Below are 244,412 nucleotides of genomic sequence, written 5' to 3' on the forward strand. Positions count from 1 at the left end.
TGAGACTTTGTTTATGAAATCTTGGCATCTTAACGACTCGTTGTGTTCAGATATGGGAAACCCATTAAACCGATTAGGCGAGACAAAAAACAATTTTTCTCGACTAACCCATTTACTGGGCTTCACACCAGACTAGTTGTGATGGATTGTTTATGATCAGTGGTTATTAAATGATCGTAGTTTTGGAAATTAAATCTGATAAACGTTTTGCTACAAGATATATATTTGTAAGAATCATAAGCCTAGAAAATCCCTAAGAATCATGCTATCAAGAATTATGTCTAAATACATAAAATCCATAGAATTGCAATGCTGTTGTATATTCAAGGGTGCCATAGAGCAATGCGGATTGGGAATGACCATTTTTCACTATTTATGTCTGTACTAATTAATTTGTTTTTGTCCCTTTTGCCAACCATCGTTGGCCTTATCATATCATTTATCACCGGTTATAGAGAATTGTGTTCCTGTGTGTTTCAAAACGAAACATGTCTGTGGAAATGTGTACATGCGATTAATGTGTAGCTTATCTCCTTTATAGAAAGTTTGATACATTTTGAATGATTTCTTTCACTTCCCGGCTTACAGACGTAATTAATTAATAGCCATCTACAAAATTTATCAGACACAATGAAAACGGCTATAAAATGTATTTTTAAATATAATGGATCGTACATGAATTCAATTTTACTCAGAGTAGTTTCTGGACATCAAAAACCGTAAGGCTGAAACGAGATATGCAAATTCTGGTAAGGAAAGACAAAAGAGACAGGCTTGAAGGACTGTCAATAAAAAAGTCGTGATAATCAAAGGAAAAAACGATTACTACCTCATTAAAATCGGAACTTCAAATCCTAGCGGGATGCTAATGAGCTCATAAAGAGTTAACATGAATTTTAATTAAGGAGTTTATGAAACATATAATATGTATAAGACAAAATACTATTATTCAATTAAACACTATAATACCTCAATGAAATTGATCTTGTTTTGAGGCACCGACACTGCAAATTGTAATTACAACACTTTGGATTACTAATTAAAATGTATGACTGCTTCCTATATTCATCTTAAACGGATCGAATCAATGTGTGAATGAAGCTCTTGTTGCAGGATAGCATCCTATATTGTCTTAATTCATAAGCAGGTATCAGAAGTTTAAACCACTTTAAAAGATCTGTTGCAAATAGGGAAATTGTGTTTTTAAGTAACTTGTAAATCAAATTAAAATTCAAAGTAGCATTGCTTATTTTCATGCATGTTTTTGAGGAGCGCTTTATTTTTTGGTATGTTGGCGCTCTATGGTTTTTTGTTGTGTTTGCGCTTCATATTTTGTTACGTTGGCACGCCATGCTTGTCCTTTTCGCCGCAATTTTAGCAATTAAGGAGTGGTTAATATAAACACGATGTTATATTTGGCGTGTCAATGCAGAGCCTGCGCATGTCTTTAAAATTGGTGCAGATAAGACCTAGAACACAAATGTAGACAGGCTGAAACTTTAAAAGTATTACCACACTAAGTAGTTCAAAGCGCTTGTGGACGACCGCCCTTTAGCGTAAACTATTAATCAGAGGGTTATATCTTACTATCTTAAAATTGTATGTTAAATTCAAATGAAAAATAAAAAGCGTACATAAATAAAAAGACAGCTTTAAAACAAAACACACCGTTGTCCAAGGGTTTTCGCCGTTGTCTTTTATATTAAAAAGGCGAATAAACCGGGGATGAGGGTGTAATAATACAAAATGTGAGGACAAAGTACTCTAAAAATAAATTTACTGCGCAGTGGGCTTTAAAATATTTTTGTAGGTAGAGTACAAGGATAATAAAATGCATTTAAGTAGAGTATATCAGTCTACCTGCAGTATAAATAAATACCTTTTACCGTGGCGGCGTTCTGGGGATGAGGTTGCAAACTAATTGTTCCTTCGCAAACATGTTAAAACACGCGTTTAAATCAATCTAATTTCTTATCCTTAAACTAATAATTCGTAGCGCAAAAGTTCTAATTCGGCTTCTTCCTAACAGTGATAAATTAACGGGGTGTCTCAGGTTATTTAGGGGCCTGGAACATGCGCTGATCCGGAATCATGATAATTTCGGTACTACAGTGACACCCGAACCACCTTAGTAATATGCCCATAGATTCGAAAACAATGAAAACATGAAAGATTGCGTGCGAGATTTGAACCGCAGTAAATTCTCGTACGTGACTGGTTAAAAATAACAGCCGGTCGATGACGAGCAAAATGGTAGAATTTCTACAACATATTTGAAGACAAGTTACAAAAGAAAAATGAAATGTCGAATCATGCACAAGCTTTTTGAACATAAAATACACGATAGAATAATGCATATATCCATAAATTCTTTGATTTTCTTATAAACAGATAAGTACAAGGGCAGTTGAAATTTATGGGAAAAGCTGTCATATCGCGGTCCAAGATTCCAGAATATTTCCTCTTCTTTTAGCTGTGCTAAACTTTAATAAAATTGTAATTAAGGAATTCATCTTAATTCTTTTCGCTTTTTATTCCTTTGTTTTCTTGCAGAATCAAAATACTTCGTAATTTTTTTTTGCATTTTAATGATCTTGATCCGCTTGCAAAATATTGCCTGATGCATCAAATTTCAGTTTTTATTTAAAGTGCTACAGAAGATCTATTTGAAAAGAACACCCCTCTTAACAACCTCGATTCCAGAACCTGTTGTTTCTTTTTTGCATACCTGACGGCGAGACAAGATTTTCTATCCCTTCTCGTCCCCAGAGCTCTTTGAGATAAACTTTCGAGTTTAGGTCAAAGAGCTCTGGGGACGAGAATGGCCCCTATCCGATTTACATTTACCAGATATTTACGATACAGCCTTTTAAAATGGTAACCAACAGCACCCGTTCTGCTGCGGGTAGCAAGTAAGAAAACTTTGCGAGGACAGAAACTCGCGAATTTTTTTGAATGACGTTCGCGAATCTAAATCAAAAAAATTTCATAAGAAGAAAAACGTTCGCCACATCTGCAAAATTATAAAAAACTTTCGCGATCCGTATGATATATAACATCCAAAGTGGACATTTTTCCTTGATGTAGCTGAAAAATATCTTATTTGTAAGCATAATTTGGCGATTCGAAGGTAAAACATTTTAAATCAGACTTTTTTACAAATAAATTTTGTACATATATACTCCCGCGAATGATTTATCAAGCTTGAACTGAACAAAAATTCCGCAAATAATAATTTGGAAAGTTTCTCAAAAAGGCCAAAAATAATGAAAATTTTTCTCGTGAAAGTTTCTGTTACGGCAATTTCTCCAATTAGATTATTCTGCAAAAGATTTTGGCATTCGGCTTATAAAAATACCACACACATATATGAAGCGAGGCTCTTGCATAAGAGGAAAAATGTAAATTCCAAAGTATTGGCAGGCATTAATTACAAAAACTCTATTTCCTCTTTTGTATAAAATGATCAAAATTGCTTATAAACCTGTTTCTTGTATGGAAAAAAGCGCGCGTACAAATGTCATGTTATCCAGATAGAAATAATTTTGTGTTTTACAGTGGACTCTCAATAACTCGAAACCCTTTAACTCGAACCTCGAACGAATTCCAGACCGTGAGAATTTCCTAATAAACTCTCATAATCAACTCTCTACTACTCGAATCTCCATAACTCGAAAATATCCTTAGTCACACAAGATTTTTTGTCCTTTGAAAGCATATTAGGCTATTTTCGCTATTCATAACTCGAACAATCTAAAAGTTTAAGAATTTCAGATTTTTTTTCTAATTCGAATAATTTCTACGTGTGTCCCTTACTTGACATTCGAACGGCCCCTTAGATCATTCGAACGCGCCGTTCGAATGTCAAGTGGTGTGTTTACAAATAAAGAAATGATGGAGTGTCTCAAGGATTTGAATGATAATATTAAACATCAAAAAATTTGACCAGTAAACAAATTGTAATTACGGATCTTTTTATTACAGAATAGATTTAGTCAACTGAAATACACTGCTTACGACTTACTTCTCACCGAAGGTAGACAATTACTCAAATACATCGTTTTCTTTCAAAGAGCTTATGTATAAAGGATAAACTTAGCAAAATTTCTAAACTCTCCATTGCTTGAACCGCTCCATAATTCGAACGATTTCTGATTCCCCGTGAGAGTTCAAATTATGGAGAGACCACTGTATTTGACGCGAGTGAAATTTTGGCAATGCAACATTTTTCAAATTGTATTAGTAACAAGAAAGTAGAAAAACAGATAAACTTTGTTCCCGGGACTATTCTACACCCGCCTTTCCGTCAGCATAGTGAGAGAGGAGGGTTAAGGGAATTAAAGAAACAGAAAAAAATACAATTGGAGAGAAGCACACATTATGACGAAAGAGTTTAGTCACGTTTTCGCTTGTTGACTGTATCCTTGTGGCTGAATTCCCCTATTTATTTATTTGGTGAAATAATTGCTCGGGTCTGTATAATATCATGCATTCATGTTTATTGCAGGGTGAAACCCTTCATTTAATTATCTGGTACAATGATTGTTCGGGTCTGTATAACATCATAGATTTTATTTATTGCAGGGTGAAACCCTTCATTTAATTATCTGGTGAAATAATTGTTCGGGTCTGCATAAAATCACACATTCATATTTATTGCAGGGTGAATTTCCATTATTTAATTATCTAGTGAAACACTTGTTCGAGTCTGTATAATATTGCACATTTATTTGCTTTTATTTCATGTTGAATCCTTTTACTCGATTCTCTACGAATATCTATGTAATTTTTTCTTTATTGCAGACAGAATCTCCCTTATATAGTTGTGTATACAAGTAAGTTTTCGAGCCTGTGTAATACCGCAAATTTATGTTTATTGCTCTTTGTATTGGTACAGAAAAAACTCAAACATGCATAGACAACAACGTAATTGTATCTGGGCGTGTCGCATTTCCGAAATATTCCAAAACAATCTCTCGAATGGTGTAACTTTCAATCCCCTAAATTACCTTCACAAGACGATCAAGACCTCCATAATAAACCTCTTATCTTAAGAGGAGGTGCATTCTTCACTTGATCAACTTTTGGTGGCAATTGCTTCAAACCACAATATTTCAAAATTGTTTCTACTAAGCGATCTCTTTGTTTTTCAGTCGGTATTTCGTGCCAGTGTTTGAATAAAAACGCTTCTATAGTAGCAGGCAAATTTTGCAGCACTTTTTTAAATTGTTCCTTTCCCTTATTCTGTTCGATTATATTAAGCAACCAGTATTTAAAACACGGCCATTGATTTCCTTTCATGATTTTTGTGAGGTAAGCGTTTGTTCCCTTATCACCAAAGAAGATATTTAAAGAAATAGTTGTTTCTGTGGAGGTCACTTGGTGCCACCAAAATGCTGGAAAGAACAGCATATCCCCAGCATTTACTGTGCACTAAAAATAAAATTAAACGAAACTTAAAATATAATTTCAAGATAACATAAAACCCTAAAAGGTAGGCATTCATATGACTGCATTTTCAGCTCGTATGGAAACCTTATTATTTCATTCTTTCATTCGAAAAAGGCTTTTTGTCACCTAGTGTGTTTCTATAGTTTACTATCTTTCGAACTAAAGACATTCACCATGCAATAAACAGACAGACAAACAGACAGACAGGAAGACAGGCAGACAGACAGGAAGACAGGCAGACAGGTAGGCAGACAACAGACACCCAGACAGACAGAAAGACAGACAGACAGACAGACAGACAGACAGACAGACAAAACATGATCATTTAGCGCCTTATTCTAATAAGCGCTGCAGTTGCATATTTGCCGCTTACTTTACAACATCTTAAAAAACACCATAACAGGGTTACCACTTTTTTATTAAGTCAAATTTGACTTTTGATGACAATTTTCATATTCCTCTTAAGCAACTGAAAATATTTAAGGAGATTTTAAAGGTAATGCCACGAGTGAAGAACAATTTTTTTCCCTTACTGTAGCATTTCTATGCATTTTAAAAATAAAAACATGTAATAAACCATATGCTTATGTAAAAGGAAAATTGTAAAGAATTGAGAAAATCAATAAAAGTCTACTCTTGGAAGAGATTTACGGAGACGTGGCAACCCAATGCATAAACAATCATAAAAAAGGTTTGTTGAAGCCGATCTCCAGTATGTGCTTGGGTAATCTTAGACTACAAAACTTTAGACCCTTAATAAACTGAACTGACAATATTTTACTGGTTAAAAAGGACACCAATTTTTTGAATTATTTCAACCGGTAATGGCCTCAGTAATGGCACTTTCCTCAACATTTTATTCTCTATCCCCCGTTGTGGAAAACGTGTCTGTTACCTTCTGTACAATTCCTGCTTACAAACTGTGTGTCAAGGAGTAACTGGGCATGTCCTACTATCAAAAACATGTTTCCAAACTCCATGCGGCAAACTCCACAACTAGGGGAATATTTTTTTTGTGCGAAATTAAAGGAATTAGGCTAAAATAGGACACACAAAAAACGAATATATAGAACGTTATATCAAAAGAAAATTCAACTGCTACAATATAGTGGTATTAAATTTATTTATGAGGACCATAAAAGAATAACATTTAAATAAATAACATACTTCATAACAAGTTGCATTGCGAAATTTTGGATATTCTGTTAAATCGGGATCATCACAGTTCACATTGGACTGTATTGTTTTCCCTTTCGAGCCAAGTGCATTAGGGTATAGTCTTTCTAGTTCTGCAGCCGGGTATAAACGAACAACTTTTTGACCTGACAGAACGATAAGAAAGTTGTCATCGGGATCAAAGTGACAAAACTCATAATGTCCTTGCCTTGCCAGCCAAAGATAAGGACCCAAATGGACTTTCTCGATATACACAGGAATTTGCAAGCCTGCTTCTAACTCTGGCAATGCTTTCTTTATGTTCTGAACAGCGAGATAAGTAGTTTCTGCTTTCTTGTTGTTTTCTTCTATATTTTCGATATAAGTTGAAAATTTCATAGATTCAATGCTGTAACTTTTTCCAGTTCTATATGATTCTGCACTTGTGTTTTGCCGCACAAACACCGTATTGTGTCCTGCTTTTTCTTTGAGCGATTTCAACGTCCACTTTCTCGCAGGCCAGTCTTCTATGCCATTTTTAATTAAAACAGGTTTTTCTTTGCTAAAATAATTTGCTTGAAATTCATCGCATGACAAATTCGAAACACTCTCAACTTGCAGAGCTTTTTTGACGACTTCATTTGATGACATTGTGTTAGCTGTCGTTTTATAGGAATACAAAATGAACGCAGTACAAATTGTTTGTATCTCATGTATATTGTATCTACAAAAATTCCAAACATTTACAATTATGGTAGAAAAGATACTACAAATTTCTATGCAGAGCATATTTTTTTGTGCATAACTAATTTAAGGGAAGAAAGTGTTTAGGAAAAAAACGCTGTTTGCAACTTTTAGAACATTTGCAAAAGTTTATTCCTGCAAAAAGTAAAGTTAATCCTGCAAAATCTTTTTGAATTAGAAATGGTGTCTTTTTCAGTTTTGTCTTGGTTAATCAGTTTTTAGTGGATACCAAAACAGTCCCTTGGGCTCTTTCCTGCATTGATCCATCATCATACCTTCAGCTGAAAATGCCTTGGGAACATTGATTAATTGACACTAATTTGTTTTATGGTCCTGGAAACAAAATTACTTTGGCTGAATAGAAAAAGAAAAAATAGCCTTACCATACACGTAGTAATGGCCAATACCTGTAGTTATTAAGACCAAACGGGATAGACATTCAAAAGTTTTAATGGCAAAAGTAAACACTGCTTGTATATGGGCAAACTCACTTTAGCTAGTAGCCCTGTTATGCCTTATTTCCGAGAATAATACCGGACACTAACAATTAAATATAATATAGTTAAATCCTAGGAGTGGTACAATAGCGTATAGCATACTTCGTATATTTAGGCATGTCATACTCTGTATACTAAGCATGTCACACTCTGTATACTAAGCATGTCACACTCCGTATACTATAAGCACCTCACATTCCATTTACTAAGCCTGTCACACTCAGTATAGTAGGCATGTCAGACTCCATATAGCATACTTCGTATATGAAGCATGTCACAGTCCGTATAGCATACTCCGTATGGCATAATCCTTATAGCAATTTCTGCATAGTCCCCATAGCAAATTCTGCATAACATACTCTTGGTATCACACAATCTGTATGCCATAATCCTTTTTTTGCAATCAAACTAATGTTCCCACACTCCGTATAACGTGCTTGTCTTTTTAACTTGTTCTTTATGGTGATTATTTTTTATTTTTTTCGGAATTAGTTTTAAACAGTCATATATTGCAATATTTCCACTTTAGGAAAATTTGTTGGCAGACTCCTTATAGCTAAACCAAACTCCATATAGCAGCTATACGGAGTATTACTCCGTATAGGCTGAATAGAAAAAGAAAAAATAGCCTTGCCATACACGTAGTAATGATGCTTAGTTTTACTTATCAATAGACACAATAAATGGCAAAATGGCTGGTAGTGTCAACCAAGCAAATTAAATACTTTTTTCATAGAAATGTTCTTTATAAGAATTTTAGGCTGCAATTTTAGATTAAGAACAATAGGTCTTTTGTTTACCACAATAGAAAAAAATAATAATGATCAGTCTGGTCAAAATGTTTTAAAAAAGATATACAGTACAGTCCAGATGTAAGCGTGCGTGTACGCTCAACTTGCAAAAATAATTGCTTTCATTCAAAAAACAATAGGATAGCAAGTTCCTTTCAAATTGCGCGAAAATAATTGCTTCGTGTTAAAAACAAAAGCATAGCAAGAAACATTGTATATAAACAATACCTTGCGCGAGAAAAAATTAAACGCGAAGGCCATTGAATTTTTATTTTTTTTTAACAACGAAACTAATTATAGTAACGCGATTTTAATCTCGATATATTTAAAAAACACAAGCTTTTTTAAAAAAACAACAAATCCCATGATCTAAATATTTAAAAAAAAATAAGTAAGGAGGTTTAAAAGAGAAGGAGACACATCTTCGCAAAAACATTTCTATCGTCGTTTTTTGTTTTTAAACTTTTAAAAATTGATCTATATAAAAAACATTTCTATCGCCGTTTTTCGTTTTTAAACTTTTAAAATGCGATCTAAAAAAACATTCCTATCGCCGTTTTTCGTTTTTAAACTTTTAAAATGCGATCTAAAAAAATTTCTATCGCCGCTATTCGTTTTTAAAGTTTTAAAAAGCGATCTAAAAAAGCTTTTTTATCAAAATTAAAGTTTCAATCTTTGTTAAAATATAATTTTTATCGTTTAAAAGCTTTATTTAACCCGCGCAACCAACAATGCCTTCTCGCTAGTTTATTTAGTTTCCACGCAAAACTTTTATTTAATAAAACTATTAAACAATGGCTCTTCGTGTCACATTGATAAAGTTGATAACATTTGTAATTATGCTATTGGGAATAGTTATGTTAACACTATTTAACAATAGTTACGCACAGTTATAACCTATTTTTTCTTCAATAATCTTTTGTTTATTACGTGCAAGTTAATGACTTACAAGACTCGCAAAATAATTAATAAGAACAAAAGACAAATAACTACCACCTCCGAGAAAAAGGTGTGAAACTTCAGCGTACGCATACGCTTACATCTGGACTGTACTGTATAAGGAAAGTCTTTCAAATGGAACACCAAATTATACTTTTATCTAAAGTTTATGGTCTGTTCTGACCAAACTATGGACGCCAGATTAACTTTAGAAGCGGGAATGGCTTGTGTCTTAAGACAGGTTTGTGCATTCACAGTTGGGATAGTCCATTTATTGACAGGAGAAGCCAAACCTAGCCTTGGACAAATGTATTACACTTTTAAAAACCATATGGGAGAGACATAACTCTAAACATAGGACTTTTGTTTTAATTTGGGTCAAAATAGGTCACGAGGGTGCCGATAAGCTGCATAAGCTGTAAAAAGTGCAGGCGTTTTCAGGCGACTTCGGCGTTTTGAAAAAAATTCAAGTATTCGCCCGAAAAACCCGCATAGGCCCGAATAATGCCTGAAAAAAAAAAAAAAAACAGACACTAATGTAATTCAAAAAAACTATAAAAATTAAATAAACTTACTATGTGGTAGTGAAGTTCTTAAAATGGTTTTTGATGGTTTTTGATAAAGTTTAATTTATAAATAACTTCTATATAAACTTTATTAACTCCTTTCTCTTCAAGCGCCTTCTTCCCAACTATCGTCCGCATGGTTTTGTTACAAGGAATTGCATTTCAGGAATGTTCCAGGCGAGTTCGGGAAAGTGCGGTCGGTTTCAGGGGACAACCGCCAATTTTAATTGAAAAGTCGGGCATTTGCGGCTTATCGGCACCCTCTTAATAGGTCCATGACACATTTGGTAAAGTATCTATCTATTAGCACTAAGAACAGGGTTCTTTTTATGGTCGGGGGAGACGGTATTTATTTAAAAACGTGAGTTATCAAATCTAGCTCAATCAATATTGCGAGCGAGAATTGGGTCTGGGAATTTTTTTAAGTTCATAGAAGAGAAGTGTTTCAAACAGAGAAGTTTTTCGAACAGAAGAGAAGTGTTTCGAACAGAAGAAAAGTGTTTCGAACAGAAGAAAAGTGTTTCGAACAAAAGAAAAAATTTTTGAGGAAAGAAGAGAAGTGAGCCATAGAGCCATTGTACTACGCCGGCAAATGGTGTAACGTATATACCACAAGTTATACTGGGCATGCACACTAACTGCAAGTTAGCCATTTCTTCATTGCGCATTTCAGAACCCTTATCTGACCTCATGGATTCGTGTAAAAGAAGCACGTAAATTTAAAGTACATTTAAATTACATTTCTCCTTTGTTATAAAGAACATTAACTAATGACGACAAATAACCAGCTAAAAACGTAACATTAAAAGACCCTAATATAATAAATTCTTCCCAAGTTTGCATTGATAAAAATATGTTTGAAAAATTACTGCAGTGAGAAAATACGCTTAAGGATAATAGCCTCTGTGATGAAGAGTTTACTACGGCGATCACAACTTGTTATTATTATGCTCGATGTTTCAAACATTTTAAAATAGGAAAAAGGAGTAGGGTAGACAGGTTGATGAGGCAAAACATTCTACGAACTTACAAACTGATAAGAAGAGCGAACGAACCAAGTGTTGTCAGGGGCAAGAAAAGTATTTCAAGACTTTTTCACAATAGAAAACGATAGCTAGATGTTCAAATATGTGTCATTTAATGTCACAGGATAATATTGATAGTTCGTATAATTATAATGGTATTACGTGGTACTTTACCTCCTTTAACTAATGCAAGATATAGAGAAAACACAACACGAACTCGAGTGCAATTAAAAAAGCCATTAGGATTCACGGCTAAAGACTCTTACAGATATAGAGCACGGAAGAAAATGAATGATCTACCTTTCATACCTCATGCTGATTCAAAACCAAAAGTTGTTTTGTTTTACAAAAATGGTGATCGTAATTTTCGAGGATATCATGTAACAGTGACTCCTAGAAGGTTTAGAAACTTTGACAACCTTTTAAATGAGTTAACTCGTGTGACAAATTTACCACAGGGTGCTAGGTTTATTTTTACACCTGATAGTGGGAATCGCATTGATAACTTGGAACAGCTGGCTGATGGCAAGTCTTATGTATGTGGGTCTTTTCCAAAATTAAAAAGGATTAATTATGGCTGCGCGCCAGATGGTTCAGTTAGAAAATGTCAGGTTAATAGAAATTTCATTCCTTCACAAAATTCTATAAAAATGAGGGTTGAAACTGATAGACCTCCTGCAAATGTTAAACCTAAAATCATTACTATTATACGAAATGGAATTGGTCGCCCAAGAAAATGTGTTAAAGTTCTTCTGAATAAACGTACTGCACAAGTTTATGATCAAGTTTTAAATGATATAACCTCAGCAGTTGGCGTTGATGGAAGTTCTGGTGTGAGAAAGTTGTTTAATACAAATGGCCAGTTAGTCATGAGTTTATCAGAATTATTTGGAGAAGAAGACGTTTTCGTAGCAGTTGGAAGCGAAAAGTTCCGGTTTACAGAAATCCCATACATGCTAGATGAACTTGGTTTAAGCAAGCAGCGAAGAAAAAATAAGCCAAAATCAGTCCCACTGCCACCTACAAAACGAAGTCCACCCAAAACCACACCTGACAAACGACCTACAGAAATCCGAACATTAAAAAAATTGCCAGATATAAAGAAAAAAGAAAAGGAGGCAATAATTGAGAATGTTGAAGAAAATAAAAAAATGAAAGGTTCGGTCAGAGAAAATTTGAAAAAAGAAGCTAAAAAGGTTACTGAGGATAGTATTGACCATATTGTATTTAGTGATAACGAAATTGAAAATGTAGTGGCCACTGTAGTGGCCAATGTGCAATCTCCTGTCTCATCAACTAAATTATCATCAGCAAGTGAAAATGAAAAGTCATCAAAAAGTAGCAAATCCACAATAAGCAGCAAATCAACGAAAAGTTTGAAATCAGAAAATTCATCAATTTCATCTTCTACAAATGTGTCTGAAATGAAAAAGGTTATTATTGATGTAGTCGAAAATGATGAGAACAATAACAAGTCTAATGCAAATGTCAATCCTGAAATTTCTCATGTGGATTTAGAGTCAGATAATAGTTCTGTGGAAACTGATGATGAAGAAGATAAAGATGTGGTTGATAGTATTGGAGTTAATAAAGGTATAGAAGACAAAGTTATCAACTCCGAAGATAATGATGATGATGACAGTGATCATATTGACAGCAAAGATCATGATGACATTGATAGTAAGGACAATGCTGATTCAGTGGAGAGCTCCTCCACAGATACAGTTACTGTTCAAAGTACTCATAGTAGTAATAGCAAATTGCCTTCAGTCAAATCCCCTTTGTTAAATTATTCAGTTGCAAAGAGAGATGTCACACGTATAAGTGAAAGAGTAGATACAAGTGAAAAGTTATTTGAACTTTACGATTTTGGAGCAAAATTAGGAGATGGGAATTTTGCAGTGGTTAAGGAAGGTGTTGACAAAAAAACTGGAGAAAAATATGCCATAAAAATAATTGATGGTGCGAAAATTAAAGGGAAGGACGCACTACTTCGAAATGAAATTAAAATCCAGCAAGAATGTTTTCATCCGAATATTGTTCAATTATATCATGATTATCATTCTCCTACAGAAATATTTCTTGTAATGGAATTAATATCTGGTGGTGACTTTTTCGATTTAGTTGCACAAAACGTGAAGTTTGAGGAAGAAGAGGCAGCTGGTTATGTAAGAGATTTGTGCAGTGGTCTGGATTATCTTCATCAGAGAAATATTGTTCATAGAGATATTAAGCCAGAGAATTTAATGGTAAGAATGAATGTTACTAAGTTACATTATAACGAGCGCGTGTATAAATTATAGGTGGCCCCTATATTCCTGCAATATACTTTTAGAAAATACTTATTTTGGCAGGTTTAGAAGCTATATATAATGTACAATTTTTTCATTAAAATTCCTATTTTTGTTAAACTTGCTTATACTCCCCAAAAAAGGTCAAAAAACTTCTGAAAATCTTCTGCGTTTTTTTAGAATTTTTTTGTCTGTGTGAATTAAATTTGAACCACGATGAAATTAATCTCCTGGCACATGCTTCATCTTGTTTTTAAGGTTTACGAGACTTCAGGTGGTCAGCAGATAATAAAACTTGCTGATTTTGGTCTTGCTATGAAAGTAACGCAGCCTATTTTCACAATATGTGGCACACCAACTTATGTATCACCAGAAATTTTAATGGAAAAGGGTTACGGGCTTGAAGTTGATATGTGGGCTGCTGGTGTTATTATTTATATTATGCTTTGTGGCTTTCCACCATTTCGAAGTCCGAATCGTCAACAAACTGAATTATTTGATATGATTGAAGCAGGAGAATTTGAATTTTTGGAGCCATATTGGGATGATGTATCAGATTTAGCAAAAGATTTGATAAATAACATTTTAGTTGTTGATGTTGACAATCGCTTTAAAGCTAGTCAAGTGTTTTCCCATCCATGGCTGGAACAGTATAATTTAAGTCGCAACAACACAATGGAATGGTCACCAAAGAAAAAGAACCGGTTTAAGACAATGGCAAAAGGCGTTCAATCATTACAAAGAATGAAATTCTTACTAGATTTGAAACTTCAAAGGGGAGAAAATTTTATTACTCATGTTAGCTCACATGCTAGTTCACAAAGTCATCAAGAAACTTAGTTGGCATAAGTACTGTTTACAAAGTTACTGTTCAAATATTGCAGTTTTATTGTTTTCTACTTACTTTGTGGTATGATTTTTTTGGTTAAAAAAAATAATCCTGGGTTAAAGCTTTTTTATAAATGCGTTGTGCAATATTTTTATGGATACGAATATTTACCAAAAAAAATTATATGAAGATTTTTATTTTGCTGATTCTTTATCTTTCCTTTTTTACTTTTGCTCGGATATCCAACTTTTACTTTCATATTTATACTTTTGCTTCTGTTACCTTCTGTTTCACTAGTTTTTTATAACTTTTTCAACTTTAATGACCAAAGCTTATTTGTTACCTCTATGAAAATGAAACTAATGTGTACCACCTTTAGGAATAAATAAATGCAGAACAAAAGAATTCAGATCGTACAAATTCAACATAAAATCCAATGATCCTGCATTTGCAATTTTATATTTCGCATTATAAGCAATTTTTGAGGTCATAATTTTTAACTTAAATTCTGCTTTTTTTTCTTTCGCAAACAATTTCTTTTCTTAAGGTATCTTTTTTTTGTATTTTATATTCATAGTTTGCAATAATATTTATTTTTAAAAGAGCTTCTTGTATCATTGATATTTTCACACGAATGTCATTGTAATCCTTTCAGATGTAAAAATTTCCTTTTGCTTGTGGTTTATGATTATAGAAAAAGATTTTTGGTCGTAATGGTGTGTTTATAGGCGTGATGTTTGCATAGACAAGTAACCACCGCTAAGGGGCTGTTTATATGTACAAAAATTTCCTCAGATATTCGGAATTTTTAATACATTTTTGAAATGAACGTAAAACCTGCAACCTAATAAATATATTCTTAAAAACTATACAACATATTTCGACGTGCTTATACTTTTGGAGAAAAAAAATGATTGGTGCTGAACCAAATTCCGTCAATTCCATCAAGGTTTTTCTTCAACCAAATCTTTTTTCCACAATATTTTGTTAGTGAGCTGGTCCTATAATGTTTGGGACAGTATTTTTAATATATATATTTTTTGTAACAAAATTCATGCAAATGCTACGTAGGGAAAGTCATTAAATTGATTTTTCTATGGTCAAAATTTTTCTCAGTAGGCAAATCAAGTTATTTTTCATTTTGTCAATGCTGAAATATTTTGCAGCTACTGAGGTTTTTTTTCATACAAAAGCTCCCGAGAGTAATGCGAGAAAACTATTGTTTTCTTCTTGATAAGATTTTTATTGCGTCGTTTCACAAAAATTGCTCCAATCAAAATATATTCCATTGAGGCATAAATATATCATACAGAAGATTTATTTTTACTTTCTTTGTGTATATACCATTAGAAATTTAATCCTTATTAAAAACTTGTGAATATTTTTTGTGACATATTTATATATACTAAAGAGAAAGAGATATGATCCGTAACAAAGTTTTACGACTTTTCTTTTATTATTAATTGACCACTTTCTTTGTATTGTTATAGTCGTGTTCAGAACGATAACTTTGTTATGTTTACAGAATTTTAAGTTGGTTACAAGGCCGTCTTTATTGTAGTCAAACGCCTCGTTTTCAAAAAGATACTTGGATATAGAAAATAATGAATAAAAAAATTCCTGCAGCGGGTTGAATATTTGGTGTGTCCCTCGTAATTTTTCATTATCTACCAACTGTTATATAGTTAATAGACAGAAACCAAAAGTTTTTTTTAAAAAAAAATCGAACCAGTTTCTTATTATTTAAAATGCTTAGTGAAAGCAACCTTCTCGTTGAAATTTATTTCGCAATTCTTTTTACAATTTTCTTTCTCTCAAACATTTTTCGGATTTAAAATTTTAGAGCATGCAAAGTTATTCAAACTTTTTTTCCTTGTTGGACAATGCTGTGGAAAAGAAAACCTAACAAAAAACAAGCAAATAAAAAAAAACACATCTTATTATTGTTAATATGGTGCACATTTTCATTATCTGCACTATTCGTATATTATTTTGAACGTTTACAACACTTGTAGCATAACGTTTATAAGCATATGCAAGCTCAAATGTTTCAAAAAAATGAGTATGATGCTAAGCATATCTGAAAAAAAATATATATATCAGCCAGCCAATAAGTATAATTTAAGGATCATAGCAATATTCTTGAGCATTTCAAGGCTATTACGGCCAATATATATTGAAAAATTCAAGATATCAAGATTCAAGATAGCATCATCTTTTATGGTGGAATCATTTGCGATGTATATTGCTGGTGGACTCCCCATCACAAGACCATCAGTTTGACGAAAGCACCCTTCATTGGTCTGCAAATGACATTAGGGCTGCATAATTTTAACAATTCTTTAAAATTTTCTCTGTCTACAGGCAAAAGTCTATACTCTTCCAAATAGAAAAGGTTGGTACAGTCCTCTAAAGCTTCTGGTACGAAAGTATGACGTCATCGTCAATAAGTTTAATGTGGGGTAAAGTGTCCGAAGTTTTTTAGCACACGAGTTTATTCTATATTCGTCAATCACCGATAATCATTCAAACTGTTAAGAACTGTTGTGATAGTCCCGTGGCAGCTCACTTTGCGGCGTGCAAAACCGAGCTTAAAATGACTGACGTCATTATAATTGCAAGGACGTGCAGATCATTAACATGACAATAAAAGCGCTACGTATGAATCATATTAAACCAAACCTTAATTCTGTAGATGAATATAGATCTGGTGCTTTAGTCATTAAAATTCAAAGCAAGTCTCATACCGTTTGTCAAATATATAAAATATGTGAAGCAGGTGGGGAAAAACAGTAGGGGCAAAAAAGAAAGCGATGACAGTCGAATTTTCTTCAGTTCATCACAAGTCAGATTCACTGTTTAGCTTCAGCCTTTGTCGATCTTCTTTTGTTTAAGGTCATAATTATTATTTTCTTCCTTTCTTAATGTGCATCTCTATTCTTTCTATTCATTTTTGTCACCACTGTGTCAATTTTTGTTTCAGTGATTATTACTTACTAATTAATTCTGGGCGTAAATTCCCTTAAAGCAATGCTCTTTCCATTTTTAAACTGAATTTGGTCTAGAAGTTCGACAACTAGATTTGACTCAAGGTAGGTCGTCACGAATGTTTTAGAGGAGGCGTTTAAAGAAGGGGCGGTTATAAAATTATTTTAAAAAGCATAAAAAATTTAAGGAGGTGTGAAAACAGTACTCATATGTAATACATTTAATATTTTTGTTCTAGTTAATCTTATATTTGCTATAGTTTTTCAAAAAAACATAGTAAACGCTCGAGCTCTTATTTTGATAACGTTTTTGAAGCGAAATCAAAACAACGAAACTGCGCATGCTTAGATACATTTTGCCGTCCAATACGTCTATTCGTCAAATAAGACTTGCTGTCTTCTTCTTGCTTCTGTCATCAAATAGGAATATTTATTTATTTGCTATAGTATATTATGCATGTATTATCTCCTTGTTAAACGTTAATGACAAATAAAAACTCAACTAGAAATCCGCCTTTTATGGAGATAGATTTTTATGAAGCCAATTGTGAATGGCCAATCTGGCGGCGAATTAGATGCGCAATGTCTTTTTGATTTCAAGAGAAACAAAAAACATGTGGCGAATTTAAAATACCAAATGTAAGCACTTTTTAAGTATTAAAAACAAAACAGTTATTTTGTATTCCTTCACAAGGGTGGAAGAAATACAAAAAAAAAAACGAATCAACCCGAAACAACATTTTTTTTAAACATATATATATATGTATAATTTATTCTTTTAATGTCGAGCAGTGGTAGTTGAAGAGTTCTAAAAAAAACTGTCTCTTATATCATTATAAATAGCTGTAATAAAATTGAGAGCACAACGACAAAATAAATCTTTCTTCTAGTTTGAATTCTTTTTCTTTTTTTTTTAATTTTAATTTTAATTTCATTTTAATTTTTTTAATTTCATTATACTTTTGTTATTTATACAGAGCTATATTAGTTAGGATATATCTGTTGTTAATAAACATATCTGTAACGTTAATAGAAAACAGCTACCTTTCCACAAGCAAGCACCGCGGAACTACGCTTTGCGTAGAAAAAACAGGTTCTCGATGATAAGACTACTTTTTGTCTTCTGCGAGTCACCTGGCTTAGTAAGGAAAGTTGCAATTAATCCGTAGCATTGTATGTATATGTTACGTATATTATATATGTATATATGTATTATAATGTCTATGGAAACTTTTGTAACTATGCCTTTTTATGCGAAATATACCTATATACATACAGTACTCTACGATTTTCTAAGAATAAACACTAAAGATTGCGTTCCGATTGGTTTAATGTTTACAGCGAAATATGTCGCCGCTAAAAAGTAGGAACTGTTTCTTCGAGGTGAATTTTTGAAAGCAAAATCAAAACAAACAAAACTGGTGTCATTCTCAGATACATTCCGGCGAATTCGTTGTGTCCAATTCGCATCATAAAAACAGTCCACCACGATATCGAGGGTCATAGCAAAAGGTGATATTTGGCGCTTTATTATTTTTAAAAAAATCATAATGGCACTCCATAAACACCGATAATGGCGGAAGAAGCACTGGGAAGTGGTTGACAATCATTTTTTTTCCTGTAGCGACTCGGGAGACTGTTTTTTATTTACTGAGTTTCTGAGGGCGAATATCATCTCCGTAGGTAAAACTTTCGTGTTATTGGGAAGAAGGTGATATCCTAAATGATATGATAGCTAGCTATGATGATATGATAGCTAGCCAGTTTAGCTATAGTGTATATACTGTCCTCCAATTACGTGATTATCTAAATAAGCGGCAAATTGCAACTCTGCTTGTCACACAGGTTCATGGTTTTGAGTATAAGCCATCCCCTAAAACAACTTTTCAAAAATGTTGGTGAACAAGGCAGGCGTTTGTGCAGGGTCAAGCAAAAAAGAAATCATCTAAAACGTCCCATAGTTTCATAATTTACGTCTTAATTCTGTGATGTGTTTTTTTCCAAAGTGAGATCTAGTGGAATTATTTCTAAAGACTATTTTATAATTAAAAAGGTTGCAATACTTGGCGTCTTGTCTCCAGTGGCGCCAAGTAATATCTCATATAACTTGAATGATCTTTAGAAGCCCTTTAAAATTCCAAGTCTTGCCTTAAACCTTATTACAACTAGTACTGAAACTTGTGTAATTTACAGAATAGACAACTTACACTATATATATATATATATATATATATATATATATATATATATATATATATATATATATATATATATATATATATATATATATATATATATATATATATATATATATATATATATATATATATATATATATATATATATATATATATATATATATATATATATATATATATATATATATATATATATATATATATATATATATATATATATATATATATATATATATATATATATATATATATATATATATATTACATAACTGTGACATTTTAGCTGATTCTGTTTGTTTGACCCTGTGCAAATACTCAATCACCGACATTTTTTGTTTAAGGGATAGCCAAAACCATAGCGGCACTTGTTTGGATAATCACATACTAAGGATGGTATAGTTGACTAGCTACACTTTTCTAACTCTAGACACTAATTATTCTAAGATATTATTTTCTAATAATTTTTATTTCTTGTCAAAGGTTGAAAAAAGGTTTCTGATACTTTTTTGAGGTTGTGTGCCTTGGTCAGTATTCTTTTTATTGTCCATATGTCCTTTTCTATTCTTAGTTATAAAAAATCTACAAGCTATAGAAATCATGGGCATCTATACCAGTTTTAATATCTAGTCCATCTAGTTGTATTTTTCTACCTATAGCTGATAAACAATGATTGCCCAAAAGATGAGAGAAAGGCGTGTGAAGATGGAGAAGGTATGTAATGGCGTCCATTTGCTGCAAATCTATTTCATGCTTCAGATAGTGTGGTTTTTTACTTATAAAATACACAAAAGAGTATAATATTGTGATTTTAATTTTTGTTGTCTGAATTCAACTAAAATTTTGCAAAAACTATAATAATTTTTCATCTTGGTAAACTTTGTTCACAGACCTGCAGGTCTTGCTAGCACTATTGATTGGTAGTAATGAAAAAAAACGCTGCAACTGTTCAAAGTAGTGGTTTTCAAAAAGAAACAATTAATCCAACAAATCTAAAATATCATCTTCATTTTGCTTTTCCAGTTACATAAAACCTAAAACAAATTTTGGAAGGATTAACAAGTAGTTCCTACAAGAAATTTTGTTTGCATGGTATTAGCGATACGCCCATACAATTACTTTATTAAAGTGAAATGAACTTTTATCTCTAAATTAATTTTAATGCCATATATACTTGTGAAGCTGGGAACGATTAAGTAAAAAAACGTAAACAAGAATGTAATTTTGACTCCAATTTAAAAAACAATTTTAAAAGTCTCCATGTATTGGCTTAATTTTACTTGTCGCTGCCTTGAACAATACAATCATAAATCAATTTAGGGGAGAGGGTGCATGTGCAATCATATGCACCATTTGACTAAGCCTGGTAAAACCTTTTTACTGCAATTATTTTGTTACCATAACTACACAAGCCTTTTGATATATTTTCCTTGCATACTTTGTTTTGTTTTTACTTCTCTTCATCCATGTCATTTACATCTTTTGTATTACGGTAAGAAACTTTTACCAAATTAAAAATTCAAAACTTTTTTTTTAGCAAATTAGAGGACAGCCTTCATCAGATGCAGAAGATAACTCAACGAGTTCTCAGACGCCAATGGTAAGTATGTTTTACTTTTACCATGTTTTCTTTATTTTTACCTCAGTATTTTATCAAGTTGACAATAACAGTTTTGTCAGTGCAATTAAAAAAAGTTTTATTTTCTAGCATTTATATGAATGAGAACAGATGACATATCCACTGTGACCTGCATTTTTGTTTGAAGCTATAATATGACAGTGAAGTAAATTTCAAGTATAGATAGTCCAAGCAATTTCTATATAGACTATTGCTACTTCTTTTTTAGATTTCTGTGCAAAATACTAATGCAATGGTAAGTAAATTAAAAGCTACATAGATTGTTCGTAAGGATTAAACCTGCAGGTTATCTTTGCAACTGTTCTCTTCTCTGTGTATAACACAACACCAGATGGATCCAATTCATCCAACACTACGCAATAGAACATCACTAGAATGAAACAACGATTTTACCAAAAAAAATAGTTAAACAATTAAACCTCACTACCAAGTGAATCTTATTAGTTATCAGCGTTGAATGCCAGTTCTTAAAAACAAAAACTTTAAAATATGAAAATATAACATTTCCAAATAATTCTTATCTAATTATGAAACAGTGCCTTGTATATATAAACAAATTTTCATGTAATATAATGTTTTTATTGACATGTAAAATATAAACATGCAGTAATTACAAATCATTCAAAAAAGGCATAAAAAAACTTGAAAGTATTAAAAAAATAGCAGTTAAACCATTCTTTACATCTGGGTGTGTGTCGCAAATCCATTAAAGCACCTGCAGTAAAAAATTTGATTTTCCAAAACTTCAGCTAAAATAAAGCCTGTCATAGCAAAATCAGTAGCTCAGCATATTTATTTTGCAGAATGATAGCAGAAAATTACTTATTCTAAATTTTATATGCATGACTAGTATGCAATTTTATCAACTTTATTATGTACTATATTTTTAACTTCTACTTACCCCTTGACTCATTGTAAGATGTTTGCCATGAAAAGAAAAATAAGAAAATGTGAGCATAGTAGCAAAATATTACTAAAATTTTATTTAAAAGGCAATTTCGATTCAAAAATATTATTTACACTATTCTTGGCCGAGGTATACCTTTAGGTGATATTAATTTTATGTAAACTTAATATGCATTGTTTTGATTGTATAGTCAGCGGAGGACGATTCCAAAGATATGATGACAGCATTGCAAACTCGAAGAATGCAGCGATTTGAAGAGGTTACATTTTTATTTAATTCTTTTACATGTTTGATTATCACAATTTTTTGTACAATATTTTAATGCTGTTGTTTTTCTTTGCAGATAACAAATGATGATCCAATGTTTGGTGAAGAAAATAATCAGCAGAAAAGTAGGTTGATACTTAGAATGCATATTTAAACTAGGTTTCTTTCATAAAGACAAATAAAACAAGGACAGTTAAGAAGGCAAAAAAAAGATAGACATAGTAATTTATATTCCCAAATAAATACTTCATTTTTTAATCTTTAGAAACAAACTGGAAATTTACTCCTTAAAATTATCTTTGTAAATTTTATATTAACTGTTTACCAACTGATAATAACTAACAATATTTATAAAAAAACCTAAAGATTTGAATTACATAAACTTCGCTTTTAATGAAAGCAGTTCTATTTTTAGTATTATGGATATCAATTTGATGTACAAGCGTTCGAGTTTTATTTGTATGCTCTTTCTACAAAATAAAAATAAACAAAACAGTGTACTGTATATTATATTAAGTGACGTATTAAGAAAATTATTTTCCTGACTTAATGAATAGCCATACATATATAACGAATCCCTAAAAAGTCTAGATTATGAATACCCTCATTTGGTCAGGATGTTATTAACACCACCCTTTCAAAAGACAAACACCTCCACCGTTGCTTGGGATGTCATTTAAAATGACTGTGGGTGCAGTAAAATGTTTTTTTAGCTTTCATTACTGCTGAAAAACTTTCTTTATGTTTGGAATTTCACACATTTTAGGCATGCCTGTGCAATTGGCATCGCGTCAAGATAGTGGAAGCATAGAAGGCGGTCTTTCACGCACAACATCAGCTGGAAGCAGTACGTTAAACATGTCCATAAGAGAGCGTTTGCGAAGTCGTGTCAAAACATCGGCTACAGATGTAAGATGCCATTTAATCCTGTTTGTATAGCTCTATTGTTGGTATATTTTCATTGATAAAATATTTTTAACTTTTGCAGATGACCCTGAATAGTCTTCTTAGTTTCGAAAGCACAGTTAGATTTAAAATAAGTAATATTATTTCTTCTAAAACATTTGCACAATTAATTCAAAAGTAGTTTTGTGCCATTATTACTTTTGTAGCCAAACACACTAAATCGAAAATTAAGAGGACTTCGAGATCGTGCTCTTCCAAACAGATTTGAAGAATCTAATGTAAGTAACTTTGTATTTATCGTCATAACATCAAGCTTTTCCATGGTTTGCGATTTTCATTTATCTGCATTTATAATACACTATAAACAACTAGAAAATTATTAGCAATTAAAAGTAAGGATGTGAGTAATTTTTGACACACTACTAAAATATTTGTCTAAATCTGAAAACATCACAGTCGTGGGACAGCAACACTGTTAAAATCAAGACATAATTGAGAAAACTATACTGTTAATCACGCTATTTCTATGCTTGCACATATTTTTGGAACAGTACACCAATCTAAGCAAGTGCAGTTGTGATTCAAATGGATTCTATAGTGCGTGATTGACCATAAAAATAGGAATGGGTCTTGCTGTATGATAGTGCATTGTGAAAAATTACATGCTTTAAGGACCTTGTCTTAAATGAAAATCGTACTCTCAAAGAAAATCAGCTTTGTCATACGATCATGTACCGCACTAATTACGGTAAACAAATGATCATGTGTGCAAATTTCTAAAAAATGAGATGATTGGAAAATGAGAAAATTTCCTCTTAGAAATTTCAACCAGTTGAAGAAGAACTTGATCCATATTTGCAGCAAAGTATTGCAACTACTAAGGAATGGAAAAAGTTAAAGTTTAAAAAGGGAAGAGAACTGGTAAGAGCATTGTTTTAAATGTTTGACATTTGTTAAATTATGATGTTAGTTTTGTTTAGTTTCTTTGTTCCCAAAATATAAAAGTACATGTAAAACCAAAACATTTTAGGGATTTGTAACAGAAGAAGAAGCCTTTCAATTTTTTGTTGGTGAAATCGATGAAGAGCTAGATCCTGAAGGGGCTGAGAAAATTGTATGTAAATGAAGTATAACCATTGTTTATCTAAAAGTCTTTGAATTACCTTGACTGTGTTGTTTCTTTATTTTCATCATTCAAAGGCATCTATAAACACTTGGATCCCCCCAATAAGAGTTCCCTCCAAAATAAGCTCTCAGTCTTAGAAGTCTGAATTTAGAAACGTCTTTTCATTAAAGGAAAGTAAAAGAATCAGCAATATCAATAGCTTGATTTGAAGTACTGAAGCCATTACACTGCTTCTATAACTTTAGGCCAAATAACTTTAAAACAGGGTGGTGACATCAATCATTTTTTACTACATGGGTAACTATGTACAACCTAGTACCAAATTGGGTAAGTTTCCCAGACCTGAGTCCCCGAATCTGTTAACTTAATCCTATAAATTTTTTTTGATCAGCGTTTTAAGCTGTAAACAATAGAGGCACAGGTAAACAAATTTTCAAAAAAATATGTTTGTGTACTGATGGGTCCTTGCTGACATCATCAAAAATCAAGTGATTTTTTTCCATTGTTCTCCTGCCTAACTGGTTTTTTTCTATGGGCCTTATCAACTAGTTTAAATATAATTCAAAGAAGCAACTCACTTTAAAAACATCACCATGAATAACAGTAAATAACTCTTCATAATTCCGATTTCAAAAAGGAAAATTACTGTTTTATGCATGCATAAAAGATCTTCATAAGATCCAAATCAATTTATTTCATATTATGAGGTGTAAGGCTAGGAGAACCACTACCTTTTAACTCTACGTACTTGTGTTTTGGTTAACTAATTTAATGCCTCCAACATTTCTCTATCTGAAAATAAATTAAGATTAAGTTTTCAGTAGCATAAATAATCCTATAAGGGGCATATTTGTGTACAAGTAGTTTTTAAGTTCTGTATTCTTTTTTTTAGACATCACCAACACCTCCAGCAGTTGCTATCGATATGGAAGACTCCTTTTTAATATACAATGCCAAACCAGCATATGTGGGATCTAAGGAACGACAAGAAATTGAAAGTAAATTGTATCACCACCCTTCTTCCCTTCCAGGTATCTTTTCTATGTTTGAATTCATCTTTGGGTTGACTGTCTGCGTGCTCCAATGTTTTTTCTGCAGGTTTCTCCTGAACTTTTAGTATTTTCTGACTGAACGCTACATATCATTTCTGCTACAACCTACCTGATTTTTATTTAATATCAGTTACTTTTAAAAACATTATTTTCTTTTCAGAATACATGGTACATTTTATTTGCCTTATTATGTCTGATTAAAGGCATGCTTAATAGACCAAATGTGTCAAAAAAAACTGGTGTCTTTTACAAGTTAATTCCCATTTTTTATTAAGGCGATTATTGTTATTTTCACATTACTTTTACTAGCTCCACGAGAATCAAAAGTTCCAGCTGGTATCCTTCCAAGGAACCTGGAAGAAGAAGGATTTTATGTGGGCAATGCACCTCCTGTTTCACGTAGTAGTCTCAGTCGGATGGAGAACAGAATAATTGCTAGTGATCCAGGAGTAAGATTATACCATTCTTTTGTAATGTGAGAATAATAAATTGACAATGACATAATTAATACTGGTAATTACATAGTATTGAGTGCAGAAAATTATCTTATAAGCTTTTGCATACCATAACATTGAAAAATACTCTGGCGTTAGTTTGAAACAATAAAACAATAAATAAAGCAAATTTTATTTCAGTTTTTCTAATTTTTTATTGTGTTTCCATTGAGTTCTTACCCATCATCCAAGCTATTCTTTTAACCATTTATCTTTTGTTTGTATCAGTAAACAAACACTGTAGCTAGAGCTTCGTTGGCTGAATTTTAAGTGGAAATAGATTTTTTTTCACAATTTTGAGTTTAAGCCAGTGTACCTGTGTATTCTACTTGTATTAACCAATCACGTTATTATATTTTATGTTCTTGTGTCAAACCTATTTACACCAGCACTTTTTTGATCCACAGGCCATAATTCCATTTACTGCTAACTAGAGTTAAAAAACTTGAGACAGTTTTAGAAAGTCTAAAATTGTCTTCACTGAGTAATAAAAAAAAATAATATGAAAAATGAATTTTAAGGACTCATTTTGGATCAAAAATGTGTATGAAAATATCTTCTTTCAACGATAAAGGTAAAACGATTTTTCTCAGATATACTGATATTCATGGCATTAAACTTAGTAAATGTTTAGAATATGCTAGAGGTAAGAAAAACAATATAATAATGTCATTAGGATCAGAAATGTCGTTTTTTTGGAACGATATTGCCTTCAAATCTGGATTGTATTTTATCCTTAGGACTTATATATATCTTCTTTAAAACATCTTAGTAACCTGTTAACAGAAATGCATGTAATAAATAATTAATAATTAAATGTCTTGCAACACGCACACATGCATATCAGCAACTTTTTACTACAAACCCAAACAAAAGTTAGGAAAAGTCACAAAATCTCAATTAAATAAATGGAAAAAAAGTTATGACCAGTCAAGAGGCTGCAGGCACTTCATGCCTTTCTCCCTCCCTCAAATTCTAATAGGGTTAATGGTTTTATATTTTTATTTTGGAAATTTTATTTTCACTTCTTATTTTAAGGATACAAGTTGGTTTGATGAAGATGGAAACCTTAAGCGTTTCCCTAATCCATTAAAAGAACAACCTGTAAGACTAATGATGCCTGACGAAATGGATCTTGATCCTCTGTTACAATTAGATTGGCAAAAGGTACATGGGAAAACAATTTTCACCAAAAAATAGATTATTTGGTGAAACTAACGGTTATTACAAAAATAATTATTGTGGTATATTTACAGTAAAACCCCTTTTAACATTTTTTTGACTTGTTATTTATTAGGCACAGTTCTCATCATTGGACACACGTTATATTGATGAGCAAGGTTTGTTAAAAATATTAATTTTTCCACATGCTTATCGACTAGATTGTGTACTTATCATGTGCAGTGTTAATGGGAAATTTTCGAATATTATCATTATTATTATTGAAATTATTTACCCAAGATAGTTCCTATTGGTACTGCTATCAACAGGGGTCCTGCGAGGGGGTTCTAGTTTTTTTTAATCTTCCATTTGAGCTACGAAAGTTGTGCAAGCTCAACAATCAACAACACGTAGAAAGACCCGCTATTATATAACTTTTTGCACATGTTTAATGAAAATTTTTCTTTATGCAGGTTCAAATTTTATTTTGTATTGCATTATTTAGTCATTTTTATGGTTGTCAGTTGTCTGTGTTATCATTCACTACTTTATTATAAAAAGCTTCCTGTCATGCTACAGTTATGTGGGATACAGGGTTTTGGTATACATGCAGCAAAAAGCGCATGTCTAATGTTTTAGGTGTGCCAGATTGATGAACCCTTTTATAAATTTTGACATTTTACATGTGCCATTAATAGCACGCCTTTATTTATTCGTGTCTGTGTTGGTGTGTGCGTGCTTTTGCATGCCTCTCAGCCTGAATAAGCATGAAGATGCAAAAATATGTGCTATGCTCAATTAAATTTTTTGGGTAGAAAAACCTAGTAAACGAAAGTCTTTTTTCATTACAGAAAATACTTATGTTAACAATACTTCTGTTTCTTTTATAGTATTTAAGTACTTCTATAGTATATATATAGTATATATATTTTTTGCAGGGAATGTTCACTACCAACTTGATGTTGACATATCCAATATAAAATTCACTCATCAGTCTTTATTCAGTCGTGAGCATGTTCTGGAATCACAACTGACTCAGCTGCATAACCATTATTTAGTGCGAAAAAAAAGTGGATTGGTGGAGCATCTTGAGAACAAAGTAATAATAACTTTTACCATTGTGTTCTTATTTCACTAGAGTTAAATTTTCCTAGAAACATTTTTAGGCTCAACTTAGATACTTAGATAAGCACCTATTTGAAAATTTATTCGATCTTTTCAACCTGCTAAATGACAAAATTTTTTTTTGGTAATTAATTCCTGATACAGTTGATCAGGCAAAAATTTTAGACGTCATATAAATATTCCCATTAGTAGTGTGCAGTAGAACTCTCTTGCACGTACAATTATTTAACAATGGGTCTGCTTTTTCTGTGGTTTATGCTGTTTATTAAGTAATTAATAAAGTGTTCTTTTTACTTAGCTTGAAGCTCTACGAACAGCATTAAAACAACTGAATAATGAGACTGAAAGCATAAAAAGTCGTCAAAGTAAACTGCTAACTGAACAACATAAGAAACGCATGAGAGAATTTCAACTTGAGATCAGGTATGGTACCGTCTTGTAATCAGAGAATTCAAATATTGAAATGTTTTTGAGTTAAAAGGAGTAATTCTTTAAGATAGCTGTATGAAATTGTAACTTGACTAATAATGAAGTTAGTAATGTAGAGTAAATTCAAATTAACAATTTACCCCTAACCTTCTTGTTCAGGTTTTAAAATTATTCAACTACTGTGAAAGTTTTATTGAGAAAAAATCAAAACAAAATTTACAAATGTATGCATAAATAATTTGTGTCGACTCTTTTTCTTCTAGAGAGATACATTTAAATAAAGAAAACAACGAAATTCAGGAAAGAACACTTTTAATGAATTTATTGAGAACATGGCGGAAGATAAAGATGCTGCGAGAAAGTCAAAACTTTGTAAACACAAGCGTTACAATAAAAGTTAGGAAGTAAGTGTTGCAATAAACTGTTGAATTGTATATTTGTTGCTTTTTCACAACGTGCTATCACACATAAATGATGTTTTTTTTTGTAGAGAACTGTCGAATAGAACAGATGATGAAAAGAATATTGAAATGGAGATTCAGGAACGTCTACAAGGTGAAAGGTGAGCAATTCTCTTAATATAAAAAGTTTCATCAGTGCAGGTCTTTCCTACATTTTGTACAAATTTCAATTTTTGAGGTTTTTGTTTATTCAGAGCATTGTTTGAAGAGCAACATGTAGAAGATAAACAAAATTACAAAGCACAATTGTTGAAGTGGAAGCAGTATCGGAAATATATGGTTAGTTTTCATTGTATGTTACTCACACATGCCGTGTTGTTTACTGAATTCATCTCCTTCTTCGAAGCCTACATTTTTATTGTTTATTATTGTAATATATATGAAAAAGACATGTAAGGTATAATTACGTACTTACCTTTCCTTATAGTGAGCTTGTCCAATCTTTACCATATCACCATTAAGTATTTCTTGTATGCTTATTACAACCATTTTTATATATGTTTTTTTTCAGAAAAGGAAGCAACAGAAAGCTAACACAGAAAATGAATTAATGCCAGAAATTCCAGAAGGTTTTTGTTCTTTTTTTTTAACCCTTAAGTTGAAGATTAATGCATACTTTGTTAAAATTGGAGACTAAATTGTGTATTTGAAATCAATTTGATACTGTTTTATTCCGTGTGTAAGTAAATTACACACAAATAAGCTATTATATATGTGTACGTTGCATGTTTGTTAAAAGTTTAATAATTAATTTAATAATTAGAATTATTTTTAGTTTTAAAGCCAGAACCACCACCGTCTTTTGACCAGAAAGAAACCGAAAAAAATATAAGAGAACATATCTTCCAATGTAGAAGAAAACCAGGTATTCGTTCACAAAGTTATAGTAACAAAATTTTTTGATCACACAATTTTAGAGGATATTTAAAGTAAACAAAAGAACTTTAAATAATCCACAATCCGAGATATTGAGAACTCAGTTTCTACCTAGGGGACTACTAACACATGAAATCTCATTCAGGGGATAAAAACAGGGTTGGGATCTCATCTCGGTATGAGATCAACAGAAAAATCCATGTAAACACTATACTTTATTTTATCCTGGGATGAAGTCAAAAGAAAAACACGTGTTAACACATTTTTTTTTATTGTGCTCAGATCACTAAATGTATCTACATTACAGAATTTCCAATTTATTCAGTTTTTGAAGAACTCTAAATAGTAAAAAGTTAACGCAATAAATGTTTCACTCCCAAATATCTGTCAACTTGTCAATGTTCACTTATGAACTTTTTATGATCTTAGACAATTTGGTGATATCTAAAACCTCAATCATAATTTATTTGTGCTCATGTCAGCATATTCATTTCCACAAGATTTTCTGGGCCATTCTGGACAACCTTTTTTAACTTGGATTCGGAGTACTGGTTAGTGATGCTGTCCCGGGTGGTAGATTTTTATATAAAATTTTTGTTGTTTGTAGGAGAAGCAATTTTAGTTCCAGAATTGCAAACAGGTGCTGTTATTACACCCAATGGAGAATGTCCTAGGTAACGTTTAATTTTTACTTGTGATACTATGAGGATGTTAATGTTGACACTATTAAAGCCTGGATTACCTTATCATGTTCACCTTATGAGATAAAAGATATATCGATTGTGCCATCAGAAAGAGTTTATCCTGGTTTAATAGCGTATTAAAAGAAAGTTGTTTCACAAACAACCATGCAGGTCTCTCACAAGTCCTGTTTAAATGGTCAACAAAATCGTTGAAGATTTAAAAGAAAAGGAGACGTATCTGAAGGATGAGCTCTTGCTTAAAACCACAAGCACTATATTCTGCCTACTTACTGCACGTGTGTTCCTTGATCCCCGTCTACACCGGTCAGGTCCAATCAAACTTCTAGGTTTTGAAATCGTAGCCATGTTCGGCGGTTAGGGCATCGTTCTCCTTCATATTTTTTGCAACAAGATTTTTCTTGATGTCTTCTCTCTATTATGGTCTTTGTAAAATCCACGTAGCATACTCCCAGTTTTATTCAAACTAATCAAACAGTCCTCTCTTTCTATATTTTTACATACCCATACTACCTTTAATGTCCTGAATTACTTTTAAATTATTTTTCTTATATTGTTTTCTAGACAAGAACAGATACGCAGATCAGCAATGAAAAGCGCAAAGTACATGATTAAAGTTTTGTTTAACGATTTAGAAGTGTCGAGAACTGCAACCAGGTTAGTAGGAATGAAAATCTCTTTACGTCTATGAGTTAATTTTTACTTTTCCTGGAACTATGAATCTGTAATTATGAATAATATGTCATCATTACTATTTTTATTTCAATAAAAATAAGTACGAGAAGTTTGATTGATGATGACATTTTTTATTTATTTCATTTTAACGGATATTTATTGGATGTTAATATCCGTTAACATAAAATAAAATTAAAAAATGTTATCACCAATCAAACTTCTCGTACCTAATTTTATTGTGAAGTTATATGCCCGAATTAATATATATTTTAGTTTTGTTTTTGAATTATAGGTGTATGATAAACCAATATGCTTATTTTAGTGCATAAGTGATGGTAATTGATTTTAAGGTCCTACACTTTAAAACGACGATCTACTTCATAATAGTAAAAATAGCACTCATATCACCTTTTTATGTTTATTTCTTTAGAAGAATATTAATAAAACAGTAATGAAATTTTATATTTGTACAAAACTCTTTGTTGTGCCGAGATTGGATATCTATACTACTTTGTCACGTGGAATAAAAATTTGGATTTGTCTTACAAAACGTGACATTGAAAGTACACGTGACTTGGTTTATATCCAACTTCATCCAATAGGAGTTTTTAATTTGTCATGTGATTGTTTTTTTTGCATATAATTTAAAAAAATGTTTTTAGGCCACTCACAGCAGATTTCAGTGTTCAATTTGGTGAGATTCTAAGTATCAAAATTTTACAGTGGCCAGAGAGTATCAAACTACAGGTAGAAAACTTTGATAAATATTTCTCTTCTTTGAAATTTCTATTTTGAAGATTAAATCCCTAGCCAGGATGACATTATATTTTTTGTATGTTTATAACATGGTGGTCTTTAAATTTTTTACAAAAATTATATAACTCTAAAAGTACTGATTTTTTTCAATGTCTATTTCTGCATGACTCGTTCAAGTTGGGAGTTTCACATGGATTACATTTTGCAAATTTGTTAATTTTTTTTGCAGATCTACGATGGAGTGACAACGAATCTCCTAGCAGAGCTTTTCGCACCAATTCCTGACGCGAGTTCGTTTTCATCTGCTGACACGTTGAATTTAGATGGATTAGAGTTTAGTAGTGATAAGATTATTCAATATAGACACGAGGGCGTAGGCTCTGGTGAGGATGTTTCTTTTTTACTTCTTAGTAGAATCTGTTTCAAAAACTTTTTATAAAGCTCTATGATTTGCTAAATCCTTTGTTTGTAGCTAGTTTTCTTTATGTTTAAGAAATGAACACATTTATATTTGTTGACATTAGGTATTCCTGTTGACTTGAGTTTGGGTACTGAAGGTGAAGTACCAATCATACCTCTAACATCAGGTATCCTGTATATCGCAACCAGCTGGGGTGTGGATGAAAATGGTAAAAACATGGCACCTCCAGTTGTATGTGACAGTAGTCATGCTGCTATTAGGTACGTGATACTCCTTTGTTGGTTTGTACTGTACTGTCACTTTTTAATGGATGTGTAGGACATGTTTTATGTTCCATGTTTTTGCTAACTAAATGTATTCTCAAGAATGCTAAAAAGAAAGGGGGGGGGGGGGGGGGTCATTCAATATAAATTTAAAAAAGGTTTCTTTAATGAATGTACAATGTCATCTGCTTTCACTCGCATTAAAAGACCCACACACTTGCGCTGGAATCTGTAGGACAAATCAAATGTTTTAATTCCACATTATATTTCACTCATAGCTCTGCAAGACACCACGACGCTTTGGCCGCGTTGGGTGCAGCTGGAATGGTCGATTTGCAAAAACTGCTGTCGTGGATAAGTATGGAGTCTGCCATTTGTTTGTAACATGTAATAAAAAGCGACAAAAGAAAGTTGCAGTTAAATATGTGAAATGATTTTTAAAATTTATGACCGCAAGGGAGTACATACCGTCATGCTTTAGGCGTTTAAGACTATGTTCACACATTGCGGATAAATGTCGTTCCAAAATATAATTGGTTACGAGTAGGCCACGCGCTCACACGGTTTCGAAGCTATCCGATATGCGAAACAGAGTGATTCCGTTCCGCTATAAATAGTAAAATGATTTCGCTCCTCTGTTTTTCGAAAAACATGTTCACACGTCATTCCGGAACAAAACGATTTCAAAATAAAACCTATCCGCAATGTGTGAACATAGTCTAAGATGTTTCAGATTAAGAGATCCATTCATTTGAAATTCTACATTCTTTGCCATGACTTTTATAGCAGGTTATAAATTTAAAACTGAGCATTGTTTATGTTAATTAATCACTCTGAGCAGGTATAGTAAGTTTCAAATCAACTCTTAAATGAAGTGTTAGGGTATAGAGGATTTTGATGGTAGAGTTGCTATGCTTACATCATCGCTGTGGTTCATACAGAAAGGAAAAAATAAGAAATGTTAAAAAATAATTTATTTACTGTGCGTTCTTGTGTCAGGTCATGCAAAGTTAGATCCAAACGATCCATCCAACGCAGACATCATAAACTTAGCGAAGGTTAGTTTTACTTTTTCTACATTATTTGTACTACCTGTCAATCATTTTGTGCTGCGTGTTTACAAGTGTCAGCTGATTACACTGGAAATTTGTGGGTTTTTGAAAAATGGGTACGAAGTTTAGGGTTAATATTTGAATTAATTTTATTTATAAAAACAGTTGGTAACATACTCCTAACAACAATTTTTTTTTACTGTTAAGATGGCACAGATGTCGCAACTCGATGACATCAAAGGTCCTCAATTTTTTCGCCTGAACCAACTCGAAGAAGAAACTCAGTTCGCAACTAAGGAAGAACTTGAGCACAACAAGCGCTTCCGTTTGATCAAACTGCGCGATCAAGGTGTACCGGAGCTCAAACATTTCCAAATGATTCCCACGGATGAAAGATATATATCTGATGACGTTTTCGAGGTTTGTAACCATTGATAACTCACGGTACAAGACGTACTGCTTTTTTATTGCTCTTGTTTTAAAGATTAATTATTGATTAATTATCGTTATTCCGTCGTTCACATTGTTTTCGTTATCGCTATTGTCGTTATTACCGTTTTTACCGTTGTTATGCTGTTTTGTCGTTGGTGTTTTCGGTGGTTAGTCGGTACTGTTGTTGTCGTTTAGTATTTGTTGTCGTCATGCTGTTATCATCGCTCACCTTTTTGGTTGATCTTGTCATCTTTATTGTTACCTTTATCGGGTGGCCGTGTGGTTCGTTCGTAGACTTGTGGTTCATTCGCTTCCAGTGCGGAAGGCTTTAGGTTCAAACTCCGGCCGATTTGTACCAAAGACTTTAAAAGTGTGAACCTTTCCTTTCTGCTTACCTTTGAACACAAGAAATGGATTAATATCTAAGACAGTTATCTTATTAAGCTGTTGCTGTGCATGCACGGTTTTAGGAACTCGAATGGGAGCTTTTAAAGCAGTAGGAGCTGTGTTGATAGAAATACCATTAGGAACTGAGCAGGCTATCCTGGGTAAATTAATTTCAATCATAAAAATAAACAAGAAAATGCTGTGCATATTAACAATGGGGAAGAAGAAATGATGTTTTGGCGTAGAAACAAACTTATATTATATTATAATTATGGAAGGTTAATAAGAGATCAATTTGCACATTTCTTCCGCACTTTGTGAATATAGTGCATATAAAAGTAATTGTTTTAAACCACCTTAAAAACATTGAATTGACGATGAACCTGACCTGAAACCAAACCATCGGGCTATTGTGATTGAGAATTTTTTTCTGATCTTGGTCGTCTCCGTAAAACGTCATTTTCTTATCATCTCTCGATTTTGTCGCTGTTTTTTTTTCGTCTTTATTGTTGCTCACTTTAATCATTTATGAATATCGTTTAGGAGTATGAAAAACGTCTGAATATGGATAACGAAGAACAAGATGAAGAATATTCGCAAAGAAAAGCTGTCGCAAAGTTTCTTGCCAAGGTAGGTAGTAATAATCTTTTCAATTCACTAGTGGCGTTCGTAAAATTATGCCGATGCAGATTAAATTCTAAAACTATGAATTTGTAAATAAAATAAAAAATTTGTAAAATTATGTCAATACTGATTAAATTCGTAAAATTTTCTCGATACTGATTTAATTTGTAAAATTATGTCGATACTGATTAAATTCGCATAATTTTGTCGATACTGATTAAATTCGTAAAATTATGTCGATACTGATTAAATTCGTGAAATTTTGTCGATACTGATTAAATTCGTAAAATTATGTCGATTCTGATTAAATTCGTGGAATTTTGTCGATACTGATTAAATTCGTAAAATTATGTCGATTCTGATTAAATTCATAAAATTTTCTCGATACTGATTAAATTCGTAAAATTTTGTCGATACGGATTAAATTCGCATAATTTTGTCGAGACTGATTAAATTCGTAAAATAATGTCGATACTGATTAAATTTGTAAAATTATGTCGATACTGATTAAATTTGTAAAATTTTGTCGATACTGATTAAATTCGCATAATTTTGTCGAGACTGATTAAATTCGTAAAATAATGTCGATACTGATTACATTTGTAAAATTGTGTCGATACTGATTAAATTCATAAAATAATGTCAATATTGGTTAATTCGTAAAATTTTATCAATAATTGTAAGCTTCCAAACCAACTGGTTTGTAGCAGTTTTAAACTGTCGCATCGTGTACCTGCAAAGACAGAAGGCTAGCAGATTATAATAGAGAAAAATAGGAAATGTTATGGAGAAATATAAGTGAGGACCTCTTTTTCTATTTTTTAGGTTCGACAACAAGTCCACTCGCGTTCTCAACTCGCGAAACGTCATCTTGATCTTGAAGATATTGTGGTCGAAGAAGACATTCCAGACATAGGGTAAGATATATTGTGTTTCTCTTCTCGCTTGAATGCATGAGCTTTTCACGTAAAATTTCCAACCATTTTTTATGTGTTTCTGCAGCGTCTGGTGTTTCAGATCTGGTGTTTCCTTACTTCTGTCGATTTTTCCCACTTTTCCTTAATAATTAATTTGTCAATTTAACAGATAAACTGTACATGTATAAATCTCAAGTCTCAAGAAGTCACAAACTTCCCTAAGCTGATCAATTTAATACGTACACCATTTCCCTCAATAACGCTTTGAGAGTAAACGGGGTTACCTGCGAGTCAATGCGAGTTTCGTGTCGATTTTTCGTGGCATTCTAGGAGCATTCGCCAAAGTGGCGCGTTAGTAAGACGCGTCATAAGAAAGCTCCCAATTACCCGAAGCTGAGATTCTTGACGTACAAAAAAACCAATATTCCTAGAAAGAGTTGTTTGTTATTAAGGAGGGGAATGTGATTGAAGAAAAATCTCGAACCTGGTTTAAATATTAGTTAAAAAATTAATGGACTTCCGTGCTAACTAGGTATTTCCTTAGCCTAGTACCAGATAATTGAGTATGTAATGCAATTAGGTGTAGTGCTGATAATGCGTAAACACTTCCCCTGTATTCTATGTTATGCAATTTAGATGACCCTCACTCTCCTCCCTGCCTCTCAACATTATTTGGATTTGCATGAGATAGATATTGTTCAGAATTATGTTCTTTTTGTATTTAATTTGCATTAAAAAATATTTATTTTATGTCTAGAACTCTCGGCGCACGAATTGCTCAGATGACCGAACCGCGTAGGCCGTTAAAACCAATAAGGAAAGAAAGAAAAAAGATTGGTGGTCAGGTTGGTGCACTTTTTCTTACGTCGTTTACGAATTAATATTTGCAGGCTTATGGATTCCTTAGGTTCGATGTCTCGTCCTTGTGTATCAGTAGTGGAAAAATAATCCGTCTAGTTTCTCTGAATGCAATTCTTGTCCCCTTATTTTTTTTAAATTATGTTATTCGGCAAAAAATATGTTGGACTAAATTTTAGAAAGCAGAATATTTGTCACATAAAAAAAGACAAACATGAACCATCCTAATCTCTCCTCAGCCCCCAGCCTCAGCTGAAGTTTCGGGAAGCTAATAAAGTGGTCACGTGTTTTTTAGGTGGAAGCAGTTTTAAAATTTTTTAACATATTACCTGTATTTCTAGAATTTAGCAGCAGTGAAAGATGTCCATCTTTTGATCAATATCGTGCGTGCATTTGATGTTCCCATCCGTATCGACGATACTAGCATGCAACAGCCCACAGCTGGCTACAATGTGGCAACATCACAAGTAAAGGTAGGCCCCTTGTGCGGGATTTGTAATGGATATATATTCAGTAGTAGAAAGTGAAGACAGCGAGTGAAATTTTGCTTCAAACAGTGAATGCATTATTTTTATCATTAATCAGTTAAAATCACTAAGAACTTGTTCATAATTTTAAATTACACTAACTTGCAACGGGTTCCTACGCTTTCTAAAAATCCTAAAAAATTAAATTCTTCGAAATAATCTTACATAATCCTAAAATTTCAGATTTTCTATGAAAACTTCAAATAATTTTTAAGCAACATTTATTTACTAAACTCATCAAACCAATTTGTCTTCCTTTCAATTCTTTTAAAGTCCTTGATACATGTTTGTACGTTTTTTCTCTGGTAATCGAAAAAAATCTCCTAAAAAAGTCAAAATCCTCCTAAATCCTCATGAATATCCTTGAAAAAATAAGTTGCAAAACGAGTTGGAAACCTGACTACACTAACTTATTTCACTTTATTATTTTATTAGATTTTGTATTTGTTTCTTGTTTTAACAACCTTTTATACTATTTTCTAGTCTTTGGTACGGCCTTTTATTGAAGTTATGTTTCAAGGGAATTTCCTTCGTACAACAGTTGCTGAAGGTGCTTTTCCAAGTTGGAACGAAGATTTAATACTTCCCTTTAAGTAAGTTGGCTTATTGAGTAGCACAATGGTGCAGTTCTGCCTCGATTACCTGTATTTTGTCTAAACCGAACCTGGTTTATTTACCAGGCAATATTAAAGGAATTTTTTCTTGTTGTCCTTAAATATATGTCAAATCCTGTCTAATGCAGACACGGTTTTGTCGACTACGATACCGAATATATATTTTTTTCTCATCAGGCCGCCGAACAACGATTACACAACCGACTCACTACAAATGGTAAAAGATAAAATATATGTGAACCTGTTTGATGAAGTTGTCGTTGATATGTTGGTGGTAAGTATTTATTCATTTGTTTTATTTGCTCGCTTGCTCGCTCGTTCGTCCGTCCGTTCGTTTGCTCGTTCGTCCGTTCGTTCGTTCGTTTGCTTGTTTGTTCGTTCTTCCGTTCGTTATTGTTTACCATGTCGTTTCTTTATAAATTTATCAACTTAATTCTTGATGTGTGTATATGTAGGATGACCGACTGCGTCCGACAAACATTCATCATCGCATTGAGAAGAGATGGCTTGGTAGTGTTGAAATACCATTCTCTACAGTTTACTTTAACTCAAAGGTTAATATAATGTTTTTCCTATTTTAAATAACCGCAACGTCTTAAACGTTACGTCTCAAGACGAAGAAAATCAAATTTTAATAGGTGGTAGTCATTTCCAACTAATTCATTCTGCATTCATGTTTTAGGTCGAAGGATTTTTGCAAGTGAATTCGCCATCCGTTCTTCTTGGTTACAAACGTGGAGACAAACAAAACAATTTGAACCTCATACAAGATCGGACGCTCGTACAAATGTTCGTTACAATTGAACCGCAGCTACAACCGGCTCCACCCATGCCGGAAAAGTTTGAAACAAGTGAAAACGATATGCTTGTGCACAATTCTCAGGTGTGGCTGTCTGCACTGCGGGGTAAACATCCGAAACGCGAATTCAAAACAATGGTATCGGACATCGATGGAAAGAAAGTGTTTTTGACCCGATATCTTTACGCGCAACAGCCGCCTAACGAACTTATACTTAATAATGATGTGGATATTTTTAAGAAGTGCAAACTTTTGGCTCGATTTGTCTCGCTCATTCCTTACGTAGCTGATTCCGTGCAGTTTCCAGACCTCTGTGATATATGGGCAACGTCAGATGTAAGTATGCTCCAAACAATGCGCTAAACTGCACGTCTTATGATGCAATAACATCGGTGTCCAGACACGACATTTGAAAAACGGGGAAAAAAAGGGAAATTTACAGTATTTGAGATTCACTAAAAATGGAATTTAGCGAAATTTTTAATGGCATGTCACTTTGCCATTATATGTCGGGGATTTCTTTGCCAGAATTTTCAAGCGCTAAACACAAGATTGAAACTTCAGTTGAAAGAATTACTTTAACCAATGTTTGCATTCGTATACTGTAATATTTGTTAGCATCGCGATTGAAATGTGTCATTCATTCACCACATTTACCCTATTTGAAATATTTGGGGCGCTCACTTAATTTTGGGAGGCGATAATTCCCTTGAATGTGAGGATTCTTTCAAAGAGGGCGCTCTTTTGAGGGAGTGTACTTTATTTAAAAATAAAGTACACTTCCTCAAAAGAGCGCCCTCTTTGAGCGCCATCTTTTTGAAAATTCAAAAAGATGCTTATCAAAATCCGAGTGGAAAATTGCATTCGGCTTAACTGGGAAAAAAATTGAATTCCCACTACTATAAAGACTACTTATTTTATCCACTTTTACTTGCGTTCTTCTGTGTAGCAATTTCTTCAAATGTTGGCTGGTGACGAAGAAGAACATGCTGTACTACTGTGCAATTATTTTCTCTGGCTTGGTGTAAAGTCGTATTTAATTCTTGGGCAAGGTATTCCTGAAGGTAAAAACACATTTCATTTCGGAACATTTCTATGATTTTCTTATTTGGTTATAGAGCGAAGTTGCTGTTACGACTACCGTGTTTTACAAGCTTTTTTATATAAGAAAATCAAAATTTTAACCAAGCTGGTCATTATTCTTAATTCTTATTTCTCTATGGTTCTAAACAATATGCCTGTTGTTTTAACCTAAAATCCTAGCCTGATATTCTTAAAAGACGTGTATTACTTTAGTGCGGCAAACAGCGTAAATTAACGAAGAACGCGGATAAGCGTAGATATTACCATTAAATATTCCTCTGCTTGTAATCTTGGGAGTAAGAAAGAACAACATAGTAATTTTATTTAAGGTTCCACGGCGTACGTTCTAACTCAAGAGGGTACGTCGCATCGATTATGGAATGCTAGCACTGGAGAAAGCTACGAAGCGCAAGATGTACACTCTCCATTGCAGAGCATAGGGTGCTTAGTTGACGATACAAACGTAAGTTGTTTTAACTTTGCTGGAGATGATTTTTAACTTCCTAGTTTTTAGTAGGAAAGAGAAATTCCCTTATATATTTTTATATAGGTATTAAACAAATTCTCCAATTAAGTATAGGAAAAGGTTATTCTGGAATATGCCTAGTACCATATTTTGGAGTGGCCACGCCTAAAACCTCCTAGGTAACATAAAACTTTGATCCAAAATATCAACTCCTTCTCAGGTCTCCTAAATTGTGCGGAAATGGCGTTCGTTTTTTGTTTTTACATCTCATGTGACGAAAAACTAAACATATATTTATCTTGCAATAGGATTGATGGATTATGTTCACATAATTACCGCAATTCGAGATGAACAGATTCTCTGACATTTAAACAATGAAAGGCTTGATTATTAGTAACTTCATTTCCTCCTTAAATTTTAGTAATAGTTTCGCAAAGAAGGGAATGGTTTTTAGTGTTTTCTCCTAGAATTTAACTGAAAACCTCCTCAATTCTCCTAAAATCTTCTTAAATTATATAATTTAAATCTGTGGCCACCCTGTATTTCGGCTTTTGTTTCTGACCACTATAGGAATGAAACCCACAAGTTTCTATTCGTGTTGGAAATATAAGTTGTTAAACTATTAGATCTGTTGTCTTTCTGTAATTTTCACGTAAAAGTCATACTCATGCATCGGTTGTGTTCTAAAGGGACGGACAATTTTTTTTTTGAGTAGTAATTATATAACTTATACACGTGCTTTCTGCGTTATTTTTGCATTCATATTTAATTTGTACTCTTTTCGAATTTATTTTAGATCTATGGTAACATTCAGTCCGAGGAACATCCTTCGAAATTGATTTTTAACCCAGCTAACACCAAATGCTGGAAACCTTTTTTCAGTAAAGCGTATCCCAACCCGGGATTGGCTTCAATCCAATCGGACAGACTGAACTACATTCCTGTCGACGCACAGTTTGCGATTAACCTCGAAGACAGGTATGTTCGCGACTTTAAAAAAGAATACCCACCCCCACCCTCTCCCAAATAAAGGGCGTGTAAAGTAAAACTCGCGAAATTTCGCTGTTTATTTTAAAGTTCGAATTCTTTGGGCGATCTCTTCTAATTTCTTTAAATAATGCACTAAATTTATTGGTGTTATTTCCCTCAGAAGAAACACAATCCCTTTGTGTAATAGCAACTGTTTTGTTGGAGGCTTGTTTATGGTAAAACACGAAGGTTTCTCTTGTTAGGTTGGAAAGACTGCTTCGTGATAAATTAATGGAATGGCGGCCCCGAAATATTACAAAATTTAACAGGTAGCTACCGAAATATTTTGTCGATTGGCATTTAGAATATTTTAAATTTCTTTAACCGCAATAAATAGAGCGAGAAACCAATACCCGTTCTAGAATAAACAGGAATTGTAAACCTTTGAAAAGTGTTCCACCAACGTTCATGTTTATCTTCGTTTTCTTTGTTTACAGATACTGTTCGCAAGCCTTTAAGAACCTACTTCTAACGTAAGTAATCAAATGTATTTCTCATGTCATTTTAATTGAAGCAGTCACTCCTCTGGGCTCTCATTGGTCCTAATTTTCCTAATTTTTTTTTATTTCCGCTAAAAAATCCTGATTTTTCCTAAAATATTGCAAATTATCCTAAATTTCCTAAATTTTTACTGTTTTTATCAGTTAATATTTGTAATGTGTACAAACATCTGTAGTAGTGTTTTGTACGTGTCCTTAGTTCTCTTTGGCCTTTATTTAAACAAATGTGTGATGTAATAAGATAGAGCCGCCGCTCTATCGTGTTCTCTGCTGTTTTATAGAATCGAAACGAAGACCGTGTTGTCAGGTGCTTCTTCCGATGAGCATCGAAGTCAACTTGGCCAAGTTTTATCTTCCCATCAGGTAATACTTAGAAGATTAATATCCGTAGACTTCAGCACTTTTTCAAAAAAAATCCTGCCTTTATCATTATATTGGATACTTTCAAAAACACCCTAATTCATAGCTAAGAAGTACGTCTGCCTGGTTGATATAAAGGACTACCGAAATTAATTGTCTCTTATGAAAGTTTGCTAATCGTTAATGTAAATTTCCTCGACCTCAAAAAATAAGGCAAAAAGAATTTTCCTTAAGAGATCTAAAAGTTGGCAATGCCACAACGAGCTTAATTATTTGCAAGATTATTTTCCGTGCAATTAAATTAAACCAATGGAATTAAATCTTCGCGAAAAAAGATAATAGACACCATTCGTAAAAATTGTAATAAAATTTGCGCTTTGTGGAAATTAGGAAGTAATTTATCAATTCCTTCTTAGTGACAAGTATATTTGATTACGTTTTAGCTGACTGGCTTTCCACTGCACATGCCGTACACAGACAACGAAGCCGTGGTTGAACGCGTATTCAGTACTGGTGTACACAAATCTGAAGACGCAGATGTCGAGTTTGCTCTGGCGGTTCATATACACCCATATCCAAACAGTGTGATGGTTGTTTGGATATACATTGGTAGTTTGATTCGCAAAGCGAGTTAATTTTTGTTGATATTTGCATAATTGCCTTATAATTGAGAGATCGCCTTATTTTCTTGAGTTACGTCTGCTTAAAGATAAATTTTTAATTGTATATATATATGTAAAATTTGTATATTTATTTCAGTCACAAATAATTTTATAAATATTATTTATTATTTATAAAAATAAATTTTGAAAATTACGGAGTCTGATTTTTAGAGATTTGGTACAGCAGAATATAACATACCTTGATTCCTTAGCTCTCTCCCTTCATTTAGCCCCCAAAGTAAGAGCTCCCAGGGGTAAGAGTAATAATAAATAAAGGAAAGATCGACCCAGTTGTTGTTCCTGGGGGATACAAAGTTTATACTAGCTCCCGCTGTGTCATGGAATAAACTTAAAAATGAGTAATTGAGAGAAATGTACAATAAATGGTTTTTAGATAATTTATTTACAATCGCTCATCAAGAAAATATTCTTTATGGGCAGAAACTTTCGCGTGCACTAACTTTCGCGTTTCTCGCCCTTTTTTACGCGAAATCATAGCCAATTTTCAAAGACCCCTTCCTGAAATTTGTTGTTATCAAAAAAATTAACTCTAAGCAAAGCAAGAAAAATTAAAAAGTTTTAAAAAGTTTTTTCACCCGAAAATAACCTTTTTCTTTCATTCGCGAAAGTTTTTTCCGCAAAATTTGGGCAATAAATTTCGCGAAAGTTTCTGCCTGCAAAATTTTTGGCCTTAAGCCCCATCAAAAAAGCAAATGATGAAATGCGTTCTTAATTGCCTAAAGAAACGGTTATTGAACCATAGAAATATTATTAAAAGTGTCCGCCTTGTCAACTAAACCTGACAGATCGAATGACAATGATCATGTGCATCAAGTATGGTGCTTGCACAGGTTTTTTGAAGAATGCATCCAACAACGTAGATAATAGAGCGTGGAATCGTTCGATGTCCCAAAGAGAAGCAATGCATGATAGACTTAACTTCTGTTAGATGAAGATGATAATGAAACAGATGAAGTTAATATTATGTATCGAATCGAAAATTAGATATTGTGTTTAAAATTCTATTATTTATTTAGCCCCCTTGTCTAAAACCACAAAAAACCCTCATGGGTGCTTCAGAATTTCACAACGGAACACAGTCGGTAAAAAAAATCAGAAACAGCAAAAAGCCAGTACATTTTTCGTCACTAGCAAAAAATTTAGTGACTTTTTAACAACTAATTTTTCACAATAGACTTTTCCCGAATTTTCAAATTATGCCAAACGCAATTAAAGAGGGGGATACTAAAAATAAGTTACTAATTTCGTAAATATTTCTGTTCGTTAAGTGCCAATTCCGAGCTGAAAGTTACGGTCAAACCCTTTATATAGCCTAGCTTCCTAACAATAGCCTCGTTTTTAAAATATTTTTTTTTCTTAAAATTTAAAAAAAATCCAACCAGAATGTTATATTGCTTTAAAAACTTTATTTTGTCATGATTTAATATTTGAAGAGCACAGAACCATTATAAAATTTTGGATGACGTCATAATTATTATAATTTATGAAATTCGGGAAAGGTGTATTACTGTTCTTAAAATAAAAATGGGTAATTCACTAAAAAATGGAAAAGAAAAAAAGCGAGCGAAAAATAGAATTGATAACGGCGCTACGCTTTTTTGATACTTTTAGCGCAATTTTTTCGCCGACAGGATTAAAGAGTGCTGGGTTAAGATTGATGACCTTGAAAACTAATAAAAAGCTGAAAATTTTTTGTATGCGGAGGACGCAATAACTTTTTATTATAGGTTAGTAGTGGCCCAACAATTTTTGCAAGGTTTGTGACAGAAAATTGAAAAAACATTAAGATAAGTACCCTTCTTTATTTGACATAATTTACACTCGGGACCGCAGGAATGTCTTAATCAGTAGATTTCAGACAGGATCTTGAACTATTGCCCAGATGAGCGCGATAACGTTTTTTCTAGGGACTTAAGAATCTAATCCAACATAAAGGGGTGAGTCTCGGTTTTATTTTTGAGTCTCGGTTTTATTTTACTTTCATCATGGTCAAAACAACAGGGAAAGTTTGAAACTTACTTGCAGTGGACCAACACATACATTTTTAAATAAAATGTAAACATGGATTTTTTAAATAAGAACACACAACTGCAAAACCAAAATTGAAGACACTTCAGTTATAAGTTGTTAGGATTAGGGTTAGATGGGTGGTAATTCTGCACCCTAGTCTTTTTATTCACTGATTTTACAAAATATACTAAACGACCATGAATATACTAGAACCTGTGATAAATTTATTGCCTAGACATGCTCACATTTTGGTCATCCCGTGCTCTGTGAACAAAAACGTGTTGTATCACTGACAAATTATCAAGTTCATATTAAACAGATGTCAGGAGGCAGATATGAAAACGGGTAGATACTTTCGCGGTTTGCTGGTGCCAGGATGAAAACACGAGAACAAACTTTGATGTGGAATAAATAAATATTTCACAAACGTAAAATTACATATCTTGCATTTCTCTTAAACGACGAATGGCAGATCTCACAGTGATTGCGGCAGATGTGCTAAATAATAAAATTAACAGATTTTGAAAATAATATCTAACATGTTAAAACTGAAGCTTTATTCTTGAGAAAATTATTACCTATAGAGTTCTCACAAAAAATGAAAAACAATTCTGTTACTGACAAATTTAAAATAAATAAACATTGAAACGGATTTTAAATTCTATTAAGTTAAAGATTTATTTTTATTATACAAGTCTTATTTGTGGCACAAAATAATAGTATTGAAAATGGTGGCTATTCAAAAGAGAGCATTTTAAAAAAATTTAAAAAGTAGATACCTTGGTGCCCATGCACCACCAGCTATAGTTTTACGACATCCTTTGCATTTCCAGATACCAACAACAGTTCGTTTCATGGCATCCTTAATGAAAATGACTTTAAAATCTTAGTGTTACAATGAATACATTGACCAAACATTTAACTAAAACATCTAACTGACGGTAAAAAAAACACACTGCCTCTCCTTTAAAAAAACCCACATCTATAACACAATCTTTGCCATAAACTTTTCCTGATATGATGTATAATATTTTTAAAATCCCTTTCCTTCTATTTACAGAGCAGGATTTTTTACACAGCAGAGCATAACATACAAGGGGAATTTGCTTTGTGTAAAAAGCTCAATTTGACAGTTGTTCGCTTAAGAAAGCCATAAGAACACATCTTTTGCACAAATACCTGAACCAAAACAAGAATAAACTGCAGTTATTCAGCAAATCAGTCAAAACGTTTTGATAATACACTTATCATTAAAGGGAAACTCAGTTTGATCTTAATTTTGTTTAGAAGGCAATTGCTTTATTATAAAGAGAAATTATAAAGAGAAAAATGTCATTGCTGCATACTGTAAAGCAAATTATCAGCTTATGAAAGTTTCGTTGAGCCATTGGTGACGGTTCTAAATCATAAAATTTAATTTCCAATATTTTTTTCGAACTAAATAGATACAGAACCAAATCATAACTCCTTACAAGTCATGGGTTATTGAAACTTTTTTTGTATTGTTTTAATTTTACTGAATTAAAAAGTATTAAAACGATCTACTTTTCTCCTTTTTAAATATGTTATACATGTGTGTTATAAATTTCGAGCTATTTCGTCGAACAAAACACACAAAACTAAAAAAAAACATTTTTGGCAAAAGTATACCATCTTCCCAACCTTGTGCCAACTACTACTCTAGCTACTGCTAGCTACGGACTTGAAAATTGGTATAGGGGGCCTAGAAACATGGTTCTATTGGCTGGTAGCGTGCACCGTTCGTCTCGCAAACTATAAACTACTTAAATTTTAAGTTAAAGTCTTCTTTCGGCGCTAAAAAAGAGGAGAAAAAGTTGCCAAAGTGGTGCACAGCGATTTGATGTAGTGTGATCCCTTTTCTGTCTAATTAAATAATTATCTAAACTTCTAAGCAAGTCACAGTGATGGCGTTTAATGTTTTGGTAGGTATGGTTTTTCCCAGCAAAAGTACGGCAGCCCGGTGTTTACTTTTGACTTGATTGCTCAACCCGGGAATCCTAGTCCAAAACCGGGATTTTTTGAAAATGTTGGAATAAGCGAGACAACGGTGTCTTAGCAATTTTGAAGCTAGCTAAAGTTTGGCAGAGCACGAGGTAAGGGTCAAAACAGTAAACTACTTTATTTTGCAGGGATTTTAATATTATTTTTTGCTATAAGATCACCCTTGATTTTAAGAAATTGTTTTATAGCTTGTAAAACTTCAAATGTGGCTAATTGTTATCTTTTTTAATCTTTTTTCTTCTGTTTTGTATTTTTCTGTGAAAGAGTAGCTATTTTTTGGTCCTACAGTTTTGCATTTTGCATCGTGTTTTGCAGCTAAGTCACTTAATACTTCTTTTTTATATTTAGTTAAGACTTTGGTAGGCTTTCTCAAGATGAAATTAGATGTTTATGGCTAGCTAGCTAGCTAGCTAATCTTGGCTTTATCACAAGATTTGGTGCTATTTTATACAATTTATAAAGAAACACAAAATGATTGCTTTGTATATATTTAATGTATATAATAAATAAACTATTTATGCACAACTTGAGATATTTTCTACTAGCATGATAAACTAGAATGTTGAAACTGTTGACTCTGAATGACGTTTTATTTAATGTATGATGTCACATATTTGGCCCGAAAACCCTTAGTACCAAAAGTGACCCTTTGGACAATTTCGGACAGATAAATATTACATCTACATCATCTTTAATGGTCTCAGAATCCAAAGTAATGTTTTTTATTCAGTTAATAAACGAATTTTAAGCATACATTCAGGCTCTAAAGGCCGTTTTTCACATAATTTCTCACATTTGGCCCAAAAATAACTTCTTGGACAATTTCGGACAGACTAATATGTCATCTACATCATCTTTAATGACCTTAGAATCCAAAGTAATGTTTTTATTCAGTTAATAAACAAACTTTAAGCATACATTGAGGCTCTAAAGGCTGTTTTCACATAGGTCTCACATTTGGGCAAGAATAACCCTTTGGACAATTTCGGACAGTAATAAAATTAAGTAATTTTCATTCCAGATATTTAACCTAACCTGTGGACCATAAAAAACATGTTTCCTTAACTTTATTCTAGAGATATTGTGGAAGACATTCATCTAAAAGATAATTTTTAAGTCATTTTTAGAGATTTTGGCCTAAATATACCAATTTCGGACAGGTGTCCAAAATTTTTTTCTTTTAATAATATGGACAATTTATCTGAGATTATTATTCTTTTTACAGAATATAAATTTTATTTCGTTCTTGAGATATCCTGTTTTAACTGAGAGGGTAATTTGAATTATTTTTTCGTAACATTTTTGTTCCCTTCGTAACAGCTGTGAATTTGATGCGAAGCAACAGCATTGTTTCTGATTTCTCACGTCAATCACAGTATGTACACTATAATGTGTACTATGATGTATACTATAATTGCATGTTTTTTCCTGCCTAACATTATTGGTATTGCAGCTTATCAACACACTCGTCAGATCAATAAAAAATGATGTAGCTAGCTAGCTATACATTTATACCCTGTCAAAAATGATTTCTCTTACCTTTCCACAAAATTGGCAAGTATATTTGGCATGCTGACTAACTTCAATTTTCTTTGCCATTTTTCTTAACGAGGCACCATACCTGGTTCCATATTTACCAGTTATGCCTACTTTTCTTGTTCGTTTTGCCTGAAAGATACATATATATTAAAACCTAGCACCAAACTAATTTAATGATACAAAGTACTGGATATATAATAAACAAGGGAAGCCTTCGTAATTTTATCCCTTATTTAAAATTCTTAGATATAAAAGGATATATTGAAATATTAAATTTTCCCTTCAAATTTCGTTGTGTACCCACCATTTTTGTTTTGGCTGCAAGAGGAGAAAGAAACTTTCAAATTCGTGCCCGGGTCTTTATACTTTTCGCCCTAGATAGAGACTGGGTAGAGAAGCAAAATGTAGGCAAATTTCTGATTTATATAAGGGAAGAGTTAGATAGCATTTGCCAAAACATGTTTTTTTGGTTGTGCTAATTCTGCAGTTAAATATATGGACCCTTATAGTGAGTTAATGCAAGGAAAAACATTAAAAAACGAAAAATACAATTTACGATTTACGATTTCTTTTCCCGTTGCCATAAGCTAACAGTAAGCAAATGTTGTGCAGGAAAGATATTAAAAGTATTCGGCTTAGTTTTTAAAAGTATATGCATTATAACTTATTTTTACTATATATTTGCCAAAAATTAAAATTTAATTTATTTTTTTAAAGATAAATTTAAATTACAAGTCAAATACGCAATGTATTTGTACCCCAAAAGTAGTACTTAATAACCCCCGTCGCTATAAAAGAAAATCAGAGAGTACAAAATGTGCCGAAATGTGGTTTTCCGGGAATATTTTCAGTTCAATTCAGTCTGCATCAAGAATTGTGTGTTTTGTTTCATTAGTCATTGACTTACATGTGCCCCTATTTCTCACAAGTTATTTTACACCCGACATCCCAAGTCAAGACTTCTTGGCTAAAGCTAGCCATAGCTGGCGCATCAGTTTTTTTCTTGCTATCTGCAAGACAATATGGGTAAAGCTGGATGGATATCCCCCCTCCATAGCTTATCTGACTTTAGCAAAACAGACAGTGCTTATAAGTAATGTTTGGCACTGCTGAAACAAATTGTATTCTCTTCTCTACAATACCTCCCCTTTTTATATTGGACAGACATTTTTGTTATATGTTGTAAATTGTTCATCATCATTCTCTGCTTAACGTCCGTTTTCCATGCTAGCATGGGTTGGACGGGGTATATTAATGACCCTCTTCCAATCTGATCTAGACTGTGTTGGATCTAAACTCAACTTCCTCTGTATCAAGTCTGTCCTTATAACCTCCTGCCAAGTCTTTCTCGGTCTGCCTCTGGGCTTTGCCCCAGGAACTATCAAGTCTCTACACTTTCTTACCCAATTATCCTCCTCCATTCTTTCCAAGTGCCCCAGCCAATTTAATCTTCTTATCTGGATAACATCTTTAATTATAGCCCGCTTCTTAGCTCATCTGAACTCTTTCTGTCTCTCAGACTGGCGTTACACATCCACCTAACCATTCTCATATCATTCCTTTCTAAACGGTCAAGATCTTCCTGCTTCACTGCCCATGTCTCACTACCGTACAACATAACACTTCTTACACAGGCCTCATACAACCTACCTTTTACCTCAATTGACAGGGCTCTGCTAGTCAACAAAGAAAGTAACTCTCTGAACTTTTTCCAAGCAGAACCTATCCTGCAAGTAACACTTCTTCCAACACGTCCTTCACTGCCCAACATATCACATAAGTAACAGAAGTTCTCAACCATCTCTAACAAGCCACTGTTGTACATCATTAAAGCTGGAATTACTTCATTCTCTATAATTATCTTTGCAACGCTTGCATACAAACTGAATGTCAGCTCTTAACCTTCCACTAATACTACTGCACTTCTTATGTACCCAATGCTTGCAAGTCTGACAAAAAATTGAGTTACTACCAACCCCTTTCCTGCAAACTCCACAAGGCCACTTTCCAATTACAAGGTCACACTTGGCTGCAATGCTACTAATCTATGTTATATGTTGTAAATCAAAACATGACTTTGGATGCAAAAGAATCTCTGGTAGGTTGATGAAATACAATATTTAGCAACAAGTCAGGTCAAGTATAACCTACTTAGAGAATGTGACAGCATTCTCTTAGATTGCTGTCACTCGATCTTGTTCCGTGCTCAAATTCGGATAAGGTAAAACTTTTTTTGCAGTCCAATCTTCACGGTAGTAACCTTATTAAAAAGAAACTTACAGACAAATGCACTTTAAAATGTACCAAATTGGCGAAGATTAAATGATCCAGTTAACAGTTTAGGCTCTGTAAGAAATCTTTTTATACAATTTTATTGCAAAACTAGTTGATAAGGCCCGTAAAAAATTACCTTCGGCAGGATAAAGATGGAAAAGAATTATTGCCTAAATTTTAAAAAAGTCAGCGAGGAACTGTCAACACAAAATGTTTTTGCGAAATTTGTTTATCCATGGCCTTTATTGTAGACAGCTATAAACGCTGATCAAAATAATGTATAAGATCATTTGTTTTTGACGAACACCCAGGAGATATATATAAGGATTAAAAATTGTGCTAACGTCAGCAAACACCTGTCACAATACAAAATCTCTTTTTGAAATTTATATGCCTGTTGCCTTTATCATATAGGCTGACACTCTGATCAAGAAAATGTATAGGATCATGTACTTATGACAAACGGTTGCAGAGATATTGGGTTTTAAATGTTTTTAATGATGTTATAAACCTGTTCATTCCGAAACAGATTCAGGACCCAGGTTTGGGAAACTTACCCAATTTGATCCCAGGGTGTGCCGTTACTAGCACGGTGAAAAAATGACTGACATCACCACCTCATCTCCAAGTTATTTGGCTTTAAAGTTTTAAGTGCATTGTCATGGCTTCATAAATTTAATATCAGATATTGACCTTATTGCTGTTTTTGACGTCACACTGTTAACGTCAGAAATTTTAACTTTTAAGACATAACTTTTTCAGCAACATCAAAGAAAAATGAACACATCCACTTTGCAGGTCACAAACAGACACACTCTTCGTATTACTATATAGACTAGTCGATAAGGCCCGTGGAAAAATCCACTTAGGCAAAAGGTCAATAAAAAGAAAGTTGTTTTAGATGTCGTCTAGCAGTGCAGTACAGATAAATAAATTTGTGAAATTTGTTTATTTTTTTCTGTAATGTGTAGAGGTTGAAACACTGGTTAAAATAATGTACAAGATCATATTTCTTGACGATCGCCTAAGGAGATATCAGGGATTAAAAATTTTGATGACGTTAGCAAAGACCCATCAAAACCTTAAAAAAATTTTTTATAAATTTGTATACCTGTTGCCTTCATCGTTCATTCATAGATCTTGAAACGCTGATCAAGAAAATGTATAGGATCATGTACTTTTGATAAACGGTTGCAGAGTTATTAGGGTTTGAATGTTTTTTGATCACGTCATCAACCCATCCATTCCGAAACAAATTCGGCGAACCAGGTTATTGAAAAATTACCCAAATTGGTCCTAGGTGGTCCCTAGTCACCCATGCGGTGAAAAATCATTGACGTCACCACCTCGTTTTCAAGTTATTTGACCTCAAAGTTTTAGGTGCATTGTAATGGCTTCATTAATTTAATATAGAATATTGATGTTAAAGTAGTGTTATTGACGTCGTGCCGTAATGTCATAAAATTTAACATTTAAGACATAATTTTGCCTCTTTAAAAGAAAATGAACACATCCACTATGACTGTCACATACACTTTGTATTATTATATAAGATGGCAATGTTTTGAATATATATACATATTATTTGGACTAGCTGAAAAGAACTCTCTCTATATAAATATATATATAATTCTATAAAATTATATATATTTAAGGAAATTAACAAGGCACAAAATTAAAAAATAAAATAAAATTGAAACCCCCTAAATTCCCCTCATTAAAGTACAATGTAAGTAACCAAGACATTAAAAAAATTTACTAGTTTTAATTTAAAAGGTTTATAATTTTTTTTTTTAGCAATTTAAATGCAAAGCTCGCACATTCGCACACTCGAATACTTTGCTGTCTCTTTGTTTAATTGATGCAACAAAAAATTAGTATCGTCCTAATATGGCTCATCCAATAAGATTAATACATGTTGCTGATATTTTGAGCAATTTGGAGAAGATGAGAAACTGATTGTCAATAAAGCCATTCTCGAAATAACATATTTCCTGATTTTCGTTACTTTAATGCTTTTTGTAAGTCAATTGAGATTTACCTCAATTGATTTACAATTATATTTGAATTAAATATTTGCATATATGTAAATTCTTTTTTAAATAAGTTGTTATAGGCATTTGTGTTAACTTCTTTTGTGTTAATTTTGTGCCTCATTAATTTCATGGAATAAGGTAAAAAGTGTCTAAGAATTGAAGACAGGCCTAACAGTAAATGCAGCAAAGGAAAAAGTCAATATCATTAAAGCCAAGTGTGACCTTGTAGTTGGAAAATGATTTTATGGAGTTTGTAAGAAAGGGGTTGGTAGTAGCTTCAATTTTTTTGGTCGGACTTGTATGTGGGTACATAAATAGTGCAAGTTGAGAAATTGTGTTACTTAGGTGATATGTTAGAAGAATTGTTTTTTGCAGGATAGGTTCTGCTTGGAAAACGGTTAGAGAGTTACTTCCTTTAATAATAATTTTAGGGGTAATTAAAAGATAAAATCTTAACAATTTACATAACTAAATTATTTCTTTTTTTAATTTTGTGTCCTGTTAAGGTAACATTAGTCAGTTTTATTTGTTAATATTTTATTATGGAAGAGGTAGAATGCATATTGTTTTTTAACAAAAGCAAGCATTAAATTGCTTCTGGACAAGATTTGATAACAAAATAACTAGAAAAGAAGTATTTACAAAGAAGAAAGTCCCAGTTCAGAAGTTATCATATCTTTGCCTTAGGATATTCAGTATTATTCCTATTATGTAACTGCAGTTACTATCTTGTCTGCAAGGATAGTATTGGGTTCAAACTGGTCTCTAATAGTCAATTTCTATGATCTGTTAGTGTATATATTCACAGTCCTCTGGCTCATTTACTGACTTAGACTCCAATTGGTCCTTTCACTGCACTCACAGTGCTCTGCTTTTTTAACATATCTAGAGCCTTTGTTGGACGAACTTAAAGTTCTCTGGGTCCTTAGTTTGTTTAGAGCCTTTTAACAATCAAGAAGAAAGACACATGTGCCCACTCTAAAACCTGGTGTAGATATTATGCCGAGAAAACCAACGGCAATATTAAATGTGATGCTCTTTAGGAAAATCGACCACTTCTCTTTCCGTATTTAAAAATACGAAATACGGAAATTTCGTATTAAGAAGTACGTATTTCGTATTTTAAAATACGCGTATTTATTTTTAAAACTACGAAATACAAATTCTCGTATTTTTAAAGATGCGAAATTCTAAACTAAGAAATTCGTATTTCGTATTTTTGAAAAATACAAAATTTTATTTTTAAGTATAGAACATACGAAATTCTAATTTTAAAAATAGAATTTCGTATTTTTTGAAATGTTACGTATATCGAGTGAGTGGTTGAATAAATTGAATAGAACAATTACTCAATTTTACAAGTTTGTTTTTAATAGGTTTTTAATTGGCTCAATGATTTCACAGGGACGTTTTCTTGTCATTTTAGAAAGAAATACGGCAACTTTGAAGCTTCACAGGACCGTTTTGTCGTCATTTTAGAATGAAATACGGCAAGTTTAAAGCTTCACAGGAACGTTTACTCGTCATTATAGAAAGAAATACGACAACTTTGAAGCTTCGCAGGGATGTTTTCTCGTCATTTTAGAATGAAATACGACAACTTTAAAGCTTTGCAGGGACGTTTTCTCGTCACTTTAGAGTGAAATACGGCAATGTTGAAGCTTTGCAGGGACGTTTTCTCGTCATTTTAGAATGGAATATGGCAACTTTAAAGCTTTGCAGGGATGTTTTCTGGACATGAGTGAAATACGGCAACTTTCAATTTGTATCAAAAATGAGACGAACCCTAACCAGACATTACTTTTTTTATGTCTTTGTATTTTAAATCTACATCGCATTTTTAAAAATGCGTATTTTTTTTATTTTAAATTTTTATTTTTGAAAATACGAAATAGGAATTCTATTGTTTTAAAAATACGAATTAAAAATAGAAGCGGTCGATTTTCCTAGAGAGCATCACAAATATGTGAACAAAGCTAGTATGCCTCCAATTCTTAGTGGTACGATTAAGCAGATATTTTTGAGTTTGAGTGATAAAGCTCTCTTTTTAAAAAAGAATTAGAGCTAGAGCTGTTAATTTATATGGTAAAATGATCTACCACTGATGACATTGAAATGGTAAACGTATTTTCTAAATTATAAAGTGTTCTCTTCGTAAAAATGTTATTGGAAATACCATAAAATTGCAACTCATTTGCCACAATTCACCTGACATTTAAGTATCTTTTCTTCTCTACCACGATCTATTTTTCCAAATTCAAACTTCTATATTTTACCTTTTTAGGAGTTAAAAAATACAGAACTCAGATAGAACAAGAATTATGCTAAAATGGAGAAATACTTGTCCTGGAGTTCTGTTAACTAGGATAGAAGATGCAATTGAGGCTCGGTTGTACCTGTTACGACAGTCTGGTCCAACTGGATTCCATGTAAAAGAACATGATAGTGACAAGAAATATAAGGTAGAAATCTCAATTCGTTTGATACGTAGTTATACAACAATGTCAATAAAGTCCTTGAAAGTGTTGTTTTGCATTGTGGCAAATAAATAGCAGTAGTTTTCCCTAAATAGATTTGTTCAAAATATAAATCTGCAAAAAAAGTAGGATAAACACTTTACACGATGCTATTAATTATATAGGTACAGCTTTTTTTAATTCTCGTCTGTAGCCCGCAATTGCCAAGGTAAATGTAATGTAGACCTATGGATTTATAGAGGTTCACAGTGGCAAGTAGTTGAATTGGAAAGGCTGAGGCCAGAACAGAAAATGACTGGTTTGGTAAAATAAAACTTTAAAGAATCTTGAAGCTCCTTCATTCACTTACCTATATGTTATCCAAAACTGATACCTTTGCTAGGATTAATTAATTTCCACTGTATTTATTTTGAAATTCAGTCGCAAAATTATTTTGTTTTTCAGGATTTATTTTTGTCAATTGGGTCCTAAAAATTCTCTTTGTAGGACTTATTTTTCAAAATATTGGCCAAATTCACTGAAACAAGTCCTGTAAAAATTAATGCAAGATTTAATCAAGCATAACCCTCTTTAGGTTATAATATTGTTTATACATATGTTTATAGGTTTTTCTTGGCAGCATACATAGCTGCAATTGTCCAGTATTTTTGAAAGAAAAGGAGTTATGTAAGCATTTACTATGGTGAGTATTTATCTGGTTTGTTTGTTTGTTTGTTTGTTTGTTCGTTTGTTTGTTAGTTTGTTTGTTTGTTTGTTTGTTTGTTTAAATAAGAATCTTAAATTTAATGTGTGTAATAGGGATTTTGAACTTAGAAACTGGATTTACTAACATTAATGGACTGGAATTGAAATTATTAATGAACTATGTTTAAAGTCTGTGGTAAATCCACTTAGAGAGAAAATGAACTGGAAATAACTTAAAAATTTTAATGACATCAGCAATGTATCCATCTATATACAATTATATTGTTTCAGAAATATGGTTAAAGAGATATCTCAAAATGGTTGGTTTGACCTAGCTTTTGACCATTTTTGGTCTTAGGGAGTCTCCAATAGGAGACATCAGTTATTTCCACTTGTTTCTGCAATGAAATCACTAATTTTATTAATATAATTGATATGAAATCAATTGATACCCTTTGCCATTTCAGGTCACCCGGGCTAAGATAGCATACTCCGTAGATTACTTGTTACCAGCCCCTTCTCATTTTTTAAAAATTTTATACTGAAGACTGAGTTAAATGTTTTGTTTATCAACTAGTTCAGGTACATAATGTGTTTTGCCACCTTGAATGGGGAAATTCCCTTATGATTTTTTAAGGCCATTAAGTACCTCAGTATGGCTTAAAGGTTAACTAAGTAACAATGTGGTATTTCACAGACCAGAATATTTGAAAACCAAGTACATTCCCTACATTCCCTGTACAAGTGAAATTTAAAAGTATACCACTTGAACTACTGAACAGAGTTTGAAGAATGATGAAGAAATGGTATTGGATTTCAAATATGCAGTCTGTTCAATGCTGAACTTCTGTGTTAAACGTCTTATAAAATCAATGCAATCGTAATTAGCAAGTTTTTGCGAATCATTCAACGAATAAAAAAATGTTATAATTGCGAATCCTATTTTTTCGTCAATTATTTGTATGACCTATTTTTGGTTGTTACAACAAAATAACCATTAGTAACAAGGGATCAATGGCAAGTGGCCTGCAGTCCTCACCAACCACAGTTGGCACATTTTTTCCAATCCGAACCCTGAAAGCTGTTTTTGAAGAAATATTATGGTTTTCTATATATTCATTTCCTGTTAAGGTTAATGTCCTAAAAAACACAAGTTAATGACCTAAAAACAAAAGATATATCTCACCCTTTTTAGGTGACGAAACATGTTATTTATACCTGGATTAGGCTTAAAATCACTCCATTACTTTATTTTGCAAACAATATTTCATTTATACTATACTTTAACTTTTCTAGGATATTGATAAAAAAATTTCGCATTCCAAAGAATAATCCAGGTAATTTTAAAAGTTTTATATTCAGTGTTGGGGACTGTGTTAACAGCAAATGTTTTCTTTCTTACTTTTTAAGTCCTGACAACCCGCCTGGCGGGTGATTCGAATTTGTCGATTTTCCCAGGTTCTATAGATTGGGTAGTTCAAATAAAATTGATTTGTAGCACTACCATTACCTTTTTAGTTTGAAGCAATGTAAAATAGGTTTGTTACTGCAAAAAACAGCACCTTGCTTCTTTATTCTTTTTTCAAGTAATCAAAGAAGTCAGCAAAATCTGTAAAATAATATCAAAAAACAGAGAAAAAAATGCCTTTAGGGTTGATCCTAAAAGTCATTCTTCAGAAAAGAATTGTTAGCGATTGGTGATTTGAAGCAGAAACAAGTCTGACTAAATGTCTTGCTTTGGTGTTTTTAAAGTTAAAGAGACAACAGCGTTATTTTTATTTTATTTTTCTCCTTGTGTTATTGTTATAGTTGTTGGGTATAAAAGGGATTAAGTTTTATTTAATTTGTTACTGCGGCTCAGATTTTATTGCAGGCAACAGTGTAACTAAAATAGTAAGAATTACCATGGAAAATAAGATTTAAAAGGTTAAGTCATATTTAAATTTCAGTAAAGTTCGGTAGTATTTCCCAACAGCTTTAATTGTACAATATTTTTATTAGAATAATAGAATTTTAATAGAATTTTATTAGAATTTATATTTATATTAGAATTAGGCCATCATTTAATAGAGTAGAACCTTGAAATAATGAATATTTCTAAAAACATTTTTGTTTAGTCATGTTGCATTGCCTTATACCAACTGCAGTTGTTTTTTGTCACTATATTTTTCTTCCTTTAAGCTCGACAACTTTTTAAAGCCTCTTGTTAAACAAGCTTGTCATTTAAGTTGGTTTAGTTTATTGATTAAATTCCCAATGCGTTGAAATTTTTTGGGATTTATTGATGAAATTTAATTGTTAATTTAGTTGTGTACCAACTTGGTTTGTGTGAACGAGAATTGAATAACGTCATTTATGGTAGGAAAGAAGCTGAACGAAAAATAGTAAAAACCGTTTCTGCTGGCAATGATCGAGATGTTCAAAAGCAGAAAAAGATTGAAGCAGATGACGTGTGTCCTATTTGCCAAGAAGATTTAGTTAAAAACAGAGGGTCATTAACATATTGCAGGTAAATCTCTTTAATAATAGCTGTTGTCTGTCTGTCTGTCTATGTGTCAAAATGGTATCGCAAGTGTATAAGTATATAAAGAATGGCCTAACCCGTTAATTCACCAAAGTGTCACCGACTAGTACATTATAATTGACCTTTGTTAAATTTATTTTTAGTTGCGTCTGTACAGGCCATTTTAATGACTTTTTGTACAAAAGACAAATTTTAATAAAGAGATGTGGTATTAAAATTTTGCACATTGATTACGGTAAAACAATATAAGAAGTTTTATTTATTGGATTAGTGGTTTACATTCTACTCTTTAATATCCATGATTTCCATCCTTTTGATAATTTTAAGGTGTGCAAAGGAAAATGCTGATTGAGTACTACACCCTGTAGGAAAATGAAATTTTCCACTGTATTTTTGTCCTGTTATCAACAACTTTAGATTCGGATGTGGCAACAGTATACACATAACATGCATGAAAATTTGGTCTGATCATCAAGTAAAATCTACAGGTGATAGTGTAATAAAGTGTCCATTATGCCGAACTGAATTTGCAAATCACAAGGTGGGTGTCATCTGTTATTAATTGAACCCCTCCTGCATGTTTAATTATTTCTAAAATTTGCATATTTAGCATTAATTTGGCCTTTTTCTTATCTTCATGTTCTACATTACAAGTTTTTAAGTCTAGAAGGACTTCGTGGATTAGAAAAAAGAATTTCTGCAGTTTAGGCAGTTGAAATATACTTGGCTTCGTCATTTCCGTAGTGCGATCAAGTTTATTATTCAATGGACAGTCAGTAATTTATATTGACTGCATTTCTAACGTGCATGCTATTCCCTTGTTAGTAACATTCATTTCTTGGTCTTCAGGTCATTTTGCAAGACTATCAAAGGGCGATTGCGAGAAAAAAGACAATGCAGCAAAAAGTTGAAAATAATTGTAGAAAATGTGGAATACAAGTAGTACTCGAACGAAGTTTTAGGTAGGCTATATTTCGTAGTGCTGCATCACTACCCATTTATCGACTAGTGAGTTACCTAATTTCCATAATTTGTTAAACAAATATGTATTGTGTATTTTCTTTTATAGGTGTTCGTCATGTTCAAATTTTAGACTCTGTCCGAAATGTTTTGAAACTAAATATCATTCTGAGCACGATTTTGAGTATTGGAAGGTATAGTTTGATTCGTTTTGTGTTAATTTACTTAGCAGGAAGTGTCATAAAAGAGGGTTTGCCATGCTAAGGACAGCCGAGTAGCTGGCAGGACGCTTTTTACCAATGGGAGGATGATATTACGAAGTTTATAGGAGTGGTTAATTAATACCCCATGCTCACTATAACAATGTCTGTTCCCCGACTGATAGTTTTCATCATCAAATATCGAAAAAATCCCTTAAATTTTGCAGGGGAAAAAAGGTTTCTTTAGCACGAATTTTCGCGAAGTTAACAAGTCCTAATATTTCGTGGTCACTTTTTTTCTCAATTCATACTGTAGTTTAAGAGCTTTTTTTCAGGTTAAAATTCAAACATCTATTAGATAGCGTTTGGTGAATCAAAAAGAAAAAATGGTTTAAAAATATTTTTCAAAAAGGAAAATGCGAGAATTAATTTTTGCGAAGAGCGAGTTTTCCAAATATTTTTGCATAATTGACTAATACTCGCAAAATACACAAAAATTCATTCCCTAAAAGTAAAACACGTGCATGCTTATAAATTCGACGTACTATTTGGTTGTTACAAAATTGATCAGCTTTTAAAATATGCATTTGTATTCCTGTGCTTAATCATTATTCTCACTGAAATAGTCATTTTTCTAAATTTTAGAATTCTAGAGACAGATGGAAAGCCGCTGTAAGATATAAAGCAGACATAAGTTTGATGCCATCCATATCAAAACTCTGTATGATGAAAACGTAAGCATAATATTTTAATAATTCATGTATTTTTTTAAGTAAAGGGAGTTTGCGGCCATTATTCTAAACTTACGTATACATTTATATATAATTACCCGTTTGTCTTAAATTTGCAACATCCTTACTTCCTCACACCTACTAGCGTCACTAAAAGCCCCAATGAACTGACTTTGGAATTAAGTAGTTTAGACTTTATAATGTAAAAAATGAAAATATAGTAATTTAGATCTGCAGTAATAGTAAAGAAATCCAATATCTGGTCTAAGCCTGCGAATTGTCCGTATTTTTGTTTAAGATTGTTGTATATGGAGGCAAAAAATACTGCATTAATCTTCGCAGATTGAATACCATTTTGTAGCGGAGCGCTTGCAAAAAGATTTTGGCAAAGGTTGACCGTGCAAAAATGTAATTTTATTGTTGCGTCTTTAGTGGCTTTGTTAATGATGAAAAAGAGAGCCCGCTTCGAAATCTACGTCGACCGACTTTGCGCAAGCATGATAGAACGCAGACAGGATCGCAACCAGATTTGAGGTACCTTTCGATTGGCATATCTGGAATGAAACTCCACGAGCAAGTAGAAAGGTAAGAATTTCCGTGAAAGATGCAGTTAATCTAATTTGTCCTATAAGTTGCTTCAACAATCCTTTTTTCCAAGATTGTACCCCTTATAATTTTAACAGCGCTTTAGAGTACTTACATTCTGTTGTTTGTTCGTTTGTTGATTCGTTCTGCTCGTCTGTCCCTTTTACATACAACCTGTGGTGGTAGTAGTATCAATTCATGTTGTATTAAAAGGATAACGGGATGTGTACGTAATTAAAACAATAGAAATCCGTCGCCAGCACGAGTTTGCGGTAGCACACGTTTACCTCCACTGTCACTTCAAAGAAAACCTGTCGTTAGCGATGTTACAGGCTCTGGTGTCAAACGAAGAAAACATTCCGGCAAAAAGGACAGTGAAAACGATACGCAGCGTAGAGAAGATATCTCACAGGTATCTGAAAACATATTTTAATTAATTCAGAAAGTTTGTCACCTTTCATAGGCGTTCCTAGTGAGAGAAGATGAGAGTTCGGGTCCCCTATTTTAATGATGTGCTAGCTTCTTGAGCAAAGGTTCGTGAAACTATATCTTGCCTTTTTGTTGCTATAACATTTAAAATCATTATTTTCTATTTTAGATTCTTGTTTCTTTGCCAATGTCACTTAACATATCTGGAGAATAAACTGCCACCAAAAAAAAGTTCGTACATGAAAACCCTTGCGTGTCAGCATGTTTACCAAAACTTATTTTTTCAACGTCACCAGTTGTTGGTTTCTCAATTTGTTTTAAGTTGAGGTCTTCTCAACTGAAGTTTGCTTATGATACTTTCGTTATCAAGTATCTGGAAATCTTTAGCTTGCAGGTCATATGGCGTTGTTTAAAAATTGAAAATAGAAATAAATACAGATAAAAATAGAAAAGAGGATAAGCAAGTTAGTCCTGTTTTTTATGGTAGTTTCCATTGCGTTTAGACTGGGCGTGGCTTTTTAAATAGTGTGAAAATTGTTTGTTCTTTGTGTTTTCTTACCAAGTTCGCGCGCAATAAAATTTTGTTTGCCGTAATAAATTATGTAAAATATTTTTATAGCGGGATTGTATTTATGTATTTAAAATGAAAATATATATATTTGGTGATAATAAAGTACTGGTATTATTCACCTTGTTATCTCGAGTGTTTTTATAAGAAGCTAAACATTTAGTTGAGCTTTCTGTTAAAATTTTAATTGAGCTTCAAATGCTTTTTTACTTTTCATTTTTTTTTTTTGGCCCTGGAAAGTATTTTATTTACAAGTCTTTTTTGTAGCTTTTGTATGTACAAATTTCTAAATGTTGGAGGTTTTCTCAGCCCAATAAAGTTTGTGATCGATCAAATTAAAATATATCCCGAGAATACAGTTGACTCTCCCTAATTCGAATTCTCACGGGGGAAAATATTTGTTCGAATTATAGTACGATTCGAATTATAGAAAGTCTCTTTAATTCGAACTTTCAGCTTCAGAGAGTGAAAATTCAAATTACAGAGAGAAGTTACGGTAATTTCAAAATCGGGAAAACAATTCAAGTTTCATTCCATCTTTATTTTCATAGTTTACACAAAACAAACTATTTGAAAAACTGTTGAATATTTGATTGCGAGAGACGATCTCTTTCGACAATACGGGTTGCATCACCAAGTGCTGTTCTCAGGCCGACACCAAACGATGTAAAAATGCCGTAATCTTCTACGATAGAAAAGCCCTGTTTACACTCTAAAATTCGAATCAGGGAGAGAATCGTGCTGAAGGGACTAAAAAACTGTTCCAATTAGAGAAAATTTCGAATTAGAGAAATTCGAATTGTAGAAAGGGTTTTATAAGAGTTTCTTAAGGAAAATTGACGGTGACTGAGCACTCGTTCGAATTATAGAAATATTGGAATTGTAGAGATTCGAATTAGGGGGAGTCAACTGTATTTAATTTTAACGGTGAGGACAAGTTTGCAGCGCCAATGAATTTTGCACCAGAAAACCCAAGGGTATTATTAAGCTTCCCATGCGAATAAAAACACCTAGCACCCTGGCTAGCAAAGGTGCGGCGCAAATTTGCCAAAGATTTTAATTACAGTAAAACCTTCCTTTTGGCGGACATCCTTTATAGCAATGACGGACGGACGGATGAAACCTCTATAAATTAAACCTCTATAGCGGACACCTCTTTGTAGCTCCCAATTTACATAACCCTCTAGAATTGACTCTCTAACACGGAAACGCCCAAAAATGTGTTAAGTTTATCCACATTTATCCATATTATTCTTTCCTTAGGACTTTGCATTTTCAGTATTCGAAGAATCTCTGACTTTTAATTATTAATATCTCTCGGCATAACTTGGGTCTGTTTTCCTTCTCGATGTTTTTTAACATTTCCGGCGAAACTGGTCTCTTGGCATGCTTTGCGGTCGATTTCACTATACATTTGGAAAGAACCTGCATGTCAGAGCTGACACTTTTTAAGGTCGGGACCTTAAAAAGTGTCGGCGTTGACTATAGTGAGGTTTCACTGGCACCTCAACTTCCGTTGACAATTTGTGAATGAACAGTACGATTTCTGCAGCGCAAAAAGCTAGCAAGCAAGAAAGCTTTCAACGCGCTTGATGCTAATTATGATGAATTACCATGATAGATATTACCTTTCACAACTTTTTTCTTTGGTTAATATGAATTGTCATAAAAACTAAATATATTTTACTAAAATAATACCTTAATACCAAAATCTTGCATTCCCCAAATTTAATTCAGAACAAAAATATCGTTTGCACCATTGCCGAATAATATCCATGAGTGATTTTCTTCGCTTAAGGAGGACCAAGGTATATAATAATATTAGTCTCATATCACAACGCTTAAAAAGTATATTCACATTTAAAGAATTTCAGATTTAATTACGCTGCATAAATTATGATGTCATATTAAAGCAATAGCAAATTTTGACATTTTCTGTCATCAGTAATTTTACACCTGTTAATGGATTTGAATTCAAATTTCATTAATGCCTAGATAGTATAAAGGTGAATTGATTAACATAAATCCTTTTACCAAAATGACTGCTGTACGCTTCTAACCAGACATCTGTCCTTTCAATGAATTTCATGTTGTTTTCCTGATCATTTTAAATACTGGAGTGAAACGTCATTTTCACCAACTGTAAATACAAACTCCAACGTGCAAATAATTGTTCGTACAAAGTTTAGCTCAGATTTATTGAATTTTGACGTGTTTTTTTTTTGTTTTTTTTTTTTTTTTGGGGGGGAATAAATTTAGTGTGCATTTAATTTGTGGAATTTTCGATATTTTTTAAATACATATACGAGATTTTATTAAACGGCAATTTCTACGAATAAAATTTTAGATCCCATAGCTTCCCTAATACAAAGTAAGAAAACAAGTCGTAAAAAAATGGCTGATGTCAAAACCATTTTAAAAGTTCCCAGCTCTGCGAGTTAACCACAGTTCATTTCCTCTTGTCTGTAATGTTTCTGTAGCTTGTTCGCTTTAATATTAATCTTAATACTATGATAAGCACGTCGCTTGTTCTCAATTTTCTTTGCTGCGATCTTCTTTCGCAAAGCTACACTTAAAGTCCTTTCGTTCAGCCCTAGAGCTAAGCACTGGCGTGGATTGTAGGTTATCATTCTTCTACTTTTAAATTCAGCTTGTTTTTCCGGGATGTTTTGCTTGTAGTATTTCCGCAGCGCGCGATGTCCAGCCCTTGCACCGGACGGGAGTCTTAACTCCATTGTATCGGGATCTACTCTCAAGTCATTATCGTTTAATGACAACTCGCTGTCCAGGTCAGTAGCATCATCATTATCAGGATACGTTGATGAAAAATCGTAGAAATCAGCATATTCCAGCATAGCATCGCCTTCGTACGCAAGCGTGCAATGCCCTTTGTCGACCATGTGAGACTGACAAGCGCGTACAGTTTGAAAAGCTTTGCTGTGATTATTACAGCACAAACAGACTTTGCCGTCTCCAACTTTAGCACCCAAGTAAACGATAAAGGCTTCCAGGTCAGTAACGAATTGCAGGTCAGGAATGAAAAAACTGTGCGATTTGGTCATGTGTCGAAAATTGTCGACGACGGAAACACTTTCGTGCGGACAAAACAAACAAAACGTCTGCGGGAGAGCTTCGGATTCTTCGTCGATTTCGTCGTCTTCATCGTAACTCTCCTCCTCACCGTCGTCAACGTCTTCCCACTCATCGCTGTTATCATCATCTACCTCATCATCGTTCACCGGTGGAATATAACCAGGCTTGAGTGTAATTTTTATGTTACTATTTCGCTTCGCGGGCTTTTCCGATGTCTCAGCATCTAGAAAACAAAGAAGAATGTATTGAATTAAAAATAAACTAGAGAAATTATGAGACATTAAATTCAGAAGGATATTAAGAATGCTGTATGATAATTCGAATGTCTGATAATTCGAACTTTCGATTAAATCGATCAAAATCTGTTTATTCTAAGCTGTCTGCACTTTTTACATTAATAGTTCGCATCCTAATTAAATTTTTGATGATTCGAACCGATTAATGATTCCCTCAAGGCAAATTTCCACTCGCATTTTTGTAGCTCATAACGGATCGAATCGAAAACGAAATCCTTCTAAGCATGCTAGAAGACGTTATTTTTTTTATTTTTTCCGTTCCGTTCCGAAGTTTTTCTGATGCTTTTTGAAGGAAACATAATCTAATAAAAAACAATCAAGTTTGTTGAAAATTTTAAGTTGACATTAAAAGTGGAAATTGAAATTAATAGACTTTTGTTCACCTAGGATCCAAATAAATGGTTTGGAGGTACAAGATTTGGTTAGGCTGTATTTTCATTCATTTATCTAAGTACAAAGGGCTGTCGCACAGTACAGGGTGTCTAGTGAATTTCGAAAATCAAATTTAGGGTCATTCAGGGTTATTTTGCCAATATTTTGTAATTTTTCAGGGTTTTTTCTTTCTTTTTCAGGGTCCTACAAAGGTACCGTAAAATAAAGTGGGTGGGTGCTCAATTCCAGGTTTCAAGAACAGAGCTACATCATGATGTTATAATATTTCCACTGAATATAATATTATATGAATATCATGAATGTAATATTTCTACAGAGTATAAATATAACTCATAGAACAAAGTTTCTACATGAGGTTCCTTGAACTTTGTCACATAAAACATTATTGCAAACTGAAAGAGAAATATTTTTCAGGGTTTTAAGGGTTTTTTGGCTAATTTTTATGATATTCAGGGTTTTAGCGCCACCTAAATAAATTCAGGGCCTTTCAGGGCTTTTATGGTTTTCAGGGTCCACTAGACACCCTGTAGTAAGAGTGAAGGGACCATATTTTACGCATAATAATGAAGCACCGGATGAATTTTTCAAAAATCCACCTTCTGGAATGGCAAAAACGAACTCTCATGCCTCGTTGTATGTATATAAGTGTTCATTTTTAAGCATAACTTTTAGTTTTAATAAAATTTTGAAAAAAGACACGCAAAAATGCAATAAAAAAATTAGAAATGTGTCACTGTTTGACAATTTTAATAACAATATCAATGACCATGCTGACAATATATATAACACATCATATGGGATAATTAATAACAGATAAACTATTCATCTTAAACCAATCACCTAATTTCTATGAAAATATTATTCGGCAAAAAAGTGGGGGCGGTGCTGACAGCTATGAATAAAAATTGTTTCACTTAATGCTCACTCCTAATTCTCAAAAGTGGTACATAAAAACAATATCTATAGAAAAAAATTTGCAGAATAGGGGGGGGGGGGACTAATTTTTTGCAGATTAGGGCCAAATTCACAATTAAGTTTCAGAATCTTTTATCTGCACAATCTTTCATTTCTTGTTCTGCAACAATTTCTACCAATTTCTGTATTCAGTTCTTTGTCATTTATTTGTACCTTTATTTCTGAAAAATGATGTATAGGTTTGTGTAAATTCTTTTCAGGGGGTTCATTAGGAAGGGGGAGGGCTGGCCCTTAATAAGGACATATTCAAAGCTAAAATGGCCTTCAAACAAAAACAAAATTCGGTATTAAAATTTGCGGCCAAAAGCACAGGAATATTTTTGGCCAATATTTTTCTCCCTTTTTTCATAACATCAATTCAACTTTATTAATGACCTGTAATATCCCAAAATTGTTACAAAAATAAAGAATTGCTGACAGCCCTTTAGCTAACGAAATGTCTACTGCACCGTACTGGATTTGTAAATTAAAGGTTACCTCCTGCATATTTAACTCTTTATGGCTTTTCAAAAATGTTAAATATAACACCCTCGCAGAGCTAGCTGTGGGGCCGTAGATTAGTGGTTATAACTCTCGTACTCTGTGTGGGAGTACAGGGTTCGATTCCTCTTGACGGCGATTAAACATGGGCGAGTGAATCTTACCATAGCCCCGGGTTAACCCAAGACATGTGAGGGAAATTGGGGAGATGGCAAACGTTGTGTGCTGTTGGTTGTTGCCAGGAGTTATCTAGTATAGTACGGGCCCTTTGGGTCTGCGTAGCTCAAAATGAGTATTAAATACTCTAGGACTCTCCATCTAAGCCATGGCCCCTCCTACAAATAATAGACAGGGTATATCCCTCGATATTTGTGAGGCTAGCCTCGTAAAATATGCACATCCATCTATCTATCTAAGCTCATGACATCATGCATAATTAGTGAAGCTTCTTAGTCCAAATTCTAAAGAACCAAGCAAGAACTTTGAAAAAACATATTCAAATTCCTAGACAACCTTTCAGACTCTTTCATATGCAATTAACTTTATTTTTTGGGGAGGTAACCTTTAAAACTACTTAAACCAGTACCTGATTCAAAAATTTACTAACTACTGTACCAGTAATAAAAATTTACTACTAGACTAGTACACCGGTACAGGATTCTAACTTAATTCCCATGCAGCAGACACTTAAGACTTAAACAAAAAATATAACTGTAAAACAACATACACTCCTCCTTCTCCTTGTCTTTTGATTTTATATCAGCATTACTTTTGGAATTTACATCTTTATGCCTTTTGGACTTTAAGTGGTTTTCATATGCATTTACTGAAGAAAATGATTTATTACACGGACTGCAAAATTTCGTTTTATCTTGCAATTTTTCTTCTTTCTTTTGAGCTTGCACTTGAACTTTTTCTACAAATTGTTCCTTTGTAACTGGTGGCAATTCTGCTACCTTGCGTTTTAGGTTATACCGATGCCAATCGGTTTTATAATGTGATCTTTGCAAGTCAGCATCGTCAAATAATACTCCACAGGCCAAGCATGTATAGGGTCCCATGGTTAAAGACACTTGTGAACTAACCTGATCGTTGGCTGGCAGGATTTGTTTATGAATCAAGGAGAAATATTTTTAGTTTTAGAAAAAAAAGAGGACCGTGGCCCCAAACGCCACGAGGTAAACTCTGATCCATAATTTCAGTAGAAGTTAATGCAAAAAGTAAAGAAATTTCGATAAATTTGTAAATTGAGATAAAACTAACACAGGCGATAACGTAATAAGGAAATTTAGGATTTATCACACGCTTAAGGCAGTTCGTGCCAGCATCTATAATAGGTACCAAGGTCTGGAATATAAAACTTGTATCACGTGCTCCGGCTTCTATTGGTCAATGACGTCATATAAAAAGCATGATGGCGAGTGCCCTGTGACAGAAAACGAAAGTGTAAGATGTTCCATATCTCAGGTAGATGTTTTTACCTCCTCCTTGCTTTTTATTATATTAGCTATTCATAAAAAACTTTATAATTGATCTCATAAATAATAAAAAAATAAAAAAAAGCCTGCCATAATGACCACCGCCCCCAATATGCGTTTTATGGTCATTTTCTAAACATGATAAATTTCCTTGGGGAGCTTAGGTCATCAAGTAATATGCATCTGGCCATTCCAACGCATGTAAGTGTGTAATAATAATCACATAAATTGACTTATTATAGTATTTGTAAAATATTTGCAAGATCATTTATTCCTCTAAAAGGAAACCCCCAGATTTGCAAATACACTCAATCATAGTGCTGTGTTTTTCCTGCGAGCACAGAAAGGTAACGTGTCTGCCTGGTTTGTTTTCATTTTTACCTCCATTTCTGCGCGCATTGGGCATTACGTAATCACTTAGATGTGTGCGCAAGTAAATATCAGGACTGTGATTCCATGTATTTATCTTTCTACATTAACTCCTGGGATGGCCTCCCAATGGTTCACCATGAAATTTTAAACAAAGTTTAAAACTTTTCAAAAAAGGGGGGACAATAATTATTTCTTGTCTAGTTTTAAACATTTTCCAAAAACACAAACAATTTGAAGTGTAGAATAATTACAATGCAGTTTGTAAGAAAAGGACATGCAAGAAGTTAATCGATTCTTGCGTTCTTAAGTCAACATTGTTGTTTTTGATATTTCAGATACAAATAACTCCTGTAAAAGGTATTTAATCATTTTAACTAGTAATAACTGTCCAAAAAGTTGTTTATCAAGATAAACTTTTGATGCATCCTTTAATTGCTGATGTTTTGAAAAAACAGGAATAGAAATAAAATCTTATGTCACTAACAAATTTAATGTGTGTATTGCGTAGGATACTATTACCTGTATATATTATGTTTAGTTAAATGTAAGAGTGGGAAATAAGCGCATTAGTTGTTGTATCCGCTGTGTTACCTGCAGAAAATTAAATCTTTCTACAATTTATTTCATCAAATCTCAATTGTTGTTGCTTGATTGTCTTTTCATATGGTCAAAAACATGGTTTGACATGCAGTATCTCTGTGTGGGGAGTCAGTTGTGCCTTTTAGTTTCAAATAATGAATTACCATATTAGAAGCGCATGCAAGTGGCTCAATATCCTAACCTTTAGCACATCTACAGTATGCTTTGTGCCACATACTTTCCGTATATTTAGCTGTATATATATATATATCACTTTGTGTTTTTGCAGTTGGTAAAAAAGGGAACAGTAGTATATAATAAATAACTTGTTTTCCAAAAAATTCTTAAAAACTGGGGTAAATGATAACAAGTGTTGTTTTTCTTATAGTTTTACTTTAAACATGACACATAACCTTTTTTACTTTTTACTTTAAATCCCTTTTGCTTGTTGTTTTTTCGTTGCTGTTTATATTTTTTGTCAAAAAATAACAACATGAATGGTATTGTTAGTATTTTGATTATAAATCATGTTTTCTAAGAGTGGTTGCTGTTATTGTATTATAGGAAAGTAATGATTCAATGATGTCATATCCTTTTGAAGGACAGCAAAGAAGACCCAATGCTATACAACCTTCACCTAATCATGGTCAAGTTGATAGAGCAACTGAAAACAGGAAAAGGGCGATTGAAAGGTTAAACAAGAAGAAAAATGGGCAAAATGTTCAGAATGTAGAAGTTCATAAGAGTATTTCTGAGTCAAATGTTGCTCATGGAAGTGCAGCTGTATTCCCAAGTACTCCACCACCTAATTCATCACAAAATCAATCTCGAACAACTAGTTATTCTCCCCGATTTAGAAAGCAATCAACTGAAGTGAACTCATCACAAAACAGTTTTTGGCATTCTCCTATTTCATTAGAAACATCTGTAGCGAAACCTGCTACAAGTTTTAGTCCACGAATGAGAAGAAAATCAGCAGAGTCTAAAAGTTTCTCTGAGTCAAATGTTGGCCACGAAAATGCAGATACATTTCCCAGTACTCCGCCACCTAAATCACCACAAAATCAATCTCGAGCAATTAGTTATTCTCCCAAGTTCAGAAAGAAATCAACTGAGGTTGACTCATCACAAAGCAGTTTTTGGCATTCTCCGATTTCATCAGAAACATCCATCAGTAAACCAATAACAAGTTTTAGTCCGCGAATGAGAAAGAAAATGACAAGTAACATCGATAAGTCTATAGAAGATTCCACTTCACCCCTAAGTCCTAATGTAAAAAGAAGTTTATTTGTATCTTCAGGAAGTAATGTTGTAGCAAAGAGTAACAGTAATGTTTCTACAGTTTCAAAACCTGAGCAGGGCACTAGCCTCACCATAATACAAAAACAAAGAATGGAAGAAAATCGGCTCAAAGCATTAAACTCTTTAAAAGAGAAAGGGTTTTCTACTACAAGTGTACAAAAAACGCAGTTTCTGCAAAATGAAAAACAAAAGGCTGAGGATAATAAGATAGTTAAAACATCAACACAATTTGTCAATAACTCTCCATCTTTACAGACAACATCTGCAAGAGTATCCGTCAATGAACAACAAAGGGCAGAATCTAACAAACAGAAAGCAATAAAGAAGCTGCAGCAACGAAAGAGTCTTCAGAGTTCTCCACAGACAGAACAAGGCAGTCAGTACCCTGCTGGATACCACTCTCCACCAAAACAGGAGATTAAGATCAAATTGTCTGTTAAAAATGTTACGTGGTTCCAAGTGGAGCATGAAATGAAATTTAAAGATGCTATAAAACAGTGTGTTAGTAAATTGGATCGAAAACAATATGGTAATTCTTTTCATTTTTTTGTTGTTCTTTTTTATATTTTGTTTAGTGTTTATTAGCTGTGCTTTGCGTACATACATACATTCTAACCGTGGTTCTGAGGGTTGTTTAATGCCACCAGATAATGACCTGAATAAGGGTTTGGTTTTCAGAATTTTGTTGCATATTAGGATGCAATTTTTATCCTTGGTACTTAGGTCTAGTTGTAACCCTTCATGTCTTATTTCTCTTTAACCTGAGCTAAAATTTAAAAGTCCTCACATTTTTCCCCCAGAACTACATGCTAGTAATTTTTTTACACTTTTGTTCTTTATTCTATATTCTATATAGTATGTGTGTCACAGTATGTCATGATTTTGTTCATTTCACTAAGAAAAGGGAAACAAATATCTATGAACTTATTCTTTTTTTAATCCTTGTTTTTTTTTTCTTCCCAGCTATTGATAAAAATCAAGATTTGTGAATAATCCCACTATCATAGATTTATGGATGTAATGCTTGAAAAAATATAAATTATAATGACAACACATTTTTAGACCCTGCTACTAAATTTTGGTTGTTGCACATTCAGGACTACAACGCGGCAGGTATATGTGATCTTTGTTTATTGGATAAAAAGTATTTTGAAAATATTTACCCTTTTTCACTATTTCCCAGACTGCTGCTTGAGGAATGATTGCTACTTTTGCATGTTTATTGTTTAGTGGATCTTTTCAAACATAATTTAAATGTTTCTATTGATCACATTCCATCAAGTGTTGTATTGATACTACAGAAAAATCATCGAGAGAGTAAAGTTTGCATCAGAACAGATATAGGTGCCATTGAACCAGACATACTTGAAACGTTATATCCATTTCAGAGGAAAGGTGTCCTGTAAGAATTAATTTTTCCATCTGTTTGTCTTGTAATATATGCTATGCCATGCTTTCACATCTTGCTTAATACCAGACCCTCACACTAACAAGGGAACACGTAAGCAGGAATGCAATAGGTAGAACATTTCTGTTAGTAGTTGATCAAAAAACTCAATATTATTATTATACCTGTAGGCAAAACCATCCATCAAATAATTCAAGATTTCACGTCCCTATTATTTAATGTGACAAGACTTTGTGCTAATTTTGTGTTTACCTCAAGTTGATACATAAACCTGGAGTACAATGCTTATATAATTATTTGTTTTCAGATTTAGTGTTGAAAAAAATGGCAGAGTTTTAATTGCTGACGATATGGGACTGGGAAAAACAGTTCAAGCAATCGCCTTAGCTTCGTATTATAAAAACGAATGGCCCGTACTAGTTTTATGTCCATCATCAGTAAAAATGTCATGGCAACAAGTAAAGTGTTGTTTTTTGTTTTATGTATTTTAACTCACTTTTATTATTTCTTATTACATTTGCATAACAAGTTTTTTCGGTAAGCTATGTATTATCTGTACTAGCTAATAAGTAAGTGGAAAATTTCATTTGGTCAGAAGAAGATCCATCATTTGAATAATTCTAATGGTATCAGCAGCAGTATACAAATATTTTTTAAGAAATTTGTTTACTTACATGCCTCCTTTGTATAGAGCTTGAAATGTTGCTCAAGAAAATGTATAGGATCATGTTCTTTTGTTGAATAGTCAAAAAGATATTGGGGTTTAAAGGTCTTTTAATGAACAGTTGGATTTATGATATTGACATCATAATGTTTAATTTTGGATTATTATTTGAGGCATACATTTATCAGCGACTTTTAAGAAGAATGAACATATCCACTTTGTTGGTCGCAGACACACAGATACAGTTAGCGTATCACTATAACAGACTAGTTATTATAAGTGGAAAAATCCACTTTAAACAATGTTGTGTTTATCACAAAACGGTTTGTTGTTAATTTCATTAAAAAAAATCCAAATAAAACGTTTTAAACAAAATAGACAACAGCAATACCAGTTTAATTGCCTGTGATAATTTATAACAAAGCAATTATATTCCCTGTGGTCTTAAAACCTGTGATGGTAAATTGAAATTAGCTTACAATAGCTGAAATTCCAAGCCAATAAAATTGCTTCATTTGATCACATGATTATTTCCAGCTAGTAAAGAATGCAAACAAAAGTTTCATAGAATACTTAGGTGATCTTTATTTTAGCCAGCCAATTCAATCTTCTTATTTGGATAAGATCTTTAATTCTAAGGATACTTAGCCTGCTTCTTAGCTCATCTGAACTCTTTCTGTCTCTCAGACTGGCGTTACACATCCACCTAACCATTCTCATATCATTCCTTTCTAAACGGTCAAGATCTTCCTGCTTCGCTGCCCATGTCTCACTACCGTACAACATACACTTCTTACACAGGCCTCATACAACCTACCTTGTACCTCAATTGACAAGACTCTGTTAGTCAACAAAGGAAGTAACTCTCTGAACTTTTTCTAAGCAGAACCTATCCTGCAAGTAACACTTCTTCCAACACGTCCTTCACTGTCCAACATATCCCGTAATTAACAGAAGTTCTCAACTATCTCTAACGAGCCACTGTTGTACATCATTAAAGCTGGAAATACTTTATTCTCTATAATCTCACCTCAGCAACGTTTGCATACAAACTGAATGTCAGCTCTTAACCTTCCACCAATACTACTGCACTTCTTATGTACCCAATGCTTGCAAGTCTGACAAAAAATTGAGTTACTACCAACCCCTTTCCTGCAAACTCCACAAGGCCACTTTCCAACTACAAGTCCACACTTGGCTGCAATGCTACTAATCATGACCTTAGACTTTGCTGTGTTCACCCTTAGCCCTTTCTCTTCTAGTCCTTTCTTCCACTTCTCAAACTTTACAACTAATTCTTTCATCGACTCTGCTATGAGAACCAAATCATCTGCTTACAATAACTCCCATGGACAACCTGTTCTGAACTTCATCGACAGCGCTTCTAAGACTAGAACAAACAACAAAGGACTAAGTACAGAACCCTGATGTACACCAACATTTACACTAAATTCATCACTAAGTGAATCCTTAATCCTGACACGACTCCTAGCATTGCTGTACGTAGACTGTACCATCGTAAGCCACTCATCCACACCTAATTTTCCCATAGCCCACCAAATAACTTTACATGGCACTCTATCAAAAGCTTTCTCTAAATTTACAAAGGCAAAATAGAGATTCTTTCTCTTTCCTAAATACTTTTCCTGAAGCTGTCTGAGTAAAAATATTGCATCTGTAGTGCCACATTTCCCAGAAATCTTCCTTGTCTCTGATAACCAAAATAATATCCGATTTAAAATATTCTTTCTAAACACATGTAAGTTGTTTTACTTTTCAAAATACGTAAATACAAAAACAAAATTTTTATTACTACCAGTCGTAAGGTATTGTGATATAAAGCGTCTAATGCATAACTTTTTAGATTTTATTTTACTACTCATGTGAGTAATTTTAGTTCTTTTTTAATATAAAACAATTTCTCGCTAATTGCTAGCTATGTTTATATTAAGTATAATATAATCTTAAAACTATTGCTAAAAATTATTTAATTTTATTTTTCTATGTATTCTTTAAGACATCAAAATTTAGAAAGTTTTTTTTCCGACGTGACGCAAAAAGTGAAAGTAGGTTTGTTGTCTTTTAATTACATAGTCCTAGATATTTGTCAAAAAATCAATATGGTAGATGTGGTGCACATGTTGGAAAATGTTTGGATCAATGGATTGGTCCAGACTAATTTTATTTATTAACAAGGAATTGAACTATTAGCTAGAATTGTTTAGCAGAAATATACTTGATTTATAAAACTTATTTTTAGTTTTTATGGGTATTTCATGGATGTTCTTGGAGTGCGAATTATCGCACGCCAAAAATGGCATGCGTGGGCGTGTGCTTGTACCATTACACGCAATTCCTGGTGAGGCCTGTAATTTTAGTCTTAGGTGATCCCTGTTAACACAGGAAATAAAGTCAATTCTTTCCATGTTATTTGACCTCAAACTTGGTTTCGTTAATTTTAAATGTGTTATTAATGTCAATCCATTCTTAATTGCTAAACATATGTCCACTTTTCCAATTACAGATACAGTAATTGTAATATTTTAATGGAGTAGCTGATAATGTGAAAAAAAAAAATCACATGAACAGAAGTGCCAAAGATCTGTCATTTAAATTTTGCTGACGTCAGCGATGACCCATCAAACAAAACAAAAATTTTAGAAAATTCTTCAGCTTTTCCCTATACTGTGTAGAATTTGAAGTGCTGATCAAGAAAATGTGTGAAATCATGTGCATTTGTTTAACAATTAAAGAGGTATTGAGATTTAAAGGTTTTCAATTTAACCTGTTGGTTCCAAATTGAATCAATTGCCATAGCTTTGGGGAATTTGAAAAATTTCGTCTCAGGTCGTCCCTAGTAAACTGCGCAGTGAAAAATAAGTGACGTCACCACCCTATATGCAAGTTATTTGGCCTTAATAATGATGAGATGATTTGTGCTTTTGAAGAATGGTTAAGGAGGTATTGGGATTTAAAGGTTTTGTGATGCCGTCAACAACCCATCAATTCTAAAAAGGGTGAGATGACCCAACTTTAGGAAATTGGTCCAATTTTGGTGTTAGGTGGTTCCTAGTTACTCATGCTAGAGATGTCAGTTATTTCCATCAAAAGCATTCAGAATCAAGTTAAACCTGATATTATATATTTTAACCAAGGTGCTACCAAAATAATGGAATTATTAATTTATATGGATTTATGGACGTACATAATTAAAGTGACCCAATAAATACTTTTTTTAACAAAAAAAAAACTTTTGAAAAATAATTAATATACTGAGTATGTGTCTGAACCATTACAGTATCCTAACATGTGTACAAACCTTAATAACTACATTTAGAAGTCTTTATTGGGTCCGAAATGTTCTTCAGAAACTGACCAGAGTCATTTAACAGGCTAACCTAGTATGGTTTGTTGTCACTGGTCAAGTAGCATACATTACTCTGATTTTCTCAAATGTAAATTAAACAACGGAATTGGGTGTGTCACTATTGTGAATGTATTGTAGTTGGTCCTTTTTAATAGCAAGATAGTTTATGCAGCTTCTGCAACTTGTCATATTTTGTGATAAAAAGTAAGATTTCTTGTATTTTTTAATGAACAAATCAGTTGCTTACAAGATCAAAGCCTAGTTTTTTTAAAGTCGAAAACTTCGCAGTTAATATGGGGTGGTGTAGACAAAATAATTGTGATTCAATTTCTTCTTGTAGCATTTCCTTTCATTCATTCCCTCCTTAACAGAAGATGGTGTGAATATTGTGTTCACAGGTAAAGATAATCCAACTATTGGGGATGTAAACATTATCAGTTATGATATGGCATCAAAATTAGCAGATGTTATAGCGTCAAAAAGATTCAAAGTAATCATAGCGGTATGTTTGTCATTGTTGGTGGTTTTTTCTGTGTTTATAACCCACGTTTGATTTCGTGTTCAAAATTTAGAAAAAAACATGCTTAATTTGTATTGAAATATTTTAAACAAAAAGCTGCAAGACTTTTACAATTCTTGAAAGAAATATGTGCTTAAAACTCTGTTTCTAGACTGGATGCATTGACAGGCAAGAATACTACTGTATATTTAAGCACAAGCATATTTTGGGTATTATGGTGCTTTCGTTATTCTGCTGATGCAATGATTAAAAACCACCAAATGTGTGTTGTTGTAATAATTACTTTTTCACTTGATGATATTCGTGAGCCTGTGCATGAAGTTGCAAAAAAGATTAATCTTTCTTGTACAATCAAGAACTGTAAATTGTTTTTCAAAGAGCATTTTATAATGGTGTCAAAGTTATCTACATTTAAGAAAACATTTCTAGTTGTACATCCAAAAAGGAAGTTGAAAATTGTCTCCTATTAAACAGGAGCATTTTTAGAACCTATTTTTGAAACTTCATAGAGAACGTAATCAAGCAGCTTTTAAATTGTTTGACTATATCATAGTAATTTTCTTAAAGCTGTGGTAATTAAATTAAAAATATTTACCTAATATTTTGCTATAGCATTTAGCTATTCCAATGGTTTACTGCAACAGTAACAATGTCATTCATTACAAATGTCCAGCTACTGTGTTATTATTTTGCTGTCTGTTAATTTGATTGAATTCCGAAGTTGTATTTCAGAGAAAAAACACTCCCAAAACTTGAAAAAAGCATAGAAATTAGGAAAATAGAATGTGCAATCCAGTGTGTGAAAACTAATAAAGATTGTAGAAATAAATTAAGAATACAGTAGATGTTTTCCTGGAACAGTATTGATTTTCTCCTATTGCTGGTAGTTTTTTGCTAATTCAAATCTTACGTTATGTTTTTTTTTAGGATGAATCACATTTGTTAAAAAATAGGAATGCAATTCGAACTAAAAATATCGTTCCAATTATACAGGTATTATTGCATATTAAAATAATTTGAAATTTTCTAGGATTTCTGAAAACACGTTTTACTGAATTACAATGTTTTGTAAGTATTTTTTAGCCACCATATATTTAAATCTGTTTTATAATACTTACTGTTTGTATGTGGCAGAGATGCTAAATGAAAATAATGAGGGCTAAATTTCTGTGTATTTTGCCATCCCGTGAATTCTCTACGGGAGTACAACCATGGACATAATTAGTAGAAAATGCCAAAGATTATCTTTGTTTCCCTCTTTCCTATGTCGTATGTTCTTTATGCAGATTTGAGTCGAAAAATTGTTATGCGCCTAGTCAATACTGAATTGGGGTGGAAGGGGTGATAAAATGTAAAATATTATCATGTCTTGTGTTTGTAGAAGTCAAAACGAGCTATATTATTGTCTGGTACACCAGCTTTATCAAGACCAAAAGAATTGTACACTCAAATAGCGGCACTGTATAAGTTTCTGTTTCCCAACTATATCAAGTTTAGTCAACGATATTGTGATGCCAAACAGGTTGGTGTTCCTTCATCTCCTTGCACGTTTATTTTGTTTCATAAGAAACCTAGCAGCCTCGGTTTCTTAATTATTTCATGATTTTGGTATGAACAGCTTTCTATGTGGTTTCTTAAGAATTCCTAAGAAAGAAGGCGTAACCTTTCAAATTAAGTATTGTGCAGAAAAGTTAATTCGTTCTTTGTGTGTAGGAAATGCAATGTTAAATTATTCTCTATTATTTCTGAAAATTTGCATAAGATTGTTTAGAGAAGTTCCAGGACTGTACTTTTTGTACATCCATTGTATTTTATAAATTAGGGTAGATTTGGTTGGGATGATTCTGGATGCTCTAACTACGAGGAATTAAATAGTGTTTTAAAATGTACAATGATGATCCGGTAAGCCGATACGCCTGTATTATTATCCATGACCATGCAAACTTGTACTTTTTACACCTTCGTATTTTTATAGGAACAACTAGTGTATTAAAAAATTCCAAATGTGTCTAATGTCTATCCCCAGTACCAATTGCATTGTAAGGGAAAAAAACGTCGCAGTTAATTCTCATTACTCTAATTTTTCAGACGAGTAAAGGAAGATGTTTTGCAAGATTTACCACCAAAAAGCAGGAGCATAGTAAGTTACTTCTGTTTTTAAGCAGGAAGTTCTAGATTTCCTTTTTAAGGCCCTACTAAATAACCAAGTGTTACCAAGCGCCCTTTCAGTACACTAACATCATAGTAAATCTGATTGTGTTGAAGCATAATTGAACAGTTGGCATTTTAATTGACACTTGATGAATATGAAAACTTATATACAAATTGTTGCCACCTAAAATTTCAGAATCATGTGATATACCCTTAGAAGACAACACTAACTGGCTTCCGTCAGTATGACCCAGAAAAATCAGTGTTTTTTTATCACAGACAGGCATACCTTTGGTATCTCTTTCCATATTTCTTTACTAAGCAACTTTTATTTCTTTCTGTTAGGTGTTCCTGGATCCCACATTGATCCAGAAAACAAAAGATTTGCTGAAGGCTGAAGCTATTCTCCTAAATAAGGTGCTGAAAGGTTTTAAGCATGTTTTTTTTGAAAATACCACTTTATGTGGTAGCTGTCTACCACACAAAGTTGTTGATTTTTTGAATAAAAAAGATACTTCTGATAATATTCGTGCATGTTGTGACCTCCAATCTCAAATAAACCTTTAAAAATACCATAATGACATGCTCGATGATATATAAAAAAATATATAAATAGTATATATAAATATAAAACGACAAATATTTTTTTCTTAGTTATCTCTTAGAAGATTTAATTTGCTCGCAGAGTTTATATCTCGAAAACAATTTCTGCTAGATATACCTCTGTTTCAGAAGAAAAGGTACAAGGATTAATGAATATTGAGACAAAACTGAAATAGTAATTTTCTGGACAAGCTCAACGTCAGTTTTTTTCGTAAATACGCATTGTTTAGATATTATCGCAGTGCGGAGGTAAAGAAGGACAACAGACTAGCACGAAGAGCAACTTTTCGATAAAACTCGGAACCAGACTTAAAAAGCAAATCCGAGCCACCGTTTTAGTACTCCAGTAAAGTAATTTGAATATTGTGATTTTTATGCGATAAGCTTTAAATACCTGTATACCTTTTACACTCGAGAAACGGGAACTCGAAAAAATGTGTTCATTAATTTTTTATGTTTTCCCAGTTTATCGCTTTATGACAAAACTATCATAATTCGATAACAAATTTATCTGCCTTTTAGAAAATATATACTTTTATTTCTCAGTTTAGGAAATACAAGTATTCTCCATATTAGTAATAGGTGTTTCATGTATCCCGAAACAATGTCTGTCAGGGAAAAATAATGTTAATAATAAGCCCATCTTTTTGTCCAAGTTTTGACTACGTTAAAGCATATTAGTAAATTCTGTCTGTGTTTAGAATGGTGACCAGGAAAGTGCAGTACGAACATATTACCAAGCAACAGCTGCTGTGAAGATCAAAGGTGTTTGGTATGTGAAACGTATTTTGTTGCCTGGTTGTTTTTCGTAAATCATTTCTTAAATCACACTTAAGATTTTTTGTTAAAACATGATTCTGCAGTCATTACCAGATCAATTTTTTGCTTCACTTTGAATTATTTACCTCGTTGCCATAGCACAAACTTGTGCCCGGGGCATTATCTGTTTCTGATTGGGTAGGCTTGTTTTTTTGTTTTGTGACCAAAATTGACACAGGGAACAAGAAAAAGAATTTGAGACATGAGTGAGTGACATCAGAATATATCTAATACTGTTTTTATTAGTTCAAATATGGTAAGTTATCATACTTAAAGCTGACATTTTGGAAAAAAGTTGCATTTATATAAAAAAGCTTCCAAGTAAAGCTTTAAAAATAATGAAGACAGCTAGTGCAAGAAGTATTTCAAATATCATTGTACATTGAAATTGTGTTTATTTTATATACTTAAAACTGATTCACACAGACCAAATTTGTTTTATGAACAAAAACTTGTTGGCTCAAAAAATTAATTCAGTTAAAATATGAATAAAGATAATGGTAACTTTTCAATTATTGACACTAAACCTGTTCTCGGCCGAATTTGTTCAAAATATAGAAACACATCTAGCTTTCAGCTTTAAACTTTCACGTGGGCTTTTCAGACATTTTCGCGTTGGGTCTCGATTACCTGTAAAAATGTATCTCTATATGAATCCGAAATCTATGCGTCAACAATGGGAAATAAATTTTCTTTTCTTTTATTGGTTGAAAATTGTAACGCTTGGTTTCCGTTTCATATAGATTTTTATGTGTATTAATCTTGTGACACAGTGTTATTATTTTGTGCAGTGAATTCCTATCGGACAAACTAGAATTTCAACAAAAATTAATCGTATTCGCTCACCATCAGATCATGTTGGATGCTATTGAACAAATGCTCAAGAAAAAGGTTTGGTTCTTTTGTTGATATTACACGACCAGATGTTTACCGACTGGTGGCCTTGTGGTAGAGCGCTCGCCTTCAGTGCGGAATGTCATGCCAGAGACTATATCCTTTTCTGCTTAACTTTTAGCATGAGAATAGGATTGATATCTTGGGTGGTTGTCTAGTTGATCGGTTGTTGTGCTTGCACGCCTTCCGTAGCTAAAATGGAAGCTTTAAATACACCCCCTTCGCAGGACCCTTATTCATAACAGTTTCTATAGAAACTGAAAAGGCTATATAAGAAAAATATAAAAAAGATAAGGATATATGCTTAAGTGTAGGTTCAAATTTATTAAAAGAAGTCAGCATAGCTGGGTATATAATAATGCGCTTTTCTGCATGATTTGAAAGTTATATGTTTTTTAAAATGTGAGCCACTCACTACAGGAGAGGGACGTAAAAATTTTTAAAAAAGCCTTTTATTTTATTGACTTTATTGTTGATTTTACCACAAGCTATAATGACTAGTATATATTTTTGACATGAGTATACAATGAACGTATTTTGGACCTAAAAGTGAAGATTTGTCAAGTATAATCAAGCTTTTTTCAAAAATTAATATGCTTACAAAAACATGCACGTAAATTGAATATGTCATGGTGTTTTTAAATTCTCCAACTCCACGAAAAAACTCTTCTTCGGCATATACGGACTGGTTCTGTTTTATGTCATTGTTCGTCATTTTAGAATATCACATCAGTACGTATAGATGGTACAACACACAGTAGAACGCGCCAAAGAATGATCGATTTCTTTAATAACGATCAGTCTTGCTTGGTAGCCATCTTATCAATCACAGCCGCTGGTCAAGGTGTGTTAGGAATACTCATTAAACGTACTTGGTTCTTGGTCTTGACTGTGTCTTCTACGAACTTTCAAATACATGCATTGATTCACATCAGCAAACTATTTGTCAGTCCAGCATTCTCCTTCATTGTCATTCATTTGGAGTTTAATGCCCTATAGTTGACTCTTTATTTAGCGGACACCTTTGGTGCAATTCATTTTGTCCATTAATTAGCTGTCACTTTTGGTCCAATCGCTTTATGTTCATTAATTAGCTGTCACTTTTGGTCCAATCACGTTTAGTTTATTAATTAGCGGTTATTTTTGGTCCAATCAATTTGTATCCGTTAATTAACGGTCACTTTTGGTGTAATCACTTTTTCCCGTTGTGTTGTTGTAGTGTTTTAAGCTTTTTGGATTTAACTAAAGTATAGCGTAGTTTCGAATCTTAGCATTTTTTCAAAGCCGCCGTAAAACATAATTTCTGTTTGGGTCTGTAGTAAATAACCGTATCTTGGGGTTATGTGTATTTCTTTGCATATCATTAGTTTTAAAATTTTTATGTTAAATGTAGGTATCACGCTTACTGGCTCAAGTATTATAATTTTTGCCGAATTGTATTGGAATCCAGGGGTAAGAAAATTTTACTACGTGATCAGAATTTAATATGTTGTTCCATTCATTTTGGTTTTTCCTATTAACCATTTGTTTCTGTTGTTATGTTAGCATTTGATACAAGCTGAAGATAGAGCACACAGGATTGGTCAAACCAACTGTGTTACTGCTATCTACCTGATTGCGAAGGAAACTGCTGATGACTACATATGGTATGATATTTGGATCCTATTTCTTTTATGCTAAGGGAAAAAATCAAAAAAAAAAAGTCTCGCGAAAAAAAAGTATTTTTCGCGAATTGCTAAAAAAAAAAGATTTTACCTGGAATTTGTTTTTGTGATCTCGGAGAAGTCAAAATTTTAAGTAAAGTAATTTTAGGAATTTCCCATTATAATCAAGTGTGAATGACAGTAAAGAAAGGGGGTGCTTTTCCCATTGGAATTAAACATCAAAAAATGATTTTTTCGTACGCGTATTACAAAAAAATCAAATTTGTTACGATAATTTAATTTCGCGAATTTGTAAATTTTATATTTTTTGCGAGAATCGCGAAGTTTTTTTCCCGCGAAATGTAGCTGCATGCAGTCGTTTAGACACATAAAATACGGCTGATTTTATTACCAGATCCTTTCAAATCTTTCGAGAGATGTAGACTGCGTGTATTTTTACTTGGAACTAACTGCAACCCCACCCTCTAGAAATATTCTTTTGATTTATATGTTAAACCGCGTCGTTAGAGAAACCTGCTTCTGATTTAGGGAGAAGGTGAAAAGCAAACTAGCAGTGTTGACTTGTCTTGGTATTGGGAAGAAGAAAGGATTAGATGGTGTTGCGTCTTCTTTCACTGTATGTATAATCTTTGTATGTATAATCTTGATTAGGCTGTATTTACATTACAATTTCGTCTTATCTTTCTTAGGCTGTGTTTACATGACAATCTCATCTAATCTTGCTTAGACTGTATTTGTATTAAAATTTCGTCTTAATTTGCTGCTGCCAGAACTAATTTGGTTAGATTTATTTTTTGTGTTTTAATTTTAAGAATCCCAAACAGAAGCGAATCCTCGATTACTTCACGGAGTTGCTGGACAAAGAGAACGATTTTCACGGGTTTTTTGACGAAAATTCATCGACTGTTTCTCAACCTCCAGAGAAACGCGTAAAGCTTACGTAAACACAAGTGACACACCAATTCCAAAAATTTTTTACCATGAACTAGTTTCTAGCTTCCCTTAAATGTTGTAAGTCTTTGGTAACATGTGGTCGAGGTATTAACGTTCTGGATCAGCTTGTTTCAAAAGAGAGAATATAAACCATTTTGGACTACATAAAGTCCATGTTCACAGCATAAAACTTTTGCGCCAAGCCATCCAACTCAAACCCTACACCTTCAAACGTTAATTTAATAACGAATTGTTTGATAAATTTTTTGTTCCATTTTGATATTGCGGTTAATAGCAACAAACTTTATATTTTTTCCTTGTCGAGTTTTTATTATTTTTTTTTTGTTCTTTAACTTTCGAAATTTTTTAGTATAATTATAGGAAATTAACGAATCATAACATTTTTTTCTTTTGTCAGGCTTAATTCTGTGTAAGCGTTAAATAAGCAATACATTACACTCGTATCCGTGTTAATTTTGTTGCTTTTAAAATATCGCTAAACAAATGAAGTTTTTGAATTTCGCTAAACCAGTTACCACTGTACTTATATATTCGAGTTGCTACAAAAGTGATTCGTTAATTTCCTATATTTAAATTATTCCGGGAAGAAATTATTGTGGCATGGTTTAGCATATAGTGTTAATTTTCAGTGTTGAAACTTGTTTATTCTGTGTCGTGTTTGTGCTTGCGATGCGATTTTCATCGTGTTTGTTTCGTGTTATGTTTTCTTGCTTTTTTTTTTTTGATTTTTTGATTCTTTTTTTTCCGTCTTTTGTTTTGTTGATAGTTTAAACTAACCATCATACCCGCGTGATTTTTTTAGTCGGTTTACTAGTTAATCGTTTTGTCACAGACGTGTGTGTGTGAGAATTCATTAAAAAAAAAAAAATTCGTCTTGAGTTTTTCTGATTTTCGTCACCTTTTAAAATTTTTATAGGGCCAGCATTGTTAGTGAGGGAAGGGCAAAGATATTCATTAACGGTCACTTCTCTTCCTCAAGCCTTTTTTTGATACCTCAAGATATTTTATAAGAGAAATGATAATCTGTAGATATATTTTATTTATATTAAAAGTGATATTCTTTTTTGTTTAATTTAAAGAAAAAACACGCATAAATTGTGTCACTGTGCTTCTCGATATTACCATCTCTTTCCTGACGAAAATTGTTTAGTGGCAATCCCTCGCGTGATTGGAGTGTTTAAACGTATTCTCAGGGTTTTACTTTACCATCCGAGATTTAGAAAGAGTTATTCTGTTAGTTGTGGTACTGATGACGATTTCTCTGATGAATCTGATGGACCGGACTTTGACTTAGATTTTCATTTTAATGAAGAACGAAATGCATTATGTAATAATTGACTATTTGTGAAAATAAATTCTCACGAAATTTATTGAAACTATCTATAATTAAATCCTCGCGAAATTTGAAAAAATTCAAAATTTCAATTTGCGCGTGAAATTAAAATTTGCAAAAATCATATCATTGAAGTATCTCTTTTTGTGTGAAGCAATCATACAAATCCAAAAAAACTCTTCAAAAGGCGGACAACCCTAATTAGCGGACAGATTTTGTTCCACCAATCTAATTAGAGAGACACTGTAATTCTCGTTATTATTATGTTTTGGTTCGATTCTATTCGAACGTGCATAAGTAGCATTAGAGTGTTTTTTTAGAACGAGGGCCTTCTTTTATCCTACACCGTGTTTATGTTATTTTCCTATTCAGACAAAGGTTTACTTAAGCACGTAATGTTTAAAGGAGAATTGAGGTCAAACAACAACCTTACCTTAAAGTGGGCATTTTATCTTCCTTCGCTCGAGTTAGTAAGAAAAATACAAATGCCTTGATTCAGAAAATATATTAAAAATATACAAATAAAAAATACAAATGTTAGGTGAAAGACCAATCTAAGCAAACATACTAAGTATAACAATATTCTCGTGTTTTAGACATCCTCCTGCCGTACATGCTTTCAATATAAACATTCAACTTTGTGTTTTGTGCGCTTCAGCCGCTATCGCACTTGTGACGTCATTACCAAATGACTTTGTAACCTCATATCTCCCTCAAAAATTGATAAAATTGTATAATTTTTTGGGAACATTTTTATTTTTATGGTATGAAAGAAATTATAACAAAATATCAAAAAGCCTCAATTCTCCCTTGGAAAAGCAAAACAATTATGAAGCCATTGCATATAGTAGACAAGGGCATATATCGAACTCATACTGACCATTCGATTGATCGAATTCTCTTTAAATCACTATCGAACACAACATTGAACTGAAAATAAACGAAATTCAAAAGTTATTGGTTTTTGGATAAAAAGTATGAGTGAACCAAGAATAGCAAATAAAAATCTGATGAAAACAATCATTCCATCACCACAAGCGGTTCTCAATATGTCACATATTCCGTTTCCAGTTGTGACGCAGACTTGGTTTCCGCAAGGAAGTGGTGCATTCAGTTACGCTTATAATCCTGTGCCGAGGTTTCCTGTGGGTGTATTTCCTAACACAGGACCGTGTCTACAGCCTTGTGGATTTTCGCTTGTTCATCCGTTGTTCTTGAGACCTGTCTATCCTCATCAGATACCCATACAGTGTCAATCCTCTGGAGAAAAAAAACATGGTCTTGAAACAGGTTAGAATCGCGTCATAAACGACATTTTATGTCATTGAATCTAAAATTTATGATATATTTATATAAATAAAAAAAAAACATTGAGTAGTTAAGGAATAAGTTTTTATTTTTTTCAGGTTTATAGTGACTGAACTTAAAAAACAATTCCTAGGATCCATATATACGCCCTATTTCTCTGATTGTGTATATGCAATGTAAGTTTTCTCTATCTTAAACTCGCAAAATACTGGAAAATTTGCTAAATGTAGAGGATATACAGAGAGGTAAGCAGCTGCAGGGAAATCGCTGTATCACGTCCTGTCAGATTTTAAAAATAGGTGCAAGTCCATGGATCTGGAGGTACAGCTCTTCCCTCCAAACTTTTCCCAATGATCGGAAATTTGCAGAAAATGCTTTTTATGTTAAACTAGGGGGTAAATTCTTAAATATGTCCCCAGTTGTAATCCAAAAAATGACTTCTTACACATCTATTTTATTAACTTTTTTAAATTTGCCTCGCCTTTCCCCTTCCCCTCACCCTCGTCCCCAGAGGTTTTTCTTCTTCAATAAGACAAAAACCCTGGGGATGAGGGTGCTCCCCCCCCTTCCCCCGAAAAAAAAAATAGGTTGCTTGCGCTACGACCCTAAGGTGCTTACAACGTAATTTATCGAAGACCACAAAAAATGTGCGTTCAAAAATATATGATTTTTGATTTATTTTTTTCCGTTATTTACATTTTTAGCTGACTCAGCACCAACTGCAGTTAAAGTATTTAAAATTAAAAAATATCCACGAAGAATTCGTCAACCGTTGCATCCAGCTCAAGTCCTGTTGCTGGAACACTGCTACGAACAATCGAAGTATCCCAGTTTAAAACAGAAAATAAACTTAGCTGAAAAAACTTCTATACCTTTTCACAAAGTTAAAGTGTGGTTTCAAAATCGACGCTCAAAAGAAAAAAGAATTAATTATGGTAGGAAAAATATTTTAGATAAAGACACAACCGTTCGAGAAGTGTATGCAACGCAAACAACAAGAAGTGATTTGAACAGTAGGGAGAAAACGACGGTTGACGACAATAAAAGCTTGTAGAGATATTCATACGAAATCAATGCGAGCAATTAACGTTTCACAAGTGTACATATCTAAGAAATTACAAGCCTAATATTAAAAAAGAAGCTTGTACGGATTCTAGTTTATAGAAATAAAAAGCTGAGCTATAAAAATAATTTTATAATAATTTTTCTAAAACATTTTTGCGCAGAAGACCTATCCATATCTAAAAGCGTTACTGTTTTATGTAAAAAAAATTCCCCTAAAGGTACTACAAGGCTGCTTGAAGGTTGTTTTTTTAGACAACTTCATTTTTCATTTCAGCCTCCAGCTATTAATGGCAAAATTTCGTCCTCAAAATTGACAAGAATTTGCTCAAAATGTAATATTTAAATTTTTACAAGAATTTGCTAAAACTCCTTTTTGCTTCGATTATTTCATTATTCTCAAGACCTGTATTGTATGTAGCCTGCTAAGTTTTATTATCTACACTTGAGTAACTTTGAAAGTATTCAGCCTTTTGAGTTACTTATTGGCAACCTCGATCACAGGGCTTTTTTCTCTTTTTGACATCGGGACAGCGAGAAGGACGACGGCCGGCGTTATAAAAAAAGATAAAGAACCCGGGGGTCGAGATTGGCTTATTGGTTGTTTAGTTTTCGACTCAAATCTTAACTCAAACGTGTACCTGTTTAAAAATTGAGCCCCCCCCCCCCCCCCTTGTTATTGTTAAAGTTTAAATTAAGAATATTCGTGTCATTAATTATTTTCAAACACTGGTGCACTTTTTCTGTCATTTAAAATTGGAAAGTACCTAAAATTTAAAAGCTAAGGAAGCATTCTTGCAGAAATATCGGACTGTAGTACTTTTCTTTCCGACCTGTAACAACTTAGCCAGGAAAATAACAACTTTGCACCCAGACCCTTTTTAAGATTCATTAACTCGAGTTTTTTTTTATTTTTATTTTAAATTTTAGATTTGATTATAAGTTAAATTTTAATTATTTTCTTCAGGTACTTTAATATTTAATTCCATTCGTATAAAGAAGAACTCAATCCTCATTTTGGGAAGTATTGATTACAGTAACCTCAAACTCTTCATCTTAGATGTTATTTTCGAATACATTAGTGAAATAAATTTCGTATTTGGGAGAGTGTTGTTGTTACAACTCTGCTTGACATGTTTTCTGAATAAAATGGAAGTAATAGTTATTTGGCACAAAGGAAGAATCTAAGAATCCAATTATATAATGAATTCAAAAAATGGAGTAAAGGGAAAATATTATAGAGAAAGGGATGAAAGCCTAGGTAGGTTTAGCTAGCGTATTGTTATTTCTAATTCTTTTATCGTACACCCACCAGCTCTCTGCAATGATATTAATTACAGCATATCTTGATGTGAATACCAAACTGCCGCATTATTTATCCAAACATATGTAACCGTCACCCGTGTCCGTGATAGGCGCCGTTTAGCGTCGCCCTCCTCAAGCAAAGTGTGGATTATTATTGGCTCACAGAGGGAGAGATTTCCCTTCTCCTTGGAGACTGATGCAAACAAATTTATCTTTGACTTACTGGCAAGTAAGACATTAGTAAATTATACACCATAAACAATCTGAATAGTAGAGAGCAATTATTCGAATCAAGATGGTAGCTTTATTTCGGTAAATCACAGGCAGAGTATAAAAACATGTCCAATTTGCAAATTTGAAATAGCTATTAAGCTAGCTAATATTATTTCAAGTTAAATGGCAAAGAAAACAAGTAAGTGTCACAGCTAAATTTAACTAACAAAATTTAAAAAATTATGTGGGATGTGACCACTAAATGACACGACTAAAATTACTGAAATTTTACTAAATTCTACTGGACTGACACAACACACAGGAGACTAAAAGGGAAACGGTTTCCTATGTTTTATAGCGAAATTCCCATGTCATATAGGAAAATTGTTTCCCATACAGGAAACTGTTACCTAAACTAATTTTTTTGATTTTAATTTGGGTTTCCCTTTTGGGAAACCGTTACCCATTCTCAGAAGCAATTTACGGAATTGCGGAAAGAGCTTACGATAATATTTTTTTTTTCCTTCGGTGAAAATTTGCTGTGTCTATCATGTCCTCTTCCTTTTTATTTCTTTATTACTACATTACGGTTTATGTCAAGAACACAGATTTTATGTCAACAATAATTCATCTATCAACAGATTTGTGGACTAAACATGTCTTTCCTAGCAATGGGACTGTTTATCCGCAACGGTTTATTAACAGGCCATACATACAGCCTTGTATCCCAAAAGTCCTGCACATATAACTTTGACAAAAAACATAATGTCAATCATACTGTGATGATATCATTATATACAAACGTTATTAAAACATTGTTGGTATAGAGTTATTAAAAAGGCTTTATTTCATACAATTTGTGTGATGAATATATACCTAATAAGGTCACATAATTTTGTAATATTTTAAAGGTTGTAATTTTGTGTGGCTGAGTCAACAAAATTAAAAGCGCTGTTTTGCATTTCAGTAATAATTTGGACAAGCTCGAAAATAATTAAAGTTTATTAGTTATAACATAAAAGATGAATTTTATTAAAAAAGCTGCCAGAGCTTGCCCTCACATTTAAAGGTGCTTTTGGGAAATTGACACCCTCATATATATCTGAATTGGGGGTAACGTCCATACTCATTGCCACACTTACCAGAAATAGGAGGAAATTATGTAGGTATGGAAAATTGTTTTTCGTTAAGACATGGCACCATAAAAGAGCAAAAGAAGAAGGATCTTTTTTCATGTTTATACGTCTTGCTTTTAATTACCACCTGGCCGCTTGCAGAATGGTATCTTAGCACTGAGGACTAGGTTTTTTCGACTTAGCAAAATTAAAAATAATAGACATAAGGCAAACAAGATTATCATTTGAGCTAATTTAGATTTTCTATCAAGCAAAATAATTTGTGTCTGGTTTTGGGTAAAGTGGCAGGGAATTGGTGAGTTTGGATCTAAACTTAAATTCCTCTGCAGCAATTCTGTCCTTATTACCTTCTCTGGGCTTTGTCCCCAGAACTATAAGTCTGTACATTTTCTTACCCAATTATTAACAAGTTGGGCTTAAATTGTTAAATTAAATTGTATAGTGTGAAAAAGAAATGTATATAATTCTTTTTATATTTACGAGCCTTAGTTTTCGAGATATTTATGGTCAAATTGGTACTATGGTCACCAGCTGTCGATGAGGAATTTTTGTTCAGTAAATTATTAATTTGTGTGATGTAGTTTAGTGGTGATGTACAGTACCACCTAAATGTAACTTTACAGGTACACAAGTTTTACAACGTCGTGTAATAATCTCATGTCTACATAAAGAACCTTCACATATCTTTTGTTTACACATGAACTTAATTGCTTTCTATTGTTATCGTCGTGTGCGAGTAATAACAATAAGATTTGATGAATCCTTTTGTGCTTACTATAACATGCATGCTATTGTTTGAAGGTGTTAACAATCACGAAAGCTAAACAATTACGAAAGCTATTTTTTTTAAAAAAATGAACGAACACGCGTAAAGCGTTAAAGATTTTGTGTTTAATGTAAAATCATGTTTATGCGAAGAATGTAAAATCAAAGCGATTATAATGAAACTTTTTATAATAGCTTTGTAACTTGCGCATTGCTACCTGTTTTTTTATTTCTATTTTGAGACAACTGTTTCGTTGTGCATGCCGCTAAAAATAGTAGTTTCGAATACTAGTGTCGGTGGATCAAATAAAACTTACTTGACAAAGATTAAAATAAATAAAGTAATTTGCCACTTTCGTGAATCCCAAGTTTTATTAATTTTTTGTTGCGTTGCGTTTTGTTACATCACTGTAGATTGTTTAAAAATGATGGAAAAAGCATCGTAGAAAGCAAGAACATCACTCTAGATTGTTAAAAAATCATTAAAATGGAATCGTTAAAAGCGAAAAGATCGCCGTAGGTCATTTAAAAATGATGGAAACAGCATCATAGAAAGCGAAAAAAAGATGAAAACGGGATCGTAAAAATGATCGTTTCAATTCGTATAAATTGTAAAACGATACAACATTAAGGTTTTTGTAAAAACAAAAAATTGCGCGCAAAACATGAGATTCTATCAAAGTATCATAATAAATCGCATGTAAAAACAAAAGATAAAATGTTGCTGTTCATGAGTAGAAACAATAAAGCTTTGTTACATTTTATATTTTTTCTTCTGTTGATCCCTCAACAGCTATAGCAATTAAATAAAAGTTTACATCAGCTAATTAAAGTTCGCATGTAAAATATGAACTCTATTGTTTTTACCGAGCAAAAATAACTCATGTATTTAACAATAGGTTCACAATAACAACGAAAGTTCTGACACTACCAAGGTTCATGTGAAGGGGATAAATGTGCATGATACACAGATAAGGCATTCTGAGATTAATGTCTGAGATTAATTTTATTTATGTTTTGGGATGAATATACTTAGTTTTATTTTCACTGTTATGAATATAATGATGGGTTCATCCCCTGAAGAAAAATTAGTGTATGGAACTTGTATGTATGTATATGCTCCAACAGCTCCAAGTGGTTTAGTGACCAAAGAACAGCACAGATTTAAATCTCAGTGCGCTGAAATTTGTTACCTAATTTGAAGATGCCTGCTAGTTTTTTTGCATAATAATGAAATTAAAGTAGATTTAAGTTATCTAATAGTATCTAATGTAGTTTATTTTTTTTTTAAGTAATACAAATTATTGTAACTGGTTTCTTACTGCAAGGTTCTTATCAACAAACAAAAAAATATGACCAAAGAAATGTGTTTTTAGAGTAAGAAGGCTTTGAGCGTAGAAGTCCAATTATTAGGTCTGAGTGCTCTAATTACTCCAAGTGAACTGCTTCTCAAGGAGTTCATCAAGATTCCATTCTGACCGCCCAAAATTACCAAAGAAATAAGTCGAGCACTTGGACCACACAGAACCAAATCTTGTGCGTGAAAGAAATAGCCCTGCGATGAAATGTGTTGATTTCTAAAAAATTGCTGGAAGTCTCAAAGTCTTTTGGATTTCAAAATTAGTATTACTTCTTTTCATGGTATTAAATTCTGGTAAATTATTTTTGTTACAACGTTGAAAAACATGCACAGTTTCTAACATCTTCTTGGGTAAACATAATGTTAAAATTTTATAGTGCTCGGTTGCATAAACATTGTCCCACACAAATTTCCAATTCCTTGCAAGATTTACATTCGTGAGAACAACACAATTCTGGTTCGGTAGCAAGAAAGCTGTAACTCTTTACGCAATGTAAATGAACTTCATCCGTATAAATCTTAAGCTATAGACGCCGTGTTATGTCACAATTCAACAAAGTATGTACGAATCAAGTTGGCTTTTGTGTGATAATGGCGGTGACTGCGGCAAAATTTGAACATTAAAAAATGCGAAATTTAAAAATTTTTGTGCCATGTTGTTTTTGTGATACGTACAAGAATGTTTTTTATCGCATAAAAACATATGTAGTTTTTTTCATTAGTTCTCCTTTAAAGACTAACATTCTTACCAAGGTATTTTTTAAGGTATTTGTTACCATATTGAAGAAAATATTTTGTAACATTTGTTTCCTTTAAGTTGGATTTATGCTGAATTTACAGAAAAATTTTAAACAACCTGAGAATAACATAAAATGCAAAATACCCATCCTTGTTTAAAAAATTCAGAATTTGGGTAAGAAGCAAATTTTCAAAATCCACATTCTTTTTTTCCACAATTTTTTTCTGCATTTTTATTTCTTCCCAGGTATCCTTTGGAAAGCTTAGTAAATCATCACTAAGACCCAAATATCAATATGATGACTACCACAGCTATGTAAAAGCCTGTCAATATTGTTTCAGTGATAAAAACTGGAGTTAAAGAAATTTAGCTGAATTTGTAATGCACTTTACACTTTATACTTTATTGTGTTTGTTCTGTGTTTAGATGACATGAGAGCAAAGCTAGATAGCCATACCCGAGGCACTAGAATATCACCTTCAGAAACTGTTATAGAGTTGAAAAAGCAAAAAAGGAGAAGGAAAAATTCTCTAACATCTGGTTCTGGATTGTTAAATTCAGCCAGAGATCTTAACGTAAGTTTCTTCCTTTATACGTCAATTCTAATTTGTATACACAACACTTTAATCAACTATTGTTAACAATGGGCAACCAGTTATTTAATTATCAAATTTGGTAACTATATACCTTGAGTCTCTTGATAGGGTTTTCATAAGGCTCTATCAAGCCATATTACAGTGTTCAGAGAACTGCGCACACAGTTGGGAGCCTTATGGGCCTGACACCTGGGAAAAACTACCTGTGACATTGTAATCCAATGATTTTTCCCTTGTTATTTGATAGCCTTTGTATTACTATTAGTCTTGTTAGTAACTGACTGCCAAAATGCTTTTAGTGGTAGTGTTTTTATTTTAAAACATTGGAAATGCAAGCTTGATGTTTGGATCTAAGTTTAAAAATTTTTTATTGAGTTCTTTGGGGAATCAGTAAATGGCAATTTTTTTGCTATGGTTAACCTTTTTTACAGGCAAGAACAAGGGATATGTTTTTTGCTTTAAGGACTGCAAATGTGACGATTTCTACCTGTTAGACTGCTGCGTTCCGAAATTCTTTGGGTTTTGAATGTTTGTTGCTGGTAGAAATAAAAATGCATAAAAAAGGAATTGGGATTTTTGATGATCAGCTCCCCCGGTAGAGGAGGATACTCTCTGAAAGCATTTTAAAAATTTACAAAAAAATGCTTGTTTTCTAGTTTTGCAAATGTAAAATGTTATAAATCTTTTCTATTATATTTTTAGAGACGCAGAACTTTTATTTCCAGACATTTTGACAAAAGAGAATGCCTTAGATATATTGAAGTCACAGATAGATCTGGCAACAAGTAAGGATTAAAAGATAGGATTTATGATTAGCCAAATGTATTGGTTATTCTACAAGACTTGTAGAGAATTTCTGTAACTTTTCTTTGCTAGAGCAAGTTATGAAACAGTTGCCCAAATTCTTAAAGAAGTAGTAAAGAAGTAAAAATACTTTCTCTACTAACTTTAAAAATATAAAAGCTGAACTTTTTGACTGTTTAGCAATATTTATACAATAGAAGTGACTTTTTTCTACTTATAGCCTTCGTAGATTGCAAATTTATTACTAAAAAGATAGAAACATTTTCTGTCTTGATACAATGCATAGTGGCATAGGAAACATATGTAAAGCAAGTCCAACTGTTGTACTTGATCAGAATTTTTGAGCTATAGATGAATTAGGTGTATATTTTGTCAAACCAATAATTTCTTAAAAATTATATATTCTCTGTAACTAACTAAAAACTGAGACATTAGTAAATCATAGTTAACTAATTATAGTATTCATGGAACAAAATTTTTCAATATAAAAGAACTGGATAAACAATATCAACTTGTTTTGTGTATAAAATATTTTTTTTCTACTTTAGAAAGTGTGGTTGTGGTCTAACAAGAGTAAAACATTCTAAAAATACAATCATTAGCCAAGATGCTGAGTGGACACCAGACAAATGTACAATAAGGATACCAACAGATGCATATGGAGAAATCAAATTTGATGATCAAACTAACAGCACTAATAAACCTGTAAGAATTGTTCTCATTTCTTTTCCCTTCATAGGATAATTTTTTGAAGGCAGTAACTAATATTAATACACTAGTCGTTGCCCGTGGAAAATCCACGGGATCGGCCGTCCTTTATATTAACCCGTCGCAACAAAGCGGATAAAAATATATCGCATTTGATATTCGTGTTTCCGTAACATCATTTTCTAACTCAGCGGGGGGTCCGCGCAGAGACAGACAGACGGAATACGGCTATTATTATAGAGACAACTAAAGAAATCGCACATCTTCTAACAATAATATCTGGAAATAAAACACAACAAACCCTTGAGAATCTTAGACACGTCATAGGGTTAGCGTAAAAACTTTTATTTCACTACGTCATAATTTTTAAGTTATGCATTTCTTTTTAATCATGATATTCTAGCTTATAAAATTTAAACAATAGACAATCAAAAAAATTCGTATTATTGAGAACAGGTCAGTCTCACTCTATCAGTAAACTCTTCATTAGTGTAAGTTAAAGCCATCACACTCCTTTACCATATAACTAGTTTAAATAAACATAAGCCTTTTAATAATGTTACTGTTGTTTTGATAACAGAACATGGTATTTGAATTTTAGTACAAATTGGGCATATCATAACTACATCTTAACTACAACTGTCACTACACCTTTATTTCTAGTATGTGCGACTCTCCGATGATACAAAAGCTGAAGATGTTATTAGAATTATGACAGAGAAATGGGAACTAGAGTTACCAACCTTGGTGATATCAGTTACTGGTGGAGCTAAAAGTTTTAATTTAAAGCCACGTTTGAAAGAGGTGTTTAACAAGGGTTTGATCAAGGTAGCTGTTTCCACTGGGGCATGGATTATTACTGGTAAGGAAAAAAGTGTTTTCAAATATTATTATAATCAGAAGTTGGTCCAGTGTTTTTGCTATAGTTACTGCATGTGGTGAAAACATTTGTATTATCACATGCATTCTTCTTATACATATTTGTAAGTCCTATGGATAGAAAAAAAAAGGGCAGACAAACAATGAAAAAGATAACTGATTTATCCATAGAAAAATTTTTTTTGGATTGTTAGGATTATTAGGATTATGCCTTTAGAAGAATGATTAAAGAGATATTTAGTGTTTAAAGGTTTTTTTCATGACGTCATAAACCCCCCTGTTACCAAACAGGTGAGTTGGCTCAGCTTTTAGGAATTTGAATAACATTGATCTTGGGTGGCTACTAGTTACTTGCCCCAGGGGAGATGTCAGATTTTTTAGATGTTGATTTTAGCATGACAGCTTAATATTTGAGTGTGTTGTTCTTCTTTTAGGCGGAACAAATACTGGTGTAATGCAGCATGTAGGAGAAGCTGTAAAACATAGGGGGAGCGTCAGTAATGTTGGTCGTTCAAATATTAATGTCATTGGCATTGCTCCCTGGGGAGTGCTGGAATCACCAGAAAGTTTGATATCCAAGGTTCTGTTTCTTATGTGTTGCATTCGTCACATGTTGTAAACCGTAATTATTTGGAAGTACACGCTTAGGCACTTCAAGCAAATTTTTGGTTAAAACCACTATAACGATCGTAGTGTAATAACATTTAACTTTGGCAGTTTGATACAAGGAATCTTTGTTGTTTGAGGTGGAATGAATATTTTAATAAGTTTTAGTGATTTGACTTTTCTAGGATGGGTTAGGGTTATATCCTGCAAAATACAAGTGTTCTTCCCTTGACACAAGCAAGACTGGTTTGGATCACAATCATTCACATTTTCTTTTGGTGGACAATGGAACGACAGGAGAGTATGGAACAGAAATACAACTTCGATCAAGAGTTGAGAACGCACTATCAAAGTGCAAAGTAAAATCAAAAGCAGAAAAAAGTAAGCATTGCTTCTTTAGATGGCATTTCATGTTATGATGAAAGTGAGTGAATTAGTTTTGATGGAATTGTTGTTTGATACAGGATATAGTTGTTAAGATGACATATCTGGACATCATATCTAATTCAGGTCTATACAGAGCGAAATATTAGACTGTATATTGGGAAACCTAACAAACTAACATTTTAACCTCATTCTCGTAATTATTTTAATTTTTTTCAACCTCAGGTGCTATTGATATTCCTGTCGTGATCCTCTGTCTTGAAGGTGGACCAAATACTATTAAAACAATGCTGTCAGCTATTCAAAGTGGAACACCAGCTGTTGTGATTGATGGTAGTGGCCGGGCAGCAGATGTTGTGTCTTATGCATACAAGCATTTGATAGAGTAAGGTTTTTTGGACAGAAGTTTAAAACTTAAATTCCAATTAAAAGTGATTCTCAATTAAATTTGAGCTATGTTTTATGTTTTTATTGTTTTCCAGTTAATATTAATACTACTACCAATGAGAGCTCATCACAGGTGGTCTAGGTGCATTTAAATTAAGTGATAAAAATCATACAGGAACAACAAACTTCAAAGCTGTCTTAAAAAGAACAATTTTTTTCTGGCTGCAGCACAAAGTTTTTTTTTATTATTTAAAAACTGAGCATGAATATGTAACTTTAAACACTGCTAAACTTTGTGTATCAGGATTTCTCATTGGTGGCAGCTCATAAAAAATTTAGAAAGTTTAAAGCTACATACATGCCTTTTAGCACTTTTAACCGAGAATATTGTAATGCTTCTGCTTTGTGCTTAAATCATTTTGAAATTTTTCGTAACATCTTGTGATCTGTAGATTATGGTACTATTTAGACTTTGTATGATACCTTTCAAAAGTTCATAAATAACAGACAGCGACATTTAGGCTTTGTATGGAAGTTTTTATGACATAAGGATGTTTAGGTTCCGTTCCAAAACCGTCAACATTAAAACTAGCAAGAAACCTTTTGATCCATTAGTTTTCTCACCCGCAAACAGGAAACAAAGCATTTTTGAAGAAGCCCTAAACTAGACAACTGTAAAAACCAGTTTCATTTAAGTACGGTGACAAAGCAAAGAATATTATTTTCATTATCAAAGCTATTATCATGACCCAATTTGAGATTCACAATGTCTTACGTATAAGCAAGCACACTACCACTAGGTCAACTCTAGTTATTCCTAAGAACTTATTTTTATGAAAACATTATGTATACGTAAAAATTTGTTTCTGCTGGCAATATAAGATTTTAACCTTAAGATATCACTTTCATTCTTTTAGTGGAGGCCCAGGTATTAGTGTAATTGATCCAGAATATGTTGAAGACATACAAAAAAAAGTGGAAGAAGTATTTGGAAAAGATAAAATGCTGTCTGTATACAATGAAATTGAGGCATTGCTCCGAAATCAAAAAATGGTATTTGTATAATTTTAATTAAATAAATATTTTGATTTACAAAAGTTTCATTTCTTTATTTCTTATCGTCAATGTTTATGTCTTATTTTGTGCTCTGTAAAAGAGGGTGGCAACTGTAGTGATAAGCCTTAGAATATATACAAATTCTTTCTAGATATCTGTGTTTCGACTTGATGACAATGTTGCAAAAAGTGATATGGATTTGGCAATATTAAGAGCACTGCTCAAAGGTAATACATATTTAAATTTTCAAGACCTTGTGTTGATATTTTCTTGGAACGTAGCGAAGTAGTAATGCGGTTTTCTTTGTAACCACAAGGTCTGTAGCTCAGCACGGGAATAATTACCAAGTGCCTTTACCACAGGTACTATTCAACCTATGCCATGCGAGGTAAAATGTTTATGAATGGCAATGTAAATCTATCACAAGTTTTTCGTTAAGCCCCCTTTTCCCCAGGGCTTAGTTGTCAGATATGAGGTGCTAACAAATTGTCAATTTGTCTCTTATTGCAAAACAACAATGTAAAATAGATTTGCTCTACATCTCAAAACGTAGTTTGATATCTTTTTTTGCTCAATACCTGATGAGTATCTGAATTCTTGCCAAAAAATTTCTTTTTTTGCTTGTTTTTTCTTTATGTGCACTCTGTTTTACACACTGTTACACGGTCAGTCATAGCATCAAGAAAGAACATTGTATTAAGAATCTTTAAGTAGAATAGTAATGCATCTCCCTGTGCTTTTAATGACTACACATGGTGGTAAATAATTTCACCCGTTAACATTCTAATAACAAAATTTTAACTTTAAGGTTTAGAAATCTATCCTTTAACCTGGAGTAGCTTGAAGTTCAGATAAACGATCTCGACTTTTGTTATCGACCTATTTCCTTTTTTTATTATTATTAAAATTACTTACCAAGAATAGCCTCTTCAGTTCCTATTGGTACTGCTTTCAACGGTCGTCATGCGAAGCACAGCAATCGCTCCACTAGACAACCACCTAGATATCATTTCTATTTTTATGTTGGGCGCTAAGCAGAAAGGATTGATCCACACTTTTATAGCCTCTGGCATGACTCGGCCAGGTTTAAAACCAGGACCTCCCACACTGAAAGCGTATCTTAAATGATTCTTACCTTGATAAGGTAACTTGAAGGCTTTGCCAGTCTCTAATACTATTGTATTGGTTACTGAAAGATAACAACAGAATTAACACAAATCGCGATATCAACAGCGTACACTCTACCATAAGTCTACCTACCACCAGTTATAAAAATAGATTTAATATATTTCTTTAATGCACTGGGATTTGATGAAAATGACTAATCTGTAACTAATCTTGTTCTTTCTAGCCAACAAAGAAAATAAGCTTAGCAAAACAAGTTTCCAAATGCAACTTAAATTAGCACTGGCATGGAAAAGAATAGATGTTGCGAAAAGTGAAATTTTTACTGAAGATTTAAAACAGAAGGCCTTAACACAACAAGCTGATACAGATAGAGATAATAATTATGAGGTATACAGCTGCAATTATCTTTTTATTCCTATACATACAATTTTTTCAATCAACTTGTTCACATGGTGGTCTTAAAATTATTTATTCTGGCATGCTTTTTTATCTATTTTTCTATTACATTATCAAAAAAGGGTTAACCAGTAGATATATTAAAAAGGCTTGAGTGTTCTGAAGAGAAATATGTTTGTTTCTGTATAAAACCCCCTGAAATGTAAAACTGCTCTTAATGTACTAAGTGTTTTCTTCTAAAATTTGAGTTTTTATAATTTTAAATTTGTAGCCACCACGTTTTAATTTATATATTTTAAAGACAGTTGTTTTTTGATTTAGGTTCAATGGTTGTATGAATCAATGCATGTCGCCCTTTTGGATAATAAGCCAGACTTCGTAGAGTTGTTTTTTCATGAAGGTGTCAACCTTTCACATTTTTTAACATTGCAAGAACTCAAACTGCTTTACAAAGGAGTAAGTGTTTATTTATCTGCAGTTATTAATCAATTTTTTTTTTGATTAGTTAGATTTATTTAAACTACAGTGTACCTTTTAAACTTTAGAAAACAAAAAGAAATTAGTTGATTTTTAGCAGATCACACTAAAAAAATTAAGCTTTTTAATGGTTAAGTTTCTTTAAAAATCTTTTTAACTGGAAAGTTTTTTATTTCCATAAAGTCAAGATGCCGTGCATAGTACTCCTTGTTGTCCGATTTTATTTTGACTTAGTAACAAAAAAGAAATTTAATCATAAAACAGAAATTTGTGCATCATCATTTGTATGTTGATAGGTGTCTTAATAAGTGTTTGTATTTATCTTGTGTACCTCTTGTTAACTACACATGGTAATTCACTTAATAATAGAAGTTCTCCAAGGAAGTTTGCTACCAAGCTAAAGCCAATAGGTTAATATAAAGGTTCCAATGAAACAAAATAGTTAAATGAATCAATATTGATCGACAAAAAGTAGGATTGTTTTTGTTAAAAAAAGCTGCTTGTAAAAACTCTCTGGTGCCTAACAGAATTTCCCCCATTCCAACCCTGTTGATATTTTAAGGTGGGTTTCCAATCCCTACATCAATTAAACCCCCTAAGATCACAAGATAAGGTTTCAATCATTTAAATTGTTTAAGCATTAATTCCTTTTTTAAATTAATCACTATACTTATTGGTTAAAATTGCTTCCAAATGATTGAGACAGGAACATCCGCGAAAAAGCTCTGTTTAGTCTGCCTGAACTCTTGTTAGTTTGTCCTTTTTAAAAAACAGTAATATCAGATTTATCATATTTATTAACTCTTCGTAAAACTTTCACTTCACTGCGATTCTTGGTATATTACTCACCTTAACTGGATAAATCTTGATTTTTTAGTCCATAGGCATTTACTATCTGCTTAATATACACTACTTACAATAATCTTGCATTCTTAGGTCAGATCTTCAATATTTAAAAATGTTTGTTTCTTCATTACACAATTGAAAACATTTAAACTCCTGTGCCACAACTTTTGTGTTTAATGATTTTTACAGCTAACTTTAGTTGTAAAAATTTTTAGATTTTAAAATGCGTGGAAATATTGTTATTAGTAATTGTTTTATTTAGATACCAGAAAATACTGTGATTCACTATGTTTTTGATAGTTATACCCAACTGGTACGTGTATTCTTGTTGTCATTTTAACATGTTTACACCTGTGTATATAACTTTTTTTATGTTATTATTTCAAGTGACTAGCCGTTAACCCGTGGAAAAATCCACAGGGTTGCCCGTCCTTTATATATCACATTTCGTGTTTCCGTAACAGGGCGCAGCTTTCGCGGACAGACAGACAAAATATGACTATTATTAAAGAGAAGTACACTGTAGGGATCAAATAAAAATGTGCAAAACGTCAATCTGAAGCTTAAATTTAACTCTTTCCATTCCCTTCATCAAAATGAAAGAATTTCGTTCCTGGAAACCACAAAAACTCTAGAAATTACATCCCTCTAAAGTTTGCAGATGACAAATCATTCCAAAATATATATAAGTCATCCAGAAAACACTATGTCAAGATATCAAATATTTAAATGTTGGAGGACGTTTGGCAATTTATGCTTTTACAACATTTACAACAACATTTCAATTTTAGCGTAATGTTTAGATGTATTCATGAAACAAGAGTCATGTTTTATACCCTTTAAAAAACCGAATTAGTTTAAATAAATAAAAAAAAAAAATTACTTCTTTTCTGCGTGTACAATCCCACAGGTCTTATAGACCATCTCTGTGCGATCTTACAAAGCCAAATAATTGCTGATGTGAGCCCATATATATTTCTAAAATACATTAGCAATTACGTTGGCGCATGCAAAGAGCTGATCCAAATCACATAGGCTGTTTTTCAAACAGTCTTACAATTTGTTTACATTTGTTAGGGATTTGTAGAATGTTTTAACAAAATATTATTCCCATAATGGTAATTTTTTTGTCTAGGAACGTCCTGATGTATTGGTAGATATGTTTGTAGTTGGGCAGGTTATTGAAGATCTAATGGGGGATCGGTACAAGTCAAGGTTTAAGACAGATGCCTGCTACCAACAACCACTAACTTTAAGAAAAAGTTCTAATCATCAGCCTTTGTTGGATAATATTGATGGTAAGAACACAGATTGTTATCAAAATAACTGATCAACCGAGTTATCCTAGTTTCAATAGTAAATATCTTTAGAAGTTTGAGTATTTGTTTCTGCACTTTAGATGATGACTCTATTACCACACCACACATGGATTTATTTATGTGGGCAGTTTTATGCAATCGAAGGGAATTAGCTCGATTGCTTTGGCAATGTACTCCAAATAGTATAGCTTGTGCTTTGATGGCGTCAAGGCTTTTGCAGAGTTTAGCTGACTATGCAGTGGACAATAAGGAATTATCAGATATGGTGGATGATCTTTTAGACCACAGCAGGTGCGTTTTGATTTACTTTGCTGTTCTTTATTCATCAACCGGTGCAGGTAGATTTACTTAAGGCGCCCAGCAGAAGAAAGAATGAGTGTTGTGGACCCCTAGTTTCTTTGTGCTGAAGTAGGAGTTGTATGCTTTAAGTGTGTGTTGTTTACTTAATGCTTTCACATGATACAGTATCCAAAAATACTTTCACATGTTTTTAAAACAAAGAAATAGATAGAAACAATGATACAATGCATAAAATTTTACCATTTTTAGAAGTTATGAATTAATGGCAGTTGGCGTGCTTGAAAAGTGTCGGGAAGAGGACGATAAATTTGCCCAAGCACTTTTGGTTAAAGAACTGCCTGATTTTGGTGGAAACTTATCCAGTTTGGACATTGCTGTGTCAGCAAATAGTCAGGATTTCATTGCCCACACTAGTTGTCAAACTTTGTTTAACCGGTTATGGATGGGGGAGCTGTACATTAACACAAAAACTGTAAAAGTAAGCTCACAGTATCATTTTTCATGTTCGTTTATGTACAGGAGGACTCACACGTAAAAATATTCAAGAAGAAAATTAGTCAATTATTATTCAATTTTTTTTATGTTCTTGTATTCTTCTTCTGTATATTATGTAGTTGAAGAATTTATGGAAAATTAAAGATAATGTGCAAATTGTAACTAATCCTTGAATATTTTTATAAAGTTGAATTAATTCAAAACAGTTCCAATTAATTCACTCGAAAAGTATATTCAACAATGGTTTTACATAATTTCTTCTTTCCCAACTAACAGGTTATTTAAAAATGTATTAAAAGATTTTGCATAACTCTTTTATTATTTTGTGTATTACCATGAAGAATATTCTAAATAATATAGAATTTTTTTTTTTGTCAATTTTCTGAAGTGTAAAATGTTGAAAAATAATCGAAAAAGAAATATTCCTTATAAATATTCTTACATCCAAGTTCTGCTTTAGTTAAAATAAACAATGATTATTCACACATTAGCCAAACCCTTTTTATCATTGATTTTTATCAATACTGTTTATTTCTCTGAAAAGAATTTGAAACTTGTTCAATGTTTAAGAAAAAGACTTGGTCAAGCACCTTAAGCTCTAATTCTTTTGAAATTAAAAACAATAAAACATAAAATACATTTAAAGCATATAGAAAGAATTGTTTCTTCTTCTGTTTTCTTTTCTCGAAGTCTTCACTACGCGGAATATTCTGTGCGAAGTAAAGAAATTGAAGATTCTATAAATGGCTGGTAGAAAAGTTTGCAGATCACAAGTTGAAATCAATTCTACTTGGAATTAGGATTTGTAAATTCGATATAATCTTTAAAAGATGTCTAGATTCTACTTTGGACATGGGTTAAAGACGCAAGGGTTTTCTTGTTTCGATTGGCCTACAATTGTTACATTCTTTCTTGACGTAAAATCCAATGTTTACTCTTCATGTATTATTAGATTTTATTAAAACTTTATAAAAGTTAATTTTGTTATAATGTAACGCATTATTTCCAGAAAGATGTTAAGATGTCCATAAATTTTTTATATCATTTTTTTTCCTCTTTTGATAGGTCCTCATATGTATCTTTATGCCATTCCTCATTAACGTGTTGATCACATTTCATGAAGACAAAGAAAATGATGCAGAAGATGCTCTATCAGAAAACATTTACGCAAATGAAAACACTAGTGACGAAAACGAAAACAGATTAAAGGACTCCTTAAATGGTTCATCTTTAATTGGTTCAGAGTATTCTTTACAAAAAGATTTTCATAATAGTGAAAGCCAATTGGAGGATGTACCAACAGATGAGCAACAACGAGATGGTAAAATTATTTGTGTTTTGGTTTATTTTTTGTTTACTGATCAGGCTATATTTGTCTGAAAGATATCATTAATGTATAGGTTTTGCCTTTTATTTTTATTTCTAATTTTTTTTGTTGAGTGTTTGTTTGGTTTTGAGTCACTCATTATGTTTACAGCTTAAGTTGATGTATTACCTTTGAGGTTGTTAATATTTTTTTGTTATTATTTCTTTAACATCAATTTATATACTTTACTACATATATACCCGGAAATAAATCGCTCATGTATTTAAACCTTACAACTAAGGAACAATGTTACCACTTTATTTTTACTGAAGCTGACAAAAATGTGGGTTAACTATTCTATTTTTTAGCATTTCTAGTTATGAACTCAGTTTATTTTCATGTAATAAGGTAGTTTATAATAATACAATTTCAACCTTGTATTGGTTTTAATGCTTCATTAGAATAAAATGCATGTTAACCTTTCAAGTGTAAAAACACTATTTTGTTTTATTCTGAACATGGACAAGTATGTATTAATTATTTCGTAGAAGAAGAAGCGATAGATTGCCATCATGACGAAATTGATATTTTGGGCATACAAACTAAAACTGGATATTTTAAGAGAATTGTTTGCTTCCATGATGCACCATTTGTCAAATTTGTGGTCAATGTGGTGAGTTGTATTCAAGGAGGATTCCAATAACACATAAGTCTGTCTTTAATAACCTGTTAAAACATATTACTGCATATTACTGGCTCATATAAAAACTCATTGCTAACTTCAGCTCAGCGAATTCTACATTAGTCTACACCTAATAGGAAAGGTATTTTCAGCCATATGTTTTTCCTTTCTGTCAATATAATCAATTATCCTTGTTCAGCAGAGAATGCCTCATAAGAACTAAGGCTGGTATGGTCTCCTATTTTCTGTGTATGTTTATAACAATAACATTGGGAAGTACGAACTTGGTCTGATATAATGTTGGATTTTTTATTATAGTTGTCATATGCCTTCTTCTTGCTACTGTATGCCTTTATCATACTGACACGGTTCAACATCAAGCTTCACCCTGCAGAATATGTGCTCCAAGCATGGGTGTTCACTCTTTTTTGTGAAGAGATACGACAAGTGGTGACACAGGAACCAAAGAATTTATTAGGGAAATTGGAATTCTACTTCCTCGATCCATGGAACATTGCAGATACGGTTTCGTTATTTGGTTTTATTGTTGCTACATCGTTGCGATATGTTGCAAATACATATGATAATGTGGAATTTTTAGTGGCAGCACGCATAATTTATGCAACCGATATTGTGTTGTTTATTATTCGGTTGCTGCAAATATTTTCTATCAACCGACACATGGGTCCGAAGTTAGTTATGATTCGTAAAATGGTGAGTCTCGTTTTATCATTGCATTATTTTCCTATAACATTTCCAATCTGTGCTATTTGTGTGCATCAGCTTTTTCTGTTTCTTCGAGAAAAATGTCTTCTTTATACACATGCTTTCGTTACACATTCTTTTTTACTAGTTGGATGATCTGGTGTATTTCGTTGTCATCTTGGCTGTATTTGTTATTGGATATGGGGTAGCAAAACAAGCTGTATTATTTCCAAACAGTGGATTATATAATGCTGTTGTTGGTGTGCTCAACAGACCGTACTGGCAAATGTATGGAGAATTATTCATAGATGATATATTAGGTATGTACTGTTTGTGGAAATAAGTAAAGATTAAAATGCATTATTGTCATATAATCCTTCTCTTCATTAGCAACTTGCCCTGTCGTCACAACTCAGTTTTAAGCAAAGGTCAAATTTTGTCTCACTTTTCATATTTCATGGAATTGTGACATTCAAAAGAATACATGGTGTATATAACATTGTTTCCTGAGATATCTTTCAATGAATCACCAATCTATATGTTGCAAATCTCCTGAAAAAAGCCAACTACTCTTTACTTTTTTTGTTTTGCAGAAGACAAAGTGAACTGTACAACTGGTCTTCCAGTGTGCATGCAGCCTGATGCTGAGGAACCGTGTATAGATGAGTATGGGAAATATGTAGCACCAGTCTACATGGCGGTGTATATGTTGTTTACTAACATTCTTCTTCTCAATCTGCTTATTGCTATATTCAAGTAAGTGATTTTTTGATTTTGTTTATAGGTCGTTTTAAATTTTGATACTTGATTTATTTTTTATTTATCCTAAAGTTTTATTGGGTAAAAACATAAAATACACGATGAAAGTTTCTCAAAAAATATATTGCTGATGCTATCTAAAATGTTGTATCTTCTCAACCAACAAACCAAAATGTAGAAATTGAGATATGTTATACGTTTGTTGTGATATTTTTACATCTTGAGCACATCTTGGCGAAATGCTAAAATTTACTGGTCCAGAAAACAAAAAAACTGGTAGGCTATTAGACAAAAGATCTTTTTTCTTATTAATTTGATATATACATCGAATAATAACTTACACAAAAGTTTTGGTGATGTAAATTAATTTCTCAAATTGCCTCCTTTTTTGGATACTATTTATTAAGAAACATCTAGGCACTGGAAGACAATGCACTTTAGGAGCAACAAGTCTCGCAATATTTGCTCTGTTTGCTACAGTTTATCAAAAAATCGCAAAATCACAGATAATTTTTGATTCGCAAAGGTTTTGTGTACTTTTTTTTGCTTTTTTTATGTCTCTGTCGAATATACCTCTATCTCCCGCAACTTAAAACGTGATAGATTTTCATAAATGCCCCCGTCCCCCCCTCCCCCCCCCCTCTTCCAAACATTTGATTCATGATAAAAGTGGCGATGAGTGAGAAGAAGTTAGTGAAAGATATAATTCAATTTGGATGTTTATGAAAATCTATAAATCTGAAAATGCATTAAAATTTAAGCTTTCTATCCCATTCCAAAATTTAAAAATCTTAAAGATCTTATCAACGTGTACAATAACTTTCTGTATTTTTAATACTGAGTTAATGATAGATGCCATTCTTTAATCTACTGTAAACACTTTAACATCTTCTTTCAGCTACACGTTTGAGAAGATACAAGAAGATTCAGATAAAGTTTGGAAATTTCAACGATATGATTTGATATCAGAGTATCGCGACCGGCCAGCTTTGTGTCCACCATTTATAATCGTTGTGCATATCTTCAGTGTACTTACGTGGATATTTCGGAAGTGCTCGTGCTCTAAACCTACTGAAAAACACTCCACGGGTAAGAGTGGTCTCATTTGTTTGTTTGTGTTCTTCACGACAGTGCTTTTAATGTATTGCACAATGTGTACTGTACGTGTCACTACTGTTGTTCTTTTTTTCTGTCTGTACACAAGTAGTGACCACGCCTAACCGATCTGTTTCAACAATGAAAATAATTTGTGTGCTCAAAAACAATGTCAGGGGTGTAGGTCCTTGAATTTAATGACCACGTTAAGGCAATATCGTGTGAATATCAAGTCAATTAAACAAGTAATTCAGGACTTATTTTTCAGATTTGTTGTAAAATTGTCACTTTTTCTTTCGGGTATTTAGGGGTGAAAAAACTGAAGGGTCAACCGTCTTCACTACTGCTTCTTTGGTGTTACCCATAGTTTAATGCTTCCATTTTGTTTCATGAAGTTTGGTAGAGCTTCGCTTCCAGTGCGGGAGGGTTTAAAGCACAGCCGAGTCATGAAACTATAAAAGTGTGAATCTATTCTTTCTGCTTAACGTTCAGCATGAGAATCGGATTGCTATCTTAGTCGGTTGTCTAGTTACGCGATTGCTGTGCTGGCACAATTTTGTAGCTCATATGGGAGCTTTAAATGCAAAAGGACCCCCTTTGCAGGACCATCGTTACTATTGGTACTGCTATCAACTATCCTGGGTAAATAATTTCAATAATAAAATTCAAATTAAACGCATTTTTATAGAAACCAAATTCTTTGCAAATTATGATCCAATGCATCTGATTGCAAGAGAATTTGTGGCAGCGGAGACGTATATTTACGAAAGCACAATAAGAGATGCTGAGACTCAGGACGAGCGGATTAAAACTATACTTAACAGGTATACGCATTCATTACTGCTCTTTTATTGCTTATCTTCCAGGCTGTTTTTAGAATCAAGAAGCTTGACTGTAAACATGCATTTGCTGGATTACTATTTATCTATTTCCAAAAGATCTTCTCTCAATTTCTTGTTATAAACTCTTCGAATGCCGTTTTATTGGTTGTAATTTAGTGATTTTTCATCATTTTAAGTTTAGCTTTTAAATTTTAAATACAAGGTTACACCTATTACTATGGTAAATTATAGATAGACAGATGTAAACTTTCTCATCGACATTTCTATAGCTATATTCTATTCTTTTTATGCGTTTCTGCAGCCTATTTATTTTACAAAGATTACTTTTAACGATGATGTCTTCATGAATTGAATGATGCCATCCTAATTTCCGCGTTCCAATTATATCCTAACCACCTACACAATATTTGTACCAAGTTTTGTGGCAATACTTTTTTTATCCCCCCAAAAACTTGACAGAAATAGGGTTAACTAAGTAATTTATATGTCAGCGTGATATTGATTGCACAAAAGCTAAAAATGGGCTGCGAGGAAGGTCAAGGAATGCATATATTTATAACAATATGTGATATATAATATGATATGATTGCAATGATGTTTGTTTTACCATAAGGTAATTATTTTTCTTGCAGAACTTAATATAAAAAGTTATTATTTATTTAACCAGGGTAAATTTTTTAACTGAAGAAATCGAGGAAATAAAAGGCGGAGGAGAAGCGAGCGTAGACACAGCAAGAAAAGATGTGATCCGTCCTGAAACCAGCTGGCATGGGGTGCGTACCAGGAAGAGTACCGCCAGTGGTGTGAACATAGAATCTCGACTGGCTAAATTGGAATTTAGCATGCAACAAATACTGGAACTAATAATGTTGCAGAACCAGAAACAAGGTAATGCCACCCCCTCTTCCCTATCTGCTAAGCGCTAAGCCTATATCGGAGATGTTTTATACCACGCCTTCTTCTAAAAAGCGTCCAGGACGACTATTGGAGTATTCTCTGTTTTTGTCGTTTTCTTCAGTGTACTCCCTGATCTTAAATCACCCCCCTTTATTTTGCATTGCTCCAAAAAGCGTCTAGACACTTATTAAAAGGTATACAGTATCCCTGTTTGGTTAAGTGGTTTGTAGCGTTATCGATAGTAATCTTTAGTATTCACTGGCACAATAGCTGTAGTTGGAATGTTGAAATTTTTGGAAATGCGTAGTTCTGTCCGAGAAACGTCACCTGGATTGTTCAGTTTGAAAAAAAACTACCTTAAGTGTACAATTTTTCGCGAGGAGAATTAAATCCTCCCGAAATATTACTAAAATGGGAAATTCGCGAAAATAAATCCTCTCGAAATTTCGAAAAGCCTCGATTCGCGAAAATATATTCTCGCAAAATTTTTCTTAAAAATCCTTTTTTTACAGTAGACGTCCGTTAATTCGAACACGTAAGGGACTAAATTATTTGTTCGAATTAACGAATGTTCGGATTATCGGAAGTTCAAAAAAAAACAAGAATTTTAATAAACGTTTAAAGGTTTTATGCTAATATAACTTTTTTACAACTTTACTACAACTTTTTTTTAAAATCTTTTAACGTTGTTTGCTTGGCGATGGGCAAGGCCTCCAAATTCCATCAAGGGACTTGGCAATTTGTTCGAAATAACGGAAAGTTCGAATTAAGCGGCATTCGAATTAACAGACGTCTACATATATCTATCAAAATAGTTATAAAAAGTATTCTAATAAATATATATATAGTAACAATAGTAACAGCGCAATCAGTATCTGGAAGGTTTTTGTTTTTCTCGACTTTTCTTTGTGTAGTCTCGTTTTTCCTTTGCCTTTTTTGGAAATTTTAAAGGGCGAGAAATTTCCCTAGGCAAATGACCAACTGTAATCCTGTCTTCCTTTCGGCATATTTTCATTGCAAACGCGTCGAACATATTGTTTTGTTCAAAAAAACAATCCAGCTCCTATTTTCATTAGGATTCCAAATATCGCGGTAAACATGAAATCCACGTACTGCTGATGAAAAGACTAAGATTTTGTTCGTGTTGTTAGCCGTCGCATGTGTTCAACTTTTATTGATACATTCCATTCGATTTTGCAACTTTTACACTCGCACATTCGATTGTCATGTTTGACGTTCGAATTGCAAAAAGAATTTCTGACTCTGTTTATATTTCTGATTTCGTGAAGAGAGAACCTTTTTTTTATTAGAAGGAACTAGGCGAAGTTATCACTATGTCTGTTATTCGAAGCCTCGCTAAAATTAAGCAGTCTAGGAGTAATGCTCCAAAAAACACCAGACGTAACAGAAGATGATATTTGATACCATATTTTGCCTGTTACGTGAAAATAAATTCTCGCGAAATTTTTGAAAAGCCTTGATTTGCGAAAATAAATCCTCGCAAAATTTTTAAAAACCATTGATTCGCGAAAATAAATCCTCGCGAAATGCAATTTTTAGCTCGCAAAAATAAATCCCCGCGATATTTTGTACACTTAATCTCAGAAGAGGTGAACAAAACACCTCAGGATTAAACCTTGGTGCACTTATCCTCACTTCTTAGCCTTGAAAAAAAGTTTAGTCAACTAAAAAAGCTATGCAGTCGAAAACATTGCATAAAGGCGAATGCCAAAACAAAAAAAAAATCATTTTAGAATTTCTTTTAAGCATGAAATGTCGTATAAAAAGACATGTTACTTGTATGTTTCGCTTGCTAAGAAGCCCAAATAAACGAACATTGTTTCTTAATTTTGTATGATTTTAATTTAAGTAACAATGTATACTATTTGCAGAAAATCTCCCAACTTCCCAACTTTGGCCTAAAACAGTATCTAGGCAACAGATAAACAAACTTTTAATGTCGCCATTATGTTTAGCAACGTTGTCAATAGCAGTAGCAGGTATTAAAATGCCTGCTACCGCTTAGTTTTGTCTGCACATTGTAACCTGAACGTTATGTAAGGCAGAAATAGTGACGCTAGTAATGTAAGACCACAAATTAAAATAAAACTAACTTCAAAGAAAGTCAGTTTGATAGATGTGGCTTGGTTGAACGTATTAATGTACGTTGTTCTTTTTTTTCGCATGAAAAGTACCCTCTACGAGCCTGATAGGAATCAGAAATAAATAACAGTATTTATCGATTATCATTAGCTGCCATTCTGGAAGCAAGTCAAAGCATAATGTCAAATGCTGTGTCAAGCTCGCAACAGAATACTGTGAAATCACAGATCACTACTATCCACACAAAAGCAAGGATGTCTCCATACCCTGGTACAATGATCAAAAGATGGAAGGTACCTGATGACAAAGTCTTGTGGCAGGTAAAAACTAAATTGTTCTTCTCCACTGTGGAATACTTTATCTGTGTTAAAAAAAGGGTAGAACAGGAGGGTGGTGATTTTTTTATCGATTTTAAGGTGTGTCGTTTACCAGTTAATTCCAAGATGTTGGTAAGGAGATATACCGGTGGTAGGAATAAATCACAGACCAGATATGATCCCAGTGACGTCACTATATTATTTGGATCATCTTTAAATGCAGTATTGTAAAAGTTACAAAGTTTAAAAAAACTCAAGTATCTTTTGGATTTGAATTGACTGTTGTCTTGTAAATGGTTTTTATGGATAAATAATAATTGAATAATTTGAAACTGCAACTGGTTCTTTTAAAAAAAAATAACTTGATGTCCCATTGAAATGGGTTAACGTATATTTAATTTTCTCTTGGCTTTGCTGTTTTGTAAAACACGTGAAACCTCTTTACTATGTGCCTGGGATAATCAAGTCAATGTCATTCTATTGATTTTCCTTTAATGCCCAGTTAGGAGATGTAGGAGGTTTAATTTAGCGCCCAAACAAACTTTACTATAAAATCTTATAATCCATCGTAAAAACCAAAATCTTTGTGTTCATATATTTTTTCTTTCTTACCTTAGCATCCATATCCCGAGTACAAGCCTACTCTATACACTGCACCATTTGTTTTGTCCAAACCATATTGGGCTGATATTGATCTCATATCAATGTAAGTTTCTTTCTTCTGTATGATTTATATGAAGTTTAATCTGGTTCTTATTAACACGAGTAAAATTGTGTTATAAGGTGTTTTGTACACGAAAGTTCATGGCAACTGGCGTAGGGATTTTGCTTTTATAGTTTCCTATTTCGAATATCTTCTTTTATTTATTTATTTTTTTCTTTTCAAGGTAAGTTTCATCTGTTTTCATTTTAACGCACCTCTGTAGGTCCCCGCGTCCTGAAGTTATGTACAATGCATATGATGAAGAAAATAAAGTGAACCGAATCAGTCATATTGGTTTTTACGAAGTTATAGAAGGGTTGCCCAGGTAACAGAAGTTATATTTAGGTTTCTTCCGTTTTCTCTAATGCAAGGTCAGTTTTATTTTTCATTGCTTCTCTGTCGTGTAGAAACCCATATGGGCGTACCGGCATGCGTGGAAGGGGAAGTCTTGGTAGATTTGGTCCCAACCATGCCGCTGATCCTGTTGCTACCAGGTAATGTATTTATTGTCGTTGTCGTTGTTATTGTTTGTGTTGTCGTCGTCGTTTTTTATTCTTGATGTCGTCGTTATTGTTGTTGTTGTTATTGTTGTTGTTTTCGTTTTAAGCAATCTATTGCCTTTTTCTTACTATTTTTCCAGATGGAAGCGTACGAGCTCTGGCATTATGTTGGATAACAACGGCAAACGCGTGTTGGAATTTATCGCTATCCAAAGAAGAGACAATCAGCAATGGGCAATACCAGGAGTACGTTTTATAGCCTAATTTTTTATTTGTTTATTACTTACTAGCCTTTTTTGTTTACGTTTGCAGGCGGTGGAATCAAATTTCACATTTGTTAGGTTTAATTGACTTTTAGGTGCTAAATATACCTTGCTTGTTTCAGCGAATAGGTCTTTCTATTATTGTTTTCTTAAGGGAATGGTGGAGCCGGGAGAGCATGTCTCAGAAACGTTGCGTAAGGAATTTACAGAGGAGGCTTTGGCAAAACTGAACATGAGTGAAGAGAAACGAAAGCAAATATCAGATCGAATTGCTTACTTATTCAAAAATGGAGTCGAGGTATTAATTTGCTTGTCAATTTGTCTAACAAACATTGGCTGAAAAATGTTACTATGAAGTAATTCCCATGCCTTTATGAAACCTTGTTTCTACTTTGTTATATGATTAGAGAAAAAGAGGTTGTTTTAACATATATAAGACGTGATTGATTGTCCGAGGGAACATTAATTACAGGGTTCACGGTAGATAATAGAAAACGATGCAAGTTATTGTACCTTTTTATATGAGCATATTTTTGTTGTTTTTTTTTACGTTAAGGGTACAAATTATTTCCGAAATTGATTTTTGTAGAACTTATTTTTGCGAATGACTACATTGTCCTAAAATTTGCGGAATTAATTTTTGCGAATACCAAAGATTCAGCACTCAATGTCTTAAGGGGACCTATAGGAAATCGAAGTACGAAGAAATTAAATTTTTTGCGGTAGAAATTTGCGAATACAAGAAATGCAGAATTTCGCTGTTTTCATCAAAACCCGCCAAAATGAGTCCAGCAAATAATTTTTACACTTTAAATATGTGTTACAATCGAACAATCCTAGTTTTTATGAAATCTGTCGCACTCATTTCTTATTGTTTATGTATTTTCGTGTGTAGGTTTACAAAGGGTATGTGGACGATCCGAGAAACACAGATCATGCGTGGATGGAAACAGTAGCATGCAACTTCCATGATGACACTGGTGAAATATTTGGAGAGCTCCAGTTGCAAGTACGTTCAAACTTCACTCAGTTTGTTATATATTAATTGTCCGGTTACTTTTAATAATCTTATGTAAGTTAGATTTTTCTATCAGACCGGTTGTTTTTTTGATCCTATGTTTGCTAGATTTTAGATTTCTTCGATTGTTTTCGTTGATCCTGTGTTCGTAACATCTTTGTATTTCTGTTGTTGCTATTAATATTCGGAAAATACTGAGATTTTGTTGGATCCCTGTATTTTCCAATAGCTTATGTTGATCCTATATTCCATAGTTCTTTCTATTTGTCAAGTTGCTTTCTTTAATCCTATGCTCATTAGACGCTTGTGTCTATCCGGTTGCTTTCGTTCATGCGAGATGTTCATTGTTTGTCTGGTTGCGTTCGTTCATCCGGGATGTTCATTGTTTATTCGGTTGCTTTCGTTCATCCGGTATATTCCATCTTGTATTTTGTCAGTTGTCGTTATATCCATTTCATTCTCAATAATTCTGTCTTTCCAGAATTTTATTTGTTTCGGTTAAGAACCATCTATACTTTAACTAAAAGAAGTCTAAGACTAATTATTGTGTCGGTTTGCTTATAACTTCCATCTCCTTCACAATAATTTTGTCTTTCCAGAATTATATTTGTTTCAATCAAGAACCATCTATACTCTAACTAAAGGTCTCTGACTAAATTTTTGGGTGTGGCTTGTCCATAATGAACCTGCAGAATGAACCTGCAGAATGAACCTGCAGAATGAACCTGCAGAATGAACATTAGCTATAATGAAACTTTTCTATAAGAAGTGAAGAATTATCATGCGTAAGTTGTATTACAAGAACAGTATGTTTTTGCGTTTCATTTTCGTGACGTCTTTAAAAGGGGATTGTAATATAATTTTTTCTGACAAAGCTAGTGTGTAAATGTGTAAATCCATACTCCAATAATGTGTCGGTCGCACGCGTGACGTCTATGTGGTTGTTTCTTTAATCATTATGATTACATGTTAAAGCCGCACGAAGATGAGTAATGATCTTGCTGGATACTTGCACGAAACAAGTTAGATAAGTGACATTATTTGCACTGAAAACTTTCTAAGGAAGTTGGATATAAAACATTTGACCGGAACCGATATACTTCTCTGACACAAGTGTACGTTGTGTACTATTTTAATCAATATTACGTCATGCATTCTTGCGAAATTGTTTTAGCTATGTCTTGCGTCAGCTAACCGCGTTTTTTCTACACTCCACCCATTATTTTTTCTTAGACCACACTTTAATATAACTACTGATGAAGTTGTTCTATTCTACGCAAATAATCAATAAGGACTACTTGTATGTTTTTAGCAAATGATTTAGGGAATAAACAGAAGAAGTCTTAATTATCGACTTAAATAATTGCATTTTGCTTATCACGTCCTGCAAACGTGGTTTTTATTTTTATTAGTGTCATGCGAATTTCCACGAAATTTAAACAATTATGGTAGCGAAGAATTGATTCCTAAGGACATCAGTTTCATACTTGTAAAAACAAGCTTTGCGTTCTTCTGCTCATTCTGAAATCAATGCTGATAAAATATGGCGTTCCTTTTTTTTCGAGCGTGGTGTTATTTCGTGAAGACTTTTCTAAACTGCGTGTAGACACAACTTTGCGAGCAGGAATTTATGTGTTATCTCAAAACTATTATTGCTATGTCGTGCAACACAAACTACTGTGATGTTTTATTAGGTGGCTATAGCCGATTTGAGGATTTCGTCTTTGTTTTGAGAAGCCATGACACTTGGAAACTTGGAGACAGTCTGTTTGTGTGTTTGTTTGCCTTCTCTGTTGCCATGTCTACCATGCGTTTTGCAGGGGAGAATGATGATGCAACAGAGATGTTTTTTGCTTTCCCATGCTTCCCACGGAATAAGTAAAATAGTAATGTAATGATAATAATGAAAAGTGTATTTGAAGTTAAAAAACAACAATATATATGCCGAAATACGTATGCATGATTTTTTGTTATATCAGAAGCTTTCTTTTAGGGCCCCTGCTGGAATGTTTCTTAACTTTAAAGAGATATTTTAAAGATTTATAGAGTGGGACACTTGTTTTATACGTTAAAATGTTGTTTAGCGGGAGCTCTGTCAATCTATTAATTTGCTTTTACATGTTTTCTATTTTTCGCAAACTAGCAATGGAAAGTACTTACAATCTCAGCCTTGTGTTTTTTATAAACGTGTTTCTTAAGAATGTTGTTCTCATAAAAAATCTCGTATTACGAATTGATTTTCTTACGGCCAGAGGTAAGCTTCTACGCTTCCCAGTTAATTGTTAATATCAGCCCCCCTCCCCTGCGCTTATTGCTTTACAAATACATGTTTTCTATGCCCTCTGTCTGCCCTAAAGCCCTTCTCCCACCCCGTTTATTCGGTTCTATAGACTTTGCTTTATCTCTATTAACAGTTCTATAGTTAGTACTAAACATATCCAAATTTTATAATCTTGTGTTTCGTTTGTTGAATTCCTTACACGTTGTTAATTAACTCAAAGGCTAGTATTATTTGGTAAAATGAAAGTCATGTGAATAAAAAAAAAATGAGATTTTAATGAAATTGAACCACAGGTGAACGTAACCCCGTAATTACTGGCATCAACCATGACGTAATTATGACGATACCCAGAAGCGTTTAATATATTTTGTATTTGGTCCTAATTTCCCCTGTCCCCCTTTTTTTGTCTTTTTTTGTCCCCTTTTTTTTAATTTGATTATGTAAATATTAAAAAAGCTTGAAGAAGATTTATTTTGGAAGCGTTATCTTTTATCGTGTCTTTATCTTTTTTCAGGCTGGCGATGACGCACAAGCCGTGCGTTGGCAACGCGTCAGTGGCAACATCCCTTTGTTTGCGAGTCACGTGGGAATACTAGAGAAAGTGGCGAAAATGCATGGAGCTGCTTTTTATTAGTTTTTTTATCAGGCGTAAATTATTTATTATTTTCGATCTTCCGATCAAACAAATTGTGATTGGTTGATCTTTGCAGCCAATCAGGTTTCCCTATAGCAAACGGTTTTTAAAAACATGGCTGTTACAGTTATGTGAAAACCATCTTCTGTGGAGCGACGAGTAATCAAAATCTATAGATGGGGGAAATACCTATCATCGTTGTTTTTACACAATGGGAGTTAATAATATTTTTCTCTATGATTAACGAAGTTAGGAGTGCGGCACTTTTTGAATTGTGTTCTTTCGTGTCCAAAGAAAAACTTTTAAAGAATTACGACCGCACCACAAATTAACTTGTATTTCTTCGCTTCAAAAAGACCGGATGCTCTTTTTTCTTTTTGTATTAAAACCAAAATTGGTATAATTTATTGGTTGTCAATAAATCGACTGTATGTTAATTAAGGCTTAATGAGTTTGTCAGCAATTAATTAGCGCTGTCATTTGGTAATTAACTTCACCGCTCGTGTAAGTGATCTTATCAATGTTAAAAATAGATTTTGTTGGAGACTCGTGTAATTAGGAGGTTTAATTACCCCTTTTTACATCGATGAATGCGAGATTGACCGCAAACATAAATTGGTTATGAGTAGTAACATTGGTATTTGCCGGTTAACGAGTTTGGAATTGTTTTTTTTTTTGTATTGTTTTTTTTTTATTTTCACGAACTTATATACATATTTACGCATTCACAAAAGGTGTCCAGTGACTCGCAGTTGACATTTAATTGGCATAGAAACAATTATTGCTCGTTTGTTTTTTACCTCGCCTACCTTATAATTTCCTTGTCAATATATTTAATATTGTGTCCTTATATTAAATATCGCTCTGTGAGGGTTGGACAATATTTTGATATTCAATTAAGGTTTATATTGAAAATTGCATCATTTTTTCTCATCGTGTAATTTAATATGTCATTTTGAAACGTGGCTTTGAACATTGAACATTTGATTCTTGCTTTTGTGTTATTTGTAGCATGAGTTTAAGAAATTGTTATTTCAGTCTTGGGCGACCTGTTTGTAGGTTTGAAATCTAAATTATACGATTTTTTTCTCTGTATTTTTTAATTTTGAATAATTTCCCCTTTCGTGCCTAAAGGTATAATTAGGTAGAATTAAGCTTTTCGAATTATACCCTGTATATATTATATGTAATACTTATTTATATTTATCATTTTTAATTTTTTTTTAAAAATAATTTTCCCCATATGATGTACAAATATTGTTTCGTCTTTGGCTAATTCGTAATCTAAAATTCGAACTGAAACTGAATATATTTCATTTTTTCATATAAAAAGCAAATGAAATTAGACTAGAATCCTCTTTAAAAATGTAAAATAGCTAATTTAACTAGCTTTTTTTTATTTATCATTTGTAAATATTGTAAATTGTGAGTGAATTGAAAACTATAAATCTTTAACTGGAGAACTGTACTGTATTGGTATTTAACAGAATATATATATATATATAACATTAACGAAGCTTCTCACAAAAGGAAATTTGTTTTCAAACATATGACTTAAGATATAAACTTGCGTGATTTTCTGTATTCTTTGTGTATTTACCACGAAACAATTTTATTGGCTAACTATTCTCGGTTTTAAACCTAAGAACATTTTATGCTGATTTTCTTCTGTATATAGCAATGCCAACTTCGTTTGCAGTCCTTTGCTCCCAAGTGCAGACATACTGTCTAGGACTTTTAGGCTATAAGTTGGACTTCTTAAGGCTATAAAGTAAAACATTCTAAACATTTTTTCGATTATTCGAAAAACACCGTCAGCCTTGCCAAGGTTATATGAACGTGTTTTGTTGCTAATGGTTACAGAGAAGATGCCTTAAACAATGTGTGAAACCATGATGGTACCGCAATAGTGTGGCAACAATGTAAGAATTAACACGAGTGTTTGTCACTCATTTTAAACCGAACATCCGGATGACCGAATTCTTTAATGATGAAAGGTAATTAACTTTATTAAAGTAATCGTTTTTCTTTGTCTTCTCAAATTTAATATTGGAAAAAACAAGTTATGGTAGTAGGTACTTTCATTTCGTTGTATCTTTGCATTCAACGCAAACGAACTGAAAAGGTAGGTATACTGAAAACAAAGATCTATTTATTTATTTTTAAATTTATTATTTACAATTTTTTCTATCTGTACTGATTACAGTTTAATTATCTGCTGTGACGTGCTATTCAACAGAGTCGCCACCTCCTAAAATCTCCCAACAAATAGAGACCCTATCGATTCCTTCTAAACTCTCCTAAAATTGTTTATGATCACCTGAATCCATCATCTTTTTTTCAAATGGTAACTTTCTGTTATTACGTTTTATGTAAAAACAAATGGAGCATATGTTTATCTTGAAATAGGATTATATTTTATATTATAAATTATATTTACGTTATTACTTTAATTCGAAATAAACAAGTTTATATCTGGCATGGAAACAAGAAATGGCTTGAATATTAGTAACTTCCTTCTTAAAATTTTAGCAAATTTTGAAAATTCCAAATTTTAGAATTTTGGAGATTTTTGGGTCTGTGGCAACCTTGCTTAAAGAAATCAATTTGCCTGGAATAAGTTTAAGCAAACTGTAATTTTTTTCACCACAATCAATTCTAATTTTACTAAATCAACAAAATTTTATCCACACAAGACCCATGTTTCTTGAAAAAAGTATTACAGTGTATATATTTATAGCTAGAGTGTTGAACAATATCCGTAATTTGTGTGTTTTTATGAGCTCAAAATGGTAACCGAATTCTTGACCATGTTAACAATACACGAAAACGCGTGAAATATATTATCTTCTATTTTCTTATGACGACCGCTAACAACCGATGAGATGCGAAAGACGGGGGTACATTCCATGTTACCTTTTTATTTTCTCTCCACATAAAAAAAAATATTTTTGAACCCGACATCCGTTTTAGCTAGGAATAGTCCGAATAGTCTTTAATATTTTAAGAATCAGTTCTTTTTTTTCTTGTTGGTTAAGAAAAATGTAAAAAGTTAGGAAAAAGGTAAAATAGAGAAAGGATATGAATTTCAAATCGAATTGTCATGATGAACTGCCAAATAGAAGAATACTTCCCGTTCTTGTTACCTTCAGTGACGTCATAACACATGTATTTGTTATTTTTTTTATAAAATACATGTTTATATATGTCAAAAATAAGCAACACTCGCGCGAAAAGAATGTATCTTGTGTGTGAATATTACTTGTATCTTGTGTGTGAATATTACTTGGGAGAAAAATCCCTCCTACGCAGAGCTTTAAAACTGAAGATTAACATTGAAAGAAAAATAAGCGTGACATTCAAGAGTGGAGTGTTATGAGAATGTGAGAGATTAAAAGGCTAATCTATATTAGAAAATAATAACATTTATATCCATAAAATATCCAACTCAGACAGAATCATTTCCTTTTCTTATATATGTTATGTGTAACACTCTTTCAAATTCTATTTTCAGTGAAATTGTAAAATCCTTTGGGAAGAAGTTATGATAAAACTTTTCAGCAGTTACTTTAACAAGACGATGTCAAGAAAAAGAGGTAGGGACTTAGTGTTCTTACGAAGCTGTTATCTTTAACTGGTACAGGGAAAATGACCAAATATAATTTTTTAACTTTTGTGACTATTTCATTCAATGTATACCAAGCCGTTCAAGAGTCCCTTCTAGAAATCCCTTCTGAGAAGATTAGCAAGATTTTATCGCCCACCATCCCCATACAATAGTAATAAATTTTCGTCTTTAACATAGTTAGTGATAAATATAAGGCGCTTGGCATAAATTAGGGGATGGGAAGGGGGGCACTGGAATGGGGTGCTTATTAGAAGGCTTGACGTAATTATCTTGACTACAAACTACGCTCAATATGATATAGTGTAGTATTTACCCACCCTCGTCCTCAGGTTTTTTTGCCTTTTTGATATGAGAGGAGACGGCAAAAAATTTTAGCATTTACCTATGCGGTGTGGTAGCAAAAATTTTTTGTTTAGTGGACATTATATCATAGTATGTTGAAAGTCTCACAGGGTTGTGCGATCAGTGATAACGGTGTGCGCTGAAGCAGTGAATAAGTAATAAGTTAACTGATACCTTAAGTGGATAAAATTCTGCGTGAATTTATTTTCGCGGTCGACCGACATTTTTGATTCGTTGAAAAAACCGCGAAAACCGTGAAATTTAATCCACGCGAGATTTTATGGTAGTTTTAAATGCTGAAATATGCTGAAATACGTGAGCTGCAATGTTCAAAATGGATTGCCATTTCTTTATTCGTTTTGTAGACGGATACCGCATGAAAATTCCATTTGAATTAATTTCCCCTGTGCAACGACTCTTTCTGAAAATAAAAATGGGTATTCATTAGCTTCGTAAACCTTTATCTAAACTCATCCATTATTTAAAGACTTGTAGAATAAAGTTATAGGTTGTTCGTTAAGTCGGTTAGTTGTTAAGCGGGGGCTTAATTTTTTATCTTTTTTTGTTATTATAAACAAGTAATTAACAGATTTAGGGTTTTTCATACAAACCGACAACTCACCTCTTTCCCAACTCGATGAGCCTTTATTTGAACTCGATAAGCCTTTATCCAAACCATACCTCTTCGTTTTGAAGTAACAAATCTTTATCCCATGCCGGCAATTTTTCTTTCAAACTCGATAAGACTTCCTTCCAATGCGGAGCTTTTTTATTCCAACTTAGTAACTCGCTCGATAAACCTGGATTTCAACTCGATAAGACTTCATATCAACCCGATAGTTCCTTATCCGATCCCGATAAGTCCTAACATCCCACATCCCAACCCGATAAGTCTTAACATTTCAGCTCGATAATCCTTTTTTCTAATTCGATAAGCCTTCATTCTAACTCGACAAGCTTTCGCTACAGTTTGACTAACATTAATTCAAAGTCGACCAATGTTTAAACAATTTTTAATGTGTTTTTTTTTTGCAAAAACAGGCGTCGTGAAAACTCAATTCATGAGAGTTGAACCTGGAAATTAATAAAAGATTTCTGCTATGCAAATTTATTTGTGTTGTTCCTTTTTAAAGATAAATAAGTGATCGAAAAAAGTACTCGATGATCTGAAAAGGGTTCAATTTTTTTGTTAAAAAGGATCATTCTTCGCTTTTACTTTCACCATTGAAATTATTTTTGAAATTATTTTTTTTTGTGCGTCTTTAAAAAAATTTTTATTTCAGTAAAATGACATCATAGTTTTTTAATCGGAGACTTCGCTATTTATGTTGCAGAATAGACTTATTTACAATGTTTTTAAATGTCTAAAAGATTTTTTTTAAATCCACGCATTTTGTTTTGCTTGTAAACAATTTAAAAAACCCAAAGTTCACTGCATAAAACAGATGTTATATTCTTTTTGGTATTTATCAATGCCACAAAAACTATACAAATTTAATTTCTTATCCTTATTTTTCCCGTCCTTTTTTGATACGCAAGGCTGCACTTGCTTTCTTTAAGAACGTCTAAATTTTAACTAAGATTGCAACCTCCTTCCCAGGACTAGTTAGGCTTTTTATTGTTGAACAACTTGTTCAGGTCGTCCACATATAAAAAAGTGTAACAAGCCCTGAGGATCAGGTTGCTAAAGATGACTTATTTTTGACAATTTTTAGCTTTGAATGTTCTTATTCTTTAGAAAAGAGTAGGAAAATTATTTTTTTTAAAAAAATAGATTATGTTGAATTTTATCTTATTGTAAAAAGGGACAATGTTTAGCTATTTGTCATAATTTGTACAAGAATTAAGTGCGTTCTTAATATGTTCTTAATTTTGGCAAAATCCTCAACGTTCTTATAATCTAGGTTCTTAAAGAACATGTAATAAATCAGCCTAAATTTCCCCCCGGTTTTTTTTAAACATCTTTTTGAAGGAGAGTTATAGTTTAATTATAAATAAACACGTCTGGTAGGATTGAGTTTTCCTGTATTTCTTTTACTACAAGATATTACGTGAATTTCCAGACATATTTACGTAAACAAATTTAGCAAGCGACGTACAAGAAATTGATGTTCTATTATCCAATTAACCGCATCACTGATTCACGAACTATTTAAATAAATTACTTTTCTTTTATTTAAAAAGTTTGCTTCAGTGATTATATGTTTGGTCGGGATGTTCAAGATGTTTTGTTTATGACAAATAAAAATATTGTCGTGAATGAACAAATGTTGAGGCAGATAAAACAGCGAAAACTATTTAAAAATAAAAATGAAGGCTGTTAAATTTATAAGTAAGTACTTTTTTCTCTGTTATTTTTAAATTGATACAAAAATTCACTATAGTTTTTCCAATCTTCGTTCCCAGGACAATGAGTTGTTATTAATGTTCGATAATCGGTTTTCTTGTGTTTCTCTTGACAATAATAATTTCCATGTGAGATATACACAAGCAAAAGGGAAAAAATATTTGATATACAGTTTTTTTATAAAAGCCAGGAAATTGGGCTTCAACCTAAGGTGTTCTTATTTTTCACATGTTCAGCTTGAAGCTGTTCTTATTTTGTTCTTAAATTTTAAACGCAGCTAAGTCAATTATGGTGCATTATAAATTTCTATAACCTAAATAATTGCAAATAATTTTGCCTTGAAAGATATTTCTTCCTGTTAGTTGTGTTCGTCAACAAAAAGAGAATAAGTAAAATTATATTTACTTTTTCTCTTATTTTGCAACAATTGCAAGCCTTGTTATTCTTTGTTGTTATTATAATAGAAAAGTATGCATCCTATATACTTACAGCATCTCAAGTTTGAAATTTTGTAATATACGTTTTTATTCGTAACAATTTACTCAATTCCTTTTTTTTATTGCAACTCGCGGAAACTAAACTACACAACTTCGATCCCAGGGTTCTTTGTATGTTTTTATCTTCTCGTTCTAATAAAAACAAAGGTCCTAGGAATAAGGCTCAAAATCTTCAAAAAAGCCTGGATATGTTAGTAAGGACCTTTTTCTACAAAAAATAGTTGAGAAATGTACCGAAGGGAAGAGGTCTGCAGTTAAAATTTTTTGTGGAGACATTCAATCTGAACTCTAAAAACAATCGATACTTCAAATCTACTACATCTCATTCCTAATAAAATTGGACAGTATTCATTTTTTTTTAATTCTATTACTGCAGGCCTGAAATTGAAATTTATTAAAAATGTTGTTGCGTATGTACGTATATTTATTCAAATCACCGTGGTGACAAATTTGTTAATTTTTTTCTTTCACATTGTGTAAAAATTGACTTAACTTGCATCAGGATCAGCAACAACAAAAAAGGCTTGCAAATTTCAATTATATTGTACTAGAAACACAAAAATGCAAGCATTATTAAACAGTGCGAATAATTTGATTCTTTCGTACGTAAGGCTGGACATACATTTCGATTCTATGTTTCATGTAATCCCACCTTTATTAAAAAGAATAACCACCTTTATTTAAAATAATTACACCATTGTTTGCGGGTATTTAACTGTGTTTATAAATTCCATATCTTTGCCTTTTGCTTTGCGAAATAATGATTAGCGTTCTCCTTCTCAGGGGTTAATTTTTATCCATGTTTCCTGTAAAGATATCGGGTTAATTTTATTCAAACTGGATTCTGAATATATCGTATGTCAGCTTTTAAATGGTGTCTGCCATATCGGGGAATTCAGGCAAAAGTAGGGTAATTATTATATGTTTTGTATTATAACGAAGGCTGAATAGTTAAATCTGATACCCAAATACATCATAGGCGTTCCTCACCCAAGACCTGCTCATAACCAAAAAGAGCATAGGGAAGAGTGGTATTAGCTATAATCGGGGAAATGTCAAAAATATCTACTCAAAGATGCTGAAACAGACACTCTGTTTTTACTTGTGGCGAGAAAGGCGATATTTTGTTTTTAAACCATGCGAAGACATAGACCTTCTATGGGAACACAAAAAAAAAATGTCATAAAATTAATGGGTAACATAATAGCATTGCGGTCTGCGGTGGAGAATATAGAATGATTTGTTGCTTGAGCGCTGCAAAATGGGAAAATTATTACAATATGCTGGCGTCACAAATGTTTTAATATGTATTGTTCTTTCAGCCTTGACGAATAAAAAGTAGGAGCTTTATTAAATTTATGCTATGTTCATATAAACTTTATGATGATATAAAAAAAAGTGTAGAGTAGACTAACTTTGTTGCTGTTGCATGCTTGTTTATCGGTATTTGTTTGTTTGTTTGTTTGTTTGTTTATTGGCTTAAGGAACTGGATGTTTCTACATTTCGTTTTTTATTAGCTTATATCTATAATGTTAGTAATATCTGATGCTTACTATTGTTCTGTCCAGCAGTAAACTGAGTTTGGTAAACATTTTCTAAAACAAACAACTATGATAACAAACAAACTGCTTTAATATAAACACAAAAACTTAGATTTTTCTTGCGATATTTTAGAGATTTTATTGACTGTGATTTTAAGGCTACAACGAAAGGATTTTTTTTCTTACAAGATTTTGCCAGCAAAATGAAGTTTTTGGGCTTTTTAAGGTCTGGTGGTGTCTCAGATATCCATAGTAAGTTTATATAAGTAGTCCCTATACATTTTATATCTTCATTATTTATTTGTTTATTTTATTGTATAGTGTTTGTTTATCGTATATATGTTTATTACCCATTATTGTAAATTTCTTCCAAATTTTTGTTAAGCTTATTTCTTTCTCATTTTTTGTCTTGAAAGTAGTGATATTATGTTTAAGTTGCTTAGTCAGCAAATCTTGAGTAGTTTTAAGGAACTTTAACATCACTCAACTAAACAATTGTTTTTGTTTGTTTGTTTGTTTATTTTTGTTGTTGTTTGTTTGTTTGTTTGTTTTTGTTGTTGGTTGTTTGTTTGTTTTTGTTGTTGGTTGTTTGTTTGTTTGTTTGTTTGTTTATTGAATGGGCACCTAGTAATTTTATTTCAACAAGAACATAATACATGTAAAGTTATTTTCAATGCTTAGATCATACAAATGAAAAATAGTTTGCGGTATTTTAATAAGCATTACAAGTCAATTTGTGTACGCTAATAAGATAACAGCTGTTCGACCACCGCTTCGACCATTAAAATACGTCATTCCGAAAAGTTGATAGAGAAACAAATTAAAACTTAAACACGAAACGAAGTAGATAGATTTCATGTTTTATGTGTTATACGTCGTCCCTAAAAACATAATTGGTACTAGCTAACTCCAATCCTCCATTGAAGTGAGGGTAAAAGGCTGATATCGTCAAGAATTATTAAATAATAGATATGTTTTATATAAAACCTCGCGACTAGGTTTTATAAAATCTCCACTTTTGAGCTCTGCTGAAACATCACAGTTTTATGATTTGATGTGTTCAAAGCTTATCATACTTAAGCAGACAGAAGCCCAGGGTGATCGTAGTTGAATGCCAGAAGCATAAAATTTAAAAACTCAAATGCTTGAATTTAATCGGTCTCTGTTATCTAACATTGCCTCATTCCTTTTTTCCCCATGCTTTAATCCTTGTAACATTGAAATTATGAAAGGTTTTTTTAAATATAAAAATTAGAAAATAAACAAAAATATAAATAAACAAATGCTATCAGGTATTCTCATTCTTAAATTTGTTTTTAGATAAACACAAGCTTTTCAGATCAAATTCTACAAATACAACGATGGCTGAAAAGATTGTAGAAATTCACAAGAATATGGAAGGCACGAAAAGTGGAGAGTTAACGCCTGATGCCAAGCCGAAAAAGAAAAAATTCTCTCGAGCGATGAGTTTTGATGTTCGCGCTTTGACTTCTGCTTTAAAAAACAATAATGATCCTAGCCCAACTTCGGAAACGTCGAAGTCGGTGTCGCCTCGACCAAAGAAAACTTACGCGAATTACCAACACCCTAGTAGTTCGAACAGTGATATTGAAGAAGAACTTGTTCAGACAAACTATTCAGTGCAATATTTAGGCCATGTTGAGTTAAAATCACCTGGGTTAAACGAGATAATTGAAACTGTAAATAAAATGTACCATCACGCTAAACCTTACCTGAAATCTTTAGAAAAATCTCAACTAACTTTAAATCGTGATGGAATAACAATAAAGCAATATGGCGTCCCGAGACGTGACGCTGAAGAAGAAGAAAGTTTAGAAAGCGAGATTTTGTACAAACCAAGACGTATTTTATACTGTGGAGTAGATAAACAACATCAACGCGTGTTTTCGTTTAATTACCAATTTGGTGCACGCGCCGAAAATATACAATTACATGTTTTAGTATGTAAAACCAAGGATGATGCAAGACATGTGGCTAAGTATTTGGCCCAACTATTTAAAAGAATTTCCACAGATATGCATCGCAAAGAAAAAGAGGATAAAAAACAACATCAGGAAGGACTTACTAAACTAAAAGCTAGATCAAATCAGAACATTCATACTTATGCTAATATAACCTATCCTACACGCAGGTCAATGGGCAGCAAGGATGGTTCGTGTTCAGGTGGTACTTGTGGTTCTGGAGAATGGATGGCAGAAAAGGAAAGAGAAAGGATCGAGTTATCAATGGCGTAGCAGTCAACTTTGTAAATAAAATAAGATGTTTCATTTTAGTTATGTATATATACTTTTTGTTTTTCAGTTTGTGTTTTCAACTCTGATACTGCTCTGTCCCTTGTTGTAAAAGATAGATTTAAATCACCCGACCCTTGTTCTATCCACATGCTCACTTGCAAAAAAAAATCGTTAACCTGCAGGCAAATAACTTTTTGAAAGCCCTAAACTAAGGAAATTTATATGTAATATATATAATTTTTTTTTTCGTCCAAAGTTATTTTTTTTATTAGTAACCAATCATTTCTTATGTTAAATTGTAAATGAATTTTTTTACTGCCTATAGGTATTTAATGTTGAATTTGTCAATAAAAAATATGTTTTCAAAGTTACATTCATTACATTTGGAATTTTGTTGAATCCGTAACCGACGTGTCAGTCGAGGACCTTGTTAAACATGGATATCCAACATTTTATCCAACATGAAAAAATAGCGAATAAAATGTTGGATCAATTTTAAACAAACGCGAAAATAGAGAAAAAAGAAACAATGGTGTTGGATGGACAAAAAATTAATCACGGGTATATTTTTCATGTGATATCATTTTCGTGTTGGATCAGTCAACTTCTTGTTCAACCCAGCATCTCAATTCTATAGCGTTATTCGAATGCTTTCGTACTTTATTTCAAACACTCAAACAACTAAACATTCAATTTCAGTAAAAAATAAGGATTTTTTTAAAACGCTTTCATCTTACGCAATGAGATCTTCTATGATATTTAAATACGAAATCCAACATTGGTGTTTTACCTCGCCGTTGGTTTTCATCGTCAGAACCATGATAATAAAACTGGTAAAAAGCATTTCTATAGTCATTTTTAAGGGAAATGAAAAATAGAATTGTATGAAGCATGTTGGATGACACACACACACACAAACGAAAGTTATGAACGTTTATGTTGGAAATACGCTTTATGAGAAAGGGGCGTTAACCAAACACATTAAAACCAACCCTGCGTAACCGACACAGCTTTTCTCAAAGATTAAACTAAGTTATTGCAATCTTGAAAAGAATCCATTTGAGAATCAAAATGCTGGTCAATTAAATAGGGAAGAAGCGATTGTCTCATAAAATCTTTTGAACGAAGACAATGGAGAAGGAATTTTTACTGTCCCTGTTTCCACGTTGAGCACGAGTAGACCTGAACCACGACGAAGATTTGGTTCGTCTTTGTTTATTGTGTGCTACGTTTTTTGTCTCTTGTGTATAGCTTACTTGTGTGTGCAAGTTTCTTGTTCGTTGATGTGAAGTATGTGTGTCATGTGTGCTAAAATTTGTGTTTTATTAAGTATATGTTTTTCTTGTGTATGTTAATTCTTTTATGTTTCCAAGGTGTAAAACAGTGGACATTTAGCATCACGATATGTGCTTTTTTCAACCTTGTTCCCAGGGCATATTGAAACTTTTTAACGTGTGGACGGCGTTTCAAATATAACCGCCGCCCAGTGTCAAAAAGAGACAAAAAGCCCTAGGAACGAGGTTGGGTTTTTTGTAGGTTTGTAGCGTTTCTTGTTTTCTTCCTTCGTAGCGTCGCGAAAATGTGAAATAAATATTAACAGTCTTACAACTTCATATCAATAAACAGTCTTCCTTATGGCGAAAGTCCACTTTAGTCTTTTAGCACGTGGGTTCAAGACGTATGCATTTAAGTGTTCAAAATTGCGAAGTATTTTGGAGCGCTGTTGCACGCTGATCGTTTTGAAAGTCAAAATCATTTTTAACAACGCTGTAAGCGCTGAAGTGTATAATGACATAATTTTGTGATTTCGACCAATGAATTTGCTTAAACTGCTGCCATTTTGTGAGCGTTTGTGAGCGCATTTTTGTTCCAAATGGACTGCTTAGATGCACGACTGCGCAGTACGTTGTGCTTTACGATCGAAGTGGACTTTTGTTTTCATTCGCTAATGCGTAAAGTTATTGAAGTCTGGTTTATTTTCTTTTTTTTTATTTAAGAAAATTTTCTACATAATTCCGCTATTAAACGCCTCTGTAAAAATTCTGTAAAATCTGTATAAAATATCTGTAAAATGTTATAAACTAGTTTTCGTCAATTTTTTGTCACTATTTAAAAACATGTTATGCTGACGTCAGCAAGTTTGCTGAAAACCCTTTTTTTGAAGATGCTACATAATATTACATAACTTTGACGCTGGTACATATTCAAATAATTCTTTGACAATTTTGCAAGCAAGCAGAAGTTAATTGAATTTTTTTGACTTAAAACTTCCGGCTGTAATGTTCTTATATACTCAATTTTATCCACAATCCTTGATAAAGTGCATTAATAATACTACAAAGAGAAAATCTTTATGTTTACAATGTATTGTCAAGGATTCCTTATAGCTAATAACTAACTCAACATAACAACATAATGAAAATTAATTTGATCGCCAAAGGTGCATGACACAAAAAGCTGCATGACATATGTTTACGACCTTGGAAACCATAATATTGTGATGATGTTTCTTGCCCTCCATACATGGGCAATGGATACTTGTGCTCAGTAAGGAGCAAGGTGTGCTGGCGATTTTTAAATATCGAGAAATTATAACGAGATCAGTTACTGTAAAGGTGTTCTTTTTTTGTCCGGGAGTCTGTATCGAGACGAGTCAACCTTCAAGCGTTTACAGACAACCAATGAAAATTCTGATCACGTTACCATCTTTAGTTTATTAGAAATTGAGCATTTTTAGCGCCAACATATAAACACAGTCTGCACTGAGTACTGTAATAAATTTTTCGACTAGTTAAGGTAAAGATGTTAATAGACGTTCAGATATAATATTAGAGCTAAATCTGGATAATTTAATTTAATGTTTTATAGGAATTATATATTTCCAATACTTTTTGAAATTCGTTTTACATTTGTTGACATATTGAGCAACCATTTTTCTTGACGACAGGCTTTACTATGGTCCATATCGGCCGTTCTCTGCAGAGACATAACAAAAATTTAGAAATAGTAGAATTTAGCTCTTTTTCTATCTTTTTTACAACACGTTTATGGGTTTTTTTCGGGTCACAAAAACGATAATGAACCTGGATTTCAGGTTCACATCCTCTTTCACGGTTCATCTTTTCGCCGACAACTGCACTTTTCCATCGAGGTTCAAGGGAGAGTAAGGAATATCGAAGAAGTCTTTGATATATTTCTTAGAATATGTTTAACATTATTTATTCGTCTGAAGAAATTTGCACGCACGATCTCTTTGTCTGCAACAATCTAACAACACAAAAAAAAAACACTGAAAATACTTATACACTCGAAAATAATCCTGAAATATAAACTTTCAAAAAAAAAAAAATCGAGCACCTCTAATTAGCGGACAGATTTTTTTGCACCAGTGGTATCAGCTAATCGGTGTTTCTCAAAGTCTGAAAACTTCGCGCGTGCGAAACGTAGAGGAACTATACTTGGTCTTATTTACCCAACCTAACCAAGCATTTCCCAATGTTAATTCTTTCCATTTACTTTATACTTCATAGGAAGGACAATGTTTCCCATTTCTTCTTTATATATTAAAAAATAAGTTTAACTATTTACATAATTAAGAATCGAATTTACAATCTGTCTTGATGAAAAGCTAGACCGAGTTTCTCTAATTCTTCTGCAAACATTTTTCTTTCGCTCAATAACAACTGCTCCAACTGTGCTCTTCGTACCTAAAAATTAGAGTCAGAATTTCAACAGGGAAAAACTGTAATAATTTAATCCTAACAAAATCCTCCTACAGAGCGGAGAGAGAGGGATATTCACGGTTCATAGGCTTAGCAAACTTTTTTCAAGATGATGCATAGCAGATGTGAAAGTCGAATTTCTCAACATAGCTAACTTTCTAAAAACTGGTGGGAAATACAATTTGCTTTTAAGGGAAACATTCAGCGAGTTCCTATTTATAACATATATAACATTTACATCATGTTCTGGTTTTTTGACATTGTCTTGTTGTACTAAGGATCTAGTGTTTATTAAATAATCTGGAGGTACGAATTTGTTCACTCCAAAACCACTTTGTGCAACGTACATTCAACACCTACGTTTCCATACAGTACAAAAATCATAACAAATACCATAACGGAAGATTTATTTCCAAGTCTCAATTCTTCTTTAATTTCGTTTTTCTCTCTTTTTGTTCTTCTTCTATCACTAGCCTTAAAAAAACCAAAACATAATCGCAATAATAAGAACCTAGTCGAAATATGAGAAATGGACAAGCCATTAAGCAAATACAATTTTAAAAGTTCAAAGCGTGCACCACATAGGCGACCAAGACAATCCCCCTTGGCATCCAAAAGAACCTTCTCAAAAGAATTTTTTTTAAAAAAAACATTGCTCCCAATCAGACATCAATGAGACTTTTCCGCAAATGTAACAACAATGTTTATGCCTATGCAGTTCTAAAAGCACATAACATAAAACATATTCTAGGTGTACTATTCCATGTATTTTTTTTAAAAAAGGTACCTCTTCTAGATTTTCTGACCATTTGCTGACTTCATTTGCCATGCGTTCCCTAAAAAGAAAATCTTAAGTTTTATTAACAATAGACAATACATAGAATACATCCAGAGTTATCTTGGCCAGAAATTTATGTGAGACGGTATTTGCAAATAAAAAATCGCTCTCTTAATTGAACTCAAAAAAAGGTTTTTATTTGATTCCTAAAAATAAATACTTTTATTTTCTTCGATTCCTGAACTTTGATGGGTCATGCTCCAAAAACTATCCTAATTTAACTGTCAATTACTTATACTCCACATATAAAATCCTTATAATATCCTTTACATAATTCAACTTTTCCTTAATTGATTTGCAAAATAAAATCTTGCAAATTCTAATTCTGAATCCTCAAACATTCAAAGTTTCATTCTTGTGACACAAACTTACGAATCAACGGTGTTTTCTCTCATAGCATAAAGCTCATCTTCCTGAAAAAAAAATTGCAGATAAATGAATTTCAAAAGAGTCCTATTCCAATGCATTTTTTGTTGGTAATCTAAGGTAAAGCAGGGGCCTTATATTGAAAATAAATTGAAGGTGCATTTGCATTCTGGGGTCTGGAATAGGTTTTCAATTTAAACTGCGATATTGAATCTCCTTTGCCTTCAATAAATTTCTTACTTTTTTGTCACAAAGTTAATTATTTCTTGCAAAACATGCATATTTGTGTTCTTCGTGATGTGAGACTGTCATTAAAAATGTTACTTTCTTTCATTTTCCAAATTTTATTATGCAGGATGTCTATAAATTAAAATGCATGGCACAATATTCCAACATTTTGTGTTGGAAACACCAAATTTTGAAATATAACTGTCACTTTCTAGCATTTATTGATAATTACTTTGTGCAAAAAAATAAGAAAAAAACTAATGGGCAGGGGTAGATTCAGAGAAAAGCTTGGTTAAACATCCTGTAAGACCAAAAAGGAAAAAGCAAGATCAGATTGAACCCACCTTAATTCTAGACTGTTGTCTTGACAGTGCTTTTTGTAATGCTTTAGCATTACAGTGTTCAATCTCATAGCGATAAGAGGTTGCAAGCAGTGACATTTTTTAGGAGCTATAATTGCATTTATATAGGTGAATACAGTTGTTATGTACTTTTTTTCAACCTGCTACATATTTTTTTCAATAATTTCATGGTGGTGGACCAACAGTTCACCACATGTTAATTGCGGTACCTGAAGTAAGTACTTATACCTTGTTGAGAGGCTTGGCTTTGATTGCATTCAGTATTCAAGTGTCAACAAAGATGGCTACTAGCATCATTGAAGGATATACTTTAGAAACTCAATGTTATTTCAAATCTAGAATGGTAGACTAGTGAAAAGGGTGGTCACAAGGCATGAACACTAGGGGCCCTCAAGGTAACTAACCAATACTGTTGTAGATCCAGGCCCCTAAGATTGCCTTGCCCTGGGCAGCCACAAAGTGTAGAGATGTGCGTGTACCCCTGGAAGAGTATGGTGAATTAAGTACAGGTGCGAGGAGATGAACGACGGTGCACCACGCGAGCAGGACAGATGACTGGGGAAATAACAGCAGAGGGATGCGGCGCTGACAGTCAGAGGTGGTGCACCAAGAGGTTAATAACAGGTGTGAAATGCAAAAGAAGCTAGAGCTCATAAAGAGTAGGTTCTTGTGAGGTATGATAGAGGAAATGAAATCACAGGAGAGGAGCTCCGGATGTGATTGAGAGATTAGTTAAGCCAGAAAACACTATTAGGAGAAGAGCTCCGAATGTAGTGGAGAAGAGCGAACACTACTAGAAGAATAGCTCCGGATGTAGTAGAGAAGAGCGAATTTATTGGGAACACGCACGTGAGCTTGAGACAATATCTTCTCTTCAGCCTAGCATCCTCACCCGATTCCGCCAAATTATCCTCAGTTTATTCTTGCCACTAACAATTGATAGTGCTATTACTGCTATAACTCTAAATTAAAGTACAATCCTTATTCATTGATTTTGTATTATTGACAGCAATTGTAGTTATTATTTGTCAATTTAAAGTTGTGTATTATCAGATTTTGAAAGTTAGCTAATAACATGATGGATTGCAAAATTGTCTCCTTTAAAAAATCCAGTTTGGGGTAAATTGGGGATGTCGGGCTTCCTTCGTCAGCCAAATGGGATGAAGATGCGTTTGTTTCCCTAACAAATGAGGTGCGTTTCCACGAGATACGCCATAGCAGGTAGTAGGCAATTTCCAAGCGAGTTGCTGAGGTGTAGGCGATTTCCAAGTGAGTCGCGGAGATGTAGGCAATTTCCAAGCGAGTTGCTGAGGTGTAGGCGATTTCCAAGTGAGTCGCGGAGAGGTAGGCAATTTCCAAGCGAGTTGCTGAGGTGTAGGCGATTTCCAAGTGAGTCGCTCAGATGTAGGCAATTTCCAAGCGAGTTGCTGAGGTGTAGGCGATTTCCAAGTGAGTCGCTCAGATATAGGCAATTTCCAAGCGAGTTGCTGAGTTAGCGTTTCCACGAGATACGCAGACGTTTCCACGAGATACGTCTTACTAAGGGTAAGGATGGAAACACACGCATCTGGTTTGGGCCCCCCTGATACCAAACCTGACATCCCCCCCCTTTCCCCAAACTCAAGTGTAGTTATGACATGAAACAAGAGAAATATACTTCTAACATTATCTGTCATTGTTGTTGTTTGCTTTTGTGTTGTTGCTTCAGAACCATAACAATTAAAGCACTAAAAATTCCAAAATAGATTTTTTGACAAATACGTGTAGGATAATGAGGGAAATTACAATTTCTTACCTTAATCATAAAAAGAGTCATAAAGTAATAAACTGGTTAAAACAAATAATTGTCATTTACTTTAATAAAATTTCTTTTTAAATTTATATAGTTAACAAAGCTGAGCAAAGTTGCCTAGAAATTTACCATCTGCACTATGCTTATTAGATGTTTAGTTAAAAAAGTGTAGTGTATAACAAATACAATTTACAGATTTTTAAAAATGAACACTGACAGAAAATTTTTTAAAAGACTTTTCCTAAAATTACCCTTTTTTGAGATTTTTTCTTTAATTTGGGAGAATTTTTTTCCAAATAGAGTGTTTCAATTTTTTAATTAATAATTAATAAGTAATTAATTTTCCCAAATGAGAGGAAATAAAAATGGCTAATGATAGCGAAATCAAAAGTGTAAGTGTATGGTATAATTGAAACTGACTCCTTACATTTGACCCAGTTGGGTTGTTATCTTAATCGTCTCTATCCTATTTAACCAGTTTATACAGACAATACTTTTGTGAACAGGAAACTTAAGGCTTTTTTGGGAAAATTAATTTTCAAGAATCAGCAAACTTATAGCACACACTGGAGAGGAGACAAAAAACTACCTTCTTGCAGTACACCACAAGGGTAAAGCACTGCTAGTTTTTATAGATAAAAAAAATAAACAATATAAAAAAATGATTCTTAAATCTTCACTTCCTTACCCAGGTTTACTAAGTAAGGCTTGTCAAAATATGCAAAACTTAGAAAATTATAGAAATAATGCATTTTTGCACATTTTCTATATTTCTTATGCAAGCGAAGCAATTTTAACTATTGGTAGGTGGCTACGACAACTGTACATTGGAAAACAGATAGCTAGCCAGCTATCTATAGATCTTTTTTAATGTTACATTTTCCGCAGTAAGCCCTTTCATTCAGCTGTAAGAATTGCATGGCAGACAAAAAGATGCAGGTGCTAGGTGAAGTGAGGGTTTTTAGTCTGTTTCTTTGCATGAAGGTATCATTATGACTTTATATGAATATATGTCAATCAGAAGTTATCCATTCAGACTCGATAATAGTTAAGAGGGTGCGATAAGCCGCAAACGCTCACATATATAAGGGCGAGTTCGGGCGACTTTTCGAATTAAATTGACGGTTGTCCGCCGAAACCGCCCGCACTTTCCCGAACACGCCCGAACATTCCCAAAATGCAACACCTTGTAACATAAACATGGTAGACGACACAGTTGAAAGAACGCGCTTGAAGAGAAAGGAGGTAATAAAGTTTATATATAAGTTATTTATCAAGTAAATCTTATCAAAAACCATAAAAAACAGTTCTTTTAAGAACTTAGCTACCATATAGTTAGATCATTTTAATTTTATACTTTTTTAAATAATTCTTCGAGAGTCATTTATGGTGAATCTTTTCTTTTTCGGGCATTGTTCGGGACTATGCGGGTTTTTTCGGGCAAATACCTGAATTTTTTTAAAACGCCGAACTCACCCGAAAACGCCCGCACTTTTTACGACGTATGCGGCTTATCGTTAATAGTTTAAAAACTCAAAAATGTGGCACCGTAGGTTAGTGGTTATAGCTCTCGTACTCTGTGCGAGAGACCGGGGTTCGATTCCTCTTGACGGCGATTCAACATGGGCGAGTGAATGTTACCATAGCCCCGGGTTAACCCAAGCCATGTGAGGGAAATTGGGAAGATGGCACACTGTGTGGGCCGTTGGATGTTGCCGGGAGTTGTCTAGTAGAGCATGGGCTCTAATTGGGTCTGCGTAGCTCAAAATGAGCATTAAATACTCTAGGACTCTCCATCTACGCCATGGCCCCTCCTGGAAATAATAGACAGGGTATATCCCTCGATATTTGTGAGGCTAGCCGTGTGTAAAATATGCACATCTATCTATCTATGTTTCCATAGAAGAAAATGGGCTGAAAAATACCTTTCTTCAGCAAGCTACCTCATCTTTCTGTCTGCCACGCAGTTATTAGAGCCAGAAGGGCTTTCTGCAGAAAATGTAGCTAAACATTCAAAAAGGTCTAGCCCTAATAGCTGGCTGCTATTACTCCAGATTTTCCATGTTGTATTTTGCATATAGTTAGAGCTCTAGCTAGCCACTACTTACTATTTACATAAATTACTCAGTTTTTACTACTATCTGTGTTTTTTATCCAATGTATTTTCTATTCATCACATCATGTCAATAAGAAGGCCAACTGAAAAACTTTAATGCCCTGCTGAATTCCTGATTTAAATAACAGTAATAATTTTTCAGGGTTTAAAAGTCCTCCGCAAATTTACAGTGAAGATTGGCGCCTCTGTAACTTTTCTCAAACTACTAAACTCGCAATTTGTGTGAAGGAGTCCATAAAAAAGAACAATCAACAAATGATTTGTTTACAAGGTAACCATTAGGTTTTTACTTCAAGTAACTGCTGCACTAAATAGTATCGCAGATAATTAAAAAGCTGACCAAGAGCCCCCGACGGCCTAGCACCATCCTCCCCCAGGCGCGACCTATTTATTGCCGCGTATTTTTTTATTGTTCTGTAAGCGCCCCTTGTGGAGTTAATGACATCCTCAAAAAAAAGCCTTTCCCATCTTCCAACAGCTGATAATTATATAAGCGCCTGGACTCTGATGAAAATAAATAAATAGCCTATCCGTTTGTTCGCTTTAATAAACCTGTTAATTGGCGCAGTACCGATGGGACACAAAAATCCCCGGGGTCGAGGTTGCCTGCGTGAAAAAGTCGTTGATATCTAGCTGGCTCAAGCTCGGCCCCAGCAGCTATTACTAGAACTATCAGAAAGCGCAGCGCCGTTGAGAAGCAAATAGTCCTGGGAACGAGGTTGATAGCTGGCTAACTAAACTTTAGGCTATAAGGGAATCTTTTAACAAAGATCGAATAGAATTAAAATTTCTTCTTTAAGATCACAATCAGAACATTGCTAATTTTTTCATGCATTTGTTGCCATTTTTGTTCGAGATTTTTTTTGTTCGATAAAACCAGAGAATAAGATTGTTTTTCAAAACATAGCTAAAAATCTAAAAGCTACAACCCATAAGAAGCTGTCTGGCTTCAACTATCGAATTTTAGAAGAGCTTGGAATAGCACGACTTCTCAACCTCATCCCAGGCTCATGTGGCCCCTAAGCCGTTATTACGCAGTGCCGCTATCAGGCGAAATGCCCATGGAACGAGGTTGACGATTTCTATATCAGAAGTTGATTTTTGATTTGTTTAGAAATAAATTTTGTAAATTGCTGATCCAACGGGCTTCTTTGAAGGGCCAGATACACAATACGATTTGTCCTAAATAAAAAAATTCCAGGTCAGATTCAGAATCAAAAATCTTATACCACAGTTTTTTTATGATAAACAATAAGACAGACTTGCATAATACTTTATTTTTTATTTATTCATTTTCTTTTCGTACAACATATGTTCTGTCGCACTTTTTATTATTATTACTCAGGATAGCCTCTTCAGTTCCTCTATAAGTAAAAATATCTGTCACTTAGAATTTTATAACTCGCGAATTTGTCACGTAGAGCATAAAAAACGAATTTTTTCACTTATATGGGGCTTTTTTAGCATAAAATATCCACGGGGGATTTGACATCCTCAAACAACTTAATAATATTGTAGCATAACATAAAATGTCGAAAATAAATTTTCTGATGTCAACAACTTTGATATGACGTCATCTTTTTGTTAGAGCACTTGTTTTCCAGTCTTACGCTACGAAAACACGAAATGTAAGATATATATAATCCTTCTTTAAAAAGTCATACTTCTGTTTTTTCCTCGAGGCAGTTTCTTTGTTATCAATACGTGCACGGACAAAGTTACGGGTCATTAACATTGTGTTGTCTATTTCGTTAAAAAAGTTTTAATTATTCGCGCCTCGCCTCTTTTAAGAAATCAACAAACAAGTTTTATGATAAGAACAGAGCAATAAATTTAAAGAAGATTTTGTAAGTGGATTTTTTGTTTTTTTGATTATCTATTCCCGCCTTTTGATTGAAATTAACAAATCGATTTAAAATAATAAGAACATTATTTTTACTTTCACTAAATATAAATTTAGAATTTACATCGTGAATTTTTTTATCTTTAACCATTTTTATTTGCTTCAAAAACGTCTTAAATTTGGTTGAAGCTGAATTGCTTATTTTTTTCTAAATTGTTGTTATTATGTTCTTAGCTGGACAATTTTTAAAAGCGTAAGACAATGCTAAATTTACTTAAAAAATTTAAACGCTGTTAGGAGCGGTTTGTTAACTTCAATCGGGCGGAAAAAACGCCCTCATTGTTGTTATATGTAATTTACGAGAACCGGTGTACCACTACTTTGATTGTTTCCTCAGTAGCGTGCGAAAATCCTTTTGCTTTCGTTCGGAAGCTCACATGAAGTCAATAAAATTCTCTTAAGTTTAAATACGTAAGAATAACTCTCCTGAAGGGCGAGGGGGTGTACCCACAGATGACGTCAACCCAGAGGGATGGGGTAAAGCAAAGTTGACACAGGCCGACGGAGAAGGGGCGGTAGTCAAAGATCCTAACAAAAGGATTGACGTCATTTGTAAACAATCCCCTATAAGTGTTTTTGCCAGGATCCATGTCTACCTCAGAGTAATTTCGTGACAGGTGCGCGAAATAACAGGGTGGGAAATAAGTACAATGGGGGAATTTCCGTGGATTTTTCTACAAGCCAACAACTAGTATAACTATTATAAATATATAGTTCTTACTATATAATATTGCATGTTTGCATGTGGTTTTAAAGTCTAACCTTCATTTCCATTTCATGACAAATTGTCGTTGTATGAAAAATCTATGGATCTTTTAGTTCTTGACATATAGGACTTGAAAGTTTTGCCAATTTAAACTCTGACATTATCAATGGAAAACTCTGAAGCAATTACTGGTGTAAATGACATGAAACTAAATATTGATAAATATAATGTTTAAAATAATAAACGGAATGCCTTGATTAAATTTATTAATACAAAACCTTGTCCAGTTAGTTAGCGTGCATATTTAGTGATCTTAAGATTTGACTGAGATTTGTCAAAAAATTATAACAATTTTAATTTATTTTAAATAAAGTCAACGTTCAAATAGGTGCAGGGTATGCTTTAAAAATGTCAGCAACACATCTGAAAATGCACTCTAACATTCTAAATTTCAGAAATTCTATATAAATTTTTTCAGGAAATTAACGAAACACAAAATTAACACAAATTTTGAAAATTCGCGTTAATTGAATGCCTCTCATTATCGTGTAAAATGAATATCAGGGATGTTAGAAAAGTCACTAGGTAAAACCTGTAATTACGGTTTAGAATATATTTTTCTAGCAATCGGAAAACAAAGCTTACACACACACATACTTCTTTCTCCTTGCTTAATTGGCGGGGGAAAAGGTATCATCCCGATATGTTTCGCTCACCTAATGTGATTCAGGCAGGCTGCATGACATCTAATATTGTTAAAGTCTAAAACACAAGAGTAAACACAAGAGAAACTGATTTTCAATGAACCCGTTTTGAAACTAGAAATAAACGTTTCCTGATTCGCATTACTTTAACGCTTCTTGTAAGTCAGTTAAGATAAATCGCGTTAATTAATTTTTATAAGTTGCCATAGGCATTCGCGGTGATTTTATTTGCGTAAAAATTGTTGTCGTTAATTTTGTGTCTTGTTATTTACCTGGAAGATATTCAGTCATTTTCCATGGTCTTACAAGTCTGCTTTTAAATTCCAGGATCCAGGCTTGACCTATGCTAACGGCAAGGTTCTCTAAACTGCAGCTACCTCATTTGAATTAAAAAAATTATAAGAATTTCGTCAGTTTTAAGTTTGCGAAGTTGGTTGAAATTCGCGTACAGTTATTACTCTATAATTTTCCCAACCTTATTTCTTAATTTCAGCGTCGTTTCTTTCAGAGGTCACCAAATTTCTTATTTATTGATCGTTCAGCGAAATCAATTGTTCTGTTTACTAATTTTTCCATCCTATCTAGAAAACATATTTTTTTTTATTAATGAACATGTTTTATAGCTTAAATGTCTTACAATAAGTAAATATTTCAGCTAGTGAGACATATGTTCTGCACGAATTTCGCTTTTCTTCGCTTTAATTTTCAGTTCAGGTTTGATGTTTTTATGGTTTAGTAATTTTTCTTCTAGTAGTTATAAGATCATAGCATAAGAGTATTTTGACTTATTCTTGAAGCTATGATAATTTAGTGTAGTACTTTTTATTTTTTTTTTATTTTTTTATTGTGGTTTCAGAACAACTTCATTTTACGAACTTTCAAAAAGCGCCCAACTGTTTGACCTTAACCTCGTTTTGGAGGATTTGATGCTAAATTTATTTGTCTACAAATTAAGTTGAGGAAGTTTATTGGTAAACACTTTTTTTTTGAAATTGTTCTTCTATTTTGTTTGTCGAGAAATACTCATACTACCCTTACTTGTTTTCTTGTTTAATTACAATTTATTATTCTCTTTTAAAATTGAGATAAAATTTCTAACTTCTCTAAAAAATATGCTTAGTAGCTCAGCTGAAAGGTTAATCATAAAACACCTTAGCTTCCAGTCCATATCTATTCAACAGTACATTTATGCGCACAAAGTGGTACTGAAAAAGAATTTGGTTGTACTAAATAATCGGTTTTAAACGTACAATCATTGGAACCCTCATAAATAAACAAAATAGAGAGAAACCTGTCGTTTTTTTTTGTTTGCTCGTTTTTTAAACATTATCTTATAAATTTCTAATAAAAGTAAAAATGTCCCAAGTTACAAGCTCCATTACAAAAACTATTCACGAACTTAAATAATGCGTTTAAAGAACATGAATATTAATGAATATACTTGAGGTAGGTGCTGGATGGCTAAATAAGATGAGAAGCCAATTCAAAATAATGTGGGTTATCTCAATAGATAAGTACACACGGTGAAGAAAACATTTAGCAATGAACAATATTGGTTGTTTGAATAAAAACTTAAAATTATTTTCTAAATTGCGGTTTTAAAAACAGAGAAGAAAAATTACTTATTGAAAATAGAGCTACATTTCGTTTTTATTACTAACTTGCGCTTACTGAAATAGTTTAAAGATCAGTTTAAAACAACTTTTGTATAGTAACAACGTGAAGAAGTCATTCACAGATCTGAATACAGTCGGCTGAATCACTCTACACGTTATGAAATTATTTGTTATAACCTTGGTTATAGTTTCGATGTTAGCTGTATGTAAACTACGTTTATCGGTGGTTAAAAACATTATTAAAATAGAAAAGGCAATATAATATAGTAAAATAAAAAAAGAATCGATGGAATTGTTATTGTATTTGCAACAAAAGCCAATTGGAAAATCTTTGCAGCTTATTTCCAAGACGTGATGGAAATTCAACCTTTAACAATATATATTTTAACACTTCATTTCGTGTTTTTAACATCGTCCAACCTTGACAAAACGTCAAAAGAGTTGAGTCGTACGTTGAAAACTTTTGTAAAGGAACTAACATCGTACGAGACATTCAGAAAAGAAGTTAAAACATTATATGACAGCAATGACATCATCGTTAAAACTTTGAACGTTTCTGAAGTCAGTAAAGAATTCAACGATAACTTACGAAACTTGTTAGTATCTCGTATCAACTCAGTTAAAGCTATCAAGAAGAAAGCGGAATCACTTTATAATAACTACACATACAACGAAAACATTCAACCATTTGATTATCGAAATGATAAAAAACTTCCAAATACTTCTGTGCGATATGAGCCGACATTCTCAATTGGTAATAAAGTGAATTTGAACCAGAGTCATGTCCAGTTTCCTACTAATATTTACGAATATGACAAGAAGATATTGAATGATGCAAAGTGGAGCGAAGGTTTAGATAGTGTTTTTTTAAAAAATCTCGAGAAGGAACCGTCATTGTTGTGGCAATATGTTGGCACGAATAATGGAATTTTTCGCTCTTTTCCTGGTTCCAGGTTAGTTTCGGTTATTTCAATCGTCGCAGTCGTTTTATATTATAGTCTTTCAAAATTTTAAAAATTTGAATAGCGTTCTAGCTAGAGGTCAGAAAACCCAAAAAATTTCTAGGGCAGCCGCAACCATCGTGAATCCCCCATGTCAATTTATTAGTCTTATTTTAATAACTGATTCGTTTAGCTCTGTAACCTTTGTTTTCCCCTTTTTGTTCGACGAAAATTTAAAAGTAAAAAAAAAAAAGAAGCGTTTTGTTGATTTACTTTCTTTCCATGGACGATGGGTTTAATTCGTATTACATTTAAATATCTAGGGGTGGGTATGTGGTTAGATGGCTGGGTGGGTGCACATATCCAACCAACAAACGCACTAACCACTTTGTCACCATTGACAAAATTGTCCATTACCTTTGATAAAACAAAAAAGTTGCTCCCACTTTAATCATTTTCTTAACTTTTGTTAGACAAGAGGATGTCGTTTTGGATAAATATGATTGCAGACGGCGACTATGGTACAGCCAAGCAATAAATTCTCCAAAGGATGTTTTGATTGCGCTTGATCAAAGTGGTTCCATGACTGGAATTAATTTTAATATCGCAAAACTAACGGTGAAATCTCTAATAGACACTTTGCAGCAAGACGATTTCTTTAATGTAATTACATTTGGAGCTGAAACCAACTTTATAATTCCCTGTTTATCAAATTTAACACAAGCCACAACAAGAAATAAAGATCTAATAAAGACTGCAGTGGATAACTTACCTTTTCCTAACGGTGAGTCTGATATAAAACTAACGTTAAACAACGCGCTGAATATCTTAAAAAAGGATTCAAACAATAATTTAATATCGTCTTCCTGCACGAAAATTCTACTTTTGGTTTCTGATGGAGTTGAAGAAGATGATACCATCCATGAATTGCTACATGAGCTTAACCAGGAAGAAGAAGTATCACTGTTTGCATTTCAAATTGGACCTAATAAAAATAAAGGTGAAATGAGAAGATTAGCCTGCAGACATGGAGGAGAATATTACGAGTTTCCAACTGTAGGTACGTCATTCACTTTAGGTATACTTCTACGTTCGCCATCCATTGTTACCTTTCTTCTTGAGGATTGATTGTAATGATATATTATATAAGTTTATCAGTTATATATATATTTTGGTTAGGCAATGTGTGGAATCGTGTCTTGAAATATCAACAAGTACTAAGTTATCCTATTGCTAAAGCTAAACAAGACATGGTTGTGTTCACGCCTTTGTACTTGGATAGCTCTGGTCTTGGGATGATGACAACAATTGCTGTTGGAATATTTAGTAATGCAACTAATGTGACAAGCAACACTTTGGTTGGGGTAGCTGGGGTTGATATCGGAACAACACTGGTGGAAAGACAACCTCCGTATCAAAAGTTAGGTATCTTTGGTCATGCATTTTCAATAAACAATAACGGGTTGTTCTTAATGCATCCAAGATTTCGTGATCAGAATGGTCACCTTCCAGATCCGGCGACTGTCTACCTAAGTGAACTTGAACATACAACAGATCCATCAAAAAGCATAAAATTAATGAAAGAAATGATAGATGATAAAACAGGATGTATGGATGCTGAACTTGATTGGTTGTATATGGATGATATCAAACGCAGTGTTAGATTTAACGCTACCTACTGCTATCGTCCTGCAAATGGCACGCCTTTTAGTACAGGAGTCAGCGTTCCATTTATAAACCAAAAATTTCTGACTGTAAAAATGGTAAATTTAAAATCCAATCTACAAAATAACAGATACCTATCAAACGATTTAGATAATCACGAGTCAATACAAATTGCAAATTGGTTATTTTGTGATATTCCCGCGAAGGCTCAAGAAACAAACCCAGCCTCTTTAAAGCTTTACCCAACAGCCGAAGAGCTAAAATCATTTATTTTGGATTCTTCAGAGAGCATTGATGATAAATGCGACGAGGATGTACTTTGGAAGTTATTATTGTTTTCTAAGGTGACCACTAATTTTACGCATACCTATTGGGATAACACAAAATTAGAAGAACAAGCAGTAAAAGCTGTTTACATTATAACATCTTCAGGATTTACGCAATCTCATTTCTTTAATTACCAGCTCAACCTAAATCGTGATATACTAAAAGAGATACGGTACGCCCATCCAGCTTCGTTTTATATGCGTGGCCTTGATAACATTCTGGTATTTACTGTCCATATTAGAAATAAACGATTGAAGACGCAAAATACGAATACGGAAATTTCTGTTGGAGTACCAATAACAGTGTCTTCTGATCGTGTGCTTGTTGGAATTATCGGAATGGTTTTACCATCACAGTACTTACAAAATCTATTGCTGAATGTTTCCAAAGAGTTTACTTGCGATCATCCAGCTTGTGTAGCTTATTCCTGTAATGATTTGGATAATTTAAAATGTTATTTACTTGACGAGCATGGCTATGTGGTAGCTAGTAATAAAGGAGAAATAGAGGTTGGATATTTTTTCGGATATGTGAATGGAATGTTAATGCGAGAACTGGAAGTTTTAGGAATATATAAAAGTGAGGTGTACAGAGATAATCAAGCACAATGCCAAGACGAAAAATACGTCGAATCAAGTGCAATTTCTTTCCGTTCTTTCCTTCATAAATTAATCACATCGTTTGCTTTTTTAATAACCGATTTTTTATCAATTCTAACCATATTATTATCAAATAACGTTGAATACACACTTTCCAGCGAATCTAACATAAATGTCAGTTGCACTAAGCAATTTGATATTCATTCTGTTTCCAATCATTCAATTAACCATAATGGATATATAAATTGCACGAAACATTGCAAACAGAAGTACATTATTGAAACAGTAGAAGGAACAAATTTAGTTCTTGTAATCACCGACGACCAATGCAACAGTACCTGCTTAAAATATACCCATGGTTTCGAACCGACTAAAATCGAGGAAACTGAGACTTGCAACAAAAACTTGCATTACAGAAAGGCGTTGCCATTGTGTTACAAATTAACTGCAGGTGATTTTCAGTGTGCTTCAAGAATAGGAACGTTAAAACCACAGAAAGAATTAATATTTGGAAATATATTTTTATTTTTATGTTTTTATATATGCGTATTTAGCGAAAATTTGAAATAATGTAATCTAATGAATTTAACATGTTTGAATATTTTTCTTATTAATTTCTTTAATTCAGTATTTCTAAAAGCATCTGCCGTGAAAACCCCATGGAACTGAAAAACTGTCTACTACTACTCTAACCTGGTCTTTATATACCCTTTATAAACACTCACTAAAGAATTTATTCACAACTTCTTTGAAAAGAAAAAAGATTTTTGTGCTAATTATAAATAAAACATAAAAAACAAACACAGAATGATATAAATATGTAAGTAGTGAAAAGTATATAAATATATAATGTATGACAAAGTTATTTATTAACAATGAATATTATACCAACTAAGTATCGATGTCATCTTTTACTATGTCAGTTTTGTAGAGGGTTGTTTCATTCATGTCATCATTGAGGAGCAGTTACACCGTTAGTCAATACTGTTAATACTGTAAGTAAATCTATTTTCCCCGCTATTTAAAACAGTGAGTAGTTATTTATAACTATTAAAACACTGTAATTTTAAATGCAAAAGCTCCTAAAATGAAGCAATTTAGGGCGATGTTTAACCAGTTGGGGTCTGAGTGACCCGGTCAAAAGTTGAGGGGGGGGAAATACCCTACCCCTATATTTTCTGATTTACTTGCTTACTTTGAAAAATATGTGGCATAAATGTTAACTGACATAAAATAATTAAAATGACGAAAAAAATTTTTAGTTTTGGTCACGTGATAAATTGCTGATGTCAGCAAAATTTAAAAAAATGCTTATTTTCATTTTTTGAGTATAAAATATGCAAATATGCTCTAAAAAATCAAATTGCACAATTTTGTTTCTTTCGACACTAGATATTCGGTTTTTAGTCTTTGTTTTCATTACATGTCTACCCATTATTTTATTGAGGTGCTAAAATGACTATATTTATTATTATCTCATTATCTTATGTTGGCTATGGAAATTTCAAAACAGTTTCTATATATTATATTATATTACCGCAAGTCAAAATTCGTATGGGAAGTGCATTTATTTAGCGAAAACATTTGGGTACTTTGCCCTATTTGACAGTGCTGACGCCTGCGCCATGCCACGTGCCGTCAACGAGGAATCTGGGAGACATTCTCTACATCAACTCTAACACTCCGTGTCAGGTCATCCGAAGGTACCTGGGTTCGAGCCCAGCTGCCCAAAATTGCTATTTTTTTGCAAGTACATTTGTGTTTTAATGTTATTTAGAGCAACACTTATGTAATAGGGTGCCTATTGTGCTAAAAATGTTAATTAAACCAAAAATAGGGTTCCAACCCGATAAAAAATGATTTATCACAAAATACGAGCGCAAATTACGCCCACAAAGCGCAAAAAACATGTGATGACGTAATAAAGGCGTAAACAGTAAATAAAGAAATATAAATCTAATATATTGACCACATATCGTAAAATGCACCTTATATTCTAAAAATAAATTCATATTTAATCTGGCCACGTTGAAGGCGCAATATCAATTTCATATAGATAGAAACTCAGGTAATGAAATTTTCAAGTAAAATACGCCAGGAAAACAAAAGTTACAAGTAAAAAACGGAAGGGTAGGGCATTTTTGCCCCCCCCCCCCCATCCTCAACTTGAATAGGGTTAAGGGAAAAATATGAATCCGCTAAAGAATTTTTAGGTTATAAATCCAGCAGGCCTATTTTGTTGGGATTGCTAGGGATTAAAATGAGTTAAAATACCTTAATTTAGCGTCATGAGAAGACTCTAGAATATTTCAGTAGCAAAAAATAAAATAGTCTTATCGGCAAAAGTAATAGTCTAAAAAATATCAGTCATATATACTTAGGACATAAATCTTCGCGTAAACCCCAATAAACAACATCTTTATAATATAAGTCGATAACAAAAATTTTTGCAAATTAATTTAAAGTCCATCAGATGAGAGTCACTTTTTAACATAACATGGACATTGTGATAAATAAACTTGCAATATGTATAGTATGTTTATTTACTAAAATTCAATAAAGAGTTTATGTAGAAAAACGGTGTTAGTGGTAACGGTCTTATTCTACTTTCATTAATGTTGAATTGAAGTAACTTGTTGGGCTCATTTCATATAATATTAAAATATTATTAATCCTATTATACGCGAGATTTTAATATGCACAACGTTTGTAAGGCACGTGACTAAGTACTGAAATTTTGTGAGTTTTCCTAACTTTTGTTAGGGACCTTTTAATAATCTGAAAATTAGTTGGAGTATTGTGTTTGTAGGACGGGATAAATTGTTTTGGATTTTGAAAAGAGGTGAAATTATCTTAAGAGTATTATATAATGTTGTATTTGTTACATAAATATTTCATACATGTATGTTGGTGACTAACTAGGTGGTTCCCAAAAGGTTGCTATAGATATCTATATGTTTTATGGATAAAATACGAACCAGATAGGAAGGAAATTTTATTTCTACAGAATTACGATTTTTGTATCCGTATCATTAAAATGGCAAACTTCCTTGCAGACATGACGTAATGTTTAATCCCAATAACATCATTCAAATTCTTTTTTTATTATCAAATCATTTTTTAGCACACAGTTCACAAGTCTACCAAGAATCCAAGATGTTGCATCAGTAACACATGATAATTCAAAAGATATGTTGGAAAATGAGTAACACGACCTATATGTGTGACGTAATTTCCGGTCTCATAGTAATATTTTACTGTTTGTGTTTGTACAAAACATTCTACGATTGTGCCAAGTTTTATCACTTAAACATAAGTAGTTCGTGCATTTTTTTACAGGGAGATATCTCCAGTCCATTCATGCCTGTTTTACGCTAAAGTCTAGCTAAGTGGTGTGACTGAAACTTTTTTAGACATTTCCAGGTTTCCACTCAAACGAATGTTTAAGTGGAAACCCGCGTCGATTGATCGACGTCGATCGAGTCGATGTTACTAAAAATAGAACATTGCCTGATCTTTGTCGATCAACGTTAACCTAGCCGTCGCATTCCATCGAATTCGAAAGTAGGGTTTGCTATTTACTTTTTCGTCATATTCTTTTGTTCTCATATAATAATTAGGAACCAGTGCTCTTTATCGCTGAGAATGACTAGTTTACTTGACTTCAGGGGGATTTAAAAACATGCTAAAATGGACCCTTATTACGCTGTCCCTAATTTAACGCTGGCCCTAATTTAACGCTGGCCCCTTTAACGCCAACTCTTCCTTCGCCTGGGAAAAAGATTGCCTTACCGCCATATAAAAGCCGCATTTAACGCAACAAAAATGAAAATTATAAAATACGCAATAATTTAACCATCTAGATTTATTTATTTATTTATTTATTTATTTATTTATTTATTTATTTATTTATTTATTTATTTATTTATTTATTTATTTATTTATTTATTTATTTATTTATTTATTTATTTATTTATTTATTTATTTATTTATTTATTTATTTATTTATTTATTTATTTATTTATTTATTTATTTATTTATTTATTTATTTATTTATTTATTTATTTATTTATTTATTTATTTATTTATTTATTTATTTATTTATTTTTTTCGACGTTATCTTATTCACAATATTCATCATTTTCATCATATTTCAATTCGGCTACAATTATTTCGCCCTAATTTTCATCATCACCATTATCGCTAGAGTTCAACTTAAACTTATCCTCCAGCCGAGATAATTACTTTCCAACAAGTCCATCCTCTTTGAGATACGCTTGACTGGATGGTTAAAATGTAACCGTAGCATGATTTCTAACCCACTTTCAGGAATGAGCAAGACATTGGGTTCCGTTTGTTTGCAACTGTTACGGAAACTGTGCCTTCCTCGTGCAAAAAATGTAAACAAATCGAGGAATCTGGCATGGAATATGACCAACTGTCATTTAACCAATTCTGTCGACACATGTTATCGTTACTGCACAATAATACGGACCCACTTAAAGAGAAATTGCGTTTGATTCTTTTATTACAACAACTGCTTGATTTACATACAATTTGTTTCAAGAACTGTTTTTGTAAACGTGGCATCCTCGACTTTCAACGAAGGCAGAAAAAGAATGCATTTATAAAATAATAACTTTAATCGCAACGCCATCATATTTTAAAAACAATTTCCGTTGATTTATTCGTTTGAAAACATTACCAAAAAAATGTGACATTCAAACGTTGTTATTCCAACGTTGTTATTACTTTATATTTTAATTTTCATTTTATTTCTTCATAAAGACCAGACGATAAAGTTGTCTCATACAGATGGATATAACATAGTATACTCAGACATTAAATCCAGAGGGCCCAAGCACTTCTTCTCAAATTTGTCCTGAAAGAGAACTAAACACTTTAGAAGAGGAAGTGGAATTGAAGAAAATACGACAAGAAAGAAATTGCTTTCCGTGCATGGAAATATGGAATTCAGGATGCTCTGGATACAAATTCAAGATTGAAATTCGAAAAGTTTTGTCAGGAAAACTTGACATTAACTGTCACGTCTTATCAGCCGGACAAGCTTTTCACCATGTTGCAAAGCCATTGTTAGTATCAGAAGAGCTGATGACGGAAATCAAACAAGTTCTGTCACATCTACGAATAGCTGGCTGTGCAATTTCTAGAAATTTTGTAATATCAGTTGGAAATGGTGTGCTTTCTTTAAGATGCCCAAGAAAAAAGACAAAAAATATTGAAAAAAAGGCATCTTAAAATCAATGAAATAGGTTAAACGAAGAGATTGATGAATCCTGCTCTGTATGCGTTCACATGGAAGAAAAAGATAGCAGAAAAAAAAGAATTTAGATGATAAAAGTCAAATTACTGGAACATTTGCTGTTAACCTCTCTGGAGAGTTATTCTAACTTCTGGATATCTAAATCAACAAAAACGCCAGAAAAATTTCATTTCAAACAAACACCAAGATTGGTATGCATTAGAAGTTTCTGGTCGACTTGAAAAGGGTATCAAGCCCTATAATGTCAAAGTTAATGTCCAACTAACCACGCTAAAATTAATCTATGCACGATGGATAATTTTCTGGTTCGATGGTTAGGTATGAATTCCGAAAGGTTTTTTGTTTTGAAGCAGCCAAAAAAGCTAAATTACTTACAAACTTCAAAAACCCGTTCCGGGAAATCGAAATCATATGAAACACTATTTCTTTTCATTCGTATCGTTAACATGTTTATGATAAAACGTTAGGTTAATTATAATAATTCTTAACATGCCTATTTTAAATTCAAGGCAAATCTCTTAAGTTCCAATCAAGTATAAACTACATTAGGTATTTTATCATATTTTTTTTTATTGTTATGTTTGTTTACATTTTTCTTATTATCATATTTTCTAAATTTTGACATTTTTTTGTTTAGAAGAAAATTCCGTATTGAATTCTTTCATATTCCCTTGTCTTGAAGTGCATAAAAAGGTTCCAGATTAGACGTTCCAGATAAACCGACGTCAAAGTATTGCCCGAGCTTGTGAGGGCAATACGTGACAGAGGTCAATATTCGAAGGTATTGCCCGAAATAAACAGTTATTATATGGATTATTATTCGGGTACTGCATTTTGCGAGCAAAAATTCACATTATTCCACAGGTTCATAGTTCGTGTTCTTTGTAATATTTTAAAATATTGTAAAAAGTCAATATTTTTTATTTGGTATAACTTTTTTTATATTTCTTCTCGGTTTATTTGTTATTTCAATTTATTTATACTTTTCTTTTTTTTTTCTTAGCTCCCCTTATTCAAACATTATTTTGTTGAATTTTTCCTACATTAGTATCATTGCGGGATGTGAGTTTTTGTTTGTTTGTTTGTTGTTCTGCTACTTTCTTCCGCAATCTTGGAAACAAAAAAAGAACTCCAAGGATAGCTCTGTTATACAGACTAGATGTCCTTTAAAAATATGCTTATCATATCCTGTGTCTTTTGTCCTCACACTTTTATTCTAATTTTTTTTTTGATTGCCTTACACGCTCGAACGTTTGCCTTAAATAACTTTTTACTGTTACACTGTTACCTTACACAAAAACAAAATTTCATAGGCTTGTGGCATGTCTTATTTGGTATGAAACACAAGTAGATGGCCCAATAAGATGTGTTGCGCTTAACATGCTGGGTACAAATATTTTGACAGCTTATAAAGAAACTGACCTGCTTACCAAGATTCATACTGCCCCAAATATTGATCCATTACCATGTCGTAAGTTGGTGGCAGTCTGTCTAGACTGTTACAGCATTGGCTATGAGTAGGCCTTATATCCTATACAGGAACCTTAGGCTACCATTTTATTTTCTGTTAAAGTATTACTTCTAATTTGTGTTACACTTGACAACGCACAGTTTATTTATTTATTGTTATATAGTTGATATCACAATTATATATGTTACTGTTCTGTAACCATTTAATTACTTTTGGAATTTATTCTTAGGTAATCTGTTTCTGTATGTTAAGTGTGTATTTCTATTGTTCTATTATTTGTATTGATAGTATTCCCTTAGGAGTTATATGTATTATGTATTGTGAAGTCCTATTATGGTTACATTTTGTGGGTCTTGCTGTGTTTGTTTTCTATGCTGTTCAGTTTGTGGATGTTCTTGGTGGAGTAGGTTGTATTTGTGGAAGTGTTTTTTGGACAGTGTTTTAGTAAGACTTGATTATATTTTTTGTGTTCTCACTGTACTTTCAACATTCATCGTGACATTTTTGTTTCTGGCACTTTGGTCTCTCCTGTTTATGTTAGCTTACTTTTTTTGTTGCTAGGTTTAATATTTTAGTTATAGTTGTCTTGTATCTTGTGTTTAGCGTCTTGGATTCTTTTATGATATTCTTGTGTATGAACAATACAAATCCTTGTCAGCAAAACCCTTGCAGTTGTTTTGTTTGGTCTGCAGTAATATAGACCATAACCGGAAAGGTGAAAGTGTATTTTAGAGATAAAATTTTTAATTCTAAAATTGTTACAAAATTGAAGCTTTCCTGTTTTCTACATCGCGTTCAATGTAATCTAAGTTTTGCTTCACCATTATGTTGTCGTTGTTACTACAGCGAATTGTAAATATAAGTATCAATTAGTAAAAACGAAATGGAGATGTTATATTATGCACTGTGCCTCACCAAACAAATACTTTAAAACTACATTTTTCCATAGTTAAATTTTATTTTCATTTCTGCAGCTTTCTGATTCTTCAAACATTTCCTCTCACAACGTTACCCAGTCTGCTAGGTTCCAAAAGAAAAATTAGTTTCTTTTAAGTTTTGAGTTAGTGTTTTCCTTACAAAGAACGTGTTTTCGTTAATTATATATTTTACCCGTAACGATCTACTTGATGTATTTCCAGTGAGGCTAACTTGACGCGTATGGCTGATTTAAGTTCTGTCATATCAACCGTCTAATACTGCCTTCTTCGTCACAACTTTTGATTTCAGCATTGATCTTACTTTTCGGAATACTTCTAGTAATATCCCTATCAATATGAGACCAAATGCAAGACCAATTAAAAAACGGAAGAATGTTTCGTTTAATAAATCCTTGATGTGATTATAATACAAGGTCTCAATCTTCAGTTTAGTTTGAAATTCTCTGACAGAGGTATACGCAAACTCTCTTTCCAGAGTTTCAAAGCATTTCCAGCAAAATAACGTAAAATCTGTAAAATCAGATACGAGGATAGATAAGTTAATAATTAGTGGGGCTGATGCATCATCTGCACTAATATTGTCTTGATATGCAAATCCAACATCTTCGTATGTAAGACCAGCGAAAATGTTTTTCAATGGGCCTATTTCCGTACGAAATTTTACATAAAAAATGTTACCAACCAAATTAATAATATTCATCACATATGGGGAGGGGTGGGGACTTATCCTCGGGTTGGAATATGCTTAGTTGTTTATGGTAAGTCATCTTTATTTTGTTATACAGTTAATTAGCGTAGTTGACAAATACGAAAAAAAAAAGTTCGTGATTATTTTTTACATAATGTGTTTGAGAAAAAGATAAGAGAAACGACTATATCCAATTAAATAGCTCGTTGAATTGTTGTCGCACACCAATCATGATACCATATTTTAAGTTTTGCATAATTTATTTACCATTTTAAATATTTCTAGCAGTTACAGAAACGTGCTTTGAGACAATAAAAAAATTGTTGTGTTGCAAGTTTCAAGTTCGAAGGATAATCCTAACATGAGATTACGCCCGCCCCCCGAACCCGAATAGGGTTAACATACCGTTTTTACAGAAATACCTAGATTCTTCTAGCTATATAGCTAGGGATAGATGGCAACTTTTTGGGAGTCTGGCAGTACTAGTAGCCACCCTGGTTAAACTTATGATTAAAAATATAAGCTCATGATTGAAAACCGAAATCTACTGATTAAATAGTTAGCTAACTAGTGTGCTAAATTTGTATGTGTAGTGAGACTTTTACTTAGCTAGCTATAACAGAGACTGGCTACGTCACTAATTTCACATTTACATGTAGTTTAAACATAAAAAAGATTTTTAAAAATTCAAATAAGTGCTTTTAAGTCATCATCAAATTAAATTTCTTTTCAGTATCTCCCAATGTGCTGTCAGATCTGCTTTCTCAAGTTGTGCTCAATCACGAATTAACTAGGTCCCCACAAACATATTGTTGAATATATTTACGTGACCAGACAGGTCCAGAGCTACTGGGATCGAAAATGAAAAGCGAAAGCGCACAATTTGACCACCTGCTTGCATTGCTGAATCCGAAAAGAAAACTTTATTTCCTAAAATTACCGAAAATGGCCAACATTGCAAAATAACGAATTATAATTGGTATACTAAGTGCGAACGGCCAAAACAAAGTCAGTCAACATGTCAGTAAAAATATCCTATTTTTTCACTGTTGCTCCTGAGCGGAATCGCCGATTGAGATCACAGAGCTAATTATCATCAAAAATGGCGTATATTAAAATAATTGCATTCATTTTAATCACTTAATTTAATTTACTTAGGTTAATAAATTAAGGTTATTAAATTATTTAAAGGGGAACTCCAGTAAAAATCACTTTTTTCTTTTTTGTTTTATACATACTCATAAAAGCATAAGAAATCAAAAAAAACTTACTTCACTTGTTTTTCTTATTTAAAATTGTTGTGCCAGCCTTCGCATATTCAATTTTTTTCTCATAAAAAACGGACAGGCACGATTTCATTTAGGACTGGACCCGATTAAAAATAAGGACATCACATCGTGCAGAAAGTTTAAGCGAGCGCAGAAAACGTTCATGTTAAGACTTATAGCTTACATTAAATCGCTTTTTGTATGTAATTTACGTTTAAATCTTTAAAGAATGGATAGTTGCTCTGTGTTTCGATGTACCAATCGATCAGAGAAGTGTAAAGAAGTAAGTTTTCACAGAATCCCGTCTATGGAAAAGAAAGAACTCAAAAATGGCTAAACAAAATACGTCGCGCAGGTGATCTACCAAGCGATCAAAGTTTTTATATTTGGTTGGCGTACTTTACAGATGTTCTTTTAAAGAGATCTCCAGGAAATAAAATTCCATATTAAAATAATGACACTTTGTAAAAATGTATCTGTCTGTCTGTTCCGTCTGTTCCGTCTGTTCCGTCTGTTCCGTCTGTTCCGTCTGTTCCGTCCGTCTGTTCCGTCCGTCTGTTCCGTCCGTCTGTCCGTCCGTCGACAAGTTATACCAACTTCCAATATAAACACAGACAAAAAAGTGTTCTAGTTACACATGTATCTTTCGTAGCGCTGAAGTTTCTATTCTTTGTTTTTCAAAAAGAAGCTTATTTGATGGAAGGACATTGGTCCTCTATCATGAAGAAAATTTCAAAGTGACATAAAATTTGTTTGCATTTGTGCGCAAAAAAGCGCGTGCGGAGAAAAAATATTGCTGAACTGTGAAATAAAAATAAATTGGCTTGTAACGTAAGAAAGATTTTTAACTGAAGCAAATGATAAAGTTTTTTGACAAAAAGAATGATAAAAAAAGCGAATAAATATATTTTCATTTCTTTAGAAAGAAATTATTTTACTAACATTGCTTTAAGTCAGTAAAAGATATCTCGTCACTTTGCATCATTATTATTTTCTCCCTTGTGAGACAAAAGAGGTTCAAAGTCGTGTGGCTGTAGCTTTGTAAAGTCTTTTTCATTCTATGTATTCTAAGTTATAATCTTCGTCATTATTACAATACATCTTATCAACGTACAATGTAAACAGTAAGTAAACAAACTTTAAGAAGGTGTGATGCTGAGCTCACAAAGCTTCTGCACAATGTGACGTATGCTTATTTATTCGGACCTAGTCCTCTCGACTTTACGCGACCTTGCAAATTCATTTAAAATTGAAAATGTTTACAGACTCGATTAAGGTATAAATAAAGATTTTTAACGATTGCAATAGGTTTATTCTGGCATATTTATGTATTGTCTTACCATAATAACATTTTTTTCAAATATTTTTTTTCCCTGGAGTGCCCCTTTAAGGAAATAAGTTTCTAGAATTTATTTTAATCAATAATAAGATTTCCGATTAAGCAACCACCTTGTTTTTAAAAACTCGCGGAAATATCAAAGGAATATCGGTAACCCTTTTGGACGCACAGACAGATGACGGCTATTATTATAAAGACTAGTTGTTACCCCGCAGAAGACTCCACAGATTCGTCCTTTAAATTTGCCTGTCGCAACAAAGTGGATAAAAATATTGCATTTGATATTTGTGTTTCTGCAGCACGTCTTTCTAACTCAACTTTATTGTTAAAAATTAAGTGGAAAAAGTCACGGGCAATTGAATATTGTTGTTATTGAATACTATAGATATTACCATGTTTTAAAAAGGCGAGTTTATTCTAGGCTATACGTTTCGTAAGCCACAGCTGTCTTCGACGTGCAATAATTGTAATCATCTTTGACTATTTATTAGTTGCGAAGGTTATTAAAGGATCGAAATAGAATAAACTCGCTTGTTCATATCTATATTACGACATATTTTTTTTCATTTTAAACATTTTTTCGCTTTATTAATAAAACGATAAGAAGAAAAGTAAATTTTAAAGAGTTTTTTAAACAACTAGTATGGAAATTATAGAGCAAACGAGATCATGTCACGGGATTTTCAAGAACAATAATGCCGCCCGAAAAATAATTTAAATGCAACATTATCATATATTTAACATGTAAAATTTGACCTCGAGACATTTTAAGGACTCGGGTAGAAAGAGAAAAAAAACATTTAACAAAAATTTTATGAAATGTTATGAAAACAAAATTCTTGTATGTGTAAACAAAAAAAATTTGTTTGTTAATTCTTTTCAAAATTTCACAAGGTTTCGATTCGTAGATAAGGTTAAAACTGAAATAGTAACATTCTTGCGTTTGGCCAACGTGTAAAGAAAAGCGATGCTTCCATCTTGTTTAAGATCAACGGTAAATATGTTTTGTCGGGGGGGGGGAGTCGTGGATGTTTTCATGGAACTCTTCTAGATGGGATCTTTTGATAATGGCAAACACGTCGTCAACCCCGTCTGTTTGAGTATAGAACTTGTTATTTAACTCCGATTCGTTCCACGGTATTTCGAACATAGTATAACCGGAAGGTGTTAAATTAAAGGAACCGCTTTTTCTATTAAAATCAATTGCAATTGCTCAACATAGAGATTCCATGATATAATTAAATCGGTAAGAAGTGACACTGAGTCAGGTGTATCACGTGGTTTTATTTAAAGTTGTTAGCTGTTTAAAGCTTAAAGAGCTCTGGGGAGAAAATAATATTCAGGCTAATTCTTGGCTTTTTTGAATAATCTTTTCTTATGTTGAGAAATTTGACGTGGATTTAATTTGTCGATCGCCTGGAATGGGAATTTTGGAGTGAATTAAACTTGGTGGGACAAAATTTTTGCAAATTTTGCGTGAAGGAATTTAAGTTGGTGATGGAGTCATATTTAATAAAGAAAAGATTGGCGAAAAGCCTTATTAGTTAATTTTTCTTGCACTTTGATTAGCTAATCCACCCGATATATTCTATATTTTAATTTTCTACTGAGAAATGAGTTCAATCTTTACTCATTTTTCAATTCAATTCTGCAGTGCAAAAAAATTAAACGAAAATAAATATACACAGTTCAATTATATTGTTTTGTTTGCATATAATCATTAGTAATAAGGTGCTCTCCAGCGCTAAGAATGATTAGTACACTTGTGACTTTAGGGGGATCTAAAAACATGTTAACATGTTAGGAGACTTTTGCAATTTGAAAAAAAAGAATGCGTAAAATTGGCTCTTGTTTAGCTAGTTTAACGCCAGCCCCTTTAACGCCAACTCCTCTTTCACCAGGGGGGAATTTTGCCGTACCGCCATATAAAAGCCGCATTTAAAGCAACAAAAATGAAATTGATAAAAGTACCCACCAAGTTAACTCTAGATCAATTATATTTATTTATTTATTTATTTATTTATTTCGTTCGACAGTATCTATTTCCTAGTATTCATCATCTTCATCATCTTTCATTTCGGCTACAATTAATGTTAATCTTCCATTCTAGGCGATTACTAATAAGAATCAATTGGTGGTGGGGTTTACTTGTGTTGAACCAATCTTGCTGGTGAAATCGTTGTGTTTATAATAGTGGTATATATTGTGTTGTGTGTAAATCAATTGGGTTTATTTGGTGTTGCGGTATTAGGAGAACTGTGAAGGTTACCTACAGGTTAGTCATACACATAGTGCGAGTTTAACAAATGGTAGCTGAGGAATAAAATTGCAAAGTATCATAGAGAAATGTCAAAAAGTTGGGTACCCCCACCATCATTGAATAGAGTCCAGTTACAAAGACTGGAAAAAAGAAGTTCAAATATGGCAAGCACTCACGGAACTAAAGGCGGAAAAACAAGGGCCAGCTATATTCATGGGTTTGAAAGGAAAAGCTAAAGAAGCAGTATTAGAATTGGAAATTGAACAAATCAGCGCCACAACTGGGGTAAAAGCTATTACTGACAGATAGGACAAAATTTACTTAAAGGATGAAAATCAAACTGCGTACCTGGCTTATGAAACCTTTGAAAAATTTAAACGACCCTCTGAGATGAGCATGAATGATTACCTTATATAGTTTGAACGATTATATCACAAAATCCAAGTTCACCGTATGGAACTTCCTGATGGAGTTTTGGCATACCGAGTTTTACAAAGCGCTAATCTTACATCAGAGCAGCAACAGTTGGCTAGAGCAACTATAAATGAATTACGCTATGATTCAATGGTATTACAGTTAAAGAAAATATTTGGTGATACTGTGGCCTCATCTGTGTCAAATGATGCTGTAAAGATAGAGCCTGTTTTACAGGCAAGTGCAGATTCTACGGAGCAGAATTATTTCACTAAAAGAGGTGGACATCAGCATTCAAGTTTTAAAAGAGGAAGGGCTGCAGCACCAAATCAAAGATATGGATGGAGGAAAACCAGATCCAGTAACAGAGTAATGAATCCGTCTGATGAATTTGGAAATATTTCAAAGTGCAATATTTGTGAGTCCATTTATCACTGGGCTGTGAATTGTCCCCATTCTTATGAGAATCAGGAGTCTGAAGATGTGACAAAGGAAGAGAGTCGTTCAAAAGTTACATTTTTTTCTAAAATGAAAGAAAGTGAAATGCAATCCCTTGTTGGTGAAACTTTGTCATGTGCAGTTTTAGACTGTGGTTGTACCAAAACAGTCTGTGGTAAGAATTGGTACCAATGTTTCATTGATAATATTGATAGTGATAAACTGCCAGAAGTGTATCCAGGGGAAACAAGATTTAAATTTGGAGATAGCGAAGCAGTTTGTTCCATAAAACGAGTAATCTTACCTGTAATCATTGGTTCAAAAGAGGTTAATCTAGAAACAGAAGTTGTACCCAATGAAATACCTTTGCTTTTGAGTCAAACATCTATGAGAAAAGCAGATGCAGTTTTAGATTTTAGCAACGATAGTGTTAAAATGTTCGGAGAATGCCATCCTTTAAAATTTACCACCACAGGTCACTGTTGCATACCTTTAAACAACAACAGAATAGAATTAGATAAAAGGAATCATGACCATTTGCTTCCTCAAGTTGCCTTTGTATACGCAAGTGAAAAATCCAAAAGAAACAAGATCGTCAAACTTCATCGTCAGTTCTGTCATCCAAGTGCTGAAAAATTAAAATCTCTTATTAAAGCATCACATTCCTTTTTAGAGGACCGGAGTGAAATTATGAAATTAATTGATAATGTCTCACACTCTTGTAAAGTATGCCTTAAGTATAGAAAACCAAGACCACGTCCTATTTTTGGCTTACCAATGTCGTCGGAATTCAATCAGTGTGTGGCTTTAGATTTAGTGCAACTTTTACAATCCTTGTGGTTTATTCATATCATAGATACTTTCACAAGATTTTCATCTTCAAAGTTAACAAAGACAAATGATAAAGATGTGATAACAGACGTTATCTTTGAAATTTGGTTAGCAAGATTTGGTCAACCACGAAGGTTTCTGGCTGACAATGGAGCAGAATTTATCAATAAAGTGTATGAAGAAATGTGTGAGCAATTTAACATAGAGTTTTCTACAACAGCAGCCGAAAGTCCTTGGTCGAATGGGCTATGTGAGCGACACAATGGTATCATTAAGGAAATGCTCAGTAAGATTATAGACGATACGAAATGTACACCTAATCGAGCACTTTTCTAGGCTATTAGTGCCAAGAATTCTTTATCAAACAACAATGACTTTTCACCAAGCCAGCTTGTTTTTGGTAAAAAATATGACTATCCCTGCATCCTCACTGATCAGTTACCAGCCATGAATGATACAGTTTCAAGTAAGATTGTGGCCCATAACCTTGCTGTGATGCATGCATCACGAAGAGCATTCATAGCAGCAGAATCTTCTGAAAGAATACGTAGAGTATTGCGGCATAATGTCCAGTGTAACAATGATGTGCAGTATGTAACTGGAGATAGTCTTTTATAAAAGAAAAGACAGCGAAAAATGGCATGGACCAGGCACTGTAATTGGACAAGAAAATAAACAAGTAGTATTGTCGATTGCAAAAGGTAAATCAAGTAGTACAGAAACCATCACAAGACTCTGAAAAGAGCCCAGAAGTAATAACTATGCAGTTGGACAACTGTGTTTCACCGAAATTTTTGACATAGTTGATCTTGAAAGTAATACTACGGAAGTACCAGTAACAGAAGTAACAGTAACTGAGGATGCGGCCATTGATAATTCACAAACCAATGGGACACCAATAGAAGAAAGATCTAATGAAACATCAAAAAGTGAAACCACAGTGAATGAAAAAAAGGCAATGCCTCTATATTTCAAGGAATACCAAAGTTTAAAACCAGAAACATCTATAAGCTAACTCCAGACAGTGAGTGGATTAAAGGATTAGTTTACAGCAGAGCAGGTAAAGTGAGTAGAAAAGGAAAAGAAGGCAGGCAATATGGCAGCTGTTTAAATGTGCAAAATGAAGACACAGGTGAAATTAATTGGTTAGATTTCAAAAGATGTGTGAGTGAATGGCAACCGGTCGTTGAAGCCAATGACACTGAAGAAGTATTATTAGCGATAAAAGCAACTATTGAAGACGAGGTCTTGAATGTGAAATTTAAAGAATTAACCAACTGGCAAGACAACAATGTTTTCTCCACTGTTGAAGACAGAAGTCAATCTACAATATTCACAAGATGGGTAATCACAACAAAAAATATAGAGTGCAACAAAATTGCCAAAGCTCGTTTGGTCATAAGAGGTTTTGAAGAAGAGAAGGTTCAAAATCTGACTGAAGACTCCCCAACGTTTTCAAAAGGAAATCTGCGAATTGTACTTACAATGTTAGCAACTAACGAATGGGAATGCCAAACCTTAGATGTCAAAACAGAATTTCTTCAAGGTAACCGATTGATACAGAAGTAATTATAAAGCCCCCAAAGAAAGCAAACGTAATAGGGCTTCTTTGGAAATTAAATAAAGTAGTATATGGCCTTGCTGATGCTTTAAGAGCTTGGTATTTACGAGTAAAGAAACAGTTAATTGGTTTGGGAATGAAAATGTCTTTATTTGATGAGGCTTTATTTTATTGGGTTCAAGATGACTGTTGTCAAGGATTAATCGTAACACATGTTGATGATTTTCTTTGGGGAGAACCAGAAGATTTTCAAGTAAAAGTCATTGCATCCATTAGAGAAATATTTTGAGTTGGGTCAGAGAATTGTAGTTATTTTAAATATGTTGGAGTCAACATACAACAATTTAATAGTTCTATTGAGTATGACCAAAGCAAGTATGTGCCAAGCATGGAACAGGTTGAGATTCAAAGCACCAAAAACAAACATCAAGAACTCTCACATGAAGAGCAATCTAAGTTTCGATGTATTTGTGGTCAATTAAATTGGGTATCTTCTCAATCAAGGCAAGATATTTCTTTTGATGTTTGTCAGTTAAGCACAAAGTTAAACCGTGCAAATGTTGATGATGTTATGAGAGCTAATAAATTGGTAAAGGAGTTGAAATTGGATCATGATATTTGCCTAACATTTTGAAAGTTGAAACCTCTATTACAATTAATCTTGTACGCTGACGCCTCATTTGGAAATCTACATGACGGAAGCTCTCAAAGTGGAATTTTTGTTTTTCTTAAAAGTGTTGAGAACACCGTGACACCTATCACATGGTAGTCAAAAAAGATTAAGAGGGTTGTGCGTAGCACACTTCAGCAGAAACCTTAGCACTTGTTAATGGTATTGATGCATATATCAGGGTGAAAAATGTAATAATGCAAATTTTGAAGACATATCTAGAAGGTATCTTGTGCTACACAGATAGAAAATCTTTGTATGAAGCTGCATATTCAACAAAAGCTTTAGAAGATAAGCGATTAAGAGTTGACATGGCTTCTCTCAGACAGAGCATCAATCATAAGCAAGTTATATTGAAGTGGACTCCCACCAAATATTAGTTAGCAGATGTGCTAACAAAACAAGGAGCAAATAGCACACTTCTACTGAATGTGCTACAAAATGGTCATGATGAGTATTAGTGACCAATCCAATGTTGTGTTTTCAAAATTATAAAGTTTCTTTTGAATTTTGTTTTTTAGAATTCATTGCTGAAACACCACTTAGCACTTGGCATCACACAACTAAGGACCCAAGAAAGAATAGTCTTCGGTAACTGTTTGATCAAGACTTGTATAGTAGAGGGCATTGGCGAAAAGCCAATTTCTCCCCAGGACCACTATAATAAGCGAGTAGGAGTCGCTATAAATTCCTCCCATAGCTGCATAAACTGAACAACGTGCAGAAGAGAAAATAGAGGGATATTATTTCGGTTTGTTTGTTCAGTATTCATATTTCTGTGGAAAGTTTATCATTTCTTGAACATGATAGTTTGGTAGGCGACGTTTCGGGAGATCCTTCTCCCATCATCGGGCAAAGTAAAATGATGTTGCGCATGTATTTATATAATTGCAGAGGATCGAAATTCATAAAAATTAACCAATCAGAAACGAGCTGATAATTACAGTTAATTACGGTAATTAACATTTGCGGACCTGGATGTAGGTAACTACTTCTTCTGTAGGGCTGGTAACCAAATCTCAGGAAGTTAATACGAGATGCTGTTTATGTGTTTGTTACGTTCTACACTATTGATGGTTTCTTTAATCTTCCTGGCCGTTGTTCTGGATTCTCTGTCAATGATTTTCTTCTCATCCCAATTAAACTGATGACTTCTGCTCCAGCTGTGGTCCGCAATTTCGTTTTTCTTCACATCTCCGTTTCTCACTGCGCGCATATGTTCTTGTACTCGTTGCTTAAACTTTCTTTTTGTTTCGCCTATATACACTGCATCACAATCTTTACACGGGATTTCGTAAACAACATTGCTTTGTTCTTCCAGGTTTATTTTGTCTTTTGGTTTACACAAAGTGCTTCTTAGGGTGTCTTTAGAGGTAAGAATTCGACCAATATTCTCCTGCACTGGATCACCGTTATACAACCTATCAAAATTTGTTGCTTCCATCGTCAGCAAATTCACAGCAAGTGACCACAGCAAAAACTCAAAAGAATTTTCGGAATACATCAGAGAAATAAAGATAGCAGACGACAAATGCATGGTATCATTTGATGTCACATCACTCTACACAAATGTTCCCATAAAAGACACCTTAAACATCATTAAAGACCTTATCGAAAACGATGCTGCATTCGGTGAAAAGACAAAGATTCCAGTACCGGATTTTCTGCGTTTGGTCGAACTTGTTCTAACCAAAACATGGTATCTGTTTAATAAGAACTTCTACAGTCAAACAGACGGAGTTGCCAAGGGAGGCCCTGCATCATCAGTAGTCGCAGAAATATACATGCAAGGACACGAGACAGCATTAGTCACATCAGACAGACGTCCAAAGGTTTGGAAAAGATTTGTTGACGACGTATTCGCCATAATCAAAAGATCTCATCTAGAAGAGTTCCATGAACACATCAACGGCCTACATCGACAAATCAAATTCACTGTTGAGCTTGAACACGATGGAAGTATCGCTTTCCTGGACACTTTGGTCAAACGCAAGAATGGTTCCATTTCAGTTTCAGTGTATCGTAAACCAACACACACTGACCAGTACCTTAACTTCCAATCAAACCATCAGAAATCTTGCAAAGAAAGTGCCATATCTTCATTACTGAATCGTGCCAACAGTGTAGTCAGTGACAAACAGGAGAGAAAAATAGAAAATCGACGTGTAAGAAATGCATTAATCGCAAATGGATACAGTCATAAAGTCATCACGCAAGTAGAAAATAAAAGGAAGAGAAGATGCAACGGAAACAGCAAGGAAACATCAGAGGAATTTATCGCATCAGCATTCCTACCCTTCGTACCAGGTACCAGCGAGATCCTTCGTCGAGTTTTAAGGCAACACAAGATCAAATGCATTCTTACTTCTGAAGACACCCTAAGAAGTACGAAATCCCGTGTAAAGATTGTGATGCAGTGTATATAGGCGAAACAAAAAGAAAGTTTAAGCAACGAGTACAAGAACATATGCGCGCAGTGAGAAACGGAGATGTGAAGAAAAACGAAATTGCGGACCACAGCTGGAGCAGAAGTCATCAGTTTAATTGGGATGAGAAGAAAATCATTGACGGAGAATCCAGAACAACGGCCAGGAATATTAAAGAAACCATCAATAGTGTAGAACGTAACAAACACATAAACAGCATCTCGTGTCAACTTCCTGAGATTTGGTTACCAGCCCTACAGAAGAAGTAGTTACCTACATCCAGGTCCGAAAATGTTAATTACCGTAATTAACTGTAATTATCAGCTCGTTTCTGATTGGTTAATTTTTATGAATTTCGATCCTTTGCAATTATATAAATACATGCGCAACATCATTTTACTTTGCCCGATGATGGGAGAAGGATCTCCCGAAACGTCGCCTACTAAACTATCATGTTCAAGAAATGATAAACTTTCCACAGTAAAATAGAGGGAGATTGTTAATCTTCCATTCTAGGCGATTACTAATAAGAATCAATTGGTGGTGGGGTTTACTTGTGTTGAACCAATCTTGCTGGACGTCACTTGAGAGGACAGTACGAATAACACTTTTTAAAATGTACGCGAACAAAAGGCATTTGATGTAACTTGCAAGGAACTATTGTCGAAAAGGTAGAAAAGCAGCTACCTTTTTTGAGAATTTAAAGTGAAATTGTCAAAAACGACTAATCTTGTTATAAAGAATGTTATAAATTGTATCGTCCGCAAAACAAATTTAAACAGAAATGAATACTTATTGTTCTTTTGATTGGGGCTATAATTTAACTTATAAATTGTGGGGTTAAATATTAATAAAAGGAAATAAATTGAGATTTAAAGAAAAATTTGTAATTTGATTATCAAAATGTTCAACAAAAAATGTAAAAAACAACAATTTGAGTGTGGAGTGAAATAAAATTAGCAATGAAGATTTTTACCAGTTTATATATAATCGTATCGTTTATAATACTAACAAACAAAAACGTCGTCTTCTCAATGTTTAATGTTGAAAAATCTGTTGAAACACTCAGTAATAAATTAAGAGATTTTGTAAGAGAATCGACGTCCTACGAAAAGTTTCAGGAAAAAGTAACAACTTTACACAACGATGGTATCTTACAAGTTAAAACTTTAAATGTTGCGGAAGTGAACCGAGAGTTTAATAATAACTTACGAAACTTGTTAGTATCTCGTATCAACTCAGTTAAAGCTATCAAGAAGAAAGCGGAATCACTTTATAATAACTACACATACAACGAAAACATTCAACCATTTGATTATCGAAATGATAAGAAACTTCCAAATACTTCTGTCAGAGATGAACCGACGTACTCAATTATTAGAAAAGTGAATTTGAACCAGAGTCATGTCCAGTTTCCTACTAATATTTACGAATATGACAAAAAAATATTGAATGATGCAAAGTGGAGCGAAGGTTTAGATAGCGTTTTTTTAAAAAACTTCAAACGAGAACCGTCATTGTTGTGGCAATATGTTGGCACGAATAATGGAATTTTTCGTTTATTTCCTGGTACTAGGTTAGTTTCAGTTATTTCCATTGTCTCAGTGTTTTATATTATTGCTTTGTTTGAAATTTTCCTATCTAATTATGTTGTCCGTTTTCTCTATAACTAGGGCCGACAAAGAAAGGGTAAAATTTTAGAATTTGAATAGCTTCTAGCTAGAGGTCAGAAATTCCAAAACATTTCTAAGGCAGCCCCAACCATGGTGGGTCCTCCATGTCCTATATTGGTCTCCCTTTTTAAAAATGATTCGTTAGCTCTGTAACCTCTGTTTTACCCTTTTTGTTAGACGAAAATTTAAAAGTGAACAAAAATCAATTTAAGCGTTGTCTTATTTTCTTTTTTCCCATGGACGATGGGTTTAATTTGTATAACATTTAAAATATCTAGGGGTGGGTATGTGGTTATATGTTTGGGTGGGTGCACACATCCAACAAACAAACGCACTAACCACTTTGTCACCGTTGACAAAATTGTCCATTACTATTGATAAAACAAAAAAGTTGCTCCCACTTCAATCATTTTCTCAACTTTTGTTAGACAAGAGGATGTCGTTTTGGATAAATACGATTGCAGACGGCGACTATGGTACAGCCAAGCAATAAATTCTCCAAAGGATGTTTTGATTGCGCTTGATCAAAGTGGTTCCATGACTGGAAGTAATTTTAACATTGGAAAACTAACGGTAAAATCTCTAATAGACACTTTACAGCAAGAAGATTTCTTCAATGTAATTACATTTGGAGATGAAACCAACTTTATTATTCCCTGCCTAACAACTTTAAGACAAGCCACAACAAGAAAAAAAGATGCAATAAAAACTGCAGTAGATAATTTGCCGTCACCAAAAGGAATATCGAACGTAAAGATAATGTTACAACGTGCGTTGAACATTCTTCAACAAGATAAAAGTAACTACCAAACATCATCAGGATGCACGCGGGTGTTGTTGTTGGTTTCTGATGGAATTGAAGGGGAAAGCGAAGTTCATAAGCTGTTAGACGCGCTCAACCAGCAAGCCGAAATAGCAGTGTTTTCGTTCCAAATTGGAAAAAATCAACCAACCAATCAAATGAGAGAAATGGCGTGCGATCATGGCGGAGAATATTATGAATTTCCAACTATAGGTAAAAAATTCTAATTTGTCACACAGTAACAGAATGTTAAAATTGATAAAAAACGTCTTGTGCCATGTCTGAGTTGATTGAAAAATACTTAAGGCAGGAAAATCAATAATCCCTGTACTTTTCTCCTGTGAAAATATATTATGTCTATAGGCAATGTGTGGAATCGAGTTTTGAAATATCAAAATGTCTTGAGTTATCCTGTGGCTAAATCCAAACAGGAAATTGTTGTGTTTACTCCCTTGTATTTGGATGGTTCTGGCCTTGGTATGATGACAACAATTGCTGTTGGCGCATTCAGCGACAAAGGAAACACATCAGATAATTCTTTAATAGGCGTGGCTGGAATAGACATTACAACGACTATTTTGCAGCAACAGGCTCCTGCTTACAAATTGGGAATATTTGGTCACGCTTTTGCAATTAACAACAATGGTTTATTTTTGATACATCCAAGGTTTCGTGATCAAACAGGTCACCTTGCAGATCCAGCGACTGTTTACTTGAATGAGATTGAACATACAACAGATCCATCAAAAAGCATGAAAATTATGAAAGAAATGATAGATGATAAAACAGGATGTATGGATGCTGAACTTAATTGGCTGTATATGAATGATATCAAACGCAGTGTTAGACTGAACGCTACCTACTGCTATCGTCCTGCAAATGGCACGCCTTTTAGTACAGGAGTCAGCATCCCTTTACATAATCAGAAGTATTTAGAACCTTTAATGAGCAATAAGGAAGCGTATCTTCAAAATAGGTATTTAATTAACGGAACAAAACCCGGTGAATCGCTTGAAATAGCTAACTGGTTATTTTGCAATATTCCAGCAAATGCCCAGAAATTCAATCCTGCATCTGTGAAACAGTACCCTACTGCAGAAGAACTAAGATATTTTCTGACAAACTCGCCATCCAAAATCTCAGAAAAATGCGTCTCTGATTTAGTATGGAATCTTATTTTTACAATGAAAATGATGACAGATCTAACAAGCGCATATTGGACACCAGATACGTTGGAGGACGATAGAATAGTTGCATTATATATCGTTACTGTTTCGGGACTTTTGATGACTTACTCAAACGAGAGAAATATTTTAATATCACAGCTAAGTCGCACAATACTTGATGATCTAACATTTGCACATCCGGGATCATTTTACATGCGCGGTTTAGATGACGTCATCGTGTTTACCGTGCCTATTAAAACTGGCGGACTTCCAAGGAAAACAAATAAAAAGGTAGAACATACGAATACGGAAATTTCTGTTGGAGTACCAATAACAGTGTCTTCTGATCGTGTGCTTGTTGGAATTATCGGAATGGTTTTACCATCACAGTACTTACAAAATCTATTGCTGAATGTTTCCAAAGAGTTTACTTGCGATTATCCATCTTGTGTAGCTTATTCCTGTAATGATTTGGATAATTTAGAATGTTATTTACTTGACGAGCATGGCTATGTGGTAGCTAGTAATAAAGGAGAAATAGAGGTTGGATATTTTTTTGGATATGTGAATGGAGCGTTAATGAGAGCGTTTGAAGAATTGTCAATCTATGAACGAAAAGAGTTCGCTGATAAACAAGCTCAATGCAAACAAGAAATTAAGGAAGACTCCTCAACTTCCGAAGGAGCAAAACTATCTTTGATTTTTGATAACATTCTGACCATACTTAAATTTATTGCTGCTTACTTGTCGTCTGTCTGCACAATATTTCTAACGTCACAGATTGATTTGTCGGTAGAACAGACGACAACAATCGACACCAACGTTAGTTGCACCAAAAACTTATCAATTCATACGATTTCGAGCCACTACATTAATTATGCAGGGAACTTTAGCTGCACTAAACATTGCCAAGAGGATTTTGTTATTAAAGCTATTCCAAAAACAAATTTGGTCCTCGTTATTTCACGCAATAAATGTAATGGAGCCTGTTCAAAGTTTGTTCATAGTAACGAACCTTATAAAATCGAAGATCTTGGGATATGCGACGAATCTCTCCCTTACAGAAAGGCGTTACCAACATGTTACCAGCTCAATATTGGTAGCTATAAATGCAAATCTGATGGAAGGATGCTCTTTACTGGAATAAGTGTATATATGGTAGCTGTCTTTGGTGGATTTATTCTAGCTTCCACTTAAAGTAGCAGATGTTAAAAACATTTCTCCTGCAAAGAAAGATAAAAGTTATTTTAATTTTATAGAAAAAATCGAACAAAGAAAAATAAAGAAAAATAGATACAAGCTCTATGCAAAATCAAGGACAGACATTTTTAAATTCTTTTTTATCGGGCGGTTTTGATAATACTTTCAACAAAGGAAACCTTTCCATAGAAGCTGTCAATTCAAAACTGAAGTCAAGTAATTATTACTAATATCATTACGGTCGTTTTTGCTACTATAAATTATTACTGTCGTTTGCTGACACGGTTCAATTTCGCTGTCACATAGTATAAGGATATCCGTTAAAAAAAATTGGGATCAGTAAAATCAATGCCCACAGGGTATACTATATGAAACGCATGTATGCTGGCATTGAATTAAAAGTGACATCAAAACAGCCCTAATATAATGATTGAATTGTAATTTTAGTTCAATTAGTTAAGTAGTTAAGCTGATTTTTCTACATCACACTCACCCACCACATCCACTGCACCCACCACATCCACGACACCCACCACATCCACCAATGCCCCCAACCATCCCCATTCCCATTCACTATTATATTATATCAAAACTAATTGCCTAAAAATGTATATATACTTTTTGAGAAAAGATTGATAGCACGTGTGAACTTGTGTGCTTTCTCGACTAGCTATTTTAAACATCATTGGATGATTGGGAGTGCTTGCTACTACGACACAAAAGGTTAAACTTCGTATTATACTGCACAGCTAAATAAATTCTAGCTAGCTAAAGAAAAGGGAAAGAAATCACAATGCATTTTTGTAGTGGCCGCTGTTAACCTAAAACTTACAACACTGTGTATTAATACTAAGTCACGTCACCAGCGAGTTTCCCATAGCTTCAGCAGCAGGTCCAACCTCATATACTTGTCTTCATTGGTTATCATCACACCTATTCTGTTTTACTAAAATAATTTTTCATTGGAACTCTTTTAATATGCGCTCACTAACCGATCATAAGACACGTAAATTTCCACATAATTATACTTAACAGTGGAATTACTTATACCAACACACTGGGGTATTTTTCTGCCGTATTTAAAGATTTCACTTGCTAGCCCAAGGAATAATCCACGGGAAGTAGCCTGTTTAAAAAATTTAGAGGAATTTACTTGTTGCTACTCAATATACTTTAGAGAATGAACAAGTGTTCATTTAAGATTGAGAGATTTTCTATCAGATCTGCTGATAGAAAGTCAATGGGCAATTGAAAGAATTAATCTCTCTTCTAAGCAACATTTTAGCAACCTAGAAATTTAAAATTTTCTAACGATTCGAAAGCCTTTTAGTTAATCATGGCTTATGGCTTGAAAATTCGATGCCATTCAAATAGCAATGGAGGGTCTTCACAGCCGGAATACTTTTTTTTCAGTGAAATAAATACTTCCTCAAGTAAATCTTGTCAGAAAACAGGGGAATACTTATTTTCTAAAGGTAGTACTTATTTCCTAGAATAAAAGTACTGAGAAAGTATATATTTCCTGGAAAGAGGTACTCCGGGAGTGGCGGTTACAGGTTAGATTTTGTTTTTAAAAAACGACCGTTTTATCACCAGCCCTTATTACGTCAAAAAAGAAAACAACGCTATTAAGGACCGACGTAATAAGGGCGAACAAAGTATATATTCTTGCAAAACCTTTATTCGCTATAAACAAAGTACTTCATGAACCATGTCTGAAGTTAAATAATAATCTACCGAGTGTTCCATATACAATGATTTGCTCTCGATTTATATGATAAACAAGTTATCGCAAATTATCGTCATATATTCGTTTTTCAATGGCTCATGAAATATCTACATAAAAAAACGCCGTGCAGTAACTTTTATCTAAAGGGGAAACTCCTCGTGTAATGTTTTGATCGAAAATTCTCGGCTAGAAAATAATTCGCGAATGATTGGTAAATTCCATACAAACATGCGCTCATTTTAAGTCACAATTTAAAACAGAAGAGAAAGGTAAACATTCAATACACTACAACGTGTACTCCTTTTTCTAATCTATCTTCATTGTAAAATAAAAAATCCGACAAAGAAATTTAAAATACTATAAACGCACGTGTGTAGTGTATCATTGTATAATCCCCATCGCACTTTCGAATTTCATTTTGTCGCACTTTGTAATCCCATCGCACTTTGTAAGCCATTTTTTCGCCCTTTGTAGTCCCAAACCCACCACAGATTGTAATCCTATTATGTCGTACTCTGTAATCCCTCGACCTGTCACACTTTGTAATACCTTTAAAATGATAAGCAGATTTTTTTTGATCAGACGAATGTAAATACTTTTTCTTTTAACCTAAATATCGTATTTTTCTGCAGGTAACACTTTCTGATATTCCTTTTTAGGCACTTTGCGTTTCTTTCCATCCATTTGAGTGTTTTTTTCTAAACTATCTAAAAGTTTCGTGTGGATAACGCAAAACTTAATATTTTTTTCTTTTTAAAATAGATCAGCTTAGAATAAATATAACTTTGCTACTTCTTAGAAAACGGAAAAAAAAAGAAAAATATCTTCTCTTTTTGATTTCGAAAAGGAGTTGAAATACTTCAACTTACTCTCGAACAGGAAGAAAAAAAATATCTTTCGTGGGGAAAATTAGAAATTATGCTTAGAACGTTGTCTGCTCGATTCTGCTCGACATTTTTCGAGCAAATTATGACGCAGAATCAGCCCTTAACATTCATTATTGATTATTTTCTCCAAACCATTGCGCTAAATATACACTTGATGAAAGTTGCTTGATTTGTACAGGAATTGATGAATTTTGTCCCAAATCTGACTTAAATTTAATTTAGAAAATTTGACTTGGATTAATGTTTATCAAATATTTTTATAGTTTGCATGAATTAAAGTTAGACAATGTTGCCAGATTGTTTTCAGTTAAGATTGAGTAACGTGTTTTATTTATTTCAGTTGTTACTCGCATCTAATTATCGTATCTAACTGTTGACTAATTTTTCAGATTGCTTTTCGTTTTTTCGCAAGATTTGCAAACACATCAATACACCTTCGGTTTAATTTCACACTGTCAAATAGTAAGGAAGGGAAATTCCAGGAGGGTTTTCACAAGAACATTGTGTAATAAATGTTTTCGGCCACTGTACTGTTACTATCATGTCCGTTACTGCTACTTTCAATTATTCTTCGTATATTTCTGTTTTCAGTAAGTATGCATAATAACCGGTTATAATTGTAATCAGTCATTGCACCGACCTCGCAAACTCGGTCGGTAGTGAGACCTCGGGCGATATTTTGCAGTACAGCCCGGGGTAATTGGTTATTATTGTATTAGCACTAACCACGAGGCTTTTCGCCAATGTCACCATGAAAATATTTGTTCAGAAGTATTAGTTACCATCCTTTTTGATAAACTTGCTAGGCATGTTTTGCTTGATGGAATAGACAGGTCCTTATCACAAATCGGTGAGGGTGAGTGGTACAGTACTGGGTGGATACGTGTTCCCTTCAATTGAAATTGGGAAAACAACACCTTGCTTCCCTTAATTCTTACTGCTTTTTCTTGATTATTTTGGGCTTTTTCATAGTCCTGGTGTCTTCGTCTTCCTTACTAGGTCGAATACATTCTATTATCAATGAAAGTAGGCAAGTTATATTCATTTTTTGAAACTTTTAAGTTATGATTATTATTATTATTTCGAATATTTATACAGGATATAACCACTTCAGTGTTGGAAACACTGTTATCAATGTAGGTTCTGTGTTCGGAATGCATACATTAAGTATCCACTGTCATTACATACCCAATTTCCCTTACATGACATGGGTTGAGCCGTAGCTGTGGTAAAAACACTTTCTGAACATGCCTGCACCGTGGACCGAACCACGGACCTTGTGGTTACGAAGAGAACTCCATAACCACAAGGCCTCGCGCAACAGTGATGGGATTAAAGCTGTAAAGAATACCACCTTTTATTGACCGGAAATCGTAACAACCCTGAAAGTTTCTGGAGAGTCATTGCCACAGTCAGACATAGTCAACTGCTTGCTAATGTACCATCGTACGGTATCCGGGACAAAGAACTCACATGGTTTACAAGTTATTTATGTTATCAATGACATTGTTGATTTACCCTTGTACTCAGGTATCGTCATGTCTACTACACAGACAAAATCGTCAAGGAAATTGAAAGGTGACTAAACGAGGATCTTAAAAAGATTGCAAAATATCTAGAGGCAAATGAACTTGTTTCAAACCCTGAAAAGGGGAAAAGGGAGTCCCTTTTTTAGCACAGTGAAGCGATTGAGTAAGGTGGACAAGTTTGAAATAATGTATCGATCGTCCGTTGTCAAAAACGTCACCAAGTATAAATGCCTTGGAAATGTTGTAGATGCATGGGTGACACTTAGTAATGATCTCGACAAAAAGTACCAAAAAGCCCTAAGCAGAGTGCATCTCTTACAGAAACTTCGTCCGTACCTCACGAAAGGTACAGCACTCAGCATCTACAATACTATCAATAAAACCATTCCTGACATACTGCGGAATCATCAACCTCAACTGGACTAGAATACGACAGGAAAAGCTACACTTAATCGAACGCAGGTCAGCATTGGTGTTCAACGTGTTCGTTCCAGCAAGGACCAAACTTAAGATCTGCTAATATTGTTGAAAATGTCTTGATAGAAAAATGTGTGAGAACTTTAACGAATACTTTAGGCTGAAAGCTCATGCTAAATCAACACATAATAATAATTGTCTCGTCGCTAGGAACTCTTTCTATTATTTTGGAGCTTATCTATACAATGCTCTTTCCTTAGAAATTAGATCCTTTATTTTTACTTTTCAAAAACAAGTTGTGTGAATTCTACGAAGGCTAGTAGAGTTTCCACTATGTGGTCTCTATTGTTGCTTTTCAGACTAAACTAGAGTTTGCACAACTCGTACGCTCTAAGATTTTTAATTTATATTTTATAGGTTTCATGTATAAATATATATTATTTTATCCTTACACAGCACACATATGTAGCAGTATAAATTTGTACTGAAGTGAATATCCTGTAGAAATAAAATCAATTTTAGTATTACCTTGCCACCAAGTTTGATACAGAGTCAACCAGAAGACATTGTGATGAGTAAGCTCCTTAGATTTCCATGTATTTGAATGAAAATAAATTGTGAAACAACACGAATTTCTGATTATTTAAATAACAAGTCACTTGCAAGCAACAGTCAGCTTAAGCCGGTAAAAAACGACGAAAGACAGGATATACAAAAACAAATGTTTCAGAGTTAGTAAAGACTGCAATCATTAAGTTTCCTGCGACGCCAATGGAATTTGAGCGAAAAAAGAATCGAAAGAACAAGCAGTCTAAGTAAGGTAAAAAATACGTGAATTTGATCTTCTCAAGAAAATAGTCAGCAAGTAACAACTACGCAACGGTTGAACATGACATCAAAACATAAATAAGTAGCATGGAACTTCAGTTGAAATTTTATGTTGCCTGTATTTTCGATAAAATGACTATGGTCTTCGGAAAGGATCTAGTAGTCTATCATTTCTGTCGCAAAGAATGTAACTTCTCTGTTCTCTTTCGGGTCATGATTCTTTATTGGCAATATATGTGAAATTAGAATTTGATTTGAAACTCTCACAAAACGTGAAACAAGAGCATAACAGTACAAATAACGTTTTCTACAACGTACACTCGCAAGGAGCGGATTTTGATGCAATTTGCTAGACTGTCAGAAAAGTAGAAAAAGAGCTACATTTTTGGACGATTTAACCTGAACTTGACTTTAAACTGTCAAAAACGACTATTCTTACAGCTGAAAATGTTTTGTATCGTCAGAAAAACAAATTTTAACAGAAATGAATTCTTATTGTTTTTTTTATTGCGGCTATGATTTAACTTGTAAATTGTAAGGTTAAATATTAATAAAAAGAAATTCATTGAGATTTAAAGAAAAATTTGTAATTTGATTATCTTAAACCGTGCAAAATTTTTAAAGTCGCGAAAAAGAAAAATAATGTAAAAAAACAAACAATTGGACTGTGGAGTGAAATAAAATTGGCAATGAAGATTTTTACAAGTTTATATATATGTATATCATTTATAACACTAACTAACAATAACGTCGTCTTCTCAATGCTTAATGTCGACAAATCTGTTGAAATACTCAGTAATAAACTAAGAGATTTTGTAAAAGAATCGACGTCCTACGAAAAGTTTCAGGAAAAAGTAACAACTTTACACAATGATGGTATCTTACAAGTTAAAACTTTAAATGTGGTGGAAGTGAACCGAGAGTTTAATAATAACTTACGAAACTTGTTGGTATCTCGTATCGACTCAGTTAAAGCTATTAAGAAGAAAGTGGAATCACTGTATAATAATTACACATACAACGAAAACATTGATCCATTTGATTATCGAAATGATAAGTCGCTTCCAAAAAATTCTGTGCGATATGAACCGACGTTCTCCATCAGTACAAAAGTGAATTTAAACCAGAGCCATGTCCGTCTACCTGCCAATGTTTATGTATACGATAAAGAGATATTAAACGAAGCAATGTGGAGTGAAGGGCTGGATCACACATTTAAAACAAACTTTAAAGAAATTCCATCATTATTATGGCAGTATGTTGGCACTGATTCTGGTTTGATGCGAACATTTCCTGGATATGAGTAAGTACATGTTGTTATTGTTTTTGTTGTTTTTGTTGTTGTTGTTTTTGTTGTTGTTCTTTATACTAACCTTTCATCTAGTCAAAACAACGTATCTTTGGATAAATACGATTGCAGACGGCGACTATGGTACAGCCAAGCAATAAATTCTCCAAAGGATGTTTTGATTGCGCTTGATCAAAGTGGTTCCATGACTGGAAGTAATTTTAATATCGGGCAATTAACGGTAAAATCTCTAATAGACACTTTACAGCAAGAAGATTTCTTCAATGTAATTACATTTGGAGATGAAACCAATTTTATAATTCCCTGCTTAACAAATTTAACACAGGCCACAACAAGAAATAAAGATGCAATAAAAACTGCAGTAGATAATTTGCCGTCACCAAAAGGCATATCGAACGTAAAAATAATGTTAGAACGTGCGTTGAACATTCTTCAACAGGACAAAAGTAACTACCAAACATCATCAGGATGCACGCGCGTGTTGCTGTTAGTTTCTGATGGAATTGAAGGGGAAAGCGAAGTTCACAAGCTGTTAGACGCGCTCAACCAGAAAGCCGAAATAGCAGTATTTTCGTTCCAAATTGGAAAAAATCAACCAACCAATCAAATGAGAGAAATGGCTTGCGATCATGGCGGAGAATACTATGAATTTCCAACTATAGGTAAAAAAAATCTAAATTGTCACACGGTAACAGGATGTTAAAATTAACAAAAGAATTCTTGCATCATGCCTGAGGTGACTGAAAAACAACTTAGGGCAGGCAAATAAATAATCCCTGTATGTCTTTCCTGTAAAATTATATTTTTCCTATAGGTAATGTCTGGAATCGAGTCTTAAAATATCAATATGTCTTGAGTTATCCTGTGGCTAAATCCAAACAGGAAATTGTTGTGTTTACTCCCTTGTATTTGGATGGTTCTGGCCTTGGTATGATGACAACAATTGCTGTTGGCGCATTCAGCGACAAAGGCAACACATCAGATAATTCTTTAATAGGCGTGGCTGGAATAGACATTACAACGACTATTTTGCAGCAACAGGCTCCTGCTAACAAATTGGGAATATTTGGTCACGCTTTTGCAATTAACAACAATGGTTTATTTTTGATACATCCAAGGTTTCGTGATCAAACAGGTCACCTTGCAGATCCAGCGACTGTTTACTTGAATGAGATTGAACATACAACAGATCCATCAAAAAGCATGAAAATAATGAAAGAAATGATAGATGATAAAACAGGATGTATGGATGCTGAACTTGATTGGTTGTACATGAATGATATCAAACGCAGTGTTAGATTGAACGCTACCTACTGCTATCGTCCTGCAAATGGCACGCCTTTTAGTACAGGAGTCAGCATCCCTTCACATAATCAGAAGTATTTGGAACCTTTAATGAGCAATAAGGAAGCGTATCTTCAAAATAGGTATTTAATTAACGGAACAAAACCCGGTGAATCGCTTGAAATAGCTAACTGGTTATTTTGCGATATTCCAGCAAATGCGCAGAAATTCAATCCTGCATCTGTGAAACAGTATCCAACCGCAGAAGAATTAAGATATTTTCTACTAAACTCGCATTTCAAAATCTCAGAAAAATGCGTCTCTGATTCAGTATGGAATCTTATTTTTACGATGAAAATGGTGACAGATCTAACAAACGATCATTGGACACCAGATTTGTTGAAAGACGATAGAATAATTTCATTATATATCGTTACTGTTTCGGGACTTTTGATGACTTACTCAAACGAGAGAAATATTTTAAAATCACAGCTAAGTCGCACAATATTTGATGATCTAACATTTGCACATCCGGGATCATTTTACATGCGCGGTTTAGATGACGTCATCGTGTTTACTGTGCCTATTAAAACTGGCGGACTTCCAAGGAAAACAAATAAAAAGATAGAACATACGAATTCGGAAATTTCTGTTGGAGTACCAATAACAGTGTCTTCTGATCGTGTGCTTGTTGGAATTATCGGAATGGTTTTTCGATCACAGTACTTACAAAATATATTGCTGAATGTTTCCAAAGAGTTTACTTGCGATTATCCATCTTGTGTAGCTTATTCCTGTAATGATTTGGATAATTTAGAATGTTATTTACTTGACGAGCATGGCTATGTGGTAGCTAGTAATAAAGGAGAAATAGAGGTTGGATATTTTTTCGGATATGTGAATGGAGCGTTAATGAGAGCGTTTGAAGAATTGTCAATCTATGAACAAAAAGAGTTCGCTGATAAACAAGCTCAATGCAAACAAGAACTTAAGGAAGACTCCTCAACTTCCGAACAAGGAGGTTCCGAAGGAGCAAAACTATCTTTGATTTTTGATAACATTCTGACCATACTTAAATTTATTGCTGCTTACTTGTCGTCTGTCTGCACAATATTTCTAACGTCACAGATTGATTTGTCGGTAGAACAGACGACAACAATCGACACCAACGTTAGTTGCACCAAAAACTTATCAATTCATACGATTTCGAGCCACTACATTAATTATACAGGGAACTTTAGCTGCACTAAACATTGCCAAGAGGATTTTGTTATTAAAGCTATTCCAAGAACAAATTTGGTCCTCGTTATTTCACGCAATAAATGTAATGGAGCCTGTTCAAAGTTTGTTCATAGTAACGAACCTTATAAAATCGAAGATCTTGGGATATGCGACGATTCTCTCCCTTACAGAAAGGCGTTACCAACATGTTACCAGCTCAATATTGGTAGCTATAAATGCAAATCTGATGGAAGGATGCTCTTTACTGGAATAAGTGTATATATGGTAGCTGTCTTTGGTGGATTTATTCTAGCTTCCACTTAAAGTAGCAGATGTTAAAAACATTTTTCCAGCAAAGAAAGATAAAAGTCATTTTAATTTTATAGATATAAGCGAACAAATAAGAAAAAAAGCTGTATGCAGATTCAAGGTCAGACATTTTTGAATTTTTTGTTGTTGCGCGGTTTTGATAATACTTTCACCAAAGGAAACCTTCCCATATAAGCTATGAATTAAAAACTGATGCCAAGTAATTATTACTATTATCATTATGGTCATTTTTACTACTATAACTTCTCACTGACGTTTGTTATTTTTATTGGTGAAGTATGTAAACTGATTTTCCTACACCACATCCACCCACCGCATTCACCACACCCACCCACCACATTCACCACACACACCCACCACATTCACCACACCCACCCACCACATTCACGACACTCACCCACCACATTCACCACACCCACCACATCCACCACACCTACCACATACACTAATGCCCCAACAATCCCCCATTTTAAATCACTATCATATTATATTAAAACTAATTGCCTAAAAATGTATAAATACTTTTTGAGAAAAGATTGATAGCACGTGTGTACTTGTATGCTTTCTCGACTAGCTATTTTAAATATCAGTAGATGATTGGGTGTGGTCGCTACTACAACACGAAAGATTAAACTGCGTATTATACTGCACAACAAAAAAAGAAATCAAAATGCACTTATGTAGTCGCCGATGTTAACCTGAAACCTGCAACACTGTGTATTAATACTAAGCCACGTCAACATAGAGTTTCACATTGCTTCAGCAGCACATCCAACCTCATAAACTTATCATCCTTGGTTATCATTACACCTTACGATTTAGCAGATGCTGAACTATTCTGTTCTACTAAAATAATTTTGCATTGAAACTATTTTAATATGCGCTCACTACCCGACCACGTAAATTTCACATTATTATACTTATAATATTATTCGACTTCACAGTGGAATCAAGGAATAATCCACGGGAACCAGACTGTTTAAAAAATTGAGGAAAATTCACTTGTTGCTACTCAATACACTTTAGAGAATTATCAACAAGTGTTCATTTGGTTGAGAGATTTCTATCAGATGTGCTGATACAACGCGAGAATATCTTAAGACCGACATACACAAAAGAATAATAGCGAAGATTATTATTTTTATTTTTTCGTGCATGAAGAATATTTAAGAAAGGATGTATTAATATTCTTTCGTCGATGTTCTTACATATTTTCTGTTATCTTACGTGTAAGATAGTGGGAAAAAGGAATATTCTTCATGGATATTTCTACGTGTAGATCCCACTTTACATTAATATTTTGTCTGCTTTTGCGCAAAATGGGTACAACAGGATTTGGCTGTGTCTGTGCAATTTTATACTTTTGCTACCTACACAAGAAATGCGATATATATAAGGGACGGCCGAACGGAACAGCCGTTGTCTTTCTGTCGGCCATAACAGCGCCAAGCTAAACCTCGCATGAAATCTTTGAGCTAAAATAACAAATGCGATATATTTTTATCGACTTTGCTGCGGCGTGCGTATTTCCGTGGCTTATCAACGGGCTAACAAGTAGCCTGTATGGTAATAACTGTATTTTGTTTAAAATGGTGGCCAAAAGCTACTTTGTGCCAAAGATGCACGAAATAGCTATAGTAATAGAAATAAATGACCGGACCATGTACGACATGCGAAAAAGTGGATTTTGTTACAGGATAACGATTATTCAAAAAAAAGAACATGAAAATTTGGAAAATAAATATTATTATCTGTAATCTTTGCAATAAATAGGCAGCGCTATAATACCCAGTCCCAAAGAAGTTAGAAATATTGTTAAATAAATGTCTAATTTGGTATTCTTCATCTTCTCACGTGATGAACATCTGGTTTTATGAGTCTCATTACCATGGCTACACGTACCGTCTGGTTTTCTGTACTGAACGTGTTCAAAACAATTGTTTTTGTGAGGCCACTCATTTGGCTGAAGTCTTAAAGGATGAATGGACAAGCATGAGTTATTGCAGTTGTTCTTTGTAAGAATTACTAAAAGGTTGGTGTCTTCAATTGTTTTTACGGTGTATGTTTGATCGCATTGTTTGGAACATGGCATTGTCTTTGTATAATCAGCATATTTCTGTTTTTGTCGGTAAAGCGTATTTAACTTACTGCAAGTATAAATCTTCTCCACGCTATTTGTCATTGTCTGCGATGGTATATTTCGATTTCGTTCTCTTGTTTTTCCAGCATTGATGTACGAAAAAAGAGACACAAGTTGCACTAAAAGAAAATTGACGTACGTCACAATGGAACTGTAGACGCACGTCAGTCGGTAAGAACTTGACGTGCTTTTTAATCGCGCTTTGCGAACGCATTGACTTTGCGTGTCATTGTATTCAAATGGTTCGTATACATTTTCTTTTATCAAGCTTCTCATGATTCCGCCATTTTTGAGACCAAAAAAACTTCCTACGTCCCCATGGGTACTTGCTATAATGTATGCATGCGTATCAAGAAAATAGCAGTACGTATCTACACCATGTAGGCAATCATACTGTGTGTGGTTGAAGGAATTGTGCAATAGAGAGTTTACCAGAATTAATAAATATCGTGATGGTAAAGCCATTCCGATTACGCCCAAGAGTACAGATGGATTCCCGATATATAACGCTTTACTTATAATAATTGTACTTAAATTTTTATGAGGTGAAGACTTCTTCATTTCTGTGTCAGCATAAATCACTAAACCTTTGTTTACACTGGCCGGATTTGTATAGAAATGTTCCGTTATATAGTCTCTCGAGGGTCGTCTACCGTCATATTTGTTATTACTAAATGTATACATTAGACCCGTCGATGACAGAAAATATAAAAAAGATGTGTTGAACTTATTTGTGAAATTTGCTAGCTTCCAATGCTTTCTTGCAATAGGAATTATAGTTTCAGCTGTTAACAACATATCTGATAGGAGGTCGTTGTTGCAGGTTGAGGGAAGTGTCCCATTTAAGTTTTGAATATCACTAATAATCGTTGTTAAATTTGGATACTTTGCATTCAACTGTTTTTTTTGACAGAACAACCAGTTGGCTATTTCAACTTCTTCCCTTTCGTTAGACAAATCTAACATATCTAAATTGATTTTCCTGTCAGAATATTTTGAAGATCGAGTCACATAATATTGACTCGATGCTGGTATACATACACCGGTAATGAATGGTGTGTTTTGAAGCGGTTTGAAACAGTACGTGGCGTTGTAACGTACAACGCGTTGATTGTTATCATACAGCCAATCAAGCTCTGCTTCAAAGCACTTAGTGACTCGATTAACCATATATTCTTCCAGCAGAAACCGCTTCGTCTTATTAATAGTATACTCCAATTCATGTAAATATAACGTAGCGTCATCCGGTAAGTAGCCCTGCTGTTTTAGGAACTTCGGATGAAAAAGTATCAGTCCGTTGTTATTTATAGCAAATGCATGGCCAAATGCACCGAGCTTTCTTAAGGGATATTCTCTTTCGAAAGCTGACGTTTCTACATCAACGGCCGCAACACCCAATAAATTGTCATGATGCGAGGAACTATTTCTATATAAGGGTGCACCAAGAGTCATCACCATTCCTAAGTCAAACGCATCTAAATATGCAGGTGTGAAGATGATACGGTTGTCGCCTCGATGGGCCAACTCGTGTTGATAGAGGAGGGAACCAGTTAAAACATCACCTGGAAGAAAGAAAAATAATATGTTTATATTCTTTCATCGTATTAGCGTAATTTAGCCAATTAAGTTTGCAGCCAACCTTGTATTCAGGGCACTTTTTCTTGAGATTGTCAAAAAGAGAAAAAGAGCTCTGGGGACGACGTTGGGATGTACCCTCTATTCTTTCAAAACTTTTCCAACTGATGGTTCCTGTTAATATTGTTCCTCGTTTTTTTACTATATCCAGACAAGAAATTCCTTGACAAAATTGCGTTAACCCTTAGACGACGGGTGATGGAAATATCCGGGAAAAAATCGGAAAAAACCCAACCTCAATCCCAGGACCTGTTGTCTCTTTTTACATATCAATAAGCGCAACGCCGATGGGAGACAAAAAGCTCTGGGAATGAGGTTGACAAAAACCGTCCCTGACAACTATGCTGTCACGTCAAAAGCGCAACGCCGATGGGAGACAAAATGCTCTGGGAATGAGGTTGACAAAAACTGTCCCTGACAACTATCCTGTCACGTCAAAAGTGCGACCTATCGTTTAGAACAAGGCTTAGTTTTGATACTAAACGGCGCCCAATCGCGAGTTCGAAAATGCAGGTGCCATATCCAGCTTTAATATGTTTTTAAACTATTCTTGTGAATTCCAAGTTAGGTCATTTAGATGTGACAAAAAGAGAAAAATTGCTTAAAGGCTGTAGTATTGGGTAATTAAACCACACCTTAATGTTTTTCTACTATCGGTATTGCAAAAAAATCGTGGGTTAGTTTTACGACAAAAGCGAAAGGGGAGAGAGAATTAATATTTGGAATAATAACTGAATATTTCACATGTATTGCTCATGAACTCCAATAAGACAATACATACCTTATTCTAAGATATTAACGAGGTACAACGCGAATTTTAAACATTTGCGTTGCGCCCCTTATTAAATTGTAACGTAAATATCCAGAACGTTAAAAAAAATCACTAGTTAGTTTAAAACCTGTAATTAAAGTTTCGCAAATTATTCTTTTACCATTCACAATGCAAACCTCACACACATACTTTGCTTTCCTTGTTTGATTGCACGCAGAAATTTAGTATTGTCTCGATAAGGTCCACCTAAATATGATTAAGGGAGGCTGTAGGACAGCTGGTATTATAAAATCTTTACAGAAAACAAAGAAACTGATTATAAATAAACTTATTCTGTAAATAAAGGTAAAAATGTGCTGCAAATTTTCTCTTTTTTTAATTTCCGGATACGCATTATTTAGTGCTTTTTTCAAGTGGCTTGAGCTAGTCGCGTTGATTAAATTACCTTTTGTGAGTTTTATATACATTTGCGATGATTTCCTTTGTATTAATTTTGTGATTTTTATTTCTGTACTTCGTTAATTTCGTTAATTTTTAGGGTAGTTCCACCTGACAAGAAATCTAGAGATTTTTGTGTACTATGGACCAATTACATTTTTGTAGTGATGAAAATGCGAAGCTTTTAAATCCTTCCTTTCTAACTTTAACACGTCAACTGAATGAGCTAAAATCTTTAAAAAACAATAGTTGCTTTCGCTTCTTTTATTTATTTTGGTGGAGATGGTGTAGTGGTAGCGCATTCGGCTTGTAATCATAAGGTTCGAGGTTCGAGTCCCCACCCCCGCGCACTTTAAATGTAGTGTTAATGTAGTGCCATATAATAACCGCTAATTGGCTTATGTGGCAGGCAAGTAAGTTAGAGCAATGCTATACGTATCTCTAGCGGTAACCTAACATAGTTACAGTCCGAAGAAAGAAAGAGGCAAAGTTAAATCTTTCTGTTACTTACTTACTTTTTACTTTTTTTTATGTCATGTAATGTAAGCCAGGTATAAAAGATTGAATGATAAATTTAGCTAACTTTCAATACTTACTTAGGGTAAGAAACTCGTAGAATTTACCATGGTGCCGACAAGCAATTGATTTCATTAGTTTTCTTTCCTGTCCAGTTCCAACTTTGTAAGTGAATATTCGAACTTCTCGTTTATGGTTCAGTTCTTCTAGTAAGTCGAGTAATTCACTGCTATAACCTTTTGAATCTGTAACAATCATAATAGCCTTTTCGCAGACTGATATAGTCTGGGTATCGATATTAGCAAGAGATTCAAAGGCCTTTCGAAATGCTTGGAAGACTTCACCGTTTTCTTTTGGAGGTTCCAGTGTATCAATAATTTCTCTGACCATTTCCTTGTTTCTTGACAAGGCTTGTATCAAACGTTGCGAACATGAAGCATTTTTAAGATTGTCGTTGAAGAAAATGATATTAAAGAAATCGTTATGGTGAAATGTGTCCAAAAGAGATTTGAGTGTGTATTTTGCAATTTGCATCTTCTCGCCTATCATTGAGCCACTGTTATCCAACAATATGATGATGTCTTTAGCTGATGTTATCGAGTCAGAATACCAAGACCTTCGTCGGAAATCGTATTGGTCGTTCGTCTTATTACTGCTAAAAAAAGAAAATGCAAAATTTACTTGCTACAGTGCTTTAGTGTCCGAATAAACGGGTAGGTGTTTGAAAAATAAATTGAACATTGACAATTGGGGGAGGAGACAAAACGGACTGTTTCAATTTCCTTACAGGGTAAATTAAAAAGAAAAGTTGTTTTAAATGAGTTAAAAAATGTTCTCATCAATAAATTAATAAATAGGCGTAGAGGTGGGTTGTTGGAATAAGCACAAAACACAAAATTAATAATTCAGGGTGGGGAGAGTGAGGCTGGGCGATCAAATGATCAACACTTCATCCGCAATAAATGAAAGCATTTCAAAAGTTTTCTGGAATAATATTTACATTTTTAGAAAAAGAAAAAGCCTTGTCGCGGTAAACCCGTTCTACCCGTTCAGAAAAACTGTTAAATCTGTTTTTCCTTTACCCTTTTTTTGTGAAAAATACATTATTTTATGCTTTTCAGGAATTATTTTTGCGAATAGAGTCCTCGGAAATGCATTTTTGTAGGATTAAGATTTACAAAATCCGATATGAAACGGAGATTTTATGATCATATTCTTTCGTGCGAGAAATAAGGAAATTATATTTTTGTTCTTATTTTGCGGGTTTTTATTTTTACAAATCTCATTTCAAAAACATTTTGCAGTTTTAAGGATTTTAGTATAATTCGCAAAAATAAAACACACAAGTGTTAAGCCCAAAAGATTTAATCCAACATTAATAATTAATAATTGAGTAATTTGCTTTTAAGTTAGTGAGATAAGACTTTGCTGGAGTGTAGCTCCTCCATGAGTTTTAAACTTTCTACCACCTAACATCTATATATTTTCATTGAGTATACTCAATTTTGATTGGTTTCTTTTATTACTGTCCGTACACCTATTGTGACAGCTTTTATCGACCTCGTTCCCAGTCCATTGTGCCTTGTTGATGAAGTTAATAGCGGCGAAATTGTTGGTCCGTGATAACGGCTTGGGGGCCACAAGACCCACGAGGTTGAGCTTTTATGCTTTCTAAAACTCGAAAACTGTCAGTGGAAACTTAAATTTGTTGTTTCTGCGCGCCTTAAGCGGTTGAAAGACGGAACATGATTTAGTGACCTCATAACGACTATTGACAGTAACTTTAGGGCAAAATTTACTGACCTCAGATTGTTAATAGGAGAATGTCGTGGGCAATTATACACCGGCAACAATGAAGAAGAAATCTCCTTCAGAGTATTCTTGAAAATCGTGAACTCAGACATTTTGTTTTTTTAAGTTAGAATATAGCCTTAAAAAGAAAGTGCTAACGTGGAAATCGAGGGAGACACAAAAATGGCTCAAGAACAGGATACTTTTGTGAGCCAGTAGTATGTGAATTAAGCGGCAGCTACCTTATCTTGTGTGAATTCTTAAGTCGTCCGAATAACTATCTTTGTGGATTTTTTTTCATGGTCAAATATAGCCGTGGTACAGACAAACGAAATACGACATGTAAAGGAAGGGCGAACCCGGGGCTACTGACTAGTATTTTTTCAGTGACCTCCTATGTAGTTAAGAAAAAACACATCAGTACATGGGCGTGATTGCACCTTTAAAAAAGCGAATTTTTTACTCAACACGTTCAATTTCGCACCAGGGAGCCGGAATAGCCTAAGGTCCAGGAAAAGAAAACGCTATATTTACAAATAGCAGTGTGAAAAGATTTATTGCGATCAATTAGAGTTTCAATGGTACAATGTTTATTACAGAATGTATTACGAGTGTAGAAAAATGCAACTGGAACAGAATAGCCAATATGGACGCTTATATGTTTCCCATACAAAGTACGGAATAATGAAGCATGGAAGCGTGGATAGCTTTATAATCTTCCTTCGGTTTTTCACAATATTTTTTGAATGATAAAATTTCGATTATTTAAAAACGAAGCTCATGTAATTACATCATAAAAAATAAGTTAACAATCCAATACGTATTTTATTGTTATATGCAGGGTAAAGGAGGTTTTACACAATACTTTGAGTTCAATTAATATTGGACCTACGGAAGAAGTCCAATATTATACAAATCATTAAAATAAACTGCCACTGTAGCTAACTAGGCTTGACAAAACGATAAAGATTTGTCCCATGCTGTAGATAAATAAAAAAAAATGAACTCAACCCATATTTTCGAATGAGCATGAAAAAAAAAACATTTAACATGTAAATTAAGTATAAAGCGAAAAGTTTGCTTATTCTTTTTATTGATGTAACTTGTGTTAACGGTGTAATTAAAAACAAATCGTTGACCCGTAAAAAAATCCACGATTTCGCCTTTCCTTTGTATATCGCATTTCGTGTTCCGTAACACGATTTTTTTTCGCACATAAACAGACAGACGGAATACGACTATTATTAAAGAGTCAAAAAAGTCGAAATACAAAATTTTTACAAACTGACTAGCTTTATTCAACTGAATTTTTTTAAACGAAGCTATATTTTGTTATCAATTTTTCCCCACTTTATTTCCTGAAAATATAAACTGTTCTTGCTCTTTTAACCCTAAAAAAGGAGACATTTCGCGTCCCCCGCCCCCCATAATACTTCAAGAACAAACAGTGCTCATAGTATTAAAAATAGGTCTCAAAGGAAAAAAAAATGTCACTGAAATTTTTTCATGATGTCGCCATTAAACGTTATGACGTCATAGATGTAATTATTGAAAACTGCAATATTAAATGTTTGGTCTCGGTGTGGGGTAGTTAGGAAAAGGTATTCAGCTATAAGCAACCAGTGAGAAGAAAGACATGGATTTCCCGAGTATAAGAAGGTATAAAAAAAATGACAGCCAAGCAAAACAACTTACTTTCGCCCTGGATACAATCTCATTATGCCTTTCTCCGCACCAAATAGTTGACCTTTTATACAAGGAGCATTTTCTACGTTCGCTTTGAAAACTTCATCTAGACCTTGTGTTAGTGCAGCTTCGTTTAAGACAACTTTGTGGTATTCGTAAGTATCACTGGGAACCACAACAAAGCTCCTGTTCTTATCGATTGGAATCTGGTGGTGGAACGAAGGTTCTAATTTGACAGGATTTTTATTTTTGGTATTGTAGTAGTTGAATGGTTTAATATGTTCATCATAAGTGTAATTCTTATACAGTTCGTGGGCTTTAGCTTTTATGTTTTTCACAGCGTTCATGTACACCGAGAATATGTTGTGAACATCGCTGTTAAACTCTTCGTTGACATCAGAAACGTTCAACTTTTTTAAAATAAGTTCACCATTTTGATAGAGTTCTTTAAATTTTTCCTCGACTTTGTCGTAATGAGTGTTCTCTTTCATTAAAGTGGTTAGCTGGTCAACAAGATTTTTTGATAACATACCCATGCCTTCTGTTGATGAGAAACTGAAAAAGTTGGTGACGAGAAATAAATATGTCAAGATTGATAAGTGAATGCGGGTGCTGGAGAAAAACATTTTCATCTCTGTGGTCCATGAAATTTGCAAGCATTTGCGAGTAAAATAGTTATTTATATTCGCGCTCACGCATATGTCAAAAAAATAATTTATATCACGAATACACTTTATTTCAAGGTGAATCTCTTTTTATTTTTTTACCCTTTTTTTCAATCGTTATACATACGATTCACTCTTCTTTGATTGTCTTTGTGCTCGTACGTGTTTTATGTTGTTGTTAAAAAAGAACTTTAAAATTAGGAATTATGAAGACACCTAATGAGCCAGCAGATGTGAGTTAGATTCTATTTTTTAACACACAAGCGCAAAGAACAAGGAACACGAGGTTTTTTATTGAAATGAAGAATATGAAATAAAACATGTAGATAATCTTGTTCTATTGTCATTTTAAGGGTTTAATTTTGAAGATTATCTTAAAATTTCAACCTGGTTTAGCGGACTGAATATTTATCTAAAGAAATCCCTATCAAAGTTAAATTGCCAATATATATGGGAAAAATTTAGCCCGATTAGCCGGACTAAAATCGTAGCTTTTATTATTTAAAGGAATATCTGCATTTCTTTACATTGTAAAAGCTGCCATTTTTAAAACTTTCCCGCGTTGAAAATACCGTGCTATCAAACAGATAAATTTCACGGGCTGAAAAATCTGATAATCGATAGGAACTTTGGCCGGGATAGCTGGGTTAAAATTTTCGAACCAGGGTTAAAAACTTTAATATAATCAGTTCCTAAAAAGGTCTTTCATCTTCATCCGGCCTACAACATATTGACTGCAGCTTGCCCTACACAGTTGTTTTAAATATAAGCATGATTTCTTTACATATCTGATAGTCCTATTGAATCACCAGAACAATTCTTTACATAATTTAGTGAATTTTAATGCATTTTTAAGTTTTGAAAAGCACCGGCGCCTAAGGTTTTAGTTTTAAAGAGATCAAAAGAAAGCTGCTCAGACGTTTACAAACAACGAACTGTAAATATGGCACATGATTGATAAACAATTTTAAACAGCGATTTCCTATCAATAATTTCCTATAGAAAAACCAACAACAGACTTTGATGTTTAGATTTCGATAGATCTTGATCAAAGCAGTTCTTTTATACTCATAAAGGACTTCATTGCAACTGTTCCACATTACCCAAATAATCTCTCTGTTATAGACAAGGATCAAAGCCTAATTGGTGAAGGCCGACATGTCAAAAAAAAAAATACACAAATACACATGCAAGATCTTTCTTAGCTCTGACAATTTTCTTTCTCCTTCTCCTTGCCAACCTCTGTCTCATTGCCAACCTCTGCCAACCTCTGTCTGTTTTTTTGGCTTTCTGATATGTGACTAACGCAAAAGAAGTTCTTTCGCTCCTGCACGCATATCAGAAAGAAAAAAAAGAGCTGTGGAAATAAGGTTGTACTAACCAAAACCCACTCTTAAAAAATGTCGTGCTTGCCGTGTTCTATCCAGTTTAGTACAGTAAAACATCCATGGTTGGACTCACGTTAATAAACTCACATAAAAACCTTGATACTTTGTTCCCCAGTGAGACTAAACTTTAAATATGTCAAGCTTAACCCTTTGACCACCGTAAGGTTTTGAAAGTTTTGATTTTTTTGAGTTATTTTTCCCGAATTTATTTGCAAATAATTATTTTTTAGTCCAGTTAAAACCCTTAGTAGTTATACGAGCATCAGTTATTTTCGGAATAAAACTGCTCAATCATGCTCGTCATACAAAGGAAGAAAAAAACAGACGGCTCCTTATACATTAAATGACATATTAAAATCGAGGTAAAAGTTATTCTTGGTGCACTTTCACCAGCTTTTTGCAACCTAAAGTTCGCTTTCAAATTCGTTTTGACCACAAACAGACAAGATATGGGTACTAATATAGAGATCAATCATAAACCGCTGGGAAATCAACGGGAATTTACCCGTTGCAACAAAGTTGATAAAAATATATCAAATTTGTTATTCACAGCTTAAAAATGTCATGCGTGATTTACCATGACCCGGTTTTGCCTGCCAAACAAACAAAATACGGCTAAATTGAAACTAGCCTTTTAAAAATCCACGGGTTCGCCATTCCTCATACTTTTGCCTATCGTACATATTTCTGCATCGGTATATCGTGCATTTTATCCGTCTGTTGAATAAAACGAAATTACCCAGACTCGAAATTTGAACAGAGAAACAAAGCGCAAGTAAACGCCAGGTTGGGCGCTTAATTATAGGTATACGGTGTCGCAAATCTATTCGAGCGCTTACAAGGTTGAACGTCGGTTACAACAAGTAGTTACCACATCGTACCAAAAATAGTCAGCCGGCTTTCTGTTATTTTGATACCGGGATAAGCGTACAGGTATACCATGTTGCACGTCATATGTAAAGTGCTTACGTCGGTGCACTATTAAAAGCCATTAGAGAAAGCAATAAATAAGGATAGCTAGCTGGCTGGCGACGTACAAACCTCAACTCAACACCACCGCACTATTTCGAAACAAAAATGGCCGTGGCATGTTCGTTCATTGGCATGTCGAGGCAGCAAAGAACTGCGATTGGTTCTTCGCAAAATATGAGGCTTTATGATTAATCTACTGACTGTGCCCGAGCTAAAAAAAAAAACCAAAGCAATAAAAATCGAGTTCTGCGCGAATTCCGAAATAACACTGCGATGCTGCGGAATTATTTTGAAAATAAAGCTACGCGCAACCATTTTGAACACACAAAACATGTTTATTATTAAAGAGACTCTCACAGGAAATCAGTAACAGCTGAAAGCTAGACTGCTGTGATTTCATAACAACCATTCATATGTAAAGTCATTCTAAGAGTATAGATTTATCTCGCCGACGGTAATTAATAACTTTTTTAATAGTACTTTCCCTCTTCCCTGACAGGTGTTTCTATGGAATTTGATGAATGAGTACTAAAAGACCGAACAAACAGATTTTAAATATCGAAAGAGTTACTATACGAGTTGAAGGTAAGCTAATATCATCAATCATTGTACGTAGTTGACACCAAAGATTGACAAAGGCTGCAGTAGCCATACTGTAGGAGCGGAATCTTCTGTAATGCCCTCGCATGAGATAAGCATGTGTTGTGGCCAAGGAATGGAAGTTAAGGGAAGTGAATTTCGAGCGGTGGGTTACTTTTTAGTTATCCTGCTAAGGGGAAAAATGAGATCAGATTTTGAAAAGTTATGGTTTTTTTAACTAGCGAGCAATAAACGGTTAAAAATTAGTATAACTAAGCAGCTGTGTAGTGTACGTTTATATTACAGGGTCTTGTCTTATTTGCAAAGTCATTATTACTCGCGTCTCCACATGCTAACGGACTGATGGCCTTGCGGTTGAGCGTTAGCCTCCAGCGCGGAAGGTCTTGGGTTCAAACCCAGGCCGAGTCATGCCAGAGACTATAAAAGTGTGAATCGATCCTTTCTGCTTAACGTTCAGCATGAGAACAAGATTGATATCTTAGGCGGTTGTCTAGTTGAGCAGCTGTTTCCGTAGCTCAAACGAGAGCTTCAAATGCAGTAGGACCCTCTTCGCAGGATCCTCATTAATGACAGTTCTATTAGGAGCTGAAGAGCCTATCCTGGGTAAATAATAATATTAACAATAGTAATAATATAAATATATCCAGGGAAATATTACTCAGAAGAAAGAATTCTTAGGATTAACCAATTATACTGCTTTTTTAAACAACTTTGTCTCTATTGACACGAAGGAAAGAGGCGTACATAATGTTGCATAATTTTAGTTATTTATATAATTCGGCATGCATGCATTATTTCCAAAGGCTTCTGATAAAAAAACAACACATTTGCTGTGTTTTTGTTGTTATTTCTTATATGCCTTTTTATTTACTGTGAATTGGTTGATAGGTGTTTACAAGGGCTGCTAAGACAAAATATGGTTACTAGGAATGTAAAAAAAGAGCAGATTTAAAAGAAAAATTAATCAACCGAAATGGCGTTAATTAAAATCCAATTCCGTTCATAATGTAATTGGTCTTTTTACTTAAACTGTTCCTTTTCTAGCAAAGAAGCATCACATACAAAGAAGATAGCCCTAGAAAAAATCTCTTGGCGTCAACTGTGGGATGGCTTGCGTCAATCGCGTGATGTCTTGCGTCAACCGTGTAACGCCAGCCGTGGGGTGTGTAGCGTCATGTTTTTCTTCGTTAGCCCTGGGAACGAGAATGTTCCGCAACAAATAAAGCTTACAATTTCACGTTTAACCTGGATTTGCACATATATACAAGTTTTGTTTTTATGTAATTCTTTATTTAACGTCATTTGGGGTCAAGTCCATGTGGTCTGGACCAAAAATCACACAATATGATATTGTGTGATATTATCACGTCTGACTGAGTTTTTTATACCGCATCTGAGCCTAAATTCAAATTCATCAAAAAGGCAGGATGCCCTGGGAACGAGTTTGATCGTTTTTTCTTTGTTTCGGAATGTTATTTTCCATATTAAAATCATTGTGCCGTTTAACTGAATTAACATTTAGAGAGGGAATAGTTGTCGGGCAAATAGGAATATATTTTTCAAATTGTGGACAAAACAAACCATTTTATTTGTCTCAAATGAAGTTTCAAACTGCGTCCTATCCTAAGCAAGTATCTTTATTTATTTAATTTAACTAGTTTTTTTCTCAAAAACATTGATGACTTTCTTTTGACTTATCATTACGGTAATTACAAGGGCATTTCCAACCTCGTCCATAGAGCTCTTCTACGCATTTGACAGGATGGCTCGTGGGGTCAGAGTTAGGCAGAGTTAGCTTTTTTACCAACCCCGTTTCCAGGATCCCTTGCCTTTTATACATTGGTACGAATCCGTCACACAAATCATGAGCTTTCCTATCCCATAAATTTTATATCCGTATTAAAACAGTGAAGAATGTCGTTCTCTCAGCAAACCAACTATGAGTGATTGTGCAATCATCATGGTTTTTTCAAAGAAAAGTTTAATTTTTATTGGAAAGGAAAATATGAAAGTGTAAATATCAGGTTTGTGGGTGAGTATGTTAACACCTAGCTGTATAATGCAACGGCCCCTTGCTTAGTTTACCTCTGATTAAAAACGCTTCAACTTTTCTTAGTAAGAACATTCCTCCAGTCCGGAATATTGATTGAGCTGAATTCTGATAACTTACGTTTTTAAATAAATGGACCGACCATCCTCGTCTCAAGGTTTTTGCATTTCTGAAATATGGCGAGATGGCGAAAATCCCTGGAGACGAGGGTGAACAAATGACATACCGATTCCTGGCCGTGAAAGAGATCAAGTGTTCTTAGTAATTAATAACTATACCAAAATACATCGTGGTATGTCGTTTAAGGCATGCCTTTACCTTTTTTATAACACTTTTTTATAAGAATACCAAAATTCTAACCAGGCTGGTCATTATTTTTATTTTTCTAGTATTCTTAACAAAAGAACTTTTACTTTAACCTAAAATATATATTCTATAGCTAAAGGCTATTCATTATAAAGAAAAAACATGTAGTTTGCTTGGTGGACACTGCCATGATTCTGGACAGCCATTTATTTTGTCATTTATTGTGTCTATTGATAAATATAGTTAACTTTTCTACTATCTGAATTGATTTGTGATTTTATTTTATTCGTGCACATGCACAGGAACCTGCTACAATATAAAGCTGTTTGTAAATTGGGCACGTGTTAGCTAAGTATACTTCTCGGAAAAAGTAAAAAATATACAGAGCACGAGTGTAAAATTGTAGACCAGATTTTTAAATTCAAGCAGTGTTTACAGATTTCACTATGTTTGTGATTTTCAATACGGTTGACGGTCAGGTCTCTAATTACGTTTACATGAGTACACCCATATTCAAAGTCAAACCGATTCGAAACTACTACACAGAGTAAGAAATAGGTTCGAGATTTCGAACCGGTTTGAAAAGCTCATGTAAACAGGACTGCGGATTGCGAATTTGATAAATCTTGTTGCTGCATGTTGTCTGTCTTTCTTTTCAAAATGGAAAAAAACAGTGCTTTGTCATCGTCATTATTTTTAAATTATTTAAAAACACATTTAAGAAAAGAAGATTAGGTCTAAGGTCAGCCCTATTGATTAGTTATCATTTTATATTGTTGTTCGAGTGGAGCGAGTTACCTGTTCATATTTTTCATTGTTTTCAGCAAAAATTCGGTTTCCTGAGCGAGGATGTCAGAGGATCAGGAGAGTCAGTGATGTTGAAAATTCTTACAGCCACTCAGAAAATCAATTAGATACCATCAACATCAGAGACATTCTCGTCCCCAAAGCTATTTGAGATTGAAACGTCATTTTTTTTTCTAAAGAGCTCTGGGGTCGAGAATACATCAGAGACATTCATAACAGGAAAAAACACAGAAAAATATTGCCACTGGACAAAAAAAGGAAAACATCCGTTTTCACCAAAATGGTGGACATGGAGTAGTGAGATGGTTGAATCTCTATTACTCAACTTAAATGAGTACAAGAGTTCAAAAACATTTGAAGCTTGACTTTGAGGCTGATTTTCGAGAAAGTTTTTGACCACATGCAGAGAAGTGTTAAGTGCAGAAAAAAAGTGCTAAAATACAGAACAAAAGTGTCAAAATACAGAAGAGATGTGCGAGAATATGAAAACACAGAAGAGAACTGTTCGGATCATAGAAAAGAAGGTCTTTTAAATTGGAAGAGAAGTGAGCCATAGAGGTAATCACAGTACAAAAGTGTCCACCTTGTTAACTTGTTGGATATATCAAGTTCTTTGTCAAAGTTATAAGTCTGTAAAAAAGGGGCTGAAATATGAACCCGGAACTCAAAAATGAGATGTTAATAATAAGAAAAAACAAAAAGAAGCAACATAAGTTATAACTATGTTGCTTCTTTTACAAGTTGCGCCTTAATCCTCTTCCCCGGCCTTTGTTGTCTGCCATGAGGAGAGCCACTCCCGCTTATGGCGGACAAACACCTGAAGTATTGGCTTTTCCAGCTATTTAATTTTACATAAAAAAGACAATTGATTTTATTAACAATGAAGGGTTTAAGAAAGAAGTTCGCGGAACGCGCAAGTAAAAGAGGATCTCTATCCTCTTTTACTTGCGCATTTAGAAATCTCTACGAAGAAGAGCAAAACCTTGGAAACGGCGTAAAATAATGGTGTTTTGTTTTTTTTGTGTGTCAGGTGTTCCGTGGTTTGTTCATGCATTATTAACAACAAAACCGACATTTGACCTAGCTACAGCAAATTTTATCAGCTATATCACTATTTTGATATTGGTTGTTTTGATATTGGTCAGATGTTTAACAGATAACAAGTGCGAAGTGGATAGCTAGTTAGTTGGCTATATGCTAGCTAATGAACCGAGAAGAATATTTACGATTTTATAACTTGCTAGCTAGCTACCTACACACTAATTTAAGAAGAGCGTCTTCTAGAGATAGCTTGGTAGCCAGCCAGCTAGCTCTAGTTTGGCTGTCCTGGCTAGTTAGCTGCTGTATCTTTTGGAAACATTTAATCATGAAGGGTGTTGTGGTGTGTTTTAGTAAATTTTTCTCTTTTTGCTCCCACTTCCTGTATGTGTACATGTTGTGTACATAATATCAATTGCTCTACATCGGGTCTATATTGCCATTATTATAAAACATTCCACACTGCAACTCTTAGGTAAACTTCACAAATCACTTACCGGATAACTTACTATATCCACTGATCCATTCAGAACTGGAGCAGTCAATCCTTATTAAGTTGTGTCAGGGACCCCCTAACAGTCTTGAAATGTAAATAAATAAACTTTAAAAAAACGTTTATTGAAGTGCCAGACACGGCTTTCTCTGATATAGGCTGTTCACTTCATTAATAACCTGAGGAGCAAATGAAATTTTTCTTTTTTTTAGCTACTATGAGGCATAGATCACTTTCCGTGTGACGTAATTTGTTTTGATTTTATTGGAGAACAATGGGCATGCACGCTTTTGTGTGTAGGTAAAAAAAAGACTCACACTGGGCAAAATGGCAATTAATGAAGAGTAAAAATTTTTTAGGAAAGCATAACAGCCAAAAAGAACTGGAATCAAAAAATCTATATCTTCTTTGATTGTCCTCTTTTCAGTGAATTGTCACTTAGTTCAAAAGGGTTATTTAGGTTCAAATTTTTATACCCATTTATTATTTTTGAACACTTCTTTAAGACTAGCTGTTATTCTCCTTATTCCCAGAGACATCAAATTACATTGTGCTAGTCTTTCTTCGTATGGTAGATGACCAATAGCTATGATCATCCTAGTAAATCTACTTTGAACCTTTTCTATGTTGTGAATGTCCTATTGCAGTATTTGTCTCTATTATTGTATGCTGTATTCAGCTAAGGCTGCACTAAGGATTTGTGTAATATGCAAATTGCTTTTAGTTTTGCTTTTAAATGTTTATTTGATGACACCAACGGCTATAGCTTCTGCAAATTGCTTACTTAAACTTATAGTTGCATAAACATAAACACCAAGGTATTTTTCTACCCCTGCAGCTTCACTTAGTTAGTTTAGTATAGTACTCATAATATTGATTATTTCAACCAATGTGTAGACATTTACATTTATCACAATTGAAAAGCATATTTTCAAGATCATTTTTAAGTTGATCTGTATAACTTTCGTTTTTTACTTTTAAAAATAACTTTGTGTTGTCCCCAAATTTAAGAACATAACTGACTACGACATCATCAATGTAAAGAATAAAAAAAGAACCGGTATCAAAACCGATAGATAGATGTACATATTTTACACGGCTAGCGCCACAAATATCGAGTGCTGGAAATAATACACAGCGGTCTCTTATTCCTACTAGATACACCTAGGCAGAAGATAATGTCTAAGTACTTGGCCTAAAACTTAAAAGTGCAACGGAATAGCTTTAATAAAATTTAAATTCTCTTAAAGTCGATTTACTTTATTTGATTTGATTATGTAGTGTTATGTAATGTTAAATTTGTCATATATGACGCAATAACATTGTCTTTGGAAATCACAGACATGTAAGCGTAAGAACAGTGGAAGAACAGTGGTGAACATCTGAATTTTGACGACTTTAGCATTGACTCATTGATACACAAAGTTTTAAAAAACAAATTTTTGACCTTTTATCTCTGTGTAGAACTTGAAAGGTTCGAGGTAAGCACTAGCTCCTGTCCTATTAATTTAGCTAAGAAATGCATATATTCCACTTTATTCTATATTATAGTACTTGTTGACTCTCTGTAAACCAAATAATACCAAGTTCCTATAAAAAAAATAGGGTTTTGTAATCAAAAACGCCATTATAGTGGTACATCAATAATCATAGTAATTACTTCATGTTATGTGGGCAATGAGGCAAAAAAATAGACGACCGTGCAATTTTTGCATGCTGAAAACTAATGTGGTAAAATATTAAACGGTTTTATTGTTCTTTCTACACACAGCAGAGATACATTAATATTTTATTGTAATGCCTTGCATAATTTAAAAATATGCATGAATGGAAATATTCTATCACTAAAAGGACTATTAAATATAATTGGTTTCTATTTATTAATTATTATAACTTTCATTTATCTGTTAAACTGGTTTTTTTTGCTGGTCAAATATTCTCATATTGAAAGTTTGGCCTAATGATGTGTTTTGTTATGAAAGAAAATATTGACTGCAGTATATTTTTACTAACATGACATAATGTGTAAAATATAAAAAAGATTTTTTTTATTTTTATGATTGACTCATGTTGTGAGGTAAAAGGGGAATATGTTACTGTAGACTTGCTAGGGAGCTGGAATTTTTAGGATAATTCTCTCTAAAGCAAAGTTATGGGTTTTTTAACTTCACTTTACTGTTTTCATAAAGAATGAAAAAATTTTGTGTTATGTTAGGCTAAGAACCAATCAAAAAAGCAATATATATTTTAACAAGTATATTAATAAGTATATTAACTGCATAGTAAAACTTAAAAAAAATTCATGACCTAACACACCTTTCTACTCTTTACAAAATTCAAGAAAAAAGCTGCTTCCAATGTAAAAGTTATTAATATTAGTTATTTTATACAAAATGTGTATTTATGTTGTTGTTGTAAAAAGACTCTCCATGTTTCCTCAAGTTAAGAGGTGTTTGTAGATGTTGTTTCTTCTTGATGCACTGGACTAAAGTTATTTACTTTTTTGTATTATTGTTTTAATATGTTCTTCTTTGAAATTGCTAAAACACTTCCATAAACACATACGTTAAAATTACACTAAAGAAATGTTTCCAGCAATATCAGACTTTGAAAATTAATTTAAATTTGCATTTTGTAATTGTCTGTATGGGTATCTCTGTTGCAGGTTATGTTGTTATATGCATTATCATTATCAGATTGTTTTTGTGTTTTTCGCCATTACTAAAAAAAATTAAAAGGCATTTTTGATTAATTCCAGTATTACTGTTTTCCTGGTATCCTTTCTTTGTGTTATTAGTCATTATTACTTATATAACATATTTTTTGTATTTTCACATTGTTTCAAACTTTACGACGTATTATTTTTATGCTACTTGACTACACTTAATATTGTTATTGCTTGGCTTGGTTCCAATTTTTACATGCATCAGTCAATGTGACCATCATATTTTAAGCTGCAGCATAATACAACATCTTGAAATTTTTTAAATTTATGTCATATTTTCCTCATCAGGGTCAACTATCAAGGTCAAAAATAGTTTACCCCCATCTAAAATACATTAAGTAACAGGTCATCATTGTGCAAAAGAAAATTAATTTTATGTTTTATTGCTAATGTTATGTTATTGCTAATATTTGGTGTTATGATTTTAGTATTGGATGATATTGCTTGCTAAAGTAATTCTGTCATGCCTAATGCAATCTTTTTTTGATAAAACCCTTGTTTTTTCCAAACTAATCCTTCTTAACTGTTTAATGACAGACTTGTAAACAAACCAAGGTCACATTAAATGTTAATCATATTATTGTCAATCATGTTAATGTCAGTCACGACAATTTAGAATGCTGTTTTGTCTCCTTTTGCTGTGCAGTAATTCTTTTTTTCTTGTTAGATTTTTTAGATTATGAATATTCGTTGCCAAATAAAAGATTTCACAATTAGTTTGCGTCTAACTAATCCACCAATATTACATGTTGCACAATGTTCTTAAAAGCTATCAAGAGGAAGAAAAAGAATTTACATGATAATCAATTATGAACATTTCTTTGCATAGCTTCCCGCCAAGAGATACATATCTCCTTGTGTATTGCCATGGCGATGATTTTTTTAAAATCTAATGATCAGCTCCTTCAAACAACATAGGAGTGTCTTTATTATATATATTGCATGCAATTATCTGCATTGTGCAAATTCTTTGTAGAATAATTTGTGATAGCTAGGTGCAACTGCATTTTCATTCTAAGTGACACAGAATGTAGTTTGCAGTTTGCCAGACTACCTTCTGTGTCACTTGTCGTTTTGTTTACATAATTAATATTTTTATTTGTTGAATGAAATAAGCTGTTTTCAAAAATGAGGTAGCTGGTGGAAAGACAAAACGAATTATGTTAGATATATGTGATGAACTGTGAGCATTAATATCATTATTGTTTTTACTTTAACATTTGTCTGTATCTTATCTTAACTTGTATTCTCTCCATGTTTGTGTGTGCTGGAAAAAAGTTGTCCACACGAAATAACATGAAATTTAAAGGACAAGTGTCCTCATGGATTTTTCCATGGGCTAACGACTTGGCCATGGCCATATTTTTTTATTATAAATTAACAAGTATGTAATGTTACACTGTTTTTATTTTTAGAAAGCATGGGCAAAATATTCAACAAATGGGTGATGTTATGTGAAAAGCTTCACAGGTTTATAGGAAGGAAGTATGAGAGATGGGGTCACATAGTATATAATCACACCAAGCTAGTTATTGCTCTTAGCTTGACAGCATGCCTAATACTCTGTGCAGGATTCTTAAAGTTCAATAAATTCGGCCAATCTGAACGCATATTTTATCCCCAAAATAGTCAAATATTTCGAGATTTAGACCGATCAGAGCCTTCATTTGATTATTATGTGCAACAAGAAGAATTTTTAATATCTAGTCTTGATGGTCAGTCTGTATTAACAAAGGCTGTTTTTACAAGAGCTTTGCATCTTCATAAACAGTTGATTAAGATTGGAGGCTTTGACAACTTTTGTGTAAAAACAAGGACTGGTTCATGTCTGGTCGTCAGCCCTTTAGAACTTTTTAACTATACAGAAAGCAATTTTGAGAATATTAATGCAGTGTTAATAAAGGCTGTTAACAATATGTCTTATATAATGGATAATGGATATACAGCACGCACAAATCTCCCACTTATTTTTGGAAATTTTATAATTACCCAAACCAATATATCTTCTAACATAATCAGAGTAATTTATCCAGTCAAATTTCCAAAGTCACGTGGGAAGTACGAACAAAACAGTAAATGGGAAGCAAAAATGTTGGAGTTAATGAGAACTGCAAAACCCCAGTTTAAGCATGAAGGATACGATCTTATATTTAATGCAGTGCGAAGCGTTCATGACAGCATAGAAAAGAATACAGAAGATAATTTTTTACTAATCAATGCTTCTATTGCTTCTATGGTTTTGTTTTGTGCTATTGCTATGACGCGGCTGGGAAGTAAAGTCAACGGTCATTTCCTGCTCAGTTTGTTTGGGATTTTGTGCATTGTACTTGGAACTGGTGCTGGTTTTGGGTTTGTTTTATTTATTGGCCAACCTTACGTTGGATTTGTTGGTGTGCTACCATTTTTAGTCCTGGGTATAGGCATCGATGATATGTTTATAATTATTAATAGCATAGATCATATTGATTTTAAAGGAGCTGAACGTTTAGGCCATGCAATGAAAGTAGTTGGATTTTCAGTTACTATGACAACATTAACCGACTTAGTGGCATTTTTAATTGGATCTGTATCGCGATTTCCTGCTATTCAAATATTTTGTATATATGCTTTTTTCTCAATTTCTTTTGCCTTCCTTATGATAATGACACTGTTTATGGCATTATTATCCTATGATATAAAGAGGGTAGAAAATGGTAGACATGACTGTTTACCCTGCATATCAACAAGTAAATCCAAAGAAACCACTGACAGCCAAGAATTATTAAATGCAGAGAAGAATGTAACGTACACTGAAAAGGTGGGTATAAGTTGAATTCTTTTATGGTTTTTTTTCTATTATTTGTTGAAAAATGTGTAGTACGTCAGAGTATATAGTAAGGACCGAATTTGGGAAATAATCAGCCATTTCTCTCAAACAGGGATTTTCTATTGCTAAATTTTTTGCAGTAAGATTACCAGAATTGATAATTTTATTTTACGCACCGACATGTACAAAAAATTAATATAATACGGTGAGAAATTTTAGATACAGTTTAAATACATGTTGCAAGATGGAAATACACCTATTTCCGTATCCAGAGGCAAGAACATTAAACATTCTATAAATGAAATTAGCATTGTATATTCGGATTTGTCAGCAAAAGTTAAGTGCGAGAGGACATAGTTTGACTGAAATATTTTACTACAGTGAGATTTGTGTGGTCATTTGTTTACAAAACAGAAGAGCTTTACAACCAATAGAGACCGTCATACTTAATGTGTGCACTTAAAAATAAACTACTAGACAGTGTAGTTATGTCAATTTATTTTTTTCAGCTCCTCTTTCCAAAAAAGGGTTAAGACAAATATTGTTGTTCTATACCTACGACTATGTCTCCATTACTATCACTACTACAAGAATTCAAGATTATAACCTTCAAAAGTTATACACAACTAATCTTTCCTTATTCCTGTGTATATATCAGAAATAAAATTACCTCGCCCTGTTTTAAACTATGGCCTTGTTTTCATTTACAACACAATGGATATGGAGAATGGGGTATTAGTCCATGATATGGTGTGAATCTTTCTTTTTAGTTCATTTTATAATCTCGTGGTGTGTTGTGCTAGTTTTAAAACAACGTTTATTACCTCCTTCTGGTTCATTTTTTTTTTTACCAGGTCACATACCAACAGCTGCAATGTAAACACCCACTTCAAAATTCCTCCAAATGTTGTTGATTTTAGTAAAAACGAGGCCAACAAACCATATTTATCTGTCTGTTTTTTAATGCTATAAAAACAAACAAAGCAACTAAAAAAAAAATACTGAAATTGAATCTTGTTTGTAATTCGAGAGAACATACGAGTGTTGATAAATCCTTTGGTGATGAAATACGTCTTGTTGTGGTTTCAACATAATGAAACCTGATCTCTTTTCTCATGTTTTAGGCTATGACTTGGTTTGGTCAGATGCTGATGTTGCCTTTAACAAAGGTATTTGTTGTTCTGTTCGGACTGGCAATCATTGGAATTGGAGCGTATGGAACCTCGAAAACCGACATTAATTTTGATTATAAAATAGTGGGCTCTGATAGCACAGAACACGTGCATTGGATCAACACTATCGAAAAATATTTCCCTATATTTAAACAATTTCGTATAGACATCGTTTTAGATGCAAAAGGTATTGATTACTCCAGTAAGGAGATACAAAAACAGTTCTTTCTTTTGAATGATATTATCGAAGGAGACGTCCACTTCTCAAATGACACTGTCAATTGGATGACTTCGTTTTTAAATTGGAATAGCACCCTAACTAACAACTCGAATAATTTTTGTGAAAACCTGAACCTTTTTTTGAGTATTTATAAAGAATTTAAACAAGACATTGTTTTTTCCTCTCCGTGTCAAATCTCAGCCTCAAGGATACATGTGATGACAAAAGAAAGCTTGAGTTGGTCGTTTCGTAAAGACGCTATGATTTCCTTACGCAAAGCTTTAAAAACCAGAACGAACAAAGACTTTTTTGCAGTTGTTTTTGCGTATATTTACGCGTCGCATCTGGACGTCATTATCAAGGACACATTGACGAACGTCGCCATATGTTGTTCCGTGATACTTGTTGTGACTCTGCCGTACGTCATCAAACCAGTGGTGTCGTTCTTGCTACTGTTTTCATTTCTGTGTTTTATAATTGAACTGCTTGGAGTAATGTTTTTCTGGGGATTATCGTTGAACTTGATCACAATGATAGTAATGGTGATGGCTGTTGGTTTTACCGTTGACTATAGCTGCCATGTTACTCATGCTTATTTAATATCCAGTGAAGAGACACCTGAAAGGCGTGTCGTTGATGCCATGAGAAGCATGGGTTTAAGTGTGTTAAAAGGAGGTGGGTATGGTACTTACTGCGATGTTTTCGTTTATGTCCAATTTGTTTATAATTTCGAAGTATCCCGTTCTTGAACTGTTTTGTGTTTTTTTTCCTAAATTAAACCTTAATGCGTCCTTATAAAAGCTACCAGTTAGATCGATTACTGTATAGCATTTTGAACTATTTTATTTTTGTTAAGAAGATTTCTTCAGATAACTCGATTTTTTTTAACTTTGTAAAAGCTATTAGTGGACAATTGACCAGCACTTCCTCCTATTAACGATTTTAAGACGATAGAACTCGGGTTTTTGTCCCTAAATATTCAGCAATGCCTAAAATTGCGTTTGGTCCTTTGCCTGCGCCAATAGAGTATTTAAAAGCTATCGTTAACTCAAAAACATATTTTAGATTTCCTTTGAGGTTCTAGATAAGAGGCGCTTACTATACACGATTATAACCGTTAAAAAACGTAGGAGGTGAACTCACAGCTAACGAGAAATTGTGGAAGTTGTGTTAGTGCTGTTTATTTTATTTTAGGTTTGAGTACATTGACTGGCATTATCGTGTTATCGTTGAGCGACAGCAAGTTGTTTATTCTTTTCTTCAAGATGATGTTTTCAATTGTGTTGCTGGGATTATATCATGGAATGATTGTTTTACCAGTGTTGTTGACAGGTGAGAGACTTTGACCAGACCATTTTCAATAAAAGCGTTCATAGCCTCAGCCCCACCGTATCAACTGATCAGCCTCCGAAAAAACCTTGTTCCTGTGGTGATACATTTTTGGATGTTAATAAATACACCCTTGGGTTGTCACTCTCCTTAGGCAAGGCCCTGACAAAAAATATTTTCACCCTATAAGTTCCCTTTTCCCGGGGTTCAGGTAAGACATTACTTGATAAAATAAACTATTTTACCACCAGGTTGATTCGCGAATTTAAAATCCCACAAAACGAAGCAATTCGAAATATTATAAACTCTTAAAAATAATGCTTCTTGAGCCTTAAAATTACATATATTTTCTAAATCTTATTTTCAAGATTTGTATTTGTTTGTATTTTTATTTATTTTTTAGTATTTTGCAGAACAAAGAGCATTCATACCGTACTGCAACATGAAGCCAACAGAAAATTTAACCATAACAGAGAAAATGGCAAGCTATTAAAAGAAGACTCTAATAAAATAGAAAATGGTAGAACGGAAACGAGCATTATCACTAGTTTATAACGAGCTTCTAACAGTTACGATCGCGTGTTTGTTTGTTATCGACGACAAAGCTGTTTTTACGCCACGCCGGAATTATTTCGGTGTTTTTGCGACGAGTTTTTCGACGAATTTATTTATTCATTACCTGTTACGCAGTGAGCGTATTAATTACACGGCGATTCTCAGTTGTCGCCGACACTCTTTTTTCATTTTATTTTTAAATATTTAGAATATATATTATAAAATTAGATGAAACATGGAGGCACTGGAGGGAAATTTTATTTGCTAAGCAAAATTAAAATTTATTGCTGTTTGCATTCTCTATTGTGAAGAACAGTGACTAATTTTCATTGACTAAAAACGGTTACTTTATTGTGTATATATATATCGACGAATTGCGATTAACGAGAATCTGTACATCTGCCCTGCAAATCTGCTTTGCTTTAGCGCTAACCTTGATGTAACAATTGTATTACACATCTACGTAGTTCGTGTGTCCCTAAAACAACAATAACATCCACTTTACGGACCTAAAGCTTGCTTGTAGCTCACGCGCGCCTATGGCGCATGCGTTGAGAAATCAGGTCTTATAAAAACTTCGAGCAGAGCCGGAGCCAAGCAAAGCTGGTTTACGGGTAGGCTTGATTACTTACAGTAAGACTAAACCAACCCTTATATATTTGTGAATAGGACTATATATAATATTAACATGGATCCAATTGGATTGCACTTCTATTATGGATACTGACATTTCACTGGATTTAAGTGGACGTGAAACTTTTTTAATTTGACTCAAAGTAATTATATGAAAGCAGAACAGCGCGTTAGGCTTTATGGGATAAAAAGCGAGCTGTCTAATAGCACGTTAGGCTGGGTGGGTTGTAGAACGGTTTGCCTACTTTCTAGTATAATTTACTTTATGCTTACGTCAGTATACTTTATTTGACAAGACAACATGTGGCGTTTTTCTTACACACGGGACTGTGTTTATCTATTTTCCATACAAGTGCGGGATGAAACTATTTTCACTCTTAAGCCTACGACATAAAAAAACCCTTTATAGTTTCTTTTAAAGACCTTTTGTGAACGTTTAAGATATATATAAAGCAGGGAGGAGCAAAGCATTTTAAAACGATAGTTTTGTTATTCGTGGAATGCGCATGCGTGAATTTATTTTTTTTCGGATAAGAATGTCATGACATACACTTTTTTAATTTCCTGTAATTTAAATTAACATTTTACACATGGTATCATTACGAATTTCATCTCATCTCATTAGATGTTTTGACAAGTAATTTCGGTCATGCTATCTCTTTGACCTTGTCTCATACACTATCACTTGACCCAGCTTCGAATATTTGACATATTTTATATTGAAATTTTTACTTAATTGTTTGTTTTGTTAATTTAAAACGTTCGAACTTCAATCATTCCAATTGTTTACGCCTTTTGAACTTTCGCTGCTGTCTGCAATAATTTTTTTTAAAACATTTTTTCGCATTTTTCTGTTAGTATCTTTTGCGAGCTTTTTTAAACTTAGTTTCCCAATTGTCCATTGAAGAAAATAGAACAAATAAGTTTGAATGGTATAGGTAGTCAACCAATGCAGCTTCATATGTGGTGTCAGTAAAAGCTGAAGAAAAACTTGTTTTTGTTTTTCAGTCTCAGACGTTATCGAATGATGGGCGTTTCTTTTTCAAATTGAATCCCAGTAGCTGTGTCTCTTATTACTTTTACAATATTTAGTATTTTTTAATTTTTTATTATTATAAAAAATATATATTGTTGATAGGAGAGGTTTTGTTAACATAATATCAAGTAACATGTTCATGTCATTTTTCATATCTTAACATTTTCAGCCTAATTGAACAGAATTAATTTAAGCATGTTTGATGGGTGTGTGACATTTGTTCTATCTAACCAATAGACATTTCGTTTAGATTATAAAAATAATAAAAGGACTGTTGAACAGAAGACGTTCGCTGGTCGAGTGTTTTCATGAGAAAAATGAAATTTGTAAAATCGTAATGAAAGTTCGGGACATCCAGAAATCACACGAGTTTCGGGAAGCGGTTAAGATATGGGGAGACCCGTTCAGTCGCAGGCGAATATTTATCGCTCCGCCAATGCATACAGCCAAAGAAAAAGACATCGACTTATCAATACTGAGAAGTACGAAGGCGGTTGAAGAAAACGATCAAAACACGATTTGTATTGTCGAAAAGGATATCGATTTGTATCGAAAAGAGCGCGATGATTTTAAAACGTGGATTGCAGAGCGGAAAACGTTAAGACACGATATAAACACGATGGGATTCAATTCATCTTGGTACCGTGGCAAACCCAAGAAAACGGAATCGGAAATTCGCGTGTATGAACAAGTAACAAAGCCAGCCAACAACGACTTCAGAACAGAAAATCGTGCATCTCATGAAAAGCGCAGGATTTCGTCCGGTCATATTCACATGCTGCCCCTATTGAAAAATCCTCTACCAATCGCATTGGCTATCATCGCAGATTACATACATAGCCAACGGATACGATTGGTGGATTTATTTTCGAACGTTGATAAGAACAAAGATTGGATGGTGTCACGTGACGAATTAAGGAACGCACTGAAGTATGCAAATCTCCCGCTGACAGATGCGCAATTGGACGAACTCATCTTGGTTCTGGACGGTGATAGCGACGGACTTATAAACTATCAAGAATTATCTAAGGCTATCGAAACTTATTACAAAGATAGACGGTATGTTGTTGTGTTACTGTGTCACTTTCCCTATCGACAAAAGTATTTCCCGATAATATCCGATCAACTTTTATCGGGGAAAAAATTCGTCGGGAAAAACTTTCATTACTTATTATTTTATTACTTTACTCAACGAAGGTATTGCCCGATAATATCCGATCAACTTTTATCGGGGAAAAAATTCGTCGGGAAAAACTTTCATTACTTATTATTTTATTACTTTACTCAACGAAGGTATTGCCCGATAATATCCATACTCACTTGAACCTTTTTTGGTTTGTTTTGTAATTTTTAACCCCTCCCCTCTATACGTTACCATTACGCTTGATCTGCAACCCTTTTTTCTTACGCCCAACTTAGGAATGGCACTCGTCCTATAAACGAGTCTCTTATTTAATTTCGATCTGCAAAGTACATAATAAGTTACCGAACCGAAATATTACGAGTAAGAGACGCCCTCTAGACGCCCTCTTGTTTATTTCAACCGACGTTAGAAATTTACAAGGAGGTGCCCACAAATAGTAATGTTGGAGTCATCAAGACATTACAGAAAATCCTTCGCCTTTCGGTCGTTTCTCACTAATTTAACGAGTGTTATCGAACTATCATTGTCTTTGGTTTGCATGTTTTATAAGCTTGATGTGCTAAGAAAAGAATTTGTAACTCTCCATCGTTGTGGTATATTATTGCATCAGACTGGCTAAAGTTGTCCTTACAAAATCTTACATACGCGGAGACAACCTTTCTCATTGTGCTCATTCTTACGCTTTTTATCTGATCGGTACTCCCAATCCGAGAGAAAAAATGAAGAGACTTTATAATTTTAATTCTTCGAATGTTGGAAGGGTAAGAAAAAAACGGAAATAAGTGAGATTGAGAGGCCACAATTTTTATTGAAAATGACTTTCCTCAATAGTTGCACTGTTTCTCTTTCTCAGTAATACAGTTTGCTGAGTTGCCTAATGTTCGAATTATCTTCCGAAGTGATGACTTTTAACGAAAGAAGATATTGTGTGTGATAACAAGATGTTGTGTATTCACACGTTTTCTTACACGTTAATCGGTGTCTTTTCAGACCCAGTCCCTCTACCTCCCTCATGTAGATCCAATTATATAAATTCTGCTTCTTATGCAGCTAAGAAGAAAGTGTTTAAGTTTAAAGAAACCCTTTGTGTGTAAGCATTTTTAATGACCATTTTGATTTAATTAAAATTTTTAGCTGGCAAAAGTTGAAAGAAATTTACGACAATGAAGTCGATGCGAGTCGAGCTAGCGACAACGTCGATCCGACAAGTGGTGGTAACTGTGTTGCTTTGCTTCAATTTCCCGCGTTAGATTATCGCGAACAAACACCGGAACTAATCTCGCGTCAACGTTCTCGTGAAAAACGGTTGCGTAAACAACAAGAACGCAAGGAACGACAACGCGCGAAAATGAAATTTACCGCAGTGACGAAAGAGAAGCTTGTTACGACACTATCAGGGCCTATTGCCGAGCGTAAACTTCGTTACCTTGAACACATCAACATAGAATGTGAACGCTGCATCGATCTCCTTCATTCAGCTGGCTTGAATGTGAAAGCTTCTGCTCTTAAAAAGGTATTGGTACCACCAAACGAAAGCTCCGTAAATTCGTGCGTAAATCGATTGGGAGCTAATCGTAGCATTTTTCCAAAAAATCACCCGTTAATCGTCGATTACAACAGAAGGCAAAGAAATAAAACTCGAAACTCATCCCGTTCTCAGTCCAATTCGAACAGTGATAACACTCCTTCACAGTGTAGCAAAAATGCGGAGTTACCCCGTGTTGCTACGATTGATTTTAAAGGTCGCAACAAAGAAGCGCGAAGGCTACGACAACGGCGTCAATGCACAAGTCCAACTGTTTTCTGGCCACAACATTTGTTAGATAAACTATCTATTTGTATGGACGATTGTGGAAGTAAAGATGGTGCCTTGGCTGTGTTTAGTAGGGTTAGATAATATTTTCCATCTCTGTGTTAGTGTTTTAATTAGTAGCGATAGAATTTAACATTTTTAAATAAAAAACAGGTGAATGCTAAGACTTCTCTTTCTAGGAAAAAGAGCACCAAAATCCCTAAAAACAAGGTTGACCTTCAGGATAAAAATGGGCAATAAAATGGGAACGAGGTTCATCCAATACATTTGTACTATTAACTTGTAGTATTTACTAGATTAATTTATTTTTTGTGGAGACGTATTTTTTGTATATATAGCATTTTGAAAGGATTTAATATATTTTTAATGTAATGTATTTTCAGTAACAGAATGAGAAACGAACAAAATATTTGTGATATTTCTTTATAAACACTCTGGCTGGACAGAAAACCCACGGTTCGTTTTATTCTGCGGCCACTCGGCATTTAAATACAGCTATTTTTCTGAGTTAACATGAAATTTATGTTGTGTAAACGTGGCACGAAATGTTTCCACAAAATTGCGATTTTCGCTGAGCATGTCAATGCATATCTGAAGATTGTTCAAAAAAGATTCTGTTTAACTGTTGCGAAGAAAATTGGGCATAAAAATGACGGTAACAGATTTTAGTCAGTTGTTGCACACTAGTTTTGGAAATGGCTGTCGACTTTCCGAAATATAAAGTAATTGCGCCCCACCGAAGGGGCGCACATTTAGTGGACCGCGGGTATATAGTGTTTGTGTTGTGTATGGCAAAAAATTTTTCCACTCTTTACTTTGCGGGGGACTTCTGCTCGGTCATCCAACCCGGATCTGATATAACACAACCAGTGTGTTTGGTACCACCAAGACAAAAAAAACACCCATCGAGCAAAACTTTTTTTGTCTTGGTGTCCTTGTTGTCTCTAAAGATTTGAATGCGATAAAAAATGTTAATCGAGATTCTTTTGTTATGTTAATATGAAGCTTTGTAATATGGAGCTTTGTTTGTCTCGTTTAATGTGCTTAAATGTCGCTGCAGCCCACGTGAATTTAGCTTCAAGAAAAGATTCGTTTTTGTGTGAGCTACGTTGTTTCCAAACCTGTTAACAGTAAGTAAGTAGAAGGATTATACTTATGTCTTATATGAAATTAAACTCAGAACGGATCCTGGCGTTGATCCAAAGGCCGCATTTTATGAATGCATCACAATTTAAAGTCAATCAAGAACAGAACATTCCGTGTATGGCCATGACTAAAACTGCTTGCATTTTGTTGGTCTTCCCTTCCCGATGGTCTGGCTTGTCGTAATAGCTTTAATGATGTAGCTAGGGAGCTAAATACTTATTTTTAAATTCTTGCATTTTATAAGTTAATAGTCGTAAAACTACTCTCACTTGTACTACAGCTATCAAGCTAGAACTGCACAAAATAGTGCTTTCATTAGAGTCCCTTTTTTCAGAAGCAACAAAAAACTTTTATCCTGCCCTGTGTAATTTTATCAACAAGGGTGCTGATAAGCCACATACACCGTAAAAAGTATAGGCGTTTTGGGTGAGTAAAATAACTTCTAAAGGAACCTTTGTGAGGCTGCTATCATGTATTCTTGCGGTCAGAATGTTCTCCTTCGTTGCTATCCGATGGAGAACAAAGTGGACTTTTCACGGTCAAACCTTCAAAGTAGCAACCTTACTTAAACAGAATTTACAAGTAAAACGTCGTTAAAATGTCGCAAAATGGCAAAAATTAAGCAGTATCTAAAACATATTAAAGATTTGACTAAAAAAAAAAGAATTCCTTGAAAAATCCAGTATTGTATTTATGAAGATTTCACCACAAAAACATTAATTACAGCATTTGTACCCCATTTCATAATGGCTGCCCGTGATTGGTTGACACGAATCCGACCGCAAGAATATATATAAAAAGATATTTGTTGAATCATGAAAAAATATTGTTGTTCATTGCACGGAACAGTCAAGTTGAACTGATAAATTAACCAATAACATAACATAGTTAGCCCTTGCAGTACAACTAGACGCTACCCACAGTATGTTACAGGTTTCTTTGTTTTCTTCCCTTTTTTATGTTTTTTCTTGAAATTATAAATGATGTTGTTGATTTATCAAATCTGACAAATTTATTAATGAGTGTCTACCCTTTTTTGTATCAACTTGTTCAATTCAATTCGAAAACAATGACCAATCAATTTCCTCGATAATAAACAATCAAATTTGTAAAATTCAATAAATCGATTTCAACAAAATAAGTCCTGTATTGTCCACAGGTTTGAAAATCTTGTATTGCCTGCTTAATATTATACTTGTTTAACAATGATATCAAAGCCAGCTTGACTAAATTTATATATATATATTTATTTATATAGTATACCTTTTGTGTATCACATGGCATTGATTTGTATCTTTTTAATAAATTCTAACTTTAAATCAGATAAGTAGACAATAATTAAACAACCTAGTATTAATTCAGTTCTGGTAAAATTGTATTCTTCTTTCTCAATTTTAAATATACTTTCTTTTTCAGATCATTTGTTATGAAACCATGCACCATCAGCAGTTTCGAAAAATCTTCAACGAGAGAAATTTTTAAGGATTTTATTGGTAACTTAACAGAGTAATAATTCATTGAAATTGAAATTGTTCAGAAGTTATTATATATATTCGAATCGTGAAGTTCATACATAGTAATCCTGCATCCTGGAATTTTCGAGATCAGTTATAAAAAAATCCAGTTAAAGTTTTAACCATTGTTTTAGAATATATACTATATATATGTAAAAAAAAAATTATTTTTTATTTATCAAGTTGTATACGCAATAATAATTGAGAATTAGGATACTTATGATGTGTTTATATACCCCATTGTTCTCCGTTTTAAAGTCTACTTCAAATTTCAGAATCTTTTAGGCTAATGACGGAAATCTTCAAGTCGCAGGGCTTCTTATTTAAAAATTTTCCCCTGGGCAATAAGCTTATTCACAAGCCTCCATGCAATTCCGTACTGCATTTCTATCATATTCGTCATATTTGGCGGAAAATGTTTCAGCAGAATAGCTTTCAGACACAATTTGTTATTACAGCACAAGAATTTTTGGAGATTTGATAAGTCAAAAATGTATGCGTAAGTCTTTTGAACGAATTTTAACCAAAAATCAAAAGCAATGATTACGTGAAATTACACAACAAGAAGGCTAGAGGCGTTTAAAGTGTACATATATTTAATCAAGATCTAACTTTATAGATAGAGCCTTAGCCAAATGTGAAAATAACGAAAATAATAAGTTCTAACACTGCAGTTTTTATAGATTTCAAACGTCCACCATTTTCCATTTTAATTTTAAATCCCGTTCTAAATTTGAATGTTTAAAATCGTTATTAGTAATTCGGGGCGCATTAGTGGTAACTATGGCTAGTTTTATTACGATTTCACCTCCTAATGTAATATCTAAGAAAACCCTGAATATATCAAATGCATTAAGCTCTTCATGCTTTAAAATAGAAAAGAAAACGTCAATAAAAAACTGGGTCGGCAAAAAAAAATAAAGTCGGTAAAAATATTGCTTGACACAGAAAATTAGTCATCAAATTCGACCCCAGGGTTTTTTCTTTGAACACTGTGGACGAGGTTGATTAGTCACCAAACTAAAATTTAATCACTTTTTGTGCTCCATATGAATATCAATTCTCCATGTCAATTTAACACTCAACGCTGTCAAATATCAACACGCTATTTGTTTTGACCTAAAATCACACAAAAAGGAGATATCGCGCCAAATGTCACTTTTATCATTGGCTTTCTGCACATTCTAACAAATTTGACGGTAAAATCACGCTAAATGATAATGTCAAGCTCGGGATATCGCACTTACTCGTGCTTGATACAAAAAATGTGGTAAAAAATGTAATTAGAGCAAGGAATCTAGATTTTGGGCTCGCATACCCTTTTTCTTTTTAAATTGTCACACACCTGAAAAATGTAACGCATAAGCACACCAGAAACTTCGAGCTCGCAATGACGCCAAAAATGTCGTTTTTTAATGATTTTTAAAAATTATAAAAAACCTGAAAAATGTAACGCAAAAGCACACTAAAAACTTCGAGCTCGCAATAACGCCAAAAATGTCGTTTTTAAATGACTTTTAAAAAATATAAAAAACCCTGAAAAATGTAACGCAAAAGTACACTAAAAACTTCGAGCTCGCAATAACGCCAAAAATGTCGTTTTTTAATGATTTTTAAAAATTATAAAAAACCTGAAAAATGTAACGCAAAAGCACACTAAAAACTTCGAGCTCGCAATAACGCCAAAAATGTCGTTTTTAAATGACTTTTAAAAAATATAAAAAAACCTGAAAAATGTAACGCAAAAGTACACTAAAAACTTCGAGCTCGCAATAACGCCAAAAATGTCGTTTTATTTAATGATTTTTCAAACTTGTAAAAGAACTTAAAAATGTAACGCAAAATCACACCAAAAACTTCAAGCTCGCAATGACACCTAAAATGTCGTTTTATTTACTGATTTAAAAACTTTGTGCTCGCAATATCCCATCAAATTGATCGAAATTTGAAACGCATAATCACATCAACGAATGTGAGTGTTCCTATGTCACTGTTAATTACAACGCATTAACGCACTAAGGGATTTTGAGATCGCAATGTTACCCCTTTAGCTACAGTGAAGCAAAGTCCCCAACCACCTTTTATATATCGGTGACCTCTACAATGAGCAAAATTCTCAGGAACGGACGCGAAGGGTAAAATTGTCATTTGAAAAATTCTGTGTAAAGGACACCCCTCCCAGACTATATATTGTAAAGTAATAAAAGAAGTGAAGCCATTCTTCTACAGCGGAAACATTTTTGAGGTTCTGATGTTGTTCGCTATAGGAGTTTACTTTAAGTCGTTTGCACGAGTCACACATTAAATGCTCTCTTCAAAAAAGCTTTTCTCCGCCGAGAAGTTATTTCAATCAAGCATATATACTATATGTATTTTGAATGGCAGTTTAGCCTTTCCAAACAAAAAGTTCATAACTATTGAACTTGGAACATTTCGCGTACTCAAAACTGTCTCAGCTGCACAAAAAATAATACAGCACAATGTAGACGGCGACATTCCTTTCAGTTGTTATAATATAAATTTCATAAAATATTTTGGCAAAAAATATCAAGAATACCATTATTGATTGGACATACGTCAAAACAACTGAGTGACATCACGCATCTTTTACGCATTATGTCGGGAGTACATTCTTTGCAGAAAAAACAGTTCTTGTAAGCAAATGTATATTTCTTTAGCATCAAATTACTTACGAACCTGAATTCACCTCTCTACCAAATATTTCAAATAAGTAGATCATTTTTTAAAGTTAAATTTGTGTTGTTTTGTGTTTGTCATCGGTCGAAAAAGTATATCCCAAGGCAGGTAGGTATATCCTGTCGTTCTCTTATTTAAGTCTATTTTTTACTGAAATACTAAACTCCTGTTTCAGCTTCAAAACTTGTACCGTTTTCACAGAATAACAACATGTTGGGGTAACCTTTGAATTCTCGAACGCGTTTAAAAGAGATTTAAAAAAATTTAGAGTACGTATATGTGAAACATGGAAGCATAATTTTTATTTTAACACACACTTCATAAAAACGTCGGGTGATTTCCAGTAAGGGCAGCTGTCGGAAGAGAATTGTTTTGTATTTCCGCAAAATATAAAATGGCTGCAGACGTAAACAGTTTGATTTCCAATTTTCCCGAATTTTAATTCACGTCAAAGTTTGTTTATAGTCGCAAACAAATAATTATCATAGGGAGGCTTTTGTTTTTCCGACTAAATGACAACTTTAGCTAACACTGCAATCACGGAATAAGAAGCAAAACTCCACAAAAAAGATCGTTGCTACGTGCTAAAAAATACGGCGAAGTTAACGTTCACAAAGTCTAAATTTATCTCCTATTGTTAAATCATACGCCGAAATAATAATTTTCATCAACATAGATTTAGAAGTTCTTTTTAATCAACAAATTTAAAAACCCTTTAAATTATTCTATATATTACATCTTAATTATATACAAATTTCACTTGCTTCAATTTGCCTAAAAATAAAAAGGAACATGCCATTAAAGAACATGGGTAAGAAAAACAACGGCGCAGACGACAACGACAGAAACAGAAACAGCGACAAAAACAACGACAACGAAAATAGCAGCACGACAACAACAACGGCAACAATAACAACCAAACAGGTACAAAGCTTACGACTTTTCGTGGAGAGTGAGAACAAATAATGTCTTTGAGAATTTTTAACTGTTGTTTGAGCATACAGCATGTTTGTTAGAGAAGTTGTAAATATTTGAAATTTGCTTTCTTAACAAGAAAAAAAAATGCAGACTTAATAAAAGTGAGGAAAATTTGTTCTGTTTTAACAAGAAGTGGCAACGTTAAGAGTACAATTAAACGTTTTTTAGTTTTTTGCTGTTTTTAAGGTCTGCTGCAATATTTGACTCGAAAAGAATGGAATTGTTAAATCAAAAAACTTATGAAAAAGAAAGAACAAGACTTCTTAAAGGGTTTACAACCAATTAACTTCAACTAAAAACAAACAAAACAAGCAAACAAACACACACAAAAAACAAACAAAACAAAACAAACAATAATTTTCATACCAAAGTTGCAACTATTTGCCCGTTTTGAAGAAAAAGTTTTTTTGTTGACGAATTGACCGGGTGATGAATCTTAGTACTTTTAACAAGCACGTTTCGTCCACAAAACGTCTAAAACAGAGAAACATTTATTGCCACTTATTCTATCCTATAAAAAAGAAAAAGCGAAAACTAAAAAAAATGACGTCACAGTAATTTAAAAAAATAAATTGGATATTACAAAGAAAATCTAAAAGCAATATAAACTTTACTGTAATTTGTAACTTTCTTTCCATTGTTTCGTGTGACGTTGTGCTGAAATTAAATAAAAGACATCCTAAACTCTGATTGAACCAGCAAGATTTTCCGTTCCATCTGTTCCAAGCAGAACAGTAAGACGAAAACTGTTTGAAAAAAGGTCTTCAGGTTGCTTCTATCAAAAAGACTGTGAAGAAGTTTAATAAACAGAACAATGAAAGGTAATGAACAGTGGCAGAAGAATACCTCTTTCTTTGGCGATACTGGGTACGAGATAGCAATCTTGATCTGTCAATGGATTTTAGTTGTTCTTTGCGCACGGCCTAATTTATTTAAAACAAATAATTAGTTAAGTGAAAATAAAAATAGTCAAGAGTTGACGAACCACGGTAACAATCTTCCACGAAAAGGAAGACAGGAGAAAAAAACCGAAAGCATAAATCGCAGATACTGACGTCTTGCGCGTCTTAATGTTATTGTCGCGCTTTAACTCTTCGATTTCGAAGTACGCCAAGTGGCGTCTCAAGGGGGATTTTCACGAAACGAATTGAACAACGAATTCGCTTTTTAATTTTCACGGCAAAATAAATTCGACGCCAAATTCATTGTGTACATTAGTTAACCGCGTTCTGATTAGACTAAAACTAGCAGCGAAACATTTAGCCGCGAAAAAGTATGAACTGTTTCTACTTTTCAGCGAAGCGAATATTTCGATGCAAAATCATAACAAACAAAACTGCGCATGCTCAGATACAATTTGCTTCGTGAAAATGTCCCTTTAGCAAGGCTGAAATACCAACATGCCTTCAATTGGCCATAACTCGTGACCACCCAACTTTGAGATATCAAGAAAATTAAAGAAAGAAATTTTCCATCTGGCAGTGCTCGGGGTCATTAACCTTTAGGTAGGTGGCCGGAAATCGACTTTAAAGTCGGAAAATTGCCAGCAGCCTTAAAAGCATCAAAGATGGAGTATTCGTAAGAAAATCACCTGTAAGATGGAGTAGTCCGAGGTACGGTCAACGAAATTGACAAAATCTTGGTATGTTTTCTCTTCTTGAGTGTGGCTTTCTTTGATCTATAAGGAGAAGTGCGAGTTAGTCAAGACTGCATACATCATCATTTTTTTTTCTTTAGGGTATAAGACCAAAATAATAGTAAGAATTTTAGCAACAGTGGAATGAAGAGATTATAAGCTTCATGAGTCTAGCCTTTTTATAAAATCTAAAAACTTACCGAACGTGGAAAAATTGTATCGTTATTTTGTAGATAGGGGAGGATGAATTCCACCATGGATACCGCCAATGAGGGATTCCACTAACGTTATTTAGAACTCAAAAAAACTGCTCCGATATGGCTGAACTTAGTGATTTTTTAACATTTCTCTATTTTGCAACTTTTATGAAGAAACTTTAGTAACCTTATTGTAGGAGTTTCCATGACAATTGCGTTGTTAAATATGGTCCCAGAAATAAATATTGAATTTTTGAGCATTGTTTAAACTTTTGTATTGTTCCAAAAAGTAAAATATAAAAAGGGGAGTAACATAGGAACCATTTACCAAACAAGATTCACGTGCAAACCAATTTGCATAATGTTCAGCGCCGAAAGCAAGAGTTATGAGAAAAATACTCACGTCATAGGTAAATTGCTGACTTCAGAATTTTTTCCCCCACTAATTTATTTTATTTAAGTTAAATTAACAAAGTTTAAGCCATTCAAAAGTTATTTAAAGTGGTTAAATACCCCTCCCTAAGGGATTTTTTTTGACTAAAAACAGGGTGGCGACAGTTTAAAACTTCGTAATTTTAGGAGATTTCGAGGACAAATTTTGAGAGAAAACACTAAAAAACGTATCAAAAAGTATTACATGTTTAAAGGTTTTTGCTGATAATCGAACCTTGTCTTTTTAAATGCCAAAGAGGTTGCTCATTTTAAATTGAAGTAATTACCTATATTATAATACCCGTATACGTCTGTCTGTCCTTCTGTCTGTCACACAAAATGGTAGCTTAGCTGTGCAAGTAGCGAGACGCACGCGATGCGGTATAAAAAGGACGGGCGAACCCGTGGATTGTTCCACGGGCTAACGACTAGCGTAAATATAATTCATATGTTCTGTTGCAAGATGAAAACATGCACAATTTTTTGTAAAGTAAAAGGGAATAACCAATTTTAAAAGATTTTAGGTTAATTAGATTTTAGGAGGTGTGGGCACGTAAAAAGTGCTGCACACATACAGCACGCAACACTCGTCGTACTTGTAAGGTTTTAAGTGAATAAATAAATCTCTCTCATTTGACTCGATATATCAATCAGTTTTGCTTCTTCTTAACAATTCGTGCTTTCAATCAATAAAAAATAGTTTTTTTTTGAGGGAAGGTGGGCAAAGAGGAATCAGACATTACCTTGCTGTAAAATTCCCGTTCATCAACCAACTGTTCTTCAATATCATTTTCAATAAGAGACTTCTACAAAGAAACAAAAGGAAAATAAAAAAAAAAACGATAAGGAGATACTAGCGAGTTTTGTTTCGAATTACATGTTGCATCGAAAATGATTTAAGTTTCAAGGGCATCCATCTTCTTTTACACATGTTCTGAAATTCCGGATTTTTTTCTCTGGCTAATTTGCTCTATCTTTTTGACAAATACTTAACATTTCTAAAGAGAATTTTAAATCAAACCACACTTTTATAGCTGCTTTTCCCTAAATCTGTCACGACTTTCTGTCCATCTTTCCTGACCAAAGAGCTGGCAGCCTGCACTATTATCACACCTTTTAAAATTTTCTAAGAACCACTGAATAAGACAATGCTTTCGCACCCACGCTAATAATGGCTACTCTCCCTTACGTGATTGTAGGGCCCCCAGTGGGTGCCTTTTTTGAAAGTCATTGTGATAGTTTAAATAGCATTGCCCTACTCTCTGAACTGTTGTCAGAGAAATCTACATACTATTAAACACAATAAAAAAGTCCAACAGAACTACATATCCAATTAACATCATTCTCTTTTAAAGAACATATTCCTTATTAATGAGTGCAGACAAAGAGTGAAGCCAGGGAAACGAGGTCTAGTATTTAGACACTCTACAATCAGGTAGGGGAGCGTACTGACCTGAACATTAGCTACAGCTGCAGCTTTCTCCTCAAATGTAAAGATGATTCTGTCCATGCATTCTTTATCCGGTGATACTGGCTCTATATTTTCCAGCATTAGCTCCGACCTTATTTCTTGCCATACTTCCATTGTCTAAAAAGAAGACTAAGTACAAAATTTCCCGGAGAATAAAACAACGCCTTTAGCTGTTCTCAAAAAACACGTTGTTTTGTTACCATAAAGGAGCTAAGATTCACAGTAATTCACAGTTTCTGTTTATATTACGGCAGCCGATTTTTTCTCCAGTGTTGATAGTTGAAAACCCACCACCTACCTTAAAATCCAAATATTTTTCAATTACAGACAGTACCACATAGTCCGCTGAAACCAGGCCAGGTAAGTTGTTGAAGCCTATAAAAAAAAAGAATTAAACTGAAATATTTTACTGTCGATATATTTATATAACAAAACGAAAGAAAACTTAAATAAGCGCATCTTCATGTACTTTAAATTCCAGTAATCATCATTATCAATCATTAATATAAAATCGAAACTGTTTTTCGGTTATTTTAACGTTTCACTTGCAAATTTTCGCGAATTCTTGACCTTGCATTCTGCCCGTGAAAGTTTCTGCCCCCCCCCCCCCCCCAAAGTATAGTTTTATTTTAGTTAGAATACCAGATCGATTATATACAAGCGATGGAGATACATGAGGGTATATGGAAAAAGAGAAACAGGAGAAATATCTTCAAAGCAGAGATTAAATTTAGGATTTTATGGACAAGTAAGAAGAAGCTGTGCCATTTTTCGAGTTAAGAGCAGTAAAAATATGGACTTTTTTTGTCGAATCTTATTAAAGAAAATTACATAAAAAAAGGTTTGTTAAGCGATAAAAATGAACAAGAAAATAGCATATCACTTCAGAGAAGGTTCGCAAAATTGTAAAAAATAAGTAAAATTTAAAACGACGATAGCCACATTTTCAATATTTTTAAAGGCTTTTTTTTTGATGATTTTTATCAGCCTGTAATAATTTTTCGGGGAAGTATGGCGAACTTAAAGAGACCATCAAAACTTTTAATATATTTTAAAACTTATTTAATGATATTAAAAAAATATTTTGATTTCTAAGGGCCTTTTAATGGTTTTCAAGGAAGGAGTGATCGCCATAAGGACTCGCTAGAGATAACTTCGCTTTAAAATTTTTAGGAGTTTTTCCCTGTCTGCCTAATCTAAGATACTTGGGAAATTAAAAACAACTGTTATGTTTTTAAGTATCAACCCTTTGCTGACGACGCTGAATATCCAACAACGCAGTAAAGAAACGCAGTAAATACACAATCATTCAACTTACCAAGTTTGCAAAATATACTGTATATCTTAGCCCTTAGATTATCAGCTACTTCCACAATTGCTGGACTGGCAAAAGAAACTGGTAACGACACAATACCATGTGACTCCTGGCTGGCTGTCATAAGTGGACAACTCGTATCTAAAGTAAAAAACATGGTAGAACAGTGAGTTGGAAGGAAACTGAAATATTCCTACAATTAACTATTTTTTTAGTTCTCGATGACGTCACCAAATACACATGCTTCGTATCTTCGAAAACAAAAAAAACTTTCACAGGAGAAAGAAAATTTTGAAATTACTCTCCACCAAGCACTTATCAGGATTATGTCGTAACCTAAACTGCATTAAGAGTCATAAATCAAAGTTCTATTAAGGGTCACTTAATAAAATTTATTTTTTCCCTGTTTCTAAATATTTTTGCTTCATCAACCCCTCAACCAACACGCAACTGATGTAGCAAATATTTTTTACATCGAAGTAATAAGTAGCCCCAGTAAGGCAGCTATGAAAAATTTTAGGAATTCACTTTCTGCTCGAAAACATGAGGAAAATGTACAAGAACATTGAAACCTTATGACTATTTTTGAAATTTCTTTACATATTAATGAATATTTTAGTTAATATTTTGAAACTTTAGTTTTAATAAACATTTTCATTCATCACTGAGTACAAATTTAGAATTTCTTATCTTTCATAAAAAAGAAAAACCACCGTCGTTCCAAAAGACGGGAAAACGCAAAAAACTTCTGCTTATGATATCCACGTGTTGAAATAGACATCACAGGAAGTGCTTAATAGGGACAACAGGTACTAATGCAAAAGAACTGCCTGCAAAGTTTAGTTCTTTATAGGATTAACCCTTTCTATTTTTGCGTACAAAAACAAAACCACGGACCGTGCTGACGAAAGCACCTAAAATATAAAGTACCCGAGAAATATTAAGTACCCGTAATAACACCATAGGCATCTCTTCTCACTCCAAACTTCTTCTCTTCTTCTTTCCACAAATCAACTAGTAACTTTCCCACAGTTTTCTCCTTTTTGCCACGCCATAACATTATATGTGGTAAACACTGAATAGAAGAGAGTCACATTTTAATACCAAAAACTTCAGACAAAAACAGGTTTCGTCGTTGCAACATTGGCAACGAAAGAATAAACTACGTTTCCATCAATCAAACTGCAATTTTATAGCCACATAGCTGACGAAATTAAAAAGCCTGTTTTTTTAAGGCGACATACATATTAATAACTAGTCCAAATTGGATACTGAACAGTTTAACAATGAATGAAGACTTTAAAATCACACCTAGCCTTGCTATATTTTTTATACATCAATTTAATAAACTTAAATTACAGATTAAATGACACTTTCTTACATTTGTATTCTCTGTCAAGTCTAATATGGTCCCAAGCACAACATTTTGCATGTTTTCTGGACATTCCTGTGAAAAAAAGACATTGGATTTTTCATTTACAGTGACAAAGTTATGATACTAAGCTTGCCAATGATTCAAAACAAATAACAAGTTGTAGAAAATAGAAGCCGAACTAAGAAGATAATCATGAAGTTTTAAATACTGTTAACGCCCAGTCCCTATTAAACGCCCACCTGCAAATCTCGAACATAAAAAATAAACGCCTAGGGTGCTAATTATTAAATTATTAATTTACGGTTAAAATACCCAAAAAAGTAATTTTAGCGAATAGATTTTCAGGAAACGAGTGTCTACAATTGTTTCGTGGGAATTAATTTTTGCGAATAACGAAAAAAAAAATGCTCCTAGCCAGTGAAACGCAACGAATGTGAATGTTTAAAAATAGAGTGGTCATGTTAGAATGGTTTATGAAAATAGTCCTCATATTTTTGCAAGGCTCCTGCGATGTTTTCTCATCAAATCAATTTATGTGGACTCTACCAGATTCACATAATTTTTGCGAGAATTGGTTTTCGCGAATGTCCGCTATAAAGTTAGCATAACGTTTTCCAGAAAATAGGGGACGTACGTACCTGCAACAAGTCGAGCAATAAGAATGCACCTTCCTTTTCAAGAAATGTTATTTCGTTCATAAAACAACCAATCACTGACGACCTGTTTGTAAAAAAAGAGAGAAACAGTGATATAGAATATTTTCTTTTTTGAAAACCATAATGCTTCGAATAAACGCTTAGGATGTTCGACGTTTTTTTGATTTTTATTCTTTAAAAGAAGTAGGGAGGGGAGGGGTTGTTAGAAGCTTGTCTCTTGTTGATAGCAGTACCATTAGGCACCGAAGAGGCTATCCCGGGTAAATAATTGCAACGGTAATAATAAATATTTCTCCACATAAAGAATACCCCAACATCAATATCTTCATCACCAATTATCTTAAAAGAAGATGCAGCATCGACCACATCTTTCTTCAGTATTAGTGGATTTTTTTTTAATATTCTTATGAAATTCAACATTTGCATTCGGATTCGTTAAAAAGAGGGACCGTGTAATAGAAAGGGGAAAGACGTTTTTTTCAAAACGTTACGGGGCACAGTATTTTCCGGATACTTTCCGGATACTTTATATTTATACTTATTTTCAGAATTCAAAGAAGCATGACATATTTTTAAAGACATACCAAATGCAATCTGTTGCATAGAGCACAAGTTTTTGTTGATTTAATGGACCATTCACAATCAGATATCCTCTCATATACTGCAACAAAACACCAACGCCAGATTCACCAAACAATTCCTAAAACATACAACGACTACAGAATATCCAATCCACTTTCACCTTAAAAGTAACCAAGGTTTTTCAGGTTTCTAGTGTTTATATTTCTCCAATGCCACCATTATTTTTAAAACAAAATCAAAAACCTCATATCTAGCACAGCCATTCAAAAAGAAAATCCTTTAAATAACTTTTTCAACATACTATTTTCCACACATCAACAGAAATAAGCTTGTAAAAACTGATAAATAATATATATAATGCCTCCAAAAGAACCAAAAGAACTTTGCATAAAACATTTTTCTTGGAAAGAAAAAACTTTCCCAGGTTTGTTATGAGACAAATGCATTCAAAGTATTTTAAGTACTCATTTTCCCAGGTTGTCAGACATTTCGGCCTAGCAAACATACAAAACTAGATTTTGCAGGTTTTTCCTGAACCAATTCTTAGTATTTTAATTTCTTAATTTTTCCAGTTTCTTTCATCTGAAAACCATACAAAAATATACCATTCCTATATTATATATTTTTTTAAAAGAAGCAGAGTTTACAACAATAATCAATCACTAAAAACAGAGGTAGTGCTTTGTAGCAATACATACTTTTCTGTGGACATCTTCATCACACAATAAAGCCAGAATCAACATCATATCACATTGCAACTCAATATCCACTGCATCATTGCTGTCAGTGCTATGACTACATGAATCCAGTATAGCTAAGAAAAAACAACAGGATAAAAATGTTCAAAATTGTGAAAGTCAGATTCATTCCCTTTTTATGGTAAAAAATTAAACTTTTATGCATGGCAAAGCAAGAGTAAGTAACCATAATAATTTTAGTCCCTTTAAATGCTTATTTTAGAAAAGAAACTTAAAAATAAAATACAGACACTTAAACAAAATAAGTCAATTATAACAGGGGGTAAATTTTTACTTAAAAACAGAAAACCGTATGTCTATAGTATATTTATATCTTTATTACTTTTGGTCGACTTCAGTGATGTTTTTTTATAGAAATATTTCTTATAAATACCTACCTATCAACTGCGCGATCAGGCCTTGATCCGTTAAATCTTGGAGAACTTCCTCATCTCCTGTGGAGCACATGCTTCTGATCAGTCGTATACAGTATCTCATTTGAGCTCGCTTGCTGCCCCGTCCACCCGTACCATAGAAACTGTTACCATGACCACCATAGTCATCTAAAACACAATATAAATTAAAAATAAAGCATCCTGTACTGAGTTCATTAATTGATTGATGGAATATCGGGTAAGCATATATGATTTACCATTGTATTCATTATTTTTGTCACTATTTAAAAGCAATGTGTTCAAGTCACGAAATATGTAATTCTTCAGTGTAATTATTTGATACTAATTTTTTATACATTTGTCATCTTGATTAACATTTTTACAATAATAACCGTATTTTGTCAGTTTGTTAGGCAAAATCAGGTCATGCTAAACTACACCTGAAATTTTAAAACTAAAAATGACATATGCAGTACATTTTTATCAGTTTTGCTGCCACAAGATAACTTCCATGAATTTCCAATGAGCTAACAACTAGTACTACCATATTTCTTAAAAAAATTGCTCATACTTATTTATGGAACTGATATTGAGCCCAATTATTATTGAACATGGGTATTGGCAACCCAATAAAATTTTTTGCAAAATTTTAGCTATTTTCTCAGAAATTAAACTCGTAAAAACCTTAATTTGCTTATTATTGCAAAAAAATTTATTATGCAATTCGAAAAGTAACGAAAATGTAACAATAAGACATTGTTTATCTTGTTGATTAAGTTTGATGATCACACAATTAGCATAAAAAAAAGTATTTCTACAAAATTGAAATTCACAGAAGATTACCATAAAAAATTCAAAGTTTTCTCTACTAAGCAAATGTTAAGCAATGTTTCCGCTATCCCTGATGGATGGAAACAAAGTTTTTTTTTGGATCCTGCACTACAATCTGATCAAAGAAATACGCCTATACAGAAAGGAACTTTAATATTACTGCACTTTCTTTAGTGCAAACATTCAAAGAGTTTAAAAATGGAAAAAAAATATGGACGATATAATGAATAATTAAGGTATTGCACTATACGTGCAACAGATAAAGAGCCGACAAAGTAGACAGGCTTTTTTGCTTTATTTTTGATGTACCTTTAAAAAAATAATCTAGTTAACAGACAAACTTGAAGGACAAGAAGTAGTTATTATTAAGAGGCTCAAATACCTGGACCAACACACCAATCAAGTAGGTTCAACAATCTTGCATTGCCTTGACATTCCATGTATTGATTTACCAAAAGAGGTGCAAGAACAGCCAAGACAGACATTGCTTGCAATTGTATCTCTTCAAACTGTGCTGCACTCCATAACGTATTTGTTGATTGTGTGATAGGTTGCACATATGTAAATAAAGCATGCAACACATAACATTTCGACATGATTTGCAAAGATTCACTATCATCACTTAGCATCACTAAGAGGTTTAATAGTAATTTCTTTAACTCAAAATCCTCTGGAGAGGATTGAATTTTCATGTTCTCTACCGTCTCGTTTCTTGTGGGAAGTTCCGGAGAAGTACAGAATAATGACAATGTTTTTACTAGACCACTTTCAACGATGGCTGACTTTGTGCATTTCGAAGCGACTAAGGAGATGATGATGAGAATATCATTGCGTAACTGTCGATCAGTAAGACTGCAGCAGTGGCTCATCTGATATGTGAAAGTGGCATGCAAAGAACTGGAAAATAAATACAGAGAAAATCAATAGAAAAAAAAACCCTGATTGGTATAATAGATATTTAAAATTTTTATTTGGCAGCTTTTTTGAAAATAAATATTATCAAAATCCTATTTTGGGAGATGCCATGGCCAGAGTTGCTATAAGTGGTCAGAGAAAAACTGAGCATTTTTATCACTAACTTTCTACTTTTTTACCAAACAGTAAAGGGTATTTATGATATCATTAGCAAATCACTCTATAAACTCTTTTTATCCACTCATATGGTCAGTGATAAAAGACATTTTCTTAGAAAAATAGTGACGTAGTAGCAAATTGCTTGCAAATAGCTGACAGCAAATTTTTATTTACTGTCAGCCATTTTCCTTTATGCTATACTTTATTTTTTCCTATGTTACATGAACAGAGCTTGAACCATTTAAAATTATATAAGGTGGTTAGATTCCCCTAACACTGGTTATTTTTAATCCTGTGATCAGTTTATGGAACCATATCAATCAGCATTAGAACATCAAAAATTTGACAAAAAACTAAAATTAAGTTACATTGCTCCAAAAGCAGAAATGACAATTGATTAAGTATTTACAATAAACTAATTTGATATAACTAATATATACCAAAAAAGTTCAAGATTTACAAAATCACAAACAGTGAAGAATTCTATTGGTTTAAAGTTAAAATATTAATACATTCATCAAACGAACATAAATTGAATACTTATTCTTGAATGAACTTGCGTGTTTTTTATTAAGCGCAATGTGCACTAAATGTTTTTCCAAAGGTAAATACACAAATTTCAATACTCCTGTATGATAAGACCATAAAATAAGAAAGTTAATTTTTTTAAAAAACACACATTTATATCCACATTCCACATTTATATTAGAAGCTATAAAATGATGATAACAATCTTTCAAATAAAGATGGCCTAAAAGTAATGTAGCTATAAAACCCTGATTTTATTATGAATACTGAACAGACAAACCGAAATAATATCTTCAATAACCTGATTTTATTGTTGTAAAAAGATGGAAACAAAACGTAGCTAATAATGACAAAGTCATCTATATTAATATTTATTATCCTGCTCAGGATTTTGGATGTGACACCGCTCATTTTTTTTTGGATAAAATTCTCTCTCATTAAAAAAATCAACACTTTAATGGGGGACTGCGCTTGGTCATCTATAAAATTGCAACAAGAAAACAAATTATATGCAAAAAATTAATTTAAAACTGGCTAAGGCAAATACAACACGTTTTAATACTTCTACAAACGATAAGATGAGGAAAGGAAGGTGAGCGACTTGTTTTTTTACAAAATTCCCAAGTATTTAACGCTCAGAAAGTTATAAAGGTTTAAAATGACGAAAAACGAACTTTCTAATACAGATAATTCAAATAAAAAAATAGAAACTCACCTTAAGCATGCATTACAGCTAAGCTGGCCAGAAAACTATAAATAGAGCAACCCAAAAACTTAGATCCTATAAGCTGAACACTGGAATCAAGATCAAATATATGATTTTAATGACAAATATAAAACTAACTTCATTTGGATCACCGTTTTGTAACAAATTCCATAACGTTTCCACAGCAACAAATAATAGCCTATTAAAAAGAAATACATTTTCAGATGCAAAACATGCAAAGAAACATTATTATATGCTAAAATTAAAATGATCAGGCCAAAAAAAATTGCCAATTTAACTAAGTTCTTTGGTGTGAGGGCCAGAGTAAGATCACTTATTATATAATTTTCGCTTTATTAAAACATAAAATTACAACGATATGTTTACATTCTTTTATTGTAGAAGCTCATATATAAAGTTCTTTATTAGAAGCTTACAATCTTCGTTCACGTTGCTAAACAACTTTAGCGTTTAGTTTTGTTAAGAGCACGTCTACTGCAAGCTAGTCTCTCTGGGGTAATGACTAGCTTGTTACAGACAGTTGAAAAAAACCACCACACGTATTACTTTTGATGACAGATGTACATTACATGCAAGATTAAAAACACTGTATTTTAACAATTCATACATACTTATAAGACCTGACATCTGTTTCTAAATGTTTACAGATACAGAATACAGCATCTGTTTTTAAAATGTCATCACAGTTTAAATCTAAAAAATAATTATACAGAAATTTATTAGTTAGCTTGCGTCATAGTAGTTAACAAAAAATTGTAGCCTAGCTATAACCCCTGTGTACTTGTACCTGAATTTGAAAGTTTGTTTAAAGATTTTAATAAGATGTATCGGGAATCGTAATCGTTGTCAGGTATTTGACCAAGGTACTAAAAAAGATAAAGCAATGTCAATGAAATGATGCAATCATGATTTTCTAAAGATGATTTCCACCTTGTTATACTGCTGCTTCTTCAAAATATATAACTTTATTTTTTTAATTATTTTGTTCCTTGCAAAAAAAAATTCATTGTATAAAATTGAAACACGATTAAAAAAAATTAAAAACTACTAAATTTAAATAGAAATAAACAATTTGGATTAATAATGTAGCTTGCTATAAAAAGCTTGACTAAAAATGTAATTTCTTCTTTCTTTTACATAATGATTGCTTTTTACTAGCTTGCAATGACTTTCTTTTTTAAACTTCTAAGGGGAACCCTAACGGTCATTCAACCAATGTATCATTGTTGATCAAATAGGCATACCATAAAGGACCAAACATACCTCTGCAATTGATTTGCAAATTCGACTTCTTTCAATAGTAGTTTTAACAAACGTTTGTGACACTGGCTTTAAATCTAAAAAGAAAAGAAAAACTTGGACAACTTGGAAAGCAAATTGTAAATGCCTTCCTTTATCTCTAGCCTACGCACGTGCAAAAGTAGTAATTTTGCTATCTGTAGGGTAAACAATATCGAACATTTTACAATATCAGCTTTATTTAAAAAGTAAAAAAAAACTTGCCATTATCTCGACAATTTTTAGATTTTGATGTATACAAATCTGATACTGCTTTGCCAATTACAATTTTAATCTTCACAGGCGATTCCTCACCAATTTGTCCTTTAATAAATAAAATTTAACATAACATATAAGTAAAGCATATCTAAGGTTTTTGCATTTTGGTAAGTTTCATGAAAATTATAGAAAAAATTCAACAATCCTAATGTGATTCAAGTTACAAAAGTATAATTATACCCAACGTTGTGAGGTGTTCTGGTAATTCATGCATATATTGCTCTTCATCAGATGATTTTGACTTCAAGAAAGGTTTTCTAAATATTTAAAAATGCAATATACAGAGGGTTGAAATTTCGAATTTTTTTAGATTTTGAAATGTCAAAGTAAAATCCGTTTGCAAAAGTTTGCACACTGGAAGCACTGCAGACTACTTGCCTAGAATTCCTTGTTTCACTTAAAACTTTTTGTCAATGACCCATGTTTCAGAAGAGCCTAATTATTATAACTTATTTACAGTGGGTTGTACAACTTTATGGTACAAAACCAGCTTTTATATGAGGATGCCTCACCTGTCTTAATTGGATTTATATGTTAGTAACAAAAAGAAATTGATATCAACGTTATAATCAAGCACAACAAAAAAATAAACGGAGGAAAAACAAACATAATAGTCCAGGAGCTGTCAACAAATCTTTTTATGTCATTTTTAAGCATACATATTAAGCAGAATATGTCTCATTAATTTCCTTAAGTGTACATTTTTTCGGAACACCATTGGTCAGGTAGGAGGTTTTCAAATAAGGAGGTTGCTATAGGGTTCCAAAAAAATAATACACTAAAAGAAATTAGTGAAACAAATTCTGCTTAATAATCAGTCCTTTTAACTTAAGAAATCCCTCGTTAAACGACAAAAATTTTCTTCGTTCAGCTTCTTTTTTTTTAGTTGGCATATTTTACAAGTTGTTTTTATTTACTTTCGAACTTATTAAAAAACTACGATTTAGAATTTTTCTCTATTGTAAAATTTCTGAATTTTCAGTACCTTTATCAAAAATAAATGTTTAAGATTTATTCTCCTCTTCTTCGGGCACAAAGTTTTAATACTCTGAAAGCAAACATTATTCCTAAAGCATTAGGAACTTTTCCACCTTGTATTACTCGAACTAAGATGCTAAAATACTTTTTTAATCTTCATCAATCAAATTGGTTAGGTGGAACTAATACAAAACTTCCTTCCCTAATAACAGCTTTCATATCACCAATTCTACAATTTATTTTTCCCTTTAAAACTCTGATAACACTAATTAAAAAAAAATCACAACTATCCAAATAACTCCTGATATTTAACGAACGGGCATGCAATATATGCTTTATTATATACCTAACATCTCTTTTTTTTGTCAGACTTTTTTATTTTTCTATTACATTTTTGCTAAATAAAAGGCCCATGAAAGGGAGTAATGATATCGTTGTTGTTTTTAAAACGTAATCGATTTGAGGATTCGAGCGTTTTACGGAAGTCATTGCATTGTAAATTGAAAATATCAAAACAAGCGTGGAATGTCGCGTCAGTTATTGCACGGTTGTACGGAACATTTAGATTTATTGTATATAAAAAGAGTTGCCAGGTATGTAATAATATAAATTTTAGCACTCCCAACCCTTTTCAATAAAACAAACGTTTTGAAAGGAAGTATACTATTTTTGACAATTTTGCTAAAGTTTGCAAAATGTTCACAAAATCAGATTTTGTTCTGAGGAAACCTATTTAGCCATTTCTGTGCTAAAATCAATTCCAACTTAACTATCAAGTTTATCTTCAAACCTATCTAGTTCATTTTTCTTCGCATTAACAAAAAAATAAAGACCTTAGGGTACACCATAAGAACACCTATCTTACTGTTTGTGGAGGACTTCGATTATTACACATAACTGGAATACATTATCTCAAGAAGCCCAAAATTAACCTCTAGTATCAAAAAGCATCAAACACCATCCAACGCTTCCTAAGAATGGCCAGCAGGTTGCTATGGAAGTTGCTGTGCAGTTAATACAGCAAAATTTTAACATTTAAAAATGATAAAGACTAACTACCCATGTCATGTGGGGACAGAAAATGAGTAAAAAATAAGCAAAGTTACGCTACTTTTTAAGTCAGGACTTATTTATTACTTAAGGCATTGTTTGTCAGAAAATTCCTTTGCAATGCAGTCTCTCTAATTTAAATTTTTCGCACAAGCAACTTCATGCCAACATAAAATGTCAGTTAAGTGCCCATTTTTCTAACACATTCATCATTTGTGTTGACAATTTCTGAGTTAAATGTAAAGTAGAAATGCAGTATTGGCAACTACAAACTACAAAATAAACCTTTATATGTCAAGTTTATTCAAGACAAGTCTGTATGAGAGGTCAAATTACAGGAGATATTTTTTCTTTTGTTTTGAAATATATCTTCTGCGTGATTAAACAGTTTGGTTCTAATGATAGGGTAGTATGGCAGGTATTTTTTACAAATATTATTGATATGTATTTCCCAATCTTGTAAACATATTTTATAATAATAATACTAGAAAGTGAAGGCTAAACGAGAAGCAAATTTAAAACTTTTTTTTTTTCATTGACAATTTCAAAGAAAAATATCTCACAAGAATTTTCTTAATCCTCACTTAAATCAGATTAACTGTGCTAGTTTAACAGTTGTTTCTGTATCTTTTGACACTTTTCCTTGCTTAGGATGCCTGTATAGTCCTGAAATCAACCCCTATACTTTTTCATTATACCAGCTGTTTATTGCATTAACCTGATAGATTGTGGGGCCTTTTTCGCAACAACGAATTAACGCATCCAATCTGTCTTATCCCAAGCAATTTCGCCAATCTTTTTGACACGTTCCAATTTAAGGTTACAGAATAGTGTTATAAACAAAATCTTAAAAATACATTTTGTATTCACCTGTTGTTTCTTTGTGGGAAAACATTTATTTGGGATGAGTTGGCCTCATCCAATGTTCTTGTTGTGTGGAGGGCGTTTCTGACAGACATTAAGTTAATAAAGGAGTTAAGGATTGGTCGTTTTTGTTTTGTGAGGGTGAATGAAGGTGTTAAACGAGTGACGTTGCATGGGTTTTGTGACAGTTCTTTGAGAGTATATTGCTAAGTTCTTTATTTACAAATTAAAACTGCAACAGGCATTAAAGTATATTTTTTAACTGCAAAAACTAAAGTTGTGCCTATGAAAGAGATAACAATACTGCGCTTAGAATTATTAGGTTGTGTTTTACTGGTCGACCTTATTAGCCAAGTTAAAGCTGGAATGTGTGAGAGGATTGTGTTTGATGAGATTAAGGGTTGGACGGATTCGGAGGTGGCCTTGTGCTGGATAAAAGGAAAGTCGAGAAGGTGGAAGCCCTGAATTTACAGATACTTTAATTTAGGATATTTTTAAAAATATATGCTTGCAATACTGACCACTTCTGTGAAACAACTTCGATTTTGCATCCATTTTAGTCAGCAAATTATTGAAATGCACAATAATTTCTTTAATAGACTCTACACCAAAATTCCTAACCTCTTCATGCCATGTGCTTATATCAAGTAACAAAACAAGGTGCTTAAAAAGTGGAGATTGAGAAATGTTGTCAAACCTATCTTCCATACTCGTAATAATATTTAAAATAGTGTGCCCACAATATTCCCGCAAATTTTATGTCATGGTAATAGAAATCGAAATCTTTTTCCTCTATATTTTTAACAAATGAATTAGATCCATTATTGTGCTGTCTGGAGTGTCCAGAAACTTATCAATTAGAAGTTTCAACATCACCATCGTCCATGTTAACACTTAAATGCACGGAATAGCTTTAACAGGATTGTGTACTTTTTGTTTAAATGCAGGACTGAGTAGAGACAAATCGTCTAAATATATTGCCATGTATATTAGTATCAAAGCATCCATCAAACGCTTAAGAAAACCCTTTAACTGTGCTAGCTTCAACACCGGACTATCTGTCTGTGACTGTGACTCAACATGCGCCATATGCCCTATAATTGTAAGCATAATTTCCATTGATTTTAACTTGTTGCTGTTGATTAATTATTTGTTTTAATTGCACCAGTAAGAAAGGCATCTTAACTGCAAGCTCTAACCTAGGGTTAAAAAAATTAATAACATGAAACTGAGGAGAGTCAGCTTTCATTAGCATACCAACTCCATTGTTTTGTCCAGTGTTTACGGCAACATTGTCAACGTTTAAACTAGTGATTCGATTTCTAAAATCTATTATCCCAATTCTTTAGAAGACAGTCTTTATGCAGTTGTGATCCCTTGTGCGCTTGTGCACTGAGCTGGTTTAATAGATAAAAAGAGAAGAAAATACAAAAGTAAATACAAAATTTCCTTGTCAATGATGCTACTGTCTGTACTGCCATCGCTTAAGTCACAAAAATTATGTGTCAGGCTAGGTCTTTTCCTAAGTCTTGTTCCAATTTATTCCAAATAGAATCAATGAAATTTGGAGCAGTTGTATTATCGCGATAATGGTGAGCTATTTCTAGCTAATTGTTTTGCCAGGTAATATGCTGATTTATTAAAAAGCATGCGAGTTGCGTTATCATCTTCTGCATACATTTCTGATTGATTTAACAATACGTGTATCTTTAATAGCTGACTACATGCATGGAATTGCACCCAACTTCTTTTTTGTTTCAAGTTTGTCACTGTGTGTGGTTCAGACATATAATGTGATCTATATATTAATAGGCCTTGTGTGTGCGCACGGTGAGGCCAAGAACAAAAATATACGGGTCACTTTCTAATTTTTCCTTGTGTCCCCAAAGCATGGCGTTACGCCAAAACTTAATAAGTTAAAAAACGCAATTCAGGCGGTTACTATTTAAACATTCAATTTTTTTTTATTACTTTAAAAATAAAACTCTGTGTTTTTTTAAATGTTTTTATTTGTTTTGTTTTTTGATTTAAAAGCCCCACAGGGTGGTTATAGATAGAATAATTTAATTTTACCCCAGGTTTACAATGTGTGCGCCGTATCTCACGGAAAAAAGTTGTTTATCAACTGAAAAAGGAAACAGAAGCGAAGAAAGTTGTCTCTTTTTTGAAGTAATCCTGAAAAAGTTTATTTCGAACAAGGCATACCAATGCTTACTCATCATAAGGTTTGCTTAAAGCTCATTTTTGTGTTCTGGGAATTCGAATATGAATGTAATTCGAATCTGAAATGTAAAAAACCAAACCATTATTGTCGAACGAAGCTGGTGTTGTTAGTTAGAAATATTTCTAACGTACGGTGATTTAAGATCACAAAGAGAATTCATTGGAAATGTATCAGACAATTGTAGCTACACATTTTCAATTTGTTTTCTTTGGAATGAAGGGACCTACTGATAAAGTGAAAAAAAGCAGGTGTGTTGTTTAAATTATTTGGTAGAGAAATGAATTTGGGTGTATAACGATTTTCAGCCCTTTATTTCAGAGCTAAATTTTCCCTTAAATATTAAGTTTCTTGTTATGTCTTGAACTTGAAAATATTTCTTTATTTTGCAAGAATATACTCTGAAAAATGGGTCAGAAGTTTAGAATATCCTAAGAATATGTCTAAGATTGATTGTTTGTTTTAAATATCAATATATATATATGACTTACAAAATTGATTGGAAGTTTACTTTTTTTATTGTATAATATATATATCAAACAAACATAACTTTTTTCTGTTACCTTGTTAGCTAGCTATAGGAACTTATAGCAGGATTTATTTTATTAAGGAATTATATATTTTCAGGCCATAGTCATGCTAAGAACATATTGAGAATAATGAGGATATCATTTTTAAAAAAAGTTAAGAATATCGAGGCCAAAACGAAAACACACTGGTTTTATAAAAAAAGCGTATATATCATAGAGAAAAAATTACATAAACTGTAGAAAGTAATTTTTCTGTTGTTACTGTTTTTTAACACTACAGACTGTGCGATTTAGTGTTGATTTTGTTATAATAAACCTAAACTTAAATCAACATCCGTTATTTTATGATTGTTTAAAATATATTCGATTCTTAAATTCGAAAGCACTACATTGTTATCTTCTTTCATTTTATGCGTGATTTTGTTGATCATGAGTTTGAGTCTGTAAAGCAAACTGTTCCTTTTTGTTCTTTTAAGATTTTGGATTGAAATATTTCAGCAGATATATAATATAACAAATGATTCAAGTTTTTATATTTCTCCTTTATGTGTTGTCAACTATTAATTTCTTATATTTTGGGTATAACTTGGAATGTATGAATGCATGCAAGTATGCAATAGACTGAGTAGCTGATTTCGTAGGACTTAATGAAAAATGTTAGATTTTTTTAATGTTTGGTATCCTTTTTTCTCTGGTGTACTTCTAAAATGGCAAAGCGAGTATATAATTATAGTGTATTTTGGTTTTTACATAACGGTTGTTTCTTTTTGTTGCGTTTGCTTATATTTTTAGCAATTTGTTTTAGCGGATATAAACATAGAATAATGCAGACTGTGAGCAACCTCGATCCCAGGGCTTTTTTCTCTTTTTGCCATCCCATTATAAAAGAAACAGAGAGCCTGGGGTCCAGGTTGAAATTAGAGTTTTGAAAAGTCAAATTACTGTGTTGTATGTTTCTGTTTGGTGTCTCTTACAACGTTTAATGAGAGATTTAGTGGATTCTTCCACGGGAATTCAGCTAGTTTAATACTATTTTTTTTACAACAGATGTTGTTATAAAAATTTGTTATGCTGTTTATTCAGTTCTTCCATAAAGTGAGTGTACGAAGTGAAACAACATCTTTACCAATAAAATCACAATCAAATCTTGTCTTGAATACTTTTTCCTATTCTTGAATTGTTTTGTGACTTGCTTTTTTACCTTTACTTAATTTACTTTCACTTGATGAAGTCAGTTTCCTTACTCTTTTTATGAAATGTATGCAAACAAAAAGAGAAATATGTAATTAACAAAAGTTATTTTTACAGCTATGTTTTGAGCATGAATGAAACTTTTTTGTATAATAAATTATAAGTTTTTTTGTTATTTAATTGATTTTAAATTCTTATTTACATGTTTAAACAATAGGACGTATAGATTGTATAACATTTTTTTCACCTGTTGGATATTTGCAATAATAAAAATAAAAAAATAAAGAAACGGGTAAAACACGGAAAACAAAATTAATGCGTAATATATATATTTTAAGATTAGTTACAATCTGTGAAATTCATGTTTAACACACAGATTTGATCTGCTGAATTTTAAATTATTTTTTCAAACCATGTCAGTCGGGATGTCGGGAGAAAGATGATGTATTCATAAACACAAACAGCAGTCTGAAAAACATACCTCATAGTTGATACAAGCAAACAAACTAACTCTTCATATCTATCATCAAGAGCAATATATTCATGACACTTCTTTATAATCTGCATCAGTATAATCACATCGTTTAAATGCTACAAGGCTGAGTCAAGAAATTTTTCATATGGAAATTAGTACATCCTTTATTTAAAGCTTAAGCTTTCACATACAGTAGGGTAGTTCTTTTTGCAATTTAAATATAGTGTGCAAAGGGTAGTGACCCCCAAAGCACTCCTCTCCCATAACTAAAAAAATTATTACACCTGGAAAATTCATGGAAAATAAAAAAGACAACATTCTTTCTGTATGTGGTAGCTAATTTTTTAAAAACAAGAAATACAAAAACTCTGTAGGTAAATGCGTAAAAGTTTATGTCTGGGACCTTTAAGTTCATTTTCTACTGATAAATAAGGGTTTGCACTCCAACAATGTCAAAAATGATTTAACAACAAAACTTTATTTAAAAACAACAAGGGTAAAAACATTTTTTATAATGTAAAATTCTTCAGGACAGGTACTCACAACTGCTTATTAAGTATTTCGTAATATGTATGCCAAGTTCAAACACACTATGGTCTTGTATAAAATATAAAATAAATTAAACCAGAAACTCTTGATTAAGTGTTTGTTCCACTTCACAAGAAAAGATACTACACCATCTTTATAAAATGATGATAGATTCATGACTGCACGACAGTGCCTTTCTATTAAAGGTTTCTAAAAGTTTAGAGTTGAAAATCAATGACAGGTTAATAACAGTGCTTAAATAGCCACGTGGACAGATGTATTAAGTCACACTTGTTAATTATGATAATGTGAAATCGGAAGGAAATTTGAGTTTGTGTGCTCACTGCTGTTAAATTTAGATAAGCAGTGTCTTGAAGTCAATACCTAAGGACAACAGGCATATGTTTAAACAAAACCTAAGCAATTTACCAAGGGTAAAATGAGTAAATTAATAATGAGGTTTTCATCATCATCATTCATCAGTCTCGGCTTAACGTCTGTTTTCCATGCTAGCATGGGTTGGACGGGTATATTAATGACCCTCTTCCAATCTGATCTAGATTGTGTTAGATCTAAACTCAACTTCCTCTGTATCAAGTCTGTCCTTATAACCTCCTGCCAAGACTTTTTTAGTTTGCCTTTGGGCTTTGCCCTGGGAACTAACATGTCTCTACACTTTCTTACCCAATTATCCTCCTCCATTCTTTCCAAGTGCCCCAGCCAATTCAATCTTCTTATCTGGATAACATCTTTAATTCTACGGTTACTTAGCCTGCTTCTTAGCTCATCTGAACTCTTCTATCTCGTTACACATCCACCTAACCATTCTCATATCATTCCTTTCTAAGCAGTCAAGATCTTCCTGCTTCATTGCCCATGTCTCACTACCGTGCAACATAAAACTTCTTACACAGGCCTCATACAACCTACCTTTTACCTCAATTGACAAGACTCTACTAGTCAACAAAGAAAGTAACTCTCTGAACTTTTTCCAAGCAGAACCTATCCTGCAAGTAACACTTCTTCCAACACCCCTTCACTGCCCAACATATCACCTAAGTAACAGAAGTTCCCAACTATCTCTAACGAGCCACTGTTGTGCATCATTAAAGCTTGAAATACTTCATTCTCTATAATCTCACCTTTGCAATGCTTGCATACAAACTGTATGTCAGCTCTTAACCTTCCACCAATACTACTGACTTCTTATGTACCCAATGCTTGCAAGTCTGACAAAAAATTGAGTTACTACCAACCCCTTTCCTGCAAACTCCACAAGGCCACTTTCCAATTACAAAGTCACACTTGGATGCAATGCTACTAATCATGACTTTAGACTTTGCTGTGTTCATCCTTAGCCCTTTCTCTTCCAGTCCTTTCCACTTCTGAAACTTTCCAACTAATTCTTCCATCGACTCTGCTATGAGAACCAAATCATCTGCAAACAATAACTCCCATGGACAACCTGTTCTGAACTCCATCAACAGCGCTTCTAAGACTAGAACAAACAATAAAGGACTAAGTACAGAACCCTGATGTACACCAACATTTACACTAAATTCATCACAAGTGAATCGTTAATCCTGACACGACTTCTAGCATTGCTGTACATAGACTGTACCATCGTAACTACCCACTCATCCACACCTAGTTTTCTCACAGCCCACCAAATAACTTTACAGTTAATAATAATAAGGAGTAAATTTAAAGAATTGTCATAAAATGAGTTTCCTTTTAGTGCAATAGAAGGTAAGCACATATAAAGAATATATGTTAACACATATCACTTATGTTAACACATATCACTTGAAAAATACCTACTGAATGTTTATCTGTTAGCAGTTTCAAAACTTTCCCTGTGTTGACTTCTTTTTTATGAATTTTTGGATATCCCTAAAAGATATAAATATGAGGACGTTTAGGTATCACAACAGGTGAAATTTCGGTAATCTTTATGCTACACAAATCCAGTTACATTGTTCAATATTATTAGCTATAATCTTTGATGTGAAGATCTTTAGGTCTGATGTGGAATTTGAAAAGTATATGAGAAAATTTTTTTAGTTAATTTTATTATTTATAATAACAGACACATGGCTGCCGTTCTCCATGCAAGGGTGTGATATTAGTGTTTGCAGTAAATTAAATTTGGACTGTTGTACATCATTAACTAGAAATACAGTACTACCCGAATGTAACTTTACATGTACGCGATAGTTATCACCTTCCCATGAGCTCTCAGTAGCGTCAGAACTTTTGTTGTTATTGTTAACCTATTGTTAAAGACATGAGCTATTTTTGCATGTTGACAACAATAGAGTTCATGTCTTGTTTGCAAAATTTAATTAGCTCATGTGAACTGTGTGTGCCCCATTGTTTTATTTAATTGCTATAGTCATCAAGAGATCAACAAAATAAAATAAAATTTAACCAACATTTAGATCGCGTTTTAAAAATTTAGGAATGAAGAACGGCGATGGAAATAAACTACTTTTTTAGATTGTGTTTTTAACTTTAACTTTTCTTTTTAACTTTTCCCTTCATGATAAGATTTAAAAAACAAATTAAATTTCGTTCTTAAATTTTTAAAGTTAAACAAACCGAAAAGCCCTACGTTCAAGACTTTTCCCTTCATGATAAGATTTAAAAAACAAATTAAATTTCGTTCTTAAATTTTTAAAGTTAAAGTCTTGAACGTAGGGCTTTTCGGTTTGTGTTGTTAAACGTTGCTTTTTATAAGAAGAACTTTTAAAAGTTTTGCAGGTATTTATGTCTGCTATCTCTGTGTGTTTCCACCTGCCTGCTACTACTAGTGAATAGTAGTAAGTAAATAAGTAATATTTTTCCTGTAAAATGAACTAAAATATATGCAACAAAAAATATACAAGCCTTTAGCTTATTAAAATCTAATAAACAGTTAAAAAAGATAGTACTAGCTTACGGTCGTTGGCGAAATAAAAATAATTTTATTGAGAATGTATGGTCGGAACAACAAAAAAAGAATAAAAATAACAACGGAGGAGGGTATTACGACAACTGTTTTTCCTATGTATTTTTGCATAACGCACACAGTTTATATTTTTTAGTTGCGAAGAAAATATAATAATTTGTCTCACTAAAAAAATATGTAACTAGTTTTCAAGGTGAGAAGATAAAAATACTTGCATTCTCAAAAACTTGTTTTTAAAAGTTATGCAGCAAGAATTTTTCTTGTGTTGAAGGGCTTGTGACATCAACTCCCGGATGATAATTTCGCTGACTCTGTCGTTGGCCCATGTTTTTATATACAAAGCGGTTTTATATATGACAAAGCGGTTGTTGTTTTTTCAACATTTGTACAGGTACTGAAGATGAGTTTGTAACAGGTATGAAGATAAGTAAAAGTACTGAAGATAAGTAAACACTTGTTTTTACTTCCCTTTTTAAAACTGAGTCCTTGTGGAAAAGTTGTGGGCTTTCTTAGTTTTGAAATTTCGGGCAGTAAAAAGTCTACAAAACCTGACAGTGAATCAGACTCTAGCTGGGAAAGCTGAGAATGAGAATGGAAGTTGAAGCAATAGCTTAGTAGTGAATTGTGGCCTTTTTAGCTATTACGATGCTCTCAGAACGAGATTGGCTCTTTCTAACTTGTGTAGAGAGTCGCAGCGCCGGAAAGTATATTTTAAAGTGAAAAAGAAGCTATTTAGGGCTATCAGAGCAAACCATGGCGGGCAACATTTTATTTTACTCTTTCAAAAAATGCCGCGCTGTGATCCCTAAGAGTTTGTGTTGGTTTGTGTTGAGTAAGACTCTGAAAGCGTTTTTAATTTGAGATTTGCAGAAAACTTCATTTTATGACTAGACTATTGGCAGCATTAATAATCACGACCATGGTGGCTTTCGAGAAGGAAGCACACAAGAAAATGTGGCTTTATACTAGCTTTATTATTTCAAATTTTACTTTATAAATGTTAAATTACAAATTCTCAACATAATATAAACAGAATAAGATGAACTTTTTTTAAAGTGGGAGGTAAGCTTTAATTTATAAAATAAAAAACACAAGAACTTCCTTACAAAATTATTAGTTCTTACCCGATTTTCTTCGGTAAACGTTTGAAGATCTTCATTACTGACGACGTTATGTATTACTGGAATTGATGGATTTTCTGTATTGTATTCTGGAAAGTAGCCTGAAGATTGAACAGTCAGTGCCGCCATGTTTGTTTCGATTTACCAAGGCGTCCGTGGTTGAAAAAAATAACGCGCTGTTTGCGTTGATATTAGATGCAGTGCTATAACGTCAAATATTTAGCTTGCATCGCCGAGCAAAACTTAACAAAACTAGGTGGCGCTAAAGCACTCTTGGACGACCGCCCCTCACTGTAAAATGTTTAATGATACGGCCATATCTTGCGCTATCAGAACATCCAAATTCAAGTGCATTTTGCCATTTTGTGACCCTGGGGACAACATGAGGATGTCAAAATAGTATTACCATGCAGTGAGCCTTAAAATATTATTGTAAGAAGAGCAGTGGCAATAAAAAAATGAGTATTCCAGTGTATTAAGTGAAAATTGGAATATTTCTCAGCAAGCATGAATTTTAAAACCTGTGCTTAAACTATTTTGTGAAGAAACGGCATTGCTCGAGCCATAGGGGACCCGGGACAGGCACAGGGTCAGAACAACAAAAATTTTGTTACCAAACGGTGGTACTTGAACCCCCGTAGTAAATTGCCCATGCGTGCGAAGGTTCTTCGAAAACAATAGAAAGCATACCGTACCGTGCTGCAAATTCTCGCACGTGACCCTGAAAATGACCGTCCTCAGACGGTCGACTAGTACGGGGAGTGACACTCCAGTGGTGCGACCGCCAGACAACATTTTCTTTGATGAGTTAATGTGTCAAATCAATAGCAACCTACGTGCAAAGCCACTAGCGTTTACATGACGGCCTTGATGTGTAAAGACAAGAACCCCTCGGTAAGAGGTTGTATGGCGACATGTTCGAATAGGGGAAAATGAGCTCTCTTGTTTTTGCCTCGCGGAAACAATAGATAAAGTAGCACTGATGATGCGCACCAAAATATAACTCCATGGAAACAACCTTAAAAAATATCAGGTAGAATATCGCGCCCTAATCGACTGATGAAGAACCACCCATAGGAGATTGATTAGCAAATCCATGAACAAGTAACAGGTTTCAAAACAATCTCAAACCCCATCCAAGCGTTAATATATGGTACTGCAGTGAAACCCCTCTATAGCGGACACCATCGTGACCACAAAAGAGTGTCCGCTATAGAGAGGTGTCAGCTACATACAGGTTCTTCACAAAATTAGCTCAAATTTTTTCAAAAACTTTCCCGAGGCTATTAGGGCTTATTAAAATTGACCGTAAGGTGTATCAAAAGACTGGTTTGGGGAGAAGAAAGACAGTAAATACTAGTAATAAGACTTGACAAAAAACATTGAGATATTGCTTTGTCTTTGCGAAGACAATTTAATATCTTTCACTTTGGCTATGACTTCTGAAATTAGGCCAGTTAGAGTTTCATCATTTTGATTCATTGAAAAATTTAGCAACTCGTCCAAATTTTGGAACGCTATTGATGGAGAAAGTTGCTGAGGAATGTTTTCTTCTTCGTCGTCTTGTAAAGAAACTTCTTCATTTTCGGTATGACTGCTGTCAGATGGATCTTGCAAAACTTGTTGAATAGCTTCCTCTTGAACTTGTT

The 244,412-nt window shown here is 33.3% G+C and overlaps 17 protein-coding genes and 1 long non-coding RNA gene across 25 annotated transcripts; 12 read left to right on the top strand and 6 right to left on the bottom strand.

Moving 5' to 3' along the window:
* Window positions 1–4,220: 4,220 nt before the first annotated feature.
* On the bottom strand, window positions 4,221–8,478 carry LOC130622193 (tRNA wybutosine-synthesizing protein 5-like). Its single transcript, XM_057437628.1, has 2 exons — window positions 6,619–8,478; window positions 4,221–5,433 (listed from the first exon to the last, which is right to left on the bottom strand). Exons 1-2 carry the CDS (start codon window positions 7,393–7,395, stop codon window positions 5,023–5,025), a joined length of 1,188 nt encoding a protein of 395 aa, XP_057293611.1. The 5' UTR covers window positions 7,396–8,478; the 3' UTR covers window positions 4,221–5,022.
* A 2,363-nt stretch (window positions 8,479–10,841) lies between these two features.
* LOC130622029 (serine/threonine-protein kinase DCLK2-like) lies at window positions 10,842–14,669 on the top strand. The gene is made up of 2 exons (XM_057437423.1): window positions 10,842–13,417; window positions 13,718–14,669. The coding sequence occupies exons 1-2, from the start codon at window positions 11,321–11,323 to the stop codon at window positions 14,297–14,299; spliced, it is 2,679 nt and encodes an 892-aa protein (XP_057293406.1). The 5' UTR covers window positions 10,842–11,320; the 3' UTR covers window positions 14,300–14,669.
* Window positions 14,670–18,588: 3,919 nt separating this feature from the next.
* Window positions 18,589–43,591, top strand: LOC130621856 (coiled-coil and C2 domain-containing protein 2A-like). Of its 2 annotated transcripts, none has more exons than XM_057437212.1 (44): window positions 18,589–18,954; window positions 20,130–20,184; window positions 21,008–21,070; window positions 21,318–21,344; window positions 22,207–22,275; window positions 22,360–22,408; window positions 23,050–23,192; window positions 23,396–23,467; window positions 24,009–24,110; window positions 24,220–24,303; window positions 25,208–25,346; window positions 25,677–25,816; window positions 26,900–27,028; window positions 27,159–27,201; window positions 27,961–28,121; window positions 28,446–28,570; window positions 28,840–28,980; window positions 29,067–29,138; window positions 29,232–29,316; window positions 29,549–29,606; window positions 29,813–29,902; window positions 30,521–30,587; window positions 31,179–31,271; window positions 31,952–32,036; window positions 32,275–32,428; window positions 32,570–32,726; window positions 33,008–33,087; window positions 33,729–33,787; window positions 33,989–34,201; window positions 35,144–35,230; window positions 36,050–36,141; window positions 36,899–36,986; window positions 37,341–37,472; window positions 38,010–38,119; window positions 38,318–38,414; window positions 38,596–38,694; window positions 38,823–39,275; window positions 39,889–40,003; window positions 40,352–40,485; window positions 41,285–41,466; window positions 41,721–41,786; window positions 41,955–41,990; window positions 42,299–42,380; window positions 42,821–43,591. In XM_057437212.1, exons 2-44 carry the CDS (start codon window positions 20,140–20,142, stop codon window positions 43,010–43,012), a joined length of 4,710 nt encoding a protein of 1,569 aa, XP_057293195.1. In that variant the 5' UTR covers window positions 18,589–18,954; window positions 20,130–20,139; the 3' UTR covers window positions 43,013–43,591. The 2 variants fall into 2 exon arrangements, with proteins under 2 accessions (XP_057293195.1, XP_057293194.1); XM_057437211.1 differs by having other exon boundaries at window positions 18,590–18,958.
* A 1,875-nt stretch (window positions 43,592–45,466) lies between these two features.
* Window positions 45,467–49,033, bottom strand: LOC130621734 (60S ribosomal protein L37a-like). The gene is made up of 4 exons (XM_057437073.1): window positions 48,936–49,033; window positions 48,632–48,760; window positions 45,850–45,932; window positions 45,467–45,568 (listed from the first exon to the last, which is right to left on the bottom strand). The coding sequence occupies exons 1-4, from the start codon at window positions 48,936–48,938 to the stop codon at window positions 45,505–45,507; spliced, it is 279 nt and encodes a 92-aa protein (XP_057293056.1). The 5' UTR covers window positions 48,939–49,033; the 3' UTR covers window positions 45,467–45,504.
* A 5,985-nt stretch (window positions 49,034–55,018) lies between these two features.
* LOC130621733 (E3 ubiquitin-protein ligase Zswim2-like) lies at window positions 55,019–62,204 on the top strand. Its single transcript, XM_057437072.1, has 11 exons — window positions 55,019–55,403; window positions 56,024–56,100; window positions 57,399–57,439; window positions 58,410–58,611; window positions 59,044–59,167; window positions 59,476–59,588; window positions 59,696–59,780; window positions 60,432–60,520; window positions 60,950–61,102; window positions 61,349–61,514; window positions 61,701–62,204. The coding sequence occupies exons 1-11, from the start codon at window positions 55,263–55,265 to the stop codon at window positions 61,743–61,745; spliced, it is 1,236 nt and encodes a 411-aa protein (XP_057293055.1). The 5' UTR covers window positions 55,019–55,262; the 3' UTR covers window positions 61,746–62,204.
* A 2,221-nt stretch (window positions 62,205–64,425) lies between these two features.
* LOC130621144 (cytoplasmic 60S subunit biogenesis factor ZNF622-like) lies at window positions 64,426–68,456 on the bottom strand. The gene is made up of 2 exons (XM_057436456.1): window positions 68,064–68,456; window positions 64,426–65,415 (listed from the first exon to the last, which is right to left on the bottom strand). The coding sequence occupies exons 1-2, from the start codon at window positions 68,395–68,397 to the stop codon at window positions 64,538–64,540; spliced, it is 1,212 nt and encodes a 403-aa protein (XP_057292439.1). The 5' UTR covers window positions 68,398–68,456; the 3' UTR covers window positions 64,426–64,537.
* A 232-nt stretch (window positions 68,457–68,688) lies between these two features.
* On the top strand, window positions 68,689–85,214 carry LOC130621143 (SWI/SNF-related matrix-associated actin-dependent regulator of chromatin subfamily A-like protein 1). 3 transcript variants are annotated; one of them, XM_057436454.1, is made up of 18 exons: window positions 68,689–68,803; window positions 70,330–71,596; window positions 72,130–72,180; window positions 72,298–72,469; window positions 72,783–72,933; window positions 76,847–77,008; window positions 77,954–78,019; window positions 78,408–78,548; window positions 78,849–78,928; window positions 79,115–79,166; window positions 79,523–79,594; window positions 80,482–80,552; window positions 81,391–81,490; window positions 82,214–82,337; window positions 82,887–82,945; window positions 83,039–83,139; window positions 83,686–83,773; window positions 83,970–85,214. In XM_057436454.1, the coding sequence occupies exons 1-18, from the start codon at window positions 68,729–68,731 to the stop codon at window positions 84,099–84,101; spliced, it is 2,964 nt and encodes a 987-aa protein (XP_057292437.1). In that variant the 5' UTR covers window positions 68,689–68,728; the 3' UTR covers window positions 84,102–85,214. The 3 variants fall into 3 exon arrangements, 2 of the variants coding, with proteins under 2 accessions (XP_057292437.1, XP_057292438.1); XM_057436455.1 differs by lacking the exon at window positions 79,523–79,594; XR_008980801.1 differs by lacking the exons at window positions 82,214–82,337; window positions 83,970–85,214 and having other exon boundaries at window positions 83,686–83,726.
* A 4,160-nt stretch (window positions 85,215–89,374) lies between these two features.
* Window positions 89,375–119,441, top strand: LOC130622039 (transient receptor potential cation channel subfamily M member-like 2). Its single transcript, XM_057437433.1, has 32 exons — window positions 89,375–89,531; window positions 93,759–93,907; window positions 94,631–94,713; window positions 95,281–95,437; window positions 96,104–96,302; window positions 96,754–96,899; window positions 97,111–97,306; window positions 97,535–97,694; window positions 98,614–98,749; window positions 98,904–98,979; window positions 100,104–100,267; window positions 100,598–100,732; window positions 101,862–101,912; window positions 102,735–102,897; window positions 102,999–103,209; window positions 103,468–103,696; window positions 104,779–105,034; window positions 105,568–105,692; window positions 106,020–106,415; window positions 106,555–106,726; window positions 107,000–107,162; window positions 108,064–108,254; window positions 108,949–109,084; window positions 109,770–109,990; window positions 112,253–112,422; window positions 113,037–113,125; window positions 113,346–113,447; window positions 113,530–113,616; window positions 113,763–113,868; window positions 114,040–114,183; window positions 114,781–114,894; window positions 117,699–119,441. The coding sequence occupies exons 1-32, from the start codon at window positions 89,516–89,518 to the stop codon at window positions 117,816–117,818; spliced, it is 4,863 nt and encodes a 1,620-aa protein (XP_057293416.1). The 5' UTR covers window positions 89,375–89,515; the 3' UTR covers window positions 117,819–119,441.
* Window positions 119,442–119,465: 24 nt separating this feature from the next.
* On the top strand, window positions 119,466–128,555 carry LOC130622047 (low density lipoprotein receptor adapter protein 1-A-like). 5 transcript variants are annotated; one of them, XM_057437441.1, is made up of 3 exons: window positions 119,466–119,815; window positions 121,333–121,414; window positions 127,495–128,555. In XM_057437441.1, exons 2-3 carry the CDS (start codon window positions 121,363–121,365, stop codon window positions 128,427–128,429), a joined length of 987 nt encoding a protein of 328 aa, XP_057293424.1. In that variant the 5' UTR covers window positions 119,466–119,815; window positions 121,333–121,362; the 3' UTR covers window positions 128,430–128,555. The 5 variants fall into 5 exon arrangements, with proteins under 5 accessions (XP_057293424.1, XP_057293423.1, XP_057293426.1 ...); XM_057437440.1 differs by having other exon boundaries at window positions 119,593–119,943; XM_057437443.1 differs by lacking the exons at window positions 119,466–119,815; window positions 121,333–121,414 and adding an exon at window positions 123,968–124,120.
* Window positions 128,556–131,970: 3,415 nt separating this feature from the next.
* LOC130622049 (uncharacterized) lies at window positions 131,971–212,188 on the bottom strand. The gene is made up of 6 exons (XM_057437445.1): window positions 212,178–212,188; window positions 133,928–134,034; window positions 133,362–133,402; window positions 132,939–132,987; window positions 132,545–132,625; window positions 131,971–132,136 (listed from the first exon to the last, which is right to left on the bottom strand). Exons 2-6 carry the CDS (start codon window positions 134,021–134,023, stop codon window positions 132,035–132,037), a joined length of 369 nt encoding a protein of 122 aa, XP_057293428.1. The 5' UTR covers window positions 134,024–134,034; window positions 212,178–212,188; the 3' UTR covers window positions 131,971–132,034.
* Window positions 142,529–147,124, top strand: LOC130622043 (voltage-dependent calcium channel subunit alpha-2/delta-3-like). The gene is made up of 3 exons (XM_057437436.1): window positions 142,529–143,735; window positions 144,197–144,783; window positions 144,903–147,124. Exons 1-3 carry the CDS (start codon window positions 143,137–143,139, stop codon window positions 146,882–146,884), a joined length of 3,168 nt encoding a protein of 1,055 aa, XP_057293419.1. The 5' UTR covers window positions 142,529–143,136; the 3' UTR covers window positions 146,885–147,124.
* Window positions 165,868–171,989, top strand: LOC130622042 (voltage-dependent calcium channel subunit alpha-2/delta-3-like). Its single transcript, XM_057437435.1, has 3 exons — window positions 165,868–167,478; window positions 168,004–168,590; window positions 168,741–171,989. Exons 1-3 carry the CDS (start codon window positions 166,865–166,867, stop codon window positions 170,738–170,740), a joined length of 3,201 nt encoding a protein of 1,066 aa, XP_057293418.1. The 5' UTR covers window positions 165,868–166,864; the 3' UTR covers window positions 170,741–171,989.
* LOC130622040 (voltage-dependent calcium channel subunit alpha-2/delta-3-like) lies at window positions 176,756–180,682 on the top strand. Its single transcript, XM_057437434.1, has 3 exons — window positions 176,756–177,436; window positions 177,518–178,104; window positions 178,257–180,682. Exons 1-3 carry the CDS (start codon window positions 176,823–176,825, stop codon window positions 180,269–180,271), a joined length of 3,216 nt encoding a protein of 1,071 aa, XP_057293417.1. The 5' UTR covers window positions 176,756–176,822; the 3' UTR covers window positions 180,272–180,682.
* Window positions 181,989–190,064, bottom strand: LOC130622044 (voltage-dependent calcium channel subunit alpha-2/delta-3-like). Its single transcript, XM_057437437.1, has 3 exons — window positions 189,265–190,064; window positions 185,859–186,433; window positions 181,989–183,979 (listed from the first exon to the last, which is right to left on the bottom strand). Exons 1-3 carry the CDS (start codon window positions 189,885–189,887, stop codon window positions 182,025–182,027), a joined length of 3,153 nt encoding a protein of 1,050 aa, XP_057293420.1. The 5' UTR covers window positions 189,888–190,064; the 3' UTR covers window positions 181,989–182,024.
* Window positions 201,688–207,093, top strand: LOC130622045 (patched domain-containing protein 3-like). The gene is made up of 4 exons (XM_057437438.1): window positions 201,688–203,096; window positions 204,230–205,172; window positions 205,692–205,829; window positions 206,230–207,093. The coding sequence occupies exons 1-4, from the start codon at window positions 201,720–201,722 to the stop codon at window positions 206,379–206,381; spliced, it is 2,610 nt and encodes an 869-aa protein (XP_057293421.1). The 5' UTR covers window positions 201,688–201,719; the 3' UTR covers window positions 206,382–207,093.
* Window positions 208,228–211,171, top strand: LOC130622046 (EF-hand calcium-binding domain-containing protein 12-like). Its single transcript, XM_057437439.1, has 2 exons — window positions 208,228–209,109; window positions 210,329–211,171. The coding sequence occupies exons 1-2, from the start codon at window positions 208,388–208,390 to the stop codon at window positions 211,089–211,091; spliced, it is 1,485 nt and encodes a 494-aa protein (XP_057293422.1). The 5' UTR covers window positions 208,228–208,387; the 3' UTR covers window positions 211,092–211,171.
* Window positions 211,732–213,883, top strand: LOC130622050 (uncharacterized). The gene is made up of 2 exons (XR_008980986.1): window positions 211,732–212,141; window positions 213,570–213,883. It is a non-coding gene; the product is annotated as an uncharacterized LOC130622050 (long non-coding RNA).
* Window positions 213,884–217,037: 3,154 nt separating this feature from the next.
* On the bottom strand, window positions 217,038–242,952 carry LOC130621890 (cilia- and flagella-associated protein 69-like). The gene is made up of 27 exons (XM_057437260.1): window positions 242,767–242,952; window positions 240,514–240,585; window positions 238,837–238,902; window positions 238,171–238,280; window positions 231,036–231,112; window positions 230,802–230,900; window positions 230,562–230,635; window positions 230,086–230,164; window positions 229,910–229,991; window positions 229,416–229,476; window positions 229,287–229,321; window positions 227,352–227,866; window positions 226,142–226,306; window positions 225,705–225,820; window positions 225,009–225,124; window positions 224,407–224,488; window positions 223,775–223,840; window positions 223,342–223,468; window positions 222,397–222,534; window positions 221,377–221,453; window positions 221,061–221,195; window positions 220,351–220,413; window positions 218,934–219,020; window positions 218,189–218,265; window positions 217,957–217,999; window positions 217,709–217,816; window positions 217,038–217,138 (listed from the first exon to the last, which is right to left on the bottom strand). Exons 1-27 carry the CDS (start codon window positions 242,890–242,892, stop codon window positions 217,130–217,132), a joined length of 2,805 nt encoding a protein of 934 aa, XP_057293243.1. The 5' UTR covers window positions 242,893–242,952; the 3' UTR covers window positions 217,038–217,129.
* Window positions 242,953–244,412: the final 1,460 nt, after the last annotated feature.

This window comes from Hydractinia symbiolongicarpus, chromosome 12, assembly GCF_029227915.1.
Source record: "Hydractinia symbiolongicarpus strain clone_291-10 chromosome 12, HSymV2.1, whole genome shotgun sequence".
NCBI lineage: Eukaryota > Metazoa > Cnidaria > Hydrozoa > Anthoathecata > Hydractiniidae > Hydractinia > Hydractinia symbiolongicarpus.

What these genes read in the sequence shown, in the direction of transcription:
- LOC130622193 (XM_057437628.1), bottom strand. Translation starts at nt 7,395, where the DNA reads ATGCTCTGCATAGAAATTTGTAGTATCTTTTCTACCATAATTGTAAAT. An exon ending in GCAATGCAACTTGTTATGAA is followed by an intron (nt 5,434 to 6,618) that starts GTATGTTATTTA and finishes TTTTATTTTTAG; the next exon opens with TGCACAGTAAATGCTGGGGA.
- LOC130622029 (XM_057437423.1), top strand. Translation starts at nt 11,321, where the DNA reads ATGGTATTACGTGGTACTTTACCTCCTTTAACTAATGCAAGATATAGA. An exon ending in TTAAGCCAGAGAATTTAATG is followed by an intron (nt 13,418 to 13,717) that starts GTAAGAATGAAT and finishes CTTGTTTTTAAG; the next exon opens with GTTTACGAGACTTCAGGTGG.
- LOC130621856 (XM_057437212.1), top strand. Translation starts at nt 20,140, where the DNA reads ATGATTGCCCAAAAGATGAGAGAAAGGCGTGTGAAGATGGAGAAG. An exon ending in GTGTCGAGAACTGCAACCAG is followed by an intron (nt 31,272 to 31,951) that starts GTTAGTAGGAAT and finishes AAATGTTTTTAG; the next exon opens with GCCACTCACAGCAGATTTCA. An exon ending in GAAAAAAGATTGGTGGTCAG is followed by an intron (nt 36,987 to 37,340) that starts GTTGGTGCACTT and finishes CTGTATTTCTAG; the next exon opens with AATTTAGCAGCAGTGAAAGA.
- LOC130621734 (XM_057437073.1), bottom strand. An exon ending in CTTGCCAATTTTGTGGAAAG is followed by an intron (nt 45,933 to 48,631) that starts GTAAGAGAAATC and finishes ATTTTCATTAAG; the next exon opens with GATGCCATGAAACGAACTGT. An exon ending in GGTGGTGCATGGGCACCAAG is followed by an intron (nt 45,569 to 45,849) that starts GTATCTACTTTT and finishes TTTATTATTTAG; the next exon opens with CACATCTGCCGCAATCACTG.
- LOC130621733 (XM_057437072.1), top strand. Translation starts at nt 55,263, where the DNA reads ATGCTAAAATGGAGAAATACTTGTCCTGGAGTTCTGTTAACTAGGATA. An exon ending in CATTCCAAAGAATAATCCAG is followed by an intron (nt 57,440 to 58,409) that starts GTAATTTTAAAA and finishes TTGTTAATTTAG; the next exon opens with TTGTGTACCAACTTGGTTTG. An exon ending in CTCCACGAGCAAGTAGAAAG is followed by an intron (nt 61,103 to 61,348) that starts GTAAGAATTTCC and finishes TTAAAACAATAG; the next exon opens with AAATCCGTCGCCAGCACGAG.
- LOC130621144 (XM_057436456.1), bottom strand. Translation starts at nt 68,397, where the DNA reads ATGGGACCCTATACATGCTTGGCCTGTGGAGTATTATTTGACGATGCT. An exon ending in AGACAAGGAGAAGGAGGAGT is followed by an intron (nt 65,416 to 68,063) that starts GTATGTTGTTTT and finishes TTTGTTTTCTAG; the next exon opens with ATGCTGAGACATCGGAAAAG.
- LOC130621143 (XM_057436454.1), top strand. Translation starts at nt 68,729, where the DNA reads ATGACGTCATATAAAAAGCATGATGGCGAGTGCCCTGTGACAGAAAAC. An exon ending in TTTCAGAGGAAAGGTGTCCT is followed by an intron (nt 72,470 to 72,782) that starts GTAAGAATTAAT and finishes ATTTGTTTTCAG; the next exon opens with ATTTAGTGTTGAAAAAAATG. An exon ending in TAAAAATGTCATGGCAACAA is followed by an intron (nt 72,934 to 76,846) that starts GTAAAGTGTTGT and finishes TTCTTCTTGTAG; the next exon opens with CATTTCCTTTCATTCATTCC.
- LOC130622039 (XM_057437433.1), top strand. An exon ending in ATAGAGATAATAATTATGAG is followed by an intron (nt 100,268 to 100,597) that starts GTATACAGCTGC and finishes TTTTTGATTTAG; the next exon opens with GTTCAATGGTTGTATGAATC. An exon ending in TTAACACAAAAACTGTAAAA is followed by an intron (nt 103,697 to 104,778) that starts GTAAGCTCACAG and finishes CTCTTTTGATAG; the next exon opens with GTCCTCATATGTATCTTTAT.
- LOC130622047 (XM_057437441.1), top strand. Translation starts at nt 121,363, where the DNA reads ATGATAAAACTTTTCAGCAGTTACTTTAACAAGACGATGTCAAGAAAA. An exon ending in GACGATGTCAAGAAAAAGAG is followed by an intron (nt 121,415 to 127,494) that starts GTAGGGACTTAG and finishes ATTTGTTTTTAG; the next exon opens with ATAAACACAAGCTTTTCAGA.
- LOC130622049 (XM_057437445.1), bottom strand. Translation starts at nt 134,023, where the DNA reads ATGTCACTGCTTGCAACCTCTTATCGCTATGAGATTGAACACTGTAAT. An exon ending in AGAGAAAACACCGTTGATTC is followed by an intron (nt 132,988 to 133,361) that starts GTAAGTTTGTGT and finishes TTTTCTTTTTAG; the next exon opens with GGAACGCATGGCAAATGAAG. An exon ending in GAAATAAATCTTCCGTTATG is followed by an intron (nt 132,137 to 132,544) that starts GTATTTGTTATG and finishes TCTAATTTTTAG; the next exon opens with GTACGAAGAGCACAGTTGGA.
- LOC130622043 (XM_057437436.1), top strand. Translation starts at nt 143,137, where the DNA reads ATGGAAATTCAACCTTTAACAATATATATTTTAACACTTCATTTCGTG. An exon ending in CGCTCTTTTCCTGGTTCCAG is followed by an intron (nt 143,736 to 144,196) that starts GTTAGTTTCGGT and finishes AACTTTTGTTAG; the next exon opens with ACAAGAGGATGTCGTTTTGG. An exon ending in TTACGAGTTTCCAACTGTAG is followed by an intron (nt 144,784 to 144,902) that starts GTACGTCATTCA and finishes TATTTTGGTTAG; the next exon opens with GCAATGTGTGGAATCGTGTC.
- LOC130622042 (XM_057437435.1), top strand. Translation starts at nt 166,865, where the DNA reads ATGAAGATTTTTACCAGTTTATATATAATCGTATCGTTTATAATACTA. An exon ending in CGTTTATTTCCTGGTACTAG is followed by an intron (nt 167,479 to 168,003) that starts GTTAGTTTCAGT and finishes AACTTTTGTTAG; the next exon opens with ACAAGAGGATGTCGTTTTGG. An exon ending in TTATGAATTTCCAACTATAG is followed by an intron (nt 168,591 to 168,740) that starts GTAAAAAATTCT and finishes TTATGTCTATAG; the next exon opens with GCAATGTGTGGAATCGAGTT.
- LOC130622040 (XM_057437434.1), top strand. Translation starts at nt 176,823, where the DNA reads ATGAAGATTTTTACAAGTTTATATATATGTATATCATTTATAACACTA. An exon ending in CGAACATTTCCTGGATATGA is followed by an intron (nt 177,437 to 177,517) that starts GTAAGTACATGT and finishes CCTTTCATCTAG; the next exon opens with TCAAAACAACGTATCTTTGG. An exon ending in CTATGAATTTCCAACTATAG is followed by an intron (nt 178,105 to 178,256) that starts GTAAAAAAAATC and finishes TTTTTCCTATAG; the next exon opens with GTAATGTCTGGAATCGAGTC.
- LOC130622044 (XM_057437437.1), bottom strand. Translation starts at nt 189,887, where the DNA reads ATGAAAATGTTTTTCTCCAGCACCCGCATTCACTTATCAATCTTGACA. An exon ending in AGATTGTATCCAGGGCGAAA is followed by an intron (nt 186,434 to 189,264) that starts GTAAGTTGTTTT and finishes TTCTTTTTTTAG; the next exon opens with CAGTAATAAGACGAACGACC. An exon ending in CTACGAGTTTCTTACCCTAA is followed by an intron (nt 183,980 to 185,858) that starts GTAAGTATTGAA and finishes TCTTTCTTCCAG; the next exon opens with GTGATGTTTTAACTGGTTCC.
- LOC130622045 (XM_057437438.1), top strand. Translation starts at nt 201,720, where the DNA reads ATGGGCAAAATATTCAACAAATGGGTGATGTTATGTGAAAAGCTTCAC. An exon ending in ATGTAACGTACACTGAAAAG is followed by an intron (nt 203,097 to 204,229) that starts GTGGGTATAAGT and finishes CTCATGTTTTAG; the next exon opens with GCTATGACTTGGTTTGGTCA. An exon ending in TTTACCAGTGTTGTTGACAG is followed by an intron (nt 205,830 to 206,229) that starts GTGAGAGACTTT and finishes TTTATTTTTTAG; the next exon opens with TATTTTGCAGAACAAAGAGC.
- LOC130622046 (XM_057437439.1), top strand. Translation starts at nt 208,388, where the DNA reads ATGAAAGTTCGGGACATCCAGAAATCACACGAGTTTCGGGAAGCGGTT. An exon ending in ACTTATTACAAAGATAGACG is followed by an intron (nt 209,110 to 210,328) that starts GTATGTTGTTGT and finishes TAAAATTTTTAG; the next exon opens with CTGGCAAAAGTTGAAAGAAA.
- LOC130621890 (XM_057437260.1), bottom strand. Translation starts at nt 242,892, where the DNA reads ATGGCGGCACTGACTGTTCAATCTTCAGGCTACTTTCCAGAATACAAT. An exon ending in AACGGGAATTTTACAGCAAG is followed by an intron (nt 219,021 to 220,350) that starts GTAATGTCTGAT and finishes TTCTCCTTATAG; the next exon opens with ATCAAAGAAAGCCACACTCA. An exon ending in CAGTATCGCCAAAGAAAGAG is followed by an intron (nt 218,000 to 218,188) that starts GTATTCTTCTGC and finishes ATTTAATTTCAG; the next exon opens with CACAACGTCACACGAAACAA.